The 288,358-nt window shown below is 37.1% G+C and overlaps 1 protein-coding gene across 1 annotated transcript; it reads right to left on the bottom strand.

Annotated features, from left to right (window-relative positions):
• Nucleotides 1-16,057: 16,057 nt before the first annotated feature.
• LUZP2 (leucine zipper protein 2) lies at nucleotides 16,058-219,046 on the bottom strand. Its single transcript, XM_074918195.1, has 12 exons — nucleotides 218,749-219,046; nucleotides 128,906-129,023; nucleotides 127,386-127,456; nucleotides 124,208-124,289; nucleotides 116,735-116,797; nucleotides 86,805-86,867; nucleotides 83,033-83,095; nucleotides 62,209-62,283; nucleotides 58,065-58,229; nucleotides 30,165-30,251; nucleotides 17,368-17,445; nucleotides 16,058-16,695 (listed from the first exon to the last, which is right to left on the bottom strand). Exons 1-12 carry the CDS (start codon nucleotides 218,808-218,810, stop codon nucleotides 16,591-16,593), a joined length of 1,032 nt encoding a protein of 343 aa, XP_074774296.1. The 5' UTR covers nucleotides 218,811-219,046; the 3' UTR covers nucleotides 16,058-16,590.
• Nucleotides 219,047-288,358: the final 69,312 nt, after the last annotated feature.

Consider the following 288,358-nt stretch of genomic DNA (forward strand, 5'->3'; position numbering starts at 1 on the left):
GTTCTCTTTTTTAATCACCACAAATACTGCTTAATTGTAGATGCGAAACATAACCTATGTCCAGCTGACAGAATATTCACAGCTTAAATCTCTCATTAAACAGATTTACTTCACTGGATGGAGGAAATATCCTTGGGTTGTAAACTCCCAGAGAATTTTCAAAAGTCTTATTTAAGTTTCGCTATTTACGCTTTTGTCCTCTATTACTTTCTGAAGAACACAGCAAGCATCCTGCTGCGGCAGCCAACTGATGTGTCTCATAAGGTACAGCTACATCAGCATTTTAGTTCACATCAGGACTACACTATTAACGTGAATCTCCAAATCACCTGCCCTCATGCTGCGTAGTTTACATAGCAGTGTCATCTCCAAACACGACAGCTAGATTCATTTTTAGATGAAACTAAATCACAGTACTTCTCCAGAGGAGGCACCTACTGTGCCCCAGCTGCTGATGGAAATTCACTCCATATGACCAGGTAACAACAACCCAAAATACAGTCCCTGAAACGCATCGAGAGCGGATGAAGTCATGACAACGTTGGCACAGTAACCTGTACTCTTGCCTTTGGCAGGTGCTTGTACCAAAGCTTCAGAGGGTGCTTAAGGAATTTCACACTGGGCCCCAGAAATGATCCACTCAAAGTCTCTTTTTGAAGGGATGAGCCTGCCTGTGACTGTGACATTCCTTACACCCAAGCGCACTGCACCCCTTAATGGACGGGGAAGGGAGAGGAGAGGGTGCCAGTGCGTGCGTTTTTCCAAGTATATCCCACAATTTTGGGTGAAATAGGTAGAATTTTTGCATGCAAAAAGGAAAAATATTTGTTCCAAGCTTTATCAACTCTCTAATTCAAGAAAAGTGCCCATAGGAGCTCATAGTTACAAAGGATAAGCAATGAACAAGTTGTATTTTTCCTAGCTGAATGCCCTGGGATCCATAGCGCACAGAGCATAAGACAAGAGTTGGCTGTGAGAGGTATATTTAGACAAGTTTGAAGCAAAAAAACTTACTTTCTAATTTAGAACAAGATGATTAGAAAGTACAACAAAGCTTGGAAATTGGGAAAAATCTGTGAGGTAATGTAAACATTCATTATTTTCCTTTGATGATTAACTTCTTGCAAAAGCTGACTGTGAATACCAAGGCATCTGCACAAATAATGAAGAATATAGTAGCTTTTTTTTTTTTTTCACAAGTGCTGAGTTGTCAATAGACTGTAATAATTTGATAATAAGGCAGTGAAATGTAGGATAGAAGAAACTCATCCTCTTCTTTTGCTCACTGATGACTATACATTTGCTCAGATAAAAAAAAAAAAAGTTAAGCAGTGAATAAAAGTCTGTAATAATATGGTAGCTGACAAGTAAATGTACATCCTTTGGTTTTAAAATGCAATTTAATAAAAAGAAAAAAGAATTAAATTGCTTGGAGAGACTTGTCATTTGAACCACACTATTAACATTTAACATGTAATTGATTTGACAGTATAGTGATAGGCCGTTCTCTGAAATCCTTTCCTTAAGACTCTCCCATCCTTATGAATTTTGATCCACAGACCATACTCCAGCAAACTGCTTGATGTCCATATACCCATTACCATGGAAAAGAATGTAGAAAAGGTGGCCAGAATCATTAGGGTCAAGATGGTAAGAGTGGCAGGGTGAGAGAGGAGGGATTTGAACTAAAAATCTGACTCCTGTCCACTGAAGTAAAACCAATCCATGATGGAACTGATACCCAGCTCTCACCCTCTCTGCTCTTGCTAGAAATGTCAAATGGAAAAAAAATCTTGACTTCATATTTCCAACTTCATTTCACCCTGGCGAGAGAAACCCCCAAACTTTATTTCAGGTCAAAACCAAACTGACATAAAGAAATATTCAAACGGATTATGGCAGCGTTGCCAGAATATTCAAAGGTGTTTAAATGCAGTGGGAGTATCCAAACCGCAGACCTAGTTTTGAAATAATGCACAAATATTTTTCCCCTTATGTAAGAAATCACTTTCTAATGCAAGGTTCTGAATTTGGCTATTTGGGTTTGGATTATCAAAAGGAAACATTCCTGCTTCTTATGTGTATATTTTAGATTTCCACGTGCCTTTTCTCCTCTTCCCCTTTCCAGCCCCAGAACACAGCTCAAAAGAACAAATTATTCATTATAGCATCAAACCCAAGAAATATTGGTTACCTTGGGATCTCATTTTGAAAGCTGATTGACCTTTTGAGTACAAGAAGGTGCAAACTCCCATTTAACCTGTTCTTCTTTTGGGGCCCTTAGAAGAATTGTGCAGATATTTCGGGGGGAAAAGAGTCACATCAAGGCCCTCCAAACATTTAGATTTTCTGTATTGTATCAACCGATTATTTTCCTAACACTTACAGATATTTTGAATAGCTGAGTCCTTGAATCCTCCAAATTTGGCTGAAATGGGCCAACAGGACCAAAAATTTCTCCAGCAGATATAAACAAAGATGAAAGAGCATACTTTACAAGAACCAGCTAAACACCTGCTAACTGAATACTTCTTGCTTATCTTGCCTAAAAAACTTTTTTTTTTTAAAGAAAAAACAATAATGTTTTAAAATTCTTTAGCTGAAAAGTAAGAATGTTGAAAAAACACACTCTAATTTCTTCACTTTTTTTTTTTTTTTCCCCTTAATCTTAAGAAATTACCAAGTAACAAGGTAAATGCAAAGAGGACAGCTTTGCACTACCTATCTCATAAAACAGGAGCACAAATATTTAATGAAATGGAAACACAGACAATATAAAATTTACACAAATAAATATTTCTAAAGTTTATAGACTATCGGTGAGGTAAAATGTTTAGTGGAATTGAATCAAGATTTATTCTGGTATTCACAGATATTCTTTTGCATTCAATTAAGTAAGTAAAATCAAAATACTCATAATAGAAAATCCTAATCTTCCCTAAGAATTTTCTTTAAATTAAAATTTATGTTAATACGAGGCAACTAAGAGCTTTGGAAATAATACTAACTCTTATTTCAAGGTTCAAGCAAATCTTTGACAACTGGTACCAGAGGATTATCTAAAAATGTAGGAATTTCCACAGAGAAACACTATCTAAAAATCTGTTGCCCTGTTCTTTGAAGAATGTGATTACAATCTTTTGTCAGCGACAGTAGTTTGTGATAATAAAGGATGCTGAAAAGTCAATCCATAGTAGCTCTCTGTTCCTTCAAATTTCATTTTCCTCCCTGCAGTGGGTCCAGTAAATATAACCTTGAAAAAAGGAGAATTCCGCACCCTGCCAGTGCTGCTGGCCCAGAGAGTCTGGCCAAGACATTAATTGTTGTAAAACGTTTGATAAGTGCATTGGGAAATTGTATAGAATATCTCCACAGCTCTGCATATTCTCTCTGATAGCATTCTGTCGTCCTTTTGTTAACATTTGTACTATAGAAATAAAGCTATTTTTGTATCTAGAGCTCGGAGGAAAACAGGGATAAATTTTAACAGATACAACGCTTATTTCCCAATATATATTCAAGATGCACTCTCATTATAAAAATTGTCACAAATTCTCTTTAAAAATATTTCACGTTGAGTCCCAAGCACTATCGACTCTGAAGCAGACAGGATAAAACTTCATTATAACGTTACCTAAATCCCATGTCAACCACAACAAGCTCAGCCTTCCTAACAGGCCATTATGAGGAGGAAAAAGAACAAATTTCAGGTCCTTTAACTGCCGCAAAACATAAAAAGTTGTTGTATCAGAAAGGGAAGAGCGCAGGAATTACCACTCAGCCTGTGTACTCTTCAACTGCATAATTTCCTCCTCGCTGGTATGCGCAATACGTGGCAATTTCCCATTCTTTCCTCACTCCTTTGCTTAATTAACATGAAAAAGAGTTTCCTTTCCATTATTTGAGAATATTCTTTGCTTCTATAGATGAGGCTGTAATTAACGAGACTGCAAGGAAAAAACCTGTGAAATAGGAATCCTAAATTAATGAGATATTACAGATATTATGGATTGGAGCTGTTTGAGTTCGGGAGCTAGGACAATAGCAGGGAGAGAATGTCTGCTTTCTTCTGCTTACATTTAAACCATTTTTAATTAAAAGAAGCAGGCTGAGTGGAGACGAAGGCTTTTCTTTTATTCCCTCTCCACTAACCGATGATTTCTTTTTTTTTTTTTTTTTCCTTTTTCAGCTCAAATGACATGAAGGATGTTTGCCTAGCAATGCAATCAGAGGTGACAGGAGAAAGTTGGCACTTACAATTACGAGGTTTGACTTTTTAGGTTTGTTTTTTTAATACATTTCATTGTAACATCAGTCACAAGCTGCCTTGCATATCGCTGTCTCTTAACCCTCCCCAGAAATCATCTGGCTGGTTTCAGGGGTACTCTCCCCCCTCTTCCCTGGTGCAGGGCTGGAGGAAATCAGAAGCCGGAGCCCCGTGTGTGCCGGGCAGCGGCATCCTGCCAGCTGAGCCACCCTTTCCTTCGGAGACATACAGGCTACGACAGCTACCAATTTAAAACTGTTCTTCCCGACTAAAACAGAAGATGAAAGATAAGGAGAGAAGCAGGGTGTGTCTGAAATCACCTTGAAAAATGACAGGGGAGCTGCTTCTGATGTGCGTACGTACTGGGAAATGACAGCGTGAATCACCTTGCGGTTCTGCTGCGGGAAATATGAAAAAAAAAAAAAAAGAATAAAATAGGTTCTTCAAACATGCAGAATTAATATGAAGAGAAACGTTGCCCATACTTTGACACCTGGTTTTAATGTCTCATTGAACAGTAATAATAAGGATCAGACTAGAAAGCCAAGGCAGTCTTTTTACCATGCAGAGATGGATTTTTGGACTTTTTTCTTGTCTTCTCTATATTCCCCCTTGCTCAGCGTGCTCCCTGAGACTTATCTTATCGCTGGGCAACTGACAACAAGCCTATTACTGTGGCAGGTCAAATTTATCGCTTCCTGACTAACATATCCCAAGCATAACCTGCTCAAGATTTTTCATAAGACTTCTAACTCTCATAGCTGAAAACAGTGAAGTTCCTGGGGAAAAAAAAAAACCCAACCAAAACACACAAGCTGATTCCGCTCTCAAAACCGCCATTCTGTGCGTTTTTTTGGGTGTTGTTTGGGGTGGTTTGTTTTTTGGGGTTTTTTGAGGTTTTTTTTCCTCATTTTCCCCCTTTCTTTAAATACTTAAGACAAAGGGATCAGGAAAAAAAAGAAACAGGCCCAAACCAAATATCCTCTTTTTTTCCTTTTTATTTGGACTTCACAAGTCTGCTGAAAGGTCTAATTCTGCCTATGGACATTGCAACACACATGCCACAAACACCATCTTGCAAAACATATTTCACAGGCTGTGGTGGGGACAGCTGGTTTGTATTTTGCTCTGGTACTACCTGCAGCAAAATAAATCTCTACTGCATGACTAAGGCTCCTACACTGTTCGGTGGGAAATATTTGCCACGGAAGCAAAATGTCTATTAGCATATAGCCATATATACACACCCATAGCAACATGCTCCTAGCCTTGGATGAGCAGCATTTTATGGGTTTTGAAGCTTGGTTCCCTTGATTTCAGCTAAGCTCTCAGAAAAAGGAAGCAGCGTAAAAGTGCATTTTGTGCGTTTTGGGGCACTTGAGCTTTATTTTTTGGAGGAAGAAAATATTTAAATTTTGAAATGAATCCAAGACCTCTTATTGATAGGGGGTGCAGCCAACATGATGGATTCATGCCTGCAGAACAGGGAGGCCAGGATACTTCTGATGATTATCAGAGCACAGCATAGTGATGTTTTCACAGATCAAAGGTTGAGTATGAATATTTCACTGTACAAGAACCTGGGAAGGGGAATAATAGTGCCTGTAAAAAATTTATGACTAAAGAAAAGCCTTCAAGTGCTCCTGTAATAGTTGTTGATTGAATTTTCAGCCTGGCAAGACCATTTTCTACTGTGGTGGCTGGTTGGTTGATCATTTTTCCTCCAAGATCACTAAGGTATCCTTATCATGTAAAATATTTCCAATTCCACTTTAAAAGCTGATTTACAATCTTACCACTTGGCCTACGATTGCCTGTTTAAGTCTGTGTTATTACACTACTTGCACTCTCTGCTCTACGAAGGATGGAAGGGTTGGTGGGTGGGTGTGTGCACATGACTTAACAAATGTATTTAGGAATTTAAAAGAGACTACAAAGTATAAAAGAAATATTTATTAACTAATATGTGTCTACACTTACATTTCAAAGTTCTTTTCTATAGTCCTTCCAGCTTCCTGGAATGGGGTAAATAGATTAACACTGAAAGACATAATACAAAAAGCCTCTCTCTTTGGCACCATGAATTAATCTGTCCTTACAGGCACCTAATTATAGGAGCAGTTGAAATTTTCATGCTTTTTTCGCTTGCTATAAAAACTACGTCCTGACTCCAAAGTGAATAAATCACTTTACAAACTTAAAAGAAAATGTCCTTGTTACGTTAAGAACTGCATATTCTGAAAAAGGTGTTGGACTGCCACCGACACCGTTACCCAGTGCTATGAGAAGGGAGCTGCACACATTTTTTTTCCTCATTGCCATGATGTCGAATTCTCATTACCTGGCTGCATGCTACAAGGAGTAGACCTGTATCAATTGACAAAATACTTTTTCTCAAAAGTCACTATCTAAATTATTTTTCCTTGCTGTCAGTTATGAAAATAAAAAGCAAAACAACTCCACAAATGAATCAAAATTTACTATTTTGCATTTCAGTTGTTAAAAAAATAGGAACACTGAGTCACTGTCTACATCTTCATTCCCTTACTATTCTTTATTCAGCAATTAAAATCTGGATCTGTGTAAGTTTTGCAAACCCAGGAAAATAAAGTTTTCCTCAGCCATTTTTTTGGTTTTGCTCTGGCAGGCTTTTCTGAGTTAGTGAATTGTTTTTCTCTACACAATAATTCAAACTAGTACGTTTCCTGGAGGACGTTAATTTCTTTTTTTTTTTTTTTTTTTTTTTTTTAGCACTTTTTTTTCCTAGTTAAAATGGTATTTGAAAGAGGGAGAATGAAATGAGGAAAGGAACAAGACAGACGTATCAATCACTGGGCAGTTTTAAAGAGCACTGACTGCATTATTTCCAACAAATACATTATGTTCTGATTCAGGAATAATAAGAAATTAAATCTTACATATTATGCATGAAATAAATCCAGCTTCATTGTCCTTTTTGATCACTTAGGTCCGTCAGGAGATGAGAAGGGCGGAAAGGCATAAGAAAGCACCATCAGGGTATTGCGAGATGCAAATGCAGAGCAACATACAAAATAAAAAATCGGGCTTATTTCAAAAGCCTTTATAATATGGAGTTGTCCTATGTGCACCAAGGACTGGCAATGAAAATTAATTTCTGATGCAGTACCATTTGCCCCATCAAAGACAGTGCTATGATATTAAGGTTATTATACCCTGAGAACAAGACCCAGCTGGCACCACTAAATTTAGCTGAACATTAGGCCATGTGGGAATTTCTTACAGGAGGCAGTCATCCCATCTACACTGGAAAAGGTAAAAGCAATATAATTTCATTACTTGCAGTGAGCCTTTGTCTGTCACATCCACAGAGCAGTGACACCACAAGAATTTTTTAAGGTGTTAAGACTTTGCTCAGATAACATCATAGCTTCACTCTGCATGTGAATAACCTAAGAAATGGGTCACTTTATCACAGCTAAACCCCATATATTTGAGTGTGTTAACTTTACAGAAGTAATGTATGTTTTATTCTTAGCAATCACAAATGTAATCAGAGCTGTAAAGCCATTGCTTAGCTTAGCACGGTTCATTGATTAAGAAGCACTTTTAATTAAAACTACCAAAATTTTGGTCTCCTTCATTAGTGACATAATGGAATTAAGAGGAAAAGGGGTCAGTTTAGGGATTATTCTGCGAGCATTAATTAATTCTATTAATCAACAATACTTAACAAATTCTGTCTTGGAAATGATAGTTAACAGAGAATTATAGCCAAAGCTGGAATCTCGTATTGGTTTGGTTTTAAATTTAGGAACATAAATTAGAAACCCGATTAACAGGAGACAAACTCTACCTGCCAAATTCACAATGAATTTTTGAGTTAATTCGTGTTCAGATTTTGAATTCTGCTGCTTGTATTAGTAAGACATAGAAAAATACCCACCCATGAAATCCTGTTCTGTCATTGATGACCCATGAAGAAAAATAAAGAGATATGAGGAAGGGTTCCAAGTACACACAGATGTCCAAAACCAATGAATTCTCTTATTCAGGTATATAAACATCTAAGACATTTAAACGTTTTTTCTAAATCTGTAAACATACGTGTGTTAATCTACAACAGTAAAAACTCCATTTTTTTAATGTTACACATTGATATGCACAGTAGGGTTTTAAAATAATTTGAAATTGCATTTATATGGTCCAGTTTTGCTCAGTTTCACCCACATGTAACGTAGGAGTAACTCTAACATGAATGTTTGTGAGATGAGATACGACTTTTTGAAATGTAGTGTATGTGTGTATATACATATACACACACAAAGCAGGGGAATTTCTTTTCTAAAGGTTTTTGAAAAGTGCTTGAGGGCTCCTCTCCAAAGTGAGAGAGAAACATGCTCTTCCAAATTATCCAAATCCTCCTGAAGTTTCTACTGAAATCAGCGATTTGAGAATCTTCTCTGGGGAAAAAAGTATCATAGCACCAAATCTGGGATAACTGTCATGATGAACTCTATTTGCTTTAGAGGTACTGCTTGCTGTGAAAAGTTTTCTTCATTTTCATTACAACTCTGAAAAACTCTAAGACTAAGCTGCTACAAACTTATTCTGGGCATGACTAAAAACATTCAAAGATTTGTAAACTATCTTTCAGTTTGAAAAACTACCACTCTGTCTAGTAGCTATCTTAATTAGCAACCATTAGATGAATCTTAACTCATTTTTCTCTATAAAAAAAATAATCAAAATCTCAGTGTTGAATTTCAAAGGAGTGGAAACATTGTTCTTGGTTTCTTCCCTGGGGTTCCGCAATAGCTACAACAGTGATCTGACATTTAAAATTCTTTTTCATAGTGAAAATCTATTAAGTAACAAGAATAAACTTCCCTTCATGTCATCACAGAATGTTTGTTCCCAGAAGCTTCACTGAATTTGTATGGTTAAGAAATAATCTAGCCCAGGGATCCTAAAACAATCTTGAATTTCAATATTTACTCTATAGGGGTCCCATCTCAATCAGTAATCAACTTGCCTCAACATCAGTAAGTCTAGATTTCATTTGGGTATTTTTTGCGCTGTTTAATTTTGGTCCATTTTAAGATTTTTATCCTTTTAGATGATATTGTCCAATGCATTTCTCAAAAAATCACGAGCTTGAACATCAACTGAGGCTGCGATGAATTACGAATCCATAAAACCAAGAGTAAAGTCAGTAATACTTTTTAAACAGTATGTTTTCCCGTATCACAGGGAAGATGTAAATAAGTTCTCCTTATTTAATGGGACTGAAGAAAGTGTGTTGAACGCTTTTTGTTAACTTTGCCAAGGCTTGCAATTCTGAAACAGGCAGTTGCTGGTGTAATTTTAAAGGCTTTCATAGAAAAGAACATAGAAACTACTCCTTACCACATCCAATTCTGGTCAGCGTTGTCTTTAATTACAAAACAAGTGCCACAGCAGCATTTGCTCAGAAGTATGCCTGCCACAGCACCCGGGATAACACCGGGGTCCAACTAATAGTTTCTGACACGATACCTCAGTCAGGATGTCAGATGCTCCTCCAGCACTGTCTGTGCCAACTCACTTGTCCATGTTCAGTGACCTGAGGAATATGAATAAACGTACCTGCAGAAAATGTCTTTTGTCAATGGGACGTGACCACTGTATTGTGTTAGCACCTACTGTAGCAGGATTTAATAGCAACATAATCCTTGAAACCGACACTTCAGCCGACAGGTTGACAGTAGAAAAGACAGAAAGATGGGAAGAAGAAAGTGAGAGGATATTATCTGATGCACAAAACGAAATTCTTCTGAATGTTACACCACTTTATACTACAGGTCAATACGTGATGAAAACAGATGTTTAACCAAGTGTTTCTCGATATGCCACAATATTATTTTCTTGTCACTGCATTAATCAAAAGCATTCCTATTAAGTTACAGCTACAAAGCGATACATACACATGACAAATATCCAGGTCTCCATGTATTTTCTAACGATGATATAGTTCTAATTAAACACGCTCCACTTGAGCATTGTCTAGAGCAAGGTAATATGTTTGCAACATGCACACATATACACCTGTGTGCAACATGATATCCAGAACATTGCTCATCTGTTTTCAGGTGCACCAGTGAACTGGCAGGACCGTCTGAATAAAAACAGCAGAACTAGTATTAATTTAATCGCCTTGGAGTGGAAGAACCGCCCATTTAAGGAGCATTCAACACTTCCAATGATAAGGCCCTGTTTTCAGAAGCTCCTAGCCTTAACTATTTGAATTGCTATTTCCATTTTGGACTTCTACCCCAGGTACAACCTTTCCTTTAATTTCAGCCAAAACAATTTAACTTATGTTCAGTGGAAGCTCCAGGAAAACTGACTTTTTTTTTTTTTCCCCAGACTCAAAAATAAATAAAAACATTCTAATGACCTTTCAGTTCTGTACCTTAGTAATGACTGGAAACATGTCAAGGATATACATTTTGTCACAAGTATGTTGTTGGGGGGGGTTTTTGCTGCATCTGCAAGACTGGAAAATTTACAGTGGCACAGAAATCAGTGGCTGGTGGGATCAAAGTCCACCAAAGGAGATTTTGTCTGTGTTCACCATTTATGATGCTACTCTAGATTATGCAGAGTTAAAACAATTTACTGAAATCAAGGCTGCCCTCATTTTCCTAAAGGAGAAAGGAGCTTGGCGAAGCTTCAGTAGTGCTAGCTGGGAGAAAGAGGAGAAAGAGCAAGCTAGTGAGTTTGCAGTTGGTCTGCAGGGAGGAGAAGCTGCTGCACGGCACGGAGAGCAGCCCTCAGCATGGCTCCTCAATGATTGAAGACTTTTTTCCGGGTGAGCTGAAGAGGACTGTCCAGATTTCCACTCTGCCCACACGCTGATGGAAAAGTGATGGGCTGAGGACAAGTGCAAAGGAGAAGACACAGCGGCATCAGACACACGTATTCTCAAACTCTTTCTCATTGTGTCTTATTCGTGGGATGTGATTTTCTGCAGTTAAAAGGCTTCTTGTTGACCATTTGTAACAAAACCTGGATTTTTGCCTGTACTATTAAGGAAAGGATGCAGGCAGATACATCTTAAGCTCCTCTCTGAGCAGGGCTGATGTAAATGCATGCATTTAGGAGATGCTAGCACCCACAGTTTATGTTGGTACTTAAATACAGACTGAACTGTTGGGTTTGCTAATTTTGGTCTATGGTTTCTTCTGTCTGTGATGTGTCCTGTATGTGTACATAATCAGAAGTGTTCTCTCCCCCGCTGCCACACAACCGCTACATCCATTTCTGACAATGATTTCACTTTTGTTTACTTTAATTTAGTTCAACATAGCTTGGTCACAAGGTACCAAATACATAATTCTAATCTCTTGCAATTAGTGTTAACTACAGTATGCGAATCTATAAAATTGAACTATTAATCATGATAAAGTACAAAGACATCACTACATCATTGCTATAGTATGAGGTTGAATGTGCTGTGGAAAAATAAAATTCTCATTATCTGCCTTATTCTGTATCAGTTCATGAAGAATTTTGGGACGCTGTTGTTTCACTGTGCAATTCAAGGTGAAAGCATTGAAGTAAATCTCCAAAATTACTGCACTCAAAAATAACTTGCAGAAATTTAAGAAAAAAAAATTTGGAAAGTTTTGTTGCTCTGATAATTTACATATGTGATTTAATTTGTATAGTCTTGACTCAGCACGATAAAGAATATTTTGGAAGAACAAATTAGTGGTCTCTGGGTATGGCTAATGTTTAAGGTTTGTTTGCTATTTTTTTAAGTATTCATTTAAATAAATCTTGCATAGCTGTGCATTTTAATATATATTTAATCCCAAGCGTGTCAACTGGATGTGATTGCTTGGTCAACTTTAAAAATAAACACTAAAAGTAAAATAAAATGGGTAACTCCCAAGTAAGATTGCAAATGCAGACTTTGCTATCTATTTTCATCAGGATTTCGTTTTCTTTTGCAGTTTTAAGCGGAGCCAACACATGAAGCTTTCTTATAGACACCTTGTCAACATATATAGAAAAAAGAATGCTCAAAATACATAAAAGACAAATAAAATAGGTATTTCTAGCTACTATTAACTGGTTTGAGATTTTTCCAGAAATCCACCTATTTCTGGAGCTTCCCTTTAAGAAATCAAATTCAATTTATTTTATCAATAAGCAAAGAAAATATGCAAATATTTCATATTCTTTCTTCTTTTTTCTTTCTCAAAAAATTCACAAACGTCACAGGTTACTGTACAACAGAATGAAAACCACCCTACGTATATTAAATTCAGTATGAGAAGGCAACAATGGGCTCGATTTCACTTAATTCTTAAGCAGCGAAGCACCAAGACTTATTTTTATGCATCCTGATGATTGCAACAGAAATCAAGCTAATGCAACTCAAGAACGATGATCTACCATGTTGTACTGCAGAAAATGACACATTTTAAACATAAATAGGCTTAAACATTTTTATACCCTTTCAACAAGAAAATTAGAGGAATTTAGTGTTCTATTTTTGTAACTAGTCATTGCCTTGATCTTTGTAATTTTGGTAAAACGAACACCTCTTAGTTACAAGTTTTATAATGCAAAATAAAATCTCACCATGGATGAAATTTGACACCAGAATTTGTAATTTACATACACACTCATATATGTATATGGATATTTACATGTAAATGTATGCATATACATACATATAATATGCATGTACGCTTACAAATACATATGCACATAGATACAGGTGGAAAGAAAGGGAGATTCACTTAGAGAAGTCAATTATGCAAAAGAAAAAACTGAAATGGAAGTTTAAAGTTTGAGAAAGTCTAAAATTCATCTCAATCTCTTACAAAAGAGAATACGTTTGGCCTGCTCTTAAACTGGAAATTAAACTGCTTTTAATTGCTAAACTTTGGAATATCTAACAGGAAAGCATTTTGCCTTGTTATGTGTAATCCTTATTTGCAAAGAGAGGGATACGGTCCATGACCTGGTTGCCAGGCAACTGCAGAAAATTACAAAACATTTTCTTGAAATGTGCTGCTCTGTGGCACGATGAGTCCGCCCATGGAAACAGACCCAGTGACACGGTTCTCTCTGAACCTGATCATAAAGGGCTTTAGAGTATTTTAGAGAGACCAAGTAAGTGTGACTGTGACTTAAATTGTATAAACTGAAGTTCCTTTATGACCATGTTCCTTATAATGCTGAGTAACTTCAGAGGAAATAGCAAAGTCTGTTTAGCTTCATCCCAGCACTGGGATGTGAAACGACTCACACTCACGGCTGGAATGAAAGAGTGGTTATTGATCCACTGAGGGAAAATATACACAACTTTGCTAGTGACAAGTGATGTTAATGCTTGGAAGTATTATTGTGAGAGGTTTTTTTTTTTCTTTCTTTCTAAAATCCTTGACTCTTACCATATGAACTCTTCTACATTCCAATAACCTCTAAAATATTTTTTTCTTTTATTCCAGGTATAAATTGAAAACAAGTTTCCTCTCAAACTGAAAAGATATTGATGTGTTTTTGAACTGTTCTCTGAGATACAACCATCAAGGCTAGATTTCACTTCAGATATGTACCAACCTCCTGGTACAAGACTAGAATGCTCAGAACAGCTATATTTGTTAAGCCATACCTACAAAATACATCAGATATACCTAATCATATACAGATAAAAGATTAATTTATCCATCATTACTTTTCGTAATTCCATATCATTACGTGGATTATTCTAAAAATAATATGTACGAAGGTAAGCAGGGATTTTCTCAGTCATCATCGTCAAGAACTGAAACTGTTAATCACACTGAAAATGAGCAGCAATCAATGTCGCATCTGAGGGTAGTCAAGTGATCCTCAGACTAGACATTTCTACAGTTTTAATCAAAGCAAGAGGATTAATTCTCCCCACCAACATGACTCTATTCAGTTCTGTCTCACCTGATCTTCACCTCCACCTAGGCAAAGGGACATACAAAAAATAAAAGCACACTTGCATGCGCTTACGCCCCAGACCATGATCCCATAGCTAGAGGAAAGATTCCAACAATAAACCTTCTGGAAACAAAACAAAAGAAAAAATAACTTCACAATACCCCACCCACACTATATTTTGTGGTTTTTTTCTGATGGTAAATAGATTTATTAATTATTCAGTGCCCATTCCCAGACAGCACAGGCCTGCTCAACCATTCATGGTTTCATCTATGTTACAAAAAAAAAAAAAAAAAAAAAAAAAAAAAGCAAGCTAGATTTTTACTGATTTATAAGTTACAGTTTTCTCATGTTGGTGGCACCAACCCCAAGCCATCCTTGACACAGCAGTAATAAGCAGTTATAACAACAGTAGATGTGCTGTCAGCACTGCTGAATTCTTTAGAAAGGTGAAACGAATGCCAGGCAGGAGAGCTTACCTCAGTCCTCAGGGGCACACAGGTGAAGATCCAGGTCTTCGCAGGACAGATGACCGAAACAGTTCCAGTGACCTTTGCAGTCCATATACCTCAGATATTCCAGTTAAGGTGTGTCATATGCAAGACATGGTGGTTTTGACATAACTGGAAATTAGCATTCGCTGTAGATATGACAGGATCACAAGTCTCTTGCTCACTGGAAATTCTGAAATACAGCAGACTTTCTCCAGCCAGGTTTGTTGTGGGTCTAACTGAAATGCAGCAAACGTCTGCTGTGTGGCCCGCATTTGCCTGAAACAAATTCAGTATTTCATGGGTACGATTTGATGATAATTTATTTTAGGATGCGATGTGAAAAGCCACGTATCTTTTCTGATTATTTCTTTGGTCAGGATTTCATTACTTTTGACACTCAAGATGGATAATCTTTTCTTTGATAGCAGCGCAACTTTGTTGAGCAGTACTTTGCCATCTTTTGGTCAGCTCGTGAGTTTCTTTTCTTTTTAAAATTGTTGTAATTTCTCCAGGCAGAGAAACCTACCATTCTGCAGTATTTACCTTCAAGTACAGAAGCATATACGAGACATCAGGGTGAAAAATGATTCAGAACAGACAGCTATTGGATGAGACTGCTGAAGGATAGGTAAAATCTTAAAAGCTAAAACTGAAGCAGAGAGCACCACTAAATGAAATAACAGATTTGTCGATTTGCTTTTAAAACTGATTCGAAAGCAAGGAAAAGCAAACTACTGTAAGTAACCCACTTTTGATCTAGTAAGAGTTGTAATGTGCTGATGTGCATAGAGTATGAGGAAGGTGGGAGTTTACAAGTTAAAACTGCTTAAAACTCTTCATGCAAGAGGAAAGCCTAACAGCATTGCGTCAGGCAACTAACTGTTCCTGAGGCGCTGGAGTTCTGGAATGATTTGCGTCTCAGCAAGATAAGGCATGTGAATTCCTAAATTCGACCAACAATGACATAGACAGGAAGAAGCACAAGCATGTTCTCTTCTTTGTCCTCCCTTCCTTTTTGTTTTCTTGTCATAGAGTATGTGACCCATGAGAAACTGGAAGAACGCCTGGAGTCACAGAGCTTACCCCACCCAAAACGCTCCTCTCTGCTGGAGGGACCAAAGCCCATCTGTAGTGGACAAAATGAGGTTTTACCATTTAAAGTGTATTTATCCTGTTGAGATCAGCACAAATATAAGGGCTGGAACTGACATTTCAACTCAGTTCCAGCTGCAAAAATTTTTGCTTGAATCCTAAAAACCATGACTCACTCCATCTCCTTAACTCTGCATTTCTGTCAATGCTTCAGCACTCAAAAACGGACTAGTTTTAATAGCAGTTAGAAAAAAAAACCCAACCAAACAAACATCTTTTATTGTTTAAGTAAGCAGATTTCAAATGGTACTACTGAAAGCTAAGTATACATGGACCCCCACCGTTGGGTTTTTACAGTTGCTCTTATGAGTTCTATTGTACTTCAACTATGTTTACACAGATACTTTTTTCCCCACGTTAACTGCCCCTTAATTCTTAACTTGATTTAAGACCTAATTTGCCATAAAGGTACAGGAAATAGAATAGACTGAGAAAATACTTAAGAATAGGTGTTGTTTACAAAGAAACTAATTTATAGTATGCAATTACCGATCGGGTAGAACAAGAGTTCGAAAACTGGACTGTATTACAAAGCATTTTTTCAAACATCCATTTTGGATTATTGCTGGAAGGTACTAATTGGTCTATTCTAGACTAATTTACAAACATTCATAAAATAGTGAAAAATGCATGCTTTAGAAACCCGGTACATTTCATGCCTCTGGACTAAAAAGAATATGAAGATGGAAGCAAGTGATGGGCATTTCTAATGTAGATTAGTAGTGCTTAGAGTTTTTTTTCTTTTGTACTAACAGACTCTTCAAATTTTTTCTCATTCCTTTCAGGTGATTTTTTATCTTCAGGTTTAGTCCACGGTGGGCTGTGCAACTTCTGTTGAAGATGAAAATAGCACCAGTGTAAGCACTGCGTACACGAGATGCACATACACAAGCAAAGTAAAAAAGCACGTTAAAAATCTGTGGCAATAGTGCACACAGAGCTACATTTCTGTTAATCTGATGTATCAGACTGAAACTACTGTAACAGAATGTGAGATTTATCAACTGTCTAGGAAAGGATTCTGAACTCTACTGAAGAAAGCAGACTTAACTGTCTTTGACAGTGCAAAATCAAGTCTGACGCTGCTCTACAGTCATGGTAATTTTCACCTTTTTGGTCTACTAAATGAAGACCTCAGGTGTTTAACCTGTTTAAGACTTTTCTTTGGTAACGTGGCTGAATACAAGTTCACATAATTGCAGATATGTAATTATTTTGGAAATCTCTCCCTTCTCCTGTTCCCAGTACTGTGGGCATCACGTCAATTAAGTCATGTGACATCAAGGATACCTCAGTTCTTCAAGTATTAAATAGTTTTGCACATTGTTAACAACCAGAAGCCATTTTGAACAGATGAATCAATCAGGTACAATCAAAGTCTGAACTGAAAAAACAGTTCTGTCTCAAAAGCATTAGCGTCAAAGGCATAAATACAGTCCAAGCAATTGCATGCTTTACAAGACCTTTTAATAAAAATCTGAGAATTTCTCAGAAATGGAATACCTGAAAACTTGTCTCTGTTTCTGTCATCTTCAAACGAGGTGTTGAATTATTGCGATTCCCCAAACACGTCTTGCCAACCTGTCAATACAAATGTCAGAGAGAACGACTTTGTACTTTTCCTAAAATATTGATTTTCCTAAAAAAAAAAACCAAAACCAATGGGTTTTTTTTTTAGCCTAGTCAACAAAATGGAACAAAAGAAAGTTTTCATAATGAAGTGAATCCCATATTCCCATCATCCCTTTAATAGCCTTGCTTTTTTCCTTTATTTTTAAATCTCATCACAAATCGTGAAGTTTATTCCCACAGTGGTCCCATGGAACAGGTAAGTAATTATAAATGCCTGTTATGGGTGAGGAAATAGTAACAAACAGATGAAAAGCAGCATTACAGTTAGGACTCCTCTATTCCTATTCTCTTGTCTGAACTGCTCGATCTCTGAGGTATAATAATCCCTGAGTGGGGATATGTATAATTCCCTGCATGAGGAAGTCAGATGACTCTCAAGGTACAGAAAAGCTTTTTAGATTCATTGCTGTCGTTTTATTCCAGCAATAATGTAATTTTCTTTGCCAATATGCTTTTGAATATCAGGGAAAAGAGAGTTGAACAGCGTAAATAAAATTAATTACACAGCAGATTTTTGAACCAAAGATATCTCATGTTATGAGTTTCAAGTAGAGATTTACCCAGCACTGAAAATTCTGCTCTAATTAAATTAAAGTCCCTTCAGGAGTGGGATTAATGATGCCATAGGCAAAGAAATTAAAATATAAAATACAGTAAAATATTGATAATCTTTGGTCATTACTTTAAAATGTTTTCACATTGGAATTTCTCTACTTGTTTTGCTATTAAAACTGATATATTTAAATGCAGTGAAAATACGTGGGGTTTTTTGTTTAAGTCATCGACTCTTTCCAACATAACAGTAATTTTGTTTATCTTAAATTTTAACATATCTCCTCCTCCGAAATGCTTCCTGCCTAGCATAAACCCTTGAAAATTTTTGAAGCTAAGTCAAGCCTAGACAGAGTATTTTTTACACATCTGATATAATCTAACATACTATCGAAAAACAGTCAAAGAATCATAAGCACATGGACATGAGTTTTACTCATAGGTATGCAAATGCAACAAGGAACTCCCAATAGCATCCATGACAAGGTTTACTGATATTTCTGCAACTTTTTTTTTTTTTTTTTTTTTTTTTTATTATAGTTGATAACATCAGTCTAGGAGAGAATAAGCTATTTGTGTCTAGGAGGGCAATGGAATCATGAACAAAAAGAGAAAAAATTCTCTAAATGGTAATGTTTTGAGGCATTTTTTTGGACAGACTCTCTTAAGAAAATGGCAAGTCAATCTGAATTCATCCTATAGCGCCTTAAATCGGGACACAATAAAAATTACCTCTCTCTGCAGAGAACACTGAAAATAAACACACTCACATGCAAATTAAATATCAAGAAATTTTATAAATATCCTTTCAGTAGAAATGACATTAGCTTGGAGTTAATTAAAAAGTAAGATACTGACAAGGGGGAAGAAAATTCATTAATTTTTTGCACTTGAGAAATTCTGACAGTCCCTTGCCTGTAACAAAGTTGATCTATGAACAGGTGTGAACAGGAAAACGAAACATGTTATTAAGAAAACTACTTGGAGAGGAGATGGCTGCCTCCCTCCTGAAAGCTTCTAGAGAGACGGTGGTACTGCCAAGGATTTTATAGTACTTTGGGGGGGCTTTAGTCATGTTTAAGCTACTGAAGTGAGCCTCTGAGATGGTGCAATTAAAGTGACTGATGGTGGGGACTATTTATCAAATTTTTCCCACTATACACAATAGCAAATAACAGTTGGATTAATATTACATTATAAGGAATAATCAGGGTGGTACTGATAAAAAAAAATAAAAATCTGTTGATAAAGCACCTACTCTTCCTTTTATGAAAATAATTAAATAATAGGTGTTTTCTAGATAAAGACTAAGTGAGATGACAAAGAATAGGTATTTTAAATAAAATTTTAATATTTCAGAAGCTTGTAAGTGTGGTCCTGGGAGAACCTGTATTTAATATATTTACTAGTGAGACAGATTTAAAAAAATGTTTTCAGCTTAGTCACGTTTAGAAAAAATTGAGGGTTTCAGAGTCTTATAAGTGAGCAGCTTGAGGACAAAAGATGTTACAGATCAAAAAGGAACAGCATTCCAGGTTGTGTAATGAGGACAGAAATAATGTTAATGAAATACAAGATCATTTGCAAATCCATAATTTATTCTAACTGTACGTACTTAAAAAAATTCAAGTAACCTATTTCACCAAGACAATATATAGGGGATAGGAATCAAAAAAATTCATTGACATTAACATAAATATAGGTCAGCCATTTAAGACATATACAGAAGATTTAAAAAAAAATAAAAGGTTGCCCGTTGCCTTAGGAAAATAAAAGCTAATGTTAAAAACAATGCTTTGTAAGTGACTAATCTTTCATAGGGTTTTCATAGACCAGATAACAAAGGCCATCTTGGTAGGAAAACAGCAGTGAAGATTTATGTCTGTAGTATTTCATTCAGTTGTTTTCTTTTCAGTAACACACCATATGGATCACTGTTGGAGAAAGTAGAATGGGACGTTTTTCTAAAGAAAGCAACTCCTATGTCTTTATGTTGTTAAAGCGCAAAGCATTCGTTATTGATTCCTTGTCCTAGTGAAACCTTGAATATCCTTAAGAAATAAATTACAGATCAAACAGCAGCGATAACTTTCAATATGCCATCAGTCAACAGCGGTTCAATAGCTAGAATTATAACCAGTCACTGTGGATGAGCTCTACGCACCCTCCGGCTCTTGGCTTTAAGTCAGTTCAGTCCCTAAAGTTGAGACAGATGGGTATAGCAGGATCACCTGATATAAATCTAAACTGGGCTTAACACAACCTAAACTGAATCCCATACCTATACCCCCTCATGCATATATACAAACACATGCATATATATTTATACACACAGGCCTCTGTGTATTATTTGGTTCTATATACATATACACACACAGGTATGTGTATATTTATATGCAGGTATATGTATATACAAACACATAAATATACAAACACACTCACCCCCCTTTCCCTCAGCTAAAGACCACCTCAAATAATATAAATATAAATTTATATAGATAAAAAATATATATTTTAATATATATTTATATAAAATATATAAATATTATATATTTTTAATATATATAAAACTTTTCAGAGCCATAAGTGACACGCAGACAAAAAAAGCCAAATATAACTTTTTTTCTTTTTCTAGTTTCCTCTATACCAAGTGGCGGAAAGATTGTTTTGTTTGCTTTTCTGTGCAAGTGTCTGTCAGATTCTCTCCTGTGAGAGGTAGACTAATTACAAAAATACAGAACGATAGCTTGTCATGGTGGAAAGTGGAAAGCAAAAAGCAAACATGGAAGCAAAAAGCAAAAATAATTGCTTTTGGAAAATAAAGGGGTTGAAATGTTGTCAGTGTAGTTTTTCTGCTTTACGAAAATGAGATTTTAGAAGTGCCTGTTGGAAGAGATACTGGGGTTTTGGCAAGCTTTGAATCAAGATTTCAGCAGATCATGGAGACGAGAGCAAATTCATACCTGTGTGCTTCTCCCACAGGAGCAGGTATGCCAGCTGCCCTGCTTGAGATGGGAGGGTCACGAAGGGGAGAGGAAGGGCAAGGTGCCAACTCAGAAAGCCTCTACGCAGGAGAGTTACATTTCCAGCTCACGCACAAACCCTCGAACACCATGGAATAGAGCAGAGCACACCCTTAGCCCTCCTAAGTCGCCTCAGTCCTTGCACCACCAAGGAGGAGGAACCCTGGGACAAAGTGATGCCCCCCTCAGCGTACGCTTGTACAGAGATACATACACCTGGGCAAAAAGCAGAGTTCCCCGTTTCCGTCAGAGAAGATCAGTTGTTGTTCTTCCAGAAAATTAGTATTTTTTAAGAAAGATTATTACTGGGAAAGTTAATAAAATGCCAAGACTATAAGAAAGGACTAAAACCATGCAAGTAGAAACAATGTTCAGAAAGTAAAATAAAACTAAGTCAGTAAGTCCCAGGAAAAAAAAGGTCTCAAGTCAGTCTGGTTAGTTTAATGCAACTCCACTGACTCCTCTTGCACCATCATACCAAAACAGGTTGTAATTTAAAATCTTGTCAGCAGTACTTCAAGGATGTTCTGGTGTTCATGCCAGGTGTAACACGACATTTCACATTACGGACTGTTTCCCCCCGCTGTCGTGCAGAAAGCTGTATGGAGAGGAGTGGGAAGATTGCACAGCAGGTGAGAGTTTTGTCTGCACATCATCTCTACTGGTCACACGTAAGTTTTACGTCTGTGCTGGCTTCATGGGAGGGCAGGGAGCAGGCACTACTGCTCCGTCACCATCCGAGCAAGTCCCAGGGAACTCGGCAGGCAACGCAGTCTCATCTCTCAACCTCAGTGCAATGATTTAAAGTTTGGAATGGATATGAAACCGTTTCTTGCCTGTCCCTCTTAGCGCTTCCAGAGAAGTTCAGTCAGGCTCTTAAGCTACATAGCAAAAAATTTTAAAAAACCAGACAAATTTCTAATATCCAGGGGAAAATGAAGGCACCTCATAAATGACTGCCCCTTGTCCCGTAGCTAATGTCTTTTCAGAGATTCAGAAGAGTAGTATGTGGCTCTAGGGTCAACATAATAATACAACATAATAACGTTGGTTATTTTCTTGTTTGTGCCTGAAGTGACAAGCGGATAAAGAAGGCAGATCAAGTGGCAGGTGGATAATGAATGCAGATGAAATGGCAGAGTACATGGTGGAGGCGGACAAGACTAAATACCTGGGAAGCTATAAAGGGAGGAATAGATCATTCTACATGCATGCTTTGGTCTAGCTGAAAAATAGTGATGAGCAAAATGCTGCAACATTAACAGGATTGCAAATTACTGTTAGCATGGTGAAAAGATATCTTTTAATACAAGATCATGATAGAAATACTTCAGTATACTCATTTAATGAAAACAACAGCAAAAAAAAGCTAACAATAATCTAAAATTCTAACTTCATTACCAAAGTCTATTCCCTGGCACTTCAGGCACAAACAAAACAGGCAGTTCATCCGTAACTACATTCTGTGCTTTCTTCTGCCTTCCTTGAAGGAGACTGAAGGTGGCAGTTTCAAAGGGAATGGGATGGCAGACTCGCTCTCAGCCCCATTCAGAAGCACAATCCCATGTTTCTTACATCAACACACTACTGCCATTCCAAATACGCCAAACCCCACGTGGCGTACAGGCACTTCACACACAATGCAAGCTAAATACATTTAACACTAAATTCTCAATTCTCCAATTTCTCATTATACTTCAAACTGATGTTTTGGAGGTTCAGTTAATATTTGCTCTATTCATGGGCCACAAACATTACTTACCTCACCAGGTTGGAAGCAGCAGTCGGACCATTTCATTGTTTTCCTCACCCAGCTAAGCTTAACATTTATTAAAGCTTTAACTGCAACTGCCACATTTATAGGTTCATCAGAGATGAAGAGGGATTCTGCTATTGATGTTTACTTCCATTCCTAAAGCCTCTCAATCACATACATTGTGTCTTAGTTTCATCAGCATGTGCCCACACAAGCAACCTCCTTTTTCTAAATTCAGGAAGAAAATCTTCAATACTTACAATCACAGCCAGTATTTATCCAAGTATATGGTTATTAAGCAAATGATGACTAGTCCTTGAAGCAGTTTTATGACTCAGAGCAGCGAAACAAGACAGAAAGACGCATTTCTTTGAAGCTTAGAGTCCTACCTCCTCTTTTATCCCCCTCTTCCCTAACATTTCCTTATTTTAATAAAAATTGTAATAATTTAATGTGTTTAACCTAACCATTAGTGATAGATCCCAGAATTTCACCCATGAAAGAATTAATCTTATAGAATAAACTCTAAATTTTATGTGTGGAAACATTCTTTACCTTGCCATTAAGTTGTTCTGACTGGTATTTACAGTATGTTTGCCATATATTTTGTAATTACGGGCATCTTTGTAAGATAAACATTATATTCATGAAATTACATATGTTGTGTTTTTATCATAAAACATCAAGAGGGATCTAATGTTTGAACTTTAAAAGCTCTAACACACACCAGTCAGAATTCCAAGCAGTGAAAGCTAAACCTTTCCCAAGGAAAAGGCATCAGGAAAAAGAAATGCTGGAAAATTTTATTTAAATATTTGACAGTTGGGCAAGCCATTTCACTGTTTTCACTCTTATTACCTCCTGCCAAATTGCACAGCTTTTTCTTAACATCTCCTTTAAATTTAGGTTGGCCAATATTCAAAATTTTTATGGCTAAGCACAACAGGAGTCGTCTTGTGATTTTCCTCTACACGGCAGAGAAACAGACCAAATTTAGCAATGTTGAATGCTTGTTATTTGCTTTACACAAACTTTAAGAAACACATTAATGACCTATTTGCATTTGTAAAATAAAATTTTCATACAAGTGCATTTTGCTTTAAGCAATATATTTTGTATATATAAGAGGAAAAAAATATTGAGAACACTAAGTGAGAAATTTAACAAGGTAGAAAAATTGAGGTGGCCATAGATCTTGCAATACTGTGCCGCCTTTACCAATTTAGTGTGCAGTTTGATTAACAAAGTATTTTTGCATGGAATTCTGGTTATAAAATATGCAGCTTGATCAGTATAGTATGCAAAATTTCAGAAGTTACGGTATTCAGTTCACCTAGTGAATTATACAGCAGAGCTGGGGAGGTTCATAGGTGGATATATAAATTATAAAGGTGGCTCACCCAAGTGTGCATCTTCATTTAAAAAGAATTTTCAAAAAGCCAGTTAAAATTCAGCTGTTAAACTATGCAATTTGACCCACAAGCTGCTGAACAATGTAACTAGAAACGTATTCCACTGCACCAAGGCAGCAAATAAGAACTGGCTTTACTGCTCAACTAATCATCCAATATATCACAAGTGGACAGGAAATCAAGAAGTTTAAATAAGTGATATTATATTCAGCTAGCTTCTACAGTTCAAAAATAGTTCTGCCACTGCTAGATTTAGTAGACCAAACATTGCAGCTTCAGCATTCCTTTGCATCACTACAAACCTTCTTTTGGCTTCAGTGGGCACTAAAGCAGATATGCAGGACATTTGTAGAGTGTGATGGAGGAGAGAGTACTGAGCTAGTTCCAAAGAAATTAAACCAGGTACCGCGAGAAAAGGATGGCACGGTCAAGTCAACTGACAAGCTAGGTATCTTAGTCGTCATTAGCCAAGTCAAGTCCACAGTTTATTCAAGGACATGTTTTATCAGATTCACTCATTAATTTATTAGAGATCTGTGTTTCAATCTCCTTTCAGCCCCACTATTTAGACGAAAGATATGGAGCAAGATGTAGTGAAGAATGTTTCCATAAGACACCTCTGCAGATTTTCATATCCTCCTCCTATTTTAGAGCACAGTACTGAGTGGATGGTTAAACTAAGATGATGCAACTTCTTGAGACTTTCACAGTCCTCACTTAGGGAACAGAATTACTGAATTCACTTTAAGAATTTTATTACATTGAAATTTTGTTCTAATGGTTTCTTTTTTTATCTCATTACTCCCTTGGGAAAGCAATGGGAGAGTACAATGTGATCAAACCTCAGCAGTTGAAACTTATAGGGAAAAAAAGAGGCAAAATGTTGTGGTTGCTTAGAAACATGTACAAGTTTGGCTCCGATACTCAAGTGTCCTTTGTCACTGAATGATTAATGAACATGCAGTGTTTGTTTACTGCAGGAAATTAAGGCAGTAAATAAAAGCACTATCACTTTTATTTATCAGAAAAGACTCTAGAAGGACAAAGAGCAACTAATCTAAGATGAGAACAGAAAACAAAGAATCACTTTATAAATTGTTTGATGTTTTAGCACTACCGAATGGGTGGTTTTAAATGACACGCTACACACGTAAGAATTATTTGATATGAAAAAGGGAGAAGGTACATTCTGGTACAGAATCCAAAAAAGCTCCCATAAAACTTTTGGGAAGAGGGAAATGGGAAATGATATAGAGTAAGGAGCTCTGTAGAACTCTGGTTCTGCACAGAGACTTTCAGGAGCCAGTCACAGGGAAAAGTCCTCCGGACAAGACTAAGGAAAAATAGCATTGACTACATTCCTCTAATAAAATAATAATAATCATCATCATCATCATAATGATCATCATCTAAATAATAGAATCTTTTAGAAGAAAACTGAAGTTAAGATTTTTTTGGTCTTTGATAAATTTCAGATTATTTGAACTAATCAAGATGTTGTATTGCAGGATAGTCTGTCTACTACTGGTTACTACAGACCCCATGTCAAATTTCATGACAGGGAAGGTATCAGCTGTATCTAGTTTCAAAATCAGCTAATAGAATTTGGCCTGCCTGTATACAATTTGGAAACAAATCTTCATTTGTATTAATTTCAATGTAAACTACAGTAATCATTATAAACATTCATAAAACAATAATGAAGAAATTGCAGTAGGATTACAAATTTAAGACAGAGAGAGGGAAGCTTAGTCATACAGACTAGAAAACATTGGTTGAGATCAGTAACTATCTCCTTTTATTTTTTGCCTTAACAACTGAAACATTGCATGTTCTATTCTAGTCACTATTTACTACAGTAATTCTTCCACAACATAAATCATATTTTGTTTATCAGAGAGACAATCACAGGAACTTTACAAAGTGTCGATGAAATATTAAGTTTCCAAGCACCATTTTAGTTTTAAGCATATTCATTAAGGTCCTGGTCTTTTATCATACCCTCAACCTTCATTTATTTTTCTTACACAAATGGCACAGGAGAACCTGTCATCCAGCCTATACTTCCCTCACTGGGAGTTTAGCAGCTGCAAAAACTTCTGATAAAAACACACACAACCAAATGATAAAATTGTGAGAAAAACTCTAAAGTATTCCCAAGTCTGAAATTTTCTCGATGTGATATTGTTCACAGGTACAAATCACAGCTTTGTACTATTGAAGTAATATGACCCTCTAGGAAAATAAACTAATTCTAGTTCTTTGAGGATTTAAGGCAGTATCTCTAAAGTCATATGAGGGTTAATTGTGGAAAGCGAGATTTTTAGTTCATTTCTCAAATTAATTAATTTGAATTCTTCCTTGTCTCAAAAAAAAAAAAGTATTTGTTAACATAAGACAAAAAAAGGTAGTAATAAAAGTTGGGAAGAGGTTGCTAACCCATTGTCATCATCTGCACTGTAATTGTGTCCCATGCAGTCCGTGTTCAGATGGACAGTGAGTGTAGGAGGAAGAAAAAAGGTTTCAACTTGAACAACCAGGAAAACTACTTTATTCAACCCACAGGATAGCATGTGGTCAAGGTAGGTCCTTAGATTTGTAAAATAGTGGAACAATTGTGAAAAATATATTATAATGCCTTAGTTCTCTTTGAAAAATTTACTGCCTTTCTTTAATCGACCCTTGGCTTTACAAGAAAACTTTGCCATTATTGTCATAATTAAGTTTGTGTGGTATTCAAAGTGAAATCAGGGGATTCTGACAAACTGGGATGTTTTATTCTCTCATGACAGGCTCCAACTGAGACTTTTTTGAAAATTCAAGTGCAGAATCCTGGGAGGGAGGATGGATTTCTCAAAAAAACTTCCTAGGTTGGTGTGGGGATGGCAACATAGAAATGGAGAAAATTCTCAGAGAAAATAATTACTTAATGTCCATCTGGTAAGAAAACCCAGTACTTTGAGTGCAGCCACAACTTGAAAATAAGTATTTCTCTAAAATATTATGTGTATTGTGTATTACCTGAGCTACATTTGTACATCACCTTTCTTTTTGAGGACAGAACCAGAGGCCATGCTGGTGCACTATGCAGGTTGCTGCACCCCAGTACAGCTCCCAGCTGGGTACTGCCCTGCAGCTACCAGCACAAAGAACTCACTCCTGGAATTCTCTTGGAATCATACCAGTCAGTTGGATTTGTATTAACAAAAAACAAACCCACCAATTTTTATTTCCAATTGAACTTGGAAATAAATAATAAAAAAACCCAACACCTTAAAAGTCCCACTTAATGTAAAGAGAACCTGTCTTCCTCTATCTGTAAGTTTTTAATTACACTGGAGATTCTGCTTCTAATTGGCATAAATACCACACTGTATATGACTTGGCTGCTTGGTGTAGGGGTGGTTGTCCTAATAATCTGTTTTGTAACTTGGCTCTCAAAGCCATTCCTTCAACAGACACTGCAAGCAGAGCACACTGGAATTTCACAGACACCTTTCTGTGTATTAGTGGGAATCCTAGACCGGGGGTTCTTTTAAATGTGAACAGAATGCCACCATGTAAACTCCATAATATACACGATTTCCAGTTGGAAAATGGATTTCTAGCAGCAACATCTTCAAAAGCAAGATAACACTGATAAAACTATTGCCAGCTTCATTTTCCAGTAAGGAACATTATCTCGCAAGGTACGGTGAATTTCAATAGCCCTATGCTATGCTTTCCCTAATTTTACTACTTTTTTCCTCCATACAGGAGGTTTTGTCAAATACAGATTTAACAAACCTTAAAGATTTAAAATTTAAAGGAAATGTGAGTCCCATAGAATACAGAATTGGTATTAAAATATGATAATTGAGAGATTAAATGATATAAAACTTCATCCTATTACTCAAATTTAGAGATACGGGCTAATTTCTTTTTCTTTGAATTACAGTGCTACTTAGACAAAGGCAGGGAACAAGGTTAGATTTTAATTTCATTTCAATTATGAAAAATAGTTTGACTCCTCAAGTCTTCTAACTTCAGTCGGAGTCTTTTGCTTTCTCAGACAAATTTTTCATACCAAGCAGCATACTGTGCTGACTAAAGGCATATTCTAGTTCTGTCAGGATTTAAGGTGCTATCTCTAAAGTCATCATAGGAGGGTTAATTGTGGAAAGAGGCATTTTCAGTTCATTTTACAAATTAATTAATACGAATTCTTCCTTGTCTCTAAAAAAATATGTATTTGTTAATATATGACCAAAAAAAAAAAAAAATAATAGAAGGTGGGAAGAGGTTGCTAGCCTGTTGTTATCATCTACACTGTTATTGTGTCCCATGCAGTCCATGGTCAGACGGACAGTGCATGTAGGAGAAAGAAAAAAAGTTTCAACTTGAACAACCAGGAAAACAAAATACTAGCTGTTAGAAGCACAAAAAGACACCACCACACTTTAATCAAAATAACTAACTCCTTGATTTTATGGAAAAGTACATCTTTTAGGTGTCTTCCATCGCATTACTTGATACAGAAATTAAATATTCTCTTGACTTGTGAATTGCTTTAACACTGCTTTTTGCTCCCTGCTTTAATGTATTCACTTCTGTAAAAAAAAGAGTTGCGTGAACCTCTTTCTACAAATATTCAGCCTCAATAAATTCAGCCTCTACCTAAAGTAACCTGTATTCCATTGAACTTTCCGTAACTTTGCCAGGGGGTTGCCAATCTCCAGTCATAATCTAAATGGAGTTCACTTCAACTTCAGAGTTTTATATCTTATTCTTTTTTCTCCTCCTTTGATTTTTATTAGTAAGAAACGAAGTTTCCTTCATCTTTAGACATTAAGAAAGGTGCACAACAGCAAATTAGACTCTTCTCCCGGATACACAATTTTTCCTTCTCTCTGCCCTACTCTAGAGATTGAGTCAGAGGGGAAGTTACTTGTAATTGATAATGAATAAAACTGGTTGTAATGAATGGATAATATATTCAGATCTTTCCAATTTGTTGGATACTGCATTATCTGAGATTTGTTTTCCAAACTTTTCTTCATATTGCTACACACTGCTGTGCTCGCTAACAGGAAGGCACCCGGTTACCTCCCCAGGAGTCTATCTGGAGGCAGGTAATGTGGCCAGCAGTTCATTCAAAAGCAGTTGTGAGAGACTTTTTCCTGCTGGAGTCTGTTTCACCTGCAAATTCATCAAGGTAGCACTATAGTTTTTGGACTACTGAGCAGACAATACACTCTCTCAACAAATTTTGTCTCTCTTTCTGTTTTTTTTTTTTTTTTTTCTGTTTTATTTGTACCATAATAATTGCAGCCCTTAATAGAAGCATTTGGGATTTCTGGTAACAGCTCCCACCATGCTGTTTGAATGAGTTTTGCCTCAGTAACAGCAGCAGATTCAGCTTTCTGTCAGACATGTCATCAGAAAAACACAGCTTGCAGCTTTCCTACGCTGGCAGTGGACAAAATTATATACTTTCAACTTTAACGCTGTCACCTCTTACATCTCCTGGAAGGTTTTGTTTTATCAAATGAAGCATCTGTGACAACTGTGCCTGATTATTAGGGGAAACAATATGTAAACAAGGTTCTGCATCTCACTGTAATGCAGCAGCTCTTCAGGCTGGAACAAACCCATTCTTGAGACAGTTAAACATCAAATCACATCTTTTCCTCTGCTGCTTTTCCTGTAACAGCTCTGTAAGTTCTATTCAGTAGTCTTTACAAGAAACCCAGAGCGTATACCTGCATAGACTGACAGTGAAGAGCATTTGCTCCTCAGCACTTTAGTGTAGAATATAGCGGGCTTATAAAATACATGTACCAGCTTGTCTAGGAAAAGTAAATCACAAGAATAATCGTCTAAGGCATTAATGTTTCAATACAATCTAGATTAGACCCTGGTTTCTAGGTGAGCTGGCTTTCTTACATCTTGAGAATTGCACTCCTGGATGCTCTGGTTTTCTTCCTTGCCTGAGGCCACGTGAAGATTCTCTTTCTCTGCTGAGGCATTTTGCTGGACATAGGAAATAAAAAAAGAAAATAAAATAAGCCATTAATATAGATAGAATTTCAAATAAGTCACATTTGAAAAAACAGGATAACAACATAAAACCAAGAGATCAGATATTGCAAACTGTTAACTAATGTAGTCTTCATTTTCAGAAAATTTTATAAAGGGAGGGTTTGAATATACATTCTCATTAAAGCACTTGCTTGTAAAGAATTACTTCCATATAACTAATCAAGACTTTCTATCTGAAAACTGATGACATCAAGGTGTTACTAAAATCATAATGGAAGTACAGGTTAAATTACATTTTCTTTTGTGCAAACATTTGGATGGGGTGGGGTGAAGAAGGGAAAAAAAAAAAAAAAAGCATTTTCAGAACTCTTATTTCTCTGGCTCTTGTGAATTCTGTGAAAGATTCAGACACTGAGTTGAAGCTGTTTATGAACTGCTTTAGCTTACTTCAGCTGTCCACAGCCTCCCAGATGGGACTTCACATCATGGTGAGCTTGGCAAAACATGTTCCATTTTGTGCCTCTCAGTTCCTTCTGCACACTCAAACCAGACTGCTATATGGGGGAGCTGCTCTACAACCCAGGCTATCAGTTTATATAAGCAGTGAATTGTCTTCCACTGAAACACTGTCTGTTTTAGACTGTTTTTCTGTATTTCCTGTAACTTTTAAAGATTCCAAGAGCCACACACAGGAAGAATAGGCAATGCTTTTTTTTACACAAGCTTGCACTATATTTACACCTCAGTATTTTTTTAATTTACCTTGACAGCTTCACAAGGAATTATTTCAAAACGAAATGATCCATAAAATCTGGAAAATATACTGCTAAATTAACTGGATACCCTGACATATGTATCACTGCTTGTGCATCACAACAGCCTACTCTCCTGAGACATAAAGTAACTAGAACAACTGGATGAATCATAATTCGCTGATAGTCATAAGATGATTGCTATGACCACTATCTTGTTATTCTTAGTTCTGCAGCATTATTTGTTCAAAAAGCATTCATATTCCAGCATCTAATTCAAAGACCACTGAAATTCATGGAATGAATTTAAACTGTGCAAGATATACCTCTGCTGAAAAACAAACAAAACCTGAAGCCCAAACACACCCCCCAACGCAAAAGGAAATGCAGTCTTATTCTGATACAATATCATTCCTGAAAATAATAAAAATTTAAAATAGAATTGATGAGCCTCTCTTTTTGTCTTAAGTTTCAGATCATAAAGAGTCTGTAACTATCCTTAGGGAGCTGGTTTCCATCAAATTGTCTGCAAGCATCTAGAAACTCTTCAGAGGAATGGGGACGGGGAACAAATCAAACTAATTTCTCTGCAATGAAAAGTTAGAACTTCAGACACCAGTTCTGAAAGCTTGAACCATCCTTTCCTCAGGACACTTAACACTGCACTGAATTACTAATGAATACAAGGTTTTCAAAAATGATCAACAGGAAAAGAAAATAAAAATTGCAGGTTACTGTTGGCAATATAGTCTCTGTTTCACAGCTCTTCAGTGAGGAATTATTAGTTTTATAGAGCAGTTGACTAGTGGAAAAAGTGATGAGGAGGTGAACAAACTGAAAAGATCAATATAAGTTACCTTTTTGCCATTTCATAGCTGTATTCAGTGATTTGCCTCTTTGGACTGAAAGAATTATTACAGTTCTGAAAATCTAAATTTCTTCCCATAGAATAAGAGAGGCACACGTACAGTGAATGATAGATACTACACACATTCACCTTATTTGACTACTTGAACCATTAAATCCACATGGGATGCCAGGAAAACAAGCCAGCTTTAAGGCTTCTTAATTCAGGAGAATAAACGTCTGTGCATAGTGTCTCTACTTTCAGAATTCGATTCCTGGTCAAGATTTGACCTTAGCAAATTATACATGCAGCATACATATCCGATTTCTCAGCATGTTGTACTCATTTCTACAGAACAAGGGGAGGTTTAGGATATTTAGGTGAGGCTATCATCATTAAAGGACTTGCCCAGTGCCATATTTTCAAATGTTTACAGCATTTCCTACCTCTAAGAAAGCAGAAAACAGTAAAATTGTCAATTCTCATCCTCTTTAATATTGAAAATAGTCAAGTACAATATTGTATCCTAGAAGTCTTTTTATTCTTTTTTCTTCCAAACCACAATATAAGATTTTTCAAGGTGTTTCAATTTTGGTAAGATTGCTGTAACCGGTAGGATCAGATTATATAACAGCCTTTAAAACTGACTTGCCACAGCTTCACTGCTCAGACACCCGCCAAGCCAGGGAGCAGTGACAGGTCTGCTTCATTCCCTGGCTGCTTTCTAATCGATAAACATCACATCCCCTCAGCTACTGCACAACCATCATCCCCAACTGTTTTTCATATTGATATCCTAAACTGACGCGGATCTGCACGTCTTGAGTTCCAGTTTAAAAAACAACCACACTTCTCCCAGCAGCCAAAGAAGGACAGCAGAACAGAGGGCAAGAAGGTGTCTTGCCAGGTCCTTGTGGCCAGAATGTCACAGGGCTTTCTTGCACCTTACGTACGTGCTTTTAACCTATAATAGTTTGAGACCAAGACTAACATGGGGGGGGAAAAAAAAAAATCAAAATGAGTATTTTTGAAGGCTGATCTGCTTGCTGATGATGTGGGAGTCTTTGAGGTAGACTTTGCAAACAAAATCCTTTGTTATTAAAAATAATCTCTCCTCATAAACCCTGAATATGCTATTATCTGAATGAGGCCTATTTACTAGACTGACAGCTTACCTAATACAAATGCCATGAAGTATTTCAGAGTGAAACGGTTTGGAAACAGTTTCTGAACTCCTTCCCAATTTGCTTAAAGCTTTCTGAACCCTCCTCAAAGCTATTCAAGGCAGCGTTTTGCACATGAACATTTTTTTCAAGGATCATCAACCCTTTTATCTTTTAGAAATAATTTAGAAATTACAGCATCTTCCTGGTGAGACCTTACCAGCTTGACTAAATCCCAAGCTTTGCATTTCAGATATCTGAAATAAATAAAATTGTTTACAATGCATTAAGGTCTACGCCTGCAGATGAAAAAAGACTCTGTTGGTGTGTTCTTTGCTTGTAGAAGAACTTGCAGAATACTTCTGACAGAGAAGCAAGCCAAGCTCATTATTTCTTTGAATTCTCTTCCAAAGTCTGCACTGGAATAAATGACAGAACCTAATTCTGCTTTATACCTTTGAAATTTCCTTCAGTTATGCTTTATGTATTTTTCATTTCTAATATCAACAAATTTTCATCTCAAAGCATGCACTGTTATTATAATATCTTCATCTTAACTACTAAATAAAACTGCAAAGTTAGGTCAACTGAATTTCTGTCTTTCAAAGGGTTTTTTGACTTTGATATGTAGTTCAATTCTTTCTTATATTAGAAATAATCTTATCAGATCTTTCTTCTTTCTACATGGCTTCTTGGGATGACTGCACAACTCTTTATTTTTTAGTCAGGGTTGGTTTGTTCACGTGAGATGCCAGAGTGCTACTGACAGGGCTGCTTGCCAGATGACCTGCCAACACAAATATGGGTTTCATCAATGCATTTATTTCCTGTTGCTTAGGCTGTCACAGATTACTTGTTTCCACAGTAAGGGTTCCTAGTGATATTCAATTTCCACCATAAAAAAAAAATATTTAAGGATACTCATATTGACCTAACATGAAGATTGCACAGCATTTTGAAGCTAAGCAAACAAACTAAGCAATTTCTGGCACAGTGCAAGTTCATGATAACAAGGACTAAAGAAAAAAACCCAAACCAACCAGTTATAAGAGAGTAATCCATGATGCTTTTTCTCTAATGACGGGCAATGTCCTGACATGCATATTCATAGCCTGCTTTGATAAACTTTAAATGCAGAAATCATTGGAGTTGGCCCAGAAATACATTTTTTTTGCTACTGAAAGCTTCAACGGCCCAATCTACAAATATTTAAAAACTACCTACAGCAAAGACTTGCTTGCCCGTCTTTGGCATGCCTGCTGTGCCTGGCGGTGCTGCATGACATCTGTCTGGCACGTTGAGTGAGGCCAATCTCAGAGACTCCCCTGGGCTGGGGGATGCTTCTACCTACCTGCCTACACTGAGGTTACTCAGCAGGTGGTCTGCGAAGGGGCTACAAATAGGAGACAACCAAAACCTGAGTCATCCCCGCTTCTCAGAGCGCTCCAACAGTTTGTATTCTCCTGGGAGATGTTTTAGTCCTTTGGGATGGAAATGGCTTATTGTCATGTCTAGGAAATCCAAAATTGCTCAAGGATTTGTAGCACTTGCTGTGAAAAACTCGAGCAGTTTTGTATGTAGCAGACAGATGAAGTTGTCAGAGCTTTTCTGGGCAAGGTGCATAGTGCAAGCGCCAGAAATATCTCCTTTCCAAAGTCAGTTCTGTCTGACTGCTCCTGGAAACCAGGGACTTTGTCTGTATATCACATGTGCACACAGGCCAACTTCCACATAATGCATCACATATTTATTTCAGTCAAGAAAAAGGTGTCAATCCTATCACCTTTTCCTTCCTCCATCTTTTTTTTGAGTAGCACCATTTGCAATTACAGAAGTTCACAGTGGCATTTTGGATTGCATGACAGAGTTTTGACTCATCTTCCTAGCTCTAAAAATTTCCGACATTTTAAAGTAACTGAGTATCTATTATATATGCCCACAACAGATACCACAGATAAATACGTATTAATAACTATGTACTGTATAAAGGAGACTGTTGTATTGCATTTGTTTATATCCTCACTTTAAAATCTTCCACAGTTTAACTTACATGCAGAAATGAATGAGAAGTCCAATTCTAACAACAGTAATCATGTAATTTCTGTGACACTGATGGTAATTCTGTATGTATATACATATATTTCTGTTTACAGTAGAGGTAACTAGCTTTTCCCTATTGCACAACCAATATTATCCAATAATAAGTGGGAAAGGCATAGCTCAGTCTTTATTTGCATTTAATGCACATCTACAGTTACATTTATATAGGGCAATTCTTCTCAAAGGACTGTGAATCCTACAGTGTACCAGATCTTTAAACTTCTGTTGTTTCTTAAGTAAATAGAATTGCCTTTTTTTTTTTTTAATTTTTAATTTGCACTATATTGAAATATCTTTAGGGAGGAAAATAGCTGCTTACTGGTACACATTAGGCCAACAATGAGCATTGAGCACAACAATCAGACATTTTGCAAGTAATCTACGACAGCCTCACTCCCATTAGAAGTGACAAATGTTAGGACATCTTTAACATGGATACCAAACGACCACCTTTTCTTTTCTTCACATTTCACATGCATTTGTGATGGTTGTAATGGAATTTCTCCAAGATGAACATTCACAATAACCTCAAATGGCTGAACATCCATCAGATGGAAAGGACTTGTTCTTTCCAATAAATCATTTGGGATGATAGATGATGTATTTAGATGTTAATTTCCTGAATCATCTGTTTCATAACAGTAGGACAAGTGCAGGATTTTACCGCACACATGCAGCCACCTCCCTGCAGTGCATTATGTTGCACATAACGTGCACATTATTGTTTTGAAATTTTTCTTTGTTAAGTGTTCAAGGGTCCTTCATCTCTTGAAAAAAATACTCTAAAAGGAAAAAAAAAAAGAAAAATTTAAAAAAAGTCTCATTTGTCATGAGCAAGGGAAGATATCTTGAAGTTTTCAAACACTGGAGTATTTCCTGCTACATAATTCTTCCAGCTGAAGTTAATCTTCTTGGAAAAAAACTGGTTACTAACCACCTTAAACCAGTGGAACTCATTTCTGATTGAACATCCTTTCTACATGACAGCCAGTACAGTGCTCCCTGAAGCCCAGAGAGCTGGAGGATGATGGTCTACTGTCAGAGACCAAAGCCAAGCACCCTCTCCTGGGGAGTCCAGCACAACATGTAGCAAAATCACAAATGTGCTTAAAGATAAGAAAGAGAAGATGCAAATAATAACAGGTCACCTTCCTCTGGTAATATTCTAAATGTATTTGCATTTACAGTATGGAATGAATTCCATTAGCTATGCTCAGGCATCTAGTGTTTAAGTTGATACCCAAATGCCTCCAAGACAGCTGCAAGGGGCTGGTAAAGGAGGCAGGACTTGCAGGAGATGAGTGCCCAGCTACAGAAATCGCTGGGGAGCTATTCTAGGACATCTAGATAGGCAGTGGATGCCAGTTTAAAGCAATTCCCGAAATACCTAGCTATGCACAAACAAAAAGATGCCACATCTGTTTAGCACTGTGCTCTGAATTCTGTTTTGGTTTTTGTGTTTTGTTTTTTTTTTTTTTTCTAGTAGAGCTTATTTTGAAAGCGTTGCATTTTTCAGATAATTTAAATACATGTTCTCTCGTAGAACCTTGAACCAACATTTTCAACTGCCCCACTTCCTTGTAGAAACTGTAGTTTCTTATTTATATTTCCATGCAGCTGAAGGTGAAAAAACCCTCATGAAAAGATACGCAATCAGGATCAACAAGAAGAGCTCTGTGATGATTCGTTGTACCTCAGTTTTCAACACAGTCAAAATAACGTATTCACTTATATTTAACTGCAAACAAGATAAAGATAGCTGTCACATGCTTTGAGAAGATCAAACAAAAGTAAACAAAACAAAATTCCGGTAAGATTATACAAGAGAGAGCCAAAATTACCTCAGTTTTGTCTTCAGTTAATTTAGGTATACTTTTCTTTGTACTGATCTTATGAAGCCCATAAATAATGATCTGTATTAAACTGAGGGCAAAACATCACCGTCTCCTTGTCACATAACAGACATGCATACGTTTGTATGAAACATGAGAGACGATGAAAAACTGAAATTATTGGAGTCAGCTGTTAGGGAGGCTGTTCAGGAAAATTAAACAGTAGAGAAAACCTCATATATCACACAATTCTATAATCTAGTGAGGCTAAACATTTACAGTCCAAATCATATTTTAATCATTAATGATCACCATAAAAGAACCTAAGTAGTTCTAAGTAGGATGTAGTGCACACATGGCCCACATGTAATGATATACAATTTATAGTATCTAATATATAGCATGATATATAATCTCAATATAAATATTAATTTGGATATAATTGCATGTGTGTGCATGAGTGTGCGTAAGTGTGAGAGAAGAAAGAAACAGAACAAGATTGAGATGAAATATTACCAGTCTAATTAAAAAATCCTTTTTTTTTTTTAATCAGGTCATGATAACGTCCCGGTTCTTATTCTTTCTAACTGACAAGATAAAAAGAAAATTCAATAAACTATGATATTAAAAGATATGTTTTCAGTATTTAAGCAAAAAACAATCTGATCATTTTGTAAGTCCCACAAGGTGACAGTTTCACGACGGCTGAAGTGACGGGTTTGTTCTTTTTTGTATGTATTTTTCTCTGTTTTCTTCCAGCAGACAGAGTTAATGTTGAACAAACTGTTACTACACTTGCCGATGTTCAGATTTGAAGGTCACTGCAAGTTCTCTAGAGCATGCATTATTCTTTTGTGATGCGTTTGGAGGTTTTTTTGACAGGACCCATTTTATATTTTCAAATACTCTGTGGTTAACAGACTAGACGTTCACTCACACAAAGGACAGCAGGGAAGCAACTTCCCATGGTTTGTTTTGTGTGTGGTTTTTTTTTATTTTATTTTATTTTATTTTATTTTTTATTTTAACTGGAGTTGAATGGCTCTTATGTCTTAGAATATTTCCTAAGAATAATAACAGTAGCAAGAAAAAACCTACTTGTAGATGCCTCATGATGGCTTACAGGAAAAAACAGAAAAATTAATCAAATAAACTATTCATTGTGAAGCACTTGTTCTGTTCTAAAGCTGTACATGTCTTGAATAGCCTACGCAGAAGTTTCCAGAGTAAATGTTTATAATGCCAAGGTTATCAAGTGCTCTAAATAGAAATAAAGCAGAGAAAAGAATGAAAGTTTTCTCCCCTCTTTGCAGTGGATGGAACAACAGGATTGACACTGATAATTCTTGAGTTTGTGTAAATGTGTAATAATCTGAGAGTGGAGCATTAAAAGCTCTTTGATTACCCACAACTTTTAGTCTCTACTGGTTCACTGTAGCAATTCAATGTTCTTGTGTCACGCTTCATTCTTCTATCACTATGATCTTTTGTATGAAAAATATTAGAATGAAAGAATAAAGGTATTTTAAGCTTTAATAAAAAGGTGTATTGCAGTTTACATCTGTTACTACACCTAGAGCTGCAAATACCTCCATATACCACCTCCCCACAAAACGTTGTTGGTCCTAAACAGCTTATGCTTAAACAGATTTTACTCATCTTTCACATTATTAGGGTGGAGAAAATCACAACCGGCCAAAGAGCAGCCCAAAGTCTAGAACTAACCAGACAGCATTTCCTTACAGCCATGAAAATCTTTCATCACTCCCATTAGATCTATAAAAGACCTAATAATAACAACACAGTAAAATTTCAGTTTGAGGACAATCTGACAAGCTAAATTTGTCTATAAGATCATTCTGGGTGCCAGATTTTTTTTTTTTTCAGTATGCCTCCTTATCACTTAAAACCAAACTAAACAAACAAAAAAAATCATTTGAAGTGCAGCTTGATTCCAGTGATAAGAGAACTAAGCTGTATAAGTCTGAAATTTATGAATAGTTTACTATGGAAAGTGTTCAAGTGTTTTCTGTGTACAGGGCAATTCTACCATCATACACTTTCGGGTGATGATAACTTGTGCAGTTACATAAAGATTCTTAATAAAAAAGTTGAATTTTCTGCAGAAAACAGAAGTGATATCTTCAGCCAAATAAATACAGAAGTCTTCTGTAACGTAAGAAAAACTATTGAAATGTGAGGACAGATGGCACTCTGACATTACTCGAAATGGCACTGCATCAAAACACCACAAAAATCAGCCATTCAACTCTGAGGGTCACTGAACACTAACACTTTCCAAATGAGTCCCAATTACAAAAGCACCTGTGCCCAGTAATTTTATGCTAATTCAGTGAAAAATGCAACATATTTAGCACCATGAGTCTACATAATTTCTCATTTATTACCTGTACTAATTTAGCCTATTGTTTACACGCTCTATTTTAGTAGAGGACATAATTGTAAAGTGAATTTAAAGGATACTTGGCTTACATTCTGCCAAAACCAAACAGGTCTTTCCCTGCTAAAAATATTCAAATTTGTTATTCATATAGCAAACTTAAAGTATGCTAACATAAATACCAGGCTAAAATTTGTATATACAAAATAATCTGTAAAATGAGCCCATGGAAATAGAAATTACATCTTCTCAGTAAAATGCAATACAAGATTTCAGTATTATCATCAGCAAGTGACATTGCATTCCATAAGAGAAGCCAGTGGAATTGGCAAAATATTTGCTTTATATGATTATCCGTTGGGATTTTGTTTGCAACCAGGTAGGTGTTCCCGCAGCTGTCTACAGCTTCTGTCTCACTTTAATCATTTGGCTGACATGTAAAGAGAAGAAAAATATAATTTGAAAAACATCTATTTTATGAGTGTACACCAATAAATGAAAGATCGTATTTTAAAAAACAAAAAAACCCCTAAACTACTCTTCATATAATCCAGTTAGGAAATTTTACAAGTCCTATTAGCTCTCTTGCATTCCATCTGCAGATGTGGCTTTTGTTAATCCTGACTTTTCCAGGTGAGAGAAATGTTTTATTGCTATACAATTTGCTTTCATTGAAGTCAACTGGGCTAATGATACATTTTCCGAAGGCTAGTGCTGCCTCTAATGATGTAGTGAAGTGTGACCTGCATACGTATCACGTACTTTGGGGCCAGCTGACTGCTGTGGGAAAGCTGTTGATAACTGAGGGGTTTGGTCACACAAACTCCTAGGTGCCACTGTCATAACTTCAGTGGAAGCTAAGCAGGCTCAGTGCCTTACAAAAAAGTGTGGATTTCCATTAAGACATCCCTTGCCTCTATTTTTTTTTTTTTTTAATCCCCAAATGCAGTCTTTTTCTATGACCTTTCTGTTCACAGATTTCCCACAGGTTAATTTCATATTCTGTCACAGATTTTAAAGAAAATGTTTGTGTAGTACTACAGGATTTCAGTCCTGAGTTCAGATCTCATGGCACTACAGTTAGGTCACTGGGTTACCATAAAGCTACGCTGCAGACATTTTTATAATTCATCCGATAGTGTGTTGTTGAGGTCCACAGACAGCCTTTCCATAAATACCTCAAGAGAAGTGGATCCTAAAACTTTTATTTATATCATATAGGCGTGTATATGTCGTCGGATATATTTAAGAGCATAAAAATATCATTGCTAAACTGCTTTCAAGGCACTTTATTGCACTCAATAAACCTAAACCTATATTACTTTAGATAAAAGGAAAAGTACAAAAACCTCCAAAATGGCCAAGGAAAAAAATTACATTTATTACTGAAGGCTCTGTGCAGCTGGCTTAAAAATACGACTGGGTCTGCCACGTAGCACATCAAGACTTTCTTGAATTATTGTGCTGTTAAAGGACTTAGTAATAAACTTACGGCATCTGTATCATTAATCATTTGTGTTTCAATTATACATTTTTAATTTGCTGTTTCTCTAAGTCAAGCAAAAGAACTGGGGGCAACTTGAGAAATAACTGGGTTTGGACATAGTAACAGTTATATCTACTTTTCACGTCTCATAATTATTCAAAAGATCAGTTCTGTGGAATATTATTTATGCTACAGATACAAGACAAAGCACTTGGATAGCAATATTTTTTTGATATGTTTTTAAAAGGCAGGAAATAGCTCTGCTATGTTTTGCTGCCTTACACTAACAAAAGCGTCTTTCAAATTGTATTTCTGAGTTCATTTTTGAAATCCAAGAAAGAGAAAGTAAACTTCAGCGTGACTTTCAGGGTCTTCGATGACTAGCAACGTATTACATGAACTTTATTTCCAAGAGATCTTTCTGAGGATACACAAGAGATTTAAAAATATTTTCCCCCAGAGCACCTTGAAAACAATAGTCCTGAGTATGTAACTGGAGAGTGCAGAATCCTCTTCAGCTCCTCTCAGCACCACCAGAACGCTCACTCCATTTCTGGATATTATACTTTCTACCTACTTGTATTGTCACCTGCAAAGACCAACCCAGATTCAATAAGCAATTTAGCAGTCACAGTAGCTGAAGGATTCCAAAGACAGAGAGATATAAAGCCCTATCTGACTGACCTATGCAAATCAGAACCTTAAAATACCTAAAAATTCATCACCCAGATAGTGCTGCTCATTAAAAAAACAAAACCAAACGACACCCCCCAAACCCACAGCACTCCCCCCCTACCCAGAAATTAAGGACAAGATGTCAGAAAGCATAGAAGGAAAAAGGCAACTAGTGTAATATTTAAAAAAAAAAAAAAAAAAAGGCATTAGAGAAAATGATAAGTAAAAAAGAATAAATATAGTGTATTTTGATAATGTGTCTGCTTGTCACTAACAACACCAGATACAGTTATTCACGTGAGAGGTTGCCTCCATCTCCTCTCCCTATTTTTAATTCTTGCTTGTCACATCATAAATTGAAACTTATTTGGAACAATGAAAAAGTGTGGACCTGATAACAAACAGCATGCTCACAACAGCTCTCCTACCATCTTTTGCAGTAGACAGTTGCCCTTATTCCACAGAAGAGAAAACAGATCCCAGCAAACTAGAGAATCATGTAATAAGTGGGAATAACAGGAACAGAAATTTGTTTCATTCAGTTGCCCATGCTGGATTTTACATGGCTTACCCCACACAGGGACAATAAGTGAAATAGCAGTCCAACAAAATTAAGAATATTGTGTTAAATACAGAAATAACTCCATCTCCAAAAAACCCACAAGTATTCTTTCAGGCCCTAAACATGTGAAGTGAGTGAATACATTTTAGTTTTCTTGAGACTTCACATGCAGTTAAAATATAAGGGTGGGAACAGACATGAATCGGGATGGCAAGTAAATTCCAGTTTACATTCTTGCTGTGATTGGAGATCTCAGATTAGCATGTGTGATAGAGTACGCTGAATATATTAGAAATGTCTAGTCACAATGTCATTGTTTGAGGAGGAAGGGTCACCTTAACAATTTTAACTGCTTTTGGCACTTATGAAACCACTTTATTGCCTTCCAACAACATTTTTATGCAAGTCAGTAACTTTGTTTTGTAGATTACTTCAAACAAAAGCTAGCTGATGTGCTTCTGCTATTTTGGGCTCTCAATTCACACTGAAACAATTTTATGCAACTCTACTGAGGTTAGTCTAATCTTGACATCATATATATGAGATGATTTTTCACTTTTTTTCTCCCACTTGATTTGCAGTAGGAGTTAGACATTAACCTTTTCCTTCTATCTTTGCAGTTCTAGGCCCGTCCCCTGCCACCTCAGCACAGAAACACAAAGAAAGATGAACCACAGAATCACCAAATCACATGTATTTTTTTCAAATGGCTCATAACTTGTAACTACAGCTGTGCTAAACTTCACGATAGTCCAAACTATGATGTTACATTCACAACTGTAAACGGAGAGGAAGGCAGTGGGTTCCCTCAAGGTAAACATCCGCACAGCTGAACTCAAGTTCTAGCCCAAGTACTGAGCTAGAAGTACCCCAAGGCTCTGCGACATCTGTAATTTACTGAAGAGCAGATGATGCCAACATTAAATAATTAATTTGTAAGGTACTCTATATAGTCACTGTATCATCCTGTGTGCCTTTGGTATTCATTCAGTAGTACAGCAATTTAAAATTTATAAACAACAGAAAACAATTGGCTAAACTCTGTAAAAACTGATGAGTGTGACTTCTAATGCATCTTCAGAATAAGTCTAAAACCAGAAAACTATCCAAAACCACAATATAAGACACAATCAGCTGTAGATATTCTAAACCAACTGGAAATCTCACTGAATTTTTAAAACCAAGGAATATAGTGTCAGAAAGATAAAGCTTCCATGTGGGTAAAACACACCTGTAGTTTTGATTGTTTATAAAATGCTTTCAAATGCTATCAATCTATTTCTGTTTTTAGTATAAATTACTGAAGGAATCCCTTACATTCAAAGGGCTGTGGAGTACATGGAAAAGGAACATTGCAAATTGTGTTCTCAGCAAGAAAAAAAAAAAAAAATCTTGAGGGCTGTAATAATTTTTTAACAGGTTTCCTCAGTAAATAATGAGCATAAGGTCAAGACTTGGACTTATAAAAAACAGTCATATATACCCTTCCTCCATGGGAAAATCTGTGAGCGAAGAGTAGCATTTTCAAAATTTAATAGGTATGGTGGATTCTGATGACACTTCTTTTAGTAGGGAGAGCATTTATAGATGTATACGGATGTGGTGCAAAACATCAGAACCCTGTGTTGTGAAACTAGATTTAATACAAAAAGTTTCATGTCTTCATTCTGGTGTCATACACCCTAAGGCAAAAAACACAGAGGGGCACTGGTTAAGGAAAAAGCACTGGAAAGACACGCAATGCACACCCGGGTGTCTACGGCGGCGTTTCGCCAGGAACGTTCTGTCAGCATTTGACAGAATAGAACTCCTAAATTTAAGAAAAGACCACACTCCGCTTTTATATTCCTACCCCTGTAAGAAGAAGAGGGAGCAGGTTTCCTTTGGTTATTGCCCTCCCTGAGGAGCACTGAGTGGCAGGAGCAAGGTCACATCTTGCAGCACGAAGCACGAGGAGAGAACAGCTCTCTCCTCTCTACAGATAACACACGCTGGATCAGCCACAATTCTAGCACATGCACACTGCCTTACAATCACGAAGGATTTACTCCTTATCCTATTCCCATTTCTTCAGTGATGAGGTATTCCATAGCCCCACATTGATCGTTTCACGTGTAAAATGGTTTACAAATAATAAACCTGAGCTTTCAGATAAGCCTTCTTCTGAATTATGCACAATTGTTAGCCATTGAATTTAAAGGCATCCTTAAAGCTGAAAGGTTTCTCTCCTAGTGTCAAATTATCAAGACTATTTCACTTCTTTGCACACTTCTATATGGTTTGGTTTGTTGGGTTTTTTTTTTTTTTTTTTTTTTTTTTTAAATTTCCCTGAATTGCCCATCCCTTTTCATTCAGCACAGGCTTTCCATAGAAAACCAAGATCAAGCAAAGTTTAGATTCAGAGATGTGTCATATGAAAAGATGAACTACAACCTGTTCATCTGTTTATTACTTCTTTTGCTGTGACTAGACTATCTGCTAACTATGAATGTAGATTTTCTTCAAGTAAATGCATACATTTGAACAACTGCCTGTATGAGCAATCACAATCCCATTTGCAAATACATTTTGTTGCTCTTCTATGTTGGATTCAATGAGCAGCTAATGGAATCCTGACCCAGAGATAAGGCATCTCTAACATTCATCAATTAAAACGGGTTCACAGTGTATTAGTAGCAATGACTGAATAAATTTTCCTCTTGATAACTTTTTTGGCCAGATAAGCTATGACCAAAAAAAACTCATGACAGGTTTGTTGCTGGCAGTGGGATAGATTTTCTTTGTGCTGTGTGTGAATGAATCACTGACGTTGCTTACTGTGTAGGCACAGAAGAAGCCACTGTATACAGAGGAACAGATTGTGAACTTCCAGTGGTTAGTGAAAGGCAGACTATTTCATCAGAAAAGATAAAGTAATATCACTACAGATAATGCTAAAATCACTACAGATAATAATAAACTTATTTCCGTATAAACACACATATAACCATTGGTATTTTCATTCTAATTGTACTTGATTGTTGACAGATACGGGTAACTCGATGAACAGACAGTCTTTACTTTGGACCAAGAATATGACCTTGCAATACAAAAATAGAGAATCAGCAGCCTGTTCAAACCCCCAAAATTTTCAGTTTAACCCAGTGGTTAATATTTCAGTTAAAGATTTCATGGCAGAATTTCTGACAAGAAATTGAAGTAAAAATTCTATATTTTTAAGAATAAACAGGAAAAAATATGATAAATACTTCTAGACTTTATATCAGGAGCTAAGAGAAGTGATAAATAAAAAATTCAAATAATTAAATAAGCCCATACCATATGCACTTCAAGCAACCTCACAGGAAAACAGTAAATGAACTAAAGGTATTAGCAAAAATCTTTTAAGTACTCTAGAGAAGTTTAGAGAAATTATGTGCAGGCATTGATGTAGGGGTTGTAGATGCACTTTGCAGCTGTATTTTTATTTGAGCTCTTTAAAGAAAGTAGAAGCACTAACGATTTTGGCAATACCAGGGGCAGGCAAAGTGATGACAAATATAGTGGGAGTAATAGAGGAAAAAAGATGTTGTACTGTTGGTTTTTTGCATTATAACTCCCAGGTCTGCTTGACACACATGTGCCTCTATCAAAGAACGTGCACTTTAGAAATGCACCAAGGTTTTTTTATTGCTCTGTTTAATTAAAATATAAGGAAGCTTTCCCATCTAAAAGGAAATAATCCCTTTATTGCCAGTAAGCTATTTGTTGTATTTACAAGCATATTTTATCATCTGCTCCTGGCAAATGGGGTTGTATGTCCTTCGCAGGTCCGCCGGTATCACATTCATCCCCATTCCTGTTGAGAGCTTTTCTAATTAAGTACTAATCTACTTGAAAAATCTAAAATATTTATTTTCTTTTTTTTAAAAAAAAAAAAAAAAAAAAAAAGAAAAGGCTGCAGAATCTCCCTACAAAGCAAGGAGAATCTGAAAATACTGAGTGGGATGTTGCTGGGACTAGACAGAGCCTGCTTTAAACCAGCTAGGCTGCTAGTTCTTGCTTCTTCAGCTGGAGCTGGACTGCTCTGGATGCTCAGAGGTTATTCTTTGTACTTTATTAGTCTAATGAGAACATAAATTTATGAAGAGAAAAATAAAAACTGTGAAGCCCTTACTAGTATCTATAGTTATGCCAGTGTACTGAGAATTATGCATTTCAGTCCCCTTCTCAATATGTGAAGGTTACTAAAACTGCAGAAAATGCATTCCTGCTAGAATGCCATCACATATTTCCCAAGTGACAGTTACACGATCGTGTTAGCATGATGCCTAAATAAACAGCACAGTAGTACTTGCACTTAAAATCATCTGGGATGAATGCCATTATCTGTAGCTTATAGCACTTATGTTCTGGAGGGTGTGTTTTCCGACAAAAACATCTGAGACGTATATTTGTATCCCCATAAATACAAAGTGTTTTTAGAGCCATTCTACAAAATACACATAATCACTTAGTGCTCCTAGAACCCTTTATATAAAGTGATTGGGGAAATATTAAGGGGTTAGGTGTCATTATCAAATCTGAAATTAAAAAAAGAAAATTTAGAAAAAGGGACTATTATTCAAAGAGCTTAAGTTTTGACATCTCTACCTTTCAAAGTTTTCCATAATACTTGATCCTATGCCTAATGATTCCTACAGCAAATAATTTAGAATAATGGAAGGTAGTCTAAACTCAACTTTCATCTAGGTAGTGGCAATCTTTATAGTAGAGAACAAGCAGGATTTACAAGGGATAGAGGCAGCTGTTGGACACATAGCGTTTACTAATGCATGAGTTTGTTTCCACGTCATTTCTTTAATCACCATTTTTCTTAGTAACTTTTGACTTAGTAGTACATCACATGCTTATCTGTGACCTTTTTCTTCATCATCTTGGGCTATTGCCTGAATTACATGGCAGTATGCAATTTGCCAGGGCTGCCCCGGAGTTGGCTGTGATATACTGGCTTGACAGGGAAACACATTTCCCTGCAGGCTCTTAAAAGTACAAAATGCATCGTTCCATGCATTTGGGAAGAGCTTAACTTACATTAGTTCAATTTAAATAATAAATAATATGGACTGGACAGCAAAGTCAGGTGGCATTTCCTCAGAGCAGTAGAATGCTTCTAGGAGCACTCAGCAATGATGATACGTCAGATGTTAAGTTATTCTGTAATGAAATTTACTGTCCTGGTCTAGATTTTGTCTGTTCAGATCTCTTATCTAATATCTAAAACCCAAAATACACTTAAGGGTAACAGAGAACAAGGGGTGGTTATAATTCTGCCTAGTTGAACTAGATTACATAAAGAGAGTTATCTAGTTTTTTTCTTCTAGTGACCGTCCACGTCAGAAGAGGCAGAATCTGGACTTCAGTTACACTGGATCACACCGTGCAGGACAGAAAAGGTCTGACGTATGTGTTTATAACTCCTTTTTGCTGAATTTCTGGTACTGAGGACATAGGGGAGAGCATTATTAAGGAGTTTTTATACAAGTGGTAAACTGGTAGAATAAAACTTTCAGGGTACACATCAAAATTTTTATAGAAAATCTTTGTGGCAAATATTCTGCCAGGTAAGACTAGATGTCCACAAGGGCTTTTTCTGTCCTTAGTGCGTATGATAAAATAAACTCACAGCATAAAGCAACTTTCCCCGATGCAAAAATATTACTTTAACATGGTATCAGAGACTGGGGGTAGACAGCAGAAGTATATTTTTTGAGCGGCCTAGTTATTCGTGAACAGTTATGTCTAATGCCAGAATACAATTAGCTCACTCGATATGGATCATTTAACTTCAAATTTCTTCTAATAACCATTTGTTTGGCAGTAACTCTAGATGTCTATTATAAATGTATCTGTAGCTAAAACAACAAGAAAAGGAAATAGAATTAATCAGGTTTAAAAACCAGAAGTTTTTGTTGGATGAGTATTATTAGAGAAAAAACTCTTTAATATGTTTACACAGGCCAATTACCTGTATTACATTTTATCTAAACCTGTAATTTCACAATCCCTTAATAAGAGCTAAATTTTACCATCATTTTTCTTATAGAGCAGGCAAATTTGAACACCTAATATTTTGTAGTATGCAACATTCAAGGATGGCTAGAGAGGTGGATACATACTCAAGGGTACAGTTACATGTATAAACACTCCTCTTCATTTTCCCACCATTTCTGAAGTTCTAAACCAGGCTATCCTTCACAGCAGAGAAGAAAAAAATCAAAACTTTCTTTTATGAAACTATTAAGATACTTAAGCATCCTAAGGCTGGGTTTTTTTGATGCTCTAATAGTTAAGAAACTGAAACAACCGAATAAACACATTCCTCAGTAACAGTCTTGACTTTCTACAGTCATCACAAAGGAAAAAGCAATTAGCTGTGGGATAATGAATGTTATATAACACTTTGTACACTTCAGAGCAGCAATAATACACACCATCAGAATATGCTTAATAGGCAATTACAGTCTTCCCAGATGAACAAAGCAGCTACTGAAGTTACAGTCACAGACATGAACATCTGTATTTTCAGGAAGACAAAGCCAAAGATGTCCAACCCTGGAAGAGTTAGAGACCCCAGGAGGGCCAACTCCGTGAAGCTGGAACCCCTCTGAACCACAGAGAAGCTGAGGCTCATAAATGAGGTCACTTGGAGAAATGTTTTTCCTTTTGAGACTTTGACTTTTTTCCCCAATCATGTCTTAGAAGTGTCTTTCTTGCTGATTTAAGAAAAGTTAGGCATCCTGGAAGAGGACACTTTTTCTACATAAATTCTGTTTGCTTCCAATTGTCTGTTTCTTTAAGTCCCTTCTTGTAAAGACAGCTGTTCTTATAAAAAAATAACTGACAATATGATTACCATCATAACCACAGTTCCTTCAACAGAGATGAGGACTATTATTTTTCAAATATATGAGAAAATAGGATTCCATAAGCAATCCGTAAACTGCCTCAAAGATACTTAGTAATAAAGATTCCATTAGTTATTTATTATATGACTCCATTTTTCACTGCTTCAAAACATTCAGTTTAAGCACCATGCATTTAGCTTTCAAGGATTTGAACAAATATAGGCTTGATGTTAAAGGTTTGTTTGTTTTAACTAAATGTCTGTTTTTCCATTGTATGAGAGGACATTCCTTTATCAAGTTACTTTCTCATTGGCAATAAAATAACATTTATTTATTATTTTACATTTTATTTATTATTATTTTAACATAAAATAATAAATGTAGAATAAGGGGGAGCTTAACAATTCTGGAAGATGATGAGACTTCAGGTTGTAGATCAGTAGATGGTTTCTTAAATTGCTCAAGACTAAACTGAACTTGAATGCCTTAGGTTTTATCACCAATCTATTCTGCATTTCTTACGCTTTATGATTCAGTGCAATGATTTTAATCAAATTTTTAGAAAATTCCTATTATAGCCAAAACGCCCAGAGTCAATCAATATTTTCTTTGTGAATATTTTCCAAAACATGTCTTTGCTCTAATGAGTGAAAAAGGTCACTTAACCATCTTTAACATTTCCCACTTGGCTCCATAATCACGTATCAAACGAAACTCTGTAGCAGCACATTAGTAATACATACTGTATACAGGAAACTCAAATAAATAATTTTCAAATCAATCTTTACAAAGTCCTTGGGTAGCAAGATTCCCTTGGGAGTACTTTCACAATTGCATTCATGTCTGTAAGCCACTTAAAATGATTAATTAGATCCTCTGTACATTTTGTGTCTTCTTTTACACGTAACGTTGGTAGAAAAGTGTTAATGATAACAAATCTTAAACCAGGTTTACTAACGTGCAACTGCAATGGCACATAAATTCAGTTTTGTTTTCAGTGCTCGCATATGCGTATTTTTTAACAGAACATGGAACAAACGTGTCAGCTAGGGAAGTCACAGGATAAAACAACGTGTTACTATTTTTCTGCTAAATGCAACTTTAACTCAAATTAGAAATACCCTACACTTCCCCAGTCATCTCCACTGTTACCAAGGAGAAAAAAAGAAATATTTAAAAAAAAAATCACTTGATATGAGTAGGTGAGGAAAGGTATCTCTAAAATAATAACATCAGAAAAGTAATTAAGGGGATGTTCTCTTTCTCCATTTTGATCCAAGAAAAAGACACGTAAGCTTGTCCAGAAAGCTGCTGAGCCTGAGGCTGCTCTAGGACGAGGGTGTGATTTTACACCGAAGCAGAGTTTGTGGAGATAGATGTAAACTGTCCATGCTAATCCCCAGGTCCATTCAAGACCATTAGCCATACCTAACAATCTGGTTTTCTGATGTTATTTAAAATATCCCTTAAGAAATTTAAATTTCATATACTCACATCCCTTTTTAACCACTGTCAAGCAATCACCTACTATATTTTTGAGACATATTATGCACTAGATTGTGGAAGGGTTTCTAGAAACATTTGATAAGTAAAGACTTTAATTAAAAAAGAGGATATTTGTAGTGAGACTTTGGAGTATTTTTCATACATAGGTAAACTGACCTGCAGTTAACAGCTACAAAAATTAACAGTCACAAAAAGTACAGTAGTAAATGGTTACCAGTTACCTCTTCAGCCCATTATCCCATTGCTAATTTCAGAGTTGAACCCTGGGGTAATGGGCCAGTCCAGCTACTTATATTCTGTAACAAAGAGGAGTGAGGTCAAATAGTTAATGAAATGAAGATCATTATAAAGATTGTGTCACTAAAACTTGAAGGGGAACTATATTTTTGTGGGGTTGTGGGCTAAATAAGAGATGCCAGGTGTTTTTTCAATTTCCCTTGATTGTACTAGTTGAAAAAAAAGCTCTAAAACTAATTTACTATCAAGTTAATGTGCTAATAGTGAAGACGTCTTTAAAGTAAGTAATAAAAGCAAAGAGCTGCAGCTTTCAATTTAATGATGTCTGGTGTTAGACTTTTTCCAACACGTAATAAAATTTTATTAAAAATTAGTCACTGAAGAAAAAGGGCTGTTGAAAAAAGTTCCACGGAAGCTGAGGCAACAGCAAAAACATACTCGATTTGAAGGAAAATCTGGAAATAAAAGATATGAGGAAGAGTTGCCATATTCTTATGAATCATCATTAACAATACAAGACTATCATTGGAATCTAGTTGATCATAATGAGAATAAAAGTCTATAAGCCCACAGAGAGCTATAAAAAGCAGACCAGGAGAGACTTACATAAAGAAATAGGTCATGCTAGTCATGCTTCTGCAATTAAATTACCTCTTATCTTTTTAAAAACAAATTTCTTACTACATTAGCCTTACAGATACTCACAGTATCTGAGATTCCTATGGTAAGTACCTTTGAAGGAGACACATGTATTCCTTACTCTCTTTGAAATTAAATTCTAAGACAATAGAGAGTGTCATTTTTCAATGCTATTTTATTCTCATAATGTTTATGCATTAGGAAAGGGTTATATGATTGTATGTCATTACTGCATATTACAAAACGTGGCTGACTCTGCATTTAGTAATTGCCTTTTTCTTTTTTTAATTACTATTTTTCAATCCCCATGCTGAATGCAACGATCTCCAGGTCACGGAAACTGCAGGTGTCAGCGATATCTCATTAACTCTGGCAGAAGCAAAGTTTGAGGTAACAAAAGTAGAAAAGCACTGAGGTACCAGCCAGGCTAACTTCCTAATGGAGCATAAATCTACTCACCGCCCCACACACTATTGCTGTTTACTTATACCTGACCATGAAAATTATATTTTGTGCCTTTAGGTTCAACTTCTGTTTCCTCTGATAATGAGGCTACACACTATTATTTTTCCTCAATTGTATGCTCAATTTCCAAATAAATCTGAGCACACCATGCTATATATCTGTATTGGTTTGTATTATCCTGGAGCTCATAGACATGAAAAGTTTTGCTCTATGTGTTTTTCATAATTACACAGAATTTTCATTTACCATAGCAGCCAATAAAACAGGCTTAGTTTTTCTTTTAAACATCTCATTGCTTCAGGTCCAACATTATATTTTGTGATCTTTTTCAAACAGACCCTTTAAAAAAGCTGCCTCACACAATACCGGGCGCTCTGCTCTCTGTGATCTGAATGCGTGTTTTATAGGAAAAGAAATAGCATGATGAGGTTTATTATTCTTAAATTTAAGGAAGGAGTAGATGTCAGAAGAGAATACTTAGCTAGACTGAATCAGAGAATAATGCTGAAAAGTAGTAAGCTAGGAGAAATGATGAGTATTTAGCAACAAAGAACAGGAGAATGAAAGCAAGCAGAGAAATAGAGGCAAAAACCTGACTGGTAGGGAGCCCTTCCCTGTCCTCACGGTCTGAAATACCAGAGAATGATTTGGGTAACAGCGAAGAAGTAGGCAGCAAAAATCATTGGAAAATTGGAAAAGGAACAGTGTCAAAAAATATTTGACATTTTAAAGCTTTGTTTTTCCAAATCTGCAAAACAGAGACTACGTTAGCAGAAAACGTTATCATATACAGATTGTGAATTTCAGATACCTGATTCGTTTCACAAGTAACTTTTTAAATTCAGACTAGCCTCTTCTATTTTTCAGAAGTCCATCTGGCCATCCTTTTGCCTCTGAGGTGGAGTTAGTTATTACACAAAAGATTTGGGGGTGCTTCCTGACATAATGCCATAATGTCAGTATGAAGCGTAATGCGTAAAGAGATGCAACTTCCAACTTCCGTTTTTACCATGTTATACAGAGGTCAGCCAGAGTAAAAACAATCAGACACATTAGAGAAGCTTTCAGTACCTTAATCTTTTCTATAAGGACAAAAATAATTATATGCCCATAACTATATTTCTGTTGTTTTATAGGTCCTTGAGCAAAGAATTTGTAGTTGTTTTGTTCAAAGGGTCAGAACCTTCATTTATACTGGAATATTATGATAAATTATATGAACAGTAATAACTCTGATTTTAGAAAACATAAATTATTTCCTTAAGTCATTTGTTCTGATTTAGGTTTCTTTCTTGACCTACAAAGGAAGAGTAATGAGATGATACATTGCTACATTCAACTGGTTAATTTTTCCTGAATCTGAAGCTGTTCTGTCAGTTTTCTAGGATCTACAAAAACACTCTTAGAAGACAATTAAAAAAACCCCTTTGTTCACTCTTCATAAACATGGATTGGGTCCAACCTACACTTTCCAGACATTTCTTCATTCCTTCAAAACATATTTGTATGTTTTGTGTATGTACACATATATTTCCTTTCTCTTATTTCTAGTCAATGACATAGTTATAATATGCTACAGTATTATGAGTAATAGAATTGTATAACTAAAGTTCAGTACAAATAATTAACTATTGTATTATTATTTTATGTAAGCATTTATATCAATAATTTCTACTTTTGTAGAATTAAATGGATAAGGTCTAGAGCCTAAGAAATATTCTGGCTTCCTAGATAAATTATAGATCCTTTATAAATAGTTTTTTTAAAAAACTTCAAATCCCTTAATTACATTAGGGAAGAAGCTAAGACTCTTGACACTATGATTATCTTATTTTTTCCAGCAGACTCTGTGTCTGTAGTAGGTGCTCAGTATCAATGCACTCAGAATAACTGTGATCTTAGATTTAACCCAAATACATTATTTGTGTACCAACACAGAAAATTCAGCCTCTTAATTTCCTACGTGGCATTTTCAAAATGCTTTTCAGAGTCTACCTTGTTCTTGACCAACTTTCCAGACTGTACCTTCTTTGAACAGTCTCACAAACTCTCCTCAATCCTGCTTCAACAAGGACACTTTCTTAGGCTTAATAAAGATAACAAGTTCCCCAAGCTTACTTTGATGGCAAATGAATGAAATACTTATTTCCAGATATAATTGGTTGGTCCACGGTACTTTAACTTTTCTGCATTTTTACACTGATCAATGTATGCTGGAGTCCACAATATTCACAATATATGTGAGGCAGAGGCAACGGCTCCTTGCAGCGGTTTTTAGCACAGAAGTGACGCATTTTCTTGTGAGATCTTTAAATCTTTTAAAAACGGGGCGGTATTTCCTCTTTCAGTCTGTACTATACATTTCCACAGACAGATAGTTCTCATTCTTATTCAGCTCGTATTCCCTTCCCCAAGACCAGGACACTGAAGTGGCACTCAGAGGTGGTGTTTCCACCTGATCTATGTACAATATGGGAGGGGATGATCTTCTTCACAGTTTAAAATTCATGTGTATTTCAACTCTTAAAATAGTACGGTTCACAAAACGCACAAAAACCACAGGGCATTTATAACGAAGGAGTTCATTTGGGGAAAACATGAAACAGTATTTCGGGATTAGGCAAAACCACTCTAGAGCAAACTAGTCACTATTATCCTGGTATCTGTGTCACTATAATCCCCATCATTTGCGTAGTCAACCTCACTACTGGAAACAGACTTTTCTTCTGTTTCACTTCTGATTTTGGTTTGCCATTAATTTTCCACAGCGTTACTAAAGCTTTTTTGTTGCCTTTGGAGCACAGGTATCTTTACACTGCACAGCCAAAGATATTTGAATTATAACTATTATTACAATTTTTAATTTTTTCTAAAGGTAACCTTCTTCAGAAGGGAAAGAATCCATTCCATCCACTAACTCCATATCAATTCAGAGTTGTTTGTTATGCTGAGATACAGTAAGTGCAGAAAATGCCTCACTAGGACGTCAGTACCACTGGTCTGATTCACAGATTAGACAAACACATATTTCCCACCACAGCTAACCTAGGAAATGTTAGTTTCCATCCATTAACAATACTCTTTAAGTACTTAAGTCCTTAGGCAGTCATCTGGAGATTAAAAAGGAAAGCGGAGTTTCAGTCCTCCTCCTTTCTCTTCATTTTTCTCTTTCCTCCATTACCTCTGTACTGGAACAAGGCAAGGAAATTGCTACAGCCAAAGCCAGATCTGACAACTCCCCACTAGTTTGGAAGGATTTTCTACTGGCAGAACACAGAACAGTTACTGCTGTGAAATTACAGTGCAAAAGAAATAAAAATAATTGTCAACAACCCAGAAAGTTAAAGACCTCGTAGTTCAGGATTAATTACCAGCCTTCTGGTTATGCTTGGTTTAGTTGTTCGTGTCAGTGAACTTGTATGCACGTAGCCCTAAAGCCATCTGTAACGGTCAATGCTGTCAGCACCACTGTCGGTGTTACCACAGGGACATGACAGGCAAAATGATTTTGGTCTGAATTATTAGTGCCAATTCAAATGGTAAAATGGTATTTTACGTTCTTGTACGTTGTAAGTGTTAACTCATTTAAAGGATGTCACGAAACTCACCTCAGACTGATACTGCTTTTGATCACTTTAAAGGGGCTTTTTCTGTGATTTAAAGGTTAAGAACTTCCCATTATTACCCACTCCTCCAAACTACTGAGCTATCCAGAACTTTTTTGCACCGATTCAGACACTTCTATGTACTGCTTTGCACTGTTTTTTTTAAACCTGTTTTATGCTTCTTTATATCGCATTCTCTACAAAGACCAAAATATCTCACCAGGATATAATTTTATTTTATATTAACTTTCCCAATAAATTTGGCTATTTGCTTTCCTAATTATCTTTTCTCCACAATGTACTTATGTTAAATATAATCTCTAACAAGCACTCAGGTATTACGCCTACCGATTATGAATACAAATATACAATGTACTTATGTGCACCTTTTTAAAAAAATTTTTAAGCAGAAAGCACCCCAATCCCAGAGATGATTGTTCCCAAGTGATACAGGTATCACACACCATATGATGTACCCCTTCAATGGATTTAAAATAAGTTTGGCATTTTTAGAAAGCAATGCTTAGGCTGGATGAGAATATCTTTGAAAGAAGATATTTACCAGACAAATCATCACTTCTTTCCTGAAGGTGAAAATGCTGCTTCTCAGACATGACAAGACGTGTAAGTGCTGCTCATCTGAAGTTCCCATTTTTACATAAGAAAACATATTTAAGTAATCACACACATTTATATTCAACTAACAATAATAGCCTGCTATATCAAAATGTTTATGCAAATCTAATAAAACAAGGAAAGCTATACATCTGTAGTTAAGAGTTAGCTGGCTTGTAAGAGGAAGAAAAAGCCAAGGAAAAGATACATAAGAATGGATGTCATAATAAAAAAAAAGCCTTCTATAGCACAGCTCAAGTGCAGAGGGTATAATTCTGGACTCACTATGATTCTTTGACAACCTATTTCACAGTAGCAGATTTCAGTGGTTTTATAATCACAGATAATGCACAGATTTATAATAATGAGGTGTCAACGTGTGGAAGAAGAGGATTGCAGACCATTATTTTCTCAGACGTTTTCATGGCATATGCCAAGTGCAGAGAAATGTGAGCAGTGTCTATTAACTTATCCAATCACTTTTGGGTACAGAGGACTAAATGCTCATTCTCAAAAGGCTGAAGCATGGAAATACTGATACGTTTTACAAACAGGAACATTAAACACAAACTCTGCATGATCACAGAAAAAAAGAAGGAAGAGTATTCTGTGTTTCAGTCAAATATCAAAAATCTAATTCTAATCTCTAAATGCATTCCCGTTTCTTTCCTTGCACTACAGCAATATCTGTAAAATCAAGGAGACATCAAATGCTTCAGAGTCTCTGATCTTATGCCAGTCTTAAACACAAGCATAGTGGCTCGCTGGGCCTTACCCTTCAGTACACCTATGCTGTCGTGACAGAGGCACAAACACTTCCAACCTGAAGAGAAGGACAATAAGAACAAGATAGATAATTCTACAGCCACAATAATTAGGAAAAATATGCTCCTGAGATTCCAGAGTGAAGCTCCATCTGCATGACCTACCAAAGAAGAGTCCACTCTCCTGCAGAACACAGAACCAGGGATCTTCATCTAAACGAACGCTAATATCCCCATGTGCTTCTATTAACTAATACAGTGGTTTGATTTCAGAGATAGTATTTTTTTGAAATGAAGGTTTCTTCCTATAAAACAATCATTATTGTAAGAGTAGCAACGTGAGATCCAGTTTTATATATTCTGCTTTCCGAAATTATATTTCTATTTTAATTACATACAAAAAAACCCCTAATTTTTGGCTCCAGCCTCTGTTACCAATAGTCAATATCAAGAGCTGCTGTATAAAAATTAGAAATTGGCTATGACTTTATATTTCCAGAAAGAGTTCCGGAATTTAAGGAGGACATTAAAGTGTCATTCAGTCATTCTGCAAAACTTCCTTTGTAATTGAAATCACAGATTTCTTCTAAATCTACTGAATCAGTTGAATACACGAGTAAAATGCAACCCTGGAGATAAAAATTATCAGGATGGTTGTTAATCACTGTAAATCTTGATTGTATTAAAATGCTTGAATCTACTGAATCAAAACACTTTTAATCAATTTTTTTTTCTCACGCTTTCTCTTAAACTGCCTTTCCCATCTTGCACGATTGGAATATTCCCTCTGGCCTATGACCAATTTCATAGATCCTTTCTGGCAAATTTGATTTGGGTGTCCCAGGCTATTTTATGGTTTTATATCAGTCTTTTTCAATAAAAAACCATGATAAGCAAAGATTGTCTTACTGTTTAGTGCTATATTATCACAATCTCACTATCAGTGCCCGACAGGTAAATAATCCTATGAATTAGCATCCTCACTTATTTTAGATGCAAATCCATCTTCCTTTTAGATTTGTTATGCAGACATGGTCCATTTAGCAAGTGACAGACAGAATTCCTCAGAAAAAAAAGTAGCTGCTTCCCCACTTTAAAAAAAGTTTATTGACATCAGAAACAGGCTTAGAATTATCCTCAAAATTCATCCTAATCTTTCAATGAATTTAAAATCCTCCTTAGTTCCAGTTTGATGCTCTTACAGGACAAACTTTCAAAGATGTTTTAAAAAGAAAAAAAAAAAAAAAAAAGAGAGAGAGAAACCATACCTTGGTGCTTGTCACTTGAAATGGAACTTTTGAGCCCTTTGTAACCGGGGATGTCAGCTTCTCAGTTGGTTTTGAAGGGATTAGAGTCTTAGCGGGAGGCTGATTGTGCAGAACGGAAGACAGGCAAAGCTGCACGGTCTCCTTCAGAGCTTTCAGCTGTGACTCCTGGGCAAAATAAGAAATCATCAGTTCTCTTAAGATGTGTTATTATGAACAGAATTGCTTACTTTCTCTCTCTGCATTAAACCAAACATTTATGAGCAGCTGCTGCTTTTTCTTATTAAGAAACCAAGGCTGTTTAAAGCAGTATTTTAATATTAGGTTACTGTGTATCACACACCTAAAACAACATAGAAAGCCACTGCAGTCTTTCCTTTCCCCATAAAGTTTTATACACATTGATTACGGCAAATAATTAGTAAATATGATTTTATCTGAAAAGAAACAAAAATACAAATCTACCAAATATCATACAGTGTCCAGACTTTTACATGTAATAGTGACAGAGAAGTAAATGTTCACAAGTATCGCAAAGATGCAGACTTTGCATGGAATCTAGTTTATAATAATTGTTCAGAGTAATTGGTGATCTTCCATAGGTTATAGAGATTAACCCAACCAAGATGACTTCCCTCATGAGCGCATTATGCTGTTGCAGTAAAGAAACCCTAGGTCTTTTCATCTGTTCTGAATATGATTGCCCAGATCCATTACTGTCCAACAAGCTGAACTAAAACTTTTAAGTGGAAGAGTGCTTGCAACTCATGTTAGAACACTGCTATTTTACTCACAGAAATACAGATAGATGTATTGATGAAAATAGCAGTCTGTCATTGAAATAAGCTGAGACAGTGAGAACAGTGAGATAACTATGGCACTGCAGAAATCTCATTTTAAATCTTTGCTTCATCACAGCAAGTCACTAAGCATCAAATGTTAGATATTGAGATAACTTCCTTATACTCATTTCAAGGGGAGTTAGGCAGCATTTGGCCTTAAAAAAAAAATCTCTTGCTCTTATTTTTGATATTAAAAACATCCCTATAAATACAGGCTACATGAGCACATTTCAGCCTTCAAAGATTTTTTTGAAGACACATAAATCAAGGTATACCACGGCAAAAGTTGATGGAAAATACATGTATAAGTAATGTTACACGCTACGTACTACATATGTGAAGTATTACATATACAATGTAGAAATATTTCACAGATATACAAATCTTAAGCAACAGCATTTAGCATACACCACCTTCTTTAGTTTATTTGCTAAACAAGTATTTTTAGAACAAAAAAAAATTGTCTATGTTTCACATCACATAAACTTCCCCCGAACTGGAACCAGGGAATGTATCTTGTAACTGGGAAAATCTGAATCTTTCTTTAGAAATAAACAAACAAAAACTGCTAGTAGGGTACATTTCAATGGTAGGATCATATACAACCATCAAAAGACAATTAATCCACAGCACAATAAGGAAAATCAAAGAAACAGGAGATGAAACTGAGTTTGGTTTGTTTGCAAACAGACAAAATTGAATGTCTTTTCTTTAAAAATGTGCAGGGAGGAGGAATGCTAGATTAGCATCAAAGAGGACGGCACTTTGTATGATTTACTTACGAAAACGTACGAACGTTGAGTCAGACTGATATGTCTCTGACCTAACGGCAGTGTAAAAGGGAAAGGATTGCTTTATCCATGTGACTCAGGGGTCTTTTAATTTCCAATTGACAACAGAAGATCTTAGCATACTTCTGTCGATGTAGTCTGTATTTTCCCCTACCTTTTCCAGAAGTGACTGCACAGAGAGCATAAATCACCATTTGACATAGTCAAACCAAGCTCAAACTGGCAGAGGTACAGGCTGTCTAATTTTGTTGGAAGATATGGAATCAGCCATTATAGCACAATGTGTCCCTACTGCTCCCTGCAAATCACACTGATCTGAAACAACACTCCTCCCATCTGGAAATCCCTCTGGATAGTTTCTCATCCTCTCATGTCCCACCCCTGCCATCCAGCGCTTGCTCTGCCTTGCCATTTTGCAATTCCAAAGGTAAAAGCAGAATAGGTTTGTTTGTTTTCATGCTGCGGGTAGGAAAATTCAATTTTGACTTTGCTGACAGGAGATGTATAAATGGGCAGCACGAGAGTACAACTTAAGGAAACACTATTGGAACCAGGGATGTCGTCTAACAGAGTTCACAATAACCTTGCAGACATGTGACTGTGGTCAAAATAGGCTGCTTGCTGGTCAAAATACTACCAACTTATCATGCGTGTCTTCAGATTTCCCAGATCTGTTTATACACTTGTCATGTGGTTGGATTTAATATAGAATAATTTGGTGTGTGGTAATGCAAAATTTGTCAGTCGTCCAAGGGTCCATCAAGGGAACTAGAAAAGTGCTGTCGTGTAAAAAGACTTATGAGAGACACTAAGTCCACTGTCAGCACAATCTCTTATTTAATAGAAAAGTCTGATATGCCTATTTATAGGCACAGTTTGACATTAGATCACTCAATTATTCATTTCAAATCCAGCTCATGTTCCAAAAATGTACATAACTTTACACATTACTTCTATTCCTTTATCTGAAATTATGTGTGCTAACGTTGTCAAAACAGTGAAGGCCAAGCCTTTGCTGAAGACACGGACGGACCATTGGCCATCTCCAACTCAATTTTCAGTTCCTAGTTCATACAGAAAAGCTCTTAACCAGGGGACAAAGGCACGTACAACTTCAATGGTCCTAATACTCTGCAGTTAGAACTAGTCACACATGACTATTTCTAGTCTTATAAAACTGTATCCCTGGTGTGAACTTTGTCTTTTCCCTTAATTTGCAACTTCCTTTTTTTTTTTTTTTTTTTTTTTCTTTCCACTGCACTTTCACAGCATGTAAGCAATGATGCCATCCAAAGACTATCTCAATAATTTGCAAGATGATGACACTGGGCTGGGCTTCTGGTAAGCATACAGAACCATAACTGAGCCCTAAATTAAAATTCCATAATGTTTAATAGAAGAGAAACAGAGGGTCAGAGAAGTCAGTTGGGTGTGCTGCAAATCCCTTTTTAATTTGCAGACAGAATCCCTTAATATTATTCTCATTAAAAGTTCCTGATGTCAAGTGTTCTTTGCCTTCTCCTTCACAACTATCTGCATTATAATGAATAACTGCATTTAGAAGGTATTTACAGCAAGTGTTGCTCTCTTGCCTTTGCCACAGTGTACTGGCACCACTGAGAGACCATGGCTTTGAGTGTTATATGAGCAAAGAAGGAACATGCTTAATTTTTAAATATGTGGAGCAGTTCAGTTCACTCTGCTAACAAGAAACACCTATCAACAGATGTACACACAGGTTTGAATAATGCTACTGTGAGCATTGCTTCCATAGATTCTGCAGTGCTGGATGCAAATCCTCGGTCAAGAGGATGATTTCAGCCACTGCAATATTGAAGATTATAGAAAAATGCTTTTAGTCCCAAGAGGCATACTTTTTTATCACACGTCTGATGGAACCTGAAAATACTGGAAAACCAAACCAAAAAAGTATTCTTTGATAGTGTATTGAAGTTTTTTCCTTTCTGATAAACTGCTCCCCTATTGCATGGTATTTTCTTCCAAGCTGTGCTAAATCTAGAAGAATGTTCCCCTGCTACCCAGCTGACAGGAGCGAATAATGTGTCCTGCTTTGTCTCCTTCCTTGGATTCCCCACGTCCTCTCTGGCATGAGAGGGCACCTCTGCCCACAGGAGAGAGCTCTGTCACATCAGTCCCACCTTAACAAGAGACTAACCTATTCTATACTGCATTCTACTTGCAACTAAAACTAAACCTCAGATAAAAATTGTATCGTATTTTGCACATGGAGAATTGTAGCATTTGGCTTTCAATTTTTTTTTTTTTTTTGAGATGTTTCTTCCTAATTTGATTGCCCTCTTCTTAAATAACTTCGCAGCTGTACTTAACTTCATGCATCATAATTAGTTCCACTCATTTCAGTAGCATTATTCCCAGGTATATACAATTAAGTATGCATCTAAATCATTGCAAGACTTTTTTTTTTGTCAAATTACACTGAAACATTCACAGCCGATAGAGATAAACATGCACACATTACATTACACTTCTTACTTTGTCAAGAGCTGCTTTTTCCAATTCACCTTTTGCAACTGCTAGTTTTTGCTCCAGATCTGTTAGCTGTTGTGCCTGTGGGAATAAAGAAGAAAAAGCTGATGCAATCTACAATGCATTTTTATCCCCATAATTTTCCATGCAATACCTGTGAGTGAGGAAAGGATATAAATTTTACAAGTGATATACATGGATTGGCTCAGAATTGCTTGCAAAAAGACCAGGCCTCAAAGGATATTTTTTTTCCCTGAGAAAAAGAGTGTTTTTATGTGGGAGCTGGGCTCACATCTGCTCCATTTATGTGAATGCAAACTTACTCTAACTTCAGTAGTAAAAGTAATTCCACACTATAAAGTATTTAGAATTATGCCATAATATCCTGCTGGAAAAAATATTCACCATTTTTTATTATTTTGTTTATTTATCTGACTTCCGTTTGTAATTTGAAACACTCTTTTGTAGTTTTAAAGACTGAGATGCCAACACTAATGTAACTTGGCATAAACAGAGAAATTGCAAAACACCCAAACGTTCATGCATGTAGACACCTTACGAAACACTACTATCTGCTGGTCTACAAGGAGTTAACTCCAGGTTTGTTTCTCCATCTCCTTCCCTGGTGAGATGAAAGAAAAACTCACAAGAAGGCTGGTCATGCAACTGCATGTTTGTGTCTGAAGTCAGGCCCTGTGCGGAAGGACTGTTGGCTTGTTATATGACATCACATCATCTTCCTGCACAGCCCTGCAGGAGGAGGTACAGCTTTTTACAGTGTATATACAGTATTGAGTGCAGGAGTTCAGAAGGTGCTTTTAAAGACTCAGTAAATAAAGACAATGATTTTCCCTCCCCTTCCCTATGAGCTGCTCGCTTTGGGGAAATACATTCTCTGTAAAAACTTTCCATTTTAGGGAGCAGGACCTCCCAGATTCCTGCACTTTCCAGCCCTGTCATTAACAGCACATCACTACGAAACCTAAAGGAATAAGGTACAGGTTTCTTTTGTATTTGCAAAAACAGTCCACTAGTTGTTTTCCATGTTTATGAAGGGAATCATTAAGAAAGGACACTAGACCAACCAGTTATTTTTTCTCTCTGAGATTCCAATTAGGTAATGCAGGTTGTGCGCATACAGAATAATTGGATAAAGTTCTCATTTCTCAGTTAAAGAGCAAAACACTTCAATTTTGACCAAATATCTGCAAGCACCCTTTCCCTCAGCACCAGCCCATGCTCACCAGGTTTGTGACGTTCATCCCCAGGCAGACACTGTTTTCTTGACAGACTTTTCAAGATCACATGCACTCTGCTGACCGTAGCCTAGCTTAATGTATAGCCACACAACATAAATGCTGTTTAGTGTAAACCCTACAAAATAACTTGGTCTCTGTGTTGGGGCAATGTCCATACTTCCCGCACACATCACAGCTGGTGTGTATTAGCGCAGGCAAGCCTGTAGTCCTCAGCAGGTACCTCAAGTGATGTTTATTAGCATTAAGCACAGGCTGTACTGGCTGATAAAAATGACAAAAGCCTGAAATTTTCAGTTCCCTGCTCATGTAAAGAACTACTTAGTCGCATTTTATAACAGGATTAGGCATTTATCTGCAGATTTATCAGAGCAGCCACAGTTTCATTAGTCAAAACCATGTAGGATTAGGCAATCTTGCTTCAAAGCAGAGGTCAGCTGCTTGCTCAGATGTGGGGAAGTCTCTGGTGAATATCCACTGCATCACGTTTCTTACACCTGATACCCGTCACTGTCCCACACACAACACCCCAATCAGACCACTGGTTTGATTCCCCAGTCTGGCAGCAGAGCATCCAACACAGAATCTTTCCATTTCATTAGAATTTGAAAAATTTAACTGGATTTATCACTGGCTTTTTAGAGGAAAAACCTTACTAACAGATCAGAATTTGTCTAGAGTTCCATAACATTTCCATTTGTTACTAAATACAGTTACACACAATAAACACGGTCCTAGTCAGTGTTTGAAAGTCTGAACATTAAGCCTGGCTCTATTTGACACAGAGACAGTACTCATTAGATACTAGAACTAGACCAAGTAGTTTTAATTATTGCCACTTATTATTTTTACAATACATTCAGACAAATTAATACAATATCAATTAATGAGAAGCAAGATTTGAAGAACAGTATATATAACAGAGGCCAGGGTGGCATCTCTGGTGGTGTCCACTGCTAAAGACTGGAATCCCATGGAAGATGATGGATTGCCACACAGTGTGGGACAGAAAACAAGGCAACTTACCCATTCAGCACCATCTTTGTTACAGTTTAAATCAGTGGAATACCAGAGCTAAAATTATGAATCTCAGGTTGTCTGCTTTCCTTCAACACACGCATTACGTAGGCAGCTGAAAATCTGTAACGGGGTTAGAGGCGATTGCTACTTCTTTCCTTGCAGGGGAATGTCTGGGGCTGTAGAACACACTGCACTCAATGACACTGCAGCCATATCAAAAATCAAGCTGGAGGAGAAGTGATTAATTTCTTTAATTGCTGCCTGCCATTATAAAGTATTAATACATTGTAATAACACTGCCCACCATCAAGGAAAACATTTTCAGTTTCTGGTGAAAGGTATTCTTCCAAAGCATAGGCTCATATGTATTAATAAAGTCTTTCTGAATGCATAATTTATCAAGCCGCCTTATTTTTGGTAATACTGTAATATTTTGATAGACTTTTTCCTGTAACTTTCATGTATATTTATTTTATTTCACAGATTACTGAGCCAATAGGCCAGTTATATCAATCCAGCTGACACCACGTGCGAATAAAATCCTGCATTAAAAATGCATTTCTGACAAACCACTCACTTGAAAGTAGTGATATTTATTTACATCTCACTCCCAAAACTGCTGGATAATGATTTCTTTATTCTGAAAATTTTTGTCTATCAAGGCTGAATTAATATTGCAATACTTTCACTGCTGTTTTAATTTAGAATTTTTTAAGGGACCCTAATTCAATTAAATGTGGCTTGGATAAAGAAAAAGGATGTTTCTTGAACAAAGAAAAAGGACATAATACCAGCAGGACTACACAAGGCCAATTCTGTTGAGGAGTAAAGTGCCTTTAAAAAGCATAGCCTGGAAAATGTTAAAAATATTGTTTCTCTTAGGCATTCTTGTAGAATCAGGTCTTACAGATGAAACAGTGAGACAAATCGTTTTTTCATCCTCTGAAAGAGTGCACTGAGCAATTACTGTCAGTGAAGTACACTTTTGTAACTCACTTGAATGAATGTACTTACCATTAATTCTCTGTGAATTACATTACACAAAATGCCCATCTTTAAATTCTTCCAGGCATAAATATAAAAAACAAAAAGAAAAGACTAGCCTCATTTTAAGCAGAGAAAAATCCAAATTAACAGAATTTTTTATAATGAGTAATTGAGACCAGAAAGAATTTCTGCATACATTAAAAAAAAAAATGCAAAGGCAATGCTTACAAATCTTTGGGATGATGACCTTGAACGTTCAAGAATTTATAAATATCAATATAATATAGGTAGTTGCAATGTTTGTACCCCTCAAAGTCACACAAAAGCAACAAAATGGGGGGGGGGTGAGAAAGAAGCTTTGAAATCTGAAAAACAGTGGCTAGAAGCTTTACACTTCTCGCTGTCTTAGTCACATCAGAAGGAAAAAGTATTCACTAGTGGTCTTTGGGGTAGCTTTGGAGAAGTCATAGCTTTTGTTTGTTATAAAAAATAATTATTTCAGTGATCTTTCTTGGGACAAACATACCCATGTAAATACAATGAATAAGTTACTGTTGGAGTATCTATTGCTGATAACAACGTGGTGCATTACAAGTAAGCTCCAAATACAGCTCCTTTAAGTGTCCTTGTTGGCATTTTACCCTGAAAAGGTAGATCTGAACTTTCTTCCCAAACCTGGCTAGGCCATAGGTTTTTCCACAGACATCTCCTCCACCAAGTCCTCCCATTTCTTCTCAGGAGACAAAACCTAAAGCTTCTCATCTCTGAGGTGAGTTACTCGACTTCTCCTGAAGGTACAAGTGAGCAAAACCAGGCTGTAAGCCTATTTCTGTGTACAATTTAACAAACCAAATACCACAGTGACTCGGTGGGAAAAAAAAAAAAAGAATCATATCTCACAGAATCATAGAATGGTTTGGGTTGGAAGCGACCTTAAAGATCTAGTCCCACCCCCCCTGCCATGGGCAGGGCCACCTTCCACCAGCCCAGGTTGCCCAAAGCCCCGTCCAGCCTGGCCTTGAACCCTTCCAGGGAGGGGGCAGCCACAGCTTCTCTGGGCAACCTGTGCCAGGGCCTCACCACCCTCACAGGGAAGAATTTCTTCCTTACGTCTAACCTGAATCTGCCCTCTTTCTGTTTAAACCCATTACCCCTCATCCTATCCCTATACCCCCTGATCAAGAGTCCCCCTGTCTTTCCTGTAGCCACCTTAAGTACTGGGAGGCCACTATAAGGTCTCCCTAGAACCTTCTTTCTCCAAGCTGAACACCCCCAACTCTCTCAGCCTGTCCTCACGTGGGATGTGCTCCAGCTCCCAGATCATCGCCGTGGCCTCCTCCGCACCTGCTCGAGCAGGTCCGTGTCCTTCTGATGTTGGGAGCCCCAGAGCTGGACACAGCACTGGGGGGGGGTGGGGGTGTCTCACAACAGCAGAGTAGAGGGGGAGAATCCCCTCCCTCGCCCTGCTGCCCACACTGCTCTGGATGCAGCCCAGGCCATGGTTGGCTTTCTGGGCTGTGAGAACGTAGTCTCATAGTCAGTTGGCTGGTTCATGGTCAGTTTTTATCCACCAGTACCCCCAAGTCCCTCTCCTTGGGGCTGCTCTCAACCCACTCCTCGCCCAGCCTGTGTTTGTGCTTGGGATTGCCCTGACCCATGGGCAGGACCTTGCACTTGGCCTTGTTGAACTCCATGAGGTTCACACGGTCCCACCTCTCCAGCCTGTCCAGGTCCCTCTGGATGGCACATCCCTTCCCTCCAGCCTGTCGACTGCACCACACAGCTCGGTGTCATTGGCAGACTTGCTGAGGGTGCACTCAGTCACTCAGTCCCACTGTCCATGTCACCGACAAAGATGTCAAACAGCGCCAGTCCCAACATCATCCTCTGAAGAACACCACTCACCACTGCTCTTCACTTGGACATGAAGCCGCTGACCACAACTCTTTGAGTGTGACCATCCAGCCAGTTCCTTATGCACTGCGCGGTCCATCCATCAAATCCATGTCTCTCCAATTTAGAGACAAGGTTGCCGTGTAGGACACATGATGTATTTCCTACTGAGAAGTGCCAGAAACAGGACCCATTAGTACGATCAAACACTGGGTGTGCTGTGTGGGTCAGAGGGAGGACAGAGGGAGTGGCGCCCACCTTAACATTTCAGTCTTATTTGATCCCTGATCTATTCCACGTTAATAGTGGGATATGAATTCCACTCCCAGAGTAATTAAGGGTTACAGTTCAGGTCAGGCAGGCGAGACGGCTGTACGGCAGTACAGCTATTATAAATACTGCACACTTGTTAGCACAGCCAAAAAATGTTTTTTTAAAGGCTTTTTAGCATTTTTTTCCCCCCGAAACTTTACACAGCATATCAATGTGGAAAATGAAATACGTAGTGAGAGATTTTGCTGTTGGTGGTGCTGGTTTTTTTGTGTTTAGTTGGGTTTTATTTAAAACTTGTAACTGCTTAAAAAACTCAGGGGAAAAAAAAAAAAATTACTCCTTCCCTTTCTTTTCCTTGTACGAAATTTCAAAGGATTTTTTGATTTTTTTTGCCAGAAAAGGCTATGTCATCACTTCACATTAGGAGTACTCACATGTGCAGAGATAAACATAGTCATGACCATGTTTTCTTCACTTTAAGACATAATAAATTGGGATCTTATTTGGTTAGTACAGAACTTTTAAGGATGTACTGTATTTCACACCAAGGACTGCTGTTTACCAAGGACAAAATTATCACATATTCTACTTAGAAAACATGACTAAGTGATGTTTAATCACACATTAAATAGACTGGATATTCTGAACTCCTTTTTTTCCTGCATAGGCCTCAAATAAATGTTTAAAGAAAAGATAAAATATTTACTGTACCACTTTTTATTTTATAATTTGTTGTATTTTCTAACTAGGACAACTTCTTAAATTGGAAACCACTTAACTGGAAACTTGAATAAATTATGTGGTAAAAACCAATTCTACTGTGCTTATTTGGTAAGCATTATTTGTACCTTCAAAAAACAGAGACTTATGCTTCTAAATTATACTGTTTACGGTAGCACAAGGTTTAAATACAACAGAGAATAACACTTTTTGGCAGCTATTCCATTTAATCAGATGTGTAGCAAAAACCAGACGTTCAGCAACTTATATTTCAAGCACTTATAACAAGAGGAAAAGTCAGATAAAACCATAATTTCTGCAGTCTCACAGCTTGCACCTTTTCTTAATGCTCATTACTGCCACAATATTTTTAGCTCCTCATTCTGGATGTACATTAAAAAAAGGAAATAAGACCTTTGTGCTTTTTCATTGGCTGAAATTTCTCTTTTTCTTCCCAAGCCTCACGCTTTTCCTTCACATAAAACTTGTTACAATTAAAGCAAAACAGCAGTTTGTTAGGTTCCATGTAAAGTAGTAAAGAACTCAACCTCTAACTAAAGGAAAATAACTGTTTCTCTGCAGAAAGAGGATGAGCACAAAGAGAAGGGCCACATCACTCACTTTTGTGGCTGTTCTGCCTTTTTATCTCCCACAGGGGATTTTCTCCCCTTCAGATCAGGGGAGAGCACCTTAGGTTTTAGCACCAGTTGTTATTTCCAGTGGGTAACTGATTCACGTGATTACAACCTGAAGCTCTTTCTTTTCTAAGTCAGACTCCTTTAAACAATTGTGTCGCTTACTTTAGCGTTAAGAGAACACACACTGAGGGGGTAAGCATTTTCAAATTCATGTCAGGCGTACCAGAATGCTCTACATCTTTGTCACTAGTGTGCTAGAAACATTTACTTCCTTTTTTCTTGAGAGAGGGTTAGTTCACGTCCTGCCCAAAGCTTTGGCTTTTTGGTTTGGGGTCTTCTTTCTAAGATTTGACCATTCCAGTCAAGAGTATAATTCAGTCAGGAAAATACAATTCAAGGAAAAGAGAACTATTATTTCTGGCAGTATCACGTAACTTAAAAGTGTTTGTCAAGAGATAACTTCTTAAAACTTTATATTTTGAAAACATTACCTCATATTCAGCTGATGAATAAAGTAAAACATCCAACACATCCACTATTCATTAATACCAGCATATTCATGATTGCAAAGCGCCTCCAATTCAGCCAACAATGAGTAATACAGAAATTTCAAAAACCCTCCCAAAATGCAGTTTAAATTTATTGTATATATTTTGAGAACTTCATGCTGCAGATCATCACGCAGATGGCTCTGAATTTGCTGTCAGCAATATCCCAGAAAACAGGATCAAGCACAGGGGGAGACTATGCAATGCAGAACTATCAAAGAATATTTATTTCTGTCTGATTTGGAAAAAATGCTGAGCTATTTAAAACTGCCTCTGCTAGTAAGCACCCCCAATTTGGGACATACATGTCAATGTGCTCCAGATGCTCATTGCCTGGAGCTGGGTGATCCCCCAAGTGACCACCCCACAGCATGGCTCCTCGAGGAACCCCAGGGCCAGGAGAGCGCCTGGTTCTGGACTTCAGCGTGTGCCAGGTTCCACCAGGAACCTTGATGCCCGAGACACCGCCTTGGCTGCTCCTCCAGCCTCTCCGGTTCCAGCTAAAGCCAACGAGCAGGGACACCGTGGCTGGTGCCTGCTCTTCATTTTCACAGTTTGTCATGTTTATGCCTGACCATTCTCTCCCTTAGTGCACGGAGGCTGACAGCATCCATGATCTGTGAGAGACGACTTGTAAAAAGAGGCCCTGAAAGAAACAGCCCTGCAAGAAACAAGGTCTGAGAAAAACAGCCTGAGAAAGAGATAAAGGATAGCGGGGGAGCCCTCTGAGCTAAGGAATGCCTCAAACACTCACAAGTAACGAAACTATAGTCATGGGGTGGGTAGTATGGAGGTGGAAGCTGATCAGGCTGCCCAAATAACACAAGGTGCAGCTGGAGGGGGGAGTCCAGTGAAGACAGGTGGTTCTGCTCTGGGGCACTTGGGCAAATTTCAAGGGCCATCTGTCTAGTGACTGACCTTTGCTTCGTTATCCACAAAATGCATATTAAAGCTAATACCCCTGGATATGCTAATGAAGACTAACAAGATGATGCTAATTACATCATCCCATGAAACACCTTACCTCTCCCCACACATAGGATAGGTAGGTATGTGGGTCGACCTAGGGGATGGACCCAAGGAAAGTGGGTATAAATCAAGGAGGGGGCAAGGCTGGGGGGGGCCCAGAGAGTGAAGTGAAGACAACGGCTGCCTCCTGGAACCCTCGCTGGTGGGATCGACACAGGAACGCAGACCGGTGATCTCTATTCCTCTTTTCTCTTCATCTCCCTCCTCTCCTTTTCCCCCTTTCTTTCACTACCATTAAGCAATACAAGACATACTGTATTGCTTGCCACAACTCATTATATACTTAGCCAATTATGATGTACCCAATTAGTACATTGTGGGAAGTTAATAAATGTTTGGACTTTGAGACTTGACTCTCCACTGTCCACTCTGTTGGGGATTTACAAATCTGGGTCACTTGACTGCCTTGTCTGAGCAGGACGTGACAATGTCTTGTCCCAATATGCTCAGTATAAAATGTTTTTGAGTTCCGATATTTCAGAAAAAAAACACTTTTCTTGGAAGTTTCTACAGCACCCAGTACTGCAGGAGCTTAAATGTTGAAGAAAAAGGATTGTGCCTAAACAGTTGTTTTCAAAGTGTATTTCTGGCATCAGCATTACTTATACAACACCTTGTCTCCTTTTGACATAGAGCACACGTGGATCCAGCTCCATAATTTCCACAGAAAACGTTCCCTCTTTTTCCTGCTACACATTTACACAAGATGAGGCTTTAACTCATTTTTCAGCTTCTTCTGGGTTTTTCCCTCAGTCCTGTTTTTTTCTCTGATCTTTGGGCAGTTTGGAATATTTCTTTTTACTTCACGTGACAAAGTTTTTAAACTTTTCAACCCTACTGGGCACACTCAAACTCATTATTATAATTAAACCATTTAGAAAATGTCAGTCAAAGTCCCAATCAATTTCAATTTGACATCAATAGTAAACCTCTCCTTATTTTAGCGGGAGCTGGACCAGGTCTGTAAGTTAATTGAATAACTGTACACTGCCAGTTAAATGCAGAGCTGCTGCTGCCAGATTTCAGCCAACTTGTGTCACACTGGCTACTGTCTGGTTTTGTCTCACACGGTAACTCAAGACTAGATATTCAAGACTGCATTGCCATCTAATGCAAGTCCATATCCTTAAAACCACATCCGCAGGGCCATACAGAAACTTTCAAAATGGGATTTTTCAGTTCATTAAAGAAGTTTCAACAATTTTTTCATGCTCGAAACTGTGTTGTAAAAAATGTACTGACAATAAACTAATAGGTTTGAATTACTACATTCTGAAACTATACTCACATTTCACAAATCTGTGATTTCCAAAACTGCATGAAATCATTAAAAAATAGAATAGTAGGAGATTTGTTTCAATAAGGTTATAAATAAATTATGTTAGCATATAATCCACTGTCCTCACTGGGAAATAAGGAAGATAACATCCCTCCATCTTCTTGTATGTCACTTATCTCTTTATATTTAAAAAAAATCCCATCTGCAAATAGCCTGTAAGTACTTTTCAGCAGCCAATTCTGCCTAGATCTTTAGGCCCCTGCTGTGGTGCTAATATAAGATGCTAACATTAACACATTACTAATGATTATAATATCACAGCAACAACATATAAAATACGGCATTTGCAATTAAAATATTCCCTAGAGAAAAGATGACAAGGTAAACAGTGACATCTACTTCCTAAGCAAAAAACACATAACCAAGATAAGCCTTCCTACATATATTTTTGTCAAGGTTGTGAAAATACACTATTTCAGCATTCAGGAAAAAAAACCCAACATACAAACCCTACCTACTACAAAAGAAATTAAACTTTAAAAATAAATCTTCTACTTCATGAAAACACAAAGTATTCACCATACAGTGATAAAAGACCATGTAAGAGAAGATGAGGAATACATAATGGGATGAGGAATATATAAAGGAATAATACATAATGATAACTATGTTATCTCAACAAAATAGCTACCTGAAAAGTAATCATGCCATCTCTTACCAAACAAATATCAACTACAGATATTTATGCAACAGCCCTAATATATTTTACAAAAATCAACTAAGCAAATTTCAATTTCTTGTCTCTCCCCAGAGCCTTGGCGTCTACTGAGAAAAACAACCCAATAATACCCTGTCTCAAAGCATTTTTCTACATCCAATAAGCAGCCAGATCAAATCACAATTAATAACCTGAAAAACAAAATTACACATACAGTGGGCAACATCCAACTACATATCTGGAAGTGTACAAATATATTGACTTGATCAAGGAAAAAGGAAATCCCTAAGTGAATAATCGACAAAAGCATTATAAAAAAAAGCATCATAAGCCTTCTCACTTAGAATGAAAAAAATCTAGACTGAACCACAATATGTAGCAAGAGCTATAGGAATCCTAAACCATGATGACTAAGTCCAACACTCATTATACCACAAAGTAGAAATACCTCAAGGAAGATCCCCAGATTCCTTGGGACCTCTTAGAGGTTAAAGAAAACATCAGGTCTCATTCATGAGATCTTAACCCATAAAACCCTGCAGAGCCGAGCCCCTCAGTCATCCACCTCAGGATGCAGCCTGCCAGATTCATCAGCAGAAAAAAAAACTTGACACAAAGTTCACATTCAATCCTATTATTCTCAAAACATCAAAAATTGGATTCTGTAAAATTATCCCGTTCTAGAAATCCACAGATAAATCGAATAATCTTCATATAGCAACAACTTCAAATATGAATAAAAATCTACACTATACTTCCAATTCCCTCAGCCATCAATGAAATTGCTTTAAGGAATATACTTACAATTTTCTTCCTGACATCCTGATGACTTTCAACAAACAGGGATAGTCCTTGAAGAAAACACACCTATTTTCAAGCAAGTCATCAAAGTAATACCTGTACATTATCACACTGCAACACGAAAACTCAGTTCTCCCTAACAACATGCTCCTGGCTGTCATACATCACCAGATACAGCAACTTCTGTGAAAGAGCATTAATTACAGATTAAGCTACTGATTTTGTAATTACCTTGTATTGAAAATGCTTTGAAAGAAAAATGTCATCAATCTTTCAATCTAGTTTTGCACAAACCAATGTATAGGAATGGAATCGGAGCATGAAATGCAAACCACTCTAAGTTCTGGGCTTGCAGACAACCTGATCCGCATGTATAACCATCAAATCACTGCAGCTATTACTCACAAATGTTTAGTAATATTAGCACAAAGATGATAATTCCTGAACTAAAGATGAAGAAAAGCATTTTGCAATACTTGTAGCCATGATGCCGTCTCCTACACTCAAAGACCTTCACTACAAGAGAACAAATCATAGTTTGAAACAATTACTCAGAATAATACTACCGAGGTCAGTTCTCAAGGTCTGGGGCAAATTCTACAATACCTGTCACAGAATCACAGAATACCAGGTTGGAAGGGATCTCAAGGAACATCTGGTCCAACCTCTCTGGCAAAAGCACGGTCTAAGACAAGATGGCCCAGCACACTGTCCAGTCACATCTTAGAAGTGTCCAGTGTTGGGGAATCTACCACTTCCCCGGGGAGATTATTCCAGTGAGTGATTGTTCTCATTGTCAAAAAATGTCCTCTTGGGTGCAGCTGTAATCTCCCCAGGAGTAACTTGTACCCATTACCCCTCATCTTTTCCATGGGACTCCTTGTAAAAAGGGACTCTCCCATCTTCTTTTTAGCCACCTGTTAAATACCAGAACACAGTGATAAGGTCTCCCCTAAGCCTTTCTTTACTCAAGTCTGAACATACCCAATTCTCTCAGTCTTTCCCCACACAGCAGGCTTCCCTGTCCTTTGATCATCTTTGCAGCCCTTCTCTGGCCCCTCTCCAGCCCGTCCACATCTTTTCTGTATAGCTGGGGACTAAAACTCACACAGGATTCAAGGTGTGGCCTGACAAGTGCTGAGTGGAGTGGGATAATGACTTTATCTGTGCTGGCATTTCGCTTGATGCAATCCAGCATCCTGTTGGCTCTCTTTGCCGATGAAGCACCTGTTAACTCATGTTGAGTTGGGTAGGTCCCAGACTCTGCTGCACTCCTGGATTACGTTTTCTGAGGTGCAAGACCTTACATTTGTCTTTGCTGAACTTCATAAGGCTCTTGTTAGCCCACTCTTCCAGTCTGTCCAGGTCTTACTGTGGGGTGGCTCTCCCTTCAGGTGTCTACTTCCCCATTCAGTCAATAGGCAAACTTCATCAAGGTACAACTGACCCCATCATCCAGATCACTTATGAAGATATTAAACAGTGGTGGGTTTTAGTGGGTTGATACACAATTCATTTCCACAGCCATCTCCATTCTGTTTCAGCCAAATTTAAATGCTACAGTACACAGTATCTCTTTTTTTAGCTGCAGTTCTAAATTTTTAGAAAAATTGTTTTAGTCGGAAGATCATTTTTCTCTCTAATACAACTTTGTCCAATTACAGATGGATAAGAGTTTTCCCTAGATTGTTTTCTGTTATCACAGTTGTGCATCATCACTTTTACTGCTTTAGAAAGTGGTATTAGCCTTTAAGTTCCCTACAGACTCAGCAGAGTAGATGAAGAACCTGAAGACTGAAAAGAATCCATGTTATAACCATCTTCAGAGAGAGAGAGAGAGAAACTCAAGAGGTCATGACTTATAGATCCATTAGTACAACATTCATTTTCAGAGAAGTATTGAGGAGAATAATCAGACTACCTCTCTAGGGGACAGAGTTTGATTTAGTATATATATATCATTCATGAACTGAACAGTGAAGTAAATATATACTCATTAAACATTCTGGTGACATCAAACCAGAACTCTGTGTGTCATAGAAGATGGGATTTGTCTAAATTTATCCTGACAAACTGGAAAAAATATGATGGTATTCACTAAAGACAAGTAAAAGATCCTAAATACTGACAGGAACAATCAATAAAACAAATACAGAATATAGAACACTTGGGATGAATGACTGAAGATGGTATCACCACTGTATATGTCATGTTTTTGTAGAAAAGGCAAAGAACACTGTGGGTAGACTACAAAAATCCCTTTGCTTTGCTCATCATGAGTGAAATGTCCATCTGGGCTTCAGCGTTCAGTTTAGGGCACTGCAAATGGATGGAGACCAAAGAAAACAAAGACTCAGGTATGACTAACACGAAGCATTAATGGTGTGCAAACACGCACCGAGAAGCAAGAGTGAAAGAAAAATTCAACATATGTTAATCTAAAAAAGAAAAAACACTGTGAGAGACACAACAATCTCAAAATACGCAAAATATTGCTTTAAATGAAAAGTTTTTAAAAAATAATTTACTCTCCAAGTCTATAGGAGATAGCATGATAACTAATTGGCTTCAATTTCAGTAAGGAAGATTCAATACATTTAAGAAAACATTTTCTACTACTAATAGACTAAGAATAGATCAAAGCAGCAGAAATACATCGAGTTTGAACTGCTGCAGGTTTCTAAAAAAAGGAAACATTAGATAAGCATTGTGAAAGGAATAGCACACATATAACTGAACCTTCTTTAGAGTGAGAGAATATGGAACATCCTTTCTATTTTCCATAGCCTCCTAAGAAAACAGCTTTTGACAGAACTGAATCAGTACTGGTGGGATTGCCATGTATGTATAAGAATTTTTGATCTCAGTAAACACACAGTAACTTTTCTTATTTACGTATTTAAAAGGAAAAGTCTGTAAGAATATTTTCAGACTTTTCATCATCTATTAGAGTCTGCTTCTATCGTGGGCACTTTTCATTTCATCTTTATCCTTTGTAAGAAAAGCAAAGGCTTTTAGAAAAAATAAACTCAATCCAAAGAAAAATGACCTCTTTTTTTGATAATAAAATCAAAGAATATACAAGCCACAGTAGACCAATGAGATTAAATGTATCAAATAGAAAACATCATAAAATAAATTAAAATAGAGCTAAAAGGAGGTTCAGTTTGCAACTTTCTACTCATTCATCATTTCTGACAAAGGGAAACTTTTTAGTAACCATTGACTTATCTGAAGTCTTTGATTGCTGATTTCTCAAAACAATAGGCTTAAAAATCTATACATTAAATGCATAACATATGATAAGTCTCCTCTTCCAGACTATTCAGTCGCAACTCAACATGCTGAAATAATGTAGCTTATAGACCTTCTTATCCTCAATAAAGTTGCTGGTTTAAAATCTCCAGAGAAAAAAAAAAAAAAAAACACAACAAAAACCTCAAACATTTTGCATTACATTTATAACTGATATTTTATAATAGTTGTTTTGTTTTGTTTTTCCTAAGCAGCATTGCTAAATTTCCCAAGAGAGGTTGCAGAAGATCCAGACGCTGCGGAAACACATCGGATGACTAAACACTCTACAGGCTGGACATCCCGTCTGAAAGCGAGACGAGTTGTAGTATTCTCTCAGGGAAACTGCTATGACAGGACCATAGGAAACTGTCCTCAGTTTCCTCTTATCATCTCCTTTTAACATTGAGCTACGGAAACTACATTTAGCATTACAGGGCGGTGTAAAAGCAACAACAAAGATAAGAACATTATTTTTATGCGAAATAAATCTATGTATAAATAAAGAACAATGTTGCTTTTTTGGAAGGCTTTCTGAAAGTAAAGAAGGAGTTTTATGGTGCTTTGAAAATAATGAAGAATCCTTTAAAATGTTTTAAATAGACTAATTTTTCAAACACGCAAGGTCAGCTGAATTCTGCAGCTGATAACAATTATAATACAGGCAAGTGCAGTGTACATTTATGAAATGTCTGGATTTGGGTCAAGCCTGACCTCCAACTATATATAAATGGTTAGAATCGTATTGAAAAACCTGAAACTTATGAATCTTCATAAATGTGCAAGCACACACTGCACTTCTGTAAAAGGTTATCACAGATTTAAAAATCTGTAATCATTTCAAGCCCAAACAACAGTTTTAATGTTTAACACCAGTTCTCTGCTAATTCAGTTCTTCAGTGGTTTTTTGGGGTTTATTTGTTTCGATTTAATCATTGCCTCCCTTTGTGGGGAATGCAGAATCTCATAGTCTGCATTAAGGAAATAAACACTTTGCAACTCCAGGAAATAGGTTTACTGTGGCATGTAATTAACTACTGCTAATAAGGAGGAGAACACATATGGTGGCATCAATTTTACTTTAAAGGGAAGAATGATATAAATATTTACCACATACAGTCAATATGATGTGAAAACTATTTCACATAGTGGTTGTTTTTTTTTTTATTTTCACACATCCAAATAATGACCTGATTGGTGTAGCACTATATGTTTCAAAGAATTTGGAAAACGGTTTTGACTATAAATGTCAGTTTATTTAGGTCAGATTTAAAACATATCATTTGCTCCTTATATATGAAGTCAGTTCAGGTGTTTCCCAGACAGAAATACTTTCTTGAAACAAGTGCTTGAGAAAAAAAAAAAAATACAACCCACATAATTTTTAACTTGCCTTCTCTTTCTTATATAAGTCTGTGTAAGCTGCTATAAGACAAGCCAAAATTTCAGATGTTCATACAGTACTGCTTAGTCCCTTAAGAGGTACTGGGCGCTCAGTACCTGAAACGTTAATTAGGAGCATAAAAGAGAACTGAAGGTGAAGCACAGTCTTGCTCTTCATTTGTGACACGGCACTTCAGAGAACCATGTGAGTTCAAGAGTACCATCACAGAAATAAGCTACAGCACTGTGAAGAGCAGCAGAGGTTGTCAAGGGCTGGGAGCAAGGTTCTCATCTTCCCTCCCTCCTTCCTCCCTCTTCCCTACCCTGTGCCCCTCTCTCAGTCACCCCCACTAACCTCCCTGCCTGCCTTCTCCTTTCCCCCTCCATTTGAGCACCTCCATCTTTTGCCTCCTGATGCCACTCATCTCCCAGCCCTGCTTCTGGTCTTCCCAGACATCCTCTGGTTTGGTGCCACCTGGGCACCTGGTGGCTCTAAACACGAGGACCAAGGATGCCCCAGGGCCAGAGGCAAGTGGTCAGTCAGAGTAAACACCCCCCTCGACAGTCCTGCTGCAGCAACTAGCCATGTCCTTGTACCCACCTGGAGCAAAAGGGGTTTGCTCTTCAGAGGAAGGTATATAATTATAAACCATCCCACTCGTGGTAAGGCCATGTACAGAATATTAGCAATTACCTGATTTGTTGTAAGGCAGATGTTATTTACTTGATTATTTAAATTTAAATTCTACTATGGAACAAAGATTAAGTACGTTGGTAGGCTAGGCCTTCCGTGGTTTGGTGGTTTTTTTTTTTTTTTAGGACTGTCTATCAATAAATTTGTCTCACAATTTAAATGACAAAAAGGAAAACAAGATGAAGTAGTATTTAGCTGAAATTCACACTTCTGAAACTCCTTAGAAACGAATCACAAAAAAAGTAAACTAAGATATACTCAAGCCATAACAGTGAACCATTCTTACCTTGTACATTTAAAAAGATTTCTACAAGATAATTGTATAAACTGATAGTGGAAGTTATTGCTAGGCTTATTTTTCTTCATCTCATATTGCATTTCATGAACAACAAAAAAAAAAGCTTTTAATTCTTTTCTAATTTAGTAAAGCATGTAACTTCTAGGACAGTACAGCCAAACGATGGGAAGACAGTTAATGAAGGCGGAGTAATTTAAAACGAAGTGGTTATGAATGCCTGAAACAATTGTAGACTTCGATTTATCATAGCAAAGCATTTAAACTTAAGAGTACTTCACTGAATCAGGGGTTTAGGACCATAACTCAATTATTGCTGGTAAGAGTGGACTCATTCAGAACTAATAAGTACCTACTTACAAAGGCAGCTATAGAATTAAGATGTTTGAGTGAAATTTTTTTATTAATCATTCCTTTTTTTTTTTTTTCAGTATAGTACAAAGCAAATTTTAACTTTTGTCAGCTCTTTAAGTATAACCACGCTGCATGGTTTAAGGGACTGAACTGTGACAGAGAGACAGGAGCTTGAATTCTAATCTCAGGAGAGATACTGACAACCTCTCTAGCCTTGAGCACACCACTTAATTTCTGTGACTCTCACTACTTATCTGTCGTACGGCATTCTATCACACAGAGATAGAAAACCATAAATATACATACACACATGCCACATAATTAATCAGCTAGGTTACAAAACACTTTGAAAACGTAAGATGAGTAAATACGTGCCAAATATGATGAACTCATGTTATATTTACTACCACTTGTTAAGTTACTGTCACGCAATGTTGTAGGTAGATATAATTTACCAATTCACTGGAGTATTAAAAGAGAAAGCAGTCTTTCTTCCCCCATCCTCTTCCTTGCCCACTTAATCCCCAGAGTTCTAGTCAGCAGGGAGACACTGACAATAATAGTTACCAGAATTTAACAACTAGATTCTCAATGTTGATTATTTAAAAAAAAAAAAAAAAGCAAACAACCCCTCCCTACTTACTTCACATATATCTGCACAATTAATTCCACCACAGAAAGCAATAGTTTAATGGGCACAGACCGAAGCATTCTCTCATGCCCTTTAGAAATCTAATAGCCTGAAGTTTACATCCCTCTGGCAAACTGCTATAGGAAGCTTGCAATGTCAGAGCTGTAGAGAGAACAGAATTCCCTGAAGTCCTCAGTATGACACACAAAAAACATAAAGTTTAATGGGGTGGGAACGCAGTGGAAGGGGGAAAGGATGGAAGTCCTGTAACAGTAATTAGCAGGCACAAAATTATCACACAGACACCATTCATGCTCTGTGCTTGCAGAAGTCTGTCCTATCTACCATTTTGATATTTTATCAGGAAAAAAAAAAAACACTCAGAGCTTCACCAAACAGCCTCAACAGCAATAATAGCATGAAATCTGTTCAGTTTCTAGTCTCAAAGCAAGTAGAAATGAAATACTGCCTGTTCTTACCCAAACCTAGCAGCCTCTATCTGATCAGACAAATATTTTAAAAGCTTTCTACCCTATACCAGAGGGCTTCTACTCTGTGCAGTGTGTCTGTCTTCTGACCTGAAACACACACAAAACAGCATGCTGAATCTACCCTTCCCCACGTCTCACATGATTATTTAGGGGCATAGCATAAGCTTGCTGTTCCCTTTTCTTCATAAACTGAATTTCCTTAGTCAGGAAAAAGATTGATAAATAAACCAGACAAAAATATTTCTGGCTACACATAAAGGATATATCAAATCAGCAAATCAAGCAATTAATCTCATCTAGATTGCACACAGTCAAAAGATGTTCCAGGTATTTTCACATGCAGTTCTCAGAAAGTGGGACTTCGGAATCCATTTCACAATTCATTAACATTGTCCACTTCAAATTCTCAAAGTATTTTTAATTACATTAGTTGATAACTTCCCTAAAAGGCAAGTCACATTTTCCCTAATTTGCAAGTGCATTGAGAGCAGAACTCACCCTATGTAACTCGGGACTTACATCTGAACGGGTGGCCCTTCATAACCAACAACTGCCAGTCAGTGTAGGTCAAGGAGTTTAAGGCACCAGTCATGTGGTCAAATGTAGACACAATCTTTAGGAGAAGATCTATTTCCCAGACTCCCGCAGCAGTACTGAATAACTTTCCAAGGGTTAGAAGTGGAGCCTACAGTGCAGACATCCACATCCAGCCAGAGGAGACCCACCTCTATTCACATTCACACTAGACACATTGCCTCCCTTACAACACAACTCACTCCCCTCCACCACAAAACCCTGATCTTGACACCTCTACCTTAACCACTACCTTGTCACCGTTTACTGAACGAGGATCAGGAGAAGGTGGACTTCATTTTATGCACACCAGTGACTGGCCAGACAGTCTTTCCCATTTGCTCACTTCTTCATGCTCGTGTTTTCCTTCTCCTCTTCTGTAAGCTGCTTTCAGGTGGGCAGCACGTAGCAAGTGTTCCCTTGCTAGGCACTACTACACAACCTAACAAAATCCAAATTTGTTTTGCATATTAGCACCATAAAAATAACAGGTAGATCATAGTACTAAACAATCCTTCTGCTTCAGCCAAAGAAAACAAGCTTTCACACCCAAGTAAGGTTAGAAGTTATAATCTTTTCCTCTGTTCAAACTCTCAATTATACCTAAACTGAATTTGAAGAAAAATGTGTTTGTTATTTTGCTTAATGCTAACCGGCATTAAAATTTAACTGCCTAGATGTATAATAAGCCTAGTTCTTATCTCTAAATCTATTCCTCTGGTTTGGGTCTTATGAGGACCAGAAAGAAATTTTCCTGAAAAAACTTGGAATCAACCTGTGCATGGAGAAAAAAATAAAAATAAAAAAAAATCACACTGTGTATTTTAAATGGTCTGTGTTATTCCATCTTTACAGTACTACGCATACAACAGAGACACAGTAAAGAGAGTGAAATACTTCCAGAAGGCAATTTGGACCTCATATTGAGATGAATCACTTTGTAAGTAATTCTAGCTTTAGTCACTTTGAAGATGACTACTTATCTTCATCCTTTATGCTGGGAATAAAAGCACTACTCAATTAGCAGCCTCCAGTCAGGTGACCTCAATCTCTCTGCTCCTCCTTTAACAGGGATTAATTTCTCCCGGTGTTAACAAGGACTTCATGCCCGTCAGCAAAATATCTGTCTGTTTTGTGCGGGTCTGTGTCCCTTTTTAAAAAAAAAAAAAGAAAAAAAGTGCTAGCTAGACAGGGTATTCATTTAGATTGTATAAAGCACGGAGATTTCATTTTTTTTCCTGGAAGCTTCAGTTTTGGTAAAGATGTTTCAAGCCTATAGGAGGAATCTGGATCCAGGGACCTAAGAAATATTCTGTTGCTCAAGCTTATCACAAACACAAAGATTTGCGTTTAAGTGTTAACAATAATTGACATTGCCATGGAGGACAGCTAATCAAAGAGAAAAAAAACCAAAAACCAAAAAACATCTGCTGTAAAAAATTCGATTGTTCAGTTAGAAAGATAAAAAACATGTTACAAAATCTACGGAGTAAGGCATTAGGATTTGGTCACCAGCAGGAAACTAGAACATTTCTTTATGTGAGCATGTAAGTACAGATATTCATAAACAGAATACTTGCAATTGTTTTTGTCTATTTAAAAACAAAGACATCAGATAATATTTTTAGGCTTTGGATCTTCTATTCATTGACTCAGAAAGCAAATTAATAAAAAGCACTGTCCCTGTTATAGTGGTTTGCCAAAAAAACCCCAAAACAAACCCACAAAACAAAAAAAACAAACCCCAAACAAACAACAAAGCAAGACAGATGATATTTCTGAAATCGCATTATGGATTATGTCTGTCTTTGGTGCTCTGAGCAGTTTTCGGTATGGTGAGAAGGAAATGATTCCGCAGAACTACAGTAATAAAGGCAGCTATCACACTCCTAGATTACTTCAATGCTATATTAACTCTAGTACTTTAGTTAACTAGAGTGAAATAAAACTTACCTTAAAAATCAAATCCTTTTTCCCGTAGCGAAGCTCTTTCAGCTGAGCTTGGATCTTTTTGGACTGAAAGTGAAGATAAAAAAAATCAAGGGTTTTTTTTTATTTTAAATATTTAATTTTAACATCAGGAAAAAAAAAAAAAAAAGGAGCAAGCTCTGGCAACAGCAGAAACTAGATCAGCTTTAAAACACAGAAATCAATTTGTTTTCCACGATAGCATGTCTAAACCAGGGAAATGCATCAAGGAAAATGTAAAATGGCACTCACCTAAAGCACATACATGAGTTAGTAATATTGTGAACAGCTGTTTGGCTTACGCATTTCAGACACGAGTTACTGGTAATACTTCCCATGAAGCATAACTGAAGGCCTCACCTTCAAAGTAAACAATCTTCTGAGAGGGAAAAAGGTTATGCTGACTGTCCTGGTTTTGGCTGGGATAGTTAATTTTTCTTCTTAGCAGCTAGAATAGTGCTGTGTTTTGGACTCAGTGTGGGATTTGGTACCAGAAGAATGTTGATAACATGCTGATGTTTCCAGCTGTTGCTAAGAGATCAAGGACTTGCCAACTCCCTGTGTCCTGCCGGTGTGCAGGTGCACATGAAACTGGAGGGAGCATGGCCAGAGCACCAGACCCAAACTGGCTGATGAAATATTCTGCATCATGTCACGTCATGCTCAGTATATAAAGCAGGGGTGTCCAGGGAGCAGGGGGTTCTCTCTTGCTTCCAGAATTGTGGTTTTGGGATCTTGGTTTTTTGGGATCAATAGCTGGAAACAGGCTGAGTATCGGTCGGTGGGTGGTGACCAATCACATCGTGCATTATCCATTTGTGCTTTCTATTACTGTTATTGTTTTATTCTACTTCAATTGTTAAACTGTTTTTATCTCAATCTATAAGTCTCCCTTTACCCCGCCAACTCTTCCCCATCCCCTGGGTAGGGGAGGGTGAGCAAGTGGCTGAATGGTGTTTGGCTGCCAGCCAGGTTTCAAACTCGACACCAATTTATATCAGTCCAGGATTTATATTAAATATTGTTAAATTTATCCTTAAAATAATTTTAAGTAATGGTCTATATATTTTTTTATCTATTTAAACAAAGTATAATAGAAACTGGGGCTTTTTTAAACTACACCCAGCTATCCAAGGAGCATTATTCCTCCCTTCATCTGAGAATCCTGTCAAAGTAATAATTTCTTTTTAACAAAATCCATAGTCTCAACCGATACTCAATAAGTTTTCTTGCATTAAAGTCAAACATTTAGAACTCCTTGGAATGGATTAGAAGTCTATTCCACATTTACTGATACAGCAAATCCATAAACACTACAGATGGTAGCACATCTTTCATAAATTGGAGCTTTTAGAATGATTTGATGTCTTTCCAATTGGTGCAGCCAAATTCAGTGACAGACTTTTGGGAAAGATGAATGAATTTCAAGATAAAATTTTAGAACCTGCTTTAAATATTTAAGAAGCAAGGCCAAACTGGTTATTGTATTCTGTAAAATCTGAAACAAATAGCCAAGATCAGTTCGATTCTTCCTTGTGTTAACTGTATCTGCTGTTATTTCATCTATGCAGCAAAAAGTACCAACAGCACTGTCCTCCAATCCGGACAAAACAATCGGTAGAGCTACAGAACGTATGCTAAATCAACCAGAGAGCAGTGAGAAAACCTTAACCAACTTTAATTACTCAAGGAGTTCTGCTTAAGAAAATAGACAGTCTCTATGACATACAAGGTATCCAAAATGGCTATAGAGGAATCTAAAAGTTACAATTAAGGTCTTATTCATTCGCTAAATCACAAACCTGTGATGAAATTAAGAGTTATACAGCTATATGTATTCAGTGAGTAATATGAGCGACTCAAAAGCAGTATATGACCTGTAATTCTCTGTGTTTTGTGTTTTTTTTCTATACTTCTAGGGAGAGGACTTACAAAACTGACACCTTTTAGAGCATCAGCTGGATAAGATCCTCATGAAACACAGGCTGATAGCAATCTCTAAACCACAGCATCTGGGAATATTTCTGTGGCACGTGCCCCTTCGTGTGTCCTAGGAAGCCTGATGTTTGCACCACTCTGCCTTCCTTTCTCCAGGGCTCTGAATTCTCAGAGGAGAAAACCCGGCGATGTAAACTGTGCAGGATCACAAGCACGTTCCCATCTGTGCAACTGGACAACAAGGAATCACTAATACTGTTTTCCTGCAGCCTGGAAGCAGAATGAAGCAGGGGCTTCCCGGTAGGCAAAAGGGTATTTGATTTAATAACTAAAAGGATACTGATTTCACACAGTTGTTATGCTCGATGAGTACAGTACTTAATTAAAGGGCAGAAAATACACAACATTTCTGTGACTGACACCACCTAACTGGCAAAACTACAACAAAAAGCGGATGCTCCTGTAGGATCTTTGTTTGTTCTAACAGCACTAACCTCCTTAAAAGCCATAAATTTGCCAGGAAGATTCATGAAGTCTGAGATTCTTAAGGTTTAAAATACACTCACAACCTGCTGTCTTGAGCGTTAGCTTTGGTTTAGTTTTCTGAAATTTTCTGAGAGCCAGGCTTGTCACACTACAATAAAAATTAAATCTTAGGCTTCTCCCTTCAATTTAAAGACATTTATGTTGCAAATATTAAAGGAGACATAATAATTGAAAATATCAAGTTAATTACCAAACATTCAAGAAATTATGCAGCTAGGAAGAACAAACTTGAAAAGGAGGGGAAAACAGAAAGCTATGTTGCACACACTGACAATTTTGTAAGCAGTAAACAAGTGAAGAAAATATATTTGATATTCATATACTGTGGCATATTTGCAAGCAACAATGGTGATACAGGAAAATAAGACAGATTTTGATAAGTTAGGAAAAAAAATACCCCAAAACCTTAATATTTCCTACCATTGAGGACTTCTCAGAAACAGTGGTTGCAGATCTCCAGTTAGACTAAAGAGCCAATAGAATTAGAAATCACTACTTTGACCTCCTATGCTCTGACCTCTACATTAAAAGGTAGAGTTTAATGAACAAAACAGGTTCAACCATAATGATGAAAATTTTAGACAAGAAGTGTTACTCTTCTGTTTCATTCTGGCAAGGTGCAAGGACTTTCCCAGAAATTATACATGAAAAAAATCATTACTAAAGTCATGTAAATGAGTAAACCAGATTCATATATAGTAATACTCTCTTTCACAACGTTAAAATAGCTAAAGAGACTGCACACATGGATGCAGTTACTTGTACATTTATGTATCTGCAGAAAAAGTAGGGATTGTGTATCATCAACTATCTTTTCTAGCTCGCCCTTCAGTAGTGGGGAGATTTCTTTTCCTCTGTTTCATAAAGCGACCCTTTTTTCCTTGAAGTAATGAAACCTTCTAGGAATCAACAATAAGAAATCTTTCCTGTCTCTATAAGTTAATTTTAAAACAGGCATTTAGCTACTCCAGTCTTACTCTGCGCACGGAGATCATGGAAAGGAAATCAGTTTTATATATGTTACAGATGTATGATATACATCTATAGAGCTATCTATACTTTCCTTAAGCACGGCCAAACTTTATTTTATTTGCCTAAACCTTGCGTTTGCTCGCTAATACATTTGAATTGCTTCTAGTAAAGTCAAAGAAATGAGAGTGCTTTAGGAACACTCACCACACACACATCGTATATAATCTATACCAGAACCTCAGCACAGAAGACTGATGCAAGCTTTTTATGTATGTTAGATTTAGAATAGAGAGGAACTTACCTCTTCTGCATGAATACCACAAAGCTTGTTTCCTGACAAGAGCTTGTTTTTGAGGCTTTTGTTCTGAGGGAGTAAAAAAAAAAAACACTTTTATTACTGTTACTGAAATATTAAGGGACCCTTTAAATATTTGATCATACTGGTTTTATTTGATACATGGATAACTAACACCTTCAAGTCACTAGCAAAGATATAGATGAGAAGACAAGACAGATGCACCATGGCACAATATCCTCTCTTACAGAATTCTAAAAGGCTGTGACTTTGCATCAAAACCTGTTTTCACAGGAACGGGACCGCACACAGAAACCTTCCAAAACACTCTAGCAACGGAAAGCAATTTAGATTGGATATGCTGAGGTACAAAAAGGAAAGAAAAAACTCTCTAATCCTTACCCAGTGTCAACTGCATAGCTCAATATCGTTTTCAACAGATCATTACAACAACTGAGTAATAGGGCCAAGAGCTCATCGCTCAACCTTGATGATCGAATTCACGGGGTCTTTCTGCTACATTTCATAACTTAAAACTGCAAGCAATCAAAAACTTTAGAAGGTTAGCTACCTGATAGCATTTTGCCAACTCAATATGGTTTTTCATGTAGGAGTTTTAAATGTATTTGTTCCCAAGGAAAATAATAAACCTCAATAAAATGACTTTTCAATAGCCCGGTCATTCTTTCTGCACTTCACACTCCTATTATCCCATAATTGACAGTCAAGGGTAAAGGCTTCTCTGCAGTGCAGACATCTTTCAAAACTTCAGAAACATAAGTATTTGATAAACAGATCTTCAAGTGCTGGACATAACATGCTTACACTTAAAAAGAAATGAAAAGAACACAAAACCAACTTCTCCTGTTGTAATGAACTGTAAACATATATACAAAAATCTAGCCCACCACATTTCAGGAATGTATATTTACTACTGAATAGCAATAGCTTTCCTGAACACTGTACACAAGAACAAGCTGGCATTAGAGAAAAAACATTAATTCCATCCAGTTCAAATGTAGGTCCATGTCCCACTGAAACACTGGAAACCTTACTTTCAGAATTAGAAGCATGGAGTTTTTACAGAACAAACCTTTCTTATTAAAGCAAATGCAAAGAAACTAAAATTCCATTTGAAGTATCCTTTGTACAGTTCCAAAGTGAGGATAAGTTACGACATTTCACACGTTTCATTGCTGCTATCTACTGTGCACCAATACACACTGTTGCAGAAACAATAAATCTTTTCCAGCTGTTTGATATGGGTACCCACGGTTCTGTAATGCAGTAGAAAGGAATTGGGATGTTATTTTGAGGGAGACAACCCAGATTCTGCCTCACAAAATATGACTTGCAAAGGGGTGGGTGCATGGGGAGAGAGAACAAGTGTTGCTCTGATCAGTAGCACCGTCAAATACTTTTTGTTCTTTGTTTGAAAATGTCATTGTAGCTCATCACAGAGCAACACCTTATTGTACAAACGACTGTAGAAATACTGCACAAGACAATTGACTCTACACAAAGGGAATGAACAAAGATAAACAAAACAGAAATCAAAGAGATGAAACACACCCAACACATCTATTCCTCACCAGGGGTACATTTAAAGATCTACGTCGTACTGTGATCACACAGTAGATATGACTGGTTTGACATATAAGATCAGCATCAACTCTTGGGATGATGGCCAAACAGATGTGCTGGAGACAATGCTTCATTAGGGAATTGGATTCAATTAATCAAGGAAGTCAAGTCATCATTTTGTTTTGACTAACTAGCTTCACTGTCCTTCAGCCCCCTACAGGCTGGAAATGGTTGGTTTAGGTAACAAAATATACCCACATTACAGAACAGAAGTAAGAATAAATTGTAATCCCTACAGTTTTACTCATTTATCTTTCTTTTGCCAAGCATAAGCTACTGTAAAATAAAACAAAAACAAAACCCTTTTATTAGTACATTAACAGTTCACAAGTAACTTCTACAGGTGCTGTTTTGAGAAGAGCCTGCAGTAACCCCAAACGTGAGGAGCTGAATGCTTACCACCTCAACAGGACACCCACTGGATTAGATGGCTGTCACAATTTCTATATTTTGTGCCAAAATAACCTGGCAAAAGAATATAGTTAAAATAATTTGTTCAAAAACAAAACTTGATGAAAATATTTTAAGTTAGGAGATGGACTCCAATTTGGAGATTTAGCAAAATTTAAGAGGATTGACAAATATGTGAAGTTTAACAGAACCCCGTTTGATTTGGATTCTAAATTATATGTTGCGAAACGAAGTCTGATCAAGCACGTTTATTTTGTAGGTTTGCTAGAAAGGGGCTATTCAAAATAAGACCAACTAATCAATGAAATTTTTAGGTTACAAAATGCTTACTGAGTAGGGACAGAAATTCTAAGTCTTAAATAAAAATCCAAGATGATGCTTCTTATTTTCCTATGAAACATCCTTCAAAAAACAATAAATAAGTTTAACTAGAATTTTACAGTTTTGATTTCAAATATTTCATTTGTTATGAAATACTTTCATGGAAAAAGTCTTAGACATTTCAAGTTTAAAAACCAATAAAAGTTTAAGGAATGAATTAAATATCTGTAAACATGTCTTTAATAGCCTCTTTTATACTTATATAGAATAATGATTTTAATTCGACATGGCCTTTGAGATTTAGAGAAAGGACACCATTATATTCAAACTGAACGGGTATTTTCATTTATTTGAACATCTTAGCTTACAGCACAAGCTGTTAGCTGGAGCATTTGCATGTAATTGTATCATTAAGCCAAGTTACTCTAAATCTCAATTTACTAAATCTTTTATTTCATTTGTGTAGTTTCAGTGCATCCCTAAATTCAGGTGCAGAAAACTGTTGTCAGTGGTTGCCACATGTGCAAGAATCCTGTTGTCTCTTCCCATGCAGTTGATTCTTACTGCCCTGGTACCTACACTCAAGAAACAGCACCACACCTGAGTACAGTGTCTGTTCTGTGTCCTCCAAAAAAGTGAGAACTCTCAAGGACTACTTGCCAGATTTGTTAACGTGTTCTTCACAGAGCTTCCATACTGAAAATAAAAAGCTTTCTGCCTCACTCCTAAATAGATTTGTCAGTCCCTGAGCGTTTTTTTTCCTCCGTTCCTCTTACGCTGACATAATATTAGCATATTTTGTTTGGGTTCTGATACTATTTTCAATATTTGAGACCAGGCTTAACGAAAGCTGAATTCATTCTATGAACACTGACAGTAATCCTACATTTAGGCTGCCTAAAGATCTCCCACTGAAATAAAAGCACACAGAAGAACAGTTGCTTTGCCAGTGTGCCTTTGCAACCTGAAAGGGAAAAAAAGCTTCTTGCTCACTGGCTACAAGGGTATATATATTCCTTTCTCTTCCTAATTTAGGAAAATAATCCCTTCACTTCTGTCGTTTAGTCTCCTGAATCAAATCCAGTAGCCGGCCAAAATAATCACAAAACATCTGACAAGATGCAGCCACGTTATTACAAAAGCAGCAACCTCTACCATGACAGACTGAGCACATCACCTCCCCAGACAAGCGGGAGAAAGGGAAGGAAAATATGACTACCTTTGCATTCTTAGAAAACAACAACCATGATGCCAACGGTCCTTTCTTTTCATATTGTTCAAGAATTTTTCAAACCTCTGGCTCAATAAAATTCACGTGTCGCTCCCTCCCCTCTTTCTGCCTACAATATCAATGCATAAGGGCTGAAAAGTGTGACAGGGGTTGGTTTTTATTAGTAATTTTAATTCCCATATTCCTATTAGAAAACTTGGACAAACACTTAAAAAGAAAAGCACAATTTATACATTCAAAAGCTCAATAGAAGCATTTTTACAGTTGCCATTTTAGTTCCTTCCTTTTCTGCAAACTCATTTTATTAAAATCATTTATTAGGTAGCTACATGTTGTATTTTTCATAATAACCCCTCCTCATTTAGTATATACAATAAACACCTCATGAGGCAAGAATCATGGTTTATAGGCATTGTTAAATGTGACAAACTACCCCTGGGTCCAATTTAAAGAGGTTTATTATGACTGTAAATCTGAAATTATGGAGATTAACATTTATCTGATATATCATATATATTACTAACAGAAAGGTAGAATTATACCCCTGATGTAAAAGGCACAAACTTTCAGATGTCAGTTCTTCAAGTTATATTATCTTGACCTCTGACCACACACATGAATGCTTTAACAGTCTTAAGTTCAAGTTTCATGATTTGAAACAGAACCAGGATCTCAACCCAGGACGAACAAACCATACAACGCAGACATCACCAGTACAAAAGAATTTGGTTTGCCTGCTAGCTTTTGAAAGCACGAGGACACAAAGTATGTTCAAGGAAAGAAAATCACTTTCTCGCTCAGAAAATTATTCCCAGCAATCAACTTCAATTCAGACACTTTATCTGAGGTCTGACAGCAGTTGTTTGTTGTATACAAGATAAACTTGGCTCTAGCTCCCCTTGATGAATAGCACAAATCAAACCATGCTGAGCTCCTGCTCATCATGGGAACATCTCTCTCTTATGGGCAACCTATTAAAAAATAAAACAGACCCAAGAACAACAAAAAACCCCGTGGACTCTGCTCAGTAGGAGCATCAGGGCCAACTGCCAAGACGAACTGTTTTCCATCTCCTGTTAAACCAAAGCAGTTTTCATTGTGCCCTTAGGAGGGAAGTCAGAAGACAGCAACAAACCAAAATCAAATATCTGGCCTTATCTGATATCACAATGTATTAGTACCCATTTTGCTTCGGATATTAGCTTTGTATTTCATGATAATGAAAACTGTTTTATATTGCATGAAACAGCGTGATTGCTTTAATCCCAGCAGGGTCGGCTCGGCCCTTCATCTTCCTGAGACAGATAAATTGAGTTTCCTGCACTCTACCATGGGAAGTTTTTCTGATAAGACCTTAAGAACTCCAGTTCTACCTTGTCTTTATGGTCAGTGAAGACACTGAGACTTTTTGTAAGAGGAGATATTCTCGAGAATGTCTGAGTCTCTTTCCCCCCTAGTTTTTCAGTGGTTAAGTGTGCCAGACAGCTGAAGAACTTTGCCCCATCAATGTATTTCAGCACTGATGACCCATATGAACTGCAGGCTTTCCAGATCCATCTGGATTTAAACCCAGAAAGAACCAATGTCCTAGCTCTGAATTGCTGGTAAAACCCCACTTTCACCACGGTCTGGCCTCTCCGTGCCAGAAACACCCTCCAACACCTCTGTGTTATACTTGGGAGGCACATGCAAGACCCAGAAGCTGACAGCCCAACTGTGTAACCCCAGCCAACACATCACACTGCTGTGCTCTACGCTTAGACATATTTGGACTTTTAATGCCCTGTTTTGTTGGTTTGGGTTTTTTTCTGTAACTTGCCCCCCTTCCTTCCACTCTTAAATTACAGATAAAGGCTCGTAAGAGAAAGCTTCCCCAAACAAACAGTACACATTTATTTCCCTCTGCCTATCTATCACTCCTAATGCTAGTTTTTTCTCCTGAATTTCAGGTAGTCCAGCTAAGCCTAAGGAATTGATAAGCAACACATGAAAATCTGCTATTTAAGCTTTTAGCAAGAGTTTTATGTTGAGTGACACAGGCAGAACCATCTCGAAGCACGCTATTTCCATGAATCCCCAGGCACGCGGAGGAAGCAACACCAGTCTTCTAGTGCAGACTTTTGTTGTTCAGTTGAGAACTTTTTCCAAACATTAATCCAGAATAATTTGTGCGCTGGAGAAGCACACAGAGAAAAGGAAAGGCAGACTCAGGAATATATTTAAGCACACATAGCTTCCACCTGAGAAAAACAGGTTGTGCTGGTATCCCTTCATCTTTGTGTGTATGTAACTATTATGCACAGTGATAGCCTCCGCTCCAGCAAAAAAGCAATTCCTTCTGTCTGCAGCACAGTATGTTCTGCAGTTGTGCCCCATATAATCCATCATGTAAAACTGAAATGTAATGCCACTATCTTTTATCTATGCCACTATCTTTTATCTATACTTTATCAGCTATCTAGCATTTGCCAGATGACAACAGCGATAACACCAGGCACCTGCTTTCACACGCACCATTGCTACTCAAGTCCTGCCTTATGTGAGGTTTGTTGTGGGTGGCCTCTACTGCTGTGTATCACCTCCAGATCTCTCCAGTAAGGAAGTTTTGTTTGTTTTGCACTAGTGAAGCAGCATGAGGCTGTCTGAAAACACCTCTGAGTCCTGACTATAACCATGGTTTTGCTGCATCATAAAACAGTTGCTATAACGATGTCAGTACAACGTTAAATGAACCAGAGTGAGGAGATTTAGAATAATAACAATAATAAAAGTATACTATTCTTTTTCAAATCTCTTTATCTCTAATATAAATGTGAGAAGGTAAATAAACATATCTATATATATTTAAAGTCATAACAAGCTAACACATTGCAGCACATTGGATTGGATCCATTACAGACAGTAAATTTCCAGTCACAATCCCACCTGATCGTGCAATAAAAACTGAGAAGTATAACACAGAAAAAACTGTAGCACATGTTGAAATTTGATTCCATCCTGAGTGCGGAACAGCTCAGTGTGTCAATGTGAGCCTGCACGCCACTCAAAGGGAAACAGCAGCTTACAGGCAGTCAGAAGTTTTCTAGAGCCAAACCCAGTATTTAATCTGTTGCACACAATACTGTCATGCAAATACAGAGTAATTCATCTTTGAACTAGCCTTCCTCACGCACATGCTCTTTTCTCATCATCTTTTCATACACTTCAACGTTAATGTTTCTGCACAGAATCTCTAAACACTGGCTTCTGCATAAAAGCTCATCCCTACAAAAATTAATGGTTTAAGTGGCATTGGTGTCTCTAAAGCACAAATCACTGAGAGGTTGCGTTGAAAATGTTTAATGTTAAGGTTTAATGACTTAATAGGAAGGTTTAATTCGCAGTCTAGTTGCCATTAGTACAGTACATAGATAACTCATCGCAGACCAAACCCCAGTCATCCACAGATACGTAGCTCTTCTGCGTCTGGGACTTCACTGAGAACACAGGTAAGCACAGAAGTATCAGACTAGTGTGAGACTCTTCTCCCCTGCCCAAGATGAAGTATTTAAGTGCTATTCAAAGGCAGTTAGATTTAAGATGTCCTCCATCCTTGTTCGTCACTGACAAGCCATTAGCATTCTAAGCAGGATTAGAGAATGGCTGCTGTGTTTTAAAACTTCAACATTTTTACAGAATGAGTGAAGATGCTGATTTTTCATAGCAGTCTTTTATATTAAAAATGTGTGATGGGATCTAAGGAATCAAGTCACTTTAGGGCTCAATCATTCATGATTGTTATTAGAAATACTCGTGCTCTGAATTCAAGAGCAATTCATAATGCAGTTATTCAGTCACCAGCTATCTGTCAGTCTCTGGGACTTCTTCAGGTAAAAAAAGTGATGGTAAAGCTCTTTAAAATTCTGATCAAATATATTAATTGCAATAATTACTACTGTATTTAAATGACTATTTGCACTATATTTAAAGATGTGGGGATGTTGTTCGTCCCTTTTAGCATGCCTTTCGCATCGCGTGTCTCCAAGTCACAGTAGATTTTGCTCTACAGCTCCCATCTACGGTGAGATTTATCTCCTGTCCAGTCCTCACAATTAGAATCGCTTGGAGAACAATGCAAACCCAGAAGGCTGCAATCCATTCATGGAGTACGGTCATTTGGAGCTATCCTCATTCCTTCTGGTTGCCAGGTGGAATTTAGAGTCTTCACTGTGACCTGTAAGCAGCTTGTCTCTGCCTATTACCTTCATGAACCAATAAAACAAAATAAATATTAAAAACAAGCACTGAAAACAGATCTGCACTGTAAAAGGAAGATTATATTATACCAATACTTCTGTAATACCTGGGAACTTGCTTCATTCTTCCTTAATCCAAAACTTTTCTTAATATCAGGGATAACTAAAATTTGGCAGCTTTTCACACTTGCATCTGAACTTTCCACACACGCATCTGAATTTTTTTTCAGAGTTTGCAAACACATAGCCATAGAACAACAACAACAAAAAGTAGGAAAAAAACCACATTCCTGAATGACTATTGTTTATAGGGTTAAGATGAAATATTAAATATTAGTACACGCAATCTTTTCTACGTTTTAAATAGCTCAGTGGGGAAAAAAATTCTCTCAGTCTCTTACTAGTCAGAAACAGTGGATTTTTATGCTACCACAATGAATCACTGTAACGGACCAAATAGTCTTTTTTCTCCAGAGTGTTTTTCTTTTGGCTTGCAAGGGGTCAAGGCCATTTATTTTCCTTACCTTGGTGTAAAGATAGCTCATAGTGGGAAAATTATACACAAAAATATTTACTGGACTGATTTAATTTTCAATTACACCTTTCCAGTCATTTCAACAGGACTTTGTTACAGGAAAGCAAATGCCATTTCTAATTCTTTCCGTGTCAGATACTCTAATTAAAAACATAGCAGCATATTAAACACAGAATCCCATTTTACTGAATTTGTATCTAAAATGAAGAGTAATTGCCTATGCTACACAGGATTATCTAGAGAAGAAACCTGACAGTTCTTTGATCTTTCCCTTTGGTAGAGGTGGCTGAGTGCCCTAGGGATGGTTTGTGGGATCAATAAAACAGAATACCTAGTTAGGTAGATGTTAGCCTGAAGCTCCTTCTTTTGTTTGACATTTGTGAACAGAATGGTGAAAATAAGCTGGTGCTGCTGCAAACTGCAGGTTAGGCTTAGGATAAAAAAAAAAAAAAAAAAAAGGCTCAGTGAGAGCTCTCTTAAAGCAAGGGGACAGGATGGAAAAGAGCGTGCTAAACGTGACCAAATGCAAATAAAAATAATCTAAATATAAAATGCATTTCTGACTTGGAAAAAACCATGCTCTTCTATCACTAGAAGAGCAAAGGGTCATACTGGTTTCATAGCATTCTACAACGTCACTTTTTCTTCTGTACCAGAAGCAGGGGATGCAACGCTGCATTAAGCATATTTTAGATCCAGAATTGTCAACATCCATCTTAAACATAAATGGCATAGTTATGAAAGGAGATGACTAAGGAATACATTGATGCTGCTCTCTGTGGAATCATATCACTAAGGTTTGCTTTAATATTAATAGCTCTGTCTCCTGAATTCTTTCAGTAGCAACGCACCGAGTATTTGTTGTTAGAGAACTTTTTGGTCAATATATTTAATTTTTAAAAGAAGTTTTGTGACCGCGATCTACAGGCATCTAAAATAAACATCAGCTGTTTTGAAGAAGCTACTACAATGTTTCAGTCGGGAAATAGATATCCTTGAGGCAGTTTTACTGGATTGTTTCACATACTAAACATATTTCTACCATGATGTGCTCGTTCAGTATACTGAGAGATAAGTACCTGCATGATAGGTACTAGATAATACCTTCTTCTTGCCTCTGTCCTTCTATGGTCTATCCCGACTTATAGAATACAAAGTGATTTCCAGAAGTATTGTAATTTTCACGTTAGAACATTTCAACACTTTCTAAAACACTTTATTTAATTCAGAAATTCCACGCAGGCGCTATCACCAGTGCTACAAGGTTTGAAAGTGAGGTTTCGGTAGGGGTCAAATTGATGGCAGGAGGCAATGCAATGCAGGCTCCATCTTTAGAACTGATGAAGTACAAATGAGTTTTCATTCTTTACATCTGGATAAGAAAATCATGGTAGCAATTTACCACAGTCAGCATAGGTGTAGCAAAACCATAAGCCACATCCATGTACCTTCAAAATATCAAGAGCATAAACACCATCACCATTCTACTCTATCAGATGCAGGCTGCAATGCAAGCTCTACCTGCCTTTGAAGCTGGCAGGAGATGAGATATCATCAGCCTCAAAGTCGCCTGGTTGCATTAGCAGAGAGATTGGGGCGTCTGTAAGCAGCGTGGAGTAAATCAGCAAATAGCTCACAACGCCAACGCAGACACAGGACAGTTGCATGGACAGTCAGGGGTATGCTTCCTCTACTGGCACAGAACTCTAATCCAATCATCATTAATCTTTAAGTATTTCCTAAAAGTCATTCAGCAAGGTGAAGAGAAGTCAGGAGTAGGATCTAATTCATGGAACTCAACGGACATTTTTTGAGCCATCGACACTATTTCTTCAGGAATGACTGACCTACTCATGATAGTGAACTTAGCTTTTTATGCCAGGATCCCTCCTCTTGGGAAGGAAGGAGGAAAGGAGTATATCCTAACCTAAACTGAGATATTTTTCCATGTAACCAGAAAGTGTTCCCCTCTACTTAAACTCAGTACAGCAATATAAGATACAGATAATCTGTACTGGGCTCCCTAAGGGTTCTTACGGGGAAAAAAAAAAAAAAAAACACCACAAAAAAAGGCTCTGAGTACAGCTTAAACTTCTTTGGTCTCTGAGAGTAAATAACCTATCTCTATAAACTAACTAATTATTTTCAGAAAAAAAATAAAAACAAATAACATTTCAGTGAAAAACTGAAAAAGTTAAAGACCATAATTAAAAAAAAATGAAGACAACATTTCTTAGTACTTCAACAAGAGCCTAATCAATCAAGAGGTTATGGGACATCCTTGATCTATGAACATCTGGAACAGGAGGTGATCTGCCTGGTCATCTGCTAATCAATTCCTATTTTTGACAAGAATGCTGCCATGAATATGGACTTGAGTGAATATCTCAAAGTCAAAGGAGGGTTTCAGTGAGACTTGGGGTCATGTTCTACAATAGTAACAATTTAATAGTAAAAAATAAACATTTTCTTCATAGTCTTTAGAAGTCTTTTATGTGCTAACGCAAAGTTCTTTGAAATTATTCCCCAAAATCATATTTCTCTGTAAATAAACTATCACATTTTTTGATGTTGATGACTTGATTCAGTAATCATTTTCAGCAAAGAACAAAGGGAATTTGTTGATCATTTACTTGAGACTATATAATTAAATGATAGAAGTTGTACTACGTAACTGTGAAATTACACTAAAAAGGACAAAGCCCAGAATATTTAAAGCATCAAAGCACACATGTTGTTTTCGCCATGAATCTCTGCCCAACAGGCTATAACATTTGGCAAAGACATACCTCCAAAATTTGGAAGTGAACTGTGCCTACAAAAGAAAAGCACGTGCTTCCTTTCTCAGAAAAATGCCTTATTAATACTCTGCTATATCTTTTGCTCTAACTGAAGAGTAACGCAGTATACAAAAGAAGTCTTTCTTTCTCTAAGTAGACTGTTAGTTTTTTATCTCCCTGCATCCTGCTTCTGTGCACATTCCAAATGCCATCTATTATTGATCGTGTTCTCTGAACAGCTGCATTGTGAACAAGCTGCAAAAAGTAATTTGCCTCAAATTACTGGGATGATTTACTATATTTAAGTGTCAAAAAAATATTCTATAATTCTTGATTAACTTCACATTTTGTTACATATTGTTTCTGCAACAAAACAAGTTTCAGACTGCTTGATACCAAAACTTCCTCTAAATCTCTTTTCACAAATTAGATCATAATCCATTCAGTTCAAATTACTATTAGCATTATATGTCAGAACCTCAGCCATAAGTCCAGGTATTTTGCAAGACTTAGCATGATGAATTAGAGTCCCTAAAGCAGCCTCTTGCCTTTCTTTGCCATGCTTTCACCCTCCCAAATATATTTCTTTCTGATCTATTTTAACTGTTCCTTGATCATCTTTGATGATTCCTGATAAGATTAGAAAACTTAATTTTTGAAGGAAATTTCCAAAATAAAAACACAGTGTTTCAGCCACTCTACTAGACAGTTTTACTCTGTAAATGTATACGCTACATTTTGTTAGTAATGTGTGTAGTTACACTCTAAATGGTGTAATAAAGACAAATGATAAATTAAAAGAAAGAATAAGCTTGTGACATCAATGATAAACTTTATGCCTTCAACTCCATACACACCAAAGGAGAGACTAGATGGGAAAAGTCTACCTTAACCTTACAGACCACGTACTAGTCGTCTGACAGATGCAAAGATCTGCACAGTCAAAACATGTCAACAGAAAATGTGTTTTTAAATAGAAAGCAAACATAGCCATAAATAATCTGAAGTTGAATCTGAAATCTTGCAATTACGTGGTTATGTTGTACAGGTCATATAAATCACATGTTGTTTCCAAGCTATAATTTCAACAACAGACATTTCGGATGGGAGCCACCACTTGGTCGAATGGACTGCTGAACATTCCCAGATACTTTATGTACCAGGGATGGCCCATACATGCAGCTGCTCATGGTCACCATGAAAAGGAGTCTAGATTTTCCTGAGACTACTGCTTTCACACACACACACCCCGCCCCTTGCTTCAGATATCCAAGTGAAAGTAGTTTGGAAAGCATGGCAAGATCTAATAACAGAGAACAGAACAATGGACATTTTAGGATTTACTGAGTGTTCAACTTTTGGCAACATCCCGTACCTGTAGAGGTCTGAGGAATTATTCTTTCTACATCAGCTAGTAACTAAAAGACCTCGCTTTCAAGGCCTGATTTGAAACTTGTGTTAGAAAAATATTTTAAAATCATCTCTGAGGAAGTTTGAAAGGAATGGCATGATTTTACATCTGTCCCTGAATACCACCACAGCTTATTTAGCACATAAAGCATACCTTGGTAAACAATCCAGCCTGTAAAACAATGCCATGCTTTTACCTTCCAGGCTAGAGACTGCTCTGTCTTTTAAGCACAGGAGAGTGGTTTGCAGATGGAAAATTTCCATGTCTGTTTTTCCTTACTTTAATCACTGCAAAAAAATCAGTATCAACTGTCAATAATATATTATCACTCAAAACTGTATTTAACTCAATACTTTGATAAATTGTATTTACAAAATCTATTTGGCTGTGCTTTCTGTGGCTTAAGTGCAGTCTATGTAAGGTGGCAAATTATTTTTAGAACCACGCTTTATGAGAAACAAAGACTTGCCATTTTTCTAGATTTATGATCTTTGCTATTTTGCTGAATAGAATGCAGGCATATTCATCATAATAGCAATTATTTTTATATTGATTCAACTAAACCTTCACAGGACCTTTCATGCTAAAAATAAAACAAACAAAAAAAAAATCTGTGTCTTCCATCTCAACATCAAAGCCACTAAAATATTCAGAGGACTATAAATGTGAATAAGGAATGTTTATGCTCCTGCCTGAGATCATCGTGACGCAAAATATTTTGCTGAATGTGGTAACTGATGCATAAAATTACATCAGAATTAATGCCTAGTTGCACTTTCTCTGGACTCTTTCTGGATTCAGAACTAAGATGGAAAAACACTATATGCTGATGGGATTGGAAAAAAAAAAAAAAAAGAAAAAAGTTTATGCATCTCGAGACCTATCAAGAATGCTTTAAAAACTTCATCTGTTTGGGAATAGAATGTTGCATATCCCAAAATAAAAAGAGGAAGGCAAATCTACCCTAAGATAAAACAGAAAAGCCAGAACCAGGAAAATCAGAAGAGACTCAGTGAGATCATCTATCCTTTGAGGACTGCATCAGTGTGTGCAGTGTCAGTCATGAGCTGAACAAGTCCCCTGCTCCCAGACATCAGTTATCAGCGCTGGCTAACACATCAAGTGCACACTGACACCCTAAGTGATGACAAAGCTACGGATAAAACAAATCAAACTGTAAAACGAAAAGAAGGGAAAGTAATTAATTTGTGTGTCTGGTGATTTAAGAAGACTGTGTGCCAGGTCCATCATTCCTGTGCAGGGCCTTGAATTAACAAACACTGGAACTTCCATGCAGCTGCATGAAATTTATGGCTCAGCCTGAGATTTCAACTCTGGGAGCTGGCAAATGCAGCTGTAAACACGCAGAACATTGTTGTAGCATTCCCTCAGCATCAAAAGCTTCACAAACCTAAAGGGGTCTGCTATCTGAACAAAGTACCAGAAAATGCAGCAAAGCAAAAGAAGCAAAATGCACGTTACTTATCCCGACAATACATCAAAAAAACCCCACGTGCACACACAGAAGCAAAAGATGCAAATGGTACCTCCTCTGCATAAGGCAGGGAGAGGTAAATGATGTACAACAGCCCAGTACTGCTTACTGTTCCCACAAGAGGAGAAGGCTTACGCAGAAGGCAAAAGGCCAAGCGTGTCGACTGTGTGCTCATTAGGTGCAGATTCTGGAGTGACACAAAACCAGCAAAATAAGCTAGTAAGAGTCAAGGAAAAAAAAACAATAAGCACAAAACCAATGCAAGAAATCCATATTTTCTTCAATATGGATCCAAATAGCTGCTGCAAGTCAAGTAGCTTAACTGAAATTATTTAACTGAATTACACTGATTTAATGCTAAGGCAAGTGTCAGACAACAGGTCTTACAGGGGTTTGTGTCCTCCAACATTGTATAGAATCTAAGTTGCAAACAAATCACACACAAAACCCACAGAAGTAAATACTTTAAAGACATAAATGCTCGTTTATCTTCTCTCTCTCTCTCTGCTCTCTAGTCCTTCAATCCACAGTATTAAAACCTCATATGACTACCACGGTGTTTCTGGAGAGGTCTCAGCCTCAGCAGCACTCAGCAGCTCACCTTAACCTCCCAGACTGACAAAACGAGAGCTGTCCTGCTGCGTCTCACCGAGGCTGTGGAAGATCTAAGCTTGGCTTCTTAATGAGCGTAGATCCAATACCCACACGGCCATCTTTTCAAAAGCGTGCTCTAATCCTGGAATTTTTGGTATTTTAGGGTCATGGAAGGAAAAGTATAGAAATTTTCATTCCTTCTATAAAAGTTTTTCTGCTCTGCACACAACATATATAAACATTCAGGACACTTATTCCTAAAAAAGTATCCACAAAAATCTGTGCAAGATTTCTTTTTTTTATATATTATGCAACTGTACTTTGTATTTCAATAACTATTAAATTTTTTTCCTTTTTATTTCAGTTGAAACTGTTAATAATTCTGGACAAGAAAGCAAATTTGACAGCAGATTTCACATTAATACTTGTCTTGGAAAAGAAAGGATGTAAAAATGTAATTTACCCAATGCAATGTTATCAAATAGAATATTGGTCTGTCAGTCATAGACCAGGCAATCTAAGTAATGCATCTGCCCAGCAAATTTAATAACTTTCATGCTCATATACTTTTCAGAACTATCTTAGAGATCTGGCTCTAGGTCATGGAAGATGTACTTATAAATGTTTCTTAAAGCTACAGCTGACTACACATACTATTTAAAAGTGGTATGTTTTTATCTGCAAAATGTATTTCAATATTTCTGAATGCAGCAAGATTTTCAGGAGTGATCTTTTAATGAACTTCTTGCTCAACAGCTGTGTGTCTTGAAATCCATAATTATTTCTTAAAATCCAAATCCCACATCAATGTTAAAGTTGTGTCATTCCGCATTCCCGCAAGTTCATGATTTAAATTCACAGATTCACAGACTCATATTTCTGGCAAATATGAGGAACTATGTTTTGAAACACTAACAGCCAAGACATGACGTAATCATGATGTAGACATTAAATCTGCCAAGCCAGGAAGGTATACGGTCCTATTCCAAATTATACTTATTATGTTTAACACAACTGATAATATCTCATTTTACTTTAAGAATAATCATTCCTCCTGATTGTTCTTTGGAATAATTGATTAACCAGAGAAATAAGGTATTTGGCAATTAAGGAAAGGGGAAAATAAGGCACAGAACAATGAGCATCTTGATTAGGGGCCAGTGAAGAAGAATAGCCATCGCCCACACTGCAGTAAAGGCGTCCATCCCGGAGGTGATGCTGATCCCATGGCAAGCACCTGCGTACTTCAGGGATCCTGACGCAAAGCTCAGCAAATGAAACTGAATCAGTCTAACTCTCCAAATACTTCACAAACTTCTGTTGGGACTTTAACATGGCTGAATCACCTCTGCTGAGGCCCCAAAGGAGAAGAGTTATACAGCTACAGATTTGATTAGTGGTTTATTAAAATTAGCAGGTATAAACACTGTTTTTACACTGATATTTGTAAAATAAGATACCTAGTTCCTGAGATGATTAAAAAACCCCAAAACACCTCAAAACCACAACCAAAAAAGACAGCAGAAGCTAAACATTTATCATAGGAATCACAAATGCATTCCTGTGCTTAAAAAAACTTTCCTTCAGGTTTCCACAAACCAAAAAGGCTGCAACCCCTGTAAGAGACGCTTTTCTCACTCACATCATGTAACAAACAGCAACAGTTTCTTTCTTTTTTTTTTTTTTTTTAAGTCAACGGTCTTGAATTCTCTCCATAAATGCATAGTCATGCTTAGAAGCTTGCAAAGACTAACAGTACTTCACATTAGTGTTGAGTGTCCTGTCTAGCTCCTCCACTCACCTTTTCAACTATGAGAGTCACAGCATGAAAAACATTGAATGCTACATTAAAGTCGACCTTAACTGAATGGAACATTAAAAATATATGTAATCAAACTTTAAAAGAAATCTGATTTAGATCTAGAAACATACACTCTAAAGCATCACTAACAGTAACACAAGAAAAACCCCAAAGGTTAGGGCAAAGATACATTTTAATTTCCTTCCTTTAACACTCGTAGGACTACTAGTTACATAAGAAAGACCAGAATGACTAAAGGAAAATCGAACATTTTCCAAATGAAAAAATATGGGTGGTTTAATGATCAAAAATAACTTTAAATTATCGATTCCTACGTCATTCATTGAGTTTGAACTGCCATAACGATTCGGTATTATTTTACAACAATTTTAAAGAACACACAGCAACCCTACAATCTGTAGTACACAAAGTCCTACTCAGCTGACTGTTTTCTACACTCTACTCCCTCTGTGCAGAGGATGTAAGTCGTAGTAAGCAATGCAGAGCAAATAAGATTACTATGAACTGCACATACACACTTGCCTCTTTCAAATGTAAATAAGTTGGGGCATCACCCAAATGATGAAAACAAGAATTGGCAACAGACACTGGGAATCTGCATCAATGAATAGAAAAATATTTACAACTTATTTTCCACCTAAGCATGCATTTTGGTGAAAGACAATGTCGTAATACTGCTTCTAATTTTGCTGTGCATATTTTAGCAATCAAATTAGGTCTGCTTTTACTCATCACAACAATAGAAACATCAAGAAATTTTACTTTTTCTTCTCTTGCAGCCACAGAAAAAGTCACCCTTTGACCCAGAAAAGGAGGCAATTAACTATAATCATGTGAGCCAATTCTTGTCTGTTGTTGAAATGATGCTTAAAGGAGCAGCAAAGCTTAATAAGCAAAGCTTAATAAGCAAAGCTTAAAGATTAAAAAAAAAAAACAACTCAGATTGCATAGAATACCAAGGAGGCAGACTATACATGTAGGGGGACTGCGCAGAAGTAGTTCATGCAGAGTACTGAATCACTGCATCCTTAGATGTTTCAGCAGTTCTGGCTTTGACTGGTTCTTTGCTACATCTTATTTTCATTTTTGCTAAAAAGATCATGCTCTTCTCAATGAATATCCATGCCACATTTTCTCTTCTTGCAAAAGTAAAATAAGGTGACAGCATTGTAGAAAAAAACAAAACCAACTGATTTCATAGCAAGAATTCATTGCTGCCCCACCAGGCATCTTGGTCAATCCCCATGCGGATTCAAGACGACAGCCATCGCTACCAGAAGGAAACATTGGTAAAGAGCAGGTTACACCTTTTACCCAAAATTAATCAGCATCCGTTAAACAGCTACAGGATATTAATTTCATGAGTGGGTGCTAATATTTCCTTGATCTAGGTTAGGGCCATTTTTTGGCAAATGAAGGAGCTACTAACTCTCAGGTTCCATATCTTCACTTTTCTCCTGAGACTTCAAGTTCATTGGCATAAAATCTACAGTTTGCATGCTGAGTGCCTAGCACTAGCCAAACGAAATACACAAAAAACTCATGGTTGCAACACACAAATGCACAGCATGAAGAGTTTTTTAAAAGCACGAATTACACCATTGAGACGTAATGGAGGGAGAAAAAAAATAAGTTCATTTAATCTGCCCACAGACTCTACTCAGCCAAAAAAATTATAAATTTACCACATAGCAAGCATTTTGATTTAATACAGACATTACATGGGAATAATCTGAGAAATTTATTGGGGTTCACTTGACCTTTGTGACTACTGAAGCGATGCAGCAGAGTAGAAGCAGAGAGGCTGACCAGCTCTCCATTTGCTCCTGCTCATGCTTTCAGGCCAAGCTGAAGCCACAGCTAGCCATCACACAAGGCATCTTCGTGTTTCCTAGGAATTTTCTTTTACACAAGTCTTTTATTGTATCTAATATGCCATATTTTTTGCTGTCCATGTACGTAATTTTAAATGGAAAACAGTTTCTTATCAGAAATCAACAAATTGGAAATTAAGGTAACTCTACTGCCTGCATTCACCCCAACAGGAAAATATCCGTGTTTCCATCACAATTTTTTCTACCATCTTGCACTGACCTTTAAAGCACAAGTAAAAAGCCAAAAAGAACACAAATCCAAACAGAAGGAAGTTGTTAATGGCTATTCCTTACAAAGACGGTTTTATTTTTGGCTTTTTATGGTGTCCAGGGATTTTTCCTACAGAGGAAATCCCTTTTCATGCCTCCCAGCAGCACAGCACCCAAAGACACACAGCCGAAGCGTACCATGCCTGTCGTTGCACAGCACATCCCATGGTCTTCCAATGAAATGTTAATTTTTCTGTGCAAGTAGACTAATCCTGGTGACCTGCTTCTCAGTGTGGGCACTGGCATAAAATCCTTCATGTTTAAAGGTTCTTGTTCTTGTAGATTACCAGCTATCCATTGTCAAAATTAAGGATAGCAGGCTGATACCATTTTAAGACAGACTAAATGGACACAGGTCCATAGATCAGTACTTGAGACAATTGCTGAGTCTAATTTAGAAAATGTGGATTTTCTAGCTCAGTGCTATTCTGAAGTACTTTACATTTAAGATCAAATTATCTCCTTCAGTAAATGAGCAAAAATCCACTGAAATCAACTGAAGAAAAAAACATAAGGACCAAAAAATCTGTGACAAACAGAATAATTTGAGAGCGATATGGGAAGATTTGAAGTTTTGATACAAGAAATAAGATCATCAAATCAGTACTAGAAAGAGAAAAGCTTCCTGGGCACATCCAGAGAAACTCAACTCTTAGACTTTTCAGTGGATCAACTGCTGGCATTTTGGTATTTTTAAGCTATCTCTTAACATCAGATATATTCTCGTACATGCATAAATATGCATCTGAATCTATACATAAAGAGTGTTTTGATTTAAATGTATGCATAAATACATCCATACAATACGTGCACTAATACACAACCAAGAATTGGATAGCTGATACATACAGGATTAAATTTACAGTCTGAAATAAAATAAAAAATAACTATTTTACATTTGAAAGAAAGTGATCCCAAAACATCAAAAGACAGCATAGCTTGTGGACGAACCATATGATTCTGACATATTTACAGTATTTTTTTTTAATCTATGCAGACCTTTCATGAATTCATGTAGCTCTTTGAGAAATTACTACTCACAAAAAAAAAAGAGATAAGACAACACCTTCCAGAATACTTTAAGCAGCACCTGCTTGATAAAACCTTGATAATTTCACTGAAGAAACATTTCCACATCTATTAACCTCTGCACATTTTAAATTTTTTATAAGACAGAGATTGTTCAAAAAAGGGAGCAATACAAGCACTATTGTGGTTCTTTTTTTTAAAGGTTTTCAATTGTAAAAATAGTGAAATCAAATTCAGAAGCACAGTTTTGTTCCATGGGAGGGCTTTTATAGGTAAACTTGACAAATAGGCAAAATTACTGGGACAGATATGGCAAAGCATTTCCAGGCAGTCTAATGAAAACTGTATTTTTAAATTATAGCATAGCTATAAAACCAGCTTTCTTAAGATCAATACAGTACTTAAATGACAACTAAATAAAATGAATGCAACTCACTCAAGTTATTATGCCTAAATTAGTGACAAGTCGATTGATCTATTTAGTATTTCCTTCTCTGATAACATCTGCAGCCCCAAATATGGTTGAACAGTGTTCAAAACAGAGTGTGGGAGAAAAGATTCCAGAACTAAATCATTTAAAATGTTTCTGGATAAAAGAAAATTCGCAAATTTTGGCCCCGAATAGCACAATTTCTATATTTAAGACTCAGTATGACATTGAGTGGACACTGAGGGTGAAGTATTTCCTATCACACGAGTAATATATAGCGAACTGCTGCAGTGATTTTATAGGAAGAGGCCAGTCCATCAGAGTGTTTTGTTCCCACTGCATCACACAATGTTTTAAACTTTTTTTTTTTGTTGCTTTTGTTTTTTAGGCAAGCAATTCTCTAGCAAATCTGAGATATTAATTAGGAAAAGCGATATATAAGCATATGAGTTGAACAAATTTAAACGTCCCTCCTAACACCGCTGAATTTTTTTGCAGGAACAAAAAATGCCTGCACTTGAAAACACTCCAGGATTTCAGGCTGGAATAGATGCAAATTAGGTGAGATCCATTTCTTTTCCCTGTCAAGAAAAAACAGTTTCATGTGCTTCTGCTTCTTTTAGAACAATGGGGTAGGGTCACATTACAGCTGAACAGCTTGTACCTTAGCTCAGGTAGGTAACATAACCAACAAGGTAGGAATTTTATGTGAGGCTTTTTTCTGGAGTAATTCCAATTTCAATTAAGGTGGTTTTTTTTATTGTTATCTTTTTATCTTCTTTGAATATCCATAAGTAATTGGAATTATCATTCCAAATATTGTATTTAGTTTGATCAAATTACAGCTAGAGGATAATGAGTCTCAGGAGAGGACTATACTCTTTATAAAGTCACAGGCTATCAACCCTCAGTCAAAAAATACTTCACCACATAAAGTTGACATTTTCCAGCTACACCTCTTCTTGATTAAAATTAAGAAGTTAAAAAACCAGCAGTCTAGTTTAATTTAAATTTCTGAATAGCAAAAACTATTTTTAAAAATCACTTTCTGCTCCCAGTGACCTTAGCAAACATACATCTGTATTCAGTACGACCCTAAAGAAAACGCGAACACTCCAAGCCTTCTCCCTTGAAATCATTGGAAGTTTTGTATGTTGTACCATAATAGGATCAATTTGGGGTTTGCCGGTCTTTTGTCTCTAAATTCTTATTGACTTTCATGGAAATCTAGTTACAACTACAAGAACCATGTCCCTGCCAACTAATCTAGTAGTCTGAGCTTCACAGTCTCTGGAGAGCTCTCAGCCCAGGACAGGAGTATTCCAGGTGGGACATTACATTATCAAGTAATTTTTTTAATTAATAAGCAAAGTGTATTTTTACGTCACATGTAAGTTTATAAATTCTTATGGCCTTAAGAACTGTGAGGTGTTTCCAGAGGCAAAGTGTACTCTGATACCGAACATGGATGACTCAGAGCTCCCCAAGCGTGATGCCTCTTTTTCGATCCTAATTGACAAACGTCAATAATTGATAGCACTCATTGTAATGATGAAATCAACAGCTTGCCTTCTCTTTCTGTATGAACCATGAAAATCTGATTATTAAGTGTGCTTTTATTATTTCATCTAAGGTTAAAATCAATAGTGTCAACTTAAGTATCAATTTCCATTCATTATTTTTTACCACATATACCATTGTAACTTCCTTTTAAGTGGTATTTCCACCAGGTAATTTTAACGTCTTTGTACTAAAAGAAACCTCTTCCACTTGTCTGCATAACATGAATAAATAAGATCAGCAGTTGGCTTTTCCTCTTTGGCAAAATTTACACTAGCTTCAGGGAAAGTTTTACATTAATTATAAAATTCAGTCTATGCTTAAAGTTCTCTGGAGCTCGGCTCTGATCCACCCTGCCCTTGAGATCTGTAATGCTGGAAAACACTGGTTCAGATAACACTAAGACTCACAAAACTCTCCGCAGAAGATCAAAGATCAAAGATTTTCATTAGATTTTATGCTGCCCATGTTGTCTGGTGAAGTTGCAACAGATGACATTGGAAATTGTGTGTGTAAAGAACAGAACACAGCCCTTTTAAACTTGACTATTCAAGATAACCATGTTTTATACTTCCAAGTTTTGCTGCCTTTTCAAAACAAGATGTAGCAAAGGACTTTCTGTTCTTAATCCTTAGTTTCAAACATACTGGTTATACCTGCATAAAAATAAGACAAAATGGATCATCAGAGAATTCTAGCACCTTCCTTATCCCAAAGACTTGTACAATCTAATCTTGGAAATGTTTACAGAAGTTTACCTTAGACACTACCACATTATATAGCATCAGTATCGAGCACTAATTACTAGTAGCAATTTCCTACGAAAGGAAATGAAGCCATTGACTGGAAATTACTCTTTCTTTTCTCTGCAGATGACATTTTGCTGGATTTGACAATTGAAAAAGACTAAGCTTCAGGGATAAAAAGCCTATTACACAGATTTGAGACTAGATGAGTAAGAAGAATAAATAATTCAGACCCATTTTGGAATTTTGGACTTAATGAAGGAGGATGTTAGAAATAAGAATTTAATAAAGTGTTCTGGGCAGCGTGGGAAACATGACTAAAGACATCAGAACGGCTTCAGCAAGATTACAAAAGAACACTCCTATGATTTTCAGCACTGCAATTAATTGAAAAAGATGACAGACAAAGAATACTGGGCAAAATCCAAGCAGACAGTTTTCTAAACGCTGTGGCCAAGTACAGGAGGAAAACAGAGCCCTAATAGGTGTATATTTAATTTTTAATCTTCTTATTCATTAAGGATACATTTTATCTAAGCATTCTTATTTGAACACCTCCTTCACTTTAAAGGTTCACAGCCACGAGCAACTAGAAACCCTAGCTCTGGATGCTAAGAATGCATGAAGAATCCAAGAATTTGGCAGTGCCTAGGAGAGAGGGTCCAGACATAAAAATTCCATTATATTCCCTTAACTCATGCTTTGATTCTGATTATTACTCAACAGCAACTGTGAGAAAATGTGTCCTACGCTCCTGGATCTACAAGGTCAGGGAAACAAAACCTTTAAAAACAAAAGCTTATTCTAACATTCCCTACAGTTGCTACTGTATCACTGTAAATATATCTCACTGACATCCTTGATGCAGTAGAATTTGTTTTCTGTGTGATCTCATATACTGTCCCCTAAGAGCCATTTTCAACCGATTAAAGTGCATTTCCACCTTTTTCCTTATATTCAGTAAAAAGCCTCATAGAACAATTCTAAGCAAATTATTTTTAAAAACGGGTCTTTATTTTACCTCAAAAGAAGGTGTAATCAACCAAGAAACAACAGTGAGTTCAAAGCCCTCCGGCAGAACACGGTATGTGAGGCTGTTCCCGCACTCTTCCTGCTCATCCGCCTTTCCCTGGGCAGTGCCCCTGACTCTGACACTCATCCACGTTCCCTGAATTGTAAAACTAATGCAGAACCCAAAAAGGGAACAGGACTTTACCCAGTTTTCTTCTCAGGGGGACAGGATTTTATACTTCGGAAAAAAGTGACTTTTATCTGCAGAGTATGGAGAGTGAAGAACTACAGTGTCCTCCTTCAGAGAACAGTATCAGCGTACAGTCTCAAAGCCTTAAAATTTCATTTCTGCTTCGCTAAGGGAGGTTTCTTGTTGTTTTTCTTCCCCACCATAATTCAATGCAATTCGATTGAATTCACCCTGCAGGGCATGAAATTCCCAATAGATCAGGTGAGACTTTAAACTGCTGTGACTTTACCTTTTATTAGTGCAGCTAGGCACAGAGAGATTGGAGAAAATTCTGGTTTAGGATGATTTACTCAACACTAAAGCTATAACCACAATTTATACATGAATAGAGCAAAAGTATTGTTTACAAGGTAGTTATTTAAAACTGTGCTTCTTAGCAAAAAGAACATATATTACTGAGAGCTACAGTCAAATTCATTTTCCACTCCTGGTTTACTCTGTATTGCCTCTACTGCTATACATCTTTTATGTAATTCATGTTTTTCAAAATTCTGCCACAGCCTAAACAGCAAAAAAATACACTGCCTGATATAAACCCCTGGATCAACTTTATAAATACAGAGGGATTATTGTAAATCTGTAAAGACATTAACATACCTTAATGTAGGTATACGCAGAGATATCGTAAAACACTTTGTCCAGAGATAACATGACAAGCTAGAGTAATTTCTTATATCTAACCAAATGCAATTAAACAGTTTAAATAACGGGAAACTTTTTTTTATATACATTTCTAAGTCTAATGTGAGGCAACTATAACATCCATGTGACAAAGTTGAATAATACACTACCTTTCAGTAGAGAATGTAAACCATTTGTTAACTCTTAGGGAAACTTCCCAACTCATTTATCTCGAGGAACTGCACGTTAAACGTACATCAACCAGGACACATACCTTCAACTGAAGATGGCTTTTCCAGGTGTACCAGTAGGAAGTGAATGACAATGTAACAAAATGCACAATACACATCAATGCAGAAAAAGCATTCACTGAAGAAATTAATTCATCATGCATATGCATATTTAGCGTTGCACCCAAAATTATCAATTCTGAATGCCAAATAACAAGTCCCACGATTTTTCTGATCTAAACAAGGGTTAACACGGCATCGTGCTTTAGCTTCATTTTTAGGGCAGTTCTGTCATAATTTTCCACAAATTATACATGACTGACATGACAGAAGCGAGCTGCACACTATGTAACAGGCCATCTCCGAAAGTGAAAAGTTTTAAAGTATTTTATACATATTCTATTTTACTCTACGTTCTTGCCAAGTTTTTTAGTTCCACCAGTGCTCCTGAATTTCCAAACCTCTTGGTTTCTTTGTCAATAATAGAAATTTCTCAAAATAAGAGCTTATCTATTTACACATCAATCCTTTATTAGACTATATTATTACAAACCACATCATGTTACAGCTAGAAGTCCGACAGATTTTTTTTTTCTGGTATTGCAGGAAGCACTTGAAGACATCTAAAAAAGACAGATTTTTAGACATATAATCCCTATGTGCTCTATCTGGCACTTTTTTCCTCCACACCAGGGACTATTTTTGTTGTTAACTGTTTCTTCCCAAAGCCCTGAATAGCCTGATAATTGCCTTTCTGTACAATGTCCTCTCCTCATACGCCACATCACAGCTGCTCCATTCAGTTGGAACGCTGTTTTTGTCTATTCCTATCTCCAAATTGCTAAGTTGAATGGCAGCAGGGCACTCGCTCAAAGAACAGGACTAAATAGGGAATTATTTTTACAGCCACAGAAGAGCCTGAGATTGCAAAATTCACAATTTGCCAATACAAACTGAGGGTGAATGCAATATTTGAAAGGGCAAAAGTAGCTATGAAAGGAATTCCATTTTCATTATGTCTCTATATATCTGTATGCAGATAGCACTTCTAAAAAATACATATAAAATGCCATCAATTGCTTAAACATATAGTACATCCAATCTTACAAACAAGGTTTTTAAAAGAATACTGTATATTCAGTGACTGGTGCCAGGACCCAGATAACACATAACGTTTCCTCAAAATCATACCATTTAAATTCAGTCAAATCTCTGTCAGAATATGAAGTCCTTATCAAAACCCTCAAAAACAGTTACTGAAATTCCAGCAAAACTGTAGTAGTGGACTTATTTTTAGGGAGCTTGCAAACCTAGTATAGGAGTTCAATAGAAAGCAGCTAGGAAGGTACAGCTCCTGGTTCCTTTTCCACATAGTGGCTGATGCACAGGACTAAGCAATACTCTCCATTTTTTTCTCAAAGCAAGTTTAGTTGACTGAGCCAAGAACAGAACGCTGAGCTTCTGATTTCCAGGGTGCACTAGGACCATACTGCTTCTTTAATCACAAATATTATTCTGTGTTTCCTCCTAAAATAAGTGTAAAATAAACTGCCCTCAATCTTTTCCTACAGGTCTTGGAACATCTTGTAAGTTTGACAACATTAAAAAAAAAAAATAATTCAGGTAGCTTGATTAAATTCAAAACAAACAACAAGCAGATCACTTGTGCAGATGTTTCCGATATCTCTCTATATGAATGTGTTTGGATAAGGTGGTAGTAAAGAATGGCAGATACATCAGCTGAATGAAAGCACTGTCAAGTACTTGCATCAAAATTTTTTTCCCGGTTTCGTTGTTGTTTTTCAGCTACACATAACTGCTGCTCTTAAAGATATAGGTGTGCAAACCCCTTGTATCCTGGGGAAGGGAGCATTTGGGTGGGTGCAGGGGGTGGGGTGAGGAAACAGGTCTTTATCACTTCTCATGCAATTTTGAAAAGCTAGAAGACCAAATCTTTATTGTTTGTTTGTTGGGTTTTTTTTTCCCCGACAACTGATTTCCTTTTTGCTGTCTCTTTCTCTTCATTATGTATTCGTTACTATACTGCATCTGGAAGATTTATTTTACTCCCACATCAAGTTTGAAACATTTGTAGAAAGTACTGCAAGGTTCTGTAGTTCCATTTAGAGCATCTAGACATTAGTTTGCTTTTTCCCCTAGAGAAGAATGTAGCTTTTTTCTTCTCAGTAAAATCTTCCCCCTCCCTTTTTCAATTTTATGACCTGAAAGAGATGAGTAACGGATGCATCTTTTTTAATAATCCCAGGAACATCTAATTAATAGTTAAATCCTATGTAATTTAGATATATGGAGGAGGAAAGAAAAGCAGGTGAGCTGGTCCAGAACACACATCACTGAAGGCCTCAGAAACTGAAATGTTTTATTTGCTTGATGTGTTCTACATCCCATCTAAATCATATCTCTAGTTTAATCATTGCTCTTCCTCTAAGGTTAACTACCATTTTGCAATATGCTTTTTCTTTTTCACATTTTGAGAAGCCTCAATCACAGATGCCTCAAATAATATTTATACAGGTCTCGAGAAACTGTTCACTCAGTGACTCACAAAACCACTATCCATCTTTTCTGCTCTTTCGTAGTCAAAGTACTTCCCTAAAAACTCATACAAAATCACAATCAGGTGTGGCAGAATAGTGGAGATACATACCAGAAGTACTCCTTAAACATTTATGATCTTACAAATGTCAGCCACTCAATTTACATTTTTATTTTTGTATGTAAAGTTTTATACGGTTTTATATTTTTAAAGTTTATCCTTTTTTTTTATATATATACTTTTTATACTTTTCCTCTGTGCATTTATCTATTCACTAAGGATTTGCCAAGACATTAAAGAGAAATCATAATCTTTTTCATTCTTCATATAGCACAGAGAACCCCAACCAGTCTGAAGTCTCATTTAGCATCAGACATTTGCAACGTGACTGAAAGAAGCTACATGGTAAATGACTGCAGTCAGTCCTGCAACCCCCAAGAAAAGACACTGTTCTGGTTTGTTCTCAAGGGTTTCCTTGGGCTGAGCTGAAGAGAAACTAACGGGAGAGTGTTTGCAACTGCTAACAAAGTGCAGTAACAGGTACTGCTGTGCAGGACAGCAAAACACACATAAATCCAGCACACAGACATACAATCTTATGAAAGAGTACTACGTATAAATAAGGCAAATAGTAAATTCTGAAAGGAGCAGTCAAATGACCAAAAAAGATACAAACTGCCTAGAAGCTGTTAAAAAATTGCTGTATTAGAAGCCCCTAAAACGCTGAATGACTCTATAAAGCCAAGAAGGCTACACAGGGAACAACTCAGAATTTCAAAAAACTTGCTCAAGGGATAAGAACAGGAAAGGACATAAAAAAAAAAAAAAAAAGCTAAACACAAACAGTGAAGTAAGAGGAAATTTGACAGTGTAAGAAGATGTGAAGGTATCCAATATAAAAAGAGGATTTAGAGAAATTAATGGACAGCAGGTTCATAAACATACGCTACAGGGAATAGACAGGGATAGATCTTCTGACATCCCAAACCCAGTGACTGCAGATGTTCTGGGAGGTGAGGCAGGCTCACAAGCTCTGTCCTGACAGCGTTTGCTGTTGCCACTGTCACAGAGATACTGAGCCTGATGGACCACTGAACATTTCTTATGTTCTTGTACTTCAAAAGCTATGAGGAGTCACACACTGCGTCAGACCCAGAGTGCCATCCACCACCAGATCCTGGTGACTCCTGGGGTTTGCCACTGGCCTGAATTCCTTTGTGGTGTACTGTCACTGACCCCTGGTACCCCACAATTTCACCTGAAATCTTTCTAAGAGGAAGAGACACACACAGATGTAAAATGTGTGTGAATTGGTATATCTGTGGGTATCCAAGACAACGTATCTACATTTTGAATCCAAGGCACGTTGAGCATTTTTAATTGCCCATTCATTTTACGTAGTGATGGAGATGTTTAGTCACTATAGACTGACACATAATTGGAAACATAAAATTGTAGGTATGCAAATTAGATGTTTCTCTGAAAGACCCCGTGATAGGCCTAAAACATCTGCAACATCAGCACTTCCAGTTTACCCAGACAACTCTTGCAACTTCAGACAGGAGAGTATAAGGGAATAAAACGTTGCTGAATCACGTCATCTCTAAATTGAGAAGCAAATACTTTTGGTGTCAAAAAGAAAGATTCCTTTCAAAGCTGATTTTATAAAATGTGATATAAACACCTAAATATTACAGAGGTCTACCGACCTATCTAAGAAAATCATTAACTGTCCGATGGTTTGAATGTTGACTAATGAATTACTGGTGTGCAATAAGAGGATTTTTTACGGCTGGTCAATAGGATCAGACTGATATGACGTATTAGAATTAATAGGCTCAACTGCAAAGCATCCAGCGATCACAGGTGCGAAAAGAAAGCAAGGCTGTTGTGACTGTAGATGAAAACAACGGAGAATGTTGCTTAAATAATGTGAGCAACTAAAATCGACAGTATTTGCTTCGCAAGTTAAAAAGTAATGTGCACTTTTTTCAGATTGACCATATATATACACTCTCATACACCAAAGGCATCAGACATCACTGTTTAAATAAGTGCTTCCAGGAGATCCATTTTTCATACACATCAAATTCAGTATAGTTTAGAAGATCAAAATGTAAAAATTGAACAGAACAGACAAAGACAAGAAGCCTGGCTGGTAAAAGAACAAGAAATTATCTGAATAAAATATTTTCAAGGGCAAAGTTCTTTGCAAAATGAAGCAGTAGACAGGGAAATGATATCCTGATTTAGACAAATTGTTTTGGGAGAAAAAGATAAGGAGGAAAATAATATTAAGCTGCTGAAATGTTTTAACTTTCTATTCCAAGAGTAAATTTCAAAATGAATTCAGTTTAATACCAAAAAACCCTCCCCACATTTTATGTTTCATCTGAGATTTTGGGATCAACCTCAGATTAATATTCATGACATATAAAGCTTAAGAAAACATTTTAGTAATGTGTTTTCTTTAAATTTTATGAAGAATCTTAACTCTGAGACTGTATTTCCTTTCTCCTCCTCCTCTTGCTGGTTATTTTGAAAGCAGGTAATAACACTGGATAAAATTTCACCATGTATCAATAACCTGTAGAACTGAATTAAGTGTTCCTTTCTGAAAAAGCAGAACTCACAAGTACAGTAAAAGTTTGAAGTGTACTACAGACCTATGCTCCAGTAGGAAGGAGTCAACAGTCGCATTCGATAAAACACTATTTCTAAATGCACACCATCGTTTCTGTTTGCTGTTGTGTTTAGAGTATTTCACTAGATCTTTTTTTCTTTCTACTACAACATCATGGGGTTTATGTATGAAATCAAACCTTAACTTCTACCAGTGTAAACTCTGAATTGAGATGACAATCAAATGCTCCTCTTACCTCGTTCTGGAGGTCACGGATCATTTTGCTCTTCCTTTCCATTTCAGTCTTCAAAAAGTTAATCTACAAGTTTAAAGGAAAGTTAAGTGTGAGCTGTTGAAACGCACCTTAACATCAGTTTAACCATTATTTGGTTTTCTACTCTACTCACAGTTTTGAAAAAATAGACCAGAAAAACCCTCCCAAACCCCCTCTTCTGCTTATATACCAAATTGGTCTAGGCCACAGTTAGGCTTCTTGTAAGTCTACAAACATTTAGCGTGATATTTACTAGAAGAGTTATAAACAAGAGAAGAAAGTCCCTGTACATAAATAACCTTACTTTACTTTTGCACCAGTAGATATTGTGTTTATTTTTTGCAATTAAGTCCAACGTGACCTTCGGTGAACTAAGAATTTTTACAACAATATTAACTGATAATTACGATCTAAACATTTGTTTAACTTCTAAAAACACAACATCTATCATAGCAAATTTCTAACAATTATTTGATTTGAATGCTACAGTACTGGTCCTAATGAGATAAATGCCTTGATTCTGATCAGACTCACCTGTGGAATAAAGTGTATTATATGGGAAAACATTCATATTTGGTCTTTAGTTCCTATTTAATTAAATGAATTGCCTTGCAAAGTAGACATATTTTAAGACTGATTTCAATTAAACACACTTTAAAGATCGTTTTTACAGTAATTCTACATTTCTTTCAGGACTGAGCTTTCTTCCTGGTTTATGGAATATAACAGGAGAAAGAAGAATGTAATTATAACATATTAAAAGAACACATTCCTTTCACCCAGAAGGAGGATGCTCTTGGATACCTTAATTAGGAAAATACTCATCCCTATATACCCAATGCTCCATGCCATGTTCTCTCCCCTACAGATACAAATTCTACCTGTGTTCATGGGAAACTACAGTTGTTGTGACACTGCAGCAGACTTGTTAAGAAGAACAAAACCTCTGTAAGAGAAACATATTTAGATTATAGAGACATTGACCTAGAGATTAATGGTTTGGAATGTCATGCAGATAAAAAATGACATTGACTCCGCATGATACGGCAGCTGTTCTTAAAATCATGTCCACACTCATGTAGACAGATGTCAGTAATTTAAAAACCATCACTAGACTTGACATCACTCTCATCTGTGTCAAAAGAGAAGTCAGAGAACACTATCATCACTTGAGAGGGAAAAGTAGATAGGGGGTCCATGAGACTAGTGCCACCTGACATGCATAAATGTAACTTCTGCAAACTCAATCAAAACTTGTCTAAGCAGTTTGGTTGTGGAAATCCTAACTCGACATCCAGATACCACCAAGGCTGATGTTTTTACAGAAGATTAACATATTCAGCACTTTTCTAGCAATCACATCCACAAATACGGAAATTTAGTCTATGTATACAGTATAATAAATATGAAGATTTTGCACAACAGAAAATAAAGGTCACATCAAAACATGAGATCAGAATTAATGGGGAAATACCCAAAAATAACCATTCACATAGTGGGCTCTGGTTTTTCAGCTGTTCAAAAGATTTACCAGCTACCATTAAATAATGACAAAAACTACATTCCAACCTCCATTAAACAGTGTTCCCTTTCTTAGGCCTAACTCTCAAGAGAATATTAATATTCCTTTAAAGCCCTTCACTTCTAAATCTGAATATATATGAAATAAAGAGATATGGTACCAAAATTATTATCTGTGTGCTCTCTATACATAGCTGGTAAGTATCAGAGAGACAGGTAAGACAACACAGTATTTAACCAGCAATCTATGTTAGTTAAACCAGTAATTTTTGTTAATTACTATTCACATGCATCTGATATCATTGATATGGACACCTTAAATAGTGCAAATGTACTGGTTTAGCTTATTAATTGAAAAAAGGGTTTTTTAAGTCTGTTTTTAAAAATAATACCAGTATTAGTTAAGAAGACATCCATTTTTACTTTCATATTGTAACAGCATTTTTAAAGCTCTTCTACTATATCTTTAACTGAAGAACCACTTAGTCATAAAGTACAGCTACAGAGAGCTACACAGGAGGGATTTATATGGCTTGGCTACTGGAACTAATGTAAAGATAACCCTATCTATCCATTTAAGTGCATCTATGCCTATAATTTCATGGCAGAAATTTAAGGCAGATCAGTCTGTATCAGACCATTTGCATTACGCTTTTAGTCAGTCCCAAGGACAAGGCATAATACCATTTTCTAGAAGAGATGTAAAAAGTCTACTTTCAGTCACCAACTTCTTATAGCACAATAAACAAGAATGAACATTTATACCCAGCTTTAAATTGAAAGACACAGAAACTGAAAAACTGCAACTAAGAAACTCTACATCTCTTTCTACCCACCTCTTCTTGACATTCACCTCTTTCCACATGTTGGCTGCCTTTAATTACTATCTAGCTGTAATTATGAAAATACATAATGAAAATATATTGTTCTAAGGCTGAACTTTGCAATATTAAGCAAGGACACTGCTTCTGTCTCCCGGAGACAGACATCCAAGGTACTCAGAGCTTTGTGTGTTTCAGAGCTCATTATGTTTATTAAAGGCAACAGCTTCCATCCAGTGGCCTTTACTCACAGCAGTTTGTGACCTTGAAATGTTCAAATTAAATTTTCCCCCATCGAAATACAGAATGCTTTAGCAGATGGCAGTGATCTAATTCTAAGAGTCAGACAATAGTTAGTTATTCACTACAGATGAAGGATGGAAGAATACCAATGTAACATCGTTACCACACAGTCAAAGCTCAGCTGCATGCTTACTGCTTACCTCCAGACTGCTTGTATCTTGCTCAGGACTAAGACATGAGCAATTAAAACGGGACTGGAATACATTCATTAACACCTAACTATTCTGACAATATCTAGAAACCCTAACATAATCAATATTAATTTTCACAGTCTAATTTTCAAGTTATAGTGTAGGAATTGACTCCAAAAGCCAGAGAGAACTGGTTAGGCTATCACCTAAAACATGGGAAATACTCTTTCCTTTGGGAAAAAGTGTTCTACAAAGTGTTAAATACTTTTAAAAGCAAAGCTAATATATTTTTACCTACTAGGATTTCTTAGATAAACGTAACTTTTAAGCTGTAAGCTACATTTTAATTTACAGAACAGATTTTTGTCAAAGAGACATCTATGAGTTTTGGACCTGTTATAAGGGCTGTTACTAAAGGAAACAAATATTTCTGAAGCGAAACAAACATCTGAGCTTTTTATTAAAAATACAGGAGGCATGAATTTTAGACATTTCTTAAAATTCTTGCTTGGTGGTGGATCTCTCTGAATTAAATTCCCCATATTCTGTTAGTCTTTTATTATTAAGAAAAAGCCTACTGTTTTCAAAATAGCCATACTGTTTATTGTTTATTTTTACAAGTCATACATAATGTGTTACTTAATTCTCATTTTTTATAGTGAACACTGAGCAACTGGGAAAAAGAAATTTACACAGGCATATTTTCTCCTTTATTTTGACAGACAGTACTATAATTGTATTGTCAAACAATTCCATCACCATGTCTTTTTAAAAACTGTTAGCATGATTTAAAATATCAATGGGAACAAAAAGTAAGAGGCAGACTAAGCTTACTCTACCTAGCCAAACTATTTTTTATTATTTCCCTGTCTCATTCTTCATTTTCTCTCACCAGAGATATCCAGCTCTTTTATAAACTTCATTAACTACAGTTAACGGGAAACAACTTTGCAAAACTTGAGGTCACTTCCCAAAAATATAACTATTTCTTAAGATACAAGCAGTTAGCATGAAGTACAGTCAAGTGAAGAGCCCTTCTCCAAAAAGCTCTAAGAGCCTGTTAACCTAATGCAGAGATACAGAATCACTACTTACCCTATTTATTGAAATTCACTGGAAAAAAACCTCTTTCAAGTTACACGCATCATTTGCCCTCTGCCTTTATGTTAACAAAAGTGAAAATTAGTCCATGGCCACTAATCCTGTTTCTGGAAGAAGTGGTTCCACTTCATATTTAGAGATAAGAGTTTGACATAAATAAATTTTTTTCACTGCATAACAACCTACTATAACCTGCTCAGGTATTTGATTCTGAATGCAGAACAAAAAGCTCTGTCAACCTCTATCAATTGTTAAAGAGGACAACAGGCTATTTGGAATTGTGTCTTACACATTTTATATGTGTGGTGTATAAATAAACCTAGTACAGTGCTTCTGACTAACAAGCCTTATCTATTTAAGAAACGCTTTTTGATATACAAATAATCTACAGTTCTAGTGTGAAACGGTCTGTAGAGAAGCTCCCTCACAACTCAAGGCTTTCTGGAAGGCTGTATCTGACCTTGAACTTTGCAACATAGGACTTATTTAAATCTAAAATTTAAGCCATCCTTATCATAACTAGTATTCCTTTGCACATTTTACTATCCCAGATAGAAAAGCTGAAACAAAAGGCACACATTTATCTGAGGTCTGCCGTATATTTTCTAGAAAAGACCTGTACCAAGATGGACTGCTGCTGTTCTTGATATGTTAGTGCTACTGATGCAGTGAAGAAAGCAGAAATGGAGTGCTCACTCCTGCTGAGGGCCTGCAGGTCCGTAAAGGACAGGAATGTCTTTACACCTGCTTTTTCTTTCCAGCCTGAGTTGCTGCTCCTGCCCTCAGCAAGTTGTTACCAGCTAGCAGCAGCTCCCCTGGCTGCTTGCTGAGGGACTGTACCCACCAACGCTTCAGCACATCCTCACAACAGCAATTTTTTAGCTGCCTCTTGGCTTCTCTAGTCTTAAAGAGCCAAAAAAAAAAAAAAAAAAAAAAAAAAAAAAGGATAAGCATGCACAATAACGTTGATAACATCGTTTCTGATGAGTCATTTGTGCAACTGCTAGTGGAGAGTCCTGCCGTACATTGCACATGACACGGATGCGAAGTGTAACGTCCTGCTGTGGCGTCTCCTTTTCGTTTGGTCAGAGCCCTTGAATACTTTCCAGGCTACTTTTCAGGTTATTTTTCATGTATTTTGGGTAATTCTTGTAAATTCTTACTTGCACTTTTGCATTTACCTAACAAAGAACCCCCTCAGGCAGGTGTTCCCTCTTGAATATATAGAGCCAAGTATCATACAGTGAGCATTGTACTATGTCTCCTTGGCAAGTGCAGGGAAGAAATACGTGTTTCCAACCCCCCTCCAGTGTTTTATTCATTTGGCTTTGAGAAATGTAATTCTATTCTTATTTACTCCGATGAAAACCAAGATTTACTTCACCAAATCTTGTAGAATAAAAGGTGCTTAAACTGGATTAGAAACAAGACTCGCAATTCATTAAATTAGAATTAAATTAAAGCTCCCGTCCTCTAGCTAGGCTTGCCTCAAAGTACTAAGACCTTCTTTAATACCATCCATATTGCATTCAGAAAACCATGAAACACACGGAGAAACCAGGTGTAAAATAACCGTGTGTGACGGTAATATTTATTTCCGTTTCTATTGCAGCTTTCATCTGAGGATCCTGAAGTACTTTTTTGAATATTCATTCAGTCTCAGTGTATTGTTGAGCTTCATTATGTACATTGTACCTTGAGGCATGAAGAAATGTCACAAACCAAGGACACGGTTCAGCTTTTTTTAAAATCAGTGGCAAATTTAATATTCTATTATTGTCAAGTTTTAGAATACAGCTCAAGAACTCAGTTTCTCTAACCACCTGACAACACTCCAAGCCAAGTTCGGTTATAAACTCAGAGGGGTTTTTCCTGGCTTCTGCACTAGGTAATATTTTTGCTTACAGTTAACAGTAGATTTTGTTTAACTTGTGTGGAACAAATCTCGTGCTTTTGCCCAGTGCTAGGGTGTGGACTGAATTTACACAAGGCACTGCTGTTCGAGTTAAAAAAAACCACTATACCACAAAGAACAGCAGAGCCAATAACCCATTCACTCCATCTGAGATTTATTTAACAACATAGCTGAATTAGTCTTGAATATCAAAATCTAATACAGAGATTAAATAACAGAATATGTTTTCCACCTTTAACTTGTAGGACTAGAATTCATCGTGCTAATAAAGCTAGTGGGAATGTGTCCGTGCACCTGAAAAAAGACAACTTCCAACAAGCATCTTCTGAGTACTTAGCAGATACCTACATTATAATTTTTCTTATTTTGGGAATATATATCTTTCCTCAATATAAAACCATCTTAAAACAAGAGTGTTTTGCGGGTTTTTTTCCTGGACATATGCTGCCCTGGCTATTGAGAAAGACCCCAAAAACTAGTTATCCTTTTCAAGCTCAGTACAGAAATCAGTTTGTTTTCTCCCCTCAAGAACAGAAGAGGGGGGATTTGTTCTCTAGACAAAATTACAAATACCGAAAATTCACTGAGTATATGTTATGGGGGACACAAGAACAGGTAAAACAGTATCTTCAAGCTTCTAAGCAACAAAGGGGAAAACAGTGTTTCCAAACATCATGTTAATTGAAGGAAACCTACATTGTTTCTAATTAAAAGGTAGCATGTAAAACATGCAGTCTCACATCTTGTTCACCAAGGGCATAAATCTACATGCAAATCACATTCATACAAAAGAAGGCATTTGTAAATATTTGTTAAATTTAGTAATTATTTTTAAAACTATGTCTTGGAGGAATGTATTGTGAGCCTGGAAGACAAATAAACAAGTAATTATCCAATGCGAAACTGAAAGTAGATCTACAAGCCCTTCTAGCGGCTGGTTTTCAAGTCCAGATTTAGAATCACAGAACATTTGAGGTTTGAAAGGACCTCTGCACATTATCTAGTCAACTTACACTCAGTGGTACAGGAAGTCTCACCAACAGAAGAAACATTTCCTTTTTACATCTTAAAATTACACAGAAAACACGATTCTCTTTTTTTTTTTTTTTCTGCAGCAGTAAAATATGGGTATTTATGCCCCAGAACGTTACTGCGCTACACAGAAATCCAATCAACTGTGTAATTTATCCAGAAACAAAATTTCATTAAAGCATGAAAACTTAACAGGATTTAATACCTCCCTATAGTAATAATTGGGCCAACTATGGTCAAAATCGGACACTCTACTATTTTGTTGTTGAAAATTGGTAGTGATTCAAAAAAAGTCAATGGATGTATGACAGTGTACATTGGTACAGAATGAGACATGAGGGTCCATAATGACAACCTCATCAGGGAAAGGATTTAGGCCCAAGTCTCCAGGCCCAAACCTCCAAAAGTGTGTATCTCACAGAAATTAGTGAAGACAGGGATTTTAGCACTTTTGAACACACAAATTTTTTCAGTTCCTTCTGAAGCTTGTAGAGTACTAACACATACTTGAAATACAAGTTTTTTACGTGTAAAGTTATTTGAGGTAATGACAAATTCTCAAGGCAGAAGGACTAAAAAAAGACAGAAGAAACAAACAAAAATAATGAAAGAGGGACAGGGAATCACTCACGGTAGCCTGCTGCTTTTCTGCTTTCTCAGCTGCCTCATTAAGCTGCTTCTGAAAGGCCTCCTGGAGAGATTTCATTTCTTCCCTAGTTTGTTGAAAACACAAAACACAAACTTCAACACAAGTGTCCATTAGCAAATAGTTCTTCAGTTTCTCAAGAAAAGGCACCTTTAATTATTCAGAATAACAGACAGATGCACTGTATCTATAAGTCTTGCTAATAAAATCATAATGACCCCATGAACTATAGTGCCAACACAAGACAAAAATTATCTATGATGGAAATTGGCCACCTTTTACATCTACTGAATAGCATGCTGTGCGAAACATCTGCCAGTGTATAATTTCTAGCTAAAAGGATTGGCACCAAAAAAAAGTGAGGAAAAGTGGGCCACTGAAAACGCACCAAAATGGAACAATACTATTATCAGTAAGAATTAGTTTATACCTGCTTTAAAACAAATAAATAAATAACGCTCTGATGAAATTCAACCTTCACGTGTTCTTTGTAGAGACAAAACAAAATTCATTAGAAGATTCTGGCATACAATTAAGGAAAAAAAAAAAAAAAAAAAAGAAGATAATTACTTGGATTGGGCTTTATTTGAACCAAAAGCCCCCTCTGCATTACTGATGCAGAGAATTTCTCCAAATTTCAAGAACTGCCGTCAGCTGAGATCCCCTGCTAGCCACCGCTTTCTATGATTCATATGACACACCTCAGAGCTGTTGCAAATTAGAAGAGTGACATATTTCAGAACAGCTACAGAGCTTTTTCAGGGCTGTTGCTTGCATGGATAAGCCTCTGCAGAAGACCAACACAGAACTGGGTCTACACACAGATATTAATTTAGCTCAGTTAAAACTAACTTGGAACGGAAACCATCTAGTACATACAGCAACAGAACTTGTGGATCATCTTTCATGTTAGCCAGTAACTCGACTACTTTTAGCAATTTTGGCAACACTAGTACAGAAGAGATTTAATTGAAATAGCGACTGAGCAGCATGAAACCAGCGCACCGTCATCACAATACAGCTCTCTTATGGTACAAACAGATGCGATCGTTTCAACATGCTGATGGTGCACAGAAAGACTTGAAACTTGAGGCATCATAGTAAGTGACCAAGTTTTACTTGCAAGTTGGGAAGCCCTGAAAAATTCACACAAAGGGATTTTAAAAAGTATATAAAGAATAATATATTAAAATACATTTTAAAAAACAAAACAAAACAAAACAAACAAAAACCAAACAAAAAAAACCCAAACCCCTAATTTGAAGTCAGCAGAACTACATCTACTTGCACAACCTGACCAAACACAGCTCACATTTGACCAAAGAAGTTCCTAAGATTAATATCGGGATACACTAGGAATTTTGGTTCAAATACAATAGATTTAAGCATAACGCTATGTTCAGTTCTTCACTTACTCCAGACGAAGTACAGCCTGAGGCTCTAAAAGTAAATAAAGTAAATAAACTGTGACCCTTCCTTAGTGAAATTCTGAGGGAGATTCCCTGGCATATTTTTAACACCTCCTTACATTAACTTCCACACCTTTCTGGAAGTGAAATCCAGTAAGCCTATGAACAGCTGTCAAGTACATGCAGTAGGTCCAAGGCATTTTCTTGGAGTATATTGTAAAAGCCTCTTATTTTCTGAAGGAGGGTGAGGGCTGCTCACAGCATATTTCAGGGATCCATGGCCTATCTCTGGGAACTGCTGTTGTGCAGATACTCACAGAATCCCTTAGAAGCAGATGTCAACACGTATTTTTGGGTGGACCTTAGGAGACTTTAAGGGCTGATTTAAGGAGGAGATTAGGAAGAATACTTGTAGTATGTAGTAAAATTTTCCCTTAGCAGACTCAACTTTCCCACCTGCAACTATTTACCAAATAGTCCATTAATACTTTTAATCAATTAACATCTCCATTACATAAAAGCTGCACAACAAACAAGAAAACACATTCACGTATGAAGGATGGAGTCTGTGACAAGGGCAGTTTTTGATGACGAGACATATACCTTCAGTTGCACCCAAGCCATGTAAGTGTTTAAACAGGAAGTTTTAGCTGAAAATAGCTGAAATTTTGCTTTCATTGTTATAGATTTGTCTGGAATACCTGAAAGATCCATACGTATCCAATACTTCTTTGTCACACTAAAAATGAGAACTTCTATGGGTAGTGTATTATGGATCTTTTTTGTTGTGTATTGAAGAATTGAAGGTCATTTTATCAGAAGCCTTCTCTATAGCAGCGCAATTTCACATCTACTTCTGTTAAATACAGTATCAGCAGTAAGATGGCTGTGGGATTTAAGTACTGCATTTCTAACGGTTAAAGAACTATGAGTTTTAAGTGTTTCAATAAATTCTTTTTCTAAGGAAAAACATGAAGTATAGATGCATTCATTATATAATATTTTTTCAGCAAAAGCGATCCCTATATTTGCCATGTTTTCTTGTTATTAAAACCATATCGATATTTTCATTTGCTGGTCTGAATTCCAAGAATTAGAAGAGAAGAAGTAGAATGATAACAGTTACTTGTGATGAAGCACCAGGGGATTTGAGACTAAGAACTAAGCTGGGAACTTGCATTTCTTAAGTGCTCAATGAATAATTTGAAGTGAATACTTCTCTACTCCTAACTGCCTTCCTCACAGATATCCAGTGCAAGTATTCCCACATTTGCTCAATGACTAGTGATTTTGAGTGTCTACATGCATAAATATTTATTTAAGAGGCCTAAATATACATCATCATCCCCAAATTCAGAGATGGAGATACTTTAATAATTCAATTAACTGAGCATTACCATCCACTAATTATTTTCTAAAACTTCTGATTTTATACTTAAGAGAAAATTTCATGACTTCCTGAGTAGTCCCTTTCTTTAGCAGATATCTTACCATAGAATTTAAATGTATTTTCCTAACATATATCCAATATCAGCAAATATATAATTTGCTTCAAAAACTTCCCAAAACAGTATTCCCTGCCTCTATTTTACTGATATAGATATAAATATATGAATATATATACATATATATATATATAAAATCAGCAGACTCTGGCACACAGCTGTGTTTAGAGATTAAAGTAAAAGGAAAGATGGAATCTCCTAGTCTGAAAGCTTTAAATCTGGAAACAGAAAGAGGAGGTGGGGTCTTACCTTTGCTTTTGGCCCATTTCCAGAAGTTTCTGCACATCATTTTTGGCTGATGCTTCATCATTTTTCAAAGACTGACAGCAAAGGAAGAACTCTATTACCAAAGAGATCTTTAATATTATTCATCTGTGAAATGATTTATTTGATCCTCTTTCATAAAATGCTCCTGCTGAATTACAGATGCTTGTGAGAAACGGAGGAATAGCCAGACTTTTCTTTTACCATAACTCAGCACAGTTAACTCTACACAGCTGTTTTTCAACTATTAAATGTGAGCTAATGAAATAAAATAAGCAGATCTAGAAACAAACAAATGGCTAAAAGCATTAAAATTGTATGAGAAAGGTAAGTGTGCATATACAGAAGGTAACACTACAACTCTTTGCCTGTATCTAGATCTTTGCAGTGTTGAGTCTAAAATATCTCACAGTATAACTTTGCCAAATACTACCTTCAACTGTGCTGCATAAAAAATCCCATTCTAAAATAACTGTCACAAGCAGCAGCACACTTCTCCAAAGAGTAAGAACAAAATCCCTACAATAATTAAGAGCAGTAAAGCACTCAAAAAACCCCAAAACTCAAGTGTTGACATTAATTAGAATCAGAGAAGTCTGGAACAAAAGATGATATAATAATATAATACAGCACAGTAGTGATACACAGTACCAGCATTCTTCTGTGAACAGATACAGGGATTCTACTCCTTGTATTTCTCCCATCTAGCTTATATCAACATGAAGATAAAAATGCGATGTCAGGAAAAATACTGTCCTTTAAAATGACATGAAATACAATACAAATCTCAACTGATAATGACTCTGAATGTTTTCACCAGGCCAACAGACTGTATCTGGGAAAGACAGGCATGCTCTTAAGCGAGCATCTTGTGATTTCAGGACCCCAAATCCAGAGCAGGATTTTTAATTTACCTCTCACTCTGAGAAGCTGATTTGACTCCAGAGTTCATCTGACTATTGCCCCTCCAGCCTACCCATGATACCCAACAGTTAAATACAGAGGCACCTCAGCTCTAGCTGCTGGCTCATCGGGCACAATTTCTCAGCTAAACTTCTGATGTAATGCCCTGCTGTAAATCCAGTCAGTCTGTGTAGCTGGTGTGTCAGGTAGGTAAAGGGGCAGCTAAACCAGGCTGCGTATATGTAGCTCATCAGCAAAGATGCAACCTGCAACAGCAGAGGAAATCCTTTCTAGTAGCTGCCAGGACAAATGTGTGATAACTCCACTAAAGACAGCTTATTCTTTTTTCTTCCCTTCCTTTTTTGTTCTGCTATGTTCTATTTTCATATTTTATATTTTTTGATTAAGAGGACAAATAACCCAACTCATTAGGATTATGTTTTCCATTAAAACATTGGGTTTGTGTTAAGTACAAGATCAACAAAATAGAAATTATTCACATATAAAAAAAAAAAAACCACAACACATTTTTCATAATAAATAGACACCAATATGAAAATGTCAAAGTAAGTAATCCTACAGAAACAGAGACAGAACCTAACCTGGAGGTTGACTTTAATTCCCTCTAGTTCTTTAGAAGTCTTCGACAGTTGACGAAGAATATTGCTCCTTTCCTTAAAGACTTCTTTCAGTTGTCTTTCCAGTTCTTCATAGCCCTGTCTAACGCAGAAAATAAAAGCATGAGATCTTCTCGAAACATTACTCAATGCGTTTGACAACAGTCTTAGTTCATCCATATCGATTTAATTTCAACACTCTTTACAGGTTCCAAATTGGAGTGTGTCCCCCTGTTCACCTATACAATAACTTGATTTCTCCTTACATAGATAAACAGATGTTTTATATGTCAAAATGATGTGCTGCGTCTGAGTATGCAAATTATCAGGCTGAAACACTGTAAATGTTGTATTGTCTGTGATGAACAGGAGGCAGAAAGGAATTATGTGAGTAATGGTACATAGCGTGAGATTTTTCTTGGTTTAGAAGTTATTCCATACAAGAAACCAAGCAAAACTTTGAAAAAATTAAGGTTTGTGACACCTGGTAATTTGAGGGAAGGATGATTCAGATCTATTTTAACTTTGTAAAATTAATTTCGTTCCACAATTTCTCCTCACTTAAATCTCCTTATAGTATAAACTAGAACTGACAAATATGGTAAGAGGAATCAAACCTAATTATTAATTAATGGATAAGTCAAAATATTCTATCCTTTTCTAAAAGGGTAATTCTTACTTGGAATGTAAGCATACGTTTTAAAGTTCTTATGAAATTCACAATTAAATAAAGCCAACACATATTATTTTAGGTTGAATGAAATACAAATCTCATGTTCCATTTCAGGAAAAAAGCAAACATTACACTTAATTCTAAAAGAACACACATTGTTATTTAAAATTGTCATTTTGAGGAAGACCGATCAGTGAATTGAAACATCCATTCCTTCTACAACTTTATTTTATTTTTTTCTCCTTGCTGTACCTCTGGTTCTAAGAGGGAAAAAAGAACTTCAACTCTACAACACATCAGTACTATCTTCCACTTTAGCAAAGAAACTCAGTAAAATAAATTAAATATGCTACCTAATATCAGTCTGATCTATTTTATCATCAATATGATAGATTTATGAAAAAAAATCTGTATTAATTGATACTTTGGATACCTAGAAGAGATGAAAGTGAATAAAACATCCCTTTCATCACACAAGAATTTAGGCAGAGACTCTTAACATTATATTGAAGTTTCAGCAATAAGTATATTCAGCTTTCACAGAATGTTGCAAATTAAAAAGCATAGAGTTCTTTGAGTTTGCATCGCTAATGAAATATGAAACATCTCCAATTTCTGCTTTCTGCTCCAAAATAAGAACTGATATGTTTTCACCTGCAATGTCGCACTCAACAATTTCAGTGAAGATCGTCAGCACAATTGCTAGGTCAACTGTTTAATTTTACACCAGAAGTTCTTTTTTAGAGGAAAGTTGAAATGGAGAAGTGAGATTCCTTCCACGCCCCACAAAAATAAAATTGTGATGTTTTCACAGGATAATAAAAACCCACAATCTTACTAATACATTCCATAGCTGGTACATAAAAATCTTAGCTGTCAGTAAAACGTTTTCTTGGTAAATTTTGCCTTTTCTTTCAATATGTGGATGAACTTTATTCTGTGCTTTCCAGTTATTTCAATTACGTTCACCCACTAGAGGAAAGAAAAATCTGCAGATCTACTGGGGGAACAGAGGCACCTCTGAGAACGACTGTAAGAACACAAGGGGTGGTCAGTGTAAAGGAACAATGTGAGGACTCAGCTATGCTTAGCTACTAGTAACTAAACAGCACTCGTAAGTTATCTGGTTATCCTTGATATGGATTTTATCTAAATTTTATCTAAAATAAACTATCTTAAATTGAGGTTACAGAGTTAGACTCATCGTGGGTTTACAGGAAAATCTATATGCCCAGATTATGGCCCTTACAGAATTTACCATTATTTCCATGAAGAGCTTGCATCAGATTTTTCTGTCAAACTGAATGAAAGAACCTATATGAATTAAATGTAGCTAGTGTTAAAATACCGGATAAATATTAGCATTCTGGTGGTTACATACATTAAAAATAAAAGATCCTGCATTAAGTCTTACATAGAAACACCAACAGCTTTTTTTTGTTGGCACTCCAGTTGCGCGTGGTTTTAAACAATGTATATACATCACTGTAAAAGAGCTGTCTCACCTCAGCAGTAACAACATTATATGTAATCAGCCTGACAAGCTTCAGAGAATACTCCCATTTTAATCTCCCGATGAATAGAGATCAAGGAAGAATTTCCTCTTGCTAAAGTAATCAGGTAGTTTCAATAAGGTCATCACTTTCATTCCTCTTTAGGCATCCTAAAAGTTCATTAGGCATGATGGTCTCTTTTCCATTGAAATGTTGTGGTTTTGTTTAAAGTTAAACCCGACATTCAAGAATAAAAAAAAAAAATCACCTGCCATTGGTAACACTCTGTTGTAACGATCACTTTAAAGTAACACCCCCCTCCAATTCCAGTTTAGCTTGAGCATTTAAAAGCCATCTGTCTCAGGCAGCCAATTATGCTGCCCCATGGGTACTCAGTTGGCACAAGTTTCACTCCATTGTCTTGTAAATACTAATACATACCCATTTGCGTAAACGGGGACATTTCCCAAATTTTTAAATTAAATTCAATATAAACTATGCATGCGCTTGTATTTTCCTTCGTATTATCTTTTATGACACACAGGGCTGGGAGGAGGAGACAAAAAGCCAACAGCCAACTTCCCACAGTGAGTCACAAAACAAACCAAGCCCTCAGAACTACTTAGAATTAAAATAATTTTTAAAAAAAAAAAGAAGAATGAAGATACAAGACACAACTATCAGATCTATTAACTATTAGGTCCTCAAAGGTTTTTAATTCTGGATGATATTATCTCTGATATCAAGCTTTGCCTCAGCATTATGTCCCAGAACAGCGCCCACGTATTTGAAGACAGTAAAATTCAACCCCACACATGTGATAACCGAGAAACCCTCAGACTAGCCTATCTGTTTTGGTTACCTTAATTTTCACATTGCAAACTTGCACCATTTAGACCAACAAAGTGCAATTCCACTGAACAACTAAATTTGTAAATGTGGTGGTCTAATCACGAATCAAACAGATTATTCCAGAACTCTCATATTTGCCCACAAAACTGAGTATATCTGCACTTCTACACTTCCTTAACATTAACGGGATTCTCAGGACTGCGTTTAAGGAAAGATCCATGGTCAACTGCTTTTCTTATTCTTCCCTTCTTGAATTCTAAATAATTGTATTTTAGTCTCCCACGTATTTGATAAGCACTCTTTGGAAGGTTTCACACACATATATATAATACAATTAAATCACTTTTCCACATCAGCACACCATACTCTGGAGCCATCTATTACATGAAAAGCATCGTGTATTTTCTAAAGCTAACATTAGATTTAGAGAAAAAAAAAAGATTTTCACCATGATGCAGTAATATTTTTTCCTATTTGAAAACACATAAATTACAAAACATATAATCACAAATACAGAATTCTGTCCTGATGAGTATCAGCAAACTCCTGCGAAACTGATTAACTAAGAAGATTTACCTAATTAAGAAAAAAAGCAGTTGGACCAGATTATCAACAAGACTTAGTCAGCGTAATTCTTCTGAGGTCAGAGAATATTTAAATTGGAAGAACACTTATTCTATATCTAGGTACCTGCCTCAGTGAAGCATATGGGTCTTTAAGAAGGCGGCATCAGCTGTCACCATGCAGGAGAAAGTAAGAGAAGGAACTTCAGTAGAACAGTGAAATGTTAAACTCAGTGACAAGTTTTGTGGGTGTGGAGGGAGAGTGGATTCTTACAGCCAGAAAAATAAGCTCTAAACAGAACAATTTGCTTATGTTGAACTTGGGTGCCAGTCTTGTACTACAGACTGGAAGAAGCTAATTCAGTGAGTGTGATGTGTCACCACTGCACTGCCCTGCCACAAACACCATGAAATCCCAGTGACCTTCTAAAAGCTTCTAACCCTCAAAAACTGTCAGGGTTCTCCAGTCATCCTGCAGTATATGTGGCCAACAGAGGTTAAACCCATTCCTAGGAAACCCCCTATGTAATTATAACAGATTAAATCTCTTCTCTGACTATTAGGTGACACCAGTTACACCGTTCTGCGAAATAACGTGTCATTATCAGCATTTCCACCTGGGATTAAAATTATTATTTATCATTTTAGCACATGAATGTGCTTTTAAAAATGTTCATTATGAAACAGAACAATTTAGCAATACCCTGCATGTTCAGGTCATCTGTAGTACTCTAATTGCAAGTTGTTTTGCTTTTTACCATCAGCCTATTGATGTAGTGTCAGCGGAAATTCCTGTATCATTTGTTTTCAAGGGAATGATGTTCATTTATAGTTTTAAGCTTAGTCAGCTGTTTTACTCTTCTATTATTCTTACTGACATGATTTAATAGATTATAGTAAACATTTCAACAGATTCTAATTTTCGGTATGCAACAGAGACAAATGTCTAGTAACTAGAAAGACTTTCCCCCAGAGATCACTCCACCTCTGACTGTTATTTCCTTAAATATTAGAATTTAAGGTTTTAGTCTTCAAAATAAGGATTGAGTTTATTTCTCACTGAATAATATGTACTATGTCAGGACAATGTAAAATTGATTTTGTTTTCCCACTAGATTTACAAAGCCTGTATTTGAAATAAAACTTTTATGAAAATTTCAATTATTTATGATACATAAATGTCCCTGACAAGGGGGGAAAAAAACAAAAAAAACAAAACAAAAACCACCCTTAAAACAAAAGAGAAAATTGGAATACAATCTGCAGTTTAAGGCAAACTTAAATAGATGTCTCTTCCAGCAAATCTGTTGTCAGCTATATTCTTTAAGCCACTCTAAAAAACACATTCATTTTCTTCTCTAATTGCAATTAATATTTTAGGGCACTCTACTGTGAATTCTAAGAAAATTAGGTGAGACGATGAGATGGTCACAGCCTTACGGCTTTGGTTATTTTTTAAAGCTGCAATAGTTAAGAAAAGAGTATACTGTACACTTTTTCATGCATCATAAACAAGAAATATTGCTTACAGACTACACTTGCAAAGTGCAGGATTACCCAGGTGTTTCTAAAGCAAACTTTTGAAGATATTCTTGGCAGCAGGTATGTTCACATGAATGCGGTTTGTATTCAAGGGAGAAAAAGATTCATCACAGTTCTGAATTAACGTGTCTGGAAGTTGAAGATAAGAATCTTTAAAATTGTAAAATAAGCAAATGAGATGGAATAATTTATAATGATAACAGAGCATTGTAATGCTGCATTTTCTCTTTCTAAATATGAGCATTTTTAATCTAGAAATCCAGTGTGAGGGAAGTAATTTATTAATGAGCAATAACCAGAATGAGCAGCTTATCTAAATAAAATATGCAATACATAATTATAGTGTGTGTATATATATATACTATACTATAATAGTAGCCAACCTAAGTTTCAAATACTTTTATCTGATTTCAGTCAATTCTGAACTAACAATTACATATGGAAAAAAATCATATAAGCATGAAGTTGATCAGCAGATAAAACGTTGCTGTGAAATCCAGCCTTTGTCAGATAGAACCATTCTTCACACTCAAACGGCATTTACGTTGTGTGTTTTGTATTTGGGCACTATCTAAACAGCGTGTTTCAAACTGGGGGTGTGTGGGGTGGGTGTGCAGGGAGGAAGAAAATTAGCAGAAATCCTGGGGATTTAGGGCAAGATGAGGAAATTTTTTTTTTACCTGACCATCATAATTTGTGCAAAATATTTGGTTGGCATGTTTCACCCCTACCTACCGAGAATAATGTATGATCTTGTGGTCCAGGCTGGATTAATTAACAATTAAAAAAAAAAAAAATCACACTGTCAGTCCATATATGACTATAGCAGGCTATGACTGCTTAAGTGCCCAGCTTTTTCTAACTTTAACAGCCCACAAAATGCTAGCAGTGCTGGTGCAGTTTATTTGGTTTCTACACAGCTAGAATATCAGGCCCTGTGCATCTATTTCCTCTTTTTTTTTTTAATGCACTCATTGCAAATAAACCAAAACAATCTAGCATCTTTTTGGCAGACTCTTGGCTGTGTAGAATCAATGACTCATCAGGGAAAAGTTGCAAGTGTCAGTTCCCATCAACGAGTCAAGGACCAAAAGGAGATTTCTGAATGCTTGCAGCTGGCGTAGATACCTGGCCCCGGGAAATGAAACAACAAGTTGAATCATCATGAATAATGTGATACTGAAAACAACCCAAAGAAAAAAAAACAACTTGTATTCACCCACTGAAATGGGCACAGGCCACAAAAGCAACGAGTTAACATCATGAGGAAGGACTGTACAAAACCCTGTGATTGACCCCCCCAAAAAATAATTCCCCCTCCCAAACGTACAGAGAGGTGTGTTGGGACTTTTTTCTTCTTCACGCTACCATTCAGTAGGCACTTTACCTAGAGCAATGAATCCTGACTGGATTTATACAGCTGTAATAGGGAACAGACATCCTCTGAAAAGGAAGTTATTAAACTCTTTACAACTATTCAAATATAGACTGCATAAATACAGACTTGCCTTCTGTATGCAGAGCTGGGCTTTTCACATCACTTCTACAGGATTTAGTATTTAATAGGAAATACATCTGCACCAAAACCATTCTTTTTCTGATAGCTACACATTACCCTTTTCAGTTCTGATATTCTTCATCATTTATGTCCATAATACTGCCTTCGGTCTGATTTTCTACTGCGCATCTAAAAATTTTGATTATCACCTCAATGTTATTACCCTTAAATACAGTACTGTTACACTAGTCTCCTCAGGTAACCATCAATGCTTTTTTTCCAGCATCTCTTACAATACAACCAAGTTACCATTTCTGCCTCAGCTAGCTGTATAATTTAATCTCATAGTCTGTTTGGAATTCTATATTTAATTCTGCTGTTTAACAACAAAAGAACCTATCAACATCATGACATCTATAGGAAATTTCACTCTCTCTAAGCTGTTATCTCAGATGATATAAAATTGAAATATTCCTACTTTACCTGACAAAACTGGCAGTGGGTATCCACTGACTGGTTCACTCTTTAATAATAACAACTTAGTTTAGTACAGTTCACTCATAAGCTATAATGAAGTTTTAGAAATGTAACTTGTAAAATATTTTCTTATTAACCTAGAGGCAATGAGAAACTAGTCTCAGATCATTTGACTCTACATAGATAACCATGCACACACACAATGTATACATACACATTCACACAAATGAGATGTATAAACCTAGGGCTAATGCATTTCTAGGCAGAGACATGCCACTAGTATTCTTAAATTCAAGCTGGAATTCTATAATCATGCTAAGAACATGCACAGTGAGAACAGCTAGTGGTATGATCTAGATTTGCCAAAGTCCACTCAACATTTCTACTGGCTGTGGAAGGGCAAACAATACAGTGCAAGGTTAACCAGTTAAATTAACTTCCCCTACTCTATTTTTAAAGATAAATGTGACACCCTAATGATAAGCTACCTGCTTTGTGTCACATGGCACTTACCAAAAATCTGTAGTACTGAATCAGATTTATTGCATTACTTAATCATATTATGATTTTTTTAAATATATGAGTAAATAATTTTTTTAATTAGCATCTTAAGAAGTCAGAATAAAGGTGTCACAAATAGTTAGGGGACTCGTGCTTGACTAACCCTTCATTTACTACCAAGATCCTAAACTACTCACCAGTTGCTACCCAGCACCACAAGCAGCTAAGAATCTTCTGTGTTACTAGAAATTAAATCCTGACTCTGCTGATTTGTTCAGAGACACGAAGGAAAAAAAAAAAAGGGAGGCACTGAATCCATGGCCTGGTGACCAAGCACGTATGTGGTTTATGTTGATCTTGTGAGTATTAATCAGGGCAGGGAGAAAAGGTAAACAATGAACAGTGTGAAAATTTGTGTTCTGCACCTATGGAGACCTGGGAGAGCCTGGAAATTGTATTGATAATGTAAACTGTAATAAGAAAAGAATTGTGCTTTCTGCTGAGGGTATCCAGAGTCACGTCCCTTCAGTGAATGCTACAAAGACTCCCAGAGAGGACAGCCCAGCCCAGCTGCCTCTGCACTCCTTCAGCACATTTACACAGCTTATTCACAGCAGTTAACTCCAGCCTGACACAGAGTAATCCCCCTGGATTCTGTGCCACTTCATGGAGAGGAACAAACCCCTTTGGACAGGGAACACAGTGACTAAGGACTGAGTCACTCTCCAGCAAGATTTGTCTCTCCCAACTGACTGCAGTATAAGTCTGGCCATAAGCATCATCAGGGTAATGTTTTCTGTGAAAGACTGAAGATGGAGCGAAGCTGCCGAACGTAACAACTGAATTCAGCTGGTAGGCAGGAATTGCACAAACACTCCCCTCAAAACAGGAACCCAACACACAGAGGAGCTGCACTGAGAGTGGAGCAGGCTGCCCGCAACCACCGGCGCTGCCAACACCGGCTCACACGCGGCCGGCAGCCTCGGGGCCAAAACCTAGTGACTTGTTAGAAAGGCATCACCTCTGAACATAACTTAGTTACAGATTCTTAAAATCCCCACTCTGCTTAAAAATTCACAGCATCACAGAACCTAGGTTGGAAAGGACCTTGAAGAGCATCCAGTCCAACCGTTCACCTATCACTGACAGTTCCCACCTCCCCCAGATCCCTCAGCCTGGGTCAACCTGACTCTTCAACCCCTCCAGGGATGGGGACTCCCCCCCTGCCCTGGGCAGCCCATTCCAACGCCCAACAGCCCCTTCTGCACAGAAATCCTTCCTGACATCTAGTCTAAATTTCCCTGGCGCAATTTGAAGATGATGTATTGCCACCTCCACTTCTAGTGTGCCTGTCTCACATGTTTGAGATAGAAGGTATTAACAAAATAATTGGGTTAGTAGCAAAAGAGATATACATGTTACAATTTAGAACACAGACATTTTCATGCTTTTTGAAATCCTACCGTTACAAAATATTATATTAGGTTTATCTTGTGGCAACAAATGTCTCCTTTTTTCTTCCCCAAATATTCCCAATTTCCAAATTATTTATTTTTCAAATTTCCCAATTTCAAGATATTTAAAATGGCTGTTGTGTCCTAACTTCTACATTAGTTCTGCTCAAATATGCATCAGTCTGTTCAGTATACTTCTTCCTCTCTTCTTTCACATGCTCTGATGCTAATATGATGCAACCTAGATCATTACAAAATAGTATTATTTTTCAACTGAAGATATGAAAACCCCCTCCATTTGATTAAAATTGTTCCAGACATTCTTACAGAAATTTAGAAATTCGGGGGGAAATAAGTTTGTTGTAGAGGTGTACAGTTTATAGTGTTTCAGCCCTTCAACAATGGCTCAAAGTCTTGGAACTTATGCCACCACCTCTGGGAGGTATTTCCATACTCTACCAAAATGAGAATATTAAAAAAAAAAAAAAAGTTTCCTAAATTTCAGCCTATATTTCCCCTTTTTTTCCTCATTTTTTCTTTGAATCATGGAAACTCCTGCCAACAAATCTGTCACATCCAATTCTACCATCTCTGGTCTCCTTTTTCTCCTTCATGGTGCTATGAATTAAAATATGCCAATCACATAAAGAGTAAGGACAACCTCATGGTTGGAAAGGCATCAAATGTAAACAATTTATTTTCTTATTGTGTTTTGTAGGCAAGTCATATGGCTAGTTTAATACTTCGATTTTTGTTTACGCACTCTGACATCTGAGATTAAGGAGTATCATCAGTACCAGAGTCCTATGCTGCTGAACCTGGAATGACTGAGTGTATTCGGTTATAAACAGGGAACAGTAAGTCTGCATAGCTTTTGCTTTGAGGGTGAATATTTCTTAGTTTTCATTCAATTTTCAGATCAATCAGGACACCTCACTCTAAAATATTACTTCAATATGTCAATATATCACCAAACTAAACTATTATTACCACAAGGTATTACTTAATTGCATATTGATTATATGAATCCCAAATCATAGGGTGTAAACTGTGCTACGCTGTGGATGTCCCACAACTGTAAAAAGAAAGCATTTAAAAAAATTAAAAAAAAAATCATCAAGAGCATGAAGCAAGCTTGTTGCATAATTGAATGCTACTAAATTAACAGGATAAAATAAAGGATAAAAACTAGCATAGGTATTATCAACACATTGTTGGAGAATCCCAAAAAAAGGCATCACAGCACAGCCTTGAGCCCAAGCCCTTCTGAGGACTATCTCATATTGCCTGATGGTCAGCACTATGTTAAATGGTTTTCCGACTAGCTTAGAGTGGTAGCAGAGCAAGCACGTGTCTGTCTGAAAAAGACAGTATCAATAACCCAATTAAAACAAATTTTTATTTTGTTCTGTACGGAAATTTTATATTTGTTCTGTACGGAAATTTTTGTTCTGTACGGAAATTGTTACAAAAGCCACATAATACGAGAAATATATAAAAGTTCTTATCCTAGCTCCCGGACATCAATAGAAAATTTGCCAGTTTTAGTTGACTCTTCCGACATTGCATCCTTGGTCTTACAATATTAAAGCCTCATCCAGGGAAATACCAGAATCTGTCTTGGACTCTTGGTAAACTTTTCAAAACTACCTGGGGGTAGCTTGACTGCAGTAAACCTCATCTTGTTCTTTTTTTGAGTCCATCTGCTAGATAATTATACATAAGAAAAATCCTGCAAATCCCTTCCGAAGATGACTTTTTAAAGGGAAAACACAGTAGGAATATTCTTTTCTACCCAACAGAAGGATTTCTAGATACTTGTTTTACTCAATCTGACACAAAATGAGAACAGTGAAACCCAAGCTCCTTATAATGCTTAAGGCACAGGCTCAAATCCTATTAGCAGGTCTGTCCTTGCCCCTGGCTCTTCACTCCTTCATAGTGGCATCAGAACAATATGCAGAATGGGCAGAAAAAATGGTATAGTTTGTTTTCTGCCAGATAGGACACCTTTGAACAATTTACCATTAAATTTGTCTTTATAGCATCAAGCCACTTTTAACTTTGTTCACATTATCTAAAGATACCATTATCCTGTGCTTGTACAAAACACAGGACCATGCATGCTGCAATTAATGTCTGATCTTTAATATATTAAAAAAAAAAATCAAAATAATTCTTTGTTATTTTTTTGTTTGTACAGGCACAATGATACCGTTCCGCTAACGTATTCAAGATGTCTTTTTCACTTCTGATTATATAACTTACAAAAATTATTCTCCACATCTTGAACTTTGTCCTCACTAAACTGCAAACAAATCTGCTTAAAATACTCATAAAGCCTAATTACATATAAGCGCTGTTCTGGATAAAACCCCATATTCTTATAAACTGTACTTAACTGGACATCCCTAGTCTCTTGAGAACGATTCCATTTGGTTTTGTTGCTGCTGTATTAGGCATTTTTCTTGAACTGTACAGATATAGTGAATTTCTATTTTAAATACAATTAAATAGTAGTCCCACAATGCACTGCTTCTTAGGGTCATATATTGACCAGTCAACCAAGGCTATTACCTTGACTTTAGCCATAATGTCATTTCATTTGTATTTCTCGGTGCGATACGATCATCAGACAGAATATAAAGTACAGAGAAAAGACAGACAAGCTGAAGAGAAAAATACAGCTTTATCTGCTAAGAATCAAGGTATGGTCCCATAACCGAGACTGTGAATTGCAGAAAGACAGGAACAGGACAAAAGTCAATGAGTGGAAGATACAGAAGTAGCAGAAAATAAATACGAAGTTCTGAAGAGCGAACTGAAATCCAAATGAGAGTCAGAAATATCTGAAGAGCTCAAAAGAATTGGCAAGTCCTGGGTAAGCAACGAAGAGGGCAAAATGAAGAACTTGAGGTTTACTGCTGTGTCTCTTGACTCCTTAACATCAAAATACTGCTTGCAGCATAATTTATATCAGGAAAACTTGGAGTTACAAAATATAAACCAGCTAGTGAATACAAATTATGAGGAATAGACACAAGTACCTCGGAAGCAAGAGAATTGGCAATTTCAAAAATATTTCCAAAACGTTAAAGAGATACACTGAAAACAAAACAAAACAAAAATTAGGTGGATTTTAAAGAACAAGAAATGCAAAAATAAAGAGACATAAACCCACAATTATTTCTCTAACACTTGCCAAAATATTGCAAATTTGTATGAGATACAGTCCTCTCAAAGTCAACCACAGAAATTTGTCCAGAAATAACTATATGCAGAAAATACTGCAATATATCACAATATCTATCTACTTCGTGGCTCTCCTTTCAAGAGATGACACACAGAGCTCTGTATATTATTTCAACACTTCTTTATCCTGTGAAATGCTGCTTTCTGTTTCCCTCAAAAATGTACTGAAACTCAAGTTTCTAAAAAAAAAAAAGTGATATATAATAAGTAATAGCTGTTATTCCCATTGGACCAATACCTAAATCCATATTGATTTTTCTCTTTCTAAAGTCTGTATGAAGATAGTCTTCATACAATTAAGCTTAATAAAATGTAATTGTCTAATAAAAACTGCCTGTGATATTTATAGCTTGAGGATTCATCAGTAATATAGCTGAAAAAACAGAATAATATGTTAACGGATAGACTCCAATGGGTTCCACAATAGAACAGATCAGCAAAACAAGGATGCTTTACTTTTTTACATTAGGTTTATTTATATGTTTTCTTCCAAGGCAACTATGTATTTCCAAAAACTTAGATAAAAAATTTTATGTTTATACTACAATTTTAAGTCAGTAGTAATTACACTTATAAATTGTAGGAATTACAATTATTAATCACCATGTTGTCCAGCCATTCCAAAATTTACCTTACTAGCGTGGGGGACTTTGGTGAGATTTGGATCAATTCTTAATTAAAATTTTGGTGGTTTTGACTTAACATTTCTATTTCAGAAAACCCTCAAAATCTATGACAAAACATTCAGGCAATTTGTTCCCTTCTTTCCATCAATGTTCCCACTCTGTTTACTTGTCCAGTGCATAAAGCACTTCTTAAACACTATTTTTTTTTTTTTTTTTTGGTTGGATTTTCATCTATCATTTTAGAACCTGAATAATCCAGAACATGACTAGGTCATTTTTTTCATTGGAGTAGATGTCCTTAGTGAACAGACAGGAATGCCATAAGAGGAAAAGGAACATCAGGTAACGAGACACTGCTAACGTCAGTTTATGAACTGGACTAAGCAAGGGACCAACTGCGTCAGGACGAGCTTCACACTCACAGCCACACCTACACCCCAGACACTTGCCCGAGGTGCATCCCATTGCCACCCCAGGGAGGTGGCACAGTCACTCCTGGGGAAACACGGCCCCTTCCACCGAGGGGCTCAGTGCTGTGCGCTGGTGGCACCAACGTGCGATCGTTCCTCCGCTCCTTTGTACATTGCCTCCCCCCGAGGCTCTGCTACTGGTTGGTTTTATAACCAGGTGTCAGTGCAAGCCTACAATCAAAGAAACCCTCGGTGATACTGTAGGTGTACCTTTCAGGTATTATTCTGCTGTTATTTGCTGATCCACAGACCATACCATGGCTCATCACACCCAGTTCCTCTTTGCCAGGGCTCACTACACTCAGTTACTCAACTCTTGATCAAGACATGGTCATGATGCTTCTGTGACAAGGAGGAAAGAAAAACTAAAACAGTAGCTAGAGGTGTATGCCACACTTTTAATCAGACACTGATTCCATAGCAGCTTCATCTTATAATGACTTGGAACAGTGAAAAAATATCACGAACTTCACAACTTTTCCCTTTGCTTTTTAGAGACTCTGTGGAAACTACTGGTATCGGAAAGGTTTTTAAAAGGTCACAGAACATTTATAATAGAAAGTATTATCAAGTGTACATATAAATGTTTCTATCCCTTCCCACTACAATCTTTTTAATTCACTGAAAACACTTATTTTCTGAATACATCATAATGAGAACTACATGGGGAGGGAAGAAACAGCTAAATTTACCACATACAAAATGCAAATCAAGTGCTAAAGAACAACAGTCTTATCAAGTTTCATGCAAATTTATGTTTGCTGTTGAGAAAATCCTTCTGGATGGCTGAAATGCAGCTATGTTAATAAGCAGATATAAAAAGAAAATGCTGAAAACAAATGCCCATCTCACTTCCTACAGACTTTCCTTTCCTCAGACACTAACTCTTCCCTCAGCATATGCCTCCATCAGCAGCCAGCACCTGGTACGTCTTCTAGATGGAACAAAATGGAAGTTCACGCCAAAGCTTTTATTTTTATCAGGTTCCCAGTGATACAAGCACTTCTTCAGTTGCATCAAGAACTATGTGCACTGCACAGAGAATATCTAATTGACATAGAACAGCGGTGCCCATACATTCTTTTTTTTTCCTCTCATTCCACATTTGAACGACATATCCATTGCAGATTCAATGGAAGACAATGCTACACAGCTAACTTCTCCATCAATGCACTTGGTGAGATCAAAAGTTTCTTTCCAAGAATGGTACATGAACATGCCTGAAATTGGCCATATGTGCAAACCGAGGAGGATGGTTCAATATATTTGGTTATCTTTTCTCTCCTGAAAAAAGAGCTTTCTTCATTCTATATTCAGCCCATTTTTACTAGATCACAACTGAGCCAGACATAACTTCACGAAATTGTCTACACTTGTAATTGTTCTTAGCATGACTGTCACACATTTTTCTAAGTTCTGCATTGTCTTTTGTGATCCTCACTCAAGTGATCTCCAAATCAACTATATCAAAATTGGAAAGAATGGGCTGTAGCACCACCGTAACGATGCTGTGATCATGTAAGTTCATACATCTCATGATGGAGAGATTTCCCAGGTTATCAGCATACTAATACATGTATGCTATTCCAACTTCCAGTCTACAAATTTACTGCAAGATTTAAGTTTTCCTAAATGACCAAAATATCAGATTTCATCATTTTATTCAGATCATTATTTTCACACATAAAATTAGTATGTAAAAAAAAAAAAGTAAAGAGTTCCATTCAAAAGATGTTCAGCAATTGAATAAAAATTTGAACAACTCTAGGCACAACTTTAAAAACCTCCTAATTACCCACCCAAGAAAAATACAGATCATGGAAATATCCAGGACAGCTAGTCTGCATGTATTCTCATCCCTCTGAAAACTGGGCTCCTGTGCAGGAAATGCGCAAGGGTTTACCTACATTAGGAAAAAAGGTAATGGTCAAACTGCACTTAAGTACCTCTCATCATTTAAGTAACTTATTTAAATAACTTACATCAGTTAGTATGAACCTATATTCAACTTCTCTTTGATAATGGCTTAGTCTTGAGGGAGCTAAAAATGTTAAATTGCTTTTCTGGAAACACTGAGAACTTAAAACAACTTAGCTTTTTTGCTGTTACTGGACCTCAGATAATGCAGACAGAGTCTTGGGGAAGATCCTATCCCCCAGTATAAGTACTTGGTTTGAAAAACCTTTCCTGCTGCACTTGGAAGGATTGCTGAAGAGCAGACTGACTGTGAGAAACAATCCAAGCTTTAGCAGAGATTAGTTACAAATTCCCACAATCAAAGTGAACAGTAGTCAGTCTTGCAGGAGGCTGTAAAGAAGACACTTCTATTTACCACTACACATTCCGAGAAGGTTAGAAAATGAGTATAACCTATATAACCCAACAGCAATTTAAAGGGTTTATTGATTTAGCTTATACGTGAACTGTAGAATGGGTTTCTCAAGGGGAATTACAGTATGAGACCACTTATCAAGGACAAGTCCACTCTTTTTCACTGATGTATTTTGCCTTGTAGTAGTTATACCCAGATGTTTAACTAACAAAAATATGCATGAAGGATTTTAATTATACTGAATTAGATACGAGAAAAGATTAGTTGCTTACAGGGTGAAAGCTGTATTTAAGTTGCATCCACTTTATGATTTGTGCTGACTACAAAATGTGGGGTATTGACTTTCTGATAATTCTATCATCGTTTGCTCCCTCTCCCCAGTGACTAAAAAAGACCCAGAAAGTAACAGCTGCGTTTTCAGAGCAATTGCTCCTTCCACCTGGTGCATTTTCTTACATGAAACCAATAAAGGAATTGTACACAGGGGGGAAAAAAACCTTTGTACGTAACATGTTTCTATTTAAAAATGCACTGAGCGAAAATACAAGGTAATTTCCTCTATATTTCCTTTTCTTGAGGACCAAATTGAAAACACTTTAAATCTTACCAAAAAAACGTGTTTTCTCGAGTTATACGTACTATTCATTATCATTGGAAGACTCCTGTATTTATTTCAGTAACTTCAGGGAAGCAAAGGTGATATAGAGCCTTGATGATATATTTACACACTCCCAGTTGGGAGAATTTAGAAAAAATGCCTGCATGTACAAAATTACACATTCCTATGTAGCTCAGAAATCAAAAGTGACGTTTGTGATAAAAGGCTTTGGATACTCACATGTCAAACTCCCATGCTTCACACATCCATTTATGCTACAAGCAACACCCAGCCCAAATGTGCCCTCCTATATGCACAGAAATGCCGGAGTTAGGAGGCAGGAACTCAAAAGCATTATTAAGATTAAAACTTGAAGAATCCTGCTGTCGTAGAAAGCATTTAAGATTAAAACTTGAAGAATCCTGCTGTCGTAGAAAGCATTTAAGATTAAAACTTGAAGAATCCTGTTGTCATAGAAAACATTATTAAGATTAAAACTTAAAGAATCCTGTTGTTGTAGGCTTGCCCAAAGCCCAACATATGTTTCACCCGTATTTTTTGCTCCCTGTTCTTGTTGAAAGACTTGGCTGATAACCCACATTTTTGAGGAAGTAATCATTGTGCTTGTCTGTAAGTTTATTTATGGCACGCATTTCAATTACTGAGACTGTTGTTAAGACCAAATAACTGAAGCACAAGAGTAGCAGAGAGAGGTGGCAGCTCATCTCAGACCAGCAGGACTATACTCTGGACAAATAGGGATGGTTTTTATTTGCAACCAGTACCTCTTTACCCATCTGTCAGGTTTTCAAAGACCATGCAAATGTGAAAATATGAAAGGGAGTTGCAGCACGTTAACTACAGCAAAGAGACCAACTTCACTATTATGTCAACAAAGCTGTTGACATTGACCTCAGTGGAGGCTGCATTAGGAGCTATATAATGATCTATGGCTTGATGTGTGGATGAAAACGTACGTGTCAGTAATTTGTGTTCACTTAATATTCAAAGCGGTTATTAATTACTACCAAAAGTCAGGTTTTAAAGTCAAAGTTGGTTGGGCACCACAACCTCATAATAAATATTTTGTGGCAACTGTTGTAATGGAAACTCTTTGATATGAATCAAGAGCTTCCATTCTCATATGAAAAATCCCAGATAATTCAGCACATTAAGAGCAATAGGATTATGAATATTTAATGGGGTTCTACAAAAATTACACTATGTATAAAAACCCGGTATTTTTCCAGTAACAAACTCTTCCCTAAAAAAATTAGACAAACTGAAATTTATACACACATCTCATACACTTGAGAGCACCTTTTGAAATCTACTTCAGTTTAACAGATCCAAATGTTTAGTAGCATAATATTTAGTGTTTACATGATAAACCTAGTAGCAAACTCACCAAGAAATACGGAGGCATTACACATCTCTGATTGTTGCTAATCTCACTATCTTTTGTTTATATTATAAATAAAACTTTGGAACTCTTATGTTTACCTTTTTGTTGTGCTTAATTTTATGAAGGGAAGGGGAGAAAAGAGTATCAATTTTAGTATTCATTCACTTTTTTCCTCACAGTGCTTCATGACATGAAATAGCCATCACAAGTGTGTCTTCCTCTATCAACTCCACAGGTCTGACTTTATGAACTCAGAATATGACGGCATTTCACTTGCTTTCCTTACACGGCCTATTCAACTAACACGTCAGCCTAAACCGCAAAGTCCTTTCTTCAAGTGACAACTATTAGTTAACTATTCAGTCTACTACTTATAAAATTAAAAACTTATAAGTCTAACTATTTATATCTGAAGTAATCTTACTGTTACTAAAGCCATTCACACTATTGTTAGAGCTGCATGTGCATACAAAAGCAAGGACTGACACAACATTCTGTCATGCTGGATCACTAGAAATTTTCCGAAGAGAACTACATACTGTACTCAACAGATCATGTTCTGAAGTTACCTACTTGAAGGAAACTTCAAGATTCTACTTGAAGGAGGAAAAATATGAGAGGAGGGAGAGCACAATACTAAGTGATGAAGTTTTAGTAATTTCAAAATGATTTTAATTTGATCTGATTTACAAAGCGGCTCTTGCTGGAAGGCAGAAGGAGCAATGAATCTACAGGAGCAAAGGAGGAAGAGCTACATCCCCCATATTTAACAGCCCAGTTATGAGTACATAGGAGAGTTTGCTTTACATTTTCAACTACTTCAGATTTCATCTCCAACAACAACGTAAAGCAACCAGGTTTTAAAGCACTTAAAGGTGACACAGTAGCTCTTGATGATGTTTACACTTTAGAGAGAATTATATGTTCATCATGGTAAAACAACCCCATTCCTCACGTGACTCTTTCAAAAAGAAAACCATTCTCAGTGTATTAGCCTATTTTATACAAAGTAAACCAACTGTAAGTAGACAGGATCAATGTGTACTTCACCTTGTCACCTTTTGGAGTAACTAATTAGCTTCATATTTTATATATTAAACTTCAAAGGCAGTAAAAATCCACAGGCTGTGCAACACAAAGAACGCTTCATGGATTTTGCATCACCGGAGAGGGGAGGTTAGGAAAAAAGAAATGTAATTTATTTGAATGTTGGTTTTTGGCAACTGAATAAAAAAAAAAAAATTCATTCTACCTCACTTCTTTTAACCCATATTCTAAAGTTTATGTTAAAAAAATATGAGATGTTTGATACTGCTTATTAGTTGTAAAAAACCCAACCCTAGAAAGAAGACAGAGTTTTCTTTCTGGCTCTCAGGAATGTTTGCTTTCTTTTGACACGTTTGTTTCATTGCATGTAGTAACACAAAGCGTCCAACATACCTTTAGGGTAAGAAAAATGACTGTCAGTTTTTGATGGATAAACAATCGGGCTCAATTGCCTTTCCCTCTTTAGGCAAGTAAGAGTGGGAAAAAAGTTTTATGAACTCAACAGCCAACTCACAACAGATCCTTCACAATACTTCTGAGAAAAGGAGAAAAGTCTTAGCTCCCAAAGCACATTTGTTCAAATGGCTGGCAGTGTCGGTACGCGGGGCCCCGCTAATACTGCTCTGAGAAACAAGTGTAGTAGTAATACCAAGTCCTCCTCAGGGCCCTCACCAGGCATACCGCTAAGAGAATGGCAGCTTTGGCATTTGGAGCTCGTGCAGCTAGCTTCTGCTAAGCTTCCCACGGAAATACAGTTCTCTTAGACATCAGGAAATCAAGTGGTTAGGCTGAAAAGGAAGTATTCTATATTCAGATCTACAAATTAAAAAGCAAATTGCTCTGTTTCATTAATTAACAGCTATACAGGAGAGCAATATTTGAAGCTGATGTCTGTCATAAAATCTGCAATCTGGCTTTTGGTATAGTTCAAAATTGGCCATAAAATTGTAACCTTCACGTTCTACAAAAGATTCTGAATGAGTACACCTCACATGTGTTTTCTCAGATAGCTCCTCCAACATAATTTATACAGTATATAGATTCCTTTGTGAAAGGAAGAGCTGACACTGATTGTCGTAAGCACTCTGCTCCCAGCGACATACTAGCATTTTTTAAATAAAGACTGCACAAAATGCATTCACTATTATCAAATTTCCAGAGTTTAACCCCTGCAGGGTACCTCTGAATAGTATCACACATCCAAGGATTAGAGAAGGGGTGCTGGAGAGTGCTTTATTTTTAAGAGAATGACAGCTGTAAGGGATTAATTTCTATTTTACCTTCCTATCTATTTTTTTTCCAAGTCTTATAATCTTTGCTTTAGTGCTGTATTCAGAAAGCTTATATACTTCCCTGAGAGATCTCCAAATAGTTCCCTACTGCCAGTTTTTATACATTTGCCTGAGAGATCTTTGAATAGTTCTCTACTGCCTGTTTCCAAGGATATATTAAATTCTCATCCATTATCATTCACATTGGAGCCTGTTTTTTCAAGTCCAGTATTAAGTTCATACAGTCTAGTTTAAGTATTTTTACATGACTATGTTTAATATAGCCAAAGCGAAGAAATTATGATCACTGGACCCTAGGCGTTCAAAAACTGATGTCTAATTCATCATTCAGTTTCTACTGCATAGTTTGAAATAACCTGTGAAGCTAAGGCTCTTCAGCAAACATGCTTCAGAGGAAAGCAAGAAAAGAAAAGAAAAAAACAATATTGATACAGTTCTTTTTTTGGTGGGGGGAGGCGGTGAGTTATGTTTTAAATTGTTTCTAGCAAAACCCAATCTATTTGTCTAGTTAACTGAAACTCTCCCTAATAAACACAATATCCCCCTCTACATATTTCAGCTTTGCCCTGTAAAGCCTGTTTACAACTTATGCTTAAGCTATCTTTGGCAAACCTATTTACCTTATGGAGTGTAGGTTTTTAATTAGAACAGCATGGCAAATATTTACATTAAACAAACAAAACTGAGTGGAAAAAAAAGCATCTGGATCTGACGGCTTTAACAGTGAAATCTTAACACAGAATATTTTTCATAGAAATTGCTTTTGTTTAATGAAACAAACTCAAAGAGCAAGCCTCCTTTGCTCTGTCATATGTAAATACTCAATGCAAGACAGAACTTATCTCTGGCCCTTCGATCTCTTGTTGAGCTACAATTTTATATTTTTTCCTATAAAATTTAACTCACAAGACCTCCACAGTAGCCCAAATCCAGTGAAGTAGCCTGTGCCAAGTAAATCCACCCACGGTGCTCTCCTAGCTTTTCAGATGCTTTCTCTGAAAGTTGAAAACTGCCAAATGGTAGGAAAGGCATCGTGTTTAAAGTACACAGAAGGACAATACATGAAGTGGAATCCTAAATCCCGAAGACCTTTTATGCAGCTACCCTCTTTATACACCAGTAGAGTACCCAGGCAAATCCCTGATGGAAACACCATGGAAGAAACTAAAAAACGAACCCTCATTTAAAAACCAATGCAGTGTCTGGCTCTTCTTAGCAAATACGGTCCATTTTACTTTTAGAATCCCCAGAGTACAATGCTGTTGTCAATCCCAAAGACACATTTAAAGACTGACAGATGATCTCGTATTACGCTAAGCAGGTTTTCTGCACTTTCTTTTTGTCATCTCAGTTCATACACGTGCTCTGCTGTCCACAGCCCACCAGTAACGCTGCCACAGAGCGTATATAGAAATTAGTTATCCCCAGGGTTTCAGCAGCTGAGCAGAAAACACAAACACACTCTATCCAGGAGCTAGGAATTTATTAGCATTAGCTTTATGCTGAAAGGCACAAGGGGTAATTTTTCTTTCCGTAATCTGTTATTTAATGGTTTTAATGAGTCTGATCCTGGTTGTCTCATACTTTGTACAAAAACCTACTCCAGATGTTCTCAGCCTGCGTGTTCCTGGTAGTCAAGCAGCTTGTCTCCTGAGGTATGAAGAGACCATTTTTATTACCGTTATAATTAGTATTCCAGGTACACTGGGCAAACATAGATTGACATCCAATATGATTTGTATGAGCAATTTAAACCACCAGGACCTTATTTTTATGTTCTATACAGCAATTAGCTTGAAAACAGACTGTGTTGTCATTTCCATGGTAATGAATCATACCTTCAGAGAACTATCACACACAGTCAAGGAGACTAATACGATACTACACAAATGAATCTATAAGCTTGCTTTAAGATCAGGCGATTATGGTGGGGACAACGGTACAAAATGTATCAATCCATACCATTCTCAATTTATTTTTTTTTTCTTTAACTTAGAAAACTGTAGACTGGCAGCAGGCAGAAATGTAGGCAGTATTATTTGAGTCTCTAAAAACAATGTTATAAACTGTTTGTTTCCAAATGAAAACGAGGCAAGATCCAACAAAGAAAATGGCAAGCACCACTAAAATGACAGTCATACTCAGCACTTACCATGATAAAGGAAACCACAAAATTTTACTGAAACATTGCAGATTTCTAAGGCAAACCTAAACTTTGAACTAGAGAAAGCAGATTTGTCAATTACTGTTACAGATCTGTAACATAAACCATCCCCATCCCAGTACTGACCTAGAAGCATTTATTTAAAGTACCATCTATCTTCCAATCTAATCTTTATTTTCTACTCCATATTGAACACACATAGTACTTATTAACTGGAAAGAGGAGCAGCATCTGTCAGTAAACAAATAAAAGAAAGCAACCTAAAAAAAGGCAGATGCAGGAGCAGGAGCAGAATGACAGGCTTAATACCTCCTTAAAAGGAAGAGTGTTTCATCTCTCCCCAAAATGTTCCAAATTATTGCGAAGTCTCCTAACTAAAGCATATTTTTTCAGTAGAGTATAAATATCCCCCTTATTTATAGTACTTTCATCCTTGTATTTGAGCAAGAGACAGAGGAAACCCTTATATATTAAAATACCTAAAGAGACTACTGGCAGCGTTGCAGTAAACTCTGTTCAAGGGCACCCTGCTGCCTGCTGTCAGGCTTTCCTTGCAAACCCTCCAACTGGAATGAGACACTAAAATTCATATGGCAGGAATTCATGCAGAAGGAAGGAAAGAAAATCTGAAATAGAGAAAAACTAAAGAAAAAAAAAAAAAAAAGAAAAACCACTACTAAACCCAAAACTCACAACATGGAGCACATAGAGGTTTGATGACTTAGCCCAAGAGGTTCATTAGAATTAGATGAAGCAACATAAGTTGTCGATCTTTTGCCTTGCAAGATGCCACAATAAAACTTTTGCTTTACAAACACAAGATTTTATCCATTCCCTTCAAATACTACCTACCTTTTCTATCTCTAATGAGTAGATCTGATTATCAACGATACGATAAACTCAAAGACAATCAGAAGTGAACCAAGTTTGACATCCAGCACTACCTTCTGCCCCAAGCCTCCCAACCCTCAGTGACTGCGCTAGAACCATTAGAAAAAAATTTTTTTAGCTTCTAAATTCCATTTGCCAAAAATTGTACAGAATAGACATATATAAAGTTTCATTTTATGAATTCTAATGTAAATCCTATTAATTTTCCCCTCCCACTATCATATTGAGAAGGGCTTTGTTCAGAAATTCTGACCAAAATAGTAATAATTTATTTTGATAACATTTATCATGCTAAAATCAATTGGCTGATATAATACCTATGTGATGTCACTTATATTCTTGTTTTCTGTCAGTTAAATAGTGAGGGGAAACAGTGCCCTTTGAGAAAACTGAGAAAAGTTGCACGATCAATAAGTATTTGCTCCTTTTACCCACTTGTGATCAGGTGATTTATTTTTCTTTTTTTAACATCACTAAGTAGCCAGAACAGTAGCTGTTTATGAGCTACATTCAAGTACAGAAGAACTGGCATGCCACTGGAAATTACTAAGTATTGTTATCACATTATTATAGTGCACTATATAGGAAAAAGTCCATCCCAATTCTGCTCTGTGGCAGAATGAAATAAATGACTTAAGTTCGTGAACGTGCACCAGAATTAAACTGATGTATGAGATAATCAGAATGAGGCCATATACAGGACTTATATCTAAATACTTTGTGTAAATACAATCATGAAGCCCAGCAAATCACCACAGGAAAGTTTAATCTACAAAGTTATGTCAACCAGCACATAATTGCTGGGACAGCTAAAGCTGCTTTTAAAAAAAGTAAAAAATTTTGAAACAGCATGCTAAGCCTTAGCATATAAGACTCAGACCTGTAACATCTTTCACTGTCCTTTTATACAAATTTAAGAATCAAAGACATCCCCGTAGTATTTCATCATCACTAATTCATCATCCCTTTCCTCCATTTCCCTTCTTGGCATAAGTAGTATCCGTATTAGATGTGTATGAATAGAAACTTTTTCCTATCGACCATCCTTCCAGATTTCTGCAACAGTGAGAGGAGGCTAAGGGGCTGAACCTAAGTACAACAGCAATGCCTTTTCTGAAAATAGCTGTGAAGCTGTAAAACTGACCTGGACCTATTGTACAGATTATTAAAGAATATGGCTTTTTAAAAAAGCCCAAAGAAAACTGACTTTCACACAGCCCTTGGCCACTGAAACTGAAAGTCTCTTTGAACAATTCAAGAATGTGCTGAAGCAGAGACGCTCAAATTCAATAATGAAAACATCTTCAGAAGTACTGAAGTTCACCTGTCTTGATTATCACTTAGGAATATAACATTTGGATATGCATAAAATAGTCGCAGCTTTTCTATTAGTCAAATCAACAGGATACTCTTCTTATGTACGTTCTGTCTTTCCACGGAAGAATCTTGTTTCCAGTAGCCTGTCCATCTCCTTAATTCTCCTTTTTCAGAGTACACTGACAGTCTGATTTCAAAATGATCAGTTATTGGAAGCTTCTAGGAAGGTTGTTCTGCAGCGTGGCACGGGAGAAATACATATGCTAAACAACAGTTGCATGATATCTCTCATAGACTCTTCAAGTTCACCGATGTTTCCTAGAATTCCTAGTATTTTCCCTATCAGGGAACACGGAGATACATATGTATGTGTATACATAAATATACAAGCACACCAATAAGTGCATGTACATGTAGATTTATGTCAAAGAATTTTTAAAGCATTTTGAAAGTGTCGTTATTGCTATCACTTCCCATACAACTGTCTAAAATACTTTCCTTCTTTCTGCACCGATTTTTAGGTGCATCATAGAATCCCTCAGAGCTTTTTGCATTTTTACTAAATTAGTTTTTATAAAGTTCTGATGGTTTCAGTTACTACTCTGCTACTCATGAGTATTCTCAGTTCATATTTTGCTGACAGGAATAAAAGACTTGGCTTTTAAACACTCATTCTGCATTTAGAAAAGAAGAAAAAACGCTGCAGTATTTAAGGAAGCAGATCATAGCCTTTAAACTAGAACCAAGTCCAAGTAGAAACATTTTAGCTGTGTGCCTGCAGATAGCAGAAAAATTAGTTCCCTGTCTGCTGCCAGAGAAGATCAGGCACTGCTAATGTTTTTTCTATAACCCTATTATTCCTTTACATCTATTTACAGTTTAAACAACACATAAAGAAGCTATCATATTGACACTTGCAGGTAAGCAACCATTCAGCATTTGCTTACATTAAACAGTCATTTCTACGCACCTGCTTGTCTTTTCAGACATAAATGAACCTCCTCATCCACAAGAAAATGCTCTCAGAAACCCTGATGACAAACTCCTTCCTTGAAATCACAATTTGTAAAACATTGCCTTGTGTATGGAATTTCTAGGAAGGGCAAAAACAAGCAATGGACCGGATTTTCAACTGATGTCACCTATTTAAGTAAAATCTCTTTCTTAACATTTGCCTTAAAAATATAGCAAACACCACACAAGCACCTAGACTGAATATAGCTAATACATTTTTACTTCCAAAAAATAAATATTTTGAGACCTGAACCTGACTTACCTATTAGCTACAAATACTTTTGCGATTTTGAAATGAAAGACAAATTCCTGAAAACAGCTTCCCTTTCATTAAAAAAATAAAAAAAATCCAGTGTTTTTATTTATCCACCATTACTGAAAGGACACATCACAAAGTAAGAACAAAAATGCATGCAGGATGTAAAAATATTACATATATTGAATGGAAAAAACTGAATTACACAAATTTGTTTTGTACTTTTGACCATCACTTCACATATTTGTGTTTCATCATGGAAATTAAGAACTTTCAACAGGGTGACTTGACTAAAACAAACATTGATTTCAAGGGCATTTGTCATTTATTATTTAACTGGACTTGGATTTGAACTCAGAATTTTCCTTTTAAACATGGTTTCATTATATAATAGTTTTTTGACAGCTGCCCTTTATACTGAATGGTTTTGTACAAGTATAAATGTATCACCTCTTTCAAGAATTATATTAGAAGTCAAATGCTTTACATCTCATGAGTTTTTTTCGGGTTAAATAAATAAATTGAATCAGAAATTGAACTTGAAAGCTTGACCTTGAAGTTGGCTTTTCATTTCTACAGCTCTCAAAGGTACCATAGTATCAATAATTTTCTTGCTTAGATAGAAGTTTAAGTCAGGAATACCTGCACGTTCGTGTTCAGCAGAGAATCTGAGAGCTCCACTTCCAACGTAACTGAACCAAAGAACTGTTGTTTTTTCTGCTAGGGTCCATGGAGAAAACGGAATCAGGTTGGGAAATTTTTACTTAATTTATCATTAATCAACACCAATTTTTGATCACTGATTTGAGTATTGGGAAAAGGGGGGAACATAAGAAAAAATAAATTAAAAAATCACAACTACTTCAGTAAATACCCTTCCTTCCCCTTCCCTATACTCATCCTACATCAAACACCTTTCACCCCACACCTCATCTCAACTTTCCTTATGTGCATGACAGATTATTTTTGAGCCATCCCAAGCATCACAGGAGACGGGGGCCAGTGCAGAACAGTTTCCCCCTGCTGCTCTTTGCTCTGGTGCCTTTTCTCTGCTCCAGGATCAATCCTCCACAGGCTGCAGTCACTCAGGGGCCCACAGGCTGCCATCCCTTCGGGGTGTCCCTGCCCTAGTGTGGGTGACACATGGCTAGGGCCCCTTCAGAAATGCCCCACTTTGGCACTGAACACCTCTTTCCAAGAGCACATTTCCTGCCACCTGTACAACAGGGCATCTTCAACAGTAAAGTTCCAAGATGATCTCTTCCGCATCTTCAAAAGCATCTTCCTGCCTCTCTTTCTTAAATACGCCTGAACAGGGACACCACATACCTCCCTAATGGTTGCGGTGCTGGCATGTAATGGGGTGTTCGTATCCATCCTGGAGATAACTGGAACCAGCAAAAGCAGCACACAGGAGTCTGTGGCCCCCTCCCATGCAGGGCACTCCCACAGAGCCGTTCTACCAAAACCCTGCCAAATATGCCCAGAGAAGCTGGGAAGGGTTTAATACATATTCACTAAAAATTGGTTTGCAATTTGTTCAAACATAGGGGCTCTCTGAAGCAGATTAAATATAATAAAATAGACAATATGTGTTGTGCTAGTTCAGTTTATGGAGGTTCAACAGAAGTTAACAGGGGCTGCAGACTGAAGGCATGTCCCACACAACCAGTTAAAGCAGTAAGGAGCACTGGGTAGAGCTTGCTGAAGCCCTCCACATTGCCTAGCAGGCAAAGTAACATGCCAGCTTCAATCAAGGAGATACTGGTTAAGCCTAGAATATATTCTTTTCAACTCTCAATATAGAATCACAGATTCATTCAGGTTGGAAAAGACCCTTAAGATCATTGAGTCAAGCCATTAATCTAACACTGCCAAGCCCACCACTAAACCATGTCCCTAAGCACCACATCTGCACATCTTTTAGATACCCCCAGGGATGGTGACCCCACCACCTCCCTGGGCAGCCTGATCCAGTGCTTGATAACCCTCTCAGTGAAGAAATCTTTCCTAAGATTCAATCTAAACCTCCCCTGGTGTAACCTGAGGCCATTTCCTCTCATCCCATCACTTGTTATTTGACTGACACTGACCTCGCCACAACCTCCTCTCAGGGAGTTGTAGAGGGCGATGAGGTCTCCCCTCAGCCTCCTTTTCTCCAGACAAAACAACCCAGTTCCCCCAGTGGCTCCTCATAAGACTTGTTCTCCAGACCCCTCACCAGCTTCGTTGCTCTTCTCTGGGCACGCTCCAGCACCTCAGTGTCTTGTAGTGAGGGGCCCAAAACTGAACACGTATCCCTGGTCTCTTTTCTTTTTTTCCTTCCCCTTCTTTTGACATGGGTATAGAGAAGGGCAGGAAGAGGTTCTCTGAAAAACTAAATCCTCCTGCCCCCCCCCCCCCTCATTTGTCAGCAAGATCATCTGACTCATTCATTTGCAATAGTTACAATACACAAATGACTGCTTATTCTACATATTTCACCTGCCTTCAAAACAAAAGCTAAAGAAAAGGATAGCACTATTTTAGACCGGTTCATCGTGCCTTAAGAAAAAAGTGTGTCATGTTTTACAGAGTGGAAAAATGATCTTTTACTCACAACTTTGGAAACTTCTATTTTCATCATGTGCTCTCTCACATTGTATGGTGTTCCAAACAGGTTAGTGAATGGCAAAAATACAGATAAATAAATCGATGAGAACACTTAAATTCAAAATAATAGTGATGATTACAATTATTTTATTCTACATATCTGTACAGATACTCCTTCCTCTGAAGCCGCTGCCACTGAGAACTAGCTGCATCTCTGCATCATTACAGGATGGCAATTTCTACCTCCTCATGTTAATAAAAGAGTTCAGAAGCATCTGGGGCTTCTGGCCAGAATTTTAGAAGAGATGGCAAGGTGACACTTGAGCAGATGCTCAGATACATAATAGTTTTGTACTTCCTATATGGATATTCACTGAATGATGATCAGCTCTAGATTGAGAGTATAATTATTCCACTGATTAAAAATTAAAACAACAATTAAAAATTAGCAATTACCATTTAATAATATGTCAATACATAAGACACATTATCAGTGTTACTGCAGTCATAACCTAGCAACAGTTGCAGAAAGCGAAGAAGAGGTCAAGAACTTAAAAACCATGCTTAGCTTTTTTTTTTTCAAAGAACTGATTAACTGGCATCTGATTTAATTTCTTGCTTATATGTAGGTTAAGAATTCAAGTGCACAACTTAATACTTGCATTCCCTAAAGAAAGCACTATAAATTACCCACAAAGTATCCAAATGTGATCGGGATACCTGGATAATAATCACAATATATTTTTTTCAATATATACTCTTAAATTCAAATATACTGTCAAATATTCAGAAACAGAGGTGGTTAGCAATGCCAGAACAAACTTCAGATGAGATCATCTTCGATCCTCTACAAAAATAACTAAAAATAGGAAACACTATCACAAGACCTAATAAAGCACACATGCTGGGGGTACAGGTATGAAGGCAAATACTTCAGGATTCACAGCTACCAGTGAAGTGCCTTACAGGACCCTCTTGAGGAGGTAATCCTAAGTGACAGTCATCAGGTGCTGTATTAAAAGTTACACCTCTGACAAGTGCAGCATACAACCCATGATTTTTAATACTAACTAAAATGAGATTTAATATTATTTAAGCCCTTTTGCAGGAAGCATTTTTTACTCACTAGGAAGAATACAGGTCAGCAACTATGTGGCAATTACAACACAAAGAATGGGTAAAAATTAATTATTTTGAAGAAAGATTTTAGAAAACATTTCAAATGTTTTCTAAACACATTTCACATAATGCAAGAATCAACCATATTTATTGTGAGTAAAAATAATTTAGAAATTCAGCCATTGTGCTTAACATTGGAAATCACAGAATAAAACTTCAAACTTTCTTTCACAATTCCTGACTCCTTGTAAGACTAATGTAATGATAAACGTAACATTTGTACTGTTTTTCTGAAGAGGCTGATTTGCAGAAGTGGCAGTTAAGGTTAACTCAAAGCAAACGTCATCAGTGCTGCAAAGAATCTGCTGAAGAACAGAAGCCTGTGTGGCTCTGAATGGAAAAATAGTCTCTTTAAGATTTAATAAACAGCACTTTAGATTAATAACCTCACAGCATACTCAAATTACCCTTAACAAAAGCAGAAGGAGAAAAGCTGTGAAGAGGGAAGAGCAAAATTTAGCATTTCCTGTCTTTTATGAAGAAGGTTGAACAGCAGCCAGCTGGAAAGCAGCTTTTCAGAACAAGACCTGGGAGTGCTGATGGACACCAAGCTGATGACAAGCCAGCAAAGTGTCTTTGCCTAGAGGCAAGGACAGCTAACAGCATCGTGGGCTGCATTAGGAATCGTGTCAACAGCAGGATGACGTTACCTAGCACTGGTGAGATGCAACTGGGGTGATGGGCCCAGTTACGGGCTCCCCAGTACAGGAGTGACATGGTCATACTAGGGAACATCCAGAGAAGGGCTCCACTGGATAGAAGCATCTGACACGGGAGAAGCTGAGAGAGCTGGGACTGTCTGGCCTGGAGAAGGCTCATCTTACCAGTGTGTGTAACTACTCGATGGAAGGGTGTAAAGAATACCCAGCCACGCTTTTCTCACTGGTGTCCAGCAACGGGACAAGTACCAACAGGCACAGACTGAAATACAGGAAATTCCAACTGAACGTAAGTAAAAGCTTTTTAATTGTGAGAAGAAATCGGGCTGCCAGAGAGCTTGTGGAGGCTAAATCTGTGGAGATACTCAAAACAGCCCTGAGCAACCTGCTCCCGCTGGCCTTGCTTCGACCAAGATGGACTAAGGCCATCACCAGAGGTCCCGTCCAACCTCAGCAACTCTGATTCTGTAAATACTCTCCAGGAGAGAAAGATTTTAGTAGCTTTCATAAGATTTGTTAGAATTCATCACAACATCTCATCAGACAAATTCAAAAAAGGATTTTCTACAGCAACGCACCCTCTTTTTTCCACACACGTGCAGAGTTTGAAGTCGTGCTCACCGAACACATTCCTTCCTCCATAAATTTCAACGCCCAGAGCCTTACTTTGAAGGTTCCCATACTTATTTCATTTTTATGCATTGTTTCACTAAGGAGACAAGTGAAAGAAGCTTAAGACACTTCATTAAAATTGTATTTCTACTGCAGTAGAAAATCAGTTTCTTACACAACATATTCTGATGGAATTCATTGACATGACAAGATCTACACTTGGTTTTCACCTACATAAAAAAACCCAAACAAACAAAACCCAGCGCCAAAATATGAAACACAAAATGCAGACAAAGAAAACGATTGGATACTTAAGGAACAAAAAAAAAAAAAAAAAAAAATGGAAGGAGTACAATTTTTGCTTGCTAATTTTAAATTTTTTTAAAATCTGTACAGAAAAACTTTCCGGACCTAAAGGAACAATAAAGTAATTTTACAGAGAAAGTTGAAAAAATCCTTAGCAGTTTTCGTCATTCAGAGAGAAAAAAATATGACACTCCCTTGAATATGACAATTTAGTTAATAAAGGATACATTAATCTTCTGAAACACTTGGCAGAAGGAAAAATATACCGAAACTCCAGTCCTTGGTCATTTGAAAGTGATTTTCCATCAATAACTGACTTTATTGCAAATATAAGCCAACCATGTCCATATAATTGCCTGCAGTTATCACCTGTAATGCACACATTGTGTTTTAAATCCATATACTAATTTATTCCATATTATTCGAACAATAATGACAATATATTTTCTTCCTTCATGACACAGTCACAATAAGTATTGCATTTACACAATTCTCCAGAGAAATTGTCGTAGCGCACTACATATTCACCTATTTAAATGGATCATGGACTTTCAAGAAGTCAGAAATTTCATGTGCATTTTAATTGACTTTGCTTGCTCCCCACATAAAAGCACCACCAAATACTTTAAGGCAACTAGAGGTCTGCTTTGTCTCAGTATGCCTCTTTGAAGAAGGGTCTAAAAAAAATAAAGTAAAAAAATCACACCGTTCATTGCAAATACCATCCCCACTATTCCAACTCCTCAAGCAAGCTAAGCAAAGCTATAACTATTTCTAAAGAAGAAGTTTTGTGCTCGACCCAGTCTTGCTTCAGATGTATACTACTCCTTGTTCTCTTTAACATGAAGTAAAAAATCATGTGACTAAGGGAGAAAGTTGCAAATACTCTGTGCAAGGAATTCTATCTGTAAGTGTCATAAATCCTCAAATAATCCTACCATGTATGTAGAGAAACAAATTGCAGACATACAAACATAACTAGTTACCGATTTTAATTTCTTCAAGTATCTCTCCACTTTTTCGTCTTTTAGAAGTGTGATTTACGAAGTTGCACTTGACATTTCAGATCTGATCGGAGAGTTGAATTCATATAGTTCAATTCTTAAAGGAATCGCTCAAGGCAAGTGAAAGGCCTATGAATTACTTTTAACAACATTATTGCAGTTCAGCCAAGCTCTATATCATGAAAACCTGAGTAACAAAACAATTTGTCCAAAAGAGATATAGAATGAAAGAAAAGAAAATAAAGGGACTAAACCAAAACCAGGAAGTAAACTAAGAACCTGAAAAAGGTGGTGGTGGGTTTTTGTGGGTTTTTTGAAGCAAGATTGTACATAGATATCTCTAAATATTTTTTCACAGAATTGTCTAGGTTGGAAAAGGCCTTGAAGATCATCCAGTCCAACCATTAACCTAACACTGGCAGTTAACAGTTTTCCCTAGAGATAATACCCTACATCCTCACACATGCTTCATTACAGCTATCCAACCTAACACTCCTCACAAGCCTTGTCAGATAGGATACATATAGGAAAACTTTCACATGATTCCAATATTTTTTCTTTGACACCTGGGCCAGTCAAAACCTTAGTGGACCATCCCTCATACCACACAACCAACGACAGTACTTTATACTGCTGCTACTCCCTCCTCTTAGGGAAGCAAAGGTGTGCTAATTATATCTGGAGCTATTTATAAACTGTCAACCTTTCCTAGAATGCTCATCAAGCACCTTACTGAGCTGTAACATGCTCTCAAGCTCTGTGCCAAGGTTATATTTGAGCTGGTTGGTGCCTCTTACCCAGAAAACAACCCAAGTAAATCAGAACATCCTGACACCCTGAAAGTCAATGATCCATTTTAATCAAATAAAAATCTAGCGTGGTCTGACAAACTAAAGAGTTGTATGAATTCAGACTAACACTGCAGATGCATTATAAATGAAGAAAGGATACTTTTGTTATTTTAAAAAAGTATCTAAACGGCTAGGAAGCAAAGTGCATTGAGAATTTCACTCCTAAATCATTATCTTCGAGCTTGTATATACCTAAAGGCACACATTTCCAAATATTCATCCTACAGCCTCGTAGCTTGCTCCTAGTTCTTAGTCTTGTCCCACCCGCTCTGAAAAACAGTCTTTCTCTAAAAATATGATGCAGATGATTCCTCAAGAAGTTTCTGCTAGCTTTTGTTAAATGGCAGATGGCTCCCACATTTCTTTCATAACCAAGTCCTCTGCAGAGCTAAACTTCTTTTCCTATTATATCAAAATACAACAGATACATAGTAGAATATCTTTAGAATGGAAGTTTCATCAACTTTTTGTGTGTGTGTGTGTGTGTCTCCTTTTAAGAACTTAGGTGTTACCCTTGGTTTTGAACAAACATCTCAAAATATCATCACAATGAAGACCCATAAAGATTCTAAACTTCAGAGCTTTTCAAGTCCCTATAGTTTTCACATTTACAAGGACTGTTAACACGCACTTGAGCCCTCGCTACTCCCCCATTTCTAATGGAGCATTTAATATTTTTCCCAGCTAAACAAATCTGAGCAATCATAACATCCACCTTTTCATCAATTAAAAAAAATAAGTACTCTGTATTAGGCACAAGTCCATATTCTTCCAGCAACGTGGATGTCAACAGTAGATGTATTCCCTGCTGTATTTAACATTTTATCTAAAAGGTAGCTGCTTCATCCGTTAGGTGGCATTTCATTATTGCCATTTCCCAAATGCAGTCAGTATAGAGCGGTGTTTGCTTTGAGCGTTAATCATTTTGGCTCACATCTCACTCCTGTACTATGAACTGTCACAGCACAAAACCGGTTGCATCATTTACCATTTGGCATTATACATTTCCTAATGCTTCTTCTGAAATCAGCAATACATTTTTGAACACATGCTGAATAAAACAAACAGAAAAATAGTCGCCTGAAGTAAGAATGTTTTAATTGTTTTCCTATTAACGCTCGAGAAAAGTTTAAGCTATATTCTTTGTTAATTATTATGATACTTCAAGTCACACAGTAGACTAGCCAGAGTTTCAGTGCTCAGTGGGTTACTTCTCTGACTTTAGCAGGCACTCGATCAGACTTTAACCTCGCCAAGCTTATGATGATCTCAATACGTCACTCCGTGTACAGCAAACTATATGGATTGTAACACTGGGGGTTAAAGATATGTCAGGATGCTTGAGAAGACAAAAAAACCTGCTTCTCAAAATATAAAATTACTATGTAACAAGCCCAGAGAATGCTACAGTCCAGACATTTAAATTCCTTTCAAAGTAATTGAAGTAATTATACTACCATTATGGCTGGTTATTTTCAATCTGTGTCATTATCCCTTTCTGTTAGATGCATTCACTCATGGTAAATTCATTGAAATTAATAACCTTTGAAAAATCAATACTTTTCCATTTAAAAAAAAAAACAAAAAAAAAACCGAAAAAAGGTAAGTGAAACAATCTTTAGCTCTTGAAAGAACAAATTCCTGTAAGAAAAGTATTACTTTAAGCAGGTACAACTTGTGACAGTGACACAACATCATTAGGGAAGATAAGAAGTACTGTATAAGAACAAAGGCTCAAAGTCCATTCCCTTCCATTTTCAAGAGAGGCATCAAGCTATTGTGCAATGCAAAAGCAGAGAAAACATTTGACACTAGTGGGAAATAAGGTTACGCTCTGAAGAATTTCCATCAAAACCTGTTACAGGCACAAGTGAATAGTGCCTCTGTAGGCTATGTTAAGACTGAAATTATGTTCTTCCCATTTTAATAAAGGTAAGTTCAACGGGTCAGTGGAAGAGCAAAGATGGAAGTAACGGCACAGATAAAACTTCAAGAATAGAATGGAATTAAATCATTGTGTTTCGTAATAGCATTCCCAAAAAGCTGTAAAACCCTGTTTTGCTGCTGTGAACTTGCATGTATTAAAAAGTACATCAACTGCCCCATATGCACTTCTTCAGCACCACCATTACAACATACTGGCCAACACTCTAAAAACAAAGTGCAGCAAAGAAAAGACGTATAAAGACATATGTAATCATGTTATATATATACTTTTAATACCAAATATAATTTACAATAAGAAAATGCTAATTTTCTAAGCTTGTGACTTGAGTAATGACTAAATGATTCTGGTTTTTAAACAGTGTCTTACTGAAAAGAAAAACATCTGTAAAAAAAATCTGTTAATATAACTCTTAAATGAATTAAAATGACAGTACATTGAAGAATGTTTTCCTGCTCCTAGTTTAATGCACTTGACAGCCTATGGTAATAGAACCCTTTTTTATGTAGATCCTTTAGCCTTTTAACTGGACAAAGCTATGACAACAGTACTGTGCTGCAGCTTCCCATGAGAAGCATGGCTTTTATTAAAATACCACTAAGTACCACAGTATTGCATTTTTTTCTTCAAGTTTTTCTTGTTTTCAAACTGAGCATCCATTTAAAAGCAAACATTAAGCCACAAAGCTCTGGTTACTATGAAATCCCATGAACTGAGTATTTTGCTATCTCTAGACACGGAAGAGATGTCTCTGTGGAATTACTCTCATCACTTCACTGAAGACCTATAGGGAGCTGCTCAGTGATAGTACCATAAAAATATCTCAGTGTCTGCATCTCTGAATTTCCATAACTTAAGGTCTAACTGTGCATCTAACCATGGCAGAGTTAAGTCCGGTTGTACATGATATGATTTCTGAAGTACTAATACAATCAATTACTGCTCTGACACCTCTTAGTCTTCCCGCGTTGGTCTCGACAGAACTTCAATAACAGTAGGGCAAAATAACATCTTCCAGAAAACAGTTTGTTTTCACTTCTAGTGGCATGCTTATCCTCAATATTAACTGGAAGTTACTCTTAATAAAAATAAGTATATTGGCCAAGAGGACTTTTCCTGCACATTATCTGCACAGGGATGGGCATGTGAGAGACAGAATAATGAAACCCCTACCATGCATAGAGTTCTTGTTAAGGCTTTTTAAGTTAAAAGCTGGATATTGAGTTTGTAGTATGAGGATGCACATATGCAAGCGTCCTTCGGCCAATGATGATGGTTGAATATTTTCATATTATTTTTAAAATTAATTAAAAATAGTACCATCTAGCAGTACATACAATAGAAAGTAGTACAGCGGAATTCAGACATTTTGATATATTTGGCAAAGAACCAGAGTCAGAATATCTGTGGTTATACTAAATAAATAAAACGGAATCATAATGCTGTGCTGTCTTTTTTAGTTTCAGGACCATATTGAAAGCACCATTACTCTTCCTATATGCAGAAAAAGAAAAAACACTCAATTATCTTTTTTGGTTTTTTTTTTTTTTTTTTAAAAAGAAGAAAATAAAAAAGCTTCCCATGTTTCATTTGTTTCAGTTGGTTATTTAACTTTTTAATCATACACTTAGAACTTCATAACAATATTTATAAAATTCCTGTTGAAATTAATATACATATAGGAAAATAAAAACTTTTGCCAAATTATCACCTGGAGAAACAGAAGAGAGCTTTAACATTCTTTATCTGTCAGAAAAAGATCTTCTACACCCAAGTTAAGGAACAACAATATATAGGAAATGCCATTCTTTCCAGTGCAAGAAAATTACATAATTGACAATATCTTGCAACTATTTTTAGATCATAGATATGCAGGAGCTGCATAGTTGCAGCCACAATCCATGTCTCAGTATCAAAATGTAAGTCAGAGTTGTAAAGTACCAGATGTTTGACGCACAAATAAGTAGAAGTTAAATACTCTGACACGCTTCACCACCCTATAACTAAAGGGTAACATATAAAGGACACTGAGTCTGTAAATAAGTACAGAAATAATCTCCATAAGAAGAGACATATTTACTTTTGAGAAGCTATAAAAATTCAACCTTATCTTTGATTAGGATTGGTATTTAACAGACAGCCAGTGAGTTAATACAGATATGGTAACACAGATTGAGCAATGCCAATGAGTGCTAGAGAAGAGTAAAACCAGACACAGACATTGTGCTCCATTCTAGAGGACAAATTTAAGAGTTTCTTGTGGTTTGGGGGGATTTGAAACCTATTTTCGTATGCAACCACATATCTCTCACCAGTGCAGAAATTTCAAAGTAATGCCTCAGGAAACAAATATATCATTTGCCATCCCATTCCTCTTGACGATCAGCATTTCCGAGAATTTGCAGTAGAGATGTGAAACAATAACAGATCAACTAGAATGAAAAATAATTACAAGTCCCCTTAACAGATTTTAGTCATTGGAACTTTAAAAATGTTGGGTTTATGGCTATAAAATAGAGTTCATCTCAGAAATAGCTGTCTCCAACATTGAATCACTCCAGAAAATGCACAAGACAGAAAACTAGGATGAGAAAATAAATCAAGAAAGCAATGTTCCCAATTCAAATGGAAAGCTCTGAAAATATTCCACAGTGCTATATTTTTATTTCCACTTTCAGTGAGCATTCACATCTCTGCGCTTGCTTCTGAGAAACTTTTCCACCAAAGAGAATAAAAAAGGCAAAACACTGGAAGTAAACAGACTCGTAATGAATTTGCTTTCACCTATCACTGAAAATTGGTAGATATTTTAAGTTTGCTTTCATGCTTCATGAAAGGTTTTTTTGGTTTATAATAATTTTCTCCCGCTCTGAGGGTATGTAGCCGAAACACGAACTTTAACAGAAGGCATACTTGCTCAAACTTTTCAGTCTAAGTGATAGAAATACACAGCATTGTGCATCTTCCGAAGAGGCTCAGGAAGAGTTCTTTGGGTTGGGTCTGAAACAGCTTACATGTCTCCTGCAGAACTGGGATGCCATACTGGGAACAGAAAATGTTACTGAAAAGGTCGCATTAAACCATTAGGAAAGAAAGGAGAAGGAAGACAATCTCCACTGATTTCTACCTTGTGCAATCAGTTATACAACTTTACAAGAATTTCCACGCTTTTTAAATAAGCCTAGATTTATACATACTTTGAGCTGACACAAAACCCAAGAGTGTGGCTAACATTGTTATATAGAGAGCCAGTAAGTCACAGATGCAACAAAGTCTTTCCCTCTTTCACAGGTTCACTTTGCCTTGAATTCCTCCTTCATTTTCATCAAGGGAATACAATGAAAACAAACCTCACCAAAAAAACCACCAAAAATTCAGCATAAAATCAAATATCCGAGTTTTCCAATTAACTCAAGATACAGACATTTCCTCTCCATGCTATTCTCGCCTCGTTGTACTGTGTAAGCAAAAAAACTCTCCTGAAGTACTGGTTCTTTTTCTATAAAACTTTATCATTACTCCTTCCAATACGCACCACAATAAAAAAAAGGGGGAAAAAAAGAAAGATTATTACAATAATCTGTCATCTAGATAAGATCTTCACTTAAAGTTTCTTATCTGAGGAACTCATAGCTCCTGTTTTATCTCAGACTAGAAACATAGAAAAATAGTTCGTCCAAGCACAGCAGCATTGCCTTTCTTCCAATATAACAGCTTATCGACCTTACATATGACCTATGGAGTAGTTTTTGCTGTTCTCCCCCCGTCCTTTTCATATAAAATTAATTCAAGCAGGGCCTTGGAGCAACGTACAGCAGCAGAGTTGTTCTAGATGATGGACATTTTTCCCCATTCATTTACAACTAAAACAGTAACTGCAGTCTCCTCCAGAAAACAACAGCTAAAGTGTAACACCAGCATCAACAGATAAAATGAGACATCTCATTTGCTGCACTGCTCTCAACTATCCCAGAATTAATAGTTTGGGGTAAGTAGATAAATGAGCTAACAAGAAAAAAAAAAAAAACAACACCAACACACCAAACAAACAACAAAACAAAACAAAAAACCCACCAAGCAAAATAAAACCCCATCTAATTCCCAAAAGGTATCAAAGCAAGGAAGATACACACATAAAATGTTAGCCTCACCTGAATTAAGCTTTTCATTTTGATCAAAAACACTGAAGTAAAACTTTTGGCATTTATGATCCAACAATTCATGACACTTGTTAGTTCAATTAGTCTAGTGTGATTTATTTGCACTCTAGAAATGGTGACAAAGCTAAAACAGAAATACCGATCGCAGCTAGCCTTTATCCCAGCATGACATGCTCCCATTAACATTTCCAAGCTATTCAAGTAGAAGTGCAGGTAATAAAACTCTGATTATCTCTGATATCATGTAAGGCCAGTCAACAGTGTACAAGGGAATAAGAACAGGAAAATACTCTCAGAAGTGTTAGCTCACTTGATGTAGTTGGTCTCTAGATACCACTAGAAAATGGCCCCGAAACACATGAAACTCCAGGAGATCCAGAGTCTTTTCATCTGCAGAGGCCACCTGGTTGGGACAGGTCCCCTGCCCTCTGCACAAACATGTCCCCAAAACACTTTGCACCATGAAAGCTCCAACAACTTTAAGCATCTCCTTTAATGTTTTCCTAGTGCCATTTACCACAAGTCGAAAAAAGTGAATACTGTGTCAAAGTGTTGTAAACTTAACTTTGATTTCTAACCTACATTTCACTTCCATTTTAAACTTTTTTTTTCCTGAAGAGTTTGGAAAAATTGTATTATCATCTAAGCAAAACCTTCTTCAAAAGAGATGGAAAAGTAACGTAATTACACAACACGTAGGTCATCCTGAATATTATAAGTGAATTTAAAACAGTAATAATGAATAATTAAAATACATTAAGAATATAAAGTACAAAGAAGATAGCTTTAAAACCTTTTTAGAAAATTAATGCCTTTTCTTCAGTTACATTAATATAATTTGTAGCAGAAAAGGGCTGTGCTTTTCGTGGCTCAATTCATTTAAGTGAAAAGTTACAGGCTAGGGAAATTTCAAATCAAATTTTACTAACAGAGCTCCACCTCGTCTCTATGACTAGCCATATAATGAGAGCAGAATTTCCTTTTTCTGCTAGAGAACAGCAAAAGAAACACCACGTAAAATACGGAATCAACTTCTTCAATCATTAGCATGCATTAAACCATTGTAGTTAAACCAAACAAGCACAGGAAAACAAACACAAATAGATACTACGTTGATAAGGTGTAAGAGTGCAGGTTGAAAACAGTTCTTGACCCAGGGTGACTGGCCAATAAACCCCTACAAGAGAAGGTGCAGAGGAGATGGGCAAGGGCCATGCGCCCGGGAAGCTCAGGGATGACAGCACAGGGTGTGACTGAGCTCAGCTGCTCCAAAGAGAACTGACTGTCCCAGCACCAAGAGGACCAGAGGGTGATCTTCTGTTTAAGATAAAAAGCTATCAACAGTGGGGTGGATAAAAATGTTTCTTGTTGAGTTCATTAAAAGTGTGAGAATGCCCGAGTTAGCCAAACCAGCACGGCGGGAGCGAGTATGTGGCTCAGCCCAACAGCGAGTATAAAAACTGAGCAACTAATAAAAGAATTTAAAAGAATAAAAAAAATTAGCTGGCTGGACAGCCAGCATCATGACTGTGAGTGTATTATAGAGACCAGTAATAGAGATTACGTAGGTAGTGTGATTAACCTGTATATTGCAATGGCTGTATTTTGCTAAGTATAACTTACACTTGTATTGTGATTTCTGTACATTGCTGTATCATTCTGCCAAATGAAAAATCCTGTGTAATGTCAAGTACCTTCACATAAGTAAACTTGGAGTATCTAAAAAACCTGGTCAGACTGTGTCACCCAGACAGAGATCCATCAAAGCCAGTATTTCTACAATGAGAACACAAACTCACTTGTCCTCCAGAGGGAGCACAGCAGGCTACTAGTCCCTGAGGGTAGAACCAAGGCAAGTAACACGTAATACACTTCAACAGATTTGCCTAGATCCTTACAGCCAAATAAGCTGTGAATATAGATCCCATGCAACGGTAAACACCACGCAAATATAAGGACTGCTTTCTAAAGCACTGCACCCTAGTCAGCAGCCCTGCCCCTCAAATAAATTCCCAAGCTCCTCAGGAAATAGCATTATTTTATCACATAGCAAAAACGTGCATTAATTTTCCCTCATGTTCTCTTGATTATCTCCTTCTGGATTTGACACTACAATGGATCTTCTTTTGTGGATATATTCTAATTCCCAAAAGCTACAGGTTTAAGAAATGAGGTAAAGAATGGCAGAGTATTTCTGGGGTGCGGTTCAGGAGAGTAAAATGATTTTCCATCTCATTGAAACAGTTTCAAATTACAGCAGTAATAGCCAAAACTTTTCATCTGCTAAGTGTGTGCTCAGCTATATGACCACCATTGGTAGCTGCAATTTGATCCCACTCAGTAGATAAAAACACATGATAGGGAAGATTGTGTTATTCTCAGTGCTCTTGCTAATCAATGCTAAAGCACACCACATTAACTGCTTTTTCTAGGATATTCCTACTGCCTCAATACAGCTTTGTACTTGATTCAGAATACTGCCTCAATACAGCACGTCCTCGATTCAGAACCAGTTCCTCAGTTACCTTATCCTTGTTCTAGTATCTGAGAAGAAAATTAAAAGCAAGGCAAGGGAGAGAAATCGCTGATTATCACGTGCCATTTCTTGTCTTAAACTATGGGTTGTGGTTTGGGTTTTCTTTGTTGTTGTTTTGTAGTGTTGGGTTTTTTTAAAAGACAAGTAGCAGGGTTCAGACTTCTAACTGCTTTTCGATTACAGAATCGTCGAGGTTGGAAAAGACCTTGAAGATCCTCCAGTCCAACCATGAACCTCACCCTGACCGTTCCCAACTCCCCCAGATCCCTCAGCGCTGGGTGAACCCGACTCTTAAACCTCCCCAGGGATGGGGACTCCCCCCCTGCCCTGGGCAGCCCATTCCAACGCCCAACAGCCCCTTCTGCACAGAAATCCTTCCTCAGAGCCAGCCTGACCCTGCCCTGGGCAGCTTGAGGCCATTCCCTCGGGGCCTGGCGCTTGTTCCTTGGCTCCAGAGACTCATCCCCCCTCTCTGCACCCTCCTGGCAGGGAGTTGCAGAGGGCCAGGAGGTCTCCCCTCAGCCTCCTCTTCTCCAGACTGAACCCCCCCAGTTCCCCCAGCCGCTCCCCAGCAGACCTGTGCTCCAGACCCTGCACCAGCTCCGTTGCCCTTCTCTGGACACGCTCGAGTCATTCAATGGCCTTTTTGGGGTGAGGGGCCCAAAACTGAACCCACTCAGCGAGGGGCGGCCTCACCAGTGCCGAGCCCAGGGCTCAGATCCCTTCCCTGTCCCTGCTGGCCACGCCAGTGCTGACACAAGCCAGGATGCCATTGGCCTCTTGGCCCCCTGAGCACACTGCTGGCTCCTGTTCAGCCAGCTAGCAATTTGTATTAATTAAATTAATATTTATATTAATATTAAATATTAAAGGAGTATTTATAAATTCATTAAAAGAATACAAATAAAAAGGTTTATACAGGAAAGACATTCCAGCATTATCATAAACTTTCCTGGACCTATTAAAAATTCTTAAACACTTCCTGATGGTTTGAATTGTGCTGACCTTCTTTTGCATGAACAGCTCTAGGAAGCCTTTGCTGTTATCCAGAACCATTTGTACACAAGCACAGAGAAAACATCCCTAGATTTGTAACATCATTTCTACCTCTCTTACCTTCTGTGGTATACAATCTCTTTGACTTACTGTATCACTTAAGTAAATTATCCCTCCTCCTCCAAGAAAACAGCAGAATTTATTTTTCACATGATATTACCATCCCACTAGCTGGTATGCCTCTTTTCCTTCTTTCTGTCATTTCTCTTTGGAGTAGGCAAATGAAAAAGCTACTACTTTGTGTTTGCACAGTACTTAGACAAATGGGACTTGATTCTGACTTTGCTCTGCTCATTATTTTAAGGAGATAAAACCATTATTACTAAGATAAAAATATTATGACTACATAGAGAAGCATACCCTATCAAATTGCTCTAATAACTCTGCTCTGATTCAGTGAAAAAGGGATGGTACCAGTGCTTCTGAGTTCATCACTTCCCTTTCTTGTGCATACTATGAGCATGACAGATAAACAGCCAAAAAGTCACTTATACTGCATCCAGCCATTATCTTCTGGTTTTATTGATGACTTTATAATAAAGTTCCAGCAATTTCAGCAATGTGGGATACATATTATTAAATGGGCCTTTTTTTTTTTTTTTTTAATATTAGAAAAGAAATTGTTTAAGAGTGAAGTTCAGCTACAGAATTTGCAAGAACTAATCGTTTTAAGAAAAAAATTAGAACACTGTCATTTTTATTAATGGAATGAACAATAGAATATGGTCCCCGTGTCCTCTCTGCACTCAATGCAAATTCTGTATAGTCAGGCCCCTGTCACGCTCAAACTGAATGAGATTCATTTTCATTATGTAAGAGCTAGTTATCTCATTCCCAGGCATATTCTTCATATTTAGTTTTTCCATGTCTGTGAACTGCAGAAGAGCAAGTTTACTTAGAAGATAATTTTTTTAATCTCAGGAAAACGTTCTTTTTCTGGGAGTCTTCATTTCAGAATATTGATTTCTTTTTTTGTCTGATGGTGTGCAAGTGAATGAAATATGGAAAAGTGAGAGTAAATTCTAAATACTAAGATGCTTTCTGTTACTCTAGTAGTGTCACATTCATCTATGAGCTTAGGAAAAAAAAAAGCTAAGCTTTGGAAAAAAGGCTTAGGTTGTCTAAAAAAAATTTGTATCAAACCATAAAAAAAGTGGCCTTGAAGAGTACTACTCTTCTGTGAAAATGACTTGTATTAAGAAAAAAAAAGTCTCAGAGCCATTGACATCTGGAGTGTATTATTTAAAAAAAAAAGAAAAAGTAGTGTTTATTTGGCTGAAAAAAGATTGACATTTTTTGATTATTCTGTTATGCAACAATTTGGGGGACTTTGTTCATTTTCAGCTTTAAGATAATATATTTAATGTCTTCATAAACTTGGTACCATTCTTCTTCTAGTAAACCTCAAGTCTACAGGTACAAATAATTTTGAAGGACAAAGTTTTCTGAAATGAAACACTATCTTGAGACAGATCATCACTTACCTCAAAATTTATATAGAAAATTGTGTCATTTGATAGTCATAGTTAATTATTCTAATCCTTAACCTGAAGATGCCACACAATCTGGAAACAAAACCCACACATTCTAAACAACAATCACACAAATATAAAAAGATGGACAACACAAAAAGAAAACAGAAAGTCCTAACTTTCCAGGGCCTTTTACAATAGGCAAGTAGGACACTTCCTAGGAAGAGAAGTGCTCTAACTAATAAATCATTACAGTTATGAGTATTGTAAATGTAGTACTGTGACTGCTGGGAGTGCATTTCACACAGCAAAAAAGTATGCAAATAATTCTGTGAACACATAACATCTCTTCACAGACAAGAATCAAGCTGGTTTGGGAGTATTTCATAAGTGGTTATAATTCTAATAAAACTCTTCTTGGACGTCAGGAACAACACTGGGAATAGAATAAAGCAAGCTACATTGATGAGAATATTAGGAGATGGTTGGATCTTTTAACTTGAGAAAAAAAAAAAAAGACAGGAGATTATTGGTTTTCATAATAAAGATTGAAGCTAGGTGTTCAATGAAGATAACATCAAAACTCATGCCATACAAATGGGATCGAGAATTTAAAGAGTCCTGGTAGCTTTAAGATATTTAAAAGAAACAATAACTTCAGATAATTATTGAAGTCAATACAAGAAGAATACAAGGTTGAATTTTTAAGAAGTCGGCACCTAACAGTACTTCAGTTAATACAAGTCATTGTTTAGCCAATTATTTCTCTTCCCCATTCACTCATGCTGTTGGGTGAAATGCTGAGGCTTGGACAATAGGGCTCAAGCCAGAGCTGACCTATAGATGAATCCTGTATATAACTGATAACCATCGTGCTAATAGGTATTATACTATTATAACAAACCACCTATTTTGATGTAAAAGGTGGAAGTATTGAAGCCTGAGCAACAGGCCCCGAGCCGAAGCTGCTAACTTAGTATGTAGTCACTAACGAAATACGTATGCTCTTTAATGAAAGATGTAGCTTAGATATCATATACTCATTACTGGTGATCGATGTAATGAAAACATGTCTATCCTGAATGTATCTTTCTTCTTCCCTGTGTAGGGGTAAGTTAACAAAGCCATGAAGCCAGCTGTCCGGCCTTGGGACAGACGTATGGCCTTGTTTTACAAAGAACATAAATAAATGGGATAAGGAGGGAAACTCCCTGAGCTTCTCCCTTGAGCCCTGGCCAGGCTCTGGGGGAATCTAACGAGAGAGTGAAACCACACATTCCGCTCAAAACAAAGGTGCCGGCTATTCTGGCTTGCTGATTTTTGGGTATATAAGGCTGGACCCGCTCACAGCGACTCTGGCAGCCTCACCTACGGGTGGAGGCACCGCGTAGGATTTCCCCCTTGCTGGGACAGGCTCTGCAAACCCTCGCTGTAACCGGGGCTGCCCACCCACTGCGGGGCTGGGTGATGATAATGTATGCAAGTGGTGATGGATCTTTCTTAACCACTATTCTCTCTCTCGGGTAGTAATGATTTGATGCATTACTCTCTATTTTCCTGTTTAAGTGCACTGTTCTGTCTTTTCTTATTACATGTTTTCTGTATTATTCTGTTACATTATTTAGTTATTATAAGTAAAATACGCCTGCTCTTTTCACTCTGGTGTCTGAGTTTAATTGCTATCCCTAATCAGCAAAACATTGGGTAAAACCATTAAGTTCCAGAAAATAAAAGAATCTTAAGTATTTGGCAAATTGTTAAAATCCTCAGTTGTGATAAACAGATACCAGACAATCAACAGAAAGAAGCAGAGGTGAGATGGGGAGAGATAGCCTGAAATATCCACTTGGCTGTAAGAGGCTAGAAAGAAGATTCTCAATAGGGCCTCACTACTCTTCAGAAAATTGTTGATCTGTTCCCTGAATTCGTATGCATAAGCTATTTCAAAAGCATTGCTTAATATTACCAGCGTATTCATGTGTCTAAGAGCTACAGTTCCAGTCCCCTGACAAAGGAAAAAATTCTTAAAACCAAAATATCTACAGAAAAGGACAAAGATCATTCAAAGTCATGAGGAAACGTGACTCACCATACAGGGAACCCTGCATTTAGAACCACCACAAACCAGAGAAATAAACCCTAAATGAGGAAATCTGTTTATCTGAGTGATGCAGTGAAATGTGAGATGACAGGATATCTTCGGAGTAGTATTTAATTTGATTTTGATTCTCACTACAGATTCACAAGCAAGCTCCTAGTTTGATTTATATACACCCCACAAAAGCAAAGAAACCTGAGCAAGTACAGCTGTATGAGCTACACAATTTATCTTATTTCTTCACACCACATACACTTAAGCCTATCTCTCCACATTTCAGATAAATACAGAGTCATCTTTTATGGAAATAAAAAAAACCCACCACACTTCTGTTACATATGTATAGGCAGTTTTTGCACTAAAATGTATTTGTTTTGACTGTAAACTACATAATATTCAAATCTCCAATTAAACAATTCACACTAAATCTCAGATCAGAAAAAAAAAATGCATATGGTTAATCTGTTGGAACATCCCAGTTTAGCACATGCTTAGTTGTGCTCTTTCCAAATATCAGGGCTCTTGGCATGTGACAAGCTTGCTTTAATTCGCATCTCCCATGTAGCACATCCTGGTAATTATGACTGCCCTAATGTTAGGAAGAAAAATGCTAAAAAAAGACAAGCTATATCAGATAGAGGATGTGTAACTATCACAGTAAGAGGAAATGTGGTTCTGTTGCCATCTCTTTCTATTATTTCCTGTGAGTTATTTTCTTTGTTTCCTTTCCCGCCATTTACAAACACAGAGTGTTTACAAAATCTAACTTAGACAAATTTATGCAATAATATATGGGCTGGATTATTTCAGATGTTCATTTACAGTGGAACATCAAAGTGGAACTTGGAAAAGCTAGATCATGTTATTAAAATAAGCTTGATATTTCATCTTTCCATCAAATATGATCACAAGCAACAAGGACTTTGAAGTTTATCTTCACTTAGAGGTAGCAGTGGGTGGAAGTTTCTCCAACTAGTTTGTGTTGAAAGTGATAGAAGCTTAAAAGTACAGATTTACTTGAAAATTTAAGTAACAGTAACCTTTCCAACATTATAAATAACGCACGTTTTAAAATGAACATTTTCTAATGGGAACTGTATGTGAACATATATGACTTAGACACCGTATGTCCGAAAGGAGAGGGGAAAAAAAAAACAAACAACACAAACAGAAAAACAATGTAATGAGTTTCCTTTGCACGCTTCAGCCAAGAGAAATTCAAGTCTCTCAACAGATCGCACACACACACACATCCCCCAAAAAAACCCCACAACAAAAACCCCACCTATGGAAGAATTTGCAGAGATTGCAATAAAGAGAAAAAAAGTTGGTAAACCAGGAAAGACCATTTCCAACCTGCCAGGGAATTTGCCTGGGGCACAGTAAAGCACCAAGACTGCTGAATACTGTGCAGGAACATAAATCCACCTTGTGAACACACCCTTCGTGGTCCACAGATGCTCCATACTACAATAAGAGCCCAGAGCATCTGAGAAAGTCAAGGCATGTTTGGAGAAAACGGGCCTTTTGCTATGTTGTGGAAGTAGCACCCCAGGAAAGTACTTCTGCCCCCTCATAAATTTATCATTCAGTGCAACAACGTGAAGAACTTGGTTTCTTCAAGATGGAAAAGCAGCAATCAAGAGGAAGCACCTACAACTGGCTCCCATATTCCTGAACATGAAACACATCCAGATGAGAACTCTGAAAACAGGCATCAAAATAATCCCATTTTTACAAAAAAATGAGGGAACTAGTCACAAGGAAATGAGCAAACTAGTTAAATAATTTTAGCTCACTGAAAAAAAAAAAGTTTTTTCTGCATCACTGAGATAATAAGCCATTGAATACAGAAAAAACAGTGCCATTATTTGTAAGAGATAATATATCGATTAATATTTTTTGCTAATGAATCCTTTTCAATTAATAACTATGCAAGAAATAGTACAATTTAGTATGGGAAGTCAAATTCGGAAAGCTCATTAAAATCTGTAAATCTGTTACAGACACCTAGTGTTGAATAATTCATTAACTTTTTAACACATTTACTAAAAAAAAAACCATGTAAATTACTTTTATCACTGGCCTAATTCTATTTTTTTTGTTTTGTAAAGGGATTCTTTTTTCCTAGCTCAAGTCTAAAAGTTTAATTGCAAATTGATTAACATGGAGCTTTGCTAATTAAATCAGCTGAAGGAGATTCAGGCTGACACCATGCTAGGTGCTCAAATTAAGGGACTGTCCCATTGCATTAAATATAGTGCATTTATCATAGATAAACTAACAGGCTCTTAATTTGAGCTGACAGATAATGGAGGAGGACAATGAATTTTTACAGTATTGTGCGTAACAGATACACAACTCTCTTACTACTAATTGTAGCTTTACAGGTTTCTGAACAATTAGAAAGGTTTTTAATAACGTTGCTTTCAGTTTGAAATGAGAAGAATAAAATCCTTCACTAATACTTTGCTTATGCGACAGTATCAGCACCAAAGATCTACACATATTTCCGTGTTGACAGGCTGACTGTTAGTAAGAAACCTTAGAAAAATCCATTTCAGTTCAGAAACCTTTGACTGAAGAGTGTTAATAAAACCAAATAAATTGGCTGTATAGTATCTAAATGAAACCGTATCTCTAAATCATTTGTTATTATCTGGGCATGATCATCTAGATAGTGGTATTTCATTAGTGTAAAGTGGACAAGTTTCATGAACTCAGTTACAAGTCCCTTTAGTTTTCAAAGTTTCTTGTCACTCCGAATGCCCCTATCATGCTGATTTCAAAGTTATCCATACAAAAAATTATCAAATCAATTAATAACACAGGTTTAGGAATTCTGCTTAGATTTCTCTGCTGGACCTCCAAATCCCTAGTAAAAAGGTATCTAGGAAAATAAAAATGCTCCATCAGCACGGACTGCCAACACAGCTTATTGTAATTGGGCAGAGCTACCAGAGCAGCTCATGAACATCCCACCATCAGGAAATCACCCAACCACATAGTCCAGCTATGGCCACATGCAAGCCGTAGCCAACAGCAAAATCTGGTTTTAGACCAAAGTCACACGTGCACAGAGGCAAAGGGGTAACTCTGTAAGCTCAGCCAGCATCAGGCATCATACCGCTGTGCACAGAGATCCCACGTGTGCACACGGCAGCAGGTAGAGAAAGCAGAAATGTTATACAACACACCAGGATGCCCCAGCAGCTACAACATACTACACGTATCTTGGAAGTTTCTGCCTGCCTCACTTCAGATAAAATACATCACAACATGCAGCACTGGAAATATACTTGGAATTTATTTGCCAGGTCCATACATGGATTTTAATGTCAAATTGGTTAGCTTTGCAAATTAAAGACACGTCCAGGAGCATATTTTCCTTTCTTTTTTCCCCTGTAGTAAGTTTAAGGCAGACTGTCACCACGGGTCTCTCCCTGTTCACGCCAGCACCAGTGATTTTGTACAATCAGTCACAGAGAGGAAGAGGATCACATTTGGATAAAGCTTCAGCAAGATCACTTTCTTGATACACTTCATAGGCAAGTACACCAATGCATCTATAAGGAAATGCACATCTGAAGACAGGAGGAGCACAACACTGTTTTGATACCAGATTAAGTGCTGGCTGCTCACAAAATTGCCGACTCAAAAGAGTAGCACTGGTACTACCCATGTCATTTCAATCAAAATAGATGTCCTTACACCTGAGAAATCAACCCCTCCTCTCACCAAAAAAAAAAAAAAAAAAATCCCAAAAACAAACCCCACAGATAAAACACAGTCAGTTTAGAGTGTATGAAAACTGTTCAAGTTTTCATACAATAAAAACTCTTGCTCACCTCACTCTCCTTCCAAATAACTGGGAAAAAAAAGAAAAGCCCAATAGTGACCTTCAGTCAAGAGCAGAGATTGGTAAAGATATTGATATCATATAATTAAGACTAAAAATTAGTTAAGAATCTACATCTGCAATAAATAACACTTGTTAAATTTTGCCTATATTTTTCGATATTAACACCAAGTGTAATCTCATACATGGTGCTTATTCAGCTACATATGCGGTCAATACAGAAAGCCTACATGCTTCTAAATTACTTAAGTTCCATAGTTAAAAATTAATTTTTTGTAAAGCACCTCCTAACTTCCACATGAGGCGCTCCCAATATACTCCAAAAAGAGTTAACAATAGAAGGTAAAATAACCGCATGTTTGCTAACAAGCAAGAACAAAGAAAAAAAGTTATTTGGCTAAGAATGCACTACAGATTCTCAATAAAGGTCAGAGACCTTTTCAAGTCCAGACTCGTGATTAATTTCAAAATACACTCTTGTGCTAAACTTGAGAATTCATGCTTCATCAAACTCTAATACCCAGGGATCAACCGCTGCTTGCCTAGTTTTCAGGTTTATAAATACTTAGAACTCTTGTCTTGGTTAATTGACTTACTGGACAATAGTTTAAAGCCGTCCTCCCCAATGAAAATACCTTCCAATCAGATCAGTCCTCCAACTCCCTTCAAAATAAATTAAATCAATACCAGCTAAATGTTAATTGCACATGAAAGCGCTTACTGCCTCTCTCCTACACATCACCTCTACTCGAAACTACAAAATTACTAACATTTTGTGGGCTTTAAGCAAACTTGCTACAAGGTGACAGTGATTCCAGTTTTCAAATAGAGTAGGGGCAGAACACTAGGCACCAGGAAAATGCTATTAGTCTGGAAAATCTCCCAAAGCTTCCTCTCCCTTTTTTACACTACCCACAGAAAAATTTTATCATGTATCATAGATCTTAGAATAGGTTTTAGAGGATGCTATGGCATTCCTGGAAGAAGAGGTCCTCAAACACGCCCTGAAATTAAATAAATTGGACCTTTGGAAGAGATCCAGTGTTGATAAATAGTCCATAAATTCTCATTTGCTTACTCTCCACAAGCTGTGTTTTGCAGTAGGCATCTATCGAAGTAAGACAAACCATTATAATTTGCAGAAGTGATTAAAATGTTATTGTTGCATTTCACCCAGCAAGTAATGTTTTTCAGAGACTAATAAATATTCATGCAAATATGAAGAGTTGTTGCTTTTTCAAAGTTGACCTTATGTGTGCTAAAAGTGACACTACGCCTGGATGTCATTCTCTTGCTGGAAATTTAGAGAAAAATGTCTCTCTTGAAGAAGTCTTAAAGGTTTATCATAACATTAAAAAAATCACTAGTTTCCAAAATATGTGCACACACAAAGTCTGGGATCTGACATAATCCCATGTAGGGGACCCTGACCCATGAACACAAAAGAGCAAAGAAGAAAAAAAATAAAAAACAAAAACATGTACAAGTATTCAGACTTGTGCAATATTTATAGTTTGGTATAAATGCCCTAGGCAGTATTTACGCTTTTTATAGTTATAGCACCATACATTTATGCTTACAGTTTTATCTCTCTCCACAACACCAAATTTCCTGATCAATGTTCACAGAAGTGTGGGATTATTAGTAGGACAGACTCCTCCTCTTTGCTTTTCTTTCTCCTAATGTTATTAACTTTAAAAACTCTTACACAAAGATATATTAAGATGCCAATAATGTTAATGTACTACTAAGATTTGGTCAAACCTAAAAAAAAAAAACCCCACCCAACAAAAATGCTTTTAAATCCAGATTCTCTGACTTTTAATCCTTTAACTGTAATAAACTCATCATTTCCCTCTTCCATGGTAGGTTGATAGTATATTTTAAAAATTTTAATTTCTCTTTAGACATCTTTTTCAGATGGCTAATGCAGTTTAATTCCTGCATTTGTCCCTTCTAGCAATGGCTGGTTCTGGGTGCCCTGTTCCATTACACTCATTAATTGCTTACTGATCATGAAACAGCACACTGTGAGCTCTCATCTTCATTTGGGCTTTTCATTCTTCACCTCTGCTATTCAGAGCATTAATCTTAACTTCCAATCTCTACTGAAGTTTTCAGTGTTTCAGGCCTGTGACTCAGGAGGTAATTGCATAACTTTTATTTGCATCAGCAAACAACTGCCGTTTCAGATGATCTCACTGAAACTGCATCACCAACAATTCAGCAATATGACTCTAGTTATGTGAAGTTTTTTGAAGCTATTTTTCCTGTCACAATAAACATTTCTGCTAGGTTTTTTTCCTTTTAAAATCCACGCTGCAAAAAAACCCATACAGCAGCAGTCTCAGCCACCTATTAAAGATTATCTTGCTCATGAATGACGAGATTTTTTTCTTTGTGTCGCATGAGTTTTGTGCTTCAACTACATGCACCTCAAGTTTTCTGTCACCTAAGCGACACATAGCATGGACTTAGACTCTTCACCACGATGTTGCATTAGTTTGCCTGTGTTACTTCCCTCTGCTCTCGCTCAAGACCATCAAGAACAAAGTGACCAAGACTCTGCAGTCTCGGCGTGCTCATGCAGAAGGTATCTAATGATATCCTGCAGAAAGACACAATACACATGAGAGAGCACTGCAGAGTAAACAAGAACTTTCCGTCACTCACCAAATACTTTTTCTAAGGAATTTTTATATGAACAATTTAGGGCAGGCAGTATAGATACACAGAAGAATAAAGCGGAACTAGGGCTGACCTTGAATCACAGCATCACAGAATCATCAAGGTTGGAAAAGACCTTGAAGATCCTCCAGTCCAACCATTAACCCAACACTGACAGTTCCCAACTCCACCAGATCCCTCAGCACTGGGTCAACCTGACTCTTCAACCCCTCCAGGGATGGGGACTCCCCCCTGCCCTGGGCAGCCCATTCCAACGCCCAACAGCCCCTTCTGCACAGAAATCCTTCCTCAGAGCCAGCCTGACCCTGCCCTGGGCAGCTTGAGGCCATTCCCTCTTGTCCTGGCGCTTGTTCCTTGGCTCCAGAGACTCATCCCCCCTCTCTGCACCCTCCTGGCAGGGAGTTGCAGAGGGCCAGGAGGTCTCCCCTCAGCCTCCTCTTCTCCAGACCAAACCCCCCCAGTTCCCCCAGCCGCTCCCCAGCAGACCTGTGCTCCAGACCCTGCACCAGCTCTGTTGCCCTTCTCTGGACACGCTCGAGTCATTCAATGGCCTTTTTGGGGTGAGGGGCCCAAAACTGAACCCACTCAGCGAGGGGCGGCCTCACCAGTGCGGAGCCCAGGGCTCAGATCCCTTCCCTGTCCCTGCTGGCCACGCTATTGCTGACACCAGCCAGGATGCCACTGGCCTTCTTGGCCCCCTGGGCACACTGCTGGCTCCTGTTCAGCCGGCTGTCAATCACCGCCCAGGTCCCTCTCTGACTGGCAGCTCTCCAGCCACTCCTCCCCAGGCCTGTAGCCCTGCTGGGGGTTGTTGTGGCCCAAGTGCAGCACCTGGCATTTGCCCTCAGTGAAACTCCCCCAGTTGGCCTCAGCCCATGGCTCCAGCCTGTCCAGGTCTCTCTGCAGAGCCTCCCTGCCCTCGAGCAGATCAACACTCCCACCCAACTGGGTGTCATCTGCAAACTGACTGAGGGTGCACTCGATCCCCTCGTCTAGATCATCAATAAAGATGTTAAACAGGAGTGGCCCCAACACCCAGCCCTGGGGGACACCACTCGTGACCGGCCGCCAGCTGGATTTAACTCCCTTCACCACAACTCCTGGGCCCGGCCAGACAGACAGTTTTTTACCCAGCGAGTTGAGTTTCTACTCAAGTAATATTTCTACATTATTATACACTTGTAGAACTAAATCTGTTTTTATAACTGTGGCTGAATGAGTATTATTTTACTATTTGGGATACAGCATTACCCATAGTCACACTCAAACATTTAGATCCTGAAAAAACAGGGGTGGAACTTAATTGTGACAAAACCATAAAACAGTCACATTCATTTATAAGCTATATAAAGTCTGATCAAATTTGTTACTAAGGAATTACCACCGTTAACTACTTCCATCTACTATTAGTGCATTAGTCTTACTATCCAACCAGTTTGTACCTAAAACAAGCACTTGCTAGAAGTGAGTCAAAGAGTTTTCAAGATAATCTGTTGAAGACATACACAAGAAAACATGCAGTGTAGGCTGAATAGATATTCTAAATTTTAATCTCTTTTAATGAGTTTGTTCTCAGCTTCATGAAACACAAAGAGCAGTTATAACTACAGCTGAGCTTGTCTAGTCTATGATTTAAGATAAACAAAGTTTATATTGTTTCAAAAGATAAGCAAAATCTAATTGGACAAATGCAGCACAATCGTCAATGGAAAAAGGTGTCTCATTGATAAATGTATTGTTATTTCCATGCCTTAGAGATTAAAGCTATTAATTTCTGATTTTTTTGTTTTCCCTATAATCAAGGTTTGCAGATAAACAGGGGGAAGGAAACTATTTCTAATAACACACAGTAAAAACAAGATAAAGGCTCTATTATCATTCGCCGCTGAAAACAAACAGCTCAGGTATTCTTTCTGCTCTACCAGCTACAATTCAATTATTATTATTATTATAGTCTATTATTTATCTGGGCAACAGCAGTGCCCAGAGGACTGAAATACTGACATTGGGGCCCATACTGATATTGGGGCCCTTATGTGAAAGGCATAACTCCAAATGCTATGAAAAGTAACTATTTCTGCCCGACATTGCTGAACATCCAAATCACAAGTGGGGCAAGAGAGCTACACACAAGTGCAGTAACTTGCTCAAGGTCACACAGCAGGTCCATAGCAGAGTTAAGAATAGGAACCAGGTCTCGATATAAACTGGAAAAGCTAAACTAAAATAAGCTGCTCAAGTGTGATAAAAAGAATTTGTCCTTTTTACAGTGAAATTACTGGTAGATGAACTTTTGTTCAACAGTAGGATTACTAATCATTCTTATTTCTGCAGCCTTTGAAAGCCGATGGCGTGATGACAGCCTCACTAGATAACAAGTCTTCTCTTTCATAAAGCAGGTACAAAAATTAAAGTTCTCTTGCATGTGAAAGGCCACGGACTTCTAAAATAATTGCGTTGAGGAAGACTACTAATTTCTAACCTTGGCCACCAAAAATCATGCATTGTTTTTACTGAATGACACTCCTAAATTTTCCTGTATACTGGTATTATACGGGACACTACTTTAACTACACTAACATTTCTAGTACTTTTCAATAGAGGATGCTACCTGACCATACTAGCAATTCAAAATTCTGAAGAGACTTCCAGGTTTACAGGCGCATATGGAAGTTCTGGTTATAGCTACAGACACGCATATACATTTTGTGTTATGGTTTTATCATACCACAGTGGAGCATATTCCACCCCAAAATATAATATTCTACACTTCCCTTCTGTTTAAAAGGCTGGCCTCAATTGCTTTTAATTAGAGGATTTAAACTTACAAAGTACATTATTCTTTTCTACATAGTGGACACAACATATAGCTACAAATGAAGTTCTATCCCAAAGTAATACTGGGAGCGATGAAAATGTGGGGAGGTCCCTTCTCTGTTAGTAGTCTTTAAAGAAAGTGTCCTGCTGAGAAAGTTAGTAGTCTACTGTGTACCAAATTTTTTTCTTTGGAGAGTTTGTATGAGTTAGACCTTAGTGTTACAAAGGGAAATTAAACTGTCCTCTTTGAGTGCATGTCAATTATAAACAAAAATATATAATTATCTATAAAACTCAGGTTCCATGTACAGCTATTCTCTTCTCTCTCTCAACCCCACATATTGCTACTTCTATTTATGCAAACCTTGCATTCTGCTATACCCAGGATCGAGGTTTCCCCACGTGCTGTATTAGTAACTAGGAGTATTGCTACTCCACTGAAACCACAGGCTAAACAGAAGGAGAAATTGCCTCAGCTGCACAGCTGTACTACCTGGCTAGAAGCTAACATCCCTATTAATAGTTACTGAGGTTTTCTGAGAGACAGAAAAATTGAGGCAAATAAGGGGAAAGGAGATCAAATAATCTGGGTAAACTGTCTGAAAACCCAGATTACCTATATTGTTTTTCTGTTAGAAGGTATTCAGGTGAAATAAGGCATTGTCTCAGCCAGCACAGCTGCTCATTCAGTATAGTTTTACTGGTGTAAGATACTTCTAGAAATTCTCTACACTAGCCTAGAACTGTAATTTATGTATGACACAGCCAGCTTCATATTTAAGAGGATATATTTTTATACTGTGGTAAACTGTACCTTTACAAGTCTTAGTATGTACCAAAAAAGAGACTGTGTGGTCCAACTATACCGATACCTAAATGCCTTTTGCCCAGAACATAGTTAAGAGCTTTTAGGGGTACTGGCTATATAATCTAGGTGTAATGGATGTCCTGACTACTACTTTAGATTCATCTCAAAATAAATTCTGAAACTTTGAGCATTTCTGAGAATGTTCTTTCCTAGCCCTTGTTTGATTTATAGCACTACCTATCCATATAGTTCTGTGAATCTATTCCCCCTACAAAGGTTAAAATATAAAATTAAAAATGGGTGTGTAAACATTATGTATAGGTTTTTACAATAGAGTCTCTTAGCTGTTACTTGTACTTGTAAAGGCATTCCTCTCTCTGCTTCACTGAGCTGGGAATAAAAACATTCAAAGTCCTATTCTAATGTGCACCTCTATAATGCAGGTACTAGATAAAGAGATGCAGACCCCTGCAGATGAGGACAATTGCACTGACATCAGTAAGAGAAAACTTGAACAAAGGAGAATCAGACCTATTTTATTTCCTATTTTATTCTACCATGAAAAGTATTTTCTACTTAATTACAGGTTCACGTTTGTTAATCACACCACACAAATTTCTCACTACAGCTGATGAAATAACACATTATCTTTTCCTTTGAGAACGCCTACCAAGCAATAACAAGTTTTAAAAAACAAAATGGCATAGAAACCCAGTGCAGACTTCCTTAAAGTAAAAAAAACACCTTGGTATCAACTCACACAACTCATGTTTTTGTTTAAATTTATATTTTTCTTCTACAGTTCTTGTTTCTGTCTGTTTTCTTAAATAGCACATGATTTAGGAACGTACTTGATTATGCCAAATACTAGCGTTATTCATTCCTTCCTACAGAGCAGCACTGAATAGGCAGACTGCTCGTGGGGATTTTTTTTACCACTCGCCCATTTCAGTGATACTCACTTTCCTGTGTGCTAGAGAGTCATTTGAATGCAAAGCACTTTCACTTCTCTATGAAGCATTGTTAGAATCGGGACGCAATTTTATTTATTGAAACACAGGGTACAATTCCTGTAACCCTTAGCAGCCTCTGTCAGCATGAAGACCAAAAAACCCATCATTTGAGATCTGCTAGTGGACAATCAGGCTGGGATTCTTGTGTGTGTTTATAATACTCGTTTGCTTACAGCTGCATAATCCTACTACATGTGTGATCTGAAGTTACAGGATATTTTACTCCTCCAGTTCCCTGCAGAAATAGCTAGCAAAGGGATTTTATTGTTTAGTCATGTGGCAGGCCATCCACCCCCAGTTCTTTCCTGACAAGTTGTGCTCATTTAAAGCTCTACTCACGTGGGTAGACAAAGATAAAACCTGTGAAGCTACTTCACAGATACAAAATAATTCTGCTAAAAGATCTGCCGTACTTGTGTATTTTGTGTGTCTGTATTTAGCCCTACAGGGTCACACGATCTGATGGTCTTAGTCCCCAAAATAGGGATAGGGTGGCTCACCAGGCAAGCCTTTGCACATCGTTTACTGTGAAATCTTCACTAACCTTTTCCACCCTTGTGCAGGAAGCTAAAGCACAGAAAATTCCACAAGTAGACAGGGCCTCGTGGCATTTTTCTAACCATTTCTCCCATCAATACATCCTTCTCATTTGTGACTTTCTATTGTCCAAGAACTTGGCAGTGCATTAAAGACCCTCCTTATTGGCCAACCAATATAACATACTAGTAAAATAAACCACAGAAGTCAAAGAGCTGGAAACCAATACATGTAATCAAAAACCATCTCAAGTATATACACGGTCCTAATTAAACTGCTCGCTACGCTAATACCAGTTACTAAAGTACAGTCATGACGTGACACTGTCTAGATGGGGAAAAAAAAAAAAAAATAAATAAAATTAACACTTAGGCAGGTATATAAAAGGTACCTTTCCAAAAGATGAGATGTTTGAAATCACCGGTCAGACCACAATATTTCTAATCCTGTATTTGAAAGTTTATATCTTAAAATTAACAAGGAAGTTTAGTTGGTATCTCAAAATGCTCCAGGAGAGAATATTGAGTTTTTATGCATTCCTCTGCTTGCTGTTTTGGTGGTGGTGGTGGGTTCCCCCCCCCCCCCCTTGATCGTTTATGAACAAGGATTGCTCAAGGGTCAAACATATCCTCACTCTAGATCTTTAGATCAGAAAGTAACTTACAGTTCTTGGAAGTTCTCACTGAAAGCTGCGCTAGACGGAATACGAAGTTACTCTTTTACCTCAGACTAAATCACAAAAACCTGGCTATTTTCCAGATTCTGGCCTGGCTGCAGCTTCTCGATAAACTGGCTGAATGGCTAGAACAAATGCTTTCTGTAGTGTACAGACCTGCGACTCAGCACGCTGCTTTAAGATTGCTCCATCTAATCTACAAAGATATTTTTAATTGATCGTTGAAGAGAGAGGGCAAAAAAGAGACAGAAAGTGTTTGTGCATCAAGTAAGTGTATTTTCTGATTTGAGAAACACCAGGAAAAGTGGTATTCAACTATACATATGTAATATTATAGTGCTAAAGATAGAGGGATATCATGCAGCAAACAACTGAGTGATCTCTGCCTTTCAGGAAATTTTTTAGAACACAATTCCTTTGCACATTAAAGTTTAAACATCACTTTACAAGTACATTGCTAGAATACAGAGCATGCCTTACTTTTTTCTCTCTCTTTTTTTTTCTTTTTTTTGAGCCAAATAGTCCTTTTCAAAAAGCTCTGGGTCTGGGGGCCATATGAACTTAAATCAAAGCAATTCTATCCAGTCAATTCTATGTATAGAATCAAATTGTTATCAAATTCTCTATTTCCAGCAAAATTCTTTTTTTCCGTTTCTTACGCAGTGATTAGTTTGTCAGAATGAGCTTTCAAACTTATTTTCAGTCATTCACATCTAGTTACAGAAAGTAGAAGTTGAAACTTAACATTTACCTACACTAAAACTTTATAAAGTTCGTAGGTACAAAATTTCTGCTTGAAAAGCAATGATCGGGTTTTTGCATAATTACACGAATCAGATTTCTAACTAGTTTTGTGCATTAGCTGAGGTTTCATCAAGTGAAGATTTCTGAATGCAACTTGAGACTAAGCAGACATTCAACAATTAAAAACAATACAAGGTTCGGAGTTTTGTTTTTACTTTGCATAAGTCACTTTTCTAAGTATAAACATTCGACAATTTTCTATGTTCTTCAGTATATATTCTCAACATTTTTAATCTTACTAAGTACTTTTAGCTTCGTTTGCCGATTTCATTTATCAAACATCTCAAGTGCACACTGAATTTTAAGCATCACTGTTATTCCACTTTTTGAAATCATAATCAAACAAAACATTCAAGGTGAACGTCTGTAATTCAGCATGTGTCTGACCAATACGTTTACATTTCTAGTCATTACTCATGACATCTGGCTTGATGTGGTCATTAATAAATGAGAAAAAAAAATCTGTTGCATTATTGATTTTAGATAGTTGATTACTTTCTTCTCCCTGAAACTGTCAATGTCATAGCTTTACACTTCATATTTTTTGTACTTGGTAGAGTCATTGCCAAATATTGCCACATAAATCTTATTCTTGTATTTCCCAACATAACTTGTTTGACACTCTAATACAGAATTTACACTATTCAAGAATAGTTTAGAAAGCAGTCTGCTCTATTTCATCAAGACTTATGCTGTCAACAGCAACAACTGTGCAAGAAGTTACTTCTACTTTGATTGCTGCCCTGTCACTTACAATTAACTAGTTTTGCTATGCTTTAGTATTTTTTCTAGCGTAGAGGAGAATACATTATTCATATAACAAATAAATTACCTAAATATCCTTCAGCTGGTATAACTATGGAAGAAATCTTGCAATGTGCATATTCTATCGGATGGTTTGGTGACACCCATTGGTTTTGACAGCAGTACCATTCCCCATCTTAAATGTTTCTAACTGCTTCACAACATAGTTTCAACCAATCAACAGTAGAAAACTGGATTAGCTTGTCCAGAACCAGAAATGCTTGGAAATAGCTTTTTACTGCTCAAAGTAATGCATGCTTCATCTTGAGACTCAGGACCTAGTTATTACTCTTCTGCCGCCTGCATTAGTGATCTTCATGTCTTCTCACTCCGCTTTAATCTCTTGACCACGTGCACTGGTAGAGGACATTGCCAAGATAAATCCCTGCAAACACACACCAGCTATGGCCGATTTGGTGACACCTTCAGTCTGACAATGAGTTTTCTTCCAAGACAACGATAAAGCATAAGACATTTCCTGGTTTTGGTTTGGTTTTTTTTTTTTTTGCCATTCAACACACTTCACTGGCTTCCACAATCAAATCTGTATTCAATATGTCAGTTTAAAAAAAAAAACAAACAAATCAACAAAACCCAGCACAACCCAAAACCAAAACCAAACCCCAAGGTCTTTCTCATCTCAAGTTTCAAATTTGGATTTATCATTTCTTTCTATTAATGTAAAAAGCATTGCACCAACTGTTATGGGTAGAGTGACATAAGTTTCTGAAGGCTTGATGTTTTAATTTAATCATTTATGTATACCATATACATACACAAAGTAAACCAACTGTTGCATGGCTGAGTATGTCCATAAGAAAACATAAATAATTGGATTCCCTACTAACATTCATTATAAGAGGAAAACTTCACTTTTCACATTTAACCAAAAATCACTGAGTTCCACAACAGAATTTTTGAACAATTTGTTGAGTATAAAATAACGTCAAAATTTTAAGTGTCAATATAGTGATCAATATAATACCACCTACTCAGCAAACTTTTTTGAAGGTCTTCAAAACACATTTGTACAGAAAATATTATAGGCCTCATTTTTAAAACAAACTGCTTGTGTGATTGTGAGCTTTATGCAAGGTGAGTATTGTGCTTTCTTACTTCATTCCGTATGAAGAGAACAACTGACCATTCTGCTCAAGCGCATTATGTTCTCACTATTATTTCAATTCTAAGGTATTCTAAAGGTACTGGGAATGGATTCTGGACCAGATTGTGCAGAAGACTACAGAGATTTCAGATTAACCCTGAACCAAAGAGCCACTTGATTCTAGTTCTGCAGTTAGCCTACTAACTTTTCGGGAGTTTTAGAGCTCAATTTCCAGCTGGCCTGCTAAACTCACATTTTACTTCTGTAACACAGATGTCCTCTCCTCTGTGAAGCACTTCGGCTACCTTATTAATACTGTTGAACCCTCAAGCATTTTTCAGAAACATAGTCTAAAGAAGTGAAGAAAAAGGGCAGAAATACAAAGAAACAAAAGTGACATTTCTAAGACGATAAAAAATCCCCCAGCCAACAGAATTGAGAATAAATCCCACATTGTTTGAATCCCTCTTTTGTGTACTATTTGATATTTTTCCCATACTGTATTATTCCCTCATTAAACTGCCTGCAGTCCTTTATGCCATTCATTTTGTCCAGGGTGGCTTTCTAAAAGGAAGCACAGATGAGGAGCACATGGAATGAAACATGTGAAAACAAAACTGGCTGGCTGGCCTTCTGTTATTTTGCATGTATGCAATTTGAAAGCCTACGCATATCTTACATTAATATTCTTAACAGTAACATTAAAGCTAACATGGAAGGCATAAACAAGATGAACTGACACATGGAAAGCCAAAGAAACAGCAGGTGCCACCAGAGAATCACAGCAGATGTACTGTTGAACACTTTCAATGTACCAAGACAACACAAGTACATGAACTGTTTCAATTTTCTAGCGTAATTTCACTAATTCAAAAGAATCAAGTTGCTTAAGCTTTCAGTGAGGACCCTAAATAGACTCGGCCTTATACTACCTCACAAACATACTTTCAGAGAACTACATTATTTCCAGAAACCACTTGTATTAATACCTTTGAAGAAAAGGAAGGAAGAAATAAAGAAATTCAGCTTTCAGGGATCGTTATCTTTGTTAGCCATTCATTACATAACAGTTCCTTAACAAGTAAAACCCTCCACGCAGCAAGCCCTTTCTCCACACAGCAAAAAAGCTCCCTCCAGACAAACCTGAAAAAGTCAGAAACAACATAGCCTCCTGGAAAGAAGAAAAAACAACCAGGAAAACAAAACAAAACAAAACAAACCCCAAAACCCAACGCTCACTGGCAAACCTGCCAAAGAAACTCCACTCACCCACCAGAGAATAAACTTCTGCCAAGTTTTGTGAGGGTTTTTGTGCCTTTTTTTTTTTTTTTGTCTGAAGTGAATGCATTTTCATCCCAAGAACGTTCATTAACCTAGCAAAAATTCCCTTCTTTTGTTTAGAAAAAAATATCTTAATAGTAACTAGGAAACACTTCTGCAAAAAGTAACAAGACTTATTCAACCAAATGACTAAGAACTAAATAGAAAGGAGGAAGGCATCTTGGCAAATGCTGTTTATCTACATCATAGCCCTCTCACGTCAGTCAGAAACCCCATTTAAACTTTGATTACCTTCACAGCAGATAATCTGTAAACAGTTAATGTGATAATCCAGACCTTTTTCTTGCCCTCTTTCCTCCAAAACTGTTTGATTATTTAAGAAACATAGGAAAAGAAGAATATGATGCACTTTATTTGCAAGAGTCAATCAGTTCTACAACTTGGACAGGAAAAGGATTAGAGCTGACCCATTTTTGCCATGAAGGAAAGTAGCACTGACACATTCCTACATGACAGCAACCATAATCTGCATTCCCTACTTATGAAAAAAAACCCAAAGAATACTAAATACCCATTGAAAGTTAATGCTCTTATTAATATATGGTTAATAAAAATGCTTTATAGTGCAAACAAAATTTCTGCACATCTATCCTCGCTTCAGGTCAATACCTCTACTGCCATTACAGATAAGAGCATTAACAAAACCTTACAGAGGAAGCTAATCAATACAGTTGTCAACTGTTCCAATAGTTCAAGCAATTACTTTTTTTAATTCTCAACAGAAATGTTTCAATACAGACAATTTCACAGACAAAATTAAAGATAATTTTTATTCCAAAGAAGAAGAAAAATTAATAACCTCCCCTCCAAAGTGACTGCTAAAGCAGCAGCTTAATCCACTGTGGAGCAGAAAGAGCAATATTTTGATTCAGGATAAGTGAGGTACTGACCAAAATAATCAACTATCTAATGGCAACAAACAGGACTTGAAATCTTTATATAGTCTTCGTATTTTTTCTCTTCAACTTTTAAGTACTCTCCATAATTTGTCTTCAAGAATTTGTATATATTTAATGCTTTCTCCTCTGTATATAAGTAGATTTATCAAAACATGTTTCTAGAAATGATAAAAATCATCTGTCATTCTGTTGCCTCTGACACAAAGGTTTAAAAGATAGGAGTCCACTATGAAAACCCTATGGGTGTTGAAGGTTGAACTTTTAGAACAATGTAGCGATATTATGCTTAGGTCAAGAAAAATGCTTTTTGTCTACGTTAAAGCCAAAGGCATCCCTAATCAGGGGACAAGTAGATGTCCTTCTTTGAGGAAGAACATTCCAGAGCTGTTAGACCTTGAAGAGCATACAGTGCCAACTTGGAAAGCAAACTCAAGGTCCATGTATCCTCGGCTGAACTACTCTCATTAGCATACTAAACCCGACACATATAGGTCAAGAAGACCCTTGCTCAGGTGAAGACCCTTCCCTGAGCATGTGTAGTAGTAGTAGTATTGTGTCAGCAGTATTACAACTGTATGTAAATTATTAACTAATCATTGTAGAGAGGATGGACTCGGAAAATGACAAACTCTGCAAGTTTTGTGTATAAATATAACACAGAAAGCCTTGTTGGTGTGCATGTTAGGAGGAGAAATCCCCCATTCACTCAGTGCTGCAATAAACCGATGTCAGCTTTCTAAACCATCATTTGGTTTGGAGAGTTTTCTTACTTACAATTTTCAGTAACATGGGGGAGAGAGGAAAAAAAAAAATTCCCAAGTAATTTGTTTTCATAAATATAGGTCTACAAGTGTAAATCAAATTTCCAAGTAAGGCATAGTCTTGTGATAACCTTCAAAGACTATAATCGTCATAACTGCTAAATAATCAGAATTTATTAAACAAAAATTGACTGAGATAAACACACTTAAGTCTAGCACGTTGCTTCTGTTTGATGCTGAATAGGCATATGTATTAGTAAAAATTGCTCTACAAAATAATAATTAAAAAAAAAAAACATCAGTAATTATGACCAAGGTAAAGTAAGTTAACAATTCACAGAATGGTGTGAGTGTCTTAGGGGCTGTGTCCACCCATAAATGAAACCACAAGGAGTAAAAAACATATTGCAGATACTTATAATTTCTTACTGATGTGAAGGAGGAGTATTCTTGTTTGATATACTTCAGGTGCCAGTCAAGTCCTTCTGTCAGGAGCTGAAATCAAGTTGGATCTTCCTCCCACTGTTCCTCAAAGCCCATTATGAATCTTGTATAGAAATGTGTGAGGCCAAATCTGTCTCAGTGACACGACTTGAACACCTTTGATCACAATATATGTGACTTTGCAACTGCAGTTAGGAAAAAGCCCTTTCAAATGTTTCAGCTGTCAGTGGAAGAGGCCACAGAGAGTAATGCACTAAAAAGAAAGAGAATGCAATCCTCTCTCCTTTAATGTATGAGCCACTAAAGCTGTTACATGTGACTGAATTCCTAAAGAGCAGACACAGAAGGCTGTGGTTAGGTCCCAAATAGAAAGTTTATTTTTAAGGTCATTTATCACCCACTAAAATTAGTCTTCCTTGAAGTTAGTGTTTTTCAGAAGATAAACCCAAACAAACTGTCACTGGTATGGGATGCTATCATCCCTCACTACACATTTTCTACAGCTACAACAGGCTTTCATAGAAGTATGAAAGGCAGTGAAATTGGGTTTAGTCTTTGCTTTACTTGCTAGTGATCCTGATAATTAATGAAGGGCAATCCATTTAGAACAGTCTTCTGGTATACTTGTATCCCACAGATTATTTCAGAAAAGAACTGTGCACATTTTAAAGATACAAAAAACATCTACACTATCAATAACTGTTTTGTATTTCCTAATTCCCTGCGTTAGATTATTCATGCGAGACATACTTCAAAATTTTTATCAGCATAGAAAAGCCACCTATGCTATTCAGCAAAACATAACTATTAATTTCAATTAGTCAAAACAACTTTTTTTTTTTTTTTATAAAATGGGAACAGTTTGTGAAAAAAGAGAAAACATAGTTTTCTTTTTAGTCAATAATGTCGGTGGACACAACAGATTTAGACACACACTTTTAAGATACGAAGTAAAATAAGAGAGTATTCTGCTATACTGTGTATTCTATCAAAAAAGAAAGTTGAAACAACAATGAAGTACTTTTCCTTGCAATGAGTTCTTAACCTGAAGTCTTACCTCATCTTCAATTTTATAGCCAAACCCTGCCCAACTATCAGCTTCTTTGTCTGTAACACCTATGCTATTGTACAATATTATTTAAGTCTGCACTGAAACAGAAAATAGGAAGAAAGTCTGATTCATAGTCCTTTAAATAGTAACTATATATTTCTACTAAGCAAATATAACTCGTCAATCTAATGGTATATTACTCAAGAAAATACATTTTCCTTAAAGCTTTTTTCAAGCCAGATTTAACTAAGGCTCTCACATCTGGACAGAAAGAGAGGAAAAAAAGCTTTGATGTGACATTAGGAAGTAAGAGAGAGGGAACAAATGACTCATATTTAGTCATTCCTTTATTTCCATTGGATAGACACCTATGTCATGATTTTAAATTTGTAAGAAAAGGAATTATTCTACTCATTAGAAAATAATTTCTAATTACTTGCACTGCACATAATAATTCCAAAGCTAATATGCTAACATCAGAGATCATTAGCCATAGACCAAACCCAAAACCAAAAGGCTCCTAATTAATGCTGAAAACCTGAGAAAGCAGGCTGGAGCTACTCTTCTGTATGATAGGAGCCTGAACATTCACAGTGCATAATTCTGGTTTTGTCACTCAGTTCCTCCATTTACTTGTGGGAGAAGCGGTTTAATGCATGCTGTTGCATATGCAATATTAACAGTAATTGAACTTGAAAATATATCCTTTCTGACTGCTGGCTCTTTTGCTGGGATGCGTCTGCATTAAAATCAACCAGGAGAGTGGGTGATTTAAAAATTGCCGGATTCCTGAGTTGAAAAGGCAGATTTTTCCATGGTGAACTCTCCTGAAAGGCTTAACCCCATCCTCATTGCTGTGTGAATTCTGTGCAGGTTAAATGTACTGCACAAGCAGTAGTTTGACTGATTTTTATTTTTTTTTCTTCAATTTGATATCTGTAGCAATGTCACAGATCTAACTGTATACCATTAATGAAAAATTATACTGGCTATATGCCTAAGTTTGACAATTGTATCTGCAGACATTCTATGTTGTCAATTTTTTGTCGTTCAAACAGTAAGGTGTCTCATCTAACACAGATCTCTGAAGTATTTTTACTGTTATATTTTTTTTTTTAGGAAATAATGTAAAAGATTTGTAACCAAACTACAACACGGTAGAGATTACATATATAAAAGAAGAGAGTGAATTTTTTACATCTGTCAGAAGGAGCTAAGTATTAAGTCATAAAGGCTACATGATGGGACCATCAACCATTTGGTTATCTTCATAGTATCAAATCAAAGTAGAAAAAAGAGTTATGTTTTTTAAACTGTAAGCTCTAAACAACACTTTTTGAATGTATTTCACATCATTCTACAGCAAATAGAACTACATGTGATATGAGAGTTCTTCATCTCTTCCCTATGGAACCAGAATAAATAGCAGTTTCCAAAGAGTTTATTAGACAGATTTTATCATTAACAAGATACTGAGAAGGAGAGGTACTTCCAACCATCATTTTATTGTTAGAAAACGGAGTAACAGAGCAGCTACTCTGCCCACAGTCATAGACAGAATCTCTTAAAAAGCAAAAGTTACGTTTAGTTGTGACTTTTAGCAGAGGAGCTCAGATAAGCCTGGAAACAATCTCAGGCTGCTACATACTATACACAGACAAAGGAGTTAGGTTAACTTTCTCCAGCTCAGGAACATCATGGTTTTCTCAATAACATGATTAAAAATAACCCTTTATCTCAGCAGATCTGATCCCTGACTGCTCAGAGACTACATATAACTAGTAGCCAACAAACCAGCACATAATTCTCTTGATGCTATCATCTTCAGAAAACACCTTAGGAGCTAGGTATAACAGGAGACACAGAGGGTCACTACAGATCTTTGAGATAAGTCTACTCTTGTTCAATCAAGTTTAATTACGAGAAAGACCTGCTATACCTCTCTTTTTGACTCAGTTGGATGATACTGTCTCAGACAGCAATGCTCACACGTTGTAGGTAACACTTGGACCTCACATCAAGAGTTATCAAGGCTGATGGCACCTTTCTAATGTTAGCACTCAAGGGTCCCCAGGCTTCCCAAACTACCAATGTGGGTAAATTCTTTTTTCATTTTCACTAGGAGTGGTTGCAAATATTCTTCAGTTTGAACTTTGCTACCATAACTGGGATTTATCCTAACTGTGCTAGCGCTCTTGCATGTGATAAAGTTTACATTTCAACTTTCCTCATGACTTGCATCAGAATGCAGTTAAACATTAATTTGCATAGTGGTACTTCTTACCTACGTGCTTGCTTTTCTGTTAAAATCAAACACAACCATACTTTGCTGGGTTTGAAAGCACATTTTAAAACACACTTATTTGAATATTCCCTTAGAGGTTACTTATGTATAAAACACCAACTTCCTAGAACATCTAGATGTGAATTCACAACAGGGGAGTTGATGGAGAAGTCTCATTTCACTGTCTGAAATGTAACTCGATCACATCAGCTGAAACCTTGTTTTGTCGTCAGTAAAACAAGAAACAAGCTTCTACTTTGCTATCACTCAGGTATTGTTAGGAAGAATTCATCCAATAAATGTTTACACGTAGTTCTTGATAATAAGAACAAGTTCTGATTTCCATCAAGTAAATGACAGGGTTTCTTTCTGATTTCAATCAAGACCAACATTCAGTCCACAAAATATAAACATGAATGTTACTGTAATAGTGTAGTTTCATTATTTTTGCTGGTTTTACCTATGAGTATATGGGTGGGGACTTATTTCAGAGGCTTGAGTCTCTCTAAAAATTATTAACCTGACAGATTCAAAACATTACTTGCTACTGCTCTTCCAAACCTTTCAGAGTTTTGGGGTTTTGTCTGGGGGGGGGGGGCATTGGTTTTTTAGTTTTTTTTTTTTTCAGAATTTCAGTATTACCAAGTCAAGTCGTCACGCAACAGAGAAGAAACAGTGATGAAATCTTAAAAGCTGTACCAATATGATAGTTTAATACTTCATGATCTTCTGTTTCTGTAGTAACAACATAAGTTTTTCACCATAGGACATCTAAAGAGAAAATTAAAAGATGTACTACAACACCTCACTGTAAAAGTACAAACAGATCATATTTAACAAACTAAGAGGAACAAAGACATGTTTAATCCAGGATCAGGTCCCACCTCTTCCTAGGCTTTCTTAACCACATTTATTCTATATTTCCAATTTTCCATTACATAATTGAGACCACCTCTTGCTTAACAAAATATTGAATTGTTAGCAATCGAGTACAATAGCTTGACAAGAAAGGTGATGGTTTTTTTTTTTAATAATAGGCTCATAACAGCTTAAAAGAAATATGATTTTGAGCTATAAAACTCCAGGGATATTTCTGAAACAATTTAAGCAGCAGCTTATACATTACCAATCTCTACAAATACACTATCTAAGTAAAAATAATTATGTAATTTTCATTCACAACAGGATTTTTCTAACACAATATTTTGCCCTGAAAATTATATGCTTAATCTAAAATGTTTCTAAATTCCAACTGATGAGTTGTAGAACACTTACATGATGTCACTGCATGGTAATTGATACAAAATTGTTTCTTTTATAAGAAGTATTTACCATGTTTTTCCATTAAAGAATTCAACAGTAACCTACTGCCACTGAATTTCATCAGAAACTACGTTTCACTAAAACACGCTGTGCATTAGTGTTTTATAAAGGCACATATTATTAAACTGTTTCAATCCACTGATTAAAACTGGAGGCTGCAGGAATGAACTACTGAACAATCAAACATTTGTGACTGATTAGAAGAGGTGGGTACCAGTCTTCCCTGGGTTTTACACCCGGCTGCAAAGCCACTGTATGTTGTTACGCCTCAGCTTCCTGTTGAATCTCCAAAAAAGAAAGACCTCGAGAAAAAATTCTTTGGGTTGAAGGAAAAAAGCCTTTTGTTTTGAAATGTAAATTAGTTGCTATTTCATTATCGCCTACTTCAGTGGAAACAAATTATTAAAACTTGGAAAAGCTAGCTATTGAGTTTTCATTTAAAGAACCTCTAGTAACGTAGAATTAAAACATCATATCCCTGTAACATAAATTATGATCCAAAGCTACAGATACTACACTGTCTTCTGTATATACTAAAATAACATAAAGAGGCAAAGATGAGGAAAGCAGGATGTGTTTTAGAAAGAGCCACATAATTTCAATCTAAAGTCTACTAAAGTTCTTCAGGAACAAGGGCAGTTCAAGGAACAAGGAGAATTCAAAACGTATTTCTGTTCTCTCCTACAATTCTCCTTTAACTCAAAGGAAAACACTCCTTGAGGAATGCTGTATTCAAGGAATACCTAATGAATATTCACACTACATTTGATATTGGCAAAACAAAAGATCCTTAATACTATTAAAATTTCCAAGATAGAAATATTAAGTTTCCACCCCCCTAATTTTTAACTGACCAGTAGTTAAAAATTTACTGGTTGGAGACCACAGTTTGTTTTCAGTGGGATTTTTTACTTTATATGATAGAAGTATAATACTAACTTCAATGTGCTCAGCCCGTCAAGAGGAAGGGCTGTGAAAAGCACCAGGTAACTGATTATATTTCAATCAGTGTCAACAGCAACACTTTCCGTTATTTTAGCTGAGCACAGGTAGGGCATTATAAAGATGGAGAAACAAGTTTTCTTGAAAATATTTCCTACAAAGACACATCAGTACCTGAAAGGCACCATTTCAGCCATACCATTTCCTCTACAACACTCAAAAAATGGTGACCCAGCTGGTGCAAAGGCTTTCTGAAAAGGACTGCATCCACAGTAAAACTATGTCCTTCCATAATCACACAGACTTGCATGACAAAATAATTGAAGTCTAACAGCTTCTTTACTGCTTTGTCACAATGGAATTTTTGGGTGAGTTGGATTGGTGAGGCAGTGCAAGGGTAGAGGGGGACTGCAGCTGGAGTGGGTTTTGGCTTTAGCATAATGCTGAGAAACACAATAGGCAGGCAAATGCACGCATCTGACCACCTTTAACAAAGCAAATAACTTCTTCCTGGCTTCACCCAGACAGGCATTACTTGGCCAGTACTGCCAACTGTTGAAAAAGTCATGGAGTAACAACTACCCCAAAAATGGTATTTTGTGTTGGTTTGATTCAAGATCCATTTAAAATGCAGCATCTTTCCGCTTCTCAGTTAATTTCTGCAGATCGTATCCCTGTACTGTTTTTATCTCAAAAGGCAAGGGCATAATTTTCTTTTTCTCTGCTTCTAAAAAGCGTAACTTTTGATGCCTTGCCCTCTACAAGTTTTGCTCATTATCCTTCAAAGCACAGCTCTAATGAAACTGCTCAGATTATTCTGTCAGCATCTACCAAAAAACATTTAGAAAGGTCATTTCCTAAGGCCAGTGAAATAAACCAAGAGGAAAACAAGGATTCTTTTTCATCAGCATGTCCCTCTCAGCATTTTTAATGCTAGAGTCCATCACTTCCATCACACATTCTGCTCATCCAAAACCTTTCTCCCCCTCATGCTCTTTCTATATGTTCAGTTGGAGGAAAAAATACCACCATGTCATTAAATGCCATAAGGATAACAGGGATTTTAGTGCAGACAGACAAACTTAAGACCATCTGACAAGTCAGAGCACAGCAAAACAAATGTATGGGGATAAACTCCAGTTCCCTTGGATCAGTTGTATTTCATGACTCTGGGTCCTGGGCTGAAATCCATCCAGACAGTGCTCTATGGCTAAGACAAGCACATTTCTGACCTAATATTTCAACACAACTAGTATTTCTACAACTCTTCCTATAAATTTTATGGTCGGTCCCAAAGGAAACTCCAATACTCTAATTCATTTTTTTGCAAAGTCACTTGTTTCCACATCTGTTGTTCTGTCAAGCAATGCTCCTTTTCATCCTTCATTACTTAATCCCCCAGAAGTGCTATTGCACTTTGTAACCTGTTGGAGATAACTTCACTGCATGACAACAGCTGCATTTCCACACGTGACGTTTTCAGCACCACCTCCTTCTCCAGGCAGCATTTGAGCAGGTCTTTCACACCCACCATGAGAGTCTCCAAAAGCACGTCCCAGTCGTGCTGCTTCTCTTCAGAGCTGCATAAACCATGAAGCTTAAACCATGGGAGAGCAACCAACAGGACACATTCCTTTGCATCCCCATTGTTTCAGTTGTGCTTCGTTACCCGTTTACCAAGTTTTTCCAACAATTCATGCTCCAGCTCATGCATGAATTAAAATCCAAAGTTACAGTCTTGCCTTCAGAGAAAAACATTTGTTTCTCTCTTTCTGCAGTGTGTCCAACAGATGTTAGTCATCTAGTGAAACCATGTGAATCTTTCCTGACACTAGCATTTAATACGTATGACATCACCGAGTATCACAGCACTGTTAGAGAAATAAATGGAATTTCAATCTCAGTCTTTCTCACTCCATTACCTGCTTTCTCTCCTCCTCTTTCCTGAAGCTGAACTGATTTTCTGTCCTATTCCTTTCATCCTATAATGAAAGTTAAGCCAGAAATATTTCCTGAATGCAAGATAATTTAATGATGCAGTTCTTTCCCATATGTTTCCAAGACCCACGGACTTGATGCGCACAATACTGCCTACTACACCGGGGGAGGGCACGCACAAAAAAGCCCCAACTTTCCTCCTAGCCAAAGCTAGGTTTCAAGGCAAAGGCACACACATAGAATCCGAGTGATACAGAATGGAACAGGGTAAGGACTGAAGGAAGGACCGTGAGGCAGCATAAAGGCAGTACTGCAGTACTGTTGCACTGTGACATTTTTACTGTCTACTACATCTCAACTACCTCCATCTTGCCTTAAATTTCCCTTCAAACACTGCATCTTATATTCCAATATTCCCAATATACCTGTATACGTTCTGACGCTGCCAGAGGAAATATGAGAAATTGTCATTTTCACATGGCAACACAAAGCCGTGTTTTCCATTAGAAGAGTATGATCCACTTCCTGAAGCTCAAAGGACAGGCATGGTAGCAATTACATCAGACCAAAAACTAACAAAGCATCAGTCACAACATTACCGAAATAAAATAAAGATGGCAGAAGCCAACATCTATAAGCAGGCACAATTCACTCAAAGAAAAAGATACACACGGTATTTGCTCCCTTAAGCAGGAACTAAGTGAATACAAAGGAAAAAAGATGGCAAGCCTAAAAGATATGTCTTGAGAGATCTTACGGGTCACCAGAGTACAGGGGTAAAGCAGTATGTGGTTAAAACAGAGCCTCACTTCTAACTTCCAACCATGTTCAATACAGAGCCCTACAGCCTGGCTTCTTTTGTCACTGCTTCATTAGCAGCAAACATGAAGCCTTACCTACAACGTGTAAAATAAATTCAGAAAACATTGAAGAACTATGCTCCAGTGCTCAATGTATTAAAACCAGTAGAAGTAATAACAAATTATGAAGAAAATTACTCTTCATAGCACTTTCTGGAATAAACAGAAATGGATTTCCATCCAAATCACCTTTAAGTTGTCAAAATAAATACTTGCTCCTAGTGCTCTCCACCATCTTCACCACTTATTTAGCATCAGGGAATAATACTGACAGCCTAATCATATTTCCAGATTTTGCAAATACTTAAGCAGGTAAAGGAAAAAAAAGCATCACCCACAAAAGCAGACTCAGCTACTACAGTTTACTTAAACTACGTTCATTTTGTCTTAGCCTAATTCTTATCTATTAGTGAAAGATAGTGAGGCATTAGAAAGAGATGTATTTGATATCACTACATCCCACAGAAACACCTGATTTTCTCTTCTCCCTTTCTGCTGCAGAAGAAAGATGGAACCTTTTGGAAGTAGCTGTGCAGGCAAGTAAGAAAGAAGGCAGGTAGGCACTAAGACTGACCAGTATCATACAAAGTGAATGCAGTCTGGAGGGGTGAAAAACTGCACACAAACTAAAACATATTCCTGCATGAGGAGTCTGGAGGAAGCTCCATTATATATGCCGCAGTTATCTCAAAGAGGCTAGTTCAGTTTTGGAAACAAGAGGTCATCTAACGTTATTAATTTTCATGTTTGACATTAAACATTGGCTGTTCTTACACAGCCCAGCCTAAGAATCAAGTCTTAAATACCAGTTTGGATCAAAATGTTGAAAGTGCTAATTGAACTGGCAAAGATACGATGCTCACAATTAAAAGATGTCTCCATTTGGTTAGTGGCCAGATCCATAGCTGGAATAAAGTTGCAGATGCCAGCTGATAATATGAGCCAGTTCCACTCTGAAACACAGTACTGCATTTCTTTCTTATACATTGGAAGGGACTACAGTGATTCTTACATTGCAGTGTAGTCACTGACCTCAGATAGTGGCTCTTAAATGGGGAGTATTGTTTTCTTCTTTTCTCAGTGGCGCAGATCCAGCCACAATTTAAATATTAAATTATCCAGATTCAGTTTTCAACAGAGACATCCTTCAGCTATGATGTACAACTCTTCCTGTTGACATGCAAGGTCCAATTACTTACAGATACACACTTTATTCTTTTGAGTTGCCTAATGAATTCTAAGATACATTGAAACACAGACTTGCCATGCCTGCATTCTTCTCTTTTGCACGTAAGAATGCACATTAAGTTGACTGGTACTAATTTAATGAGTTCTGGAACATTCTCTCAATCATCACTTTCAATACTCATGTTATGCAGAGGACTAACAATATCCTGTGAACCACTCTCAGTGGCAAACATTAAGAAGAACAAAAGTAAAATAACTTTTAAAGCATCAAAGGCTTAAAATATTCAAGTGAAAAACAAACTAGAACTGTTAAGTATTTATCTGGGACACTGTAGATTTCCTAGGCATGAAATGTCAACTATACCCATTCAAGACCCATTAAGGGCAAACATTTCAGAGGGTCATAAATATCACTCAGAAAATAAAAAGAAAGCCCACAAACTTGAAAGTAGAATGCCTTTTATTTGTTAGAATGAGATGGGTCTCGGAGAACGATAAAAGTCAGTCAGACTGCTTAGTATCGCTGAGCGCCCTTGTGTGTTTGGCTGCCATAAATTTAGGACAGTAAGAACACACAGTTAATTCCTGTACTTTTCATTCAAATAGAAAGTTATAAAACTGCTGAAGAACAGTATCCTTCAGGACACCAAGCATGTCAAAAGTAAAAGGAGAAGTGGGCAAAGCCTGAAAGATTACTGCCATAACACAAGTGACAGTCACTCTGATCTGTATCAGGAGTCTGCCTTCTCTCCTCATAGCCCCAGAATTAAGTGAAGATGCGTGAACTTTATCCATACGTCCTGAACCAAGAAGAGCAGAGAAAATATGCTAGCAGGTTGTAAAACAAGAAACTTGTTGAATAAAACAAAAAGAGACAGAGCTATATATCATGCATACCACCCTTTACTGTGGTTCCACAGGCTTTAAAGTGGGTAGTAAATCAGGTGTGCATTAGCAAAAAAAGGCTTTAAAAAGAAAAATAAAAACTAGGATTCACTGTATGTCCGTATTTCCAGGATATACATCATGAAGCAAAATCAAGTAAAACCTCATTCTTCTAGTGGGGGATAACTGAAAACAACAAGAATTAAAAAGCCAACCCTCTTTTACACAAGAAGCCTTAACCCAGTGAAATTCCCTGTTTTAGAGAAATCAGAGCTAAATAAGAAAGGCTGAATTGAAAAAATAATCTGTAACCATCTTGTTTATAAATATGAGAAGAATTCTCCATGCAGAAAAATCTTGGAGTGCTGTCTTGGTTCTGTGTTCACTAAATTGAGTTGCCAGTTTCTTACACTCTTGCCTGTTCTCTTTCCATACATGCCAGGAGGATGCCCCTGGGAGCTTGGTATTATTCGAAGAGTCATGGCGATTCAGTGAACTCAGTGGAGGGTACAACGACTCCAGAGGTGTCAAATGGGTGTTTTTGTTAGTAATTACTGAAGGAGATCAAAGAATTGATTTAAAGCTACACTCTGTTACGAGTTTTACTCCAGTGGAATCCTGCCAAGCCGCTTAATATTCCCTGGGCTACATGTCTGCTGAACAACTCAAGCTCCTATCACCTTGACCCACAGAGACTGCAAAACTAATAAAGTTCTGGTCATTTTTTTAAAGCTAAAATATCTTTCTTTGTGGTCCTCCCTCATTAGTAAAATGCCCTTACAAACCTGTTGCTATTTCTTATAACAGAGAAAGTTCTATATTGATTGTTTCACTAGTATTTTGAAACCAGGTATCAAACTCAGCCTTACACACACTATAATACAGGCACTTCAGCTGCTCAAAATTTTTTCTCTATATAGAAGTCCTTTTCTCATTATCACAACAACAGTAATTCACACCAGAAGTGGGCAAAGGACTGGTACAGTGTGAGAGCCTATAAATGAGTTTACTTAAGGCTGAAAGTTTATTTACTCTGAAAATGATTCCACTGAAGTATCCCATGGTCACACGGGAAAATGTCTATAGTTGTGAACACCGTGGTCTTATGAACAAGGTCTCGAGTTTTAAAATGTCTAACCACTTGTTAAGCAAACAAAGAGTAAGGGTGAGACAACATATTTCTAACACTGTAATCCCACTGAAGTAATCATTTCTAAAGCTTCTGCGAGTTGTTGGAGTTGGTTTCGTTTTGTTGTTTCGGTTTTTTTAAGATGAGTCTTTAAAGGACTGCATCTTGATGTTTACTATGAAGATGTGTTTTCATATAGTACTGAAAGAGTTATTTTCTTCTATTTTTCCTGTTTCAACATCTGGAAGACAACTGAACCTCCAAAATCAACCTCCACTCCTTCTACATATCCTAGGTGGCAGCAACAAACATCCATTGATACAGGTTTAACCAAGGAGAAATTCAGTTTAGTTTAGCCAGAAATGTACCAAAACTACCAACTAACTTATGCCATTCATTTTTTCCAATACTCCAAATGAAGCTGTAATGGAAGCCTGGATCTTCTGCGTATTTTAAGAAACAGCATATTAAGAATGATCGTTGGACTACTGCCAAGCTGAAAATCCAAATCAAATTGAAGCAGTAGTGAGTCTAACCATGTCCAAAACCACCCATAGCTGCTTTTATGAAGGCAGGATTTCATCCATTTTTCCACTTAAATCAAGTTTTGTATCTTAATTCCCACACAGGCCTCTGGAGGAAGAGAATAAAGGAAAAGCAAACAGAAGACGAAATCTTCCCACTTTCCTCCTCCACACAAATAAAAATTTGAAGCCTAACTACTTCGTCAACCCCAAAGTACATTGATTGAAAACGATGGCACAAGGCATAGTAATGATGGTAAAAGAATAACACTGCTCTTTGCTCCAGTCACCTCTCTTGCAGAAGTTAGTACTACTGTTGTTTGATACAATTTTATAAATCAGTATCTCCTAACCCTGGTGGTTTCTGTACATATATATATTCTGATTGTTGACTGAAAGCTTCCTTTACCTTCCTCTCATCCTTTGAGGAACAGGGTGGTGTAACATGGGCCGAAAGTACCGCAATGAGAAAATCATCATTAATATGTCCATTTGAAGACAGTGTTAAATCCTCAGCCACTGTACACCAGCATAAATACCAACACTGATCACAGGAGATTACTATTTCTAGTATTTCTGTAATTATGATTACAGTATGGTAAGAGGAGGAACTTTCAAGAAAGTAAGTAGTAAAATGCGTATTTATTAAAAGTAGAGTTACCAGTTTAAAGCAACTGATATCTGCCCAAAGGAGAATAGATTGCCTAAATTTTATTAACAGTTTTTCCCCATAATACCATTGCCTTGTCATTTATGTAGTTCCATATGTACGAGCACAGATCACTTTCTTAATGCCTTTTCATCTATGTAAAAATGAGATAAAGACTAACATTTTCATTCATTATCAAAGGTTATACAAAGATAAATTGCTACCCCAAGTAGCGTAAGCATTTTTCTTTAATCTTTTGCCTATTTCTTTTTATTATTACTCAAAAATATTATGTAGGATTGTGCTCATCCTGCCTATTGGTCCAATCATGCTTGAAATCCAATTTTATAAGTCTAGCCATTTTCAAAAGTGCAACTAACATTTTTAGCATGGATTTAGAGGTTATATGAAAAGCTGCCAGTTCATAAAAGGATTTGAGGCCTGAAAAGAGTCAGATCTGTCTCTAAAGTAGATTTGGAGGGGTACCTGCTATGCAGAATTTGCAAAAGCTTCAGAGCCAGTTAAGAAGAGAGTATGAAGAAGAACGCCCAGTTTCATACAGTAAGGGAGTTGTTTGGAACAGCCCTCAGGCTGTGTCAGATGCTGCTGCAACAGGAGATTACACTGATAACCCAGACCAGTAGGAAAAAAAAAAATCAAGATAACAGAATGCTGAGCAAGCATTTAACAAAACACTAATTTCTCAAGTTACTTTTTCAGTAGTGTTAGACCGATGCCATAATGGCATCATCTAATGGGCACTATCAAAATAAAGATAATATTCTGCTGAAATACAAGGAATCTACAGAAAGTTTTTCTTTTTTACACTCAAGTGCAAGACCGTCCAACCTAAAGACTGAAAAAAATGGAAGTTAGCAAAATAATTCCAGGTTAATGCATTTGCCAGAAACAATGCTTGCTGCCGGTATAATTTCTTGCATTTGAACAAGGTGGCAGGATATAAAATATTAAAGCTCAGTGTTAACTGTAGACATAATTTGGTATTTTTATCTGCAAAAGGTGTACCCAAATTTGATGCCTCAGCTGTTGAAAAAAAAAAGTTTCAGCTGTTTTGATGCATTTCTTTCTATGCAAGCAGAAGTATAAACATCTACTCAAGCCACTGAGAAAACATAGCCAAAAATCAATTTTTCATACTTCATTATGTGCCTACAACTAGAAATCCTTTACAGAGGCATATACACTATACATATTTATGTATTTTCCCTTGAGCGAAAGAAAATTCTACATTCAAAAAATACACTAATGGAATTGGATACAATTTTGCAGTCTTTAGTTTCATTTTATCAGCACCCACAATGATGTTTTGCCATCTGCTCCGGATGAGGTGACTTTCCCACTGCCACTTTTTCATTAAATTAACAACAAACAGGTAAGAATTATCTCCATCCTCATTAGCGTGTGGTAAGTAATGAGCCCTAATCAGATTTCCACACACACAAAAATCTATAAAACAGTATTATCTGTAGAACAATGAAAAATTTACCCTTAAGTTATCATTAGGTGTACATCATTTATGAGGTTTAAAGTATATGGAGCATAGGTATCTAGCACAAAAGGAATCTGTTCCATTGACCTAGAATTGAGGTGAAAGTGCTAGCTTTTATCTGCTTGCTTTTTAGAAGACTTTTAGGCCATATTTCTAAACTTTTTTAAGATTTATTTTAAAGAATTAAACCTACACCAGTACCATCATTTCTAAGTCATAAGCAGTAACAAGCAGGGCAGAACAAGTGTCCTTCCTTCCAAAGTTTTCTCACACACTCCATGCATAGCAATTTTTTTTCATCTTTGTACAGAAAGAGTTGCACCTGAATGTAGCTAGCCTCTGGTAAGATACAGGTAAACAGAGTTGTCTCTAGAATAGTATCTGTACTCCCAATTTACTCACTCACCACATAACGTCCCCTTTTATCTATCTCCTTCTAACAGATACCAAAATTGGTCTGGTTTTGCATCACCCCACTCATCCTACTAGGTCCCAGAATGGCAATTTCTCACTTCTGACTTTGTATAGTGAAACTTCCCAAGAGTTTCCCTGCAAATCAGGTGGCTGGGGGGATTGCTTGGATAGGTATGTTTGTTTCCAGCTTTGCCGCCAACCGAATTGCTGAAAACAAACCTACTTATTTCTCCAGGTGGGTCCATGCAAATGTTCACAAGAACAAAGAGTCTGTTACCTATCTGAATATTCTTCTACAGGACTGCCTCAAGCTACCTTAAGGACCATTTCGTTTCCTAGAACATGGAAAGATTTAAGGCGGATGAAATTACTCCATTCTGCCTCCTGCGAGGTTTTTTCACCTTCCTCTGGTAGCAACCCCTCTTGTCAACAGCACATTGTCCTACCAGGGCGACAAAAGCTCCGTCTTCCCATAATGACTAAATGCTAATGGGAAAGGTTTTCCATTACACACAGAAGTACCATTTTAACATGTGACACAACCATCCAGTTTAAGCAGCAAAGAAACATATATCACTAGAGTGAATGTTGTGATATTTAACCCTGACTGCAGTATCAACTTCTGTACGTCGCCTGTTTGATCAGCTTAAACCTTTCAGATTGCATTTTGTAAGCCACTGATGGGGGATTCATCTCATACAAAAGGAACATATATTCCTTAAATGCTTACTTCTGGTACACATGTCCTATATTTCTTCCTATTTCAAAAGCTATTTAAATTTTGTCCGTCACGGTACATATGAAACAAGCGATAGCACATACTACCACATTAAAACTGATAGAAATGCAAGTTTTTCTGAGTCCATTTGAAGAACTAATTAATATTTCTTTAAAGCAGATTTTACCCTTTAGTTTTTACAGCAATTTAATTCTTTCTGCTTCCCGGAACAGATAACAGTCTTCCCTTGAGCCAAAAGAGCTCCAGCTGAGTAGAAATTAGGGAAGGAACTAGGATGTTTGAAACAAGGACAAAGAGAGAGGTATGAGTTAAAGAAAAATATTAAATTAAATGTCTGCTTTCATAAGCTTTCCTGAGCCAAATACAGCACATCTGTGTATACTGAACAGCAGATAGTTGTTTTACAAGTAAATAAAAAAGCAACTGCAGAGAAGTCTCTATTCACCATCTATGCACTTGAGGAGTGTATTTTTTTCATACATCATTCATGTATGAATGCAAAGATTTCACTGAAAACAGTATTGAGACTGATTTTTCACCAAATTAAACAGCACAGGCTGCACTGATTGCAAAGTTAGAGATGCTTAATGAAGGAAACAGAAGGGAAGCAGCAACATTGCCATGGGTTTTGACATCCCCCCCTCGTCCCATTGTCATCTAGGCACCATGGTTACAGACTCACTTCCCAAGCCTTACCATTTGCCAAATAACCTTACTCCCTCAACTGAGAGTGAATAAAAGCAAGCTGCAAGGCTAGGCTTTCTAAAGGAGGTCGGGACGGATTGCTAACAATCACAACTATTTGGTATCCCCTGTGCACATCAGCAGATAAATAAGTCTAATTTTCAAAGCACATAGCTCTCATTTACGTTCAGATTTTCAGAAGGTTTGTGCAGCCAACATGTTCTCCCTTTTTGAAATTCAAAAGGCATCAGATTAGACTCGTTCAGATCACTTAAAGAAAATCCACTGCAGATTATAGGTATTAAGCCTTTCGAAAAATGTATGGTCCCTTGGCAAACCTTGGCTCCCTTCATGGAAGGAAGAAGAAAACAAAACCAAAGCAACAAAAAAGCCACAGTGTCTACTTCCAGAGGAGCACGTGCCAGGAACTTCTGCACTCTCTGCAGAACAGAGGGGTAGATCTGCAGCGGAGCTGATGGACTCTGCCAGCCACTAATAAGTAATAAGGATACAATGGTTATGGTGCATATTTTGGCACAAGAAATAAGAATTAAGCATCAACTGATAGGTTTCAGCAAAGCAGCTCAAAGGTTCAGCTACTTACTAAAGACAGTTGTTTGATTTGCACCCTGGCTGAGCTTCACCCCATCCTGAAAAATATTTCTTTACAAAAAAGCTGTAAGTGAAGCAGTAGTAAAATTGATTTTATTTCTCCATTTTCAAGAGACATTCTCTCTGCACATTGAGCACACATTTCATTACACTGCATGAGGAGAAAGAAACTTCCTCAACAGACAATCTAATGCCACCCAGCTGCTTTTCAGTCTTGTCAGTTCAATTTTTCCACACATTTTTTTTTCTCTTTCACGTTTTAGTAAAATCTCAATTTTTTTTTTTTTTTTCCCTTGTTTGCTGCCACAGGCTAGGCTGAAACAAACACAGGACTGCAGAATCATTCAGACACGATGAGGATGGTGTACCTAAGGCGGACACAGCGTATCCCTGGGCTCATTGTCACTCTAGGTCCCTCCATTCACTAAACAATTCTGAGGTACAAAGCCACAGCTTCTACTTCTGTAATCATTCACACCCAGAAAAATCACAGAAACACCTGAAAAGCAGTATCAAGTACTGAGAATCCAACTTCTACATAGTACTAGTAAACAACCACATTTTGTTTCCCAGAGCACTATGTAATTTGTCTTCCGCTCCCCACCCACTACCAAACCAAGTTTTATCAAGTCCCATAACAACTACTGAAAATATGTTAAAGCATTATGCTAGAGTGAAATACAGAGATTGTACCCCGTTTGCCTGACCTTTCGCAGAAGGTGTTTTGATGCTCTCTAAGCAAGAGCATAGTAGCAAAGCCAGTGATAATGCACATCACTGGGTAAAAGTGTGGTGGCCTGGAAAAAGTTTGTAATGAGAAGTTCAAAGGCTGTTTTCCTGCAGATCCACCTCCAACTCGGAGAAAAGCGCTAGTTCTGCGATGAGATGGGATTCAGCCAATACGTGCTCAGTTTTCCAAGTGGTGCCATTTGTGTGTCAGTGGGTAGATCTGTTTTTCAAACAGCTTCCACTTTGATAATGGACAAATGAAAAGGAAACCTACCTACTTCCTATAAGGAAACTGCAAACATAAATCAACCAAGTATGACCACTCGGAAACAGCAACAATATGAATATGTAAATAGCTGGAAAAAATAACAATTTGGGTAAATACACCAGCTGGCAGCATACTAGCCTCATCTTCTTAAGGTAGCATGTGGAGACAAAACACACCAGAGTTTTTTGACACTTCTCTACTTCTTTCCACAGAAGCTATAAATCAATATCAACAAGTATGATATTGAGAAATTCCACAGACACCTATTTCTTCAGCTTCTAAGTCATACACATTGATTTCTCTCATGGTTCACCGAAGTACTGTTTGTTTCAACAAATACAGCTGAGACTTCAGAGGGAACACTACAAAAAGCATTGCTAAGATAATACACAGTAAAAGTAAAGATTAATAAACACGGGAGTGATATGTGGTAAGTAGTAAGATGAGTAAGTAATAGCACAAGAAGGAAAGGGAGAAAAATCTGTAGTAGCACACAAAAACTGCTATTTGATGCAATGCCATATTTATTCTTCAGCATTTCTAAAAGGTAGTTGCCACTGATCTGTTTGAAGTAGCAAACGCAACAATACACATCCTAAACATTTGCACAATATTAAGATTGAAGGAGGGTATGAAAGATGTTTATTCTTCCTGACAAATATATTACTTGTCTTCCATACTGACAATATTTACAGATCTGACCCTTACAAGACAGCTGGCGCACTCATTGTGCAAAACTAAGCAATGAGAAGAAGCACCGTTTTTGACAAGTGGCATAAATGAGATTTATTTGTCTACACAGTGGTACATCATAAGGATTACTATCTGCGAACAGGTTTCTGTTAAATATAAACAATAATATTGACTGCAGAGTCTCACAGAAGGAGGAATTACAAGTTTGGGTTAAGATATCCTTATATTCTGCCCTAGCTATAGATTAATAAATTCGAAAGAAACAGGAAAGCGTCAGCATTATAATTTCTCTAAACACAATGAATACATTAAAATGTCAAAAGTAACTCCACAGCAAGTCTCCTGGACAGAAATGCATTATACATAGCATAACAAGCAGAATTCCAACTGTTCTATTACATTAAGACTGAATTCTAGAGATCCTCAAGATTCACCTGAGATCACATGGAACTTGAAAAATATTTTAAATGTAGATTACATCCAGTCTAAAACAAGTATTTCCTTACGGTTACAAAAGTTTTTAGCAGCATCCTTTCTTTCCCTCCTCTCATTTTTTTTTTTTCCCTTCTTCCTTTCACATTCCAGAAATCAGAAAAGAAACATAAATGACAAAACATCACAAAAGAATCTATTTTTAATATTTCTGGCCAAGCTGAGGAAGACTTACTTTCTGGATTTCTAATTTAGGTTAGTGAACTTAAATTTGTAGAGCACTTTTAAATGTTTCAGCCCAGATAATAACATAGCAAGCATACCACTTCCAAGAGGATTATTCTTAACCAAAAATTAGCCTTATCATAACAGCAGAAAATCCCATAAAATTTAAAACTTTTGACCAAAAAACATTCTCTCCACCTGCTCCACCAAGTGCAAGATATACAGATACAAAAAAATGTGTGGTTGCCCTATTGTAGAAGGGCTGCAAACATGGAGAAGCAAGCCTATTACATAAGGTTAGCATTTAGAATATATGTGTTTATGCACACATGTATTCTTACTTGCATCTATAGTGCAGCTCAAATGCAGGGACTCCCAAACTACCTTTAATCGACCTCATTCTGATGCCAAAGAAGTTCACCTACAGCATGTTCTTGTTCACTCTTCTACACCAGATAGAGGCACCCCACCTACCTTGTTTTAAAGCTACACTGAAAATCTTGGCCCTGTACCACGGCCTGCAGATTCAACAGGGCCCTGTACCTGGAGGCAGGATGGCTGGTGACTGCACTTGTGCCAATAAAACAGCCCCTCATTTTGCCACTGCCAGTTTTATAGTCCAGCACGTGCTCCCCTGAGGCCATGGACTTCATGCGGGAGATCTAGTGGTTTGGTTTGGTTGGTTGGTTAGTTGGTTAGGGTTTGTTTTGTTTGAGTTTGGCTGGTTTGTTCTGGGGTTTTGTTGTTTTGTTTCTGGGGAGTCTTGCTTATTGGTTTTTTGGGTTTTGTTCTTTTTAAATATGTCACTGGAGCTCAAAACTTTTCTCCCCAAAGAAGGAAAAGGCTTTGTTTCACCAAGCAGCTTCTAGCTTGTTGTATTAGGCACTTGCTTCTAAGTCATCAAGCTAAACACATTCCTTGAAATAATGGGAGTTGTGCCACTGGTAAATTTGTCTCATTATGTTTAAAACCAGATAACAACCAAAAAAAAAAATGGTTCTTCAGGTATAGTAAGGTCACTAGCAATATGCTAAATGCCACTTCTGTTCCTCAAACATAAAGTCCTTACAAGCCATTAACCAAATATGCATCATCATCCACATGGATAGAAATCAGAAAGCTTTCACAGCCCAGAAAACCCAGACAGCAGAAGTAAGTGTGAAAGGAATTCTAAGCAGGAGACAAGTAATACAGTTAATGCCCCTACTTTTCTGGGAGAATTCAGAAAGCAAAATATTAAGACAGTCTCTCTTATCCATCAAACCTACAGTAAAAATGCATCATCTTCTCTGCTAAAGAAGTAGCCTACTACCACTCTGCAGGGTTCACCTCCAAGCATGGGGAAAAGGAAGGACACTGCTGAACATCAGCCGAGGATCTTCAGAAGTGAGGACTGCCTTTGGCTACCAGCTGGATCATGTAACACTGGTGTGGCTACAGCCCAGGGCATCAGCACACAGCGAGCTTCATTCTTCCACCTCAAAATCTAGAAAGGAACAGGGTTGCCTCTGCTCTTGTATCAGTTGAAATGGAAAAAGTTACTTTCAACATCTGATTATAGCCCAAACACTGTTTCTAAGATGGGAAAGAGCTTAAGAACTAAAAAAAAATTATTTTTAAAGTTCCCCTCACTCACCCCTGTATAACAACATCCCCTTTATTGTTCCTCATGTCTCAGAGTCCTTCACATGCCTTTATCTGAGAGAAGGGAAAGACGTTAGTATTTTCACATTCCTTTAAAAATAATTACCAAAATCAACAAACATAAAGGAAATAGTCAACCTTGAAAATACATCCAGGGAAAAAGCAAGCATTTAAGTTAGGTTCTCACGTTTAATAAGGTAAGTGAATTGACTATATTTCTATCACTTCCAACACTAGACGTACACACCAGATCAACACCCATACCTTCATTAAGCAACATCCACCTACCAGAAACGAGCACACAAGTTTTATCCTGCTACACACTACAGAGGTGACGTTCTTCTGAAGCCAATCTATTACAGATTGCTTTGTAACATCAGCCTAGTAGGACTGCCAGCGAACTGCAATTTTAGAGAAAATGACCACCAGCCATTTCTCTGCCATTAAAAGAATACAAGTTCTGCCTTTTACAGCCCTGTTGTTTGCAGATCCATTTCATGAGTTGCTGTAGTAGTAATATTATTATTGTTATTAAAGTGCATCTTGTCACGTTTATGGCCCCGTTCTCAGCTATAAAACATTCTACTTCAATCAAATTATTCAAAGTCTTGCATCTTTGTCACATTTCATGTGTGGACAAAAAGGAATTTGCTGTCATAGAACAAAAGGAAAGCTTTGTTTCACACCAAGCTTCTTTTAAGGAGTCAGATTTTTGTCATTTGGACAAAATAAATATCCTGGACATCAAACATTAAAGTATCCAGCCTTTCAATAGTAACGTTCAAGCAATATTCAGAAAACTGGTTTTTTAGCTAAAAGTATGGAAGTCTCATTAAACAAGATAATCTGTATTACAGCTCTTAGTTGCTGACCGCAATGATTCTGCTAGCGTTCCCTTCTCCAAATAGTTTTCCAGTCAGAACGTTTAGGTGTCTGGGGCCACAAAACCACACGGGTGGCTGCAGAATCAGACCCTGTGCCTGTTGTGTGCTAACTGAGCACTCACTATAGTGGACTCATTTCTGAAGTAGTAGGAAAAAACTATGCTGTCTTCAGCATAGTATGAAAAAAGTCACATGTACGCAACCGTCACATCAGATCTACCAAAACCAAGATGTCCAACGAAATATAAAAGTAGACAGGAAAACACAAACTTCAGACTAGCTTTACCAAGTTAAATTCACCTTCAAAAATGTTTCCCTTCACTTTTTATAAGACTGATTTTAGAACAGTAATTTTTCTTTTCCCATCAAAACATATATAATTAACTGGACAGGCAAATACTCTTCAATCTTGTTACCTCTTTGGCACTGCAACCAACTGGAAATACGATTAAGAGTCACCATCATGTCTCAAAACTGCAACAAAACTGAGTTTAGCTATTACAGATAATATAGTTAATTTCAAAAACCTGAATTTCTTGTAATTTGATGGGCATTTCGTTCATGCATATGATTTTAGAGCGCACCAAGAAGTTATTGGTATACAGTTCTAAAAATCAAAAGTTAATAATAAATGCTATCTTAAAAGTGACAGCTGTGTATCTTCCTCTTTAACAATGCTATGAAATAAGTAAAGATGACATGCTGGGTATGCTGTGTTAAAGTTGAGCTCATTGATTCATATTTGTTTACAATTAAGCTTGAGGACACGCCGAGGTCTTCAAAAACTACCCCCAGGACATGATGCCAAGAGAATGGCATCACCTCGTGAAAAGGAACAAAAAGCAGCAGCTGCCCACCTCTTCAGCAAGTACCGCCTCACTGACTTCAGCACCCATGTATGAAATGGAGATACTGTGCTTCAGTACAAACTTTAAAAAACACCCGAAATCCTCGTGATGGAAAACTTTCTGCCCTGCAAGGTCACTGCTTCCTTTGCCTTAGCTAAGCAATTTCACACAGCAAGATATTAGACCCTGCTTTTTGAGAACACAAATAGTCCTGCAAACCTTCTCTGCTTGGGTCCAACCAATGAAATAACTGTACGTTTACAAGAGATACTAACTGCTACAGACAGAATTGCCTGCTGCTGAAGGAGATTAAAGCATAATCTCTTTCCAGTAGATGGCATGTCGATAGTGCTGTATCATTTCTTAAACTTCCATCATGTGCTGTTGAGAAATTATTCTATGTTCTACACAGCCAGTTAAAAATCAAGTGACTGAAAGCAACTGCTGAACAGCATAGTCCAGGTCTTCCATAAATCTCCAACTCCACAATAGAGTTTCAGTCTCCTTTTAAACAGGATGACCAATCCGGTATCAAAAGCAAAACTTCACTTAGCAACACATACTGTACTTGGGTGGAATTTTAACAGGAATTTCCCCAACATTGATCACCTTCATCCCGCAATTACATAAGAACATAAACCATCACATGCCACAAAATGATGCTCTTACGAAAGTACATCCCCTCCTCAGAGTCATACTGCTCATAATCAGTATCCACATCCCAACTTCAACTTCCTCATATTTTTTATTTTTTCCAACTAGTTTTTAAACAGTGGGGAGGGACTTTTTTTTTTTTTACAATCATCAAGAATGAGCTATAGTTCATTTCTCATACAGGTAGTATTGTCTCAAGAAGATGAGGACCTGCTTTTAGGGGTTTGCACTACATACCTTGTCTCAGTCTAGTCCCCTGAATGTTCAAATGGTTTGTAAAACTTGATAAAAAAAAAAAAAACAACATGAAAATTTAGAACAGTTTTCCACATCTCTTTTCACTACAGTTTAATCTGTACAAGCTCATGCAAGATACAAACCTGCATCTGTGAAAGCTGACTTGATGCCTCCTCCCCTCTTTAGCCTAATTTAGCAAAGAATGTATCACTCTTAAATGCGTGTAAAGTTATTAATCCAAACTGACAAGAAGTTTCACACTTGACTGCTAGTGAATGTTGCCTTAGACCACTTACTAAATCAGAAGAGATCACTATTGAATCACAAGATACTACAACTGTCCTCCAAGTATTAGATACCAGCGAGCATCGGTGTGGTTTGTATGGACTGGCACTGTAGAATCCCCACATCAGAAGAGTTACCAAAATGAAGCACCCCTTCCTCACCAACCACCCCCTCCAAAGGAGGGAGGTTATTGAAGCATTCTGCTATTCCTAGTTTCTCCCTGCATTCGGTTCTCTTCCCACTCAAGAGATTTTCACAGGTATTATTTGCCTGTGTTTGAGTATGGACAGAGATGCGCTCCTGCTTTACCTGACTTAGTACTTAGCAGGCACACACTTTTTTTTTTTTCTTGTCTTTTTTTTTTTTTTTTTTTAAGTTTCAGTGAACAACTGAAGCTTAAAACATGCAGTGCTCCTGCAAAAAGCTGCTTCAGTGCTGATTTTACAGTTAGAGACCGGGAGTAAGGGAAAAGACACATTTCCCTGATAAATGTAGATGCTTATATCCACTGATAACATGCTTTGTGGACTTGCTACCAAGTAGCCAATAAACTTCTCTAACACAGCTGAGAAATCCCAGTCAAAATCTGGCCTTGATTTTCCAGTAAGGAACTGGGAAGTTAAGAAACCTGAGCAGAGAGCAGTGTCATTGTAACAGATCTGCTCTGTACCCAGCATTAACTTTCCATCTGTGTACATCAAGACAATGGGATAGAGTATCTCAGCTTTATCTTTTCTTCGCTGAACACGTTATGTCTACAGCATGGGGAACACGCTATCTCTGAGCACCTGAGCAGCACGCGTTATTTTATCAGAAGTCTGCGCAGTCAGAACAGGTTTTATTTTTAACCTGCAATAGATTTTGTTCATGTTTTCCTCAGTGATTTATTATATTTGTACAGAAAGGAATGCTGCTAGATTGCAGCAACTTTTTAACACGATTCCTGGCATTGAGATAACACTGCAAGATCTCACCTGCGTTTCACGGTAAGAGAAGGTAAGCCCTAGGTCTATGTTCAGATACAGAAACCTAAACTGAGATGAGATTGTTCAAATGCTTATCTTTTCTGCACTCTAGAAGGGAAAAGGTTCGCATGTTCTCCATTTCAGCTGGTTTGGCTTTCCAACGAAAAGAGAGTCTATCTGGTTTTACTGCTGTATACATGAAGCTTGTATTTGTTACTGTCTTGTTACATCACACAAGCTGTGGGTCAACTTAGACAGGAGCAGCTCTTTTACAGCATTAAAAAAAGCTTAGAAACACCAGGGGAAGACTCGGTATCTTTCAGAAGATCGGGAGGGGGATGGGGAGAGACAAGAATCAGAGAAGATACCTGCTCTAAACTTCCTACCCCAGCAAAAGCTGAAACCTGGATTATTTCTCTTGAGAGCACTGAATCTCAAAAAGCCAACAAAAGCAGGAGAACTCTGAGCAAAATCGCCCTCGGTACTCACCTAGCGCTGAAGACCAGTGCAGGAAAGAGAGGCAGCAAGTAATAAGCAGAGATGAATCTCATACTGGGGTTCCTCTGTTGCGTTCCGTTCCTCGCTCCCCTCTCCACACCGACGCTACCCCCGCGGCTCCGCAGCCTCGCCTCGCCCGCGGACCTGCCGCGGAGGGTCCTGCCTCCGCCGGAGCAGCCGGACCCACAGACCGACAGCCAAGGGAGCTCCGGGGGGGGATTTGAGCTCCAGGAGTGATGTCACGCGGCAAAGCGAGCTGCCGCTGTCCCCCCCCCCGCCCGCCCCTTCCCTCAAGCCCGGCCTGCCCCCCCCCTCCCGCCCCCCAAAGCCCGGCCTGCCCCCCCCTCTCCCCTCCCCAGCCCGGCGGCGGCTCCGGCCGCGCCCCGCAGGCTGTGCCGGTCCCCGCCGGGCTGGGCTGGGCACACGGCGCTGCGCTCCGACAGCGGAACCGAGCTGAGAAATCCCTCCTGGAAGGAGGGAAAAAAAAATTAAAAAATAAAAAAAAGCAAGGAAAAAAAAACTACAATGGAAACGCCACCGCTATTTAGCAATTAGTGTCTTGATGTGAAGTGAATCTAGACAAGATTGGGGAGAGAGAGACAGGGATTGTTCCAAGTAGGTGACAAGTTACAGATCAGCCACTACATCTGGATAAGCAGCATTTCTGCAAAGCAAGAATTCACAAGTTACTATTTCGATTAAGTACGCATTCTCCCCAGTGCCACATCAAGTTGAAGGTAAGAGCAGAAACAGCTTACAAAATGGTATTTTTAAACATTGATGTCATCTCTAAACGCCCTTCATCACCTGAAGCCACTGATAAGACTTTCAAGGCAATTAAGACTGTTTTTCCTGCTTTCCGTGTTTGCATGTCAGCTGATCCTAATCTTGATTTAAATAAATCAGCATTGGGTAAAGATGTTTTCAGAATCTAAGTCTTCCCTACCTTGCCACAAGGGAAGCTCATCTGATGGTAAATCATATGAACACACAACATTAAAACAAGAATCCTCTTTCCATACGATACAGAAAAAAACCCAAACTTGTCTACAAGTGAATAGAGTTTGATCATTACAAGGAGTTTTGGTCACCTATGTGCTTGTTTGGTCATATGAAAGGCATCCAGAAACTATATTATACATCACATGCATAAAGGAAAAGTTTAAAATAGTGTGTCATTGTATCCAGCTCTTTAATAAGGAGCAATTTTTAGAGTCCATCATAGCAAATAGAAATTCAGTGTTTGAAATGAATGGAAACCCTTCTGAAATTGGTATTGACCCTTAACAAGACATTTACATGGCATACAAACAGAATTAATAAATTATTGATTACATTCTTCAGTAACAAAGTGAGGAGGGGAGAGACAAGAAGAAAAAGGCAATGTACCTAGCCAAAAATGAATAAAATAATGTATTTGACTTCTCTTCCTTGTGTCCCAACTCTGTGTTTTGGGGTCTTTTTTAGCACACCTGGCAGCAAGTTCTATCAACCACATTAATTTAAATCAGCATTTATTGTTATTTTGATGCTACATACCAGCATGAAAGAAACAGTCATGTTACCATGGATACTTATGATAGAATAGTAAAAAGGTCATAAAAAGTGCAGTCAGCTTGTCATTTTCTCTTACAGAAAAAGCCAACCTTCCCAAGCTACCAGGCACCTCACAGTCATGTATCAGCAGCTAATACCTCTTTCATCTTCCTTTTATGTGCGCACACACACACCGTGGAATGGGGGGGAAGGCACTGGTGCATCAAGGGAGAAAATTATGCCTGATGATGCTGAGCAAGCTTAAAAAAAAAAAAAAAACGAACTCATGAAATTCTTCAACTTGAGGAATTAATTCTGTTCCTGTTCTGCCTCTTTTTGGGGAGAGGTGAGAAGTGGAATAGAGAGGCCTACTGCTAAGTCTTGCTTTCGTCTCGAGGGTTTGACCATGTTTGCGTGTGAGAACATCTCCACAAGCGGTTTAGTGGCTCCGGTACAGGCACTCTGCAGCTATAATACTGCTATATCACCCAGACATCACATTATCATTCTTTGCATAATTTCTCCATCCTGATCAGAATTGATTGAACAATTAGGAAGCTTTCATGCTGACCAACTCTGCTGCTTTAGTCCTGCTCTGATGCCAATACCCTATAAAGACTGTCCCGGCTCAGTTTCAGCCTATGAACACCTCAGGGGCTCGGTGGACGGGGTCTGTACAAGCTTGCCCCTCTGAGGGCGGGACAGGGGAGCAAGGGCTCCCACTCCACTGGGACCCCACCAGCCCCCCGTCAGGCCCTTAGGAGATAGCAGCAGGGGCCAGGCGGGGAGTGCAGCAATTCCAACCCTGAATGTTGAGATATGCATAGGTACAACAGTATTACGGTGAAGAGAAATGCTCAGCAGTGAATGCAGGTAGGACAAAAGAAAAACCTTAATTTTTAGAGGTAAATTTCTATAATTAAGCATTGGACACAAGCTTAAATGCTACTTTTGTCAGACTTGCTTGTGCTGAAGCTGCTTGCCTTTTTCCCCCCTCATCATATTCAGCTGACTGACCTTGATGCAGAGATTTCTATTGTTTTGAAGGGTTGGGGGGTGGTTGTTTTGTTTTTTAGATGAGATTTATTTTAACACTATAATGTGTATCTTAATATATTTATAACAAAAAATGGGAGTGAATTGTTTGCAGATTTTCTTAGACTGTCTAGTCAATTTGTTTAGCGTTGTGTACACTTAAAGCGAGATCAAATATTAATGTATAAAAACTTCAAAGACCTTGGACAGAAATATTCCATATAAACGCATTAGACATGCGGAAGTCTTAAGAAATTTCATATTATTACTGCTATAATTAAAGGCTTTCCATTTCTTGGCTGAAATCTGCTTGCTAAGCTAGGAGTAATTATTTATTTAGTAAGACTGTCAATAGAAGTAAGGTGATTATATATGCTCTTTTACAAATAACCAGACACAGAAAGTATAAGTAAGAAGAAAACAATGGAACTATTACTGCAAAATTCTAAGGCATTTCAAACACTAGCTGTCACATAGGTTCTTGCAAGTTTGGCTAAATACATGATGGTGTAGGAATATCATGGCCTACTTCGGAGAGGAAAATGAATCAACTGTCTCCCTTCACAAAATACAGCACAAGCTTCTGCTTGCCAGAGCAGAAACACATCCACTTATTCCTGTATTTATGTAGTAAATACTATAGCAGGGGTCCTAATTTTATTTTCATTCTTTGGAAATAATGGTAATAAAAAAAGGAATTATGAAACGTTGTATATTATATTCAGTTATTTTGAATGCATGTGTTAATAGAGAGAAATTTCTATAAATATACTTGATGAAGTAGGCCATTAATGTGTCTTGCTGTTGAACACAAACTATAAACGCTGAAGCCTTCACAAGACTTTGCACAAAAGACTTTCAGAAGAATAAGAGCACAACCATTGGAAAAAATAGAATGCGTTTTATTTCAGGGTGCTTTACAAATGCAATCAGTAATTTTTTATTTGTGAAAAAAAACTACAATTGAGGCAAAACTACAAGTAGAACTCAACTATCCCAATTCCACGTCCAGTGCTCTGTGAGGCAGAGTACATTATGATGGAGGTAACGTATCACCACTGCAGTGCAGTAAATGCCAGGTTTTTTATGGTTTTGTATATGTGTCTGTATACACATATACATACACACATACAAATGCACATGTGTATATATTTGTGTTGAACTGAAGCACCATTTTAGATAACGGCAACATTAACTTGATACATTTTCACACCCTATAGAACATACTGCATTTCTCTGTCTGAGAAAGACTAACCACATACACTGAATTCCCAAGCAATAATATAATCTCTGAAATACAGCATGATAAATAGCATCATAAATGATGGAGAAAGTGCAAAACCACAGACATCTGTACTCTCTTCCTGAGGACAGTGGTGAGCTAGTTAACATTGCAGACCTCAGTGATGCAAGATGAGTGCGAAGAGATTTCTGAGACAAGAGTACTGGCTGAGCAGGAGCAGAGGGGACAAGAAACTTACAGGAGACACTTCAACTCTTACTCACATTTCTCTCTCCCATCAAAGACAGATTTCACTTTAACTTTGAAAATAGATTAGGCATTCCTTTTCCCAATCTTTGTCCTCATCTTCCCACTCCATAATTCTCATTCCTTCACCCCCAATAAGAGTTTCTCTGCCCTTGGCAATGCTCCTTGAGTTGACTAAACTCCTTACAAATCTGTTAAGCTAGCAAACGTTCTTGCCTAAATAGGAAGGCAAAGCATAAGTCTCAGGATGAAGTATTTCCATATACTGGGCCTAATATTTCATATCCATGTGTACAAACACAATCAGCACAAACACATGCACAGAATTAATGCACGCAGCTTATTACTGCTCTTGACTGAAACCTGACACATTAACAATACCACTTTGTGAGATAATAGGTTTGGGGTGACTGATTCCCAACCCAATCCGCACCACGTGTGCTTTAATAAACACTGCAGGAATCCCTTTGCTCTAAATGCTGAAGCCTTGGAGACTTGCTTGCATAGCAAAGGAAGGTACATGAGTGACAAATATATAAAAAGCATGAAAGTTTCTAGCCGTGTCTTCTTCAGTCGTGTATATTTTACTTTCATTTAAAAGTATGTATTTCAGGTGACACACGATATTTATTATTACCTCTTACAAGTATGCACACAGCGGAAATATTCAGAATCACATAGCTAATTCAACTTTCACAGCATCTCAGAGGAAATCTGGTACGACATTATCTCAATTTTTTTAAGTATTAAGTTTAAATACCGTATCACATAACAAAACACTGTTAGAATACTAGCTCACAACACACTAATACATCATCTTCATTTGTATTCAGCTAAAAAAAGGATGCGCCTTCCCAAGGAAAGTGCCTAACTAACTTCAGTACCAAGAAAAAAAAAAAAAGAAAGAAAAAAGTATCCTGGCTCCCACAGTGCTGGAATTATAGCTTCAATGTCACAGTTGAGTAAAAGCTGCTACAAAGTTCCCTCTGAAGGTCATTTAAACTTTGTAGGAGATTTTCAGGATAACCCCTTTTAAATCTAAGAACAAGCCAATTCAGAAGTAGGTTCATTAAAATAATAAAGTAAATTTAACCTCATTGTTAACTCTGCTTTTAGCAGGTTAGACTTACAATTCAAATTATCATTTGAACCGTTTGCAAATATATGCAGCCCACATAGGTCTGCTGTTAAAGTACAGAGAAATGAGACAACTCATGAGTACATGATTATAGAAAAAAAAAAGTTTTATTCCATTCTACAAAACATCTCTTTTTTTCCACTCTTCAAAATAACAATGATTATATATCTATTTTTTAACATATCTGGACTGCCTACCTTTGTTCCACACTGAAGGCCTACGTTTTATGTAATAGTACAACTGCAATAATTCTGGTAGTGGCGAGACTTGATCCAACACTACATAACATGGTAAGAAGCAGTTCTAGGATCTCGAAAGACGGAACAACAAAACCAACTCACTCGAGAATTTCTAGACTTCCCTATGTTGACCACAGAGTCAGCAGTGATGAACCTCTTCATCCATACATTTACTTTTCAACTTCTATGTGGTAGAGGAAAGGGCGGAGAAGAAAACTGTACAAGGAAAATCCAGTCCTCTACTTCTTGCTGCATAAGTTGTGTAAGTACATGAACTCGGACCCATCCTCAACATCTACAAATGACCTGCAGTATTAGGAAACTTGAAACAATTGTTTTTGTGGAAGCCTCTGCTTCAGAAGCTGTTACAAAATTTTCTCCCATACATCTAAAACAAGTCATCCCTGATAACTTGTAGATGCTGTCACATGTGGTGGTGTTTATTTAGACTCTACTCTACCAAGCACTTTGAGTCTGAGGTTTCAGAGAGGCCTCTCATTTTGTAGCTACAGGAACTGAGACTTAAATCAAGCACCAGGTTCACTAAAGTCACTGAAAAAAAAAAGGAGTTAGGACATCTGCAGAAACAGTGTTTCAGTCAGTAGTCGTTGACATGAAAACTCCTTTTTTAGCATCTCAGAGCTGAGGTTTGCTTATATCCAGCAGACACCTCAGGGCAAATCTGCCTTCTCATACCAAAATTCACTCTGTTGAAGTCAGCATTCATTCAAAACTCAAGGCAGAAAAAATATGTGCATACCAAGGTGGTTTCAAAATCTACACAGAAGTCTATTAAAGATTTATTAACTCTGAAATCATGTCTAATTTAATAAATATTGTGTTAAATTGGATCAGTTTGACTTCCATGAAACAAAAGCTACTTGATAATCCATCCAGACAAAACCAAAGTCAAGTCTCAGAAAAGTGGTGGAGGGGCTTCCATTTCTGTGAGACTAATTTGTTGAAAAACTGAACAGGCTAGTCAACAGTATTTTAATAACATTTTTAGCAAAACAAAGAAACAATTGCAAATTTCAGTCACATCTGAGTGGCCCTGGAAAGGTGAGGAATTACTCGTATTTGTTTCACAGTTTATGGACTTGCTCTGGATATTAGGTTCAAGAGACCTCAGAATATGCTAAAGATAGCTTTAAGGACTTATTTCCATTTTAAATTACTTTTTTTTTTAAATTTTAAAACCAGTTTGGAGTTCAAAAGGACTTTTCTAATACTTTTTTTGGCACATCAAATAAGGCTGAAGCTCTCTGATAATGTTTTTTATTGTGAAAGAAAAGTCTTTAATAAATTGTCTCCTTTAAATCAGAATATAGCATATTTAGCACTAATTCAGAGCATCCAAAAATCTTCACCTAGAGATTGAGACACGGATTAAAGGTCCCCTGAAAAGCTGAACAAGTGTTTTTCTTCCAAATATTTATAGTAATTTAAAACTTTTCTCCCTGCTTCCCTTTCTCCTTCCCCTGAATTTAAAACAGTAAAGCTAGGCTGGTACCTAGGCTTAGGTGTAGGGCAATAGATCTCTCCCAATACATTTAGATCCTAACTGACCATCAGTTTTAAAAACAAAAAAAAAAAAAAAAAAAAAAAAAAAAGGAAAATGAGAGTCATGTGTAGAAAGAAATTAAATCCAATTAAATCAGTTGTAAAGCATTTGGTCTTACACAGCTATAATGAGATTGAATGTGATCCAAGAGAGAATGATTACAATGGAGTCATTAGGTTATTTCACTCTTGAACTTTGCAAACATCCCAATCCAGATGATCTAAATATCAGAGCTGGTACCCATACTACTCAGACTCCTGTACCCAAAGTACTCAGCTTTTTTCCAAATCCACATATAATTTGATCACCATTTACCAGTTGGGAAACTATGGTGCGAAATAATTTCAGACACTTGCAGAGGGGTCAGGTTGTGTGGAAATCACGGAGAGAAACTACTGCTGCTAAGCTTCTCATAAGGAATCTTGCATTATAATAAGTATTTCTGTCTTCACATTCTATAACATCAGAAGTAGTCTCTCAAAAGTATAAATGGAGAGTCAAATAACATGCAATGTAATGACTAGTAGTGCAGAAGATAAGACACATAAACCATACCTAAATTGTGTCATTCTGAAACTGCTATAGCTATTTATGATGGACATAAATATGTTTTCCACTTCATTCTGCACTTGGTTTGCTTTACTGTGTTGTTTCATAATATACAAGTTGTTATAGTGTTTTTATGGCCAAATAGATGGAAGAGACTGTAAGCAAAGGAGAATGTTCCACGGTTTCTTTACAAAGCTACAAATAGAACATGTTGGTGCTCTTATTCACACCAGTGATGTCCGTACGTGCCTTCCCCTCTGCATAAAGAAGTCCGCACAGCTTCTCTTAATAAAGCAGGAATCTAAGGCTTTAACCGATAATTGGAGTTCCTTGATGAAATAATGAGAATTTCCTAATATTTTGAACTGTTTTCTGTTATACCCTATTAAAAACCCGATTTTTGAAAAGCTAGCAGAAGTACAGCTCTAATTCAAAATTTATTAGATATGACATGCATTAAGATTATACTATCAAGATCATATCAAAATGTCATTAATACAGAATTAATGGGAACTCAGTGAAAATTGCTACATTGTATCAACAGTGAGATTGTCACATTAATATTATGTTACAATTGCATCGTTAAAAAATCTTGCAGATCTCTGCATTATAATGGAACAATTGCACTTTTTTTAAAAGCACAAGATATTTTTTAAAAGCACAGTCTGAAGCAGTTGTGTCAGACTACCATGTCACTACATTTTTTTTTTTTGTATTATTTGTATGTACATTTAGCACATGACTCATTAATGGTCTAAAGCATACAGTCTACACAAACGCATGGTAAGGAACAGAGTAAAGTATCTGTCAAGCAGAGCAAACTAGCGTGACCAGGACACTTTTGTTCCGTTTACCGGAAAAACTTCAGATGTTAACTCATTGCTTTCGTCTCCCCATACAGTGCTGGGAATCACAGGAGGAAAACAGCATCTGTACTTCTCCACAGCCATCTGTGATCCTATCTACAGTGGAAACTGAAACATGAAGTGAAAAATAAGCTCAGACCTGAGATACTGAGCTCATGAAAACCCTTATGGTTCCACTAACTTCAGAGAAAACCCTATTTTTTATTTTCTCAAAATATCGACTTAAAAGGTTTCATAACAAGAAATATCTCATTCTCTTTACCGATCTGTAAGTTTCAAGTTAAAGCCAGGATGTATATCAAATTAGACACCTAAGTGGCAAATATCAGTCATATTTTTATAGTACTAGCATGAAAAAATTGAACAATCATCATCATTTTTTCATTTCAGGCAACATTAAGATTGTTTAGGCATCTTTCACTGGTGCAATTTTTCAACACACCAAAAAAAAAAAAAAAGAGGAAAAAACCCCAAGCTATTTCAACAGGGAGAAAAAGGTAGTTTTACAATGGCGTTGAAAATAACCACAAAAATTTCACATTTACTCCAGCATTCTGCACTAAAGCAATTAGTAAAAAGTTATAATAGTCCTAATTTATGATTGAACTTACAAGAATTTCTTCTCCATCTTTAAACAAATTAACCAGAATTTCCGAGCAGTGGCATAACAGAAGTCGTCTTGTTCTGTTCACCTTTTCACGTCATTGCAAGATTTCACAGAATGCACCATTTTATCATAATTATTAGGAAACTGGTCAAATATAGGGTGTGCCATATGTCACCTATGAGGTCTAGTCTCAAACAGAACTTGATTCAAGGAATGGATTTCATCAGAGCCAGAGGCTACCACTGCACTCCAAGATCCCTGTTTTTCCAGCTCAACATACCACAAGTGATACAGGAGTTTTGAACATGCTTCCAAACTATGTTCCCCACTCTCTTTTCTTTAGGTGGAGTAGAACATGAAATTATGTTCACATAAATACAAAACCTGTTATAAATGCAAAAACCTAATTTTTAAAGAAGATTTAAATAAGCCTGCTTTTAAAGCAGCAGGAACAACTAAAAGACTCATGTGGATGAATGTAATGAAAAAGGCAAAGAGAAGAGCCCTCTCCTGCCACATGGGGATTACTGCAGGACAGAAGGGAAATGCATTAAGAATTGCAAAAAGCACCATCCCATGCACACTCATTTTGTGGAAGTTTAAACAAGCAAAGAAGGCAAGATGTCAAAAAGCAAAGTTTGGACATATTTTCTAAGACCCAGTTGGAATTCCTGTGCTTAAATGGAGACTAAAATGACCGCAACATAAATCCTATGATAACCAACTAGATAGATATATGGATTATTTTTTTTCTTGCTATATAGATATATTTTCTTTCTACAGGAACATTTTGCTGTACTACTTTCATTGTAAATATGAATTTTCCCTCATTCATGAGCTGCCCTTTCAGATTTTAGGATAAATGTCTATCCAAATAGCCATGTGTTAATCACTGAACAGTAACACTTGCCTCTATAGATCTTTTGTCCATTCCCACCTCTCCTCTCAAATCTAGTTTTCTACTAGCAGAAGTAAAAGAAAGATGTACCAGTACTAATGGCTGGAAAGCTCAACTGGGGAAACAAACAATGACACGAGGGACTGGCAGGGCACAGAGCTACAAGTCAACCTCTATTCAGTCACCTTATGGCTGGGTGCATTGCTGCTTTTCTTTCAAGAAATGTGGATTCTTGCAGTGGGGAATACATCTAAAAACTATTCTTGTTAACTAATCACTGGCTAGAGGGTTGGAGAAGGGGTATGATTTTTTTGTCATAGCAATGAACTCTGTCACAGAAAGCTCGTGCAAAGAAAGTCAGCGTTCACACACAGCATGCAACATGGCATCTACACGCATAACTATGCGGCTTTCAAATCCCATTCTTTACCCATAATAGGTTCTGTGGAGAAGTCATTTATTTGAACTCCGCATGAGGTAGGATGATTTGGCCCTAAGTACACTGGTATTGCAATAAAACCCTCTAGAAAAAGTGCTTTACAGTGTAATTCACCAGAAAAAACAGAGTTTGTTCTGGCCTAAGCTGAGGAAAACTAGTGACTATCCATTGTGATATAGAGCACTATACATTAAGAGCACGTGAGACATTTAAACCACCTCTGTTTAAAATAAAGACCAAATGGATCCGGGGAGAACTTCAAAGGTGGCGATACATTACTGAACCCACCAATACTGAGCTTCCCAAAGGTCAGCTTGAAGACAGATTTCAGCTTCTGCACATGTTCATTACGTCATATACATGTTAAATACAGAACATACAGTTATGAAATCATGTATTCAGAACCACCTGATCCTATATTTTCATCTGAATTTGTGGTTATATTCACCTGCTACCATCACCTTCACTAAAAAGACACCGAAAGAAACCAAGCATTTCTCTGACATTTCTAGCTCCATCTTTTTGAACTTGTATTCTTCATCCTCCTCAGAGGGCAGATCACTGAATTTAAGGTGGTGTATTCTTACCCATTTAAAAAAAAAAAAAAAACTGCCAAGATATTGGTAAAGCAAGAGATATACTTCAAAATGGGGCTGATTTTTTGTAGCCAAGGTACCCAGCATAAGGTTGGCCTATACAAAGATGACTGAATTGGGAAAATTAAATTAAGGAAAGCAGGAAAAAAAACCAACAGTAACTGATTTTTTTTTTGTTTAAATATTTTTTAAAAAATTAATAGAAGGCCACATTGTCTGCAAGCCTATCCTGAAGCTGCTCATTTTCTTGTCCTGTATTTTGTCTATGCTCGAAGATACAATAGAGTGTTTTGTTTTGTTCTTTAACTAAAACAGCAGGTAGGGAAGGAGACAGCTGCGATTCTTTGAGAGTAAGGTTGAAGTATCATGTTACTGTAGCCTTAAAAATAAACAGCAGTCTCTGCATCCCTTCTCAAATACCAAATTTATAGCTAAATTGTCATCAATACTGATTTTTACTTTGTGAGTCTCCAAAGGGTAAGTCTATTATCAAGATCATGCAAATCAAACTATGCAGCGATATATTAGTATTTAATATTGTAAAGGGATAGGAGATGATGAAAGGCTTTGTTTACCATTTCTGAAGTATAAAAGAATTATCAGCATATAATTCATACTGTACAGAGACTTTCTTGGCTGGTGATTTTTACTGATAACAGAATAGGCATGACTGAAAGATTAACTCACTCAATACATTATTTGAGCATTGCTACTGAGATTTGTTATTAATCTAGCACAAACCATGTCATTTTAAATCTTCACCCTGGCTACCCTGTGAAATCTATTAAATTACATCTTAGTATATGAAGAATTTTTTTTATAATCCTTCAGCTAATCACTTCTAATTAGCTAGTAAAATCTAACGTATGAAAGTGCTAATTTTTTTTAAATCAATATTTCACCATGGAAAGTTCCATAAATCCTAGGAATAACTTTAAAAATTGTTATGTATCTGCAAAATGCAAATTAATACTTTGTGTTCTTCTTCAGTTTACTTATTCCCCTAAGAAGCATCACAATTTAAAACATTCCACATTAAGTAGTTAAATCCTCTCCAACCAACTTTCCTGTATTTTCTTTGACCTTTACGCTTTTGTACTAAATGACCTTTAATGTTTGATGGTTTAAGACTTTCCTATTGTAGTTCCTTAATTTGGGCTTGATTCTGTCATAGATTTTAACAGAAGGAAGAGGGTTTGGAGGTCACAAACCAGGCATATAATTATGTGCTTTCCCCTACCACCCCCAGCTGTCTGGCAACTGCCTGTCACATAAAAAAGTTAATTGCACAGTCTGGCATAGCACTGTAAGTGACAAGGTGAAGCCCACCAAAAAGTTAATTTGATAACAGACTACATGAGTGAGAACCATTATACATCGGATTTAAGGTAGTTAGCTTCTGGTTTGTGGTTTGCTGTCCTCTGGGGAAGATGCCTGCCTTTACCAAAGTCTTCCAAGTATCATGTACTGATCTTTTAAACTCTTCAAAGCCACCATGCACTTGTCCCCATTTGCATCCTTCCACACAAGGAACCATTCAGTCTGCTTCAGAATTGTTAATAGTACTGAACACAGAAGTCTTCAAACCTTATTTTTACAGTTACAGATTATCTTCAATATGCAATACTATGTTATTGTTTCTCCTCAACCTTAGGCAAACCTTTGGAACCATAATTTCTGTAGGCTTGACTGAGCCTGATTGCAGAAATGCTCTGAGGCAAGTAAATATTAGATAGCTTAGGTAACCACAATAGCTTTTATATAACAGGAGACAGAACTAGTGTACTCATTCCATTTTTCCCTTCTATCTATTTAAATATACTCACACTGAGGATAATTACAATGTCTTAAAAACAAAACAGCTCTACCCTGCTATTATGCTATTCTACTTTAGAGAAGCACTTAATTTCACTCCAATAAAAAGTGACATTTTGTGCATTAAACTCACTATTTTTCTATGTAGCAAGTGAAAAAAAAAATAATGTAAAAATGCAATAAACTAAGCTCCACTCGATAGCTCTTTGATCTCGTGAGTGGTTCGAATATTTGTAACTTTGGCATGTAACTACAGTGACAAGTGATCTAGCCCTTTACAAAGCAGGTCATACACAGAACACACAGCTGAACACTGCTTATAACACAAGTGTTTGTCATTTAGGTTTGATATCCATCCCTGCATACTTCTATCCGGTTTGAAAATCCTTTCTGAAATCATCTATCCGCTTTTCTCAAGTTTCTACAAATTGAGGTTTTCCGATTATTATTTTCGATCATATGAAGAACAGTAACTTCTTGGACTTGACGTACTCATGCTGCACTTCAGTCTACAGCTCGCACTAGAAGTAGACAGGGCTGTGCAACATCCAAAGTCTAATATATTCTTTAGATGCTGCATACCTACGTGTTCTTAGAAAAACAGTACCACGTGGCATCCATTGAAGTAAAGCCCCAATCCCAAACAGAACAATTGGCAGGATTATGCCATGGATTAGACTCATGAACACTTTTAATGGTATTACAAGAGAGATACTGTTATACCAGTTTTTCCAGAGATCAGAAGCGTATCAGTTCATACAAAGATCAGAAGCTATCTAATGGCAGGCAGGGGGCAGGGCGGGGGGACAGCACGTGGCCTCAAAAGAGTTGAAGAAAGGGATAAATTTTGAAATAAAGTCTTAAAAAAACTCCAGAAAAACCAAACAACCTATGGAGAAGCCCAGTGATCTCCATACAACCTGTTAAATTATGTATTAAAACCTCAGCACTTTTTGCCTTAACTTATTAAGTACTTTACAGCAGAGCAGATTGCAGAAGTTAACTTAATTCTGAACAAGGTAATACTGCTTATATTTTCCATATGCAGCCTTGCAGCATACCTTCCAAATCCAGCTGACATGTTGGTGATGACAGAAGGTAATTCTGTGTGTGTGATTTATGCTTTTTTTACCCCCCTTCCTTAGTCATTCTCTTTTTTTTTGGACATTTATTCTCCTCAACCACGTACCAGCTATATGTCTTGTTGCTCACAAAGCAGCAGGTGGTGATGAATAAACACTGCAGCGTAACTTCCTCGGAAGAGGCATAGCTCTGTACTGTTCATCTGCACAAAAATCTCATTGTAAATACCATCTAAGCAAGTGACAGATGTTTTAGTGTAACTAGACTATCAGGGTAGCATGCAGGTTTTGTTCCCACCCCCTGCCAATTAAGGTTTTTTAGGCTGTGCTAACATAAATACAGCTCCATCAAATGTCAGTATAATTACCTGTCAATCCTTCTTTCCTCCTCCTCTTCCATTCATTCTGTCCATGAGTGTCCTGTTCCACCCTCCCACCCCTTCCTCAGCAGATAAATAATTCCCAGGAAGATTTTTGGAAAGAACACATTTCCTTGATAATCTTAACACATGTGCAGAAAATATTTGTTACTCTGTAAAAACGTAAAGAGGAACCATTAGTGAGACTTCCATACATACAGAAATATATCCTATCTATAATTCTAAAAGATCTAATGCTATCTATCATCTTGACTCCAGCATTTTACAATGGCCAAACATTAACACATGGAGCCTGAAAATGGAACCTATTACTCGAGGATTTTGCAAGCTTAAAATTGTACTAGAGCATAAACTACCTTAACAGAACTTAAAAACACAGGTATCACTGCAGCACATATTTAGAAAGAATTTGGCCTCAGACATGGACTAGTCCCAGAGGCAATACACTTCAGAGCTTTGTCTTTCATATGTATTTTCAAAGCCAGAAACTAAAAGACAGCAGTGCCTAACACAGGAAAAGGAAAACATCGTTTAGGTAAGACTGGTAGAAAATAATCTTTGGGTAGTTGCTTGTTTGGATTATTTCAGAAGAATATTCCGGATGCCCCATGCAGGATTCCGAGGCAAGTTCATTTCAGTTAACAGTTCATTTCCTTTCTCAGGCTTACTGTTTATGTCCAACTCCATCAAACCTGAAAATCTGTATTAATTTTTTTTAGCCTAATCGCATAGCAGCTACGTTCATTCATGCTCCAACCTTTTTCTTTCCTAATTGTTAAAATCTGACATTCTGCAGAAATCAGTTCCATTAAAAAAAAGGCTGTATAAGAAAAGAATCTCATTAAATGAGTATTAAAACTCATCTCAAATTCAGTTGAGATGATTACTGCTTTCTTACAGTAGTTATGACTTTATATTTGATCTCCATTTCTCTAAATCTGCCAGGCATCTGCTTCTGTTGAGTTCTTCTGGAATAGCTTCCCTGTTCTTTCCAAATGGTCTGTCACCTACCGTGACAATTTTTCTATCAACGATTAATACACCCTCGTAAAGCATTAATAAATATATGTGTGCTCTAAGTCCTATACAAAAATATTTTTCCCATGCTGAAACCAACCCTTTGGGGTTAAATCTTTTTCTCTTAGCTTGTTGCTGATTCGTGAAGATTATCACTCACATAAAGTCATTTTGATTTCCTCCCTTTAAAGCCACTTAGAGGGATTTTGCCAAAAATGTTAAGAAATTGAGATATCATTTATCTTCTACTTTATCTAGTTCTTTTTTAATTATTATTTTTTTTTTAATAGAGATACTTGCTTAATGCTGTGGCTGAGCAATATACAGAATGGACCAGGAGAAGGGGAGAATGCCAAAATGACTTCACCTACTGATCCTGAGGCTGAACCAACATAATTTAAAAGGAACTCAAGAGCTAGCTCTGAGACAGACCCTTATGGCCACATTCTCCACACCAGCTGCAAGAGGGGCTGGAAGGCAAAGAAAAATCTGCCTCTGTCTTCAAAGTGCTTCTTCCGGGCATGATCGCCCTTTACATTGGGCCCTCAGGGATCCAGGTCCTTGAGCCACATAAAAAATAGCCCCCAAAAGGCGACATAATTTAAAATTCCTAGGCTGACTACCCTACAAAATGTCACCCTTGATTCCCAGCATGAATTAACATATCAGGATTTGCAAATGCCTTCCTACAAATGCAAGACAAAAACCTAATTATAAAACATCCCTAACTTTCTAATACTGAAAAACCCTGAAAATTAATTCAAAACACAGCTTTTGAGTTTAAGGGCATTCTTCTTAGTAGAAGCATACATCGGGATTTCATGAAGCTGCAGAGACTACCAGCAGTGCTGGGTATTTAGCTTCACGAGAAAACAGATTCCAGTAACTCACGTATGTATTCATGAGCCACAGCTATTCAGGTAAAGAAGAGTAGGATGAGTTTGTCCCTGACATTTCCATAACCTTGATTCTCAGTCCACCTTAAGCCATTAAGAGATGGGAAAAAAAGGTATTTTCTTGACTATTCTAGCAATTCTCAAACCCTGTAGTTTTCCCATTCTTAGATATAAGCACAAAAGATCAGTAATGTACAGCATGTGAATTGAAAGGTTAGTATGACTTATGTTTACAAAGAAAGATATCCAGCATTTTTGAACTAGGCAGGTTTTTTTACTAACTTAAATTTATTATTAATTCAACATGCTTCCACTACAAGACACGTTAGAGAATTTAATTGGTTATTATTTCTGGCAGGCTCACGCATTCACAGGCTAGTTTAATCCTTGTCACACAATACAAACATAACCATTAGGCATTTTATTAGATTCAATGTTTAAGTATGTGTTTTTCAAGCAGACTGGCACACTGCAGAGAATGTTATATATTTAAGGTATTCAAAATGTAACTTCAATCGCCATTTGACGGGCCTTACTTATACCTGTTACCATCATGCTGCAAAGATGAGAGCTGGGGAATCTTTCCCATGGATTTGCCAGAAAGCAGGGAAGGCAAAAACCAGCAAAACAAAACAAAAAAAAACCCCAAACACCAAAACTGAAAAAAACAAACAAACAAAAAACCCCACTCTCATCCTCTGCTAGTTAAAACATAAGTAGACAGCCTCACTTTATGTGCATGTGAAAAGATAATAACATGAAGCAGAAACTAGCTATTTACGTCTGAAAGAAAATTTAATCTTGAATGTCAAAGAAGATAGATAAAGGGTGCTGCCCCTGAAGCACTCTAGTGTACTTTGGATGAAAATTTCTGATTTACTTTATGGCGAGTCCACTTATTTTTTGGGGATGCCTGCAGCTGGAGAGGTAGGCAGACTGCTATGTGCAGTCAGGGAATGCTTTTAAAGGACAATAACCGTAATTTAGGTAGGTTGGACCAACACGGTGCTTGGCCTTACAGGGAACAACTTCAGGAAAATAAGTTTAGCACTTTTTTGTTACTGTCTTATTGCACTCCGTGCTACTAATGACGCAAAGTATTTGGCTTCATGCTATCCCTGAAAATCTATAGTCCTAGTCCAAGCAGACTTTGAGGGCTTGAGACTCTCATCATTTATGTTTGCACTAGTACACCGTTAGCACTTCCGAGACGTTGACTGCTCCAATCATACTAATGTTTAGGTTAAGGGAAGTATATACCTTAAAGCTCACTTAAAAACCTCAACCTGTATTTATTTCCACAATAAATTGTCTGAGAAAGGAGAAAATCCCTCATAGTAACATCAGTAGCTTTAGTCACAAATTAAAATGTTTTGTAAAGATTTTGTAAGTATGATTTTCAGTAAAGTCTTCTTTTCAAATATATGCTTAATGACAGGATCTCAAGTGAGGGTGTTTTCTGAGCACAATGGTAACCAGTAAGTTTTGTAGTTCTTAGCCAGGAAGCTACTAAAAGGAGGAAAAAAGGCAGAAGGCAGCCCTAAGAAGCTAAGCCTACTGAAATTAAGGGAGAATTTTTTCTCACAGCCCAGAGAGAACTTGTAAGGCGGAAAAAGTCTTTACAGAAAATTAATTTTTTATCTTGAGTTTTGTGTTTGGCCTTGCTCTCAAAAATACTTCCTGGTACTGACTCACAAGGTTAAGCATAGAGAACATCAGACTGAGTTTGTCAACACTGCTTAGTCCATCAGTTTACTTCACCCTTGATTTGCAGCCTGTAGATACACTGCATTGGCTTCTCTGATACCCGATGTAGAAAAGCTACTGCGAGTCAGAATCATAAGAAATGTAAATATTATCATTGACTTAGTCTATATTACTCACCCACATAGTGAAAAAATTAAGTAACCTACCATCCATTCTATAAAGGAAACAACTCAAGTGTCAAATAAGCAAAGAACCTCTGAAACCTATGTTTCTGAGATACCTTCCCCCCAAATTCCTATATGGAAATCAAGTGGTTTTCACAAAGGTCGATGGAAAGTAATCACAAACTTCCTAGCTTATTAGTGACTTATCCATTTCATACCACAGTTTTTTTCCTAAAGGAATGTGAATTCTGACCACTAGTATATTTCTTCCATGGCTATATAAACCACCACAGGTGTGCTGCCATGCTTCAGTTTCAGTACGTTATGATTTCTGCATTTTTTTTTTTTTGTTTTCATGAGTTTTCACATCCTTTATCACCTAGGGATATATTTTTTCTTTGTACTTTATCGGTCTCAGACACCTTGTGTAAAAAAAACAGCTAATCATTTCCAAATTCTATGATAAACCGAGACCGATAATTTGGTCTCCTGAAGTTAATTCATAAAATCTTTAGCAAATGTTTTACAAAGTTACAATTATAAGATCAATCAATAATAATTGCGCTCTGATTATTAAAGTACTTCCTGTCAAACTATAATTTAATTCAAAACCTCACTGACCTTTAGTGTTATAGGTATATGAAACCACTTTCTAGCTTGTATTTTGCTTTGAAGCGTTGCGGTATATGCCTATTAACCCTAAGACAATGAAATTATTTTTCAGAAAGATAGTTGACTGATATTTGCAATTTTTTTTCTTAACGTGTCTACATTTTTATCTATGGACAGAAATGCATGCATAGATATGCATGACTGTATGGAAAGGTAACAGAACAGCTATTGCACATTGTTTGTGGATTGTTAGGAAAGAAAAAGGCCTTATGATCTGCTTGAAATCAAGTCCATCTGGACTCTCACTGTCTGATTAGGAGAGATATGTAAAGTATATTTTGCCTTTAAGTCATTTTTGCAGGACAACTCAGTCCTCACCTTCACATACCCCCCAAATCTAATACTATTTCTCCAGATTAGGACTTCAAATTTACAAACAACTTAATTCCATTTTAACAAAAGTGGCTTGGCTTTATTTTTAAAAGCATATAAATTTTCCAGTCTAACATTCTCTCTTACCATCCCCCCTTCCTCTCCTTTTACTCCTCTTCCTCACTTAACAGATGTGCCAGCTTTTTCCTCATATCAGTTTTTCCTTTTAAAGCGTAGACCCCTTTTCTTTTAATCTTGTGTTTGCCTATATTGTCAATATGACTAGGACTAACTGGTGCTCCTTCAACAGAAGCAGGAATGAAAGTTTTGTTTTTAACAGACTTATCCAAAAAAAGTTAATTTGTGCCTGCAATAGTCATCACAAGGTAGACTAAGCACTTACACAGTGATTGTAAAGCTGATGGAAAGTTCTGGTGGCAGAATTGGCTAATCTCAGGCTATTCTGTCCCCACACTGATTCTTACCAAAATTAAACTGATAAAACAACCAAGGTAACATTTTGGCAAAGACAACAAAAACTAAGTATAAGACAACTTCTCAGTGTACAAGGGGAGCAAAAGTCCCATTATTATAAGTGATCAAGTCTTATGTTTTTGACAGTTTCCAGTATTGATCTAAAAGACTCTATTATATATTACAGGTACAAATTTTGTTTTGAGGATTACTGCTTCATCATGCCTTACAGTGCTATTCACAGTGCACTGGATTTTGTCTCACCTCTATTTATTCTCCATACACAAGAGGAGAAGGATGTTCCCATTTCTCATTTTTCACCCTTTGAGGAGATAAATTCAGGTCTAACTAACAAAACAGGTAAGCGTTACACTTCCAACCAGAAATCAGACACCACAACAAAGGAAAAATAAGTAACAAAGTAATGACTTCCTCTCACTGTGAGGCTGGATAATTTATTCATTCATTTTAAGTTGTTTACATATAGGTGTTTATGGCTGTTTGATGAAATCACTGACATTTACTGAAAAGGGTACTCTATTTTCCAATTCTAAATATACAATTTATTCAGCAGCGAACCAGAACAAAAGCACAGTTCAATATCCAATCTATTCAGATCCACCTGCAGAGCAGTCTGTAAGCAACTTATAGTCCAAAAATCTATCTTGCTGTAGGAGCACATACCCCTCAGAAGCACATCTCTATGGTGGGTTCCTTGCTTTGCAAACTACCCCAAGTATTCCTCTGCCACACTGAAACATAACTACCACCCCCAGGTGACCTGATCCTCCCCTGCAGCATGAAACTTCTATGCAAGCCGTACAGCCTGAAGACTTGGCAGAAATTAAGTTCTCTGCAAGAGTTTGAAAGGCAACCAATTTACAGGTTCATTTATGAAATACTATTGTACAGATATACAATAGACATGTTCAGTAGATTAACGGGTAAAACTGTACTTCTGTTCCAATACAGGTGTTACGTGCGTGCATCCGCTGAAGCCTTTAAAGGGAACTACGTTCATACATTTCTGTTCCTTTTGAATAATAATGCTCCAGTTAAGAAAGAAACCTCCAGTTGTCACTTAAATACTGATAGGATTTTCCATGCAAAATGATATTTTAATGGGTTCTAATTGGGTTTATTTAACAGTATATTTCAGTATTGATTACTCTTAGTGCTGCTGTGCTGTTGGCACAAGACATGATAAGCAGCTTTCCGTCCAAAAGCAGGTTGTTCAAATTAGTGATGAATTTTTCCAATATACAGTCTAGAGCAATTAAGGAACAGGCTCTCAACTGCTCCAGCAGTTGTCAGTCTCTTGCAAACGGCTAACACAACAGCTGAATAACTAAGAAGAAACTAGAAACTCCATTTTTCTCAAGTATTCGGGATAGATACTTAGAAGATTCATTACACCAAAATTACTATCTTGAAAATAAATATACATTGCTGGTTCAATTATCACATATCTTTAAACACCACAGAGAAATGTCTTTGTTCTAAGTAAGCTCTTCCTCTTCATCTATGCATCCCTCTTCTAGCGGAACAATCCTAGTCATCAGGTTTTTAAAAAAAAAAAAAAGTCCCTGGACTGTAATCAGTCTAAGGAAATCACAAGCAGTTAGAGACTTTCTGAATCTGTTATTCTAGATATTCCTGTTCCAAAAGATAGGAGATAATCTGAAGTTATAAAGTGGGTTTGGACATTTTGAAATTTATCATTGCCTGTTTAAGAAAGGGTGGAGGCCATGGGGAGTGGTTCAGAACCATCTCCTTGCTTAAGGGACCACTAGCTCCAAGCTGATACTTTCTTAGATTTTTTTTTTGTTTCAGTATCTTATTTTTTTGTTGAAGTTATCATTCAGGATCAGATTTAAGTAGTGCCAACAAAAATGCTTTGAAGCTCTGCTCATACACTTTACCTGCCATGGGAATTAGATCAAATTGCTGATGACTACAAACCTGAAGTCTATTTAATTTAACAACAGTGTGAACTATATGTGACAATGCTAACTTCTTGTCTAAATCTCATAAGATTTCTACAACTTAAAGCTCTGCAAGCTACAATTTAAAGGTACAATAGTCAGCTTTTTCACAAGAAAAAAAATGGAAAAAAGTTAAATGCTAGTTTCAGTGTGTTCGCTTTATCTCATAGCCTTAATCCTTTTGCTATTTCCACAGAGAAGGAAAGGAAAAGTAGAACAGTTTTTCTTTAGTTATGGCACTTTGTATCTTTTATTTCATGTAACTAGGTGTCAAGATCTTGAATAAAAATCCCCACTGACTAATCCACAAATAAAACAAGAGTGCCTTGAAAGGAGTGAGATTGATACAAGAAGTCTAAAACTTCCTTTATGTGTATGTCAAGTTTTTAGGAAAGGGACTGTTCTTTGAAGACTTCTTATCAAAGATGTTGCAATGCTATCTCTATGCCCCCCCCCGATATATATGTATCATTCCGCTAGACAGAAATGAAGGTTCTATAAGAGAGTACAAACATTAACTGCATGCATCATCATCAGGATGCTTAAGGAATTTGCAACTCCAAAATTCTACAGCTGGAGGCATTCGTATCAATCAGCTAGTGCACAATGGAGACACTCAAGTGATGTGACTAAGTCACTGGAGGCATGCCTCCTCATCAGATGCATCATCCCATGTTGTGTAGATGAGTCAGATGTGTAAGTGTCACACTTGCATAGAGCAGGGATCAGGCTTCATTCAAATTACTGGGCAGTATCCTGGTGTGGTTAGAGTCTGTGTGCAGAATCAAGTCCCATGGGCAGTTAATTCAACAAAGACTCAGTAGATATGATTTCTTGAGACTGAGAATAGCACAGAATTTCCTTCCTGTACATATTTGAGCAAGCCTTACATTTAATTTATTTTTAGAACACCGAGATCTATGCATTAAAAATGCCATAATTTTGCTATTTCAGTCATCCTCTTTTACTCATACTTCTGCAAAATATTATTATAGTGTACTTCAGTGCAGCTGGCTTGGAAAAAAAATTTCCCATCCCTAATAAGACAGTAAGAATTTAAATGTCTTGCCTTCAATACTTCAGTCCATGACAAAACTTACCCACTTAACTAGAAACAAGTTATAAATATCCACTGACAATTTCTCAAACAGTGTGAATAGTTTAATTGTATTTTTTATTCAAAGCTAATTAAATTTAGTTAAAAACAAGCAAACAAAAAAAAACCACAAGGTAAGAACTTACATATTTAATAACATAAAGAAATAAAAAGTTCAACACCCCCCCTCTCCCCAAATCAACCCCTGGACTGTTCATCAACTCATGTGTTGTACACAATGTCTGTTGATCAGAGAATGTAGGTCAAATTTGTGCTTTTAGCTGATTCTATAGTGCACAGATACATTAATTACCTTTTCTGCAATTCAGAGGAAGTTTTTTTTTCCCTGACATTAAAAAAAGTTGTTCTTCACTATAAAGTCTGATCTACTAATGGTGTCATTTAGGATCAGAACTTGGTAAGCCGTGTCAATCAAAGAAATTTATAGAGAACTTCACTTGTTAAAGCCAAACATAAAACAAAGAATCTTTTTTAGCAAAAGAGAGCACAATTACTTTTAACATGTTTGTATGGAATTTTTAGTGTAAATCAAGTTAAATAGTTAATGTGTAAAGATACACTATCTAGATTTAGTCATTCCCCCCTCCCAAAAAAAACCCAACACACCTTAGTGTACAACAGAGTAGATGAGAACTATTAACTCTTGCTAAATTTTACAAATCACTTCCATTACACTGAGTAAAGAAAAATGAGTTTCCTTTCATTAAATCCAAAGGTAGTTTCACTCCTATTTCGATACTGCAGTTATTATTCTAACTTTTCCATGGATTTAAATTGCTTCTACATTTCTGAGTTAGTCTATTCAGTATTAGGGGGACTGAGTTTTACTTTCGGTTTTGATTAGACAACACTAACCTGGCATACGAAACAAGTCATGAGGACATAAGAACAGTTCCACAGACATGCAGACCATCCTTGCTTCTGACAGCGCCTGGAAACAGGCATCTAAAGAAGGACAAATAAAGAACTTCCCTCAACTGAAGGGCAAGGTGCTGCAAGCTGGGAGGAACAGACTTCTTCAGTCTCTACAAAGCCCTCACTGGATTTCTCATTTAACAGCTTTTCCAGGGCTTTCTTGAACCCAGACTTTCATCCTAATCGGATTTATTTTCCAGCGAGACAGATATACTCACACTTCCATTTACTCCAGTTCTGTTCCCAGTCACCTATTGCAAGATTGACCTATGACTGTCCATCAAAGAGGAGCTGCTCACTACACAAAAGCACAGCAGTTAAGGTTCAAGGCCCACCTTACACCATCAGCTATAGCCAGGATCTTTGCTTGATGTTACGTGCGCCCTCATTTGTCCCTCAACTTTAATTTCTGTTGACAGAAGCCACTTCTGTAGTACTGTTCCTTAAGCAGCATCAAGCTGCTCTTGAGAGCAAACCTACACAGCACAGCATAGTACACATTTGACTGTTTCTTTCAAGTACCTTGCACTGCACGTAGTAATGACCATCGCAACAAAGGAGCAGTTCATGCTGGCAAAACCATTCTTACACATTCCCAGTTTTAGTCATTCCTCCCTGACTACACAGTGAAGTAACAAGAACATGACGTTTATTTCTCTTACGGATAATTTGATAAAGTATTTCCATCAGGAAGAGGGGATTTTTTGATTGCTAGCTTGAATTTTAATACAGTCTTCTGTATTTAGTTATGCAGGCAATAATAATTTTAGGGTTGTAAGACAGTCAATAACAAAAGTGCAGTACATGACATCAAATTTCTGTACTACAGCATAAAAGTAGTAGGATCTAAAGCTCCTACACTGTGCCAGATTTCTAGTGTAATAGCTACATGAAAAAAAATCCCAAACAAAACAACACTGACAGCTAGCAAAAATGAAAAGCTAATAGTCACTGTGAAGAAACATTAGAGGGCATAACCCTGCTATGACTATTTGAAAAGACTGGAAGACCATATCATTTTTAAAAACAAAAAACATGCAGAGAACCAACCCACACTCTATGCTGAGAACAAGTAGTTCTGAGATGCAGCATGCTCAGCAACCCAAGTATAACAACTTTGTCTGGGTACCAGCTTGTACAGGGTTCTCCAGTACATCACTTACTCCATCGTGCTCTGCCTATCCATCTGTGAAGTGGATACATCCCTTAGCACGGCTTTCCTCCTTCAACCTTATCGGTTCATAGTTATTTAAGTATTGGAGAAACAATGAAAACGTCTTTAAAGAACTGAAGAGAAACTTGACTGTGCTTGGAACATCACTTTACCTTACCTTGTCAGTAACATAGCTTATAACATTCACACATTTAAAATGTATCATGAGATGGTGGTACACAACCCAGTAAGATGAATTTCCCATTTTTACATCCATTTTCACCAGTTCTGCATGGATTCTTTTGCTAGAAGCACCAGAATACTTGCTGGTGTATTACATAGACTCATATGATAGAATAAGGTATAGGGCCTGCTTTCCTTCTGTAATTCTAACTGTTAATACCTAGAGAACAGACTTGTAAAACATCCAGGTAGAAATTTAATAATTTCTCTCAGATCCTGTAAAGATCCTTTTATAAAAGCCATTCTCTTCTACACGAAAAACTGGCATATTCAGGTTTTATGTTGGTTTAAGTTTGATTAAGCATAGATTTATCATTGTCAATCTTTTGCTTTATTCGAGTACAGAGTCTTTCTGGATAGAAACAACAGTTTGTATATACAGTAATGCAATCATTAATATTTTATTCTGCCTGATATCATACTGCATATTTGCCTTAGTTACAGAAATCAGATTATATCAGTCCATTAAACATATCTTAGACTGATATTAGCAGATAGTTTTACTGTAGTTGAACTCATTAAGATTTTTCAGCTTCTGTAACTTTGAGAATATAGAAAAAAACAAAGCAACAGACAGCTGTCATAGTCCACAATGCATGTTTTAAATTGGTGGTGGTAATAATTCTATCCTCACCTTATTTACAGTAATCATGTTAAATCAGAACAGTGTTCACAAGTCAGTGATCTGTTTACTACATCAGGTGCTGATTATCAGGTCTACAGTATTTTACTACATGTCCTGATCTGTCAGGTGCCTGTGTGAATATCATAGCCATGCCATCCAATTATTTTTATCTTGCAGTTACTTTTAAGTAAACAAAAAGCAAATAGACAACCCGAGTCACTTAAACTCCTTACAGCCTAGGTAACAGTTGCTATTCTCCTCAAAAATTGTATATATAAGGATACTAGGAGTTTTTTCAGTCCGTCCATGGCTCACGTGACTTTTTTTGTGAAGTTAACACATAAATCCATCTATTTTTGTATGTGGAAAACTTTAGTTTAGCAATACATTTCACTAGTAGCAAAGGCAAGATCTCAAAAGCATTACCATCACCCTGCTGCACAGGGTGAACAATCCCGCTGTGAATTCAGTGCCCCTAACAATTTAAGCCACAGCCACTGATTATTATACAGAGACAAATATCTCATTCCAATCCTGACTTTCTTTGATAACATCTAGATAACGTTTATTTTGGCATAACATACCTGTGGTATTTCCAGAAACATAAAATTTAATCTTAATGCTGAAGAACTTAAGAAAACTCTAATTTTGTCTTCATGGCTGACTGCACATGAATCCAGATTGACCATGGAGCAGTATCCGTAATGAAAACTTGTCTCCGGTACCTTTGCCATCTGTATGGAGCTAGATTAGTACTTAATATATGCCGCTATTTATTCAGAATCTCATTGATTTTGGATTAGCTTCATGTCGTTGACAACTTCTAAAACAAGTGGCTTTTCAGTAACATCCCACCAGAATGATCTAGCACAAAACGGTTATGTAGGAGAACTCTATGAACTCTACTCTCAGCTCATTCCTTGACAAACATGCACAAGGAGGCAAGATTTTTTTTTTTATTACACCAAGATCCCTCCTACGACATTTGAAGGATTAATGTTCAGCATATAGTCCTCCTAAACACTTGCATTTCTACTCCTTGAGTAACAAATTTTTGTCTGTTGCTCATGATGTGCCAAGGACTAACTACACATGGGGAAAACAAGATTCCTTTTCTTAAACTTTTTTTTGTGCTTTGGCCAAGACCCTCAACTCATTTAAAATAGATGTAGCAGACACTCATTCATAGAAAGCTGGCACCATGTATTTTTACGTAATATCTGCTGTATTAGCAATGGAATACTGAAATGCTTTCTCAGGTATCAGTCTATTCTAACTACTTCAGTAACAACCTCCAAATTTAAACCAGAAGCTTGGTGACCAGTCACCTCCATTCCTAGTGCTGAGTGTATGCAAATTGCTCAGAGAGAACCAGTTTCAAAAGAGCAAGTCACAAAATTTATTTATGGCCTTAAGAGATTGAGCTGTTAGTCCACAGATCCGACTAATGATCTGGTTTTCATTAGCCACGTACTGCATCAAAGGAAAATGAAAATAAGATGTAGCCAGGTTTCTGAATGCAAATTAATACTTGAGGGCAACAGACCCATTACAATGTAAAATGTATGAGGACTGGCGAGCAACTGTCATGGTTACCCAGCACAGCATTAGGAACATTTAGAAATTATTAACTGAGATAGCAAATACAGCATGAATCTAAGAAGTGAAAGAAAATCTTTCAGTTCTCAGAAGCCAGAATAATATAATATATTTGAGGTCAAGAGTTTTAATAGGAAATTAATTCAATATCCATTCAAAACACATCTTTCCTGATTATGTCCTAGAAGTGACATAAAAATTTAAAGGAGTTTCCATATGTTTTCTCTTTCAAGATCACATTTGAACAAAAAAAAAGCTTCAGAGAGCTGTACTATTGTTCACCTAAAGTATTCCTGAATTTTTAAGTTAACACGACACAGGGTTCTTACATTCTTAACTGCAGCAGATCAAAACCTACGCTATGAAATAAGAGAGGAAAGGTGCAGTTCAGTTCATTATTCATGCCTTCTTTCCTCACACAGGGGGAGACTCGGAAAACAGAAACCAGCATAACCAGACTGCCTGATGGTCCACCGTGGTCACTAAGGACAGCTAACAGCACTACACAGTTTGAATCCTTACCACTATGATAATGCTGAATTTCTGCAAAAGACTTCTGACTTTACGGCTGGGTTTGGGATTTTTTTGGTTCAGCACTGAAAAACTGATGAAACTGCAAAGTAAAGAGACAAATTTAAATTTTTTTCATTTAGATAACCCAAAAACCCAGTACAAACAAGACTTCAAATTCTGATGATCAAGCCTGGACTATACGGTTTGCACGGTACTTTACATATAGGTAAGCATATCGTACCTACTGTTTTCTATTTTCCATAGTCCTAAAAGAGGTAGCCATACCAAGAGCAAAAACAATAAATAGTAATAAGAAAGGATATATTCTTCAAATTTGTACCCCAGGAAACTCATGAACTAGAAGATTTACAGTATTTGCAAGCAACTTAAATACCAGAAAGGTATGAAATGTTTCCTAGTTCTTCAGCCGAAGATGCACCACTATCCACTCACGAAAGACTACAAATTGGCTACGGAAATGGGCTTTTAAAAAAGCTGTTGCTGAACAGGATTAAAGTTCTCTTTTAAGATGACAAACAACACAGTGATGCTGATGCTTCCCCTCTACCCCCCATGAAACAAGTTAAAGGTCAGAATCCTTAACCAGGCAGTGGAATACTCCTGTTCAAAACCTTCCTCACAGTAGAAGCATATTTTCCACAACTCTGTACTCTCCGGTTTATAGAAAGCTGCTCCTGTGAGCACAGAACAAGGCAGACAAACTCTTTCTGAAAGCTTGGCATGAGTTTTCTTGACCTCTTTTTGAGTTTAGACATCAACATATATAGATACACAGAGCATACACTTAAATTGAGCTCTCAGCACCTAACCTAAAAATCATGATAAAAAACGCAAACAAGCCCTTTATGAGTAAAGCAATTGGGGAAGGCAGTTTGGACATACTTTGAATAGACACATTCATCAAGCTGAAAGTCTCAATGCTTACTCTATGAAAACCAGAATATTGAATTGGAAACCTCTCCAATTAAAACAATGTTATTCTTTCCATTAGGAATACAGCAGAGCCAAGAAACCAATATTGAAGATGCAAGACCTTATCGGTGCACGTTTACAACTATCAACACATTCCTGTGCGTTGTAATATTTTACTAGTCCCAGGTTGAGCGCAGCTTTGAGCAACCTGGTCTAGTGGAAGGTGTCCCTGCCCAAGGCAAGAGGGGTTGGAACGAGATGGTCTTTAAGGTCCCTTCCAATCCAAACCATTCATTGATTCGATGATTCCCTTCCCTCCTCTTCTTTTAACCATAGTTAGCAGCCAAGAACTAAACTATTTTTGCAACATTACTGGTAGAAAGGTGGTGGATAACACCTCAAAAATTTAACAGCTTCGCTTTCTTCAAGCTTCAAATACAGATCATACCAAGGAGAAGTCATTAAAAAGAGATTAGCTTCTTCAGTCTAATGAATAGCAAAGTAGCAAATGCTTTGCTCTCAATTTTGAAGATAATGATTTCAAAGCCTTTGATTTTAGGAAAGTGATCAGCACCAGTTACAAATTGTAAGCTTACCAGAAGCATTATTCAACTTCCTGGCATAATTACATTCACAACAGAAAACTAATTTGAGTAAAAAGGAATATGCATGTTTTGTAGCGATTTTAGCAGCTACTAAAATACTGGACATGTTTGAAATTTCCATGCCACTTTGATTGATGGAGCTCAAAACGGATATATCAGGAACATGAAATGTGACGGAGTGGTGAGCAATGTATGAGCTGCAGTGAACTAAAGATTCTTCAATACAGAGACTTTTCGTAATACGTGTATGTATAAGAAAACAGAGCAAAAGACATCTACTGTCAAGGTGAATAGCTCTTCTATTAGATAAAGGCTTACACGAAGATGCATACATTCTTGTGAACACCTGGAAATCGGTTTGGCATGAATTGCTACTCAAATACTCCTTGTTTGCTACCAGAATTGTGTAGGATAGCTCTAGAAATGTAGGAACACTTCAAAATTCCTGCAGATTTTCACTTGTGCATTAGGAAAGAGAATTAACTTCCGTCCTGAACAAGTGTACAGAGAAGTTAACATTGAACAAAAGTTACTCTGCCCTATTTAAAAGGGCTGGAGAGTAGATTCATAGCCAAACTAAGTCAGGAAATTAAACTGTCTAATGCCAAAGCAGCCACCATCTTCCTCAAAGTTGTTACCAGCTAGGGTAGATTTTGATTCACCCTACTGACAATATTGAATGACATGGTAATACTCACTGTATTCACCTGTCTGTCTTTAGGTTAGGACTTACGATTTGGTCCCACCTTTGTGAAACTCCCATGCATTTTTAGTACACCCCATTTTTCCTCACCAGCCTTCTAGAGCACACTTCAAATACATCAAACACTATACCATGTCTAACAGCCCTTATACATACGCTATGCAAAAAAGCAGAGCTAAGTGGAACAAAAAGTCCCCAAAGAATAACACCCTGAACAATCTGCCATCCTTTCACTAGTTATTTGAACATGATTAACATCCTTTTTATCATATTTTTGTTTTTAAAATATCACAATCTGTCTGTGTACTGATAGGAGAGCCTCTGCATTTAGCTAATTAAGACAGTCTCAAAGGCAGGAAATCTAATGCATAACTCAGAATAGGTGTTCATTAATCAAACAAAGCCTCCTAAGCATACTGGTATTCCTAGTCCTAGCCCACCTGGGATAAGCCTGCTGAGACAAGATTGTAAATCACAAAGATGCTGGAAGGCAGCACATAACACCTTAGATATCATTATTTTATTGTGTGGGATGAACAACAATGCAATACTTGACTATTGTACAGTTCTTCAAATTTACTGACAGACGAAGAGCTCGGGACAATAAAACTAGCAAGCTGCTCAACCAGTCAGCTGCATATTGATATAGTTACAGTGTGAATAATATGATTAGTACAAATGATAGTTGAAGAAAGCTTTTTAATTTAACTAATGTTCTCAGAGTTGCTTGGGGTAGTTCAAAACCTATTTAAAAAAAAAAATCAATAGGCCTAATTCCAGTTATTAGATGTAGTTCTCTAATAGGTGAAAGGCAGATCTAGTTAGAAAGAAATGCCAACAGCAAGATTTAGATTGCAATTAAGCCATCTAAAGCTAGGACTATTTCTCAAGATCTTGACTAGTCTGGCACTTAATCATCAGAACTTCATATTTATTATATTCATATTTAGATTCTTACATTCTATAAACACTGAAGATGAGCTTTTTACCACATCCATGTTCAGAAGCCAAGAACGCTCTAAACTCAAATCAACTCCCAGAAGACTTTCTTCCTTTAAGTACTTACAGAGGTAAAAATCCACTGTCATAATGACTTTGAAATGCTTGACTTTTATCCAATACGTTCTTCCCCACTGCTCACAGTGAATTTACTACAACACAGCAATACCCTTGGAAACTTTTTCATTTCTTTTATATTCCAAGCCATGTCCTTCCAGAAATCATCTGACAGCATAAGTACTATTTTGGACCTATTTTATCCAAGACAAACAAAACGGAGATACCATATTTCAAGTTCTTTGAAAGACATATTCAACCAATTCATACCAGACAGCTTGGCCCCATATATGTTGAATTTTGTAACTTAAGTCATATAGTAAGAAAATAAATTGTGGGAAACAAAGAACACTCCTTTTTATCACTAAAAGTCATTTGGAAAAAAAAGTCCCCCTAAGGCCTATCCAGAAGCTGTTGACAATTTTGATGTATGATTTCTGCCAAGTTCTCTTCTGTACTCACCCAACGCTATCGGCTCACAATGTGCCAATCACAGGACAACTAAGGCCAATGACTGCTAAAGAAAAAGGGGGCAGAGGGGAAGGACCTTTTATTAAATTGATTCAAAAAAAAGTTATTGTTCATTAATCAAGGTTTGTTCTTTAACCAGATCCAAAAAGAAGCTGGCACGCATATAAAGTTCCAGCACAGTGAATTATTTGGTAGAGCCTTGCCAAATCACTAATCAGTATCTCAATTTTCTTATTTGGCACCATTAAACGAAAGGAGTAACTATCACCAGCTTTAGGAGACTCTTTTATTGGATATGTTGTCCCAAGCTGGGATTTTTTCCTTAATATTCCTTCCCTGCCCTTCTGCTTACTGTCATTAAAATGCAAATTTTAGAGATAAACGGACCTGAAGTCCCTTACACATCAGTAGAAAATATCATTACTGAAGACTTCAAATATAGGATTAACTTTTAAGCATGTTTCCATTATTATGCAACAGTATTTTTAACACTTCTGCAGTGTCTTTACTGAGAAGACTATTGAGATTATCTTTACAAAGGCTAAGAAGTTATCCACTAATATGCTCAACACCTGAATCAGCAAAATACTAATTATTGCAAGGGATCAGGCCTTAAAATAATTAAGCCTCACAAAAATGCTTTAAAGATTAAAACGGTAGAGGGATTATTCTATTCACCAGTGAATGCAACAACTTCTGAAAAAATCTGGCAACACAGAAAGAATGTACTACATGAACAAAACCCTATATTATGATAGTTTAAAATACATTGACATTAGGAACCTCTGGGTGGATCAGTTCTTTTTCCAGCGATGAGGATTTTACATTACAAGATCACAAATTTTGGCCATTATTGAGGACATCTCTTCTTTCTTATTGCTCAGGTCCTTCAGGCGTAGACCCTGGTTGCATATCAGACGATCCCACATCTAACACTGCAGAATTACAGCCAACTTCCCAGTTCCAGTTCAGCTGACATATACTTCATTTCAAATGAGTTAAGTAGCCCCTGTCACCTTCATTAACGACTAGAGTAAGGAAACAAAATTTTGCATTCGAATGAAACCGTTTATTCATTACCCAAGCGTAGTTTTACTGTTCAATTCAGTTATGGTTTCCTTATTTAAAACTTTTGGCAAATGTTTCACTGTCTACTTTCTTTCAGTGGAGTCTCTGGTGCTAAAGACCAGGTGCTGCCAACTGGAAACTCTCTCTAAGGAGAGGATCACATGGGAAGTGCCTGGATGTGAGAGCACTGCAAGTGATACATGGCGTGACAGTTCCTTGGAACGGGAGCCCGCAGCTCTCTGGTAACACTGGCAGACTGTGGAGCTCAAACTTTTTCAGACTGCAGAACAAATCAAGTGTTTGACAGACATTAGTATGTGGTAGGGGCAGCAGCTTCCCAATCAATGCTGTGAAAAGAAAATTGAAGCTACAAGTTCAGTTGCCAGACCTAAAAAAAAATGTATCCGAAAATGGAGATGGAATAAATCTTTCTACATAGAAAATAACGTCCAAAGTAACATAACAACAGTGTAAGAGTTTTTAGGCATCTGCGCTGGGAAAATTGAAATATTAAATACTGTGATCTTCCAGCTGTTCTTGGGGAAGGAAACACTGCACAATGAATTCCTCCTCCTCTTGATGGTCAGAAGGAAAGCACTTGTTAGCTGCACACAATTTCGTTTATTAAACAGCAACTGAAACAGTATCTGCACTCTTCCCATCACTCTCCTTCATAGCACATACACACATATATTCCCTTACTTTTGCAGAGGAAAGCCTTATTTAGCAGTTCTTCACGGATTAAAACACTTATTTGGATGTTCCAGCTAGCAGAACTGAGGGAAAAAAAAAATGGGGGGGGGGGGGCAGGGATAGGAAGGAAGAATAGAAGTAGAAAAGAAAAATGAGGGAAAAAAACCAAGACAGATAATAAATCAGTGAATGAAGAAAACCTTTTCTTTCATAAGAAAAATTAATTAGGTGCTACTGATGAAAGAAAAATAATGCCTCTTTACTAATCCTTGTTTGGTGTAGTCTTCCATGTCTACTTATCAATCATTAAACACTACTAGTGTGAAGCAAGATAGCCATCAGGAAAGTCTCAAGTTACAACAGCAACATGAACTCTGTTCCTCTTATTCCAAAGAAGAACACTATTATTGCGAAATTCATCTTAGGACAATGGAGACATCTGTTCTGTAAACAGCTAAAGGTGAATCTAAACCCTCCCTGTAATTAATACAGTCAATGAAAATAAACTTCTACAGAGGATAACTCATTTTGCACACACTACACTGACTCCGAGAGACCTTTCATTCTCTAGCATACCTAGCCCTGCATCAGGTATAATCGACTCTAGATGACTGGCACAAACACAGTTCTCCAGACTGCAGAGATCAGAAGTTTAAACTTCAACCACTTTTAAAAGCCTTATTCAGCATCAGCAAGACAGAACACTGATTTCCCATCAAGTTCGTCTTTCCAACGTAATGTCTCATTTTATTCCCTGAAGAGCAGTGTTTGTATTACCTAACAAAATAATAGGTACTAAGAACCAAACTTGTCCAGGGTGTTTAACCAAATATTCACGCTGTTCTGTTGTTATAAAATTAGACTTTTGACATATGTATGTGTTCACACCTTGTGATCCTAACAGGGGTAGAAAACCCACCTTGTTCAATTTGCTGATACCTAATGATGCACGCTAACGAGTCTGTCCAGTGACACAGTTTGAAGTGCTTAAACAATACCATGAGACTACTTTGTCCCCACCAAAAAACTTACAGTGAAGGTCCACCCATCATAACATGTTTTAATTAATATTCTGTGGGAATATGTTTTATCTGGCCATAGTTTATGTATCTCCAGTGTTGCAACAAATTCAGAGGCCTCTTGCTAAGAAAAGTGACACCGCCTTTCCCCTCCCACACACACACTCACACCCCCAAAACATCAAATATGTTTCCTCTGAGTTCCCTAACTGAACAGAGCTATCAGACATCAGGATCCATCCAATAATCCCAGACTGTCTGAAAGATTTATGGAAACTTTTTTAATTCTGTATATCACAAACTGTAACTTGAAATTTCAGAAGAACTTATAGAAGCTCCCGAGTGCAGGCAAATGGTAAATAATTTAGATAATCTTTTCCCCTCTAAGTGTCTTATCAAAGGGTGGATAAACTTAATTAGATGAAGCTGCAATTTCATGTGGGAAACAATTTAAAGTATTTCATATTTTGTTTGCATAGATAACTTTAAAAAATATGCTTTACAGAAGAGAATATAAGGTGAATTACGATGGCTTTATTCATCAACCTAGTGCTGGCGAGTGTATTTAGTCCTTTGATAAGGATACCAGCTACCACAGCTGGTAGTGCACTGCTTTTAAAGTTAATGCTGAAAGCTTCATTGCACTTCTCCACAGACAGTCATGGAAAGCAGAAGTCTCAGAAGGCTATTGATGAACAGCTTCAGATCACCAGAATCTCTCCTAAGCCTGAGCAGTTCTGTTTTAATTCTTCCAGAACAAGAAAGGTGAAAACTAATAGTAGTGGAGAGCCCGTCTCTGAACTTGCAGCAGGCAGCCTGTAATGTGTTCCTAAAGCGTTCCATGCGTTTCATCCGTTCCTACTGTTTCCTCCCTTTAAGCAAGCCATTTATCCTGACAAGCTCTTTTATCCTCCCCTAACATGTCAACACATTTTCTACCTCTCTGAAGTTCTACTTAGTTTTTACTCCAGCTTTCTTGTCCCGCATGCAACACACGCTCACCCTCCCCACTCAGTTATTCATCTTCTACTACCCCGTTTCTCTCAGTCACATTTCCTTTACTTCCCTGGAGAGATTCTCTAACTGCCATCAAAAACACGAGGTCTAAGGCACTGAGTATGGCAGGTCTACAACAATAACATGTTTGTCACAGATACTAGAAAAGAAACATGATAACCTTCAAAAACCCTCATATTGGAGCTTTTCTAATCAGTAGTGTTAAGATTATAACTAGATATTCTGTCTCAAAAATAAATTACATGGACTAAGAGTATCTTTCCCTCAGTTACGAAGCTCTCCAACTCCGTTAGCGTGATCACGTAAAAGAGGATGACTTGCACATTCTGTTATCAAATCCAGGGCTCCATTAACCATTAGCAGCTTCTTTTTTTCTGCAAGATGGACTTCCACTGTCCATTTGATATTCTCCCATCATAGCTAAGCCCAGCCAGGACATTAAAGATACAGAAAATGCACACGCTTGTCCTTCAACATCCTCACCCCAGAAAGTTCTAGCCCATCTCCCAAATTGTGTACATTTTTCTCTCTAAAAAAAGCCTTCCCTAGTGCTCTTCCTCAGTTTCCCATATGCCAAGATTTTCCCCATACATAAACTCTTCCATCACTGTACCTACAACTATCCCTAGTCTTTGCAACAGTACTTAGCTTGTTCTGTCTTCCAGTTACTAATAACTAGTGATTTAGGGAAAGGGGGGGGGGGGGGAATAAAAAAAAAAAAAATCAGCTTTTGACTGAAAATAGGGTAAGATAAAAGTCTTCCTTCCTGCTACTTTACTCGAAGAGACAGAAAGGACCCTGCAGAACCTCCTCTCCATTACCAGAATGATGCTGCCTCCAGGGGAGAGAAAAATAAATAAAAATAATCAAGAAACAGACAAAAGTTCCCTTAGCTGTGCTAAGCACAGCTCTGAGGTAGACTCACAAGCTTTAGTTGTACAATTCTAGTTAGCTCTCAGGTTCAGACCCTCTAATTTCTAGAGCACTTATTTTGGCACAACCCCTATTTTATTCACTACTAGTCTTTGCTCTGGGGGAATTTACGACTGGTTCTGGCATCTCACTCTGATTCTCCTTTGCAAGCACTGAAACAGAATTCATTTAATTTCTTAGCACTCTACTTTCCTTTGTCAATAAATTACTACTGCTATTGAACAGAGGCCTGGGCTGTCTCCTTCACTGACCTTTTGTTGCTTATAAATTTCTTATTATTTACCATAACCTTTTCTGCAACCTCCCTTTCATCTTTCACCTCTACTTTCTGTATTTTTATTCTTCCTTTGAGTCTTCTGAGTCTGAAATATTTTTAAGTCCTCTTTAGTTGCTCTTTTATATCATCCATTTGATTCTTTCGAGGTTTTTTTTATACATGCACACACACCTATACATAATTTATTGCTTGCTCAGCCCAACTTGAAACCTCTGATCATGGCAATACACTGACCAAGAGTAAAGGGCAAAAGATGTTTTAATCATAACTGACATTTGTTTCTGGTCAAGGGTGCTTGTGAAATTCAATAATTCTGTTGTATCCCAACACAGCACACTCCAGAGTATTTTAACACCTTAAACTGCGGTCAAAGAGAAGAAACATTCAAGATTTGTGTAAAAGTTGAAATTCCATGACAAACAGAAAATTGGATCTATGATATTATTCAAAATATGTCCTAATACAGAAACAGTGTAAGTCAGAGCAGACCTAGCCTTCCACATAAATAACAGTTCTGGTGTTGATAGTTAAGCCTACTATTTTTCTTGACAGCTATTAGCATCACTGTTAAGTTGATAGTCACCAACAATAGAACACAAGCACAAAACTAAAATGGTTTGAACTACAACTGCATTGAATCCCTCCCAGTTGCTGGCAACTGTATACCTGTCAGAAGGTCCAAGAACATCCATAAAACCATCCAGCCATCTTAAATATCCTCCAAACACAAGCAACAAAGTGCACCTAATGAAATAAAAGCCTGCCACTGCTAATATAAAGCATGGTGTTTTCAGCTCTTTTGTTTCAGTTTTCACAAATCAACACAAGTCATTTTCCTTTGCCACAGGGACTGAGATAAGATGATGTTTGACTCAAACATGCTAAAAAAAACAGAGGGGGCAAAAATATACAGCTACCACAGCCAGACTGGTCCTGAGCTGTACAGATCTACAGTAACAGCCACTTATCTTTACAATACATAGCTCTTCTTTCATTCATTGGTAAATGCTTATGCTTTGTGTATTTGGATGCATTTCTGTCAAAAATATGACTCTGCAAGATGATTTTCTTCTACAGTTTTTCCTTCTTTCCATACCAATGTATCTTTATGTTCAATTTAATCTCCTATACAATGCAACTGATAGATAAATCTGCTCTTACAGTCCCATTTTACTGACATCTCTCAGTGCTGATTGCACATGTTAGTTCCACTGTTGGGGTTTTTTATTATTTTTTAATTTAGGCCCTGTTATATTCAGGACTTGTATTGCATAGAAATCACTGATTATCTATATACTAAACAGATTCTAAGCATGAGAATTTTTCCAGTATCAACTGTCAAAAGACAGAAAGGGCTGGAAGCTTGAGGTTCTGTAACAATTTTAACGGCAATCCAGCAGAACTGAGGGCCCACAAAGATATGTGGGATCAGGCTTCCTGCTGTCTGCCCCCTCCCCACCCTTTTCTTAAAGTGTTTATCACCACCACTACTCTTACCGGTGTTTAAAAATAAAATAAACCCCATACACAGATGATAAGAGGTATGTGAGCAGGGACCGACTCCATAGCTTTCATAGTTGTGGTCATAAAAAGTACTGATTAGCCATAAAAGAAACACTTGGCCAGGCCATACATACAGGAATAACAGGAATATCAGTTTTATGAGTGTTTAGAAGCTTAGTGCGCTTTGTGTTTTCACAGGAAAAAAAAATCCAGCAACCATACAACCAGGTGGTAGCAACTACATTAAACTTCACAATTTATGTAGATATACCTTTATACAATCCACTTGAATAAGAGCTACCCACTGTGTGAAGAAGTTTCTGGGACAGATACAAAAGCTTTCCACTAGCATCTCCACTCTTTGATCTGCACGTGTGCTTTGAGTTCAGTACTGTACGAGAGGCAGCAACTGACCTGAATACCAGCTCAGATCGCTAGCACGAGTAGGATAAGCCATTTTCACATCTCATACAACTAGATACGAAAACCTACATCAAGGCCTTAAAAATCAGGACTGGTATTTTACCCAACCTTGTCTATGTATATTATTAATGACTTAATAAGACCAACAATATTTCAGAGAAACAGAATAAAGCTGTAATTTAGCATTGCCCTGGGTATTAGCATAATGGCAGCAAGACTAGTTTTAAAGTTGAAATAAAATAGCTACTGCTCTACCCTGCCAAAAGATAAAACCGCATTTCTTTATTTCTTTTCCTTTGTCTCTCACAGAGCTGCCCTGACAAGAATCAGCTATTCCAGCAATATCAGCTCAGTTACTACAGAGATGATGACTGTTTAAACAACTGCAAAAATATTTAACTGGGAATTTTTCATTTCTTCCTGTTTATAATGCAGTATATACTTTGGGATAATATGTACTGTTTATGTATATTAAGTGATTTTTGCAAATATTATGATACTAGGGTATGCATAATGTAACAACAGGCATACTCTAAATATTTATTGTGCTTACCAAGAGCACAGGAAACATCATTTCTACAGAAAATATAAAGCTGTGATGAAGACAGCTGATAAAAAAAGAACTAATTCAGGTTAAAAAGCTCCTGGGTTTTTTCAACCACATTTCAATTTACTGGTTTCTTCTCACTAGCTCAAAGATCTTAAGCTAAGGAAAAGAACAAAGAAAGTTAATAGAAAGGACCTGGAATTTGAAAATTCAAGGAAATGGCACATCTGTTTTTCATACACAAAAGCATGTATTCATACTGGATCAGGGCCTGACAACAGCTAAAGCTCAGGATTCTGAGCCAGGAGAAGCATCCTCATATTTCTCTACACCCTCAACTTCATTAAAACCTCTGAAATGTCACTGAACTTGTGTGGCTTGACACTGTATATTTCTCTAACTGAACAATGTGGTTTTTTGAGGAATCTATTTTGAGCAGGTCTTGTAAAGTAGTTTCACATATGCTGTATGTTTGCAGATCTGGTAAACCATATCTGCATCTGACATGATACAGAATTCATCCTTGTACCAAGACGGCAATTAATCAGATATATGAGATCAAAATGTACTCCTTGGTTAAATATGGGGCACTGCTGAGACTGAGAACCATGGTGAGCTAACAGAGTATTTTTCCTAAATGTACAAACTAACAGTACAAGTTTTCTTATAAATGTCAAAATGAAATGCAATTAAAAAAAAATCAAATATAAGAATTAACCAGAGAAAATACTTAAGTGATGCTCATTTCCAACTGCCATTTAAATACCACCTTCTACTGGCTGTTTATTCTTATTTATAATGCCTCAATGGATCCCCTATTTCTTAGGAGGGCTCTGTAACATAAAAATAAGTAGTTTTCTTCCAGTCAAAAAAAAACCTTTCTTTGTTCCCCATTATTTCCTTTTACACATCATGTACTAATCCAAACACCCTCTTCCCTGTTGCTATCCACTCTTGGCATGTCATTAAGTTCTATCCAATTGGAAAACCTTTAATACGGTTACGCTGGAAGTATGTGAGTGGCCAGGAACCCTTCACAAGAGCTCAGAATAAACCTGCTGAATTTAAAAAAAAAAAAATCTGAGTATTTCTTGTACACAGTAAAAGGGTTGCTACAAAAGGAAATGCAACTGTGCTAGGGGTGTCTTGGTTCATATACCTCCCCCTTAATTACAACTTCTGAGAGAAGCCTGCTACTTGCTCCCCGCCCATTTTCCATCTCCATCACAGAGCTCCAGATAGCTTTGCCAGCCTAAAAAAACCCCTCACACAGTGAAGGTGAAGTTGAGGGTCAAAGCTGAAATACAGCTCACTAACTCTAAGTCTGTGGGAATTTGACAGCACGCTAGCCAGCTACACTAAATAAAAAGATTCCCTTATCTAAAGGATTTCACCGCATACCCCTTGCTACCTTTAATTTCATACCAATTCACTCAAAGCTCAAACATTAGAAGGAAACCAACTCAAAATATCCTGTCACAGCTATGGATTTTTTGTTCATTTTCCATTGGTTTGTTTTTGTTTGGATTTTGGGGGTTTTGTTTGTTTAGTTTTGTTGGGGTTTTTTTTAAGTCCAGACTCTCCAAACTTCCACAGATCTACGACATCTTGATTTATTTACCTGACAAGTTGCATACTCAGAAATTTGCCTGGAAACCCACTTGTCAAACTTTAGCATAGAAAATGGAAACTAACTTTACAACTGATTGGGAGGACTAGGTACTAATCATACCAGGTACTTATTAATGGCTTTATACTGTCCCAGCAAAAAATTTTTTAACATGGAATATGGAAAAAGATATCCCACGTTCAGTATTCAGAGTTCCCACATCACAGCCTTTTCTTCTCATTGCAGCTTTAATCGCTAGTGGAGAAGCACAGAGTGCTGAGTAATGAAAGGGTTGAGGAAAAAAAAAAACCACAACTGCTTAGAAAAGCCAGAAACCAGACACACTTTCCTGATGCAAATCAAGTGATGCTGTGAAACATATGCATGGTCAGAGTGGGCCCTTTTTTTTTTTTTTTTTTTTAAATGGAGAGGCTTGGTCACTACAATAACTTACACTAATTTTATGGATTTCCGAGTAGATCCTGCACCATCATTCTTTCTTTACATTATATTTGAAAGGTGAGTCAATATGGAAGTAGCCAACTTAATTAGCTCATCGACTATCAAGGAAATCTGCATTGCTGTTCAGCCACAGAAGTGACGTCCTACTGAACTGTCAGCATATAGAGAATCCAGCAGCCAAGAGCTAAACTTTTTACCCGATCATGAAGCATTTTGCAAACAAAGCAAGGATGCTGCAAGAGTATTTTAACGTTATTTAAATGTCCCTTCATGTCAGCTAAAGTCCTAGAAGCTGAAGAAATACACAGGCACCTCTACAAATGTCATGTTCTCAAGGAGCAACTTCCAAGTAGTACTATCATGTCATCAGAAGTCAGAACTGTTAGGATACACAGCACACACTGTCACAGGGCCCAAATCTGGCTTAGAATGGTCTTCACAAACTGAATTTCCAGAACGAACATAAAGGTTTCACCCATTAGTTTCAATGAGAACTCACTATTCATTTATCAGATATACTGCAAATGCTGCTTAACAAGGCTTACAAAAAAAAAAGCACCTTAAATGAACCTTTAAGGTTTAAAAACTCTATCTGTCATATCCTCAAACCTAAAGGTGCTCTGCTCCTCCCACTCTCCTGATGCACAGGCCTAATTTGTTTACTTCTGCTTCTGAGCTAAGTAACAAAATAAATTCCCACAGGGAAGGGTAGAGCTCTCCCACCTAGCTCTCAGCAGTCTTCAGCTTTTCTCCCAAACTACGTACCTGCCTGCAAGCAAAATTAATTGTTTTCTGAAACTGCCTCAGTATGGTTGTATCTTCAGGTATTTTAAAGAGAATTTAGAAAGATTAATAGACCACAAAGCAATCTCATCCAAATTATATTAGAAAATGAGTAAATTGGCCAAGCAATTATGCAGACTTCATATTACACAATACACGTACAGTGCCACATTGCAGGGGTTTGTCCCAAAGACAGATACAGGTATTTGTAAATCATCTAAGTATCAAGGAAAAAGTCACTAACTGCCAGGTTACTCAGGTTTTTCAAGTAATTCTTTCAGTATTTGCCAAGAGTGACTCAAGGAATAACGTAGCTTGCAACAGAGCTGTAGAGGTCATCTATTCCAACTTCTCAACCCTGTACAAAACACTAAAAAAATGGGACTGTACATGCCATGCATATTTAGGTACAGGCTGTTCAAGTTTTCAGGGGTCGTTTCCACACTTAATTGAACAGTAATTAAATTTTACCGTCCTGAAAGCTTCTTGAAGTCTTTTCAAAGCAACCAATAGTGAAAATTTTCAAGGAAATCCAGGAAATCTGAGAAAATAGCTATCTGGGATTGAGAGAGCAGGTGCTCTGATAGTAAAGCAATAAACTCAGATTAAGGTTTGATTCCTGCCCTGACTGCAGACTTCAACATTCAGCAAATTGATTTCGTTCTCTTAGCCTCAGATATCTGTTCTTTCCTCTCCTTGCCCTGTAAGGGAACAGATGAGTTTAGTTTGTGAATTCTTTTGGAGAGAAATTTTTTCTATTTTTTTACAGTAGACTCCACTCTATAATGTATCTAAGTATTAACATATTCTTTATTATCATACAGTAAATATAGATATTTTTTATTCAGTAGGTACATATTATGCTTCTCAAAATACCTCAATTACAAGTGATGCCTGGAAACCAGGAATTTTTTCTCTACCTGTGAAGCCATCAAGAACCATTCATCCAAAATTCATTCTAATTATAGACCTTTAAGGTGGGGAGGGGGTGATGAATTAAGGTAGTTTTGCACTTTATACAGGAGATACAACCGTCTGCCAACTCAGTTGTGGAAGAAGTGCTCTTTCAGACATGCTCGGAGTTTTGTATTATAAACGTTACAGAACTGCAGGCACACTAACAGTCTAGTCACTAACTAGACCCATTCAATTTAACTGCTGGTGACCAAAAAAATAAAAATTACGTAAAGCACCTTGAGTCTACTCCATATTCATACACCAGACTCTTCCTCTTGACTGTACCACAGCATACTGTAGCAATTATTTCGTCCCAGGTATGTGTTGTAAACTTTCTTCTTGAAACTGAGGCCAGATATTGGCTAATAACTTCTGTCGATTGTTTAGTTTCGCTGAACAGCTTTCTCCATCCATGAATTTCCTCTGTTGATCTTGCAGCTCTGGTTCAAAGTACGCATACCAAAACCTTACTTTCTTTTTATAACACTTCATGTAAGCAGTGGCACAAGTAGGCTTTTTTTTCCTAAACAGGTGTTCAGGTTAATCACAAAAACTTATGTTTAAAGATGCAGCAAACCTCAAGTTTTACCAAACTAAACAGCATTCTAATCCACCAGTTCTCAAGACTATTCAACGCAGATATTTATACTCCTCCTAAAACAATGAACACCTATAAAAAAACTAATTAACTTTGTGTGAATCTCCTCACTGAATGAATAGCTTGAACAGGTAATTAACTTTATCACTTTGTTTTACCTTTGTCCTACTCCTAACGGACTCAAAAATTCTTAGAGGTGCCTCCTGTATCTTAGTATTGTTCAGCTTGAGTCCCACAGCTTTGTCAGAAAAGTGTGTGTGTCAGGGACTGCTTTTTGTTTGTGTTAAACAGAGCTATGATGCTCTGCATGCATACATTAGCGGTAGCATTCCAGGAGTCTTCCCTGGATGTGAGTTTATTCTGTTATAACACTTCTTACCATAGATGCTTGACAGCTCTGTAGCCATCTACCAGCTTTCTATCTTAAGGCCAGCGTTAGAATGTTGACTTCTTACAGAAGTCATTTGTGTTCATCATACAGGACTCCAGAAAACAAAAGAAAGCAAAAAAAACCTTTATGCACAGCTGAAACTCTTTCAGCTTGGATTTAACCAGATCTTATGAACAGCCAAGCTTGGCCACACCTAGGTAAAAGTAGACAAGGCATCAGTTTTGTCACACATGTTGAAAACCAAGTGCCAACACTCAAGTTTTAAAAGCAACTCAATACCCTAGAACAATCCCAGCTTCATTTGTAAAAAGAAAGATATTAAGAAGCTACAAAATTTATGAGTAACTATAAGGTGACTTAAGCAGGTGCATAGAATTAAGCTCCTAACTGCACTTTTATATATCTAGATATAGGAAGACTAAATCTGATATTCAGTGAAAGCAGGTTTTGGCACAGTACTACAACTGAATACATTAAAAAATTGAAAAACTATTCACAAAAACTACAATATAGTGCAGTGTTTCTACATTTGCTTGCAAATTACTCTTGGTAAGAAAGTGCAAACAGTAGACATCTGTCCTTGCTATGCTGAAATTTTACACGATATATTTTGTTAGGACATGGCTAGGACTTCTGAGTAATCAAGCAGATGTCTATTAGCTTGAAAAGTCATAATACAAATAGACTCTAGAAGTTAAAATATACAACTTGTGTCTTTCACTGTTCAAACGGCAAACTTTCACCTTTTATGTTCTAAACAGTACTTCACATTCAACTGATTCTCAAAGATATATTTATGCTACAATGGCAAACTGTAATCAAATCCCAGAAGGGGAAGTCAAGTTTATTATACAGTTTGTACAGTCTCCATAATACTATTCTATTTATTTGTGACTACAGAGGAAGTTCTTCATTCTTCCAGTCCTTTGAGAAGCGAGAGTCACTGACGCTCAGTCGTCTGTAAAGTACAGGATGGATGTAAAACACTAACATAGCTGAACTGATAAGAACTCAAATCCATCTGGGGAGAACCCTTGACTAGATCCTTGACCACAGATTTGTGTGATCCCTGCAATAGAAACCTAAATCTCCACTGCTGGAAAATCCACACCTCTTTCAGAAAGTTAAAGGTCCCTGGCAGTTTCTCAATCTTTAGCTATGTTTTAGCCTTCCACATCAGTCCCTAATACATCTACAAACTCTGCAAGAGCTTAAGAAAAGAAGGTTCTATTCAGTTCTAATATCGAGTTGCAGCTCTACTTACACGATCTCGGCCATGCATCAGCAGCTGCAGCACAAGATTTTGCTCTCTCGACATGGGTCATTAAGATTTAAGGCAGAAATCATCATCACGTCTCTGAACATATAATAGTGGAAATACAATGTCTACAACTAATTCTTTTTGCATCACAAAGGTGTAAATTTTGCTTTTTAACTGAAATAGAACTTGAAGAAAAAGTGAAGTCTCTTCTGCTACCACTTCCTTCCTTACCTATAAACTCTACCATCAAGTAAGGTTTCTAAAGCAAAAGCAGATGCACAGATGCTGCAGTTCTGTGCTTTCTATTATTAGAAGGGAAGAACATCAAAATATTAGCAGCATGGCTGAAACACAACAACATAAGTCTTTAAACTGAAGAAAAACGCTCGTACCCCTATCAGTTCAAGTGTTTATTTATAGCTTAGCAACAGTGTCATGGGAGTGACAAAATTCCCCTATAAATACAAAAAGGAGAAGGGTCACAAGAAGTGTTATCCTCACAACTGTGAGATAATCCAGATATCAGATGTGTATTTCATGGGAGTCGGAGGGAAGCTGAAGTGAGCTTCAGACAGCACTGAATAAGGAAGAGGAGGAAGATGTATTTCACAACTTATTTTTGAACTCTGGAAAATTAAAAAAAAGGACCAAGTGCCACAATTCAAATAGTCCTGTTTACCCATTCCTCTTTCTAATCCCCTCAGCCTCCCACACCTTTCTGCAAAATTGCCTATTACTGAAAAAGCATCCAATAGGTAAACCAACCAGAACACTTCAGATTTACAATGCAGTCAAACCCTGAAATTAAGGTAAAGGCATTCATTTAAAAAACTCTACATTTAAGACAACTAGTAACCTTTGATGTCAATATAAAAGCATGCTACCATACTCTAGAAGCGCTTGAGAATTTACTTTAAAAACAAGATATTGCAGAATCTCTAGCTTGAAAATAAAGATAAGTTGAGCAACATTACACACACCTCACTTTCCTCTGAAGACAGATGGAGTAAGATAGACCATCCAGTAGGAGCCTCAACTTAATTTAACCTTCTGTCTTGAAGAAACAAAACCCCACCACACTTGACAAACAGCTGCTGACTTCAACAACCACTAGGTGTTACAAATAGCATGGTACAAATATCGATTTAACCAAATATTCACCCAGTTTCCTACAGCCTAACAGCAACTCTTAAGTGAGTTTACAACAGCTGGCTGCTTTCATACTACTTAATTCTGTATGCACAGAGAAGCAACCATTCTGCTTTAGAAGAATGAGCTGTACTACACATATGTATTTGGGCATCCATCTATACATTCAACACACATTCCTTTTTTTTCCACATAAAACCGCAACCAAGCTGGTCACACCACTCAAAAGTTTTGTGGAAAGAAAGACAAACACACTTTAATAACATAACCTAGGTTTAATCACAAATTAGCTGGAACATTTTCTGGTGGATTTGTGGTCTATACTCTAGAAATATTCTAAATATTAAGAAATTACTTTTAGTGTTTTCTACTCTAAGAAAAAAAAAATCCACCCCGTTACTGAAGTATGCTTTCAGAGCATCAGTAGATTCCTTACTGAGTGTGCTATGTCCCCTCTCCACTCCAGTGATGAAAGGGCTGGAGGGTGTGAAAAGGGGTAGAACCACTTCTGCTTCTCTGCAGAACCAAAAGACCCGTTTCGCAGAACAGCTCTGAAAATATGAGCACAGCACCAAAAAAAAAAAGTGTTAGGCCTTTATCAGAACACTCAAATATAGCAGCAGCAAACCCTGCTGCATGTTTCTTCTCTTAGAAGAGAGAAGGCAGATAATTCCATTCGTAAAGCTTCGCTCATACGAAATCTGTAAAGAGGCGAAGTGTTCATTGTTCTGGTGTTTGACATGGTGCTTTTGGGAGCATCATGTAACTCCTTACATAGCTCATGCAGTCTCCAACCCAAATGCAAGTTCAGGGGAAATGGTCTTTAATGGATTTCCCAGCAGATTTAAAAAAAAAAAAAAAAAAAAAAAAAAAAAAAAAAAAAAAAGACCCACATACACCATCCCCCTCGCTAAAAGAAACCTAACACCACCACCACCACCACCTCCTCCCTGCAAAACAAAACACCAAGCAAAACAGATTCAGGAAAATATACCAGTTTGAGACTGAGGAAGATGGGTGTCCTCTCCAAGGAAATACAGGCTATGCCACATAAACGTTGCATCAAATCTGCCTGATGCCCATGAAAGTCTATTTCTGGCATTTCATGGCTCCATTCCACCCTGGCAGACTTCACTCTACAGCTGTTCCTTATCTCTTAGGAAAAGCTGTTCTGCAGCTACAGCATTTCTCACAACAGTTTGACACTTCCAACTCTTCCTTCTTCCCCTGTAAATCGTTTCTTTCCAGTGATATTTTAAATTCCTCATCATTTAGCTACAAGACGGTTACTTCTTACTCTGATTTGTGAAGAAATACTGAAAAGTTAAAGTTTCTTAAGGAGGAAAAAAATTTGCCATTTAGTCAGCTTTGCCCATGATTCCCCCCACCTTCCCCATAGACAGAGCAGCAATTTCTATACACAAGTGCAATTTAAATGATCTCATTAGTGGCTGCAAATGACATTTAAATTGCGTCTGTTAACCCAGTTGTCATCTGGGGACAAAAACAGTTCCCTTTGCACAGTAACCAAACAGAATCCATTTGTATGAAATTAGTGTAATCTCTTGACAATGAGAAAATGTCAAATTTACCCAATTTGTTTTGGAACTGGGCATGGATACAGATTTACTCCCAAGTCTAATGATGATGTGGAAATAGTTTGTAAATTACTAAGAGGTACTGACTCCAGCACATCTATGACCTGATTTCTTTGACTGAAAAGCTGGAGAAATCCCTTTCCTGCCCTGATCTGCAAGCTACAGCTATAGAGCAATTTAAGAAATTAGTTATGTCAGTTCAGCTAATCGACTTCAAAGAAATCATGGAGTATCAAGTTCATTTTGGTGAACATGGCTGAGCCCACAACCAGTTGTATCACAATAGCCAAGAGGACAAAACACAGGCTAGAAGAGCAGAAAGTCAAAACAGATTCACTGCTACAGGACAAACCGGAATCATAGACTTTAAAACTTAAAAATTAAAAATTTTATATTCTGCTTTTATAACCGGCTTAGTCTTTTATTACTGAACACATTTACTAAGTTTTAAAGTTTATGCTGTTAGGGTTAGGGGAGGAAGTTGTTTTTTTAATTAGATCCAAAAAAGGAGTTAAAATGAGGAACAACCCTTTATTAGAGCAGCATTCAAAGCCACAAAGCAAACTCCTTCAGCACAACAGTGCAGTTTCTCAATACCCTGAGAACTACTAGGCTAGATTTCTCAAACAGTCGTATGTGATAACACCACAGAGCACACGCTCTTGGGCTGCAAAAATGATTTGCAGCTACAAGGAGCTCAGATTACATATGCTGATTTTTTTTTTTTTACTATTTGAAGAATTATTTGAGAATTCAGCAACTTGAAAGCACCATTAAAAAGTTTAATATTTTACAATCCACAATAGTGTATTCCATATAAAGGACACCAATGCTGCAGCAAAATGTCTAACTTCAATGGTCAGGAACACACTGAAAGGTCATTATAAAACTACTTTAAAAATATAAGCCCATACAAGCCTGGTTGGATGCCATTCGAATCACAAAGGTGAACGTATTTCATAGAGTGGTAAATTCTTTATTCATTAGAAGATGAGTATTTCTATTGCAAGATAAAAGGGTTTATTTGCTTAAAGGTTCTTGAAACAGATCAAGCAATTCAAGTTAATAAGTGAACATGCCAATATGCTTTAAGCACATTAACTATGACTAATGAATAATATGCAAACTATGCAAAACTTACCATTTCTGCACATTCCCATTTTTGGAAGCACCTATTATGTAAGGGTTGATGATACTTAAAGAAGTCTTCTGATGTTTAAATATGCTCTTTACATTGAAGTTTGATATTTAAGTACTTCCATACATGTTAACACAATATTCCTTGGTCTATGCTAGGATATTTGTGGTCAATTCGGTTGCTTGACATGGCACTTCCATTATAAATCCCTATAGCTATCTGGGGATTATTTCATGCCTTTTCCTGAAATTCTTTGCTAAAGAGAGATCAATAGTTGATCTTAGCTGAAAAGAAAGCTAGCTGAAAGAAGTTTGAGACGTGTACTTAAACTTTGGGCTAGATGAAAAGTGAAAAAATATTATTAAAAAACTTCTAACTTCCTCCAGTTCTGCACAGTGACCTGTACGAGTCTAAGTCCACAGAGACAATACTAATCAGGTTTAATTTCAAAATTTTCACTGGCTATTTTCAGAACTAACCAATCTTCAGAGAATATACAAAAGGTAGCATTGTGCTTTAAGTGCAAGACAATCAGAATTTTTTTTTTGACAACAACAGATTCCAAGAGGAAGGGGGGTGGTATTTTGATTAGCACAATTATGGTCTACTATTCTGCCTTGTGAGTTAGATCTGTGCAGACTTCCAAACATAAAGGTCAAGGTTTGACCTCCTGTTATGAATGCCCCCAGAGAGAACTAGCCAGCTGACAACTCAGCAAGAGTCAAAATATTTGTATCCTCAGTGTCCCTAACAGTATGGATGTTCACATCAAAAGATCTATGTTCTTACTGAGAGCCTTCTCTTCCCTTTAACTTCTAAAATAGATTTTATCTCCATTACTCTATTGCTAGTTCAGTTTATATATAACTAGTTCCAATACTAAGTAGTCATATGCTAGAAACATCAGAGGAATCAGGAGAAAGTTCTTCCTAATGACCTACAATAATCAATCTTGCTAAAGCTGACAGGATAAATTTGCACCTTCGGATGGACGCACTAACAAAGCTCTGCTAAATCCTTAGGTACTCTGGTAACAATGGGCTAAATTAACAGTTGAACAGGTCAGAGGGTATTTATTTTATTCTATGAATAAATGTTAGCAGTCTACACAGATGGGTTACTGTGCTCTGTCAGTGCCTTATCTTAGTCTTTTCTTCCCCTCCCACTAATAAGTTTTTAGAGCAGGTGAAAAATCCAATTCACACTGTGCCGTCTCTTCCCCTCGCCTTTTTCCTCTCCCCTACTTGTATCTCTGCCTTCCATCTCTCTGAGCCAAATACCTGCTGGAAATCAAGCAGAAATTAGAAGGAATACCTATTTCAGCCTAGCAAGGTCTCAGCATGCTACAAATTTAAGAGCCAATTAGTGCCCCAATGCATGCTGAGCTTCAGAAATAATTACCTCCAAACTCCACACCTCTCACAGCATCTCTGTATTATCTCATGACAGAATTGTAGCAAAATTATATCATCTCGGAAAAAAACAATGCAAAACAGAAAACTTCATTCTAATATGCTAGAAAGTCAAAAGAAACAAAAAAAAAAAATCACGAAGAATTCATGTTAATCTTTTCATCTGAGCAAAGGTAATTTGCCTTCATTTAGTTTGGAAATTTGTTAAAATACCAACTTTATTTTCCCTCCAATTATTACTGAAATTATGGAAATACAAGCTCTATCTCACTCAGGTTTAACCATTGCTAAAAATGAAGGAGAATTAAGATGCTTGGAGTCTCATTTTTAAACAAGATTATTAAAATCATACAACCACTTACTGAACAGATAATTAAAACTATGAACTGCCATGTTCTTCTAAGCAAATTGGTACAGCTATTATGCCCACTGAACAAAGTCATAGATAATACAAGCCTCAAAAGGACCCAAACCCAACAAGATTTAGCTAAGTGGTAGTTTTCAGGCAGAAAAAGCACTCGCTTAATGTGAAATATAACTTGTAGACAAAGAAAAAACAGGCAATTTTTATTAAAACTTTTAGGAAATTTAAAACGTAATCCTCAAAAAGAAGGGTCCTCATAAGGGTCAGAAAGATGCGTTGATGGGATGAAGAGGATGCACATGGCACAAAGGTGGGTAAGGTGACATATGTGGAAGCACAGCAAGAGCGTTGCTGGGTTTAGGAACCTAGAGATCATGCTCCTCAGAGGACAGGCAGCAAAACAAGGATGTATTTAAAGGAAGAGAAAGAAAAAGCATAATAAATGCAAAATAGGGAATACTGATTTTTGATCCTTTTCAGACTTAAAAATGAACCTGAATACAATTACATGGAAATGGTATTCTGATATACTGACATAGTGTGGTCGTTGTATCACTATACAAATATTAAGAGGTATGAAAGAATTTCAAGAGGTGTGGATGTGGGATGACCAGAAGTGCTGGAATATTTTTGTTTAGGGGAGAGATCCAGTTCCCATCTAAAGAGGGGACTTCCTCAATTATCTTCAAGTTTGGCCCTGACACACTTCAGTTTTCGTTCATCCCTGAGCCACCTCTAGCACACAAGGATTGCTAATAGGTTGGTAGTATTCCAAGGTTTTAATGGAAAGGGTCATTTGCTATAGATTAAGTGATTCTGTACTGGAAGTATATAGGATTATTCTGCAGAACATGGTTTATAGGCTGCGATTCCTTAAGAGCAGTGAAGTGCTATGCCTAATTTGTACAATTTTTTCAGTCACTCCTGACCAAGCTCGAAGCTGAGTGATTTAACCAAGAGGTTGGTTTCCAGATCCAAAATGTAAACTCGAAGACCTCAAAAAAATATTTATACTACATGTGAGGGAGAGAGAGGGCTGTAAGCCCAGGTCCTCACTACAAAGTAACTGGAGACAACCAAAAATCTATCCAAAAACCACTGAATTTAAATTCACTGAAGAAAAAGTATAAAAGCAAGAAAGCTTTCAGAAAAATCAGCTGTTCCGCTTCTCAGCTTTCAAACCGTTTCAAGACTTGCCAATTGACTTGCCTTGGGTGTTCTTAAACATATGAATATATTTTCAAATTACCAAAATTTAGAGCGGGGAGGGAAATAAGCAATGCCTATGAGCCACATCGAGATGGGCTCCTGCTCATGAGCTAGTTTTATGATTTGGTTAACAAATGCCTCAGAAACAGACCCAGCTCTATAGAAGCATTTATTTCAAAGAATACATAGTGACACTGCCAATTCTATATTAACATGCATGCCTTGATCAATGTGTCTCGGTTACCATAGATAATCTGAGAAAAACGTTAAAATATTCCAAAAGAAACCAAACTGCATGTGATTTATACGCTCAGGCTGTGAAACCTGCCTAGGTCAATCACTGTTTCAGATAATGGAATGCTGTTAATAAATATTAGAACAGCAGAAGAGCTGAAGTCTGAGTGTTAAATCAGAGGATGGACAGTCACTATGTCACAAATAAGGCTTTAGCTTCATCAGAACCAGGGGAGCTCCACATATGATCATCTTCCTGTTTCATTTGCATTCAGTGAGCACCATCACATGAACATTACAGAATACAGTCCAGACTTCTTTTTTGTGATTAAATGCACATCAGCAAATTTATGCTTTACCCTAATTCACAATTTCTATTCATAAAGCAACACTAGAGTAATCATCTGGCTTGTTATGAACCAGTTTAAAACCAACAGAATGTCTTTCAGTTTCTCCCCTCAATGTTTAAGCAAAAGTCCCCCAGTAAGATTCATCAGAGTTGTGACAAACACAAACTTTTCTTTGATCTATATAGAAGGGAAATACAGACACAGATAGAAACAACATAAAACCAAAATATTTGTATTATTCAAACTCCTATTATATTCCTCACAAGCATGCCAAGTAGTATTCAAAATAATACAGAAGGAAAGGTACTTAGATGTTTAAAGCTTAGGATTTGGGGACTTGATCAGAAAGAAAATCAACATTTTGGCTATATCAAAGGGGACATTGCTTGACAATGTTCAGAACTAAATTAGAACTAGCTACATCGAAGCACCCAGTATACAATCAAAACCCACTAACGAGTAAATCATTGTCTATGACCTGTTCTTACCCTTGTTCAAGAAAACATTTACTTTATTGCAAAAATAAAAAGATCAGAAGCCATTTTCTCAAAGATGTCTAAAAGCCACTTGAATAAAGAAACAGACCTTCCAAAAGTTAAGAGCACATGAGCCTCTTAGGACTGTGTTGTTCTATTGTTTGCTGCAGTGTTCTGCAAGACAGTTCTGCCATGATTTTAAGAATAAGAAAGAACTCTTGTGAAAAAACCATCTTCAACTCAGTATCAATCCGTTTATACAGCCACATAACCAAATGGATGAGGAAAGTGGCTTGCATTTCTTCAGCGGGTAGTCTAAAACCAAAAGCAGTTTATATGCAGGTTGGTCAATAATACAGTATTTAGGGATGCAGCTATCACAAAGGTTTAACAAAAGAAAATCTTTTAGAATTACTGTTAGAATATAAACACCAGGTACTATTTTACCCAGCAGGCAAGTTTTCTTGATTAAAGACACATCACAATTAAACTTCATCTATGCTTATCACTTGCAACTTTTTTTTCTGAATAGAAAAATATTTGTCTCCTCTCCTTTGTTGATCAAATTCAAAACACCCGGTGTCCAAATTGCTCATTTGTCTTCAATTATCATCCCATGCATTTTCAAATGACCTACTTGCAAATCCCAGAAATTTCCAGCTTGTCCAATTAGCATGTTACAATTCTGATTTAGCTCCCTGCTGTTCATGCCTAAGCAACCATGAGGAACTCCCCTTTCTTTTATGCGAACTACAGGTCTGGTATTTCACATATTCATACATCGTTTGGACAACGTGAAACAAGAGCGGGAAAAAATTCCTGTCCCTGATTAAGTGCTCCCCAGTCTCCTATCAGGTCTTCCATATTAAAAAAAAGCAAGCTGAAGGAGCACAATCTAGAAAAATACTATTCCAATTTTCTGCAAAGCCTCTTCTATATATTCCTTCAGCATCCCACCTTGTATTAAATGCAAAAACACTTATTTGTTTATAAACACCAACATGATCATAGCTCAAGTGATGTGTCTTCAGCGTACAGGAAAAATCGTATAATCTTTTCAGCTTCCTGGGATGTTCCTTAGCTCACACTCTCCAACTGGAGTAGGTTTTTCCCCACTTTTCTCCCATTGCCTTCACTTTCCTTCCTTAACACTCCAGTTGTCCTCAGTTATTTCTCAATATGAACAGTTCTAGTCACCACCATCCATCCAATATCAATATGTGGTCACATGAACTTTATGATAAACTTTGTGGTTAGTATCTACTTATCTACTGACGTGCTCTTTTCTTGCTGTGGAATTCCTTCCAGATTCAAGATCTTTATTTCTGTAGTAACCTAAGCTGCCTCCCAGCCAAGAGGTGCTCAAAACCCATTAAAATTAAAATTCTATAGCTCATTTCTGATGACCCCAAACTTCTTGTGCCAATATTATTGCACTACCTCTTCTGAATTAAAAATGATCCTAGAATTTTAAGGCCAAGAACCATTAAAATTTGAGATGTCAAAAACACAAGCAAAGATTTCTGCTGCTTAAATTGCATCACAGACGAAAAGCATTCTCATATCACTTCATTCTACTAACCATAACAAGCTATCCACACAAGCAACTACAGAGCAGGAACAAGTTACAGATCAAAGACCCTGAAAACAGATGCAACAAAGGAGGTACCTAGTAAAGATAGAATCTCCATGGCAAACATTCTATTAAATCCTTCTTCCCTTCCCATGATCACATATAAGTTGTTCTACAAGTAAGACCATAATATATGCAGGGTTCTACTTAGCACCATCCTGAGTCCCATGTCATAAATTTTCTGCTGAGTTCTGCTTTATGAAAAAATTCTCACAACTTGCAAAGCACATTCAGTACTGAAATACCACAAAAATATCTTAATCCTGTTTATATGGAAATTACATCAATAAGCCCCAGCAGAGCTTCCTTTAAGCAGCACCAGTAGTGCTGTCATGTACTGTTAAATGCCTACAGGAAAAGAAACGATGGAGAACTCTATACCTGGTTGCAACTTCAGAGGAAAGTAGGAGCATTGCTGCTTTCCAGACATGCCACAGGCAAACACAGCTTTCTGAGATAAAACCCAGAAGTTATGTGCAGAAGCTGTAAACTACAGTTATCTTCATAGGCATGCTATACCTAGCAAATTTAATTCAGGTGACAAAATGAAATGCAACACTACTTTGAAGGCATCTTGAGCTGCCTTCTTAGCTGGCATTAGATACCATGACTTTTGACCAGAAAACCATCTTACAGACTTATATCCAATTAGAAACTGGTTGTTGATGGGGCTGCTTGTTGTTTGTGTTTTCTTCTCATGAGAGTTTTCAAGGAAACATGGTCTGATCATGGTGTTCTGGAAAAATATTTCTTACTGAAGCAGTACTGTATCTCAGAAACTGTCTATTTTGATATTTCATCATAAGAAAGGTTCCAAAAATGGTAATTTTCTTATTTCCTAACCCGATAATAACAACAAAGATTTTCATCTCTGATTTGGTTCTATATGCTGGTATTCTGAGAATTTAAAATCTGCCTTCTGAAGAAGAAAGAAAAAAGAAAAAGACTGCTCAAAAAACAACCTATCCTTGATTTATAGCAGAATCAACAGCAATACAAGGGTACCTGATAAGCTCTAGCCCAAACTGGAATAGACAGGTGCTGCATTATGAGCAGTAGTTTCAATTTATCATTAAGCACCGAGGAAGTGTTTAAACTCAACGTTTTAATTCCTTTTAGAACAACAGGGACTTGAAGTGAAGAAAACATTTTTAATATGTTTTAGCCAAATACATAATTTCACTCACAAGATCTAAATAAAGTACCACAGGGCACACACAGCATGCCACAGCCGTGACTGGTTTTACCATGCCAGTACGTATTCAAGAAGTAACTCAGATTTAAGCATAGCGAGGAAGACGCACTGAGCACATAACCATTCAATCCAAACATCACAGTGCTTTCTCTGCATCTGAGAAGGTCCCAACTAACCCTCAGAACCACGCAACACCTGGCTGCAAAGTAACTTGATAACCTATAGTAACACTAAGAGGTGTATTGCATAAAAGTCTTTAGGAAAATTTACACACACCCCCTACTCATCTATAAAAGTAGCGTGTACAAAGTTATTCTATTACAGGGATTTTATTTTTTTTTTTTTATTTTTTTTTTTTTTTTTTTTTACATCTCCATGTACCAATATCCCATGCCTTGCTTTTAACCTTAAGCAGAACGTTGGGTCTTGGAGCATAACAATTGGAAAGGGTGAAGCTTGCTAGCTCCCTCAGTTTGGCCACAAACTGCTTTTAGATGTGCTCTCCCAGGGGGGAGCAGGGTAAGAGCTCACCACTGTCCCTTTGGAGTCCCAGCCCCACAGTATCTGTGGGTTTCCTCCCAGCTGCCACCTGTTCCAGAGTCTGAGGAGATGAGAAAGAGGGGGTTCACTACCATGACAGCCCCAGCTTTAGCAAAAGGGTTTTATTACTTCGGTGAGGCCGCAGACTTCAAAAGACTTGATGCAAAAAACAGTTCAGCAGCAGACCTGTGTCTTTTTATCTCCCCACAAAACTGGGAGAAGAGCACACTTTTCTTAAGCCTCTGATCAAATTTTAACAGTTAAATAACACTGGCCGAGCTTTTCTCCCTTTATAATTTGAGTCATTCTGATAGAAGATAAAAAAGTAGGGCTCATATACTTTCATATTCACACTAAAACTGGCCAACACGATACAAAAGGGATTCACACAGTAGAGCTGGCAATTGTTTTGCCAAGGCCCAATCAAAGCAGTGGTCAAGGAGATCCATGCATTATCTGGTCAATGAATGGACACACACACAAGTATTAACCATTACCTCCTGACTGTATTGGCATAAACATGAGACAAATACATCTTACAGCTACCTTCCCACCACTATTGAAGTGACGATCAAGACCTTTAGCTGGCACGAATGGATTTAGTTATAGGGTCTGACCATATAGCTCAATTTTTTTTTTTAATGGTTTAACAACAGTTTTTAAAATGTGCTTCATTATTTGCTACTGTTAAACTAAACCTAATCCAAGATGTCCATCAGTCATAACAATAAGAGGTGGCAGTCATTCCTCTAAACAGTAATAACAGGCCATTTGACAAAACGCAATTTAACATCCAAAAATAAATTTTGAGCACAGAGCAGAGGATATGAACAGCAACTAACACATGAATAAAGAAAATCATCTGAAGGAAAGCCACAAGGAAATTAACAAAATAATTCCCTCTTGGATATTTTGACTAGCTGTGTGTTGTGAGTAATTTAGTCACTGAATTACCCGTTCAGATCTACTGCTCAGTGACACTGCCTTGTAAAAACTATCCCAGGTACCGAAATAGAGCATTTAAATACTAAGCCACTAAACAGCCAAGTGTCCATCAATGATTGCTTGATTTTTATATATATATATATATATATATATATAAAAACCCAAAGTAGTATATATGTAATATCTTCCATGTCTATCACAAAAAAAACCCCAACAATATTCCACAGTTTTTGTAGAGCTGCTCAGAAGTCACTTTCCTTATCCTGGTTTCTTAATAATTTATATGCCAAAAGGCAAAGGCCAGAATCTCAGCTGTAATCTCAAGTGTAAATCAGAGTAGGTTAATTCTTTTAAAGAAGTCTGACACAAGAAACATTCATATAGAATATAGATCGAAGGTTGAGGTTATATACTCAACCAGTGAAAAAAAATACATTATCACAGCTGAGATGTTGGCTGGCTCAAAGGCCAACTCCACTTCAGACACTTCTGTTGTAAAGCCACTTGTAAAACCTGGATTTTTAACATGTAACATAACATAATTTAACAGTTTTAAAATTATATTTTCATTAGAAAATTGTCATTTGACCTACACATCTCTTATGGAAAAATAAAGCATGTCTTTTCATCAAGATGCACTTGTTGGTTATTAGATAAACTAATTGTGTTGTTTTTTTGTGGTGTAAGACTTACTCTCAACCTGTTGTGTTTTAGCTTGTTAAAAAAAATCTTGTACCTTCAGGACAAAGCATCCACGGTTTACATGTACATTCTCACTGAATGAGCATCACAACCAAAATATCACTGACTTCAATCCCACACTGGTGAGCCAATTCAAATAAATTCTATTGTAATGCTAATCTACATGTAGTGCTCTGTGTAACACAGAAGATGATTCATGAAGCCATACAGCTGCTCGTGCTCATTGTTCCCCAAAATGAAAGTTTAAACTGCAAAAATTGTAGCTCTCCAGAGAGGAGTGAAAGTAATGCTGGTTTTTGTCTTCCTGAAGCTGCATTCAAAAAAACCTCAGCGAGTATGACCTTGTTTTGTCTGTCTCATATGTTCATAGAACAGTTTGAGTTGCAATGGACCTTAAAACTGGGTTGGAACTAGACAATCCTTAAGATTTCATACTCAACTACTCTCAGGGAGGGTTTTTTTGTCCAAAAAATTAAAAAAAAAAATCACACAAGAAACTTAGTAAAAATGGCACAGAAACAGCAAATGAGTGACCCAGCACTTTGAAGCAGTCTACTTTGATTCCAGTATATGATGCAATTACAGCCATGACTCTGCTTCACATGCAAATTACTTTATAAACTAATGACAGCCGCACTGAAATAATGGCTCACAAATCACCTTTCTTAAAAAAATTCTACAGGGTGTAAGGTAAGTATCAACTAGCTGGCCACCAAGTGAAATCAGCACACATGAACAGCTGACACACGCCACCCCCAAATATTGGGTACATGTATATATACACACACACCCCACCACCCCCTCCTGACGACTTTTCTGCCTACAGCTATTTGCCAAAATGTTGTTTGTTTACAGTGAGTTGATCATCTGCAATAGCGGACGCAGTAGAGTTGATTAGATTGTATAAATTTGCTCACTTGCTAATTAGGATAGTGTATCTGCTAACTCCAGATCCTCAGCTAGCAGCCGCCTTATTTAATGGAGACTACAAGGCTGTGCCCTTAAACTGTAGCAGTTTAAATTAGCTGAACAGAGCTAAAAGCCAGTCAAGGAATGATTAGGTGAAAAATGTGCTGGGATTATTAAACTAAACAGACTGTCTGAAAATTCACGTCTGCTCTACAAAGACCTTGAAAGCTGTAAGAAACTCTTTGATGTTCCCTATCATAGATGCAGAGTGCTTCACTGAAAGGCTACAGCCATCTACCATGGTATTATCACATATAACTCCTTTCAGAGGTCACCGTTATGGACAAGCACTAGATTTAAGCCTCCAGGACAGTCTTTCTGAACATATTTTGTGATGCAGCTTCACTCTGGATCTGCCTTGACTGTGACCGCTAGGTTATGTCACTGCAACATCCTCTACTTGGGGCCACTGTTAAATTAATAGACACATAATCAGACTTGAGTTACCCTTAAAAACAGGTGAAACAACTCCCAGGGCTGTTTCATGCTTGCCACATTCTCCTACCTGTGCTCTTTAAAGAAGAGTAACCATACTAACACAGAGGACTGAAATATCCACGTAACCCTCTGAATCCTGCCTTCCTCACATTGCTTTAGGTCACCACAGATACTAACGATCTTATGCCATAACTTCAAAAGAAAAGTATGTTTAAAGTATTACTTTCCCCATTGGGAGGCAAAAACGACAATAGACTTTCTGCTGTCCTTTTGTAGAAAACTTAAGCAGCAATTCTTTCTACCCCACCTCCTGCTCTTCGCTAGTTCGAGCTTTCCCAGTATTGCTGACAAATCTAGAGAGACTGGGGGGGGGGGAAATCTCATTTGAAATACAGAGAAAGACACAAGAAGCTTGCAGTCACTCTTTTATAGACAGATTTTTTGTTAATAGTGTACATTAGAGAATCAAATAATAGTCACCAGAACCCGTGAGCCAGTTTTGCAGAAGACACAAAACACCTTCAACTTCTTCCCTTCCCAAACATCCATCCAGCTAATAAGCAGTCTACACTAGGAACAGGCACGTCAGTGGTTTTCCACCTCAAACAGGAGTGGACTCTAACTGAGGCAATTAAGCTTTACTTAAGGCAAGCTGTAAAAGCAGCCTTCTCTGTAGGATATCTTTGAGAAAAGCAGTAGCCCATTCAACTAGGACTGCTTGACACAGTTGTTTGCTTTCACAGCCTTTATTTATTGTGTGTAGGAGTAGTTGATAAACGGATTTCTTCATTGGTGTTATTTCTTCAGTTGTTAGACTGCACTAAATCTTTCTCCTCTATTATTCAGAACTCGGAAATTTAGGTTCAAGTACCATATAAATGTAAAGCAATTATTTTAATACAAGCAAGTCCCAAGTTGTTTGCATAGCTCACCAAAAATTCACACAAAATTTTTTTTATAATATTATTTTTTCTTTTACTGCATCAAAACTTAGTCTTCAATGCTGCAGGGTGCTTGCGGACAGACCCGATGGGATTATATGGAGAGTGACAGAGCTAATAGCTGGAACCCTGAATAGAAGCTACAATACCTCTCAAAATGTGACCTGCAGATGTTAAAGACAGGACCACAGTCATATTTTTAGAAGTGCACTAGAAAAATACACCATCATTTGCTTGATTAGCTGAATCCTGCAATTACAAGTTTATAAAAACAATCAAATTTATTTAAGCAAAATTGTAACAAATTTCACAATGTGTTTTTTGGTTCAAAATGAAAATTTTACTGCTGTGTTAGTTTGTATAAACGAAGTATGGTGGTTTATATTCACATTTTGTTTTGTTTCTTTGTGTTCGGCATTGTAATGTCAGAACATTTGAACACTGGACACTAATAAGAAATATATACAGCTCTATATTCTCCACTACAATTATTTGGGGTTCTTTTTGGAGGGGAGGGAGCTGGATGGGGTGGCATCATAGAAGAGCTGTCTTTAAAAAAAAAATATTTACAATCTCTGAAAATTAACCATCTATTTCATTTACTCCCTCTAAAGTCAGGATAGCCTGTAATACGTCGTAATGATACATGCTGCAGAGCACAAGAAAAAAAACTTGGGGGAAAAACTGCTTCAAGCACTTAAGCAAAACTTCAACAGTTCACTGTTGCAGCTGATATAAAAAAAGGGAGTTCCTTAATCTTAGGCCAATTTACAGCAGTATATTACAAACTGGCCCAAATTCTCATGCTTGCTAAATCTTTTCACCTGACAGCTAGCTATAGGGGTGGCCTACTCTTAGTCTACTTCCTTTGAAAAGCCCCAAACGTTTCTGTAGCTTGGTTTCTGCACATTAGCAACAGTGACTACACTAGCCAGTTTTCCTCTGCATTTACCTCTGCATTAACTACATTTTCTAGTCTCCTCCCTGCCTAACATAAAACCTGACTGAATATCTGAGCATAGAGAGCTGAATTCAGCTTCCTTTCACTATGAGGATACTGTATGAGCCCTTCAGTTTTTACCCAAGCACTAAAGATGTTCAGATCTGAAAAAATAATACCAGTTATTTTGTCAGAGTTCAAAATCCATTGTTATTGTTTGGTCTTGCTAATGTTTTTGACACAGAAGACAGCTGCTGATGGGAAAGCATACACTGTTTATAAATGATGCTTCATCACATAGTTCAAACACTCTCTGCTTTCATTATAAATGTATGAAACTCTCTTCACATTTAAACAGCAGCTAAATTCCGCCCACTTAACCTGCAATGGTGCCCAAACAAGTAGAAAGAGAGTCAGGATGAATGTGTATGTCTCATCCTAGTCACAAGCATTTTTCTTCCATTCAGTACTGTTCCTTATCTACACCCAACCATATTAAAGTTTTTATGTTCTTACATAGCTGAGTACGGATGGTTTTGAACTACTTTGTCATGAAAGTTTTCAATGTTCTGAAGAGCTGAATCAGTGCTTCTCTCTCCACTTGTAGAAGCAGGAGAATGTTTTTGTTTCTTGTAGAAAAACACCTAACACATAACTATCAAGAAAAAAGCACTACCTGGCTCATTCCCAACACAACACAGTTGTAGCTCAGAGAGAACAGCATTTTTTATGAAAAATCCTCTGGCTTCTAAGCCAACAATGTTTCCTTTTTAACGAAAGTACAATTTACACCTTGTGACTAGCCCTTAACTCTTTCTTTAAGGATTTTAACCAGTTTTAATACATCTCTTCTTACTGCTAAGAGTCCCTGACTCCACTTTCTCACTCAGCAAAAACACTTCTGACCCATACATGCACATTTTCCACAGGTTTCAACAAGCTCTGTGAGGCAGGCTGTTTTCCTCACCTCAAGAAAAGACTGTCCTCAAGGGGAGGACAAGCACACTGGGGAAGGCAGTGCCACCCTGAGCCAGGCACCCTGGGCTCACTCCCACCGCCCAGGCTCAGAAAGCCCTTCGTGGGCCTTGCTATTTGTTCGTAAGAACACGGCCACAGGATCAGACTCACGCGTTTTATGTTCTAAACCAGCTTCCCCATCACTTATTCCTCACCCTACCAGCCTTATTTCCAAAAAACTGGAAAATTTCTTAGACGTTTATGATGTGCAGAAACAAAGTCTACAACTCAAGACAGAGTTATAAAGCAGGCATGTTTATTTCGGCCGGGGTGCAAGGGGCTTTTTCCACAGTCTGCACACCGTCTCTGGCAAGTAGCTAAATATTTATTACACCAAAATAAACAAATTCATCAGGAAGGGCTGGGTTATTACAATTAGTTCGGGGAATAGCTGTGATTATTATAATTATTCAAGGGGTGAAGTAGTGCGATCTTTACAGTGTCCGCTCTCTCCAAGGTATGGGCTGTTAAGCAGAGTCCAGATGTCTCCTTAAATCGGCAAGATCATCCTCTCTAGATACCACCTCTGAGTCCTTTTGTTCAAGTTGAAGTTTGCCTAAGTGCCCATTCAGGGCTTTGCTTCTGCTATCGGCGAGTTGTCCTTTTAATTCATAGCCCCGGGCTACCTGCTACTTTCTTATCAGAGCCAATCCCCAAGCTATCTGGTAAGCTACACTGAACCCACAAAACAAGTCTGGACAAGCAGGATTCTTAGACAACGTTCAGAAATCATCATATGATAAGTAAATAATTTGCAAGAAAAATAGTTATTTCTCTGTATCACTTACCTCCAAATCACTGCCCACTCGTGTCTTTCCTGGGCCGTGGCGGGGACAGGAGGTGGGGAAAAGGAGGTGGGCGGCCCACCCCACCCCTCTCACACGCAAAGCTCCCACTTTTGACTAACAAACAGCAAGAGACTTCCTGTCTGCCATTTAAAGCTGATGGGAAGTGTGCCCCAGGTGTGGTGCTGGCTGCAGCCCGCGCTGGGAAAGCCTCAGCTCCAGCCCAGGCCTTGCCCTGCCCGAGGGCCCAAAACCCGCCCCCGGCCTCCAGCCCCCCGCTATGCCCCCCCTGGCGGTCAGTCCGCCCTGAGGAGGGAAACTGATACAGAGAAATGATTACTTGTTTTAAGATTTATTTCCTTATTTACTTACAGAAACTGTTTAACAACTTATAGTGTTTTTTAATATTGTTAAGAATCCGGCTTGCTCAGACTGTTCTGTGAAATTTTACCGAGGACTTACAGTATTCATCAAAACAAAACAGTTTACTGTGAAAATCTACCCGGGGCTACAATGTTCAGCAAAATATTATGCTCTGTCCTTGAGAAACAGGTGGCTGACACTAACTAGTCGGAATTTTCCTAATGAGTAGTCATAGACGAATGGTAGAAGTTCTGTTGGTTTTCTTAGATAAGATAGAAAAATAAACCGGCTGAAAAACACTTTTGTCATTCAAGAAATTGGCCAAGAGAATCTGCGCATGCTTCGTGGAAAAAACAGGGCGAGAAAGACTACGAGCCTTCCTCCCAAAGACCCCCGAAGACGCCCACCAGGAGGTGATGGGCAGGTGCAAAGATGACATAAACTGCTGACACCAGCCTTTGTAACTAACCCAGCCCTACTCATGCATATGTTTGTGTTATGTAACCCCATGAATATGGATATCTACACTCCATAAGTTTTGGTAAAATGTGCGGTGGGTGTGCAAGCTTTGTAGAGAAATGCCCTTGCACCCTGGCCGGAGTAAACATCCCTGCTTTAAACTCTATTCGAGTTGTAGAGTCTTTTTTTCTGTGAATCAAAATCACTGCCAGCAGCCATGGCAGCCCAGGGGATAGAGCTCCCTCCTCGCCACAGCGGGCAGCCCAGCAGGCCTCTCTGGAGACATATTTTCGTAAATAAGAATATACTTTAAAAGAACATTAGCGATTATATGGTCGCAATGGTATTGGTAGGTATCCACTACCTGTCAAATACTATTATTCTAGTAGTATATTGAGGGTTTTTTCCTGTCAGCCTGGCTGGTACACGCCGGGCCGCTGAGGCATCTTTGCCACATGCTTGGTGCTGGATTTCTGGCACCAGCCTCTCAGAGGTGACGTCTCCCATCGCCAAGGACAGAAAATGCTGCTCCCAGGGGAGCAGATGGATAGGACCAGCCAAGCAGCAGCAGAAATGGTCACCTGGGAAGCAGTTCACACAGCAGCCAGTGCAGGGAATGCTCACCCCCTTCCTTACCTGCCTTTCCCTAACAGGAGCATTACCTGATCACCTCAGGCTCTAGAAGGCACATCCCCAGTTCCTCAGAGCTAATCTGATTTATTATTATACTGAAACGAGAAACAATATTTAAGTGAATTTAAGGAGGGAAAAATCTGTTGACTGCTCTATCATTTAAATCTCCAGGCCTGGGTGCGCCCTTTCCAGCAGAAGGCATTTCTGCTGCTGAAAGATTAGGGGCTCCTTAGCACTTTACTCCTGATGCAGCTAAGTGCTTTACACATATTTAACTTTAAACACATGAAGAGTCACAGTAATTTACTCAGATCTGCTGAAGTGGAATAAACTAATGATATGCTTAAGCATCCTGTGTCACCCAGAGCTGAACTCTTCTGCTCCTGGTGGGATCAGGCTTCAGGTCCTGTTCTCCACCAGGATTTTAAAGGTCTCAAAAATGGGAGAGGTGCAGCTTGCACCACTGCTGTGCTGCCCGTAGCAAGGTACTGCTTCCCATAAGGGCAGCAAATCTCATGGTTTATTTACAAAATAAGAAACAACATGACCTACAGTACTGTTCACAGTGTATAGGTGTAGAGCAACTCAGGATTAGAAGACTGCTGAACAATCTTCTGTAAAAATAAACTATAATATGCATTCATGTAAAAGCCAAAAGACCCAGCTTAACCCATTGGAAATATTACAATTATGTCTTCACCTAGAAAAAAACAATTACTATCTTTAAGATATTTTAAGATATTTAATAAAGATTCACTAACATTTGCTCAACGAGGACATAGTGTCAGATCAAAGCCTACTCTCCTGGGACCCAATTCACCACTGCTGCAGCAACAGCTGATAGATCTCCTGGGCATCCATGTAGGGACATGGGTGAAAAATTTGTCAGGAGCAAACATTTCTGTAGGACACAAACATGTGTTACAATAAACCAATTTCAAGATTTTAGTTATCTCGTGAAGCAAACATGTTTTGCAGCAAACTCACTTCCTACTGAAGTCAAGAGCAAAGGTGCCTTTAGTTTCAGAAGTACCTGGATTTGATCCTGCAAGACTCAGATATATATTTGCTGATAAAAATGCACTTGTGTTGATGTAAGATACACTTGGTTATATAATAATGTAAATGAATGGTGCCGGTTTTTCTTGAGTTGTTGTGTTTGTTGGTTTTTTTTCCCAAACATAAGTACAATGATGTCACCCTGAGTTGAAATACCACCTCTGCAGTGCTTCTGTAACGTGATTTCTGATCCAGCACTGCTACTACTGCTGCAATAACTAAACCAGACAGAATCAATGCATTATAAGGTCAGCTCCCAGTCCCATGACTTTCTTAAGAGCCTAAGGCTAAGTTTTTAAGAATTTAAGGATCTAAAAAGAACTTAAGGTCCTAAATTTCAGAATTTAAGGACCTGAAATGAGACACGGAGAAACTTTATGAGTATTCCTAAGGGTCAAAGCAAGTTTCCCTAACTTGAAACTTAATTGGGGAAAAGTTAACGGAGCAAAAGAAGCTCCTTAAGACTACTTAACATATTATTATCAATTCATGCCAAGTCTGCAGGATTTGCAGCATAGACAATGTGAAAGTGTGCCATCTCTGGGAATTCAGAGGCAGTCTTGCCTGAAAGGGGCACTTCTAGCCATATATTCATTGCTGAAGGTATGGCAGTAGCAGGATGATTTATGCAGACTTCCTACATATTACAGAGGTACGATGAGTCTTTGCTCTCATCTCATACTGGTCTTGAGCCTGTTGTTATCTTTTTACTCACGATAAGAAACTAGTGAACCCTGACATGATGCAGTGGTCCAGAAGCTTGAAGGGATTAAAAAGCTCTGGTTCTCAATAGAAGCATGAGCTTCTTGCTTGAAAAACATACAGCACATCGTGCTGGCATGTGCTCAGTTACATATTTTGGTTTAAGATAGATAAAAGCATGAGTATTTTACCAGTGAGTAGTGAATGTCTGGATCTTGCTGTCACAGGAGGATGCCGAGACAGACAGTGTCAGGGAATTGAAAAAGGGATTAAACAAATTCTTGAGCAACATGTTCGAAATGGATGTTAAAATAATCTGGATATTCAAGGGAACACCCGTAATGTAAAAATTGTGAATGCTGTGAAAGGATGAGGGGAATGGAGCACAAAAAATGACCTCGCATGTGCACTGAATACCCTCTGTCCTATTTGCACTGCTGGAGACTTACTACTGGACTAGATGGACCATGTGTTGATCCATTTGAGCTTTTTTGCTTGTTTGTTTGATGGACAGTGGGATGAGAATAAACATCAAAACCAGTTTAATAACATAACAGCAGATTTCTGTGGGTGGGGATTTTGATAGTCATTCAAAAATAAGCCATTTACAGAAACTGTATTTATTTAAAAACAACTATGATTGCCAAAATCAAATCATTAATTACTTTGAAAATTCCAGGGTAACTAACTAAGCAAAAGAATAATGTTATTAATATAAGTGGGGATTTGAGAATGTATGATCTTATCGACCTTGAAAACTGGAAATTGTCCTTGAGTTTGAAATTTAGATTAACATCTTTAGTATGCCTGCTCTTCATAATACTGTGCTTCATACTTCTTACTTACAATAACTATTTATATTCATCCTCCTTTTATTTTCCTGTCCTTTCCTTGAAATAAATAACATGCTAAAATAACAAAAAGAAATGGAGAGTTTATAATTACTCAATCACAGGCTGTGCAGTCATTTCACAGTGAAACTGATACCAAAATTCATATACTCTGCAGCATGACAGAGCAGAGAGAGATTTTTGTATCCAGTCAAAGCTTACAAATTTCTCATTCAATAAGAGATTCACTTACACTCAATTACCTTGAACTGTGACATTTCTCTTTTTTTTATTTTAAGAATATGCTGTGGTTTTCATAAGCAAGTAGTCATTCTTATTACTAAAACAGCTAGGCACACAATCCAACTCTTACTGAGGTCCAGTGATAGCAAACTCTATTGATTTCCATAGAAGTTATATTTCTGTTACTTCGTTAAGAATGAACTAAGCAAAGAATCAACACTGCCTTGTATTATGGGTGATTGGCTTTTGAGATGACAGAACAAACTCAGGTGCCCAAACTATAAGAAAGGGAATAAATTCTTTAACAGTTGCTGCACATTTTTGTGTTAAGCAAAGGATGAATTTTTCTATCTGCCTACTTTGCACCACTCAACAACAAAATTAATAAATTCCAACCACAGAGCATCTCTCTCTCTCTCTGGGGACTGTGCCAAAAACTGGACTGGTGCTGGAGACATCATGTCTACAGATTTCCTTAATGAAAATATTTGTCAGAGAAAGAGACCGGGTATGCTTTAGTGTATGGAATGTACGTTTTTACTTATTCACAGGTATTTGGATTCTTTTTTATGAGCTCCTATGACAAATGGATTTATCACAGAGAAGTCCTTCTCACTAGATAACAGATTTGGTTATACAGAATATACTTATATTTTTAATTTTAACATTTGCATTTTAATTAACCTTATAAACAAAATATCTCTTTAAAAAGACGGTATTTTTACCTTTAAGGCTAATGTATCATTTTTGCAAATCAGAGGCAAGTTGTCAGAGGTATTTAAGAAATTGTCTGCACACTCAGAGAGGTGAGGGGACCAATTAGTACCTTGCAGTTTTGTGTTCTACCAAAACTGAGTTCCTAGACTGTCAGAAATCCTCTGTGTTTTCACAGTAATTATCTGTCCTCTCTAAAACTGAATGTTACCATAAAAATTAAATCATTGAATCATTAGAAAATTACCCAGGATCACCTGATTAAATGATACCGCATAGATTAAGAAAGATTTTTTTCACAGTAGTTACTAACAGCTATGGTGACACAGGACGCCACAGAGCTCTTTAATTAGGAATAAAACAATTTTACTAAATGCAAACAATAATTTTTATTAGTTTTGACATGAACTGAGTCCTGTAATTGATCAGAGTAGAAAAAAAAAAACAAACGTCAAAACAGTGCAGGGATGCAGGTAAAATCTCTAATCCTGTAAAAAAAACATTACAAAAGCACAATCCTCTGTTGCTGTGTCCTAATGCTAGTGATTTCGTGCTAATTTACTAGAAACTTTAGGAAAAGTAGTGTTTTAAACAATTTATAGCATGTAATCAGAATACACTCTTGATAAGGTGCCACTTTTTAAAGTGACCAGCTATGCATGATCCGTTGTAGAATGTCTACATGCAGACTAGGATGTGTATGAATGTTAGCAGTGAAGACACACCATGCTCTGGTGCTCGGGCTCTCTGAAATGTGCTCAGGTCTCCAGATCCACCGATACGCCTGCTTTCTTCTTCAAGTTACAAAGCAGAAACAGTTCTTGGGGATATCTTGAAAGTGCTTGTCATGTTGCCTGGATGTCCCCAGTTTTCATGTTTAAACTTTCCTATGCTCCTGTCAACTCTGTTTCTAGCAAAATTTTCAGGTACTTGTAACTAAAAATTCAGAACACCCTTTTTATATGAATACAAATAGTTTACAAATGCAGCTGCAATATTACGCAGGGCTACCTCAAAAATGAAAGGCTGTTAACAGCTGCAGTAGAAAGCTGAAAGTACTAATGGTGTGAAAGCACTGAAACCAGAATAAAGCTAAAATTAAGGTGCTATTTAAGGAAGCAAAATTAATTCATTTACAAGACAGTTGAGTAATTCTTCAAACTAAAGTTTTGCTTGCTTTATACGGAAAAGAGAGTAATCCTGAGCACACTTTAGTAAGCACATGCTGATAACTACTGCTCATACAAAACTGCAAGAAAAAGAAACACAGAATTAGAAAATTATAAATGTGATTTTCAAGTGTCCTGGTACTCAGCAGGTGTGTGATGACAAAGGAAATCAGATAATATAATGGTTGAAATATTCCCCTAAAGCAGCATTCTTAAAAAAATAATCAAAAATCTCACAGAATGAAAATCAGTGTCACATAAGGAAAAATATATTTATTTGCTTAACTCTGCTGGAATTGTTTTAAATATACTGAAATTAGTGCAAAACTATTGTGTTTAAATCCACAGAGGGATTCACCATTTTTTTCAGTATAAAAAATAGACTTAATATACTTGTTCATCTAGATTTACGGTAGTGAAGTACCTTCAATCTGCCATCAGTTTCTGAAGCCAGGAGTTA

Source organism: Athene noctua, chromosome 14 (assembly GCF_965140245.1).
Source record: "Athene noctua chromosome 14, bAthNoc1.hap1.1, whole genome shotgun sequence".
Lineage (NCBI taxonomy): Eukaryota > Metazoa > Chordata > Aves > Strigiformes > Strigidae > Athene > Athene noctua.

Coding starts and splice junctions, on each gene's coding strand:
- LUZP2 (XM_074918195.1), bottom strand. CDS start 218,810: ATGAGATTCATCTCTGCTTATTACTTGCTGCCTCTCTTTCCTGCACTG. Junction 129,024..218,748: donor GCACTGGTCTTCAGCGCTAG/GTGAGTACCGAG, acceptor TTTCTGCGTTAG/ACAGGGCTATGAAGAACTGG. Junction 86,868..116,734: donor TCCGTGACCTCCAGAACGAG/GTAAGAGGAGCA, acceptor TTACTCCCTCAG/AACAAAAGCCTCAAAAACAA.